The sequence below is a fragment of the Cydia splendana genome, chromosome 11 (genome assembly GCF_910591565.1).
Source record: "Cydia splendana chromosome 11, ilCydSple1.2, whole genome shotgun sequence".
In the NCBI taxonomy this organism is placed as follows: domain Eukaryota; kingdom Metazoa; phylum Arthropoda; class Insecta; order Lepidoptera; family Tortricidae; genus Cydia; species Cydia splendana.
In genome coordinates, this window is record NC_085970.1 from 12287134 (window position 1) to 12575491 (window position 288358).

At 37.4% G+C, this 288358-nt stretch overlaps 1 protein-coding gene and 1 pseudogene across 1 annotated transcript; both read right to left on the minus strand.

Annotated features, from left to right (window-relative positions):
• Positions 1-27139: 27139 nt before the first annotated feature.
• LOC134794892 (head-specific guanylate cyclase) lies at positions 27140-150922 on the minus strand. The gene is made up of 14 exons (XM_063766731.1): positions 150700-150922; positions 90928-91001; positions 88035-88117; positions 83474-83634; positions 77390-77601; positions 76031-76215; positions 67733-67911; positions 47280-47459; positions 45469-45607; positions 41234-41400; positions 31995-32138; positions 31323-31477; positions 28782-28923; positions 27140-27762 (listed from the first exon to the last, which is right to left on the minus strand). Exons 1-14 carry the CDS (start codon positions 150886-150888, stop codon positions 27685-27687), a joined length of 2088 nt encoding a protein of 695 aa, XP_063622801.1. The 5' UTR covers positions 150889-150922; the 3' UTR covers positions 27140-27684.
• LOC134795132 (uncharacterized) lies at positions 107832-141799 on the minus strand (annotated as a pseudogene).
• Positions 150923-288358: the final 137436 nt, after the last annotated feature.

Below are 288358 nucleotides of genomic sequence, written 5' to 3' on the forward strand. Positions count from 1 at the left end.
GCGTGCAGCGCGCCACGTACGTCGGGGTACACCCAACGCTTTAAGTATGAGGGCGCCGAAGGCACCCGGGTTTGGTAAGCGTTCAGCGCACCACGTACGTCGCGCTACGCCCGACGCTTTAGTATGAGGGCGCCAAAGGCGCCCAGCTTTGGTAAGCGTACAACGTGTCACGTATGTAGGGCTACGCCCGACACTTTTAGTATGAGAAGGTCGAAGGCGCCTGGCTTTGGACCGCGCGCAGCGCGCCACGTACGTCGGGCTATGCCCGACGCTTTGAGTATGAGGACGCCGAAGGCGCTTGGTTTTGGTAAGCGTGCAGCGTGTCTCGTACGTCGGGCTGCGCCCGACTCTTTTAGTATGAGAAGGTCGATGGCGCCTGGCTTTGGACCGCGGGCAGCGCGCCACGTACGTCTGGCTACCTACGCCCGACTCTTTTAGTATGCGGGCGCCGAAGGCGCCTGACTTTGGAATGCGTACAGCGCGCCACGTACGTCGCTTTAAGTGTGAAGGCGCCGAAGGCGCCCGGGTTCGGTAAGCGTACAACGCGCCACGGACGTCGGGCTACGCCCGACGCTTTGAGTATGAGAACGCTGAAGGCGCCCGGCTTTGGCAAGCGTACAGCGGGTCACGTACGTCGGGCTACGCCCGACACTTTTAGTATGAGAAGGTCGAAGGCGCCTGGCTTTGGACCGCGCGCAGCGCGCCACGTACGTCGGGCTACCTACTACCGACTCTATTAGTATGCGGGCGCCCGGTTTTGGAACGCGTACAGCGCGCCACGTACGTCGCTTTAAGTGTGAGGGCGCCGAAGGCGCCCGGGTTCGGTAAGCGTACAACGCGCCACGTACGTCGCGCTACGCCCGACGCTTTGAGTATGAGGACGCCGAAGGCGCCTGGTTTTGGTAAGCGTGCAGCGTGTCTCGTACGTCGGGCTACGCCCGACACTTTTAGTATGAGAAGGTCGAAGGCGCCTGGCTTTGGACCGCGCGCAGCGCGCCACGTACGTCGGGCTACCTACGCCCGACTCTATTAGTATGCGGGCGCCCGGTTTTGGAACGCGTACAGCGCGCCACGTACGTCGGGCTACGCCCGACGCTTTGAGTATGAGGACGCCGAAGGCGCCCGGCTTTGGTAAGCGTACAGCGTGTCACGTACGTCGGGCTACGCCCGACGCTTTTAGTATGAGGACACCGAAGGCGCCCGGTTTTGGAACGCGTACAGCGCGCCACGTACGTCGGGCGTCCTAGGAAAGAATCTACAATTTTTTTTAGAAGAAATCATTTATCCAGAAAATACCAAGCTGACTTTGCATAGCATTCGCTAAGACAAAGTGTGAAAATATCATCATCATAAATGTTAAAATTAAATAAAAACATACGGTTATTATGATACTTTCACAATTTGTTCTACCAAAGTTGGTGCAGAGTTAGCTTAGAGAGACTGCATCACAGAGGCGTATTTACAAATTTGGCGCCCCGGGCCATTTTGATTTGCCGCCCCCCTTCATCAGTGACGATAAAGTATTTTATTTAAGAAAAAAAAAACCTGCAACAAGTACCTTTGGGGTGTGAAATAAAAAAAAACTAAACATTTACCATTTACTCACATAGGCATTTACATTGTTTTCCTATGTACAAATTGGTTGACAAAATCATCAATAACGCTGTCGTAATTTAAAACGTTTGTCAGCTCAGCTTCTATATTAAGAAGAGCTAAGCTATTCAGGCGCTCTCCGCTGATAGTGGAACGTAGATATTTTTTTATTCTTTTGAGTGCAGAAAGGTGACGTCACTAATGTCACTATTCTAGATACAGATTTATATGGGCCGTTTTTGTCACTCAATGACGATGCGACCTCGTTATATTTCCCTGATCTGATCGGTGACCGGTGGGTACTGCTGGGTTTTGGCCATTGAGAATCAAGGTGAGATATGGCAGTCAGGCTGGATATAGCTAAGGAGTTCGGTCGGGTCTGGCATCGAGTCTGCTCGAGGGACTATATGTTATACAAATGGATCGCTAGCTTTCACATGAGCCGTATAGTAGACGGAAGCTGCTCCGATAGTGTGGACATTACCGCTGGCGTTGCACTAGGTTCTGTGCTGTCATTGCTGCATATCAATGATAATCATTGCTATGCAGACGACAGTAGTAGGGATGCGTATTACACAGGCCGTACCATTATCCCTCATTCTGTGGTGCTGGAAAGTCATGAAAAGTATTGTATTTGTACCTGATATCGAGAGCACTCTATCTGTACTGAGTTTCGGCATGGGATCGGAACAATTTAGTGAGATTCAATACCACGAAGACACAAGAACCGCCCGTATGTATATAGTCAGATGGGTAACAAATAATGTTAGGTACGTACGTGAAAACGCGAGCGTAGCGAGCGCGAAATTTTTTCGAGAAAATAGTAGGTACATTTTTAGGGTTTCGTACTCTAAAAGGAAAAAAACGGAACCCATATAAGATCACTTTGTTGTCCGTCCGGCCGTCTGTCTGTCTCAATATAAAGGGTCTTGACATGACAGAGGGCGGCAAAATCGACAAGGCTTGTTATTTAAATTTTACAAATAAATAGGGGAGCGACAAAATTCTGGTCGACCCTATCTGAACAGCTAATAAAATATTTTTTTGACCCAAATTTGCCGCCCCCTAAAATCTGCCGCCATAGGCTTCAGCCTACTCAGCCTAGTGGTAAATCCGGCACTGCGCCGTACTAATACTTTTGAACGAAAATGTTGCTTAATTTAGGTACTTGTTGGTAGATATTTTTAGCAATTGGTGGGGTTTGAAGCGTTCGTTTGTTTATTAATTTAAATGTCAATTAAAATATAATAAAAAATATAGCTAAGTTTGATTATAAAAGGCGCCCAGAAAAAGCCGCAAGGGGGCGGCTTCGCCGCCCCCCTGCGGCCTGCCGCCCCGGGCCATGGCCCCCTTGGCCCTATGGTAAATACGCCCCTGCTGCATCATATCGATTAATAAATAGAAGCTATATTTTAAACTTTTCGATTCCATTAGCGCAATTTAGAAGGTGTATTAAAAACTATGAGTAGTATACTGTACCTAATATAATAAAATTATATTTTTTTATGATCAGCGGTCAAACCCCTTCTTTTTAATGTCCCATTCAATAATAATATTTGGTTTTATGAGATAAGCTTTTCTTAACATATTTTGTCAATTCTTACTTTCTCAAACTTAAACTTAAACCCACATGTTGCGTATATATTATTAATCGGCTTTCACAGCCCTTCATTTTGATACCCTACTCGATAGGTTTGCACGATATTTTTTTCTAAAGGTTGCGTAATATGGCGTATTAAGTCCGCCATATTGTTTTTATAATGACGTCACATAGCCTATGTCACCCGGGATGACGTAAGGATTCTAATGATGTACCATACGTCTAAATCGGTTAAGGCTATCAGAAGTTAAGGTGGAATAAAGAAACTCACATACATACAAACATGAACGCTCAAAACAATACACTCTTTTTTTTGGGCAGTCGTGTAAAAAAGAAGTTCAGTACCCTTCCCAGAGTCACTGACAGTGTCAAAACTGACATATATTCAACGCTAACGTCTACGTAATTTACTTTCTATACTTACATATCTCGCTCGCACTAATATGCGAGTACAAGTGAGATGCATAGAAAGTAAGTAACGTTTTCGATAGCGTTTATGTCAGTGCCAAACTGGTGGTAGCCACACTGCTCTACCGACCTTCTGAAAGTGGAGTATATATTGTGTATCTCTCTCTTCCGAGCTATATATCCCACATGGTGATGGGGTCAGCTTTCCGTGTTATTTGCTTCCACTTCGCCCTATCCTGGACGTCGTTCTCGCACACTTTGCACTCAATCATATCTTTTAGCACTGTTATATTGTGTGGGAGTGTTATATTGTGTATAAACGCAAGAATTAACAGCGACGAAAGAGCTTGTAGACGGTCTTCCCTTATCAACGACGTTCTCCATATTGACTTTAAGCTATAAGTACTTTACGGCTATTAGCATTTTCTGTAAAAGAGACCCTTATAATAAAGACGAAATTCAAATCGCATTACAACATTCTATATTTCAAAATTCTCATTGTTTGCGTGGTAATAAAGTCAAAAGCTTCATTAATCTAACTCCCTAATCCGCATCATAGAAATTCTTAAGTCTTATCTCCAAGTTGACGACTTAAGATTCAAGCTTATAAATTCCTGATATTTCGCTATTCAGTCAAACTCAACAAGGCTTATTAATGAAATAACAATGTCTTTGTTTCAGCATTTACGTCAACTTTACAATCGTCACAATGAGCCCTTTTACACGATTGAATAATTTTTATGTAAGACTTTCGTGTATACAGACAAAATTTAAGGCAATAAGTATAACCCGCAAATTAAATTGACAACGCTCTTTCATTATTCGCGATATTTGGTAATCAAAAACATTAGTTTTCTCAGATATTTTACCTTCCGTGCGTTAGGCTTAGAAAGCACTGCAATTAATTTCTTGCGGTTTCATAAACGCAAAAACTGTAACGTACGGTATGCTTTATAAGCGCACGCATTAGCAAGACGGAAACCGCAAGAAATTAGACTGAAACCGTAAGAAATTAATCGCAGTGCATTCTAAGTAAGCCATAATCATAATCATAATAATTTATTTATAAAACCAATTTATACGTCATTAATAAATAAATAAATAATTTAGTAATAGTACCTATAGTAATTTACCAAAATACATGGTACTTATGATAGTTATTACAATAACATAATAAACAGTATAATTATTGCGCTTTATACGTAATGAATTCGTCGTAGCTATAAATAAATAAATTTTAAATCTATTTTTTTCCATAAAAAAGTACTTAAGTCTATAAACATACATATGTGTGCAAAATCACTAGTATGTCTAGTATGAGTGGTAGTAGTATTCTTTATTCTTCATTTCATTGTAGTCATGTTCATAATAATAATAGTTTAAGGTGTTACAAGTATAAAACGGCAGGTACATGACACCCTGTAAGGGCACAGAATGTTATTGTAGTAGTAGAATTCTTCTATTATTTTATTCTGCTGCAGTCGTTTTATAAACTGACAGCTTCGTTACTGCAAGAACCTTCCATTTTCGGTGGTTCGGTAGTTCTGATACTTCTTTAGAGGCTCTTCAATTGCTTAACATTTTTCAGGAAAGGTCATAAATAGAGTCACAAAGATTCGAGATCTTGGCATTATTTTAGATTCTAAGCTCAATTTCATTTCACACATAGACCACATCACCACGAAGGCCTACAAGAAATTGGGTCTGATACTTAGACTATCTCACCCATTTAAAGATCCAAACACCTTAAAAGTATTATACTCCTCTTATGTTCGCAGCATTTTAGAATTCGGTAGCGTTGTCTGGACCCCTCAATATACCGTTCATATAAAAAGAATTGAAAAAATTCAAAACAAGTTATTAAAGTCGCTCCACTTCCGCCACGGTTTATACATGTCAGAGAATAAGGTAAGTACCCCTATTAACGAGGGGGTTAAGCAACTTTTACAAAGACAGCCAATAATGAAACATAAGCTGGCTCTGTATGAACAAAGGCATATTTTTTTATGATAATTTGTACATCGAAATTTATATTTCATTCGTTTTTGGACTTGTTTTGGCCAGTTATATAGAAAAAAATAATTATTAAACTTAAAACGTCGAAATCGCCTATTACCGTGGTAAGTGATCATTGTTACCCAAATACCGCGGATAAGGGTTCCTTTCTACGAGGGTAGATAAACCCATCGCATGTTTAGTTCCTTCTTTATATACCTACTTATATTTATTTGACAATAGTAGTTAAATAAATAGTAGGGGTTATATTTAATTAGTCCAATCATAAGATTCAATTAATATTTTTTTAGGTAAGTCTATAAGGAAAAATAAGAGGATTTTTATAAGTAAAATATAATTATTATAAAAGTGAATTCCTTTGAGTCTACTTACACCTACTAACTACACTTAGATAATAATATATATGTGGTCGTATCAATAATACATGCTGTATACAAGTATCTACATAAAACAACATAAAATAAATAAATATAAGGGGACATCTTACACAGATCGACATAGCCCCAAACTATGCAAAGCTTCAACAATGGATACTAGGCGACGATATACATACGTATATAGATAAATACAAATTTATAAAATAAAAATAATAATTCAGCCTATATACGTTCCACTGCTGGGCATACATTATATATTATATACCTACATAGAAAACACCCATGACAGGAACAAATATCTGTGTTCATCACACAAATAAATGCCCATCAACATCAAATTGATCCAGTGATACAAAATATGTGAAATCAAATATTAAAATAAATTAATATTGGATGTACTGCATCTTTTATTAATAAATAATAACACATAATCCAAACATAATTTTAAATTAATTAAAAACTTAACTTGAATATAAATATAAACTAAATATGTATAAAATAAACAACCTACTGAATCCCGTCCCGGGCTGCCCCCGACGCAAAGGTGCCCATCACGCTCGCTGCGTTGCCGCGTTGGATTGCGATTGTATGTTGGTGTATTATATGTTGTAATTAAAATAATACAATAGGTTTTATAATAATTATATTATGAACCTATTTATTTCCGACCAAAGTTGTAGGTGGGTCGGTATTGGGTTCCCATACATCTTATTACCGAGTGATGTCTTTTGTAACTATCGCTAAACGGTTTAATTCACATTATTGTAAAACTCATTTACGACTGATAAAAATAAATAAAGATCGCGTATATTTTGAACACAATCAAAATGGAAGATACTAAATATTACGAAACATTGTATAAAACAGACTTGACAGCCATGCTTTTGTTTTTATATCAATATTTAAACAAGATTCTCATATAATGGTTTCTAGGGAAACCTCCAGTTAAGTGCTTAAAACTGTAGTTAAAATTAAGAGTTCTTGAATAGATTTCATACCACGTTAATAGCTCTTTAGCTTTATAGACGGTTAAATATTTCAATAACATCAAGAGTTAAGGAAATATGTATTTACATAAGAATATATAACCCTTCGAACTTAAAATACCGTTTCCGCTATTACCGAGGTATACCTCGAAATTAGGAACCACACCAAAAAATGGAACCCAACACCGAGGTTTTTAATTTCCTGTTTTTTACTATTGGCCAGCAAATATTTACAAATTGAGGATTTGGGAACCATACATATCACAATTAAGAATTGATATAAAGTCTTAGTCTATCTATAATATTCACCATTACTATGAAAATCACTAAATAAAATACGCGTTTGCTTACTTGAGGTGTTGCGCGTTAGTATGGAGCATTCAAATCCTGCGCCCCCGATGAGTTAGTTTACGGTTTTCGAATTGTTTACTTTGTGTTTCTTTAATAGTGCTATACTTATTCGACAGTCAATAGAGAAGGCTTTATTTGTGTGTACTTCAATTTTAAAAAAGTCAATAGGCTTTCTTATAAAACGCCTTTTTGTACATACCGCGGTAATCAATGCCGATTTTAATGGGCTCGTTAATAGGGGTACTTACCTTAGCACACACCGTCGTGGTCTTGGGCCACTAGAAAAAAGACGTGTATTTATAGATCAAATGTTTCTTTATAAACTCCTAAATAGCCTCATTGATTCTCCCACTCTTCTTGAAAAAATTGTTTTTAAGTTGCCGCGTCGTATTCCCACTCGTCACCCCCAAACATTCCATATCAGCTTTTGTAGTTCTAATTTCGCCAAAAATACTTTCTTTAGACGAGCCTGTCAAAATTATAATGTTAACTTCATAAATCTAGATATCTTCTCATTGTCTTTCGGTAAATATAGTAGTGGTCTGCGGAGCCAAATATTTCCATAACAGTTTAATGTTATTACATACTTAGTTTAAAAAAAAAAAAAAAAAAAAAGTCATAGTTTTACAGTCTTATGAAATGTATGTACTTACGTCTGTAAGCATGATCGATACTTGGTACTTTGTGAGTTGTGTATCCAATTGTTACTTCTGTGCATCTTCCTACTTATAGGCAGAACCGAACTAGCCCTGTTTCTACTTATTATCAATATCATTATTTTATATTTAATGGAACTATAGGTCTTTATTGTATATCTGCAAGCTTAAACATATTTGTATGCGACTGTTTGTTTCCTAAATAAATAAAAAAAAAAAAAAAAAAAAAAATTAGGGCTCATCCACAAATTACGCCACCCGTTTAGGGATCCTTTAAGTGTGACAATGTTGTGAAAAGAAGGAGAGAATTAAAATGTTGCGTCACGTCATATTTTTTTGGGATTAATTCAGAATTTTAAGCTTTTGATTTAAATTGAATACTTTTATGTCATATTACCCTAATCTTTATTTCATGTTTATGTTTGTTTTAAGTGATTCACCCTAACATAGGTATCTACTAAAATTAAACATCATTTTGTTTATCAATATACACTTTCTATGTCTAATATTAAAATTCCTCAAAATCATAAAAATAATTACGTTACGTAATATATGGATGGCCCCTTACAAGCTGAAACGTAACTTTTCTAATAAATTCTATATTCCATCAACAAGCCTCTGGCGTACTACTCAACCCCAAAAAACATGATATTAAGCCTCTAATTATCCTTAATTAATGAGAAAATAGAAAATACCTGTAATGTAATTAGTCCATGCCGTGCCTGTGGTTTCAGTAGAGGACGAAAGGGTTAGTCCATAGATATATATCTAAAGAGATTTCACAAAGGCATATTTTGTATCAAATACAACGAGCTTATTATTTAAAATTTGTTTTGAAATATGTGTGTGAAAATAGATCATTTATTGTCATAGCGATCATTACACACCCATTACAAATAGCTTACATATGCACAAATATTATAAAATTAAAACCAACAAATAATTAGTCGAGAGAATGACCTGGACAAGACAGTTTGGTAACTGTGTATAATCAAAATCAAAAATCAAAATCAAAATATACTTTATTCATGTAGGCCTAGCAACAAGCTCTTATGAATCGTAATTAATCTTAATCTAATTATCAGAGCAATTTATTGATGTTAATATTATTCCATAATAAAATTGGATTATTATACATATCAAATTTAACACTAAGAATTTCACAAAAGGATCGTCAAACATTAAAAAGATTGTATAAAAAAATACTAGTCTAGAATTTCTAGAATAAAATCTAAATGTCAAAAAAAAGCATAAGTAACAAAAGAAGTAGATAGTATTACATCGGAATATCCATTTCCTCATCAATAATCAAATATACCTAATAAATAAATAATCATTTCGAATAACAATTAATCCCACGTTGTAATATCATTCATGTAGTCTTGTGTGGTATAATAAGCTTTAGAAATAAGATATAACTTCTCACAGATTCACAATTTACTTTTCACAATCTAGGAAAAACATTAAGCCCCGTTATCAAAGACTAGGTAGTTAATTTTTGCTCCATTTGTAACTGGACAAAGTAAAAACAATGTTCATAAATGACTAGAATTTCAAAACATCACTAGCAAAGTAATAACATTCGGGCGTTGATAGACCGCCCTTATTAGGGATCCGTGGACAGTGATAAAGTAACCATTATCAATTCAGATAGCGGGGGAACCCATAAAATGGGGTTAGGTACTTACAAATAAATAACGGCATGCTTTTATTAAGGCACTTTAAACATATTGCATATTTATGAAGCTGGGTAAATATGCCGTGAGTTTGCTAAAATTTTACGTTGAAAATATACGAAATTAATGGATGATTATAATAGTACCTAATCATTAATGTTTTATTAGTAAAAAAATTGTAACAAATGGCATTTTTGCTCTGAATTGACAGTCAACTGTAAAATTAAAAAATGAGTCACGTGCGTATCCTCATTAGCTTGGCCGTGGCTTGGCCGTGGCTTGGCCGTGGCTTGGCCGCAGACGTTCGGAATTTTCCGTACGGAATGACATGTGCAAGCGAGACAGCGCTATGTATTTGTAGAGCGACATCCCGTTCCCACCTGTCATTCCGTACGGAAACCGAATGAAAATTCCGAACGTCTGCGGCCAGGGTTACTGTCGCGATTACAACGTTCAATAGGGGATATTACTGCAATGTTCTGCCGCCAGAGTGCAGCACTACCGACTCAGTAAATTCATAGACTAACTTATACATAACGTGCCTTAAACTATTTTTTGACAAGTTTTCACAGACAATAAAATATGACATTGATGCATCAAGGCGGATTGTTAACAAGGGCTTACCGGTAAACGCGAAAATCGAAATTTAGTTATCTGCCTGTTTATCGCTCGAATATGCAGGAGTGATAGAGAGATTAGACAACGAAATTTCGATTTTCTTGTTTCGCGGTAGGCCATGTGATTGACGTGACGTGTGATGTGTCAATGTGGTTTGTTTAGTGTATGTGCCACAAAGGTGCCACCTACGCAGAGCTTTGCCTAATATTCCCTATTCGTCACTCATTTTATCACGTAGATTGACAGTGACAGCAGCCGCGTCTATGTAACTGCAATAATGTCGCATTGTCGCAACACTAAAGCCCGCTCACAGACAAAACATCCTCCAGACTTAGCATAGTCGCGCTACCCCCTCTGCCACGCATACGGTAATTTTACTCCATGTTCGAGTCGAAAGTGTCTTTGTGTGACGTCCGTGTCTTTGAACGGACCAATCACGGCACGGGACTTCGCTCACGTCGTCCCGCGCACCCCCGCATTTTTGGCATCATCGGTTGCATGAAATAATTGCTCTAAACTCGGTCTAGAGGATTCCTAGTCTATGAGCCCGCTCCACACTTGTGGGGACTGAAGTGAGGAGCGGGCTTAATACAGCTGCAGAAGCCATCCGAATGTCAACTTTCAATTATTTTAGATTTTGGATGTAGGTAGGTGATGGATGTGTAGCTACGATACGAATTGTTAATTCGTTATTATAACCAATGATATATAAAACTCCGTATAAGATAAGTAAAGTCTAAGGGAAAAACGTGTAGCGGAAATCAAGAAAAGTTATGCTCAAATAGATGGCCACACCTTTGGTCTATTCTCGTGTAGATGGCGTTGGCGACTCCGTTTTTTTTTTAATTTACTATGACAATAACCCTCTATACACTCTCTTCTCTTTGTTATAACCTTGTTATTTTTTTTTTTTATTTATTGAGAAACAAACAGTCATTCATTAACATTAGTCAATAGATTGAGCAGCAGTAAATAGACCTATAGTTTCCTTAATGAACATATCAAAAATACGTAGCCAATGCACCTTACATACATACAAATTTTGCCCCCAATATAAAAGTACCTAATTTAATAAAGAGATACTTATGTGAGTTATTCCAATTAATTTTAGCTCGCGTATTTCCGTAGTTTACCCGCATTCTGTCTGTCAATCAACACGAAAAGTTAAAAATCCCAGAACATTTAATAAGTCGTGACGTTAACCACATGTACTCGTATTGAGCTCATAATATTTGCTGCTAAAAGTGAATATAAACAAACATTATAAAATAAATCACGGCAAGGTGATTTGTTAATCGTTATCGGCAGTTTTCGTTTATTCCTTTTTCCTTCTAAATGGCTTAACATTCACCGAGTTTGCGCTGAATATATGTCTTTTTTCATACGCTACGTTAATGTTACACATATTTTATGAACGGTATAATGATATATGAGTTTCGAAGGCGGTTTTGCCTCTTTTTCATTGGCAAAGTGTTTTATAGCTGTAACGTTTTTGCTTTTTAGCGATCGTATATTTCATGTTTTAGGTCAATATCCGGTGTTTAGGTATTAAATTCTATTAAGTAATGATTAAGGAGCCGATATTTACGTAAGTATTTTTATTACATGAATTAAAAAAAGAAACGAAGAATATTGACGCAATATTTAGGTTTATTATAAAGTAGGGTCGAAATAAATCAAAAACCACGGCTCAATTTTGGGACCTCAATTCAAATTGACAGGTACAATTTCATCAACTACAAAATAACAAATAAACACACTAGATTCACACGCTTAAGATATTGAAAAGAAATACCTACTTGAGTTATGTTATGATGTTCTAAATCCCTTATTAATATAAATATGAGGTATTTAAGAACTATGAATGAATGAATGAATGAAAATCTTTATTTCAGGCAACTAATGGCCCATACATAAATACCTTAAAAGTAGCATACGTATTATATAAAAATATATTTTTAAACTAAAATTTAAAAAACTAAACACTACATATCACATTATGGCTGCGATGCATTACGCAACCCCGCAGTGTCAGGGAGCCGGCCGCGGAACCGCCGAAACTTGACACCCTTCGGCCAAAACTTCTCCTTGTATGTTTTATCGAACAATTATGAATCTAAAATACTTACTGTAGGTATACGTATAATAGCCAGGAAGACTGGAGACAATCTGGAAAAGCTAATGGTCACAGTTACGGTGGAAGGAAAGAGAAGGGGCTGCGGTCCAACGCGATGGTCCGACTAGGTTAGCAAATCGCTATCCATGAAGGTCCATGATGCCTTAGAAGTCACAAGGGATCGGATAGGCTGGAAATCTGCTCCACTAGGAGGTCACGGCCCAGCACTGAGGAGAACGAAGCAAGGAGGAGGACATATATAATCTTAAAGATGTTACGCAGCAAAATGTACCTATTACAAAAAATCAAAAACGAAACGCAACATAACCTCATGATTGACTGCGCTGGCGCTATCACTACCCTCCTAAATAACATAAGATATGTTAACTTATAGCAAAAGAGGTGATCCATAAAACGCGCCACTCCGAAGAACGCAGTCAAGCGAGAAAAACAGTACCGTGGCCTTATTTAGAAACAAAATTTCAATACCGATATAATACCAATTCGATAGGAATGATTGTGTCGCACTTGAACACATTTGGCTGGAGCTTTTACGAGCGAGCGTAAATGAATAATTCGTTTTTGATGTAATTTCATGCAAACAATTGGTATTCAGATTAAGGCCTTAAAATGGGTGAGAGCGATGGAGTGACAGCGTGCAGTGAACGGGACATAGCGCTTATTTAATCACAGTTTCCAGGAAACGATACATTTCTTTAGTTAGTTAGATTAAATATATCTACGAATAAAACTAAATTAAATCTAAGAACACTAAAAAGAAACTAAAATGAAAACTGCTGAAAGAGGACTCCCCGCGCAAGCCCCGGCGCAAAGGTGCCCATCACACTCGCTGCGTTACCGCGTTCAATTGCGATCAACAGCCTTTGAACCAGTATGACCCGAAGCGCGGGTCAAGGCCCCTTTCTCGCATTTTGGATTAGTCATCTACTAGTATTTTCAATTGTAAAAGAACATCATCTTTTCAGAGCTCTTTAAATATGTAATCTGTAGTGGAGACCGCGCATCGGCAAGCGTAGCGTAGGACGCCCTCAGACTAGATGGAGCGATGACCTTCGCAAGGCGGCTGGCAAGAGCTGGATCAGAGTTGCCACAAATCGTGCTCAATGGCGTGCAATAGGAGAGGCCTATGTCCAGCAGTGGATGAGAGTAGGCTGATTATGATAAAATGTGTAGCCTATGTTAACCGAATCATAATAATGAATAGATTGACACCTCATTAAACAACGTTGGCTCAGCAGTTTTAATGCTACGATGGAACACACGACACGTCGTACATACGAATACAGTCATGTCAGCATCACTAATAGCGGATCACACTACGCGGTAATTTATAGGTACTGTACGTAAGAGTTGTAACTTATGTATTACTTAAATATCCAACCAGTCGTTCATCCAAACTTATTCGTCTACCCAAGGGCCCTATTCGAAAAGAGTGCGCTAAAATAAGTGAAACTTGTCTACTCCCCACAGCCTCGTAAATAGCTCGGTCTGCTTAAGATTAATCTATATAGTTTTTCTTTTGAAACAAGTCGTAACACGTCTTTTGAAGTTTTTTTAAGGGTTAAGAAGTGGAGAGATTATAGTGAAGTAAACGGATTAGGTACGTACTGCAGAACATGGCCATGAATCCGTTACCAGATTTTTTTATAATAATAATTCAGCATATATACGTCCCACTACTGGGCATAGGCCTCCTCTCATGTGCGAGAGGCCTTGGGCTATAGTCCCCACGCTAGCCCAATGCGGATTGGGGACTTCACATACACCTTTGAATTTCTTCGCAGATGCATGCAGGTTTCCTCACGATGTTTCCCTTCACCGAAAAGCTAGTGGTAAATATCAAATGATATTTCTTACATAAGTTCCGAAAAACTCATTGGGTACTATACCTACTAAGCGGCTGTCCATAAATTACGTCATCGATTTTTGACGATTCTTGATCCCAACCCCCATCATCCAAAAATCATGCTTCGAATGACCCCGTTTCCTCCTACGTCATGCTACCATCATCCGATCTCCAGACCGCCCCCCCCCCTAATTTGAAATGACGTAATTTATGAATAGCCCCTAACCCAATATGACTCATCTGGAAGTCTCACCCTGTACAAATTAAAGTGTCTTCAGACAGCCCAAATAGCGAGACATTCGAAACACCTTAACACTAACGATTCCCGACACACTTCAAGTATCATTACCCTAATTCTACTTAATGTCCAGTGCTCAATGTGAACCATTTTTGCCAGTAAACGACCAAGGCCTGCTTCCAGCCACATCCAGTAGAATTCGAATTCAATTCACACTTGTTATAAACCAATTTATTAAATAGATAATGCCATGTCTAATTAGTAGGAGTATCAGTTAATGTTTCTTATAATGATGCAGATGGATTGAAAAAAAAAGATATAAAAGTAGAGTGTTTTAATACCAAGACAGCAAACTAGTGGAATTACACGCACCTTGCTGACAAAAAAAATTAGCAATTAATTGTCATCAAACATCAATAAAATTACGAGTACTTACCACAAACGTTGTTTTAAGAAATTTACATAAGTACATAAATTAGCTTCATAAATCATATAGCATCAAGGAATACTTGCTATAATTACTAGATCAAAATGTATTTATTGCTTGATTTAAAATAAAAAATATTCGACTTTCAACCTTGGTTTGAATAACTTGGAGACATATTGTTAAAAAAAATGATTGTCTGTAAAGTCGGTTTACGACCGATAATTTTGCGTGATAACGTCATAAGAAAATATTACCATTACATTACGTAACGTTACCATGGAGATCCGTCCACAACGTTACCATGGAGATCTGTCCACACCGTGACACTTTTTCGTGCATGCTACCGGTGTTCATCGATTATTTATAAGACGTCAAAATCTGTTATTATTAGGCTATTACTCTTTGTACGCGTGACCTGCGTACACTTCACGAGCAAAAAGAAAATACATATACCTACATATTCTAATACAAAATAGTATAACTTTAACTTTACGTAAACTTCAATTCAAATCTGGGGGCACGGCAGTGCCCCCGCCAAGTCGAGCAAAACAAAGAGGCACGGCCGTACCATCCTTTTCTTGAAGCGATTCAGGCCATTTTCGATGGCCTGTTATTTTGTGCTGGCTGAAGCTAGAAGCCAAGTCGGTTATTTCAATCAGTGCCAGGGGGTGTTAAAGCAGTATCAATAAGATATCTTTAATTTGTAATACATATAATGACTTGGCAATCGCATAATATAATGCTTTACTCGTACCGTACTCTTAATATGTGTAATGCTCAAACTGCAATTAGCGCTAGCGTTATGTTCAATTAGAATTATTTTTATATGTAATAGGTGACGATGATCCTTATGTCATTATGCAGCCGTGCGATGGCCAGGTATATGTATTATACATTAAAGATATCTATCTTATTGATACTGCTTTAACACCCCCTGGCACTGATTGAAATAACCGACTTGGTTTCACATTACATCTCAAAACTTTTTTGTAGTAGAAGCGTTGCGAGGCTTGCACCTTTTTACATGTAATGTTTTTGATGGGATTATAATTTACACTGCAAGTTTCACAGACAGATCCATTCTAAGCTTTTGTTTAATAACTTTAGCAAAACATACGAGAACTGACCCGTTCACGACTCATTTTACTTTCCGTCTCATTGGATATACATAAACGTATTTGCATTCACACATTTAATAACTCCCTAAACGACATATTATATCGTAAAAGCGTATAAGCACTTTGAATTTATGGTGGAGCAAGTTTATTGCTTGTGGCTTATTGAATTTGCTGAATATAGGCATAAACGGCATGTTACGCATTATATCTTGATTAGTCTTGTTAGTCAAGGGTAATAGGTGGTATATCCTGACATATTTTTGTTAAAAGGGATATTGACAGGGTGAAATTTGTTATCACTTATACTCGGTATAGGCACAGAATACATAATAGTACTTACTAGTAACATAAGGTTCACTCCCCTCCCTCTAACAAAACGTGTCTGTTACGACAAAATATGACCGCAAAGACGCGAGCAAGCGTCCGTTTCGTAGCGGTGCGCGGCAACTACTACTGCTAGACACCAAAATTGGTGTGGGCCGCATGTACTTGTAGCGAACCGACGAAATCGTGGAGTGAGGCACGCCTAGGTATCACTTCTTCAAGAATATAATTTATAAGCCAAAATAAATGTCATACACGAAGAATAAGCCGGGGGACGTCATAAGCCCTTACAAAATTGCATATAGGTACTTACTTGGAAAAATTCAACCCATGTCACCGTGGCCCGGTGGCTGGGGGGCTTAGGCATTTGCCGCGATAGCAGAGTTCGATTCCTGGGCACTTGAGGCCTTGGACACTTTTTCTTCCTATATGACATTTATTTCGGTAATATCTCATTAGCATTACATTTCGTGCAATGCAGTGTGTTTAAGGTTTACAAAATGATCCCTAAAATTTAAACCATTTAAGTGTATAGGTACCTACCGATTTAAATTTTTACTTACCTATTTAACATCGCCATAAAAGTTATTTTAATAAAAGTTAGGTAGGTACCCAATTTATCTCAAAGTTTAGGGGATTGGTTCAAACTGGCCATGTTTACAAGCCTGCTCGTTAGGGATATATTTTTGAACGAGACAAGGGACGATGTTCCGATGGCACATATAATTTTGAAGAGTTATACGACTCGGAGAACCAGATGAATTACGTATTCCGATTACATCAAGTTGTTATGGATCTCGAGGTTGTAAATTGACTGGTTTCTTTGGCCTTTTTGTCTCGCCAATATTTTGCAAGCAAGAGAAATTCATGACAAGCATTAAATTAATTAAAGAGTCGTTAACATGATATTCCTCTGCAGATTTATTGTAGAAACTTTTTTTGTTCCGTGGCCGGTTGTATTAAACTTTAGCTATTAACCTTATTGTTTCATGTTTTAGAAAATATATATTGATGCATTAATTACCTAGATTACCTATAATTATTTATATTAGGTAACTACAATATAATACTTATCTACCTACTACAATGAGAATATTATTTGAAAGAATATTCGAAAAGATGTTTCTCAAAGAATACCTTGTAGGTACCTACATACCTATTTTGCATCATTAAGTAAAATCTTTAAAAAGTTTATACTTTTACAGGAATAGTAGTTAGCAATATTTAATTACTTATTCAATGATAAAAAAACAATATTTATTTTTTGACTAAATGAAACAGTTTCTTTTTTTAATTAAGACACCCAAGTATTTTACTTTATTGAATGCTTTTATTGTGGCCAATTTAATATTTTTCGTAAAACAATTCGTTTTTATTCTGTGTAGGTCCCATAGATATTAAAGCCGAATCGTTCTCGAGAAATAAAAATATTCTTCGTTTTATTGAAGTTAGCGAATGCGGATGGTATACCTCAAGGATGCGTAAATCAAACAACATTGTACGAAAGAAACATTTTATTTTTATAGTTTTGTTACTAACAGTGCATCGTTTCGACGGCGAGGAACTTATACAACGAAGTACAACATTATAGCGTGATATAAAGAGCTTACATCGAAGTGACAGGCTCAATACACCCCTATACTGAGTTGTGACTATCATATACATTCAATAAATTTATAGAAGGCCGTGGTCTTAGGCATTATTTAAAAGACAACATTAATATATGACATTTACAGCTTGGGGCGGAAAAGACCCCGTAACGACACAATAGGTAACATTTGGGTTTTCGTTTGGTATCTACAGGTTACCCAAGCAAGTGTAATATACAAATTTAGATTTTTTGAATGTAGTTAAAGTATCTATATAAATTGTTTGGTATAGTGTAAATAACATTATTTGCGGTATTTGACACATTATGACTGACGTATATAGAGATGTAACTAACGCAAATCGATTGTCACAGCAAGCGATTACGATTGGATGGCACGTAGACTGAGGTATCGAATTGTGACGTATAATGAATTTTTATTTGAGATTTAAATAAAGCTAGAATTATATGGTTTTCCCGCAAGCTACCGGTCGGTCGGTGTATTTAATACACCGACCGAGTAGGTCGCACCCATTGTCAAAATTGAAACTAACTGGGGATCTATTTTAAAGTTTATTTATGTTATTTCTGTGTCAAATTTGTTGTCTGTTAAGTGACGATAAATATATCCATATTTACAGTTAATTATCCACCTTTTCCTTATTTTAATTAAAAGAAAAATGAAAAATTCATATCGATTTACTTAGACGACTACCGATTCATAACGGTGGTGTCCGGCCAACCCTAAAATTAAAAAAAAAAGACGTAGAACGTAAACGTTTGCAGTGCAGTTGTTTTCCTTTGTGATTTCGATGTGCAAAACATTTTACGTAGTATTGCTGTTGTAAGTGACAGACGTCAAATACCGCAAATAATGTTATTTACACATAAGCATGGTGCTATGTGTCACACAGTAACTATTTTTGCATTTTTTTTTGTGGTACAATGGAAATAGCTTACTTGCTCACTTTCACATGTCGAACTTTACATCTAAATGTGAGGAGGTAGGTAAAGAAGTGCAATAGAATAACCTTTATGGCTTCACATTGCATGCGATTCCCCATTCCCCTCGCCGCTGCGGTGTGCAAGCGGGATATCGCATAACGCTGTTTCGCTCACACACCGGGAATCGTATTCTGATTGTAATAACAGTTTATGAATTTGATCTGGATTTGTTATGGATAAGATCTGTCAGTGTCAAAAGGGACATATCTTCAGAAACCGTGTATTCCTTGTCCCCTAAACGTCTGAAGCACACACACACACACAAACACATCATAATATGTGTGAAAAACAAATATATGTACTTTCAAAGCAGCAAGCAATCAGACTTAGCCTAGTTGGGTTCACTATTCATATTACCTAGGACACACTTAAATTACATTTCGAAGTAACATGTAGTTTATATATTTTATATACATCTAAATTTTAAAAACTTATAAAGAAAAAACTTAAGAAGAGTGATGATATTACAATTTGTCACTTAAAAGGCAATCCTATTTGTATTTGATGTTGTGCACATACCTACATTTTAAATTTCATAACAAGGGCAAGAATTAAAAAGTTGGTTGTATTATTTTGTATCAAGTATTACATTATACAATTCGACGTAAGATTATAAACAATATTGTGCACTACATGAAGCTGACAATAAATCCAAGTGTTCTGTCACTAGACAGTCTAGACATCTAAAACTAAATTGCAGACCGAGTATCTTATGATACCTTCACAGATAACAATTTTGCACTCAAAAACAGGGTAGCTCAAGAATACGTTGACAAGTTTTTTTTAGGAATATGTTTCTTATTTTCACGTATTTTACAAAATATCATTAACATTCAATCTATAATCATTTAACTAAAAAAGAGAAGATTTTATATTTAAGAATGATGTATGAGTAATAAACATATATTTCCTATAAAAAAAAATAATAATAATAAAAAAAAAAAAAACGTTTAATCTTCAAAATATTCTCCTTAAAGGGGCCCACTGATTAACAGTCCGCCGGACGATATCGGCCTGTCAGTTAGAACAAAATTTTGACAGTTCCGAACAACTGACAGGCCGATACCGTCCGGCGGACTGTTAATCAGTGGGCCCCTTTAGCGTTGATACACGAACGCAAAAGTTTGTTAGAATTATCAACAATATGCCGCAGTAAAAAAAACATGTCAACTCATTTTCGGGCCAACCTAGCTGTATATTAAATGGAAATTATCAATACAGAAAGCGATCTAACTCATCGCTCTAAAGTTTAAAACTTTGACAAGGAAAGTTTGGTTTGATCCAGGGACCGTTACCGGTATAACCAAAAATCTCATCTCATACTTATAGCATTCACAATATTTCTTTGATATTATAGAATAGTACTTAGGTAAGGATAATGTTTGATCAGATTAACTAAATTAACTGCAAAAATATGCCTAAACAACCGTGATAACGAAATTGAATACCGGTTAATTTGTATGGAAAATATACCGGTATCGGTCCTTGGGTTAATCGCTGTCAGCAACACTTGGTCAAATAATGGAAACATTTGTTTAAATTACACAAAAACTTATTAAGGCGGGATTCCACCAGAGTGCGGCACTGTGCCGCACTGTGCTGCACATTGTTTGGCACATTTGATGGACTCACGCGCGTGAACATGAACAAAATGTGCGCGCACATTATGGCAATGTTCGCGCACAACCGCGAACTCGTGTGCGCGCACTCATTCCAGCAATGGACTCGCTACTGGGCACACGCACGCTGTTCACTTACCCAATTATGCTTTCGCTGCCGGAGCGAAAACATTTATTTGTTCGCGAACATTTATTGATTTTAATTTTTTGCATTATGAATTGGACGAATTCTAAAATCATGAAATTCATGCAAGCTATAGAAACTCATCCGGTACGACACGAGATACGAGTCATTCTGATTATAAAAAGATACTATAGAATAGGACAATAAAAAGATAAACTATAAAAAGATGCTAATAAATCGAAATAAAAAAGCATGATGCATATCAGAAGATAGCTGGTTTAAAATCTTCGGGACTTGTGATTTCAGATTATATTTTTTTATTTATCAGATTATACAATTTCTAGGTGAACATGTTCGTATGTGCTCCACTGTACACTTACTAAAATGACATATAGCTTCGTCGGTGGAGACGGATGCGAAACTCAGTGCGTACATTATTTGTGCGTGCACAAAATGTTCATAAACAAATGTGCTGCACCGAACTTTGGTGGAATCCCACCTTTACACTCACAAACATTTACAACAAAGTGCTTCGTAATGTACCTACATCATACCTTCATTCAATTTTTTTTTTAGTTTTCATCCTTTTTCGGCTAAATATTTAAGCAAATAGCCCATTATATAATACATTTTATTGTCTATTATAATAGTTATTTATGTGTTTTACTTTTTCTTAGTGACTATTTAGACGACTAGAATCTGGCACAAAAAAAACTACTACAGAAAACAATGAGAAAAACGTAGTACTTATTCTGCAATAAATACTTAAGCTTAAAAACAATTGAAACGGTAATATTTCTAAGACCCTCTATGCTTAGGTACTTATATAAGTATAATGACTAGATGGAACCTAACCTAGGCGATATGTACTGTAAACGCTTTAGACTTAGCATATTGAAACTTATTTTAATAATAATAGGCCTTTGTAATGCTAAATCACAACACTGCAAAATTTTAAACACAGTTTTATCGGAATGTAACATTTATCATCTGCCATTTACTGATACCGTAATATCAGTACCGTAAAAGTATTAAACTTTGCCCTTTAACATAACTTTGCCCATCGCGTCACAGTTCAGTAAAAGCGATTTTATTTACTAATATACTTTCTGAAGAAAGTATTTTAAACACAGTTTTATCGGAATGTAACATTTATCATCTGCGATTTACTGATACCGTAATTTCAGTACCGTAAAAGTATAAAACTTTGCCCTTTAACATAACTTTGCCCACCGCGTCACAGTTCAGTAGAAGCGAAATAACTTAGTTACTAATTTACTTTCTGAAGAAAGTATATCTATAACTTTTAAGTTATTTCGCGTTTACTGAACTGTGACGCGGTGGGAAAAGTTATGTTAAAGGGCAAAGTTTTGTACTTTTACAGTAAGAAACAATTAATAGGCAAGCTGTTTTTAAAGAGACAACAAACAATGAAATGACTTATATAAAGTCCTTTTTATAATAATATATAAAATAATAATAATTTCAGCCTATATACGTCCCACTGCTGGGCACAGGCCTCCTCTCATGCGCGAGAGGGCTTGGGCTATAGTCCCCACGCTAGCCCAACGCGGATTGGGGACTTCACATACACCTTTGAATTTCTTCGCAGATGTATGCAGGTTTCCTCTAAAGCTAAAAGCTAGTGGTAAATATCAAATGATATTTCGTACATAAGTTCCGAAAAACTCATTGGTACGAGCCAGGATTTGAACCCGCGACCTCCGGATCGGAAGTCAGACGTCATATCCACTCGGCCATCACCGCTTCTCTCGGCCACCACCGCTTCTCTCAGCCACCACCGCTTCTTTCGAAGTCCTTTTTATAAACAAATAAATAATTGTGTACTCAACAAATTTCTTGTCAAAATAACCCGACAAACAACTCACTTATGAACTCATATTACATTAAAAATACATTTTCACCCTTAAGCAGGAATGTAAAATTACTTAAGAGAATGAGAGGACCCGATTACTTCTGAAACTTTGCTTCTGGTAACTTTGATGGAGTTTACACGAGTAGATTTCTTCATTTGAATATTACCATTGCAAAGTTACTGTATTTAAAAGTTTTTTACGACAAGTCTGGTTTTTTAATGAAAAAAAAAATGCTATTTTACATGCATACAATATCAATAAGTAAATATAATAAAGAATGATAACTTTTTTAAATAATCAAGAAAATATTAAACGTAAAATATGTTAGAGATAAAAAGACGTTTTACAAAAAAAACCGACTTCAAAAAGGATGAAATAAAATATTATCTTTTTTTAAGTATATGCGTTACCAACTGATATGTTTGAAGTCTCGGTGCCAAGCCAAATTTTGTAGCATACCATGATTTTGGTGCGATTCGATAAGGATATACGTTGGATTGCCTTACACGACGACAATGAACGTAGTTTCTGTAGGCACAGTCGCGTTAAAAATATATTTACACTTTTCGCCTTGTTACAAAGGAGTAAGGTGCAAAAGTGTAAACATAATAATATCTTTGACGTCGACTGTACCTAAGAACACACCTCAGAAAACACGATCAAACCTTCTTGGCGCAGTCCGTACCATGTTTGTCGGCACATTAGTGTAAATCCAATGCATTTTTTGCCGTCGTACTTTTTAAAGAGCATTTCTTACTAATGCTCGAACAGTCTATAGCACGCAAGTGTGGGATTGGAACTGAGTTATTTCCCGTCCCTTATCCAGCGGACTACATTTCAAAATATAAAACAATGCAAGGAATTTACTTTCTTGCCAAATTTCATCTAAAGCGATTCAGTTGTTTAGCCATGAAAAGGCGACAAAGAGGCAGACAGAATTACTTACACATTTAAATATTAGTTATTAGTACAGTTCTAATGGGATTTATAGCCATAACGCTGATTATTTTTGGCTGATATTGTTACTACTTGGCTTGGCACCGACTTCAAACATGTCAGTTGGTAACGCATAGACTTCAAAAAGGATAATATTTTATTATATTTATGAAGTCGGTTTTCTTTTTTTTGTAAAAAGTTTTTATTTTTCCATTTTTACTTTTAACGCATTGTTAAGAGCGCGACTCATAAATGAAAAACAAGTTCATGTTTAACACCAAATTTGTGTACCTATTACTTTAATAAATATGTAATCAGCAATTTTCTCGAGTCCGTCTGGGAAATTATAATTCATGTCACTGCACTAAATCCATCCTCCGCCCCGCCACTGACCCAATCCCTCAACCCCCCGATCACTCAACCTCACAGCGCATCAACCCCTGATCCAGGAACCCCTCGACCCTGAACCAGCAACCCTTCAACCGCCATTTCTGACCCCTTAATCCCTGACCCCTTAACTCCTAACCCTAACCCCCGATCAGTAGCCTTACCAGCTTACCACGAGTTTGACATTGATATATTCGCTATAATCTCGCTGGTACTGGCATATTAGTGCAAGCGAGATGCATAAAAAGTAAGTTACGAAGACGTTAGCGAATATGTCAATGTGAAACTCGTGGTAAGGCTACTGATCGGGGGTAGTTTCAAACTCATAGTAAGGCTACAGTTGCACTACATCAAATTGGTGGTTTTCGGAAGCAAATGCTCGAGTTACTTTAGAAAACACCGAAATCACTTTACACGTGCCTTTAAAAATTTAGGAGTTCCCTCAATTCCTCATGGATTCCATCATCAGACCAGAACCAAAAATAACGCGGAAACACTTAGAGGTAACTTCTTCCAAACAAAAAAAGAATTACTCAAATCGGATCACAGGCCAGAGTAATCGCTGAACATACCTACTACATTTAAAAAAACATCATCATTATCATCATCATCAGGTATACTTCATCAAATTGGTGGTTTTCGGGAGAAAATGCTCGAGTTGCTTAAGAAAACACCCAAATCACCATGCATGTGCCTTTAAAAATTGAGGAGTTCCCTCAATTCCTCATGGATCCCATCATCAGAGCAGAACCAAATTAATATGGGACCAACTTGGAGATAGCTCCTTTCAAAGAGAAAAAGAATTACTCAAATCGGACTACGGATGTCGGAGTAATCGGTGAACGTACATAGAAAAAAAAAGCCACAACCGAATACAGAACCTCCTCCTTCTATGAAATTGAAGTCGGTTAAAAAAACGGTTTCGCCTATGTAACGATGTCACAAGCAGAAATAAATTCTTCATATTCCATTGGAAACCAGTTCCAAATAATTTAAAATATTTATTTGTTTCATATTAATTTAAACCTTACATTTTTTGTATTCATATATATTCTTTAAGGTAATGTATTTAAAAAACATATTACAATAGTTAGCATAACGAACCAAACGGGATTTGTAAAAGCATTCGGTTTTTATTATATAACCTAGTTGTGAGTATCAAAGTTCGCTGAAAACATATTAACTACTTTAGAACGTACGCTTTTTCATACAAACCTACATAGATCTTAAATATTGCTAATTACTTACTATATAAAATATTTATAGGATAAATAAAAAAAAGTAGGTAATTTTTAATTATTTATCAACGAAATAAAAAAGGTAATTTCCTAGTAAGAAATAAAGGAATGTCCTCGATAACTGAGTTATTCACAAATCGCCGCCTTCCTGCAATACGGCCACATCTCAAAATTTATGATCATTGGAAATTCAATCTTAATTTAAAATAATAAAATTAAGTTTCCTTTAAAAATGTTGGTGCCCAAGTAGCCGTATTTCAACCATGGAACGAAATGGTATAAACAAACTATAACGTCACGTAAATACAGGTAATTAAACACATTACTAATTTGGATTTCCCTGTGAATTAACCTTCTTAATATAACATTCAACAAATACAGTTAATTAATATTAAAATGTTACTTATGGAATAGGTGTAAGCTTTCGTAATATTTATAATGTAACACTAACTTAATAGCTTTAATAAAATAATTTTGACATTCACCTTATTCAAGTAAGAAAAGTCGTCATTTTGCATTAGATATATCTCAGGACGGGCCTTACGGGCAATAAGAATGGCGCATGAATGCGGCCAGTACAGCGGCAGCAATGACATTCATTTTGCTTAATGTCGCCTTTTGCGATTTTAATACAAAATAATATTCTTATTTATTCATATCTGAAATTATCACTCAATATTAATACTTCTATAAAGAAATATATGAACCGTTTTTAGTCAGAAATTCACAAAACAAAGAATTCTGTTATTTTTTTAAGCATATTATGCAAAAAAAAATTTTTTTTGAGTTACATAACTGAGTTAACTTCACAAGGTGAATATCAACATTATTGTAATCCTATGCAAGAATTATGCCTACGATGAATTGCATTAACACTATGTAAGTCGTATTATCCCAGGTTCAATTTTATTTACAATTATAAATATACGAGATTGTAAAGCTTCACATAGATCACTATATCTTGAAATACAATTATATTTTTACATTTTGGTACTTTTATAAATACATGTAGGTAGATTTTTTTCTCGGTTACAGGCTTTAATAGCTATTTTAAAAAGAGAGTCTAAAAGAGTATTTTATTAAATTAGCTAGAAGTCTTGTGAGAAGCTTCATGCTGTTATTTTTTTAAATTACATGTAACTTATTACTAAATAAATTCTACGGCATCGTAAAACACCAGTTTTTTAAATATAACAGGTACAACTTAGCGAATACGTTTACATTTTTTGTTCATTCAAAGATTAGTGGATTATTTTTTCGCAACTTCATTTGTGGAATATGATTCAATTTTGAATAAAGCAACTGTAAAGTCAGCTTAAAATATAAAATTATTTGCGCCACAGTTTCGTCTTGTAAATTAAAACTGATATATTCGTACCAAGCTTCGAATTTAATTTCCTTTAAAACCCGTTAGTTACACTGTAATAGGATATTCGAGAATCAAATTAAAACCATTCCTGCGCTGTATTAACCGTTTCTTTCTGTGTCTGTCAGATCCACCAACAATAACTAAGTTTTAACAAAAAAATTGTTTTGTAAGTAGGTACTAAGCGATGACTTCAGATTTTGTATAAATCCACCGTATTTACTCTATATGGTAGTTTATTTCTATGTTTGTTGACCTACAATCTAAATTATATTTGCAGTCTACTTTAACTGTATTATAATATCTAATACACAGACTTGCCAAGGCTAGGCCGAAAATATCGACTGGCAATATAACAAGCAGAAACGTCAACAAGCGGACCAAAGGAAAGTAATATCAAACTTCGGGGAATCACAACATGAAACGTTTGATCCACAAATTTAAACATTTACACGGTTACTGTATATATTTACACTGTAGAGAAAATTCGAGAAATCATGCCTCCTTGGTGCTTTAGTACAGATTATATAATTTTGCAGAAGATACGTCCGCTTTTAAGACCAAAAGGAGCGTGGCTTATAATAACTTAGCTGCATCGCTGGAGGCTAAAATTCCTAAGGTCTTTTTGCAAAATATTTTTCTCCGAAGAAACCAACTAGTCAAAAACTGGTTCCTTTCTGGTTAAGCGTCGCGTATGAGCTACAAAATTATTTAATCTGTGATGTAACGCGCCTTTTCATGCAAATTTCTTTTGATGTAGGTTCCCTGAATACTGAAATTAAATATTCTTTGGATACCTATTGCATAAATTTAGCTTGAAATCATTTAGCCAATGTCAGTAACAATTCGCGCTTGTTCCTTTTTATTTAACAATTTTATTTTTATTACAGGTAACGAAACTCCAAATATAATAAATAAAAAACCTAGTTTTTGATTTGTTTTTTACTCGATACCTGTTTGCGATGTTTGAAATATATACGCTGGATTGTAATAGTTCTTCATGTTTTTCATATATCTAGATCGTTAAATCATAAATATCATAATTGAATACTTATTTGTCTGGCTAACATTATATACTGAATCCACCTGTTTTTTCATAAGAATGAACGTGAAGCTGCAGCAAAAGACATTGACACCTAAATCCTATGCTTGTATTGTTTCACTTTACCTCGACTAAGTAGGCTCTTCAGTGACGTCTGCTTTCACTTGCCCAATCCCGAAATCTTTCAACGCATCTTCTATATGTTTGACCTGTCAAAGAAAACAAATTACTCAACTTCCAAAGTTACAAAGAATGATTTAAGTTTAGCGGCTCTTGGGAACGGCGCGAGGTTTTTGGGAGAATTTCTGAGGTGATTTAGGTTCGGGACATTAACAGAACAATGGGTAAGGAAAACTTAGATAATTTCAATGGCGGTCGTAAAGTTTGACATCGACTTTGAGCCACAGATTAAATATTTTAGGCCGAAAATAAGCCGATAAAAAGTTAAAATATATCTAAAGAAAGTAAAAATATATCAAATTAACAATTGACGCAGGGCAAGTGGCAACTTAATAAAGTTTTGTACGCAACTGAATTTCGTAAATGGCTAATAAACGCTCAATTACTTTATATGTATAAATAATTTAGAACTTCAATGTTTGAATAGGAGCTATTAGGGTAAAACCTATTTGATCAAGCTTAACTTATAACATAATTTGAGATCAAAGCCGAAATTGGGTAGTTTTCTGTGGTGTGGTTTTCCACAGCAATTATGAAACTAATCTTATGAAAGTACACTAAATTGCCAGCTCAATTTTAACTTACAATAATTTAAATAGGTAGGTACTTTAGCAAAAATATTTTACGAAGGAGGCGACTTAGACATTGAAAACTTTACTAATTAATTTCTTAGTAAAATCATCTCTGTACATTCAATAAAAGATTAAACGATTGTTAAAATGATATTGTAAAACCTAGCCCTTTATTGCTTCAATTGACACAGTTAAGATCTTACCAAACATGTAGCAAAAGAATACAAAAACCAGACAAGTGCGAGTCGGACTCGCCCACCGAGGGTTCCGTACTTTTTAGTATTTGTTGTTATAGCGGCAACAGAAATACATCATCTGTGAAAATTTCAACTGTCTAGCTATCACGGTTCGTGAGATACAGCCTGGTGACAGACGGACGGACGGACAGCGGAGTCTTAGTAATAGGGTCCCGTTTTACCCTTTGGGTACGGAACCCTAAAAAGGGAAGCAATCTAAAAGCGAAAAAAGCAAGTTACCTGCGGCGCGGACGGGTCTGTTCCAGGATGGTTATACTTGTGTAGAAAATAGCACGTTCCCGGTACGTCCTTGGGGAAAGAATTGGGGAGACACGAGCGGTCCCGGGGCTCCATCTCGAAGCCCGGAAATTTTATCAGCCATCTGCGAAAAGTTTCCTTGGAATTGATTCGCTCTTATGGTTTATCGTTTCGCTTTCAACTGGTTCCATATTCCTAACCAGAATGCTTAGGCAAACCAGAGTAACTGTGAGCTTGAGAGTACACCACAGATGTTATATCTGTGGAGTACACTTATGCTGGTTATGATTTTTATAGTGTTCGAATCGCCTGTGCTCTGTGTGCGATTGTAATGGAATCTGGGCTATACATTACTTTGATCGTATCGCCTCAAGTGATCCAGTAGGCATGATCTTCGATTACCTTTAGTTGTCATCAATCTCGAGGTCTATTTATACTAGGGATGATCACGTCGAGACAGAATGTTTGGTGAGTAAGAACTAATAACGAAGCCAGGTATGTTGAAGTTAGATTGAACTTTTGTTCGGCAGTGATTCGGAATTTAGTTAAATGCGTGGGTTGTCTTTGTTGTCGTGGATCGTCTTTATTATTGCTTTGGGAGTGTTATGTTAGGAATTTGTGTCCTCTAGATATATTTTAATTGTAATCTTTAATATTAAAGGGTGTCTCAGGCTTTGGGGGTTTATATGAAAGATATCAATTCTTTTTACCCAGTGAATAAGTTTTAGTCTACAACTTTTTTAAATTCGTTATGATGTTATACCTATGAACTTAAAAAAACTCATGACATTTTGTAAAACTGTGTGCTTTTATCTATCATTCTAAGTATAATTTTGCGTTTGATAGATTCTACTTTAAAAGACACAATCGGAATGAATGAGGGTATTTATCTACTTACAACCAACACGTTAGTTCAACTAGCAAACGTTACGTTAAACGTTAAAGAGGCTTTCAACTTAATATACATTTCAAACATGGAAGAAACGGCTTTTAGAAAATATTTGTTTACTTATTTACCATACCCCTCACAATAATTGCTCAATAGTTAACTGGAAGAGATCCCTGAAAGGGATACGTTCGCCTTCGCACTAATGATTTATTTATTTATTGAATCAAGTTACATAACATTGCAGCTTGCGCCAAAGCGTTACATAGATTCATAACTTAAAACTACTTATTTACTAATTTAAAATTAACTTACATCTACGAATATCTGTCTTGCATCCTTTCAAGCATTCCCTTCCATTCAGATATCAGCCTCCCTATCCCTGTGATAATGTGTGATTTTTCCTGTTTTACGTTTATGTACAATACACATCGATAAAGTGTTTTACTAATATTACTACACCTTTATTAAATCAGCCCTTAACCTTTTAACGGCCCAGATTATAAAATAACACACGATTCAAGCCTCATCTCATCGCCTCATAAAGTCCTAAAAACACTGCACGATAGAAAAAAAAGGTGATGTTATAAGGTGGTCATCTGGTCATTTTTGCCGTATTAATATCTGAGTGTGCCTTATAAAGGGTTATATAAACGCACTCGTCCCACATACGAACATACATCCAAATGGTAAGAGCAATTAAATTAAACCATCAGAATCAAGAGACTCGCTGTTTGAGGGATCCAGAGTGCACTCAGAGTATTTGCGGCGGGCTTCTCTCGTGTCGGACTGGACTGTTCATCTCGTTGCCTATCGAGTGTTCGCCTAAAGGCTCGTAACTGAAAGACGTAACGTGAGCGTATTCAATGTAATATACAATGTGCAGATGCTGTAAAGGTGCAGACCATTGACTATAGTTCGACAAGAAATTGTAGAAAATTATTGAGGGCGCCACTTCCTATGCAACTGTCACATTTTTGAGGTTAAATGCATAAACATGACAACAAATTAGTATGGATTTTTTTTAGTTACATTTTATTTAATTTCTACTATTTTACTTGGAATAACAGCCTTGTTATCTATTTTACAAACCATTTACTGTTTGAAATAGGTACGTTGCGGTGTAGAAATATGAAATGGTGAATTTCGCGATACGTCGTCACAAGATGCAATCTGATTGTCATAGGGTCATGTCTATGTTCGACAAAAGACTTGATAAGTACTTAATAATTGCACTCGCGTCATTATTTTGATCTGCAGAATGATCGGCCTATCTTTTACTGAGTAAGAGCTCACACTGATTTAGTAGCTCCAGGTACGTACAACCAAAACCAGAACTAACATCATCATTCGATGGCCCTTATCCCATTCATTTGGGGTCGGCGCAGCATGTCTTTTTCTTCCATACCTCTCTCTCGTCCGTCATCTCATCATTCACTCGCGTTCGTTTCATACTCGTATCATCTCTCACACAGTCCATCCACCTTTTCCTCGTTATCCTCTCCCGTAACTTCCCTCCACATTCATTCACTCCTTTTTCGTCACATGATTTTCATCCCTCTGCATCACATGGCCGTACCACGCTAGAAACCAGGACTAACGAGGAATACTAAAGTCAGTCTAGCCTACATACTTACTCGTAAGTGGTCGGACTGACGTTAATCTTCAAAGGTTCGGAGCCGGACTCGAACTTATTGGCCAGAGTGACGTTGTGTCCGAAGAGGCAGTATTTGAGCATAGTGCGTCCCACCACTCCGGCTAACACGGTCCCGGTGTGGAGGCCTATGCGCATCTATCGAGAAAAAGTTTATGTCAATAAACATTCAAAATCCGATGGTGAATACAGCAGATGTCACAGCTCGTCTATCCTCGTGCCACCCACTGTACAAAATTATCGCTAAGGAAGTTTGAATCTAGTTGTATTTTCAATTGGGTTGAATATCATTTGTTCGAAAATTTTACGAGAGAAATGAAATGCTATATACTATATTTGTTTTTGATGAAGGTTGACATTCCATCGGAACGGAGTGTACATCCTATTGTACATTGGCCGGTACGAGGAATTCCTAATTTTAATTTGAAGTTACACAATAAAAAAAAATCTCTGTAATTTGGTTCTTACACAAATTATCTCGCCACGTGATGTTAGAACAAACCACACTGTCTCGTAATGTTAAATATGCTAGACAAATTGTATTATTCTACGATCAAACGTAGGTACTTATTGCATTAGCGATTGTTAATCAGATGCTACTTTCATGAATAACCTCAAAATAAAGTATTGAAATGACATGGGAAGTATCACAAACCTTAATAGGATGCCCTTCGTGAGTGAAGTGCTGCGCGCACGTCTCGACCATGCGCATGGCCATCCACGCGATTTGCGGCGCATGCGTGTCGATCTTCTTGTGCAGTCCGCTCGCCACGCAGTACGCGTCGCCTATCGTCTCCACCTGGACAAAGTATGTACGAGTCAAGTCTGGATTCATCCTGGGTCGTGAAGTTGGAATCTCGACACAGTGTGAATTTTAATTCTTTTGTGCTGAGCGTTCCGACTGAACATCTAGCGACCTTAGGAGGAGTTTTGATCGAAGAGTGTCAAGTTCCGGCGGTTCCGCGGCCGGCTTCCTAACACTGCGGGGTTGCGAACTGCATCGCAGTCATAATTGTATGTTTTTAATTTTAAGCTATATTTTATAATTATAGTTATTATGTATGCTAGTTTTAAGGTATTTATGTATGGACCACTAGTTGCCTGAAAATATATAAATTTTCATTCATTCATTCATTAAAAAATAACTCCCTTGCCCGCCAAAGACGTCATAATGACGCGCACGGCTAGCTCCATATGAACTTTCGTGCATTCCGACAAGGTCACAATGACGCGCCGCGCACGATAGTTGTGGCGTTCAAAGGTTTAAGGACTTCTAACAATTTTCAGGACAAACCTTCAACAAATAAATTAATAAAGCGAAGCTGTTCTTGCATCTCTTGTAGATTAGCCCATGCGAGTCAAACGCGGGTGAAAATTATCTATCAGCTAGAACCATTCGGCTGCCCTAAGCAGAAAACAAGTAACTCGAAAATTTTCAAAAACGTTTTTTTTTGATTTTTGGAATCTATAATTTCAGGCGCATCTTTCACCAAAAAAATAATTGTAAAATAATGTGTAGTTTTCAAAAAAATCATGTTTTTAAAATCCGAGTATCTTTTTTTGACCCTGTATTCTACGCTAAATTCAAGTATATGTCCCATTTCTACGCTAAAGACAAGTAACTAAACAGAGATACTTGTAATTCATATAGATGACCGAGATACTTGAGTTTAGCGTAGATATTCGTAACTGCGAATTAGTTTATTACAATGGTAAAACAAGTATCTCCCAACACAATCTGCGATTTAGGTTAGAAATTAGTGACATAGTTATACAAAAGGTAGCTTGTTTAAAGACATACATAGAAAACAAATTTGCTTAGCAATATTCCTGTCAAAGGTGAAAAGTCTGTGAAATTTAAGTTTAAAGAAAAAGTGTTGTTAAAACAATTAAAATTATCTGTATTGTCTACACTGTAGACTCTACAGTAATGAAAACAGAACACTAGAATACGCCAAAGAAAGAGGAAATCATAATTATGCAGTATCCGTGCCAAAGGTTTTGGAAAAAATTAGGAACAAACAACAACTGACTGTATTCAATTGACCAAAAGGGAAATAATATTTAATCCAGGAATAATGCCAAAAATTGAATTTTTATAAAGACACTTATTATGTGGTAAAGTGAATCATCTGAGGTCAATCTCGAGAAGTGTATTAGTAGAGTTCGACCAAGAAAAGTCTGCAGAGATGTTGAGAGAGTGCCAGTGTTATTTATATGTCATAATTTCATAGAAGTTTGACGTTTAAAATAACACCTGCACTGGTGTGCTCTCAACATCTATGCAGACTTTTCTTGGTCTAACTCTACTAATAGACTTCTCGAGATTGACCTTGTGCTGTCAAAATCTCTGCAGTTCTTAGTTTAACTCTAGCCACTAAAGAGATCCACCAATTACTTACCATAAATAGGTGTATACTGTATATCAGCAAAATTTCAGATCGATATGGTTTTATAAGAAATAGGTAAAAATGACTTGAAGGATTTAATTAGATTTTTACTTTGTTACAAGTAAAGTTTAATAGTAAATAAAGTAACTATGTACCTAAATATGTATTTATCTATACACGTATGTATATATCGTCGCCTAGTACTCATAGTACAAACTTTGCTTAATTTGGGGCTAGGTCAACCAGTGTAAGATTGTCCCCAAATATTGATTTTTATGAACTCACCAGCTCTCACCATTCCATGCACTTGCCTCATTCCTATCAAACACGTCTGTCAAATAGGACTATAAAAAACTGCAAGTCGGACTCGCCCACCGAGCGTTCCTTACAAATTTAGTTATCGTTTTTAGGGTTCCGTACCCAAAGGGTAAAACGGGACCCTATTACTAAGACTTCACTGTCCGTCCGTCCGTCTGTCACCAGGCTGTATCTCACGAACCGTGATAGCTAGACAGTTGAAATTTTCACAGATGATGTATTTCTGTTGCCGCTATAACAACAAATACTAAAAACAGAATAAAATAAATATTTAAATGGGGCTCCCATACAACAAACGTGATTTTTCACCAAAGTTAAGCAACGTCGGGAGTGGTCAGTACTTGGATGGGTGACCGTTTTTTTTGCTTTTTTTTTCGTTTTTTTTTTTGCATTATGGTACGGAACCCTTCGTGCGCGAGTCCGACTCGCACTTGCCCGGTTTTATTTTTATTTAGGTACTTTACTTAGGTACCCTTTAAATTTTGAATCCCTTGAGAATGTCGAAATATACTTACATATTTTGGCATAAACCACCGTATCTTTTTTTTACGTTAATGTAGATGTTTGATTTTTTTTCTACATCTTTAAGGGAATGTAGACCTGAGTATGTGGTTTTAATTTCAACTCGATACCTCCACGCGTTTCCGAGATAAAAGATCTTGACAGACAAATGGGCGGAGGACGGACGGACAACAAAGTGATCCTATAAGGTTTCCGTTCTTTCCTTATGAGGTATGGAACCCTAAAAAAGAAAAGTTCGGAAGCAGGATCCTGTAGGTACCACCCATCCATGAAGACAGAGGGTTTGTTGAAGGAATGGGTATCACAAAATAATCTCTGAAAATAAATAAAATCGATGAAATAGGTACCAATAACCATGTGTCAGAAGGTACGAGGATGGCAACATCAATCACTAATTAAAAAAGTCTATCTTCCAATAGAAAAGACCTTAAAAAAAAAAAAAAATTCAAGCGTTTTATTATCTAACAGGGATTTTGAAGACGATAAACCTGAAAGAAATAACAATCAGTTTCCGGTAGCTTATGTTATTAGCTTTCATTTGGTACCATTTTCTTCAGAATTGCATGAAAATTGGAAAAGTTATTGAGCGGAGAGCCAAATATGTTTAGTATTTAAGAAGCTAAACTGCTTGCTATTTCCAAGCTAAACACGAGATACTTGAATTTGTGTAGAATGGTTCTGAGATTTTCGGGCAGTAAACTACACAGAAAACATTTTATGCCTGTACAAAGTTTAATATACAAGAATAACAAAAAATAAAGTTTGTATAAGTTTAATTTTATCGCTTTTAACATAATGGTATAAACAGTTGTTACATTTTAGACCAAATACCTAACAAAACTGACAAATTACGTTTTTTTGCTCTACTCAAAAATTTGTTAAAACTGGGTTACTTGTTTTCTGCTTAGGGCAGCCGCATTGTATCATATCAATATCAAAGAAAATTTTCAAATAAACATACCGCTCCTACATGTTAGTTTTCACTGTACGAAAGAGAGTAGTTTGAGATAGTTAGAACTTGTCGTATATATTTAGTACAATTAGTACTGTATAGTGACAGTTTTAGTACAGAAGTTTTCTGAGACATAAGTGATATTCAATGGACAATTGAGTATTGAAATCCTATGTTTGCATATCTAGGCCTCTATAAAATTGTGCGATAAAAGCCAGCTTTAGCACTGCGGAACTCGGCGAAGCGTGTAGTGCATATCCAAGCAATTTTCCGCCTCGTCGAAACATGCCAAAGCCGGCGAATTGTCTTAGGGTGGTATTACATCTGTCCAATGTGTATGGCGTCTCACATTTTTGCTTAATGAGAGAGTGAGACGCAATGGCATTGGACAGGTGGAATACCACCCTTAGCTCCGCTTGTTCGGGTCGTACGAACAAGAAGTACAGAAATCAAGAACACGCGAGAGAACATCGGTTAAGTTACGAAATAAAAATGAAGTCTTTTGTAAAGCGCAAATGTTCTTATTTTAGCCTAGGTGCCGCTATTCTATTGCGGAAGAGACAAAACGGTACGCCTGCGGATATTATTGTGCTATTTTTGTTTAAAATCCAAAAAAATGGTTTTTAGTGTTTCTATGTTTTATACGATAAAACGTTTAGATATATAGATACTGTCTTGTTTACATTGTCAGTGGAACAACTGGACCAATTATCATGCTTGAGTGTTTATTGTGAAAGCACTTAACGTATAGGTGAGCGAAGGTAGTTCAAACACCTTTTCCAAATGACTGAGTTTTGGCAATCAATTATATACACATAACATACTCCAACGCTTCCTAACCCACATCGTACTTTCTGCCTAACAGCATTTTGCCTTTGTACGTGTTTGCGGCAAAACAGATTCATCCCAGGTGCTAATTATTGTATAATAGTAGTTTATGAGACTGCTATAAAACGCCTAATTAAGTACAGTCAGTTACATTCACTGCTTTATCTACACACATAAAAGTTTATAAATTGTAAATACAGATGTCAATCTCAATGAAAAAACCAACGATGATCAACTCTGGCCAACGTGGGACTCGAACCCACAATCATTGGATAGCCGATCCAATGCGTTACCAATTCGCTTAGATGATATAACCAACGGAGACGCCATGTCTATAATTTTCGGTACAAAATAGTCTGCCGTTTTTTTGCGGGGGAGGGGCACATCAAATGTATACGTAACGTAAACATAGCCATGTCAGATAAACGTCAGTCCATACATGTGGTCGACATGTGGTTGACCATTGGCCGCCTATTTTCGACAGAGGGGAACGCCTGTTAATGACCACTCCGTTTGGTTATATTCTCCCCTATCCCATTAAAAAACAATGCGTTACCAGTTCAATTTCCATAATATGTTCAGGATTCGCATGTAACTGATATCTACTAGAAATGAGGACACTAAATATTCTAAATTTTAATGACATTATGAAATTGATAATTATGCCTATCGAAATTATTACTTAATAAAAAAAATATTGTAACAAAACAGTTTATCTTTATGCTGGCCGTAATATACGGTTTCTGAGCGCATCATAGAGCACATTATGATATTCAATGAATGTACGAGTAGATACAATAATAATTATAAAATTTTATGTATATTTGCAAAGTTAACATTTAAACTTAACAACACTTCCGTGAGACTGACTGATATATTTAATCGAACGAGCGAGCGAAGCGAACGAAGTTCTTACATTCGACTTGGGACACGCGGCTGGCTAGGGGCACGTCCCGGCATTTCGATGTTTTTAAGCTGAACTATCAGAGGATAGTTTGATACTCAAGAACTTAAGTAAATTTGTTCTAATTTAAATGAAATTGGGTAAACGTGTAGTTGAGGGCATTATATTTTAGTCATTAAATTATGAGCAGGCTCGATCAAGGGGTTATTGAGCTAGAAGAGCTTAGAAGGCTAAAAATCTGTGAGGGGTCTTGCTATTCTGGTCATCTTTTTGCAAGAAACTATGGTCTAGTTTGGTATCAAATGAAAGTGCTCGGCTTGCACTTTTATAATATCGTTTTTAAATTTACCATTTTGAAATAATTAGCGAGATAAAAATAAACATAATATAGGTATTTGACATTTGACAGGAAATATTTCGGCTTACCACAGATAATATAGTATCAGTTAAGGGCTCCACAGACCTTGTAATATATCCACGCGATTTTTGATCCATTGCCGCCTATAGTGGGACATAAAATAGTAGAAATTAAATAAAATGGAACTCTAAAATTTCCATACTATAGTCGGTCAAAACAAGTTTGTCAGTAGAAAAAGGCGCGATATTCAAATTTTCTATGGGATAACCCTCCGAGGGATAAGCCTTCGGGGTGCGTCCCACGAGATATAACTACATAATATATAATTTCATATTAATAACGTTCACAAGATATAATGAACGTTTGCTATAACATTAAAATCAATATTTTTATTAGGAATAACGGTCATTTAACATAATACTCATTTTGTATAATGATTTTCTATATAACACTCAAATACTATAAATTCAGTTTATATAACATACATAACGTATATCGATCATAGTATATATTATCTTTTAGTATAATGATTATAAAATATAATAGCGTATGATATACTAAATAGGTTATAAGATAACTGCTACCCCTATACAAAACAAGCTGTTGCCAGAAAAGTAGGTTAGGTTAGGTTAGAACTGCGACCCCTACAGAAAACTAACTGCTGCCAGAAAAGTAGGTTAGGTTAGGTTAGAACTGCGACCCCTACAGAAAATAAACTGCTGCTAGAAAAGTAGGTTAAATTAGAACTGCGACCCCTACAGAAAACGAACTGCTGCCAGAAAAGTAGTTTAGGTTAGGTTAGAACTGCGACCCCTACAGAAAACAAACTGCTGCCAGAAAAGTAGGTTAGGTTAGGTTAGAACTGCGACCCCTACAGAAAACAAATTGCTGCTAGAAAAGTAGGTTAGGTTAGAACTGCGACTCCTACAGAAAACAAACTGCTGCCAGAAAAGTAGGTTAGGTTAGGTTAGAACTGCGACCCCTACGGAAAACAAACTGCTGCCAGAAAAGTAGGTTAGGTTAGGTTAGAACTGCGACCCCTACAAAAAACAAACTGCTGCCAGAAAAGTAGGTTAGGTTAGAACTGCGACCCCTACAGAAAACAAACTGCTGCCAGAAAAGTAGGCTAGGATAGGTTAGAACTGCGACCCCTACAGAAAACAAACTGCTGCCAGAAAAGTAGGTTAGGTTAGGTTAGAACTGCGACCCCTACAGAAAACAAACTGCTGCCAGAAAAGTAGGTTAGGTTAGAACTGCGACCCCTACAAAAAACAAACTGCTGCCAGAAAAGTAGGTTAGGTTAGAACTGCGACCCCTATAGAAAACAAACTGCTGCCAGAAAAGTAGGCTAGGATAGGTTAGAACTGCGACCCCTACAGAAAACAAACTGCTGCCAGAAAAGTAGGTTAGGTTAGGTTAGAACTGCGACCCCTACAGAAAACAAACTGCTGCCAGAAAAGTAGGTTAGGTTATTCTATACGAGCATTATGCATTTTGGTGTTAGATGTATTGAGTAATATACATTATAAATCTGAGATATTATGAACGTTATACATAATGATCGTTATATACAATGATATTATACTTAAATAACGTTATACTTAACAAAAAAAGATATTTTGATGTTATATCTAACGTTCGTTATACACCTTGAACGGTATACAAAACAAACGTATAGAATATGAGCGTATATAATATGAATATTATAGTATAAGTTCTTATGTCTTATATTACTTACCCAGCCTTCGCGCCTACATTTTTTAGCCGCATTTTTCTACTGACGGAAATGGCTTGACAGACTATAAATTGCCATGTGTAAGCATTTTACGTCAAAAATGTGACAACTACGTAGAAAGTGGCGCCCTCATTTATTAACCGACTTCCAAATCTCAAAAGGAGGAGATTCGAATGTGATTTTTTTTATGTTTGTTACTCCATATATCTGTATATATGTATGTAATCTGGACCGATGTTGAAAATAATTTTTTTGATTGTATGTATATGCATACAGATTAGTCCCGTTTTTGTCAAAACCCAGTTCTGATGATGGGATCCATGAGGAATCGAGGGAACTCCTCAAATCTTAAAGGCGTATAGTGATTTATGTGTTTTATCAACAAATCAAGCATATACATTCAAAAAAGTGACATTTGATGAAGTGGAACTGCTGATGATGATCAGAACGGAACTCTTCAACGAAGCATAGTTCACGTTTGGCGATTTGTCCTCTTCGTTATGTTTGTTAAGCAAGTTAAGTTTTTAAGACACATTTTTGTCAAGCTCGAGTTCTGATGATGGGATCCACGAGGAATCGAAGGAACTCCTTAAATCTTAAAGGTATGCGTATAGAGATTTTTGTATTTTCATCAGAAAATCAAGCATTTACATTAAAAACTGTCGCATTTGATGAAGTGGAACTGCTGATGATGATCAGAACGGAACTCTTCAACGAAGCATAGTTCACGTTTGGCGATTTGTCCTCTTCGTTATGTTTGTTAAGTAAGTTAAGTTTTTAAGCCACACTTTTGTCAAGCTCGAGGTCTGATGATGGTATGGTATCCATGAGGAATCGAGGGAACTCCTCAAATCTTAAAGGCATGCGTATAGAGATTTGTGTATTTTCATCAGAAAATCAAGAATTTACATTAAAAACTGTCGCATTTGATGAAGTGGAACTGCTGATGATGACCAGTACAGAACTCTTCAATGACTACACGTTTGGCGATTTCGAATTTCGATTTTGACGGAGCTGGCCGTGGAGTCAGACCTGACCTGGATCCGGGCTCTTATCTGGACCTGAACCCGGACCTGGAACCGGACTTGGACCCGGACCCGGACTCGGACCCGGACTCGGACCTTGACCCGGAAAACCACTGATACCTCAGCTAAATAAACCACTATGATTAGCGACCATAAAATGTAGGTATAAAGTATAATGATGCCAAACTTACTAGCCCCTCCCGCTCGAACCCCCGTACACCGCACCGCACGCGCTGTTAAGTGGGTTAGGTTAGCTTAGAACTGCAAGCCTTACAGAAACGAAATGCTACTAGAAAAGTGGTTTTGGTTAGGTTCGAACTGCAATCCTCACAGAACCGAACTGCTATCAGAGAAGTGGGTTCGTGAGGCTAAAACTGCGACCCTTACAGAAACGAGGTGCTACCTACTAGAAAATTGGGTGGTTTTACCTCCTTTTCTACATAGTGCACCATCTACTTTGACACGTCTTTGACCATGCACAATAATCTTTCACCAGCCCCCATAGAAATAGTTTTTTTTTTCTTGAAAATTATTTTCTACTATTTTATGTCGAACTATACGAGTAAGTAGGTGCAACAAAGTCAATCGCTCTATATAATTTTTGGCAAACCGCGAGTTCTCAGTTCGGGGCGAACTACTAGTATATAGTAAAAACGGGTCACTCACGTATTTTAAGTTGAAAAACGCTCGACATGTTTCATTCCGTAGCGAGGCGATTGTCGTCAGGAACTTGCGCTGACGGACCGGCGGCGGCGCAGACTGCTCCTCAGTACGGAGTGAAACATGTCGGGCGTTTTTCGACTTAAAATACGTGACTGACCTGTTTTTAATATATTGAATATAACATTTGCTTTAAACTGACCTTGTAAACGTCCAGCTCCTCACAGAAGACGTCAAACACAGTGTACAGGTCCTCCAGCATATCGATGACCATCATCGGCGTGGCCGTGGCGCAGATTGAGGTGAAGCCGACGATGTCACTGAACAGCATTGTTACGTCATCGTGGCTCTTGGCTTCGATCTTTTCACCTAGGGAAAAAAAATAGAATGTCACTAAAATGTATACAGATACCTATAGTAAATTTATACCACATTAAATGTTAGTACCTATCGGGCGGGCGCTGCGACGCATCGAAAGCACGGGCAAAGAAAAATAGAGAGTATTATGTAGCTACAGTTTTTTTACTGCAATCTTTCGACAGACGATTAAAACTGTCAGAACGCCATTTGACTTTGATCATTATTCTTTTACTGATATGTGTTAACGTTAATATTAATATTAACATTATCTATTCGAGAGTAGGCTGAATGTTATGGCGCCATCGCTCGAAAAGATTGCACCATACCTTTGGCCTATAGTCGCGTAGATTGCGTTAATATTAATATTTAATAAGTTAACACATATCAGTGAAATAATAAGGATCAATGTCAAATGGCGTTCTAACAATTTTATGTTCTGTCGAAAGTTACTTTGACAATCGTCTCTATACCTACACTCTATTCTCTTTGGCATGGGCAAAGTGGGAAGGGACGGGCATGAGGGAATCAACTTATGGGTTGTGCATATAGTAGCGTGCGGTATCTAGACTATCTAGCGGAGTTCAAAAATATAACACAAAGCTTGTACTAAACATGTACAAACTATGTTCTTCGATGTCGGATATCACGCAAAGTAGCTCCACAGCACGTAGTGAGATTAACGCTAAGTAAGATAGAAGGTTAGGCTCTACGAACCAAACTTTACTAATTGATACAGCAATACAGCTTTTCTGACATAAACACGAAACGTTTCATAATATTTATTAAACAGAAGTTTGGCTGGGAAAAACATTTCATCATTCATTTCATATCATTCTTTTAGATGTTACACACGTTAGTGGAAATAATAAATTCATGAATCATGAGATATTTTTTGCTGAAAATATTTTTATGTAAGTAACGTTTTTCGGCGGCGTATTTTATTTATATATACGTATTTTTCACTGTGAGAGACATTTTCTAGTCCTTGAGAAAATCTTGGTAGCTAAATTTTTATTTATAAATATTTCGCAAAAAAAATCTTACAAATGTTAGAGACAATTATATTTTTACGTGACTTGTAAACATTGTAAGCAAACGCTAAAATACTTACTCGGATTTCACAAAATCATTTAAGTATAATTATCTGTCATAAAATATTCAAATACCGACATATCTACAAGATGAATGTTTTAGTGTTATACCGCAGGGATGCCTATAAACAGGGGCAAACTTACGAAACCAATTTATATTAGTTCGCGTTATTAAATTGAGCCGGGAAGTAGCCTAAATTGGTGCCAAGGGACCCACGTGTTGTTGTAGCATAGCACCAGTTTACACGAAACTTAGACCTCGCCACTTACTCCCAAGTAACATAACATGGATATATTTATTTGCAAGTAGGTAGTTGGATGGATCTGTGTAAAGGCTGTATGAAGTTCTGTGACGCGATGGATAAGCGTGAATCTTCTGTCTTGTATTTGTATATCTTTCTCACATTTGTTCTGTTTGTCCTATCTAGACTGTATCATGTACCTTGTTTGTATAAATACTGTCTATTATAAACTTCACAGTGTACCTATTAGTCCGCTGTAATGCTGTGTAATTTTTTTTGAATCAATAAAAAATAACGATTAAATTCAATAAGAATAGGCATTGACTGATGTATACGTTAGGTAGGTACCGTAAAAGTCCGTTTTTAGCGAAAACGAATTTTTCCTAGTTAAACTAGTTTTCCGTATCGCCTCAGTGAAAAAATAGTTTTAACCGGGATTTTTCAGTGAAAGCTTATTGGCAGGACAATAGGTGACCTTTGATAAAAACAAAATTTTTAAACCATATGTCTGATTGTATGTTTATTAATATGGTAGCTGTATCTTATTTGATACTGAAGAGAACCTAATGAACATAATAACTCAGCGACACGTTATAAAAGGCCTATGCTTTCAACGTGGACTAACTCAATTTTGTACTCAAAAATATCTTAGTGTACTATAAAAGACTTTATTCGCTCTAAACATTGTAGGTACATAATATACCTATGTTTACTCATTCCAAAAACCGACTAAAATACTGATTTTAACAAAAAGAGACAGACTTCCAGAGATTTTAATTTAACCCTTCATTCAACATTTAAAACAGAACGGGTATGCCCCGGCCCCAATTTCACCACGGTGACAGGTGCGACAATTGTAAAATCACTGTTGCTGACGTCACAGGCATCCATGGGCTACGGTTACCACTTAGCACCGATGGTAAGCGGTAACCGTAGCCCATGGATGCCTGTGACGTCAGCAACAGTGATGTTTTACAATTGTCGCACCTGTCACCGTGGTGAAATTGGAGCCAGCACCTAATGTAATGATTCTGAGGAATACGTTTCATAAGTGTGATAAATAGGAGGTCCAAGGTTATGTCAAGTATTTTATAGGTATAGTAAGGGTTATATTCAGTTGCAGTTACCAAAAGTGAATGTAAATATTGACATGAATAACAAAAAAGTTCTAAAACACACCTAACGCCTCTAGAATAATAAAGCTTGATGATGCTTTTTTTCATAAAGCTTATATGTAATGCCGCATAACATTATTTTAATTAATTAGCGAGCCCTCACAAAAGGGCGTCAACTGAGTTATCTACCCACGGTCGCGCCTGTGGCTGTAACTTTTATGATACAATCTGTATTTTACACCGCACCTGTGATTAAATATACCCTCCGCTTGTCAAACTTTTGCCTCAAGTAAACCAGTATATGATAAATAATAATGAAAATACTTCTTTACAATAGCCCAGTTTCATTGTCCACCCAAACTTCAATCCATAACCGGTATACTGTTCACTTTTTCTACAATAGTCCCAATGCCTGCTGCGACCGGTTCATGGGTGTCTATTGTTGCGCCTGTGAAAGGGTTCGAGCAGGCGTTCTACATGACATTAAAGCTCTCCAAAGGGCCTCTGCGTGTTGGATGTCTATTCCCACGCAAGCCTATCAAAAGACCGGGATTTATAGGCCCGTGAAATTCAAAATGAAAATAAAAAAGCCTTCTATGTCTTGCACAGTACAATGTCAAACATAAATTTCTTACAATACAATTTATTTATTTCTGAAACGTTGGCTTGTAAAGATATTTTTAAACTCGACTGTACCTCTTTATGAAGGAATACACACGACCCTTTTGTGTTCGAGGAAATTAGGTCGCTGTGACTTGAGTTGACTGGTAGTCACTCGAAATAATAAGTCAATAGGCTTGCCAAAGACATACACAAGGAGCGTGTCACTCTTGAAAACACATTAACAGAGGGGAGGTGTATTTCACTAAATCAACATTGCCATAAATAGGTACTGTGCTCGGTATAACAAAACTAAGAAAAGAATATGAGGCGTAAACATAGTAACTGTTTGTATATATTATTAGAGGTATTTACTTCATCGGGACTTAATCAGGTATACTTAAGCCAGGGATCGAAACCGGTTTTTTGCAAAAACGTTGAAATAATCATATATTTCGAATTACTTTATAGGTACTCGAAATGTAGGACACAGTTGTGTTTTTAGGTAACGACTTCGTATTATTAGATTGCCCAATTCGAAAAGAAATTATTAACAAAGAACGAAAAAGTACCGTTTTCGTTCCCATACAAAAAATACCGGTATCCAATCTCTGACTTCAGCTTTAAAACTTTATTAGCTAGTAAATGTAAGCGGAAACGAATATCGTCGGTTGAAAAACCGAATAAATATCGTTAGTGTTGTGTGTCGACTGAGTAACATTCGATCCCTAGTGTGTAAACTGTTCAATTTGATAAAAAAGACCGAGTTCGAAAACCTCGCGCAGCTTGAAGATGTTATAAAGAAACCATGAAACTTTCGGTTCAATTAAATTTTACAAATTATGGGTGTAATGAAAGAAGCGCCTGGCGTCCGTTGGCTCGTTGGGTGGACGACATCCGGAAAATTGCGGGTCACTTCTGGATGAGATTAGCTCAGGACCGGAACAAGTGGCGTACTAGAAGAGAGGCCTATGCTCAGCAGTGGGCGATAAAGGGCTGATATGATGATGGGTGTGTTTTTCTACTTACCTAACCACAGTCTCTTTGCAATGTGAGGTGGAAATATCAAATGGAGAAGACTGACGTTCTTCTCTCTCTCCTTGTCTACAGCTTTACTTGCTTCTTCTATTCTGTTCTTTAACTTGTCCATTCTTCTTCGAAGACCATCCTGTAACACATTTCTCATTAGGAACCTACTATACTCATAAAAACTATGAATAAGTTATTTACAAATAGGTAAGAGATTCGGTTGAGAATTGAATGGATGAATTTGTTTGACTATAAGCATAGTGTATAATACTGTAATTCAGATTTTTTTCAGAGAACAGAGAACTTGAAGAAATACAAATAATACCTACATAAATATAAGTATAGGTATGTATTCAAAATGAAATGATTTAATAAAATCAGACAAAAATATCTCTTTCACAGTGCTTGTTCCCATTTCATTTTTGGGTCGTCTTCCGAATATTTACAGCAGACCAGAATATACCTACTTACATAAAATATCACATGAAATATAACAAATCTAAAAACTCCAGTTAATGGTAAAAGATTTTTACGATTTCTTTTCCTATCACCAATTACTTTTTTCTTTTTAATTAAATTGAGCCGAAAAGTTTCGGCATGGCATGAGCATCAAGCGTCCTCCGGAACAGATCAACAAGTGGACTCTAGAAAAAGCTTTGACAACTTTACTGGCCGAGAGCGGGTTTAATCGGTATTCACTGGACCGGACGCTCCGGATAGAGGTATAAATCCGATTAACTGAAATTCACTCAATTTTTTAAAAGTTTTGGGATTGTGTGGCAGTTATAAGCCTGATGTCGGGCTGATGATGGGTTTGAAATAAAGCAAAAATTTATCTGAGATACTTTCTTTGGCGTACGCTGCCGGCTGCGTTTAAGTCATTGTTATATCTACCTGTCGAATAAATAATTTTGAGACAAAACAATTACTTTCGAATCCCTACGCTATGTATTTATATAACAGGTGTCATTTTACTTATAAACTGCGGCACCAATAGGTATGTCAAAACATGATCTAAGTCGTATATTTTCTAATTATATATTTTTTTAAACCTCGGCGCAATCTTACAATGTTTTTTTTAGTCTGTCCGAGACCTTTCAATTCTTAAACTTAACCTATCACAGAATATCGGAAATACATTACTAAGGTAAGCAAAAAACTTGCAATTTTGTATTTTTCAAATCGTACATCGTTAAAACTGATAATTTTCTTCCTGAGTCCCTCTCGGCCTCCAGCCATTAAAAACTTCTAAGCGAGCAGTCCGCTTTTTCACGTCTTGTTAAGCAATGCAATGCAATGCATTTAACTATCTAAATATTTACAACTTGCACCAGTTAATTGATTTTTTTAATGATAATTATTTGTTTGAGTCACTAATTAATTATATTATTGTATCTTGTAGGTATGTAAATAAATTATTTTTATTATTTATATTATAAAAGGGATATAGAATCACTCAAACTCATACTTTCCTTTGAGACTTTTGAAACATTGATACTTTTTTTTAATCCTTTATTTTCCTTTCATACTTTGCTTTCTTTTTGATATAAAATCTGGATTTAGGATTGTAATCATAATTAATATAGTTTTATAACCTCGGTATTTTTAGTGAGACACAATGTAAGATACAAGGTCAACTATTTCGCACAAAGTCAGACTTTAAAGTGGAGTCGAAAAATTTAAAATAAATGAACTATTTTCTGGGACGTAACTACGTGGATAATTATTTCACATGTTCATGCTGTGTAATATTTTCCTCCATAAAATTCTCCCGCGTAACTGTTACACCAGTTCCATGCAAATTATAATACCTGAGCTCTAGCCTGTTCTCCAACCAGGATCACGTCTCTCGTGGCATCATGCAGTGGAATGTCAGAGATGAAGAGACCGCGTCCAGTGAGGCCTTCCAGGCCATCTAGGAAGGGGGAGCCGACGAACAGGAGCGAGTCGGATTCTGGGCAGAACACCATCTGACCCTTTATTTCCAAGCCCTGTGGAAGAAAAGAGTCATTATAATAATCAAATTTAACCCTTCCTCAACGGCCTCAACCGGTTATCTCATCGCTACACGGCGTGCAACAGTACGTGACGTGCGCGCAGATTTAGTGCATAATTATTTTCCATCGTATTTTCACGGAAACCTACGAACGTGTCTTGATATTTCAGATGGTCTCGGTACAAAAAGTACTGAGGTTGACTGAAGTATGACAAATACAAACGTTTCCCGGAGAAAATACGATGGAAAACAATTATGCACTACGTCTGTAGACGAAATATCTCGAAATTTCTCGTGTTTTCGATTCGTTTTTCTATCTAACGAACTTTATCTAATTATCTCCACAAATCAGCATAGGAAGGTGTTTTGCTGTTATATTGGAGTTGCTAGCACATAGTCAAGTTATGCCACAGAAAGTTGGCTTTTGCTTACCAGTTCAATCTAGCGTGGAAAGTACTTACTTGGGAGTTTAAGTTACAGTTGAATAGCGAGTTCGCGCCCGTTACCAAAACTGCTTAGCACAAGCACTTTGTAACTAGTAACGTTGGCTTTAAGAACTAACTTTAGTTTGGTTACAATGAAGCTGAGAAGAAGGTGTTAATAGCAGCAATTTATAGGAGAATATAATTATGTATGATTTTAGTAGAGGTAAATTAACGGTCATGCTGTAAACAGCCTTATGCTTTATTTTGGCTGCTATTTAACTGATCACCAGATTTAGTAAAATTTAATACCAAAAAAATCTATTTTACCACCCTAAAATCATGAATGATCACCAAAATTATAACACCATTTTAATGTGAAATGATTACCAATTTTATTACATTTCACTATCCTATTAAAGGAAATGACACTAAACTAATCATTATTAACCCAAAAATAGTCAATGATTACCAAAATTAAAACTCCATTATAATGTAAAATGATAACCAAATTGTTAAATCTTGCTATCCTACTAAAGCAAATGACTCCAAAATAGTCATTGTAAACGCAAAAATAGTAAATGATCACAAAAATTGTAACCACATTTTAATTAAAAATGTGCAAATATTTAATATATCGTTATCCTATTAAATTTATTAATCCACTTCGTCACCTTTTTCTAGTAGCATTTTATTTCTGTAACAGTCCCAGTTCTAACCTAACCTAACCCACTTTTCTAGTAGCATTTTGTTTCTGTAAGGGTCGCAGTTCAAACCTAACCTAACCCACTTTTCTAGTACCATTTCTTTTCTGCAAGGGTCGCAGTTCAAACCTAACCTAACCCACTTTTCTAGGAGCATTTCGTTTCTGTATGGGTCGCAGTTCAAACCTAACCTAACCCACTTTTCTAGTAGCGTTTCGTATCTGTATGGGTAGCAGTTGAAACTTAACCTAACCTACTTTTCTAGTACCATTTCGTTTCTGTAAGGGTCGCAGTGCTAACCTAACCTAACCCACTTAACTGATAGCAGTTTAACTTACTTTTCTAGTAGCATAACGAAATGCTACTAGAAAAGTAGATTAGGTTAGGTAGGTACCTATGCGGTGCGAGCTACGGGGGGTTGAGCGGGAGGGGCTAGTAATTTTGGCATCAGTTTACTTTATTTGGTAATATGTATAAATTTTTTGGTAATCATGGTAACCACCATTTAGGTGAAAATATCGCATTAATTTGGTCTTCAAGATTTGGTGATATTAATGATTTTTGGTGATCATTCAATATATTTGGTATTTGAATACAATTTGAAGTGCAGTCGTAATTAAAATGGTGGTACTTTTGTATTTTTAGGCCTTATTTTTTTGGTGTTCAGTAATTTTTTTTGGTAAGCATGATTTTTTTATTTAGGGTACCAAAGTATTTTTTGGTGGTCATTATATTTGTAGCCCTTTATTTTTGACTTTACCTACCTTGGTATGCATATTGTGACCCTATAACCTTCCTTAAGGTGACGTTCGGATGTCAAATCAACTACATTCCGCGATGACGTCTCTCACTCATTTTATCTAGGAAATAGACCAATACAGCGACTGCAACAACGACGCCAAGAGTAACGCAGCTACAGTTGATATCCGAACGTCATCTTTATGCTGCCAATAACTATAGAATCTGTATCTGTAGGTTCGTTGTTTTCTTTAGGGTAACATTCCATTTCTAACCGCAGCTGCATTACTGTCAATTTTACTATGGAAATTGACAATGACAGCGACGCGTTCAGTACCGGTAGTGCAACTGCGGTTAGAAATGGAATGTTACCATTAATCACACTACCATCACAATACATATTTAACATCGCCAAACACGTACACACACACAAACACACTTTAACACTAGCAAGTTCACCCGTTTGTCTAATTTAATTTAGTAAATAATAATTGATCTAATTCAGTTTAAATTTTGACATGTAACATGTAATTATATTATTAATAAATGAATATGAGTACCTAATCATAATTAACTTATCAAAGTCTCATTAGAGATTTTGCTACTTGGTAACTAACTAATATTGTATGTTTAGGGTCTCCCCAAATATGTCGACGCGCATTCGGCAAAATGCGATAGAAAAAAGCTGTATGTCTGCGTAATAAGAGTGAAAATGTCGTCGTTCAACTCGGCTCGCATCGGCCGGCGCCTGCCGACGCGTCGATGGCTTTTTCGCTCTTGTTGCGCGGACATAAAGCTTTTTCCTTTCGGATTTTGCCGAATGCGCGTCGACATATTTGGGGAGACCCTTAGGTAATTAATGCAAAATTAGGCGGTTTCAAACCACTTTGATAAATTACCTACTGATTAGAGGAATTTGCTTTTAGTCGTGTGTGATTATGTTCCAATTTTCGATATTGAATATAACATAGCTCAATAATATCAGTATTGAATTGATATTATGAGCATTCCACAATTATTTACCTTGCCTTTACTAATCCTGTTGATTAAAGTAGTTATTGCACTTGGTTACGCATTAACTGAATATTATATCCTGTTAATTTAAATTATGAAATACAATTAGCTTATAATTTATTAAAGTATAATTTTAAGGTATAAAATGGGGGTTGGGAGCGGTAATATTTTACACGGAGAAAGCAGAGGCAAAAAGCTAGAATGAATAAGACGTTAAAAACGAAATAGAGATCTATAAGTTTCACTAAATACGCGTCTCTATGTAGGTAATACAATAAATGACACCCTAGATCTAAGGACCTACCGCCAACATCAAAAAATCTAAAATCGTTATACACGACTACCTCTCTATCGCTCATATTTTATATTCATATTCGAGCGGCAGAGAGGCAGACAAAGTTTATTGATTTTTCGATGTTACCGCCAACATCCACCAGAATAATCTTTAGAACGGAAAAAAAATGGACCTAAATCGCACGAAGCAATACGAGATGGTCATCTCCAGAACTCAAAATTTTAAATTATCATTCGAGCATCGACTTTTCGAACACGCTCTCCGTTCGCTTTCTGTCCCAAGTTCTGACGCTTTTACCTACGTAAATCTTCAGTATACTTCCTCTTTTCTTTCAAACGACGTATATGCGAATAAAATTCGCACACATACGACTTTTGGTTCATCACTGTTGTTCTGAGAGAGCCTCGGAGTTTAACATCTTTCTCTGCTATTCCGGAATTATTTGTTCCGAGCAAACAGAATGCTTTTAGGAGCATCGTGCGTGTTTCTCTATCAATTTTGAAGCGACTTGTGTGCACAGGGGAGCGATTTGCCGTATTTTTGTAATTTTATATTTATTCTACGTAAGGAATCTTTTTCATTTCAAACGACATTACTGTTATGGGCTTACACAAGTATTTGGAAGTTAATCCTGAGATTTTTTTTATCCCGACTTTCACGTACATTTATCAAAATATTACAATTTAGAAGAAAGCCAATACGAATATCATTTTAAAATGCTCAAAATATTAAAAATGAATAAATATTTTCTCCATAAATAAAAGCTTCAAAACATGAATTAAGTAACCCATTAATCATTTTAAATTGAAGATGATTATTGGTTCTTTATATATTTTTTCTATAAGTAGGTGTAAGTAAAAAATATGCCCCTAATAATTTATATTTTACCTCCCAAGTTTTATGGTAATAACACTCCAGTACCAAAGTAATATTGAACCGTTGTAGCCTTTAAGATAATACATGTAGGTAACATTATTTGTTGAAGTTTTGCGTTCACTTTTTGGATTTTTTTATGCATTGTCGGCGAATAAACGCTAAACCAAAATAGCAACACGACCAACACGCCACTATTGACACAGTAAAGTGCCGGCAACTAACGAAGTCCAGCGTTATTGCACCGATATTGCATGTTGAATGCCGATTCAGTTTTGATAATTTGAAATGGTTTTCATCTCGTTTTGATAAGACCTTGAGTCAGACATCTCATGCGCAAATCACCAAGAAGTGCAAGCGAAATACTTTATGAGGCGACTTTTAATAACATAAATAAATATTTTAAGACAATCTAACATATCGACCTAGTCCTACTAAGTACAGTAAGCTTCATAAGGCTTGTGTTGTGGATAATAGATGACGATATATATATTATAATATATAGTTATCCATACTAAAAAACATAGGTTACAAATATTTCTGATAAACACACAAATAAATAAATGCCTTTACCAGGATTTGAACCCACGACCTCCTGATTCGTATGCAGAGTCACTACCGACTAGGTTAGGAGGCCTTCGTAATTGCATTCTAGTGCATTTCGTCAGCAACGTTCAGCGTGAGCCGCTCTCTGATTGGTGCTCACGGTCAAGGTCGTATCGAAACAAGATCATAACCATATCAAATTGTTAAAACAGAATTGTCTTCCTGGTGTGCCACACACCGGGATATTGAATTTCACGCATGAATTGAGTTGAACGGAGAATTAGTAGGTTAGCTGCCTGACAGGACAGTCAACAACTTTTGTACTCGGTGCACCGTGTATTGAGTCAGAAAAGCGTTGGCATTAAACTCTTACTGATCTGGAGCATATACAAACAATTAAACTTAATTACTGAATACTTACATTATTAACTTATTTATCTATGCGTAAAGTCAGTTTTCTAAATACGGAACTTTCTTTTAAGATATCAGTGGAAGATTTTAAAACCATATCATTTTTCTGACGAGATAAAATGTGAGTATTGATTTATCTCCTAGAAACTCTATTTGGACCCACAGCTTATGTTTCTTCCTACCAAAACTTATTTTTTTGGTATTAGCGTTTTTATATTTTTCTTTTTAACTTTTGAATGTCGTTTTCCATTTTTTTTTTAATCCATAATCATTAGAACAATAAAATTTAGCGTCAACGGCCTTTTGTTGCGCTTTAAAGGGTTCATAATTATTTTACCTTCTTAAATAAATAATTGTACAAATAGAATTTAAAAAAATCATTTTTAATGAAGCGTACCCGCAGAAACAAGCACCTAACAGCTATTTCTTGTACCAAATTGGTGGCAAATGACCTAACGGCCTGTCTGGTAGTAAGCGGAGCATTTTTTAACGCCAGTTAAGAACATTCATTCTAGGCTGAACAGTAGCGCTATGACCTGATTTCCTTTCGCTCTATATTCTGTGCACACTTTTCACTGCAATAACACACAACGCCATCTGTTATTTCAGACAATATTCTCGAACCTGCACTAACAATGGACCTTAAGTGTTAAGCACATAGATCAATACATCTGCATATTAATGCACTATTAGACACAGTAGTTATTTCATCAGTATCTGACTTTGAATAGTATTTAAACAGATATACGTAGGGTGGTTCAAAAAACATTTTTTTTTATTTTCCCCTTATTTTGTTATGCTGATAAAATACACCAAGTTTCGTAATTTTATCTCAACTACAAGGGGGTGCTCAACCACTTTGAAAATTTTGTATGTTGTATGAAAACCAAAACAAACAAGTATTTATTATTCAGAATTTTATTTAAGTATCTGTTTTCACATTATTTGCACATGTGATTTATAAGTTTTTAAGTAGAAAAACATTTTTATTTCTATTTTTTATAATTTTTCAAAAGTAAGATTTTTAGAATTTCGACTAAGAAAATCATAAAAAATAGAAATAAAAATGGTTCTTCACCAAACAACATTTAAATCACACTTTCAAATAATGTGAAAACTACTACTTACATAAAACTCAAAAAATAATACCTTGATTTTTTTGGATTTCATACAACTTTGAAAAATTTCAAAGTGTTTGAGCACCCCGTTGTAGTTGAGATAACATTACAAAACTTGGCATATTTAGTCAACAGAACAAGTGTAACAAAATGAGAGGGTGCCGTTTCTTCTAGCTAGAGTTTGAATTTTTCCCATACAAACGTGAACCACCCTAAGATATAGTCCTCCTAATCGATTTCGATAAGAATAAGAATAAGAAAGTTTTTATTGTCCACTGTGTAGGTATACATATAGATGATCTTTACAAATAAATGGTATCAACAGCTGCCCTTTGCGAACATACAATACAATTCTTAAAACTACTTATAAACTAAATTATTTACATTTTGTTGCCACATGCATCGTCAAAAAATTCTTTAAGATTGTAGTACACTTTCCCAATCAGCCAATTCTTTAATCTATACTTAAAAATATTACCTTGCAACATTTTTAATTCGTTCGGTAATTCATTAAATACACGTATTGCTGTTAAAAATGTGCTCTTCTAATACATTGTATTGTTAGCAATTGGACGCATTAAATTAAATTTATATTGAGTCCTTATATTCTCTCTTAACGAGTTTTTCTTCATAAAATAGTCTGGGTAATTTTGAACAAATAGACATAATTCCATGATATATATACCGGTAAGAGTGAGAAGACCCTTTTCTTTAAAAATACTTCGAAGCGAATGTTGGTAATGTAAGCGGTATATGGTGCGTATAGATCTCTTCTGCAAAATAAAAGTAGACTGTATATCGACTGAGTTTCCCCAGTAAATGATACCATATGTTAATAATGGATACACATTCCCGAAATAGGCATTTCTAACTATGTTTTCTGAACATGTTGCGGATAATATTGACAAAGCGTAGCAGTTGCTGGAAATGCTACTGTTAATCTTTTTAATGTGAGCTTTCCAACTTAAATGGGTATCAATAGTCACTCCCAGAAAACTAATACTCTCTACTTCTTGTACCGACACTCCGGCTTCGCTTATGTTTAATGATATGGGAGTTGATTTATAGCTTCTAAACTGCATTAGCTTAGTTTTGTTAACATTGACACTAAGATTGATACTAGAGAGCCACTCTACAACTTTTTTTAGCGTAGAATTAATATTATGTTCAAGTAAAGGTATTTCTGACTTATCCCCTGAGAAAAGTATTGTGGCATCATCCGCAAACAATACACAGAGTTCATTTACAACTTTAGGAAGTTCGTTAACATATATTAAAAATAACAATGGGCCCAGTACGCTGCCCTGGGGAACTCCAATATCTACTGCCTCAAATTCGGATCTGTAATACTCCAAAGTTTTGTTTGATTTACAATATTTAACAATGACTGTCGCTTGTTCTCGATTGGACAAGTAATTCTCAAACAATTTAAGAGCTTGCCCTCTCACACCGATTGTCTCAAGCGATGACGGCGACCTCAGCAATTACGGATTACGGATTACGATACTATACCTAGAAGAAAGACGAAAATCGCCAAAATCGACGTTAGGTATAATACTATTTTAAATGCGAGTTATTGGACGGCTCATATTTCTGAATATGACGATGCTTATATGTTGATTGAACTTTTGACGATGCTTGACTGTTTATAGTTATAATATAAATTGTTTATACGGTATAACAACGGTTTCACTCACTTGAATTTTTAGTCGCTATTGGCGACATGTTTCGGGCCCGTCGGGGGTCCTTCCTCAGGCTCGAGTGCTCAGGTGAGTGGCGGCGGCGGTGAGATATGTCTCACGAAAGTTTAATATCGAGTTATAATATACGCGGAAATTTCAAGTAAAAAAAAAATCTTCAGTCATTTACCAAATTTACTGTTGAAATGTCACGTTGTTTAATCTTACATTCACCTACAGTAATTTCAATATTGATTGACGTCATATTTACTATCGAAAGATATAAAACGAATCACGATTCACGAACATTTGTTACTTTGTTGATTATTTTTGTATCTATTAAATGTAATATGTAATGTATATTACATGCAATTATGTAACGCAAACGAAACTTAAACATTAAGTAATATTGCTACTACATATATGATCGATTTGTATGTACTGTGTATAAACTTACTGTCGTCAGGATAATTCGATTTCTCTTGTTACACGGCTTACACACCTGCTATTATCAAATAGAGTATATACCTAGTCACTACGATCGATTTGTACACATATATACATAGTCACTACGATTGATTTGTACACATTTATGGGCCACGCCGCGTTGCTTTATCGTTTCTTTTTTTACCCAACTACGGTAAAATCAAAATGGAAGGGTGATGACTTATAAACTTTTTAATGTAACAAAATACACATTTCTTGTTAAACTTGGCCGATTACCAATTTCTTTGTAGGTATGAAAAGTTTACCAGGCTCATGAAAGCTGCCGCCATCATATTTAACTATAATCAATTTGTACTAAACGTATACTTTAGGCGTATATTTAATACACGTATATTTCAACTCACCAAAGTTGTATGTGTTATATTTGTATTACGAATCCTCTTACATTTCGGCATTATTGTATCAATTTTTATTTTGTAAATTTCGGTCACGTTTCGTCGCCAATTCGCTAGTCCTTGCATTCAAGTGAAATAAGTAATGAATCTTATATCAAGATTTAAGGCCGTATGAAGGAAGCGAACAAGCTAGAAAAACTAACACATACTATATGTAAATAATAAGCATATACTTATATCAAATTTTGTAAGTTAGCTAGACCAAAACTTGAGGCGCCACGAAAATAAATAAGAAGTAATGGGGTAACTGCAAATACGGGTTAATTTTGAAAAATGCAAACATCTAGACTAGAAGTACTTTTTACTTTGGCAACAGTAAACAAAATTTTATTAAATTTGTAAGTTGCATCTGTCAAATAAATTACATGAAACGAAATTTACCGTTTTAGTTAGATACTGAAGCGTCCCAATGTATTTTTATGATGAATTTGTTAATTTGACGATTAACCACTTTTTACGATGATTCTGGTAAGCAAATTTCACTGAATCCTTCTTCATCTTTTATTATTAAGTAACCACTTTTTACAAACTTATACAAGCTATATGTATACTACGAACCAAATATTAACCAAGGAAACTTAAGAACCCTTTACCCTACAATAGTATAGGCAAAAAACCGCTCATATTTCCTTTCACAAATAGGACATGGACAGTTTCTTTTATAACGGCACTTGCTACCCCTTTCTACCCTTTCTTTGTAGTCTGCGACGCTGAGGGCTCGCGAGGCCTTTTGTGTAGGCCTCACGCTGTTTTCATAACAAGTAACAACACGTCAATGAAGATTCAAGTGTCCCACTTGATTGTGTATTCTATTCCAAAGAAATCAATACAGACATACTAGGGATTATTAAAATTTACCTTAGATGTATGCTTTGGTCGTTTGGTCTACTTTCAAAGGGTGATCATGGAAAGAAAAACAAAAATTGTCTGGTTAGAAGTTAACAATACTGAAACTTAACTTCTGATTGTGACTAACACCGAAAACTTTCGAGTTACCTACCGAACTCTAGGCATTTGTTTCACTAATGTTCTAACTCCTTTCGGGAACAGAAAATAGACAAGAGAAAATTTAATTTGAGTAGATACGATACGAGTACCTTCGATAGCGAGGGCCTAAGCCTCTTTTTAGGGTTCCGTACCCAAAGGGTAAAACGGGACCCTATTACTAAGACTTCGCTGTCCGTCCGTCCGTCCGTCTGTCACCAGGCTGTATCTCACGAACCGTGATAGCTAGACAGTTGAAATTTTCACAGATGATGTATTTCTGTTGCCGCTATAACAACAAATACTAAACCCAGAATAAAATAAAGATTTAAATGGGGCTCCCATACAACAAACGTGATTTTTGACCAAAGTTAAGCAACGTCGGGAGTGGTCAGTACTTGGATGGGTGACCGTTTTTTTTTGCTTTTTTTTTGTTTTTTTTTTTATATGGTACGGAACCCTTCGTGCGCGAGTCCGACTCGCACTTGCCCGATTTTTTTTTTTATTAGGGGACATCTTACACAGATCAACCTAGCCCCAAACTAAGCAAAGGTTGTACTATGGGTGCTAGGCGACGATATACATACTTATATAGATAAATACATACCTAAGAGAGAGATAGTTCTTGAGAGATTAAGGTTCTTTAGTGGTAAAGAACCTTAATCTCTCAAGAACGAATAAGTAGGTATTCCACAACACATACGCCTTAAGTACCCAAATATTTACCATCCACATGTATAAGGAACTTTCTATAAAAGCCATCGTTACCTAACGCTGTTTGCCCACTCGTAACTAAATTCAGCTTAACCTGATCCAACCTTTTCGCCTGGAGCTCAATGCCTTGCCCAAACATAGTTAAGAGACGGGCAAATATTACGGGCTCACTATTTATTTATATTCCCCAGCAAATCTCGTGTAACGAGCTCATCTCGGTTCGGACCCTTTACACGGATTACACAAGCAGATACGTCACGAAAAACACACGTTCACAGATATAGCACGCGTGAAGGCCGGTGCCACGATTCGCGCGTTAAGTAACGTTCCGTACCCAAAGGGTAAAACGGGACCCTATTACTAAGACTTCGCTGTCCGTCCGTCCGTCCGTCCGTCCGTCCGTCCGTCCGTCCGTCTGTCACCAGGCTGTATCTCACGAACCGTGATAGCTAGACAGTTGAAATTTTCACAGATGATGTATTTCTGTTGCCGCTATAACAACAAATACTAAACCCAGAATAAAATAAAGATTTAAATGGGGCTCCCATACAACAAACGTGATTTTTGACCAAAGTTAAGCAACGTCGGGAGTGGTCAGTACTTGGATGGGTGACCGTTTTTTTTTGCTTTTTTTTTTGTTTTTTTTTTATATGGTACGGAACCCTTCGTGCGCGAGTCCGACTCGCACTTGCCCGATTTTTTTTTTATTAGGGGACATCTTACACAGATCAACCTAGCCCCAAACTAAGCAAAGGTTGTACTATGGGTGCTAGGCGACGATATACATACTTATATAGATAAATACATACCTAAGAGAGAGATAGTTCTTGAGAGATTAAGGTTCTTTAGTGGTAAAGAACCTTAATCTCTCAAGAACGAATAAGTAGGTATTCCACAACACATACGCCTTAAGTACCCAAATATTTACCATCCACATGTATAAGGAACTTTCTATAAAAGCCATCGTTACCTAACGCTGTTTGCCCACTCGTAACTAAATTCAGCTTAACCTGATCCAACCTTCTAGCCTGGAGCTCAATGCCTTGCCCAAACATAGTTAAGAGACGGGCAAATATTACGGGCTCACTATTTATTTACATTCCCCAGCAAATCTCGTGTAACGAGCTCATCTCGGTTCGGACCCTTTACACGGATTACACAAGCAGATACGTCACGAAAAACACACGTTCACAGATATAGCACGCGTGAAGGCCGGTGCCACGATTCGCGCGTTAAGTAACGTGGTTAAATTTTTTAACATTTAAAAGTAAGGTATGCCGAGGACGAAGTGGCATTATTTAATTTGATCTTAGAACGCTTAAATGAAGGTAAAGCCTGTCCGATTTCTAAGATCAAGTTCGTCATACATTTACTATGGCGTACGTTAGACTATAACTACTTAAACGAATGTGGCTAGTTAAGATCGCCAACCATTAAAACCACCCGGGCATGTCCTTAGCCCACGGAAAAATATATTTTGCTTAGCAAGTTTCGAAGAAAATATTTAAGGAAATATTTTGTTTACAAAATCTAAATTATTCACCATTTCCCACTACTGAGCATCCTGTGCGTGTGAAAAGGTGCCAATGGTCATGAAAATTTTATAAGAACGTTTAACAGTTCTAAAATACTCGACCAATATTGCGGCAGATGCCATTAACGCTCCCCACTTCTCCGTGAATTTGTGCGTCATCCTTTAAACTTTAAAGGATGACGCACGCAAGAATGGTCCGGATCCAGGCTATGGCGTCCGAAACGCCGTTCCTATAGAAAGCGTCACGTAATCACCGATCACCCATCACAGAAACCGAAGTGTCGGTCACCTCTGTCATCCTTAAATGATAAATGTGGCAAATCTGCCCTAATATTATTTTATACAATCTTTGTCAACGGCATTATCTGTTTGTTACGAAGAACATGACGTGAATCTTGTTTTGCGATAATTTCTGCCCGTCTGATTTGACGTTGTTATGGAAATTTTATTTATTATATATTCGCCGAAAGGGTTGCGTGTAAACTGTGTAAAACCGAAACGGTTTGATATTTTATTAGTAAGGGTGTGACAATTGCATCTAGCTTTTGAATATTTTGGAAAATGTAGGTATATATAAATATAAACTATTTGCGACAGTAGATTATTCCAAAGCGTTTGACAGCATATCGCACCATGCCATCTTCACAGCTTTACATCATCAAGAAATAGCCCCTAATTACATCCAACTTCTAAGCACTGTATATAAACATAGTACAGCCGCCATAAAATTACAGTCTTCTGGCCCGTCCTTCGAAGTACAAAGGGGAGTTAAACAAGGAGATCCGCTATCGCCGAAACTTTTCACCAGCACATTGGAACATGTCTTCCGGAAGCTTGCGCCGCGTTGGGGAGACAAGGCGTCGGCGCTGGTTGTCGGCGAAAAAAGGTTAACTAACCTTCGCTTCGCCGATGATATAGTCCTTTTTTCCTCAACGGCATCCGAGCTACATCTTATGCTAGAAGACCTTAGCAACGCAAGCCTCGATCAAGATGAATATGTCAAAGACCAAAGTCATGTCCAACAGCACAAAACGTAAGATTGAGGTAAACGGAGAACACATTGCATATGTCCATGAATACCTTTATTTGGGCCAAATAGTCTCTTTCCAGGCGTTATGTTTAAGTTCCCTCGTTATTAATCAACTCAATGTAGGTACTTAAGTAGTAGGTAAGCTATTTGGGATTATATTTAAAGAAAAATTTAAAGTTCATCAATTGTAGGACAGTTTTGAAGCAGGCAAACGCCCTTTTCTATTAAGATTTTCTTTACTTGTAACATAATTATGGTTTGATCGTACGATCCAGAGCGTAGTCCAAGACAGACTTTTTATTCGCCTCAAAGTGACCCACTGCTAGGCGAACTCTTTCTCACCAGACTTAGCCAATATTTATTTTCCTTAAGAATAACTGCCCGCAGGGCAGCTTGTGGCGAGCTGTTGGGAAGTAACGACCCCACGGACCCGAGTGCTCCCGAGAGTCGGTCAGGGTCTCCGTCTCCGGCGTGTCTTCGTCGGTCGGAGTGGACCCCAAGGGGACCCGCAGGACTCTCAGCTCTGGCTTGCCTTAATTGGCCGTCCAGAGAGGAGTCGTTAGAGCTATATGCTCCAGGGGTGGAAGTGAAAGATGCATAAGACGCGAGTTGGCACAGTGGCTGCTAACAGCCACTGGGTAGAAAGCGGCGCACACCTCTCGACACCCCTGAGCCGCTCACACCGATGTTGCTCCTGGTCGTCTTGGCGACGGCAGTTTCAGGGGCCCATCTAGTGCGCGGCAAGTCACCACCTGCCTCGATAACTTGTGTAAACATTGTTATGGCAGGTGTCCGTACGTCTTTGTAATAACCCAGTCTCATAGTCCACCCAAACTTCAATCCATAGACCGGTATACTGTTCTCTTTTTCTACAATAGTCCCAATGCCTGCTGAGACCGGTTCATGGGTGTCTATTGTAGCACCTGTGAACGGGTTCCAGCAGGCGTTCTACATGACATAAAAGCTCTCCAAGGGGCCTCTACGTGTTGGATCTGTGTCCCCACGCAAGCCTATCAAAAAGCCGGGATTATAGGCCCGTGATATCCAAGGAGATACAAATAACTACATAGCATAATAGGTATACAATCATTATTTTTAGTTAAACCCAAAGATACACATAGTCTGCATCTCTGTTATTAATAGACCTTTTAAGAGATTCATTGTAATCCAGCCACTTCAACATTCGGCCGCAAAGGCTATGTGTATCTTAAAGTCTCTTAAGTTGTAGCCACTTCTCTTAATTGGGTCGAGGAAATAGAACACGGACAATTATTATTAATAATAACGAAGGTCAATGACAGAGGACCTTAAGAGCTACTAATTTGATCCCCATATATGTACTCGTACGTTCAGAAAAAAATAATGGTTTTGAGCCAGTGTTGTGAATTACGCTTATTTTTAGAATTAAAGACTCGAGCCCTTAAGACTCGACTATATTTGAGAATTGTATTTATTTATTTTACGCGTATGGATGTAAGAAATCGTCTTTGCCGCCTTTGAGGCGTTAAGCCTCGATAGTCTTAAGGGTTCGAGTCTTTAAGCCTCGAAATAAGCGTTATTTACAACACTATTATAAGCCCTATTGTGAGAATCACGTTTGTAACTCACTGGTTACAAAGCCTTCACTTTAAAACTCTACAGTATTTTGAAAGAAAAGATATTACGTTAGTTTGCCAAACGCTGCCCATTAAAATAGCTAAGTACGTAGTACCTATATTCACTTTAAAAAAAAACCGGCCAAGTGCGAGTCGGACTCGCGTTCCAAGGGTTCCATACATTAAGTCCGACTCACGCTTGACTGCACATTTCTAATAGGTTTTCCTGACATCTATGGGTAAATAATTATGTTGTGTATGTTTTTCAAAATTTTTGTCCCAGTAGTTTCGGAGATAAGGGGGAATGGTAATTTTTTGCCTATTTTCTTAAATAACTTCTAACCTATTTATTTTAAAATTATAAAAAAATATATATTTGAAATTCTCAAAATAAGCTCATTCATTTGACATAATTATAACACTATATAGTTTGGAAAACTTTATTTATTAATTTTCTCATTTACCCCCCACAAGTGGCCCCATGTTTAAAATTCATTTATTTACGTTACATGTCCGTCTTTGGGTCACTAATTTACATATGTGTACCAAATTTCAACTTAATTGGTCCAGTAGTTTTCGAGAAAATAGGCTGTGACAGACGGACGGACAGACAGACAGACAGAAGCACGAGTGATCCTATAAGCTATAAGGGTTCCGTTTTTTCCTTTTGAGGTACGGAACCCTAAAAAATAGCGAATTAGAGTTTTTTTTTATTTCAGGACGTTTAATTTTTTTCTAATAGCATTATGTTTTTGCTGTGAAATGAATTAAAACATAAATCGGTTCACTTTTATTCAAATAACATTCGCTTGAACATTGTTCCGTTTTTAGTCAAAGTTAAATCCAATAAACGTTTAATAACTGGTAAACACGAAGTTGTTTTCCTGTTTCGAAGTCGAGCGGTAGCTATTCAAGCTATAGGTTGCGGTGTATAAACCGAGCGACGGAAATGTTGATTAAAACATAGATTGACACACTTATAGTCCGACAAGAAATTGTAGAAAATTATTGAGGGCGCCACTTCCTACGTAACTGTCATATTTTTGACGTAAAGTGCTTAAACATGGCAACAACTTAGTATGGAAATTTATTAGTTCCATTTTAATTTCTACTATTTTATGTCGCACTATAAAAGCTAAGCCTCAATTCGTTGCGTTAGAGTCACATTTGATGCGTTAACAAAGTTTCAACCACCCACGAAATCCCTTAGACTTCAAGTATAATCCGCTGTTCACACCACTAAATTGTACCTGTCCCACACTATTTTATATACATAAACATAATCATTAAAGGCCACGCGCACTGACCAAAGTCTCGCGTAAAGGGGCCCACAGATTACCAGTTCGCCTGACGATATCAGCCTGTCAGTTGTTCGGAACTGTCACTTTTTACGTTTAACTGACAGGCTGATCGTCCGGCGAACTGGTAACCTGTGGGCTCCTTAAGACTGTGATAGGATGCATCAGATAATGCACTAAAAATAGTGATCACGAACATGAAAAGCGGATTATTGTACTTCAGAATACGCGTTAACAGTAGCAGTACGACTAGCATATCTTGCGGGCAAGAAGGACAGACACTCGCGATTTGATATTTAAAGCGCGACACGTTGTAAGATATGCTAACCTTAGAAGTTAGGTAACCGGTCTTGTAGAAATAAATTATACTAATGCTTGCAGTCCTAATCAGTAATGGTCGTCCTAAATATCGGTGGGCGGATCGAGTGGTGGCAGATCTCCGGGAGCTCGGCGACAGTGAAAACTGGCGTGAATCCGCGCAGGACCGGGTAAAATGACGTGTTTTTGTGTTGGAGGCCAAGACTCATTTTGGGTCATCGCGCCAAACTAGTAAGTAGGTAAGTAAGTTATGCTGCAGTAGCAGAGAAGACATTAGGAATGTTAAACCCGAACTTAAAAGATACGAAGAAAGATGAGGTCCACAAGCTTACAGTAGTCAGGAACCGCCAGTAATATAATGAAATCAGGGGCCTTACCAAGTTACCAAGATGCCCTTATTGGGTCGTTCTCTCATTTCGTGCAAATCGGTGATGTTCTCTCGATTTGTAAATTTTCTTTTAAATGGTAAATTTTTGGGTTTTCATGCATTGTGGATTCATTTATTGACACTTTTATGCTAAAGGCACCTTCGTAACCTTATTACTTTTCATTTAATAAGACTGGTGGTAATGAACTACGCGCTGGTAATGAAATGGGCATGGATGGTAATTTTATCAGTGGACGGTAATGAAACAAACTTATGAAATCGCAATAAAAAAACTTTATTTAACGAAAATTAACACCATTAATATAATTAACAACATTAAAATCACGTGTCTCAAGCGCTGTGCAGACGATCAAGCCGACTTAACAAATATTCCGGCTTGACATTCGCGACTTATGATTTACCACCTAGCTTGTAGCGATTGTCAAGCACAATTTACGTAATTGAAGACGTATTTCGTATTGTTTATTTATTTAATGTTTACACAGCACTACATCAGTCTTATCACCAACACACTGAGACACTACATACTTTAATTTAAAATTAACATCCAAATACACTCGACTGCCAATCCATCCACCGCAGCTCCATAAACTCGCAAAATCTCAAGCAAGGGTTATATTTCTAATGTCCGGTACAAAAAGTCTTACAAGCCTCTCTACTAGTTCAAGGCAGTCAGAGTCTCCACGAAAAGCCCAACAAGCTAAAAGTAGTAGGCTTAAGTTGTGCCTCACCTCCAAAAACATGAAGCCCAGGGTTACTAAAATAAATATCTTTTGGTAATACATCCTAAGGAAATTCTTTTGACCTTTTCCAATAGTAGAATGTACGTTGACTCGTAAGGGATCCAGGCTATCCAGGACGCCTCCAACTTGCTTCTAACCAGAACATTGTAAAAAACTTTTATGGGGCAAGGGAAATGGAATTCTCTGACGTTGCGAGTGACAAAGCCTAATCTACTGAATCTACAGTGGCAAGTGCTTTGATGTGGTCGTGAAATGTTAGCCGCGTATCGAATATGACCACAAGATCCTTTACTGAGACGACTCTTGTTATTACAAGAGTCTATTGACCCAAGAGTCTATTGGCTCAGGTCCAAGAAAATATTGAGCATGTGTAGGAAATAGGGCTCGATTAAAACTACACACTTGACACTTAGCCGCATTGAAAGTCAGTTTGTTATCCCGACTCCATTGGAACAGAGATGAAACATCCTCCTGCAGCAACTTACAATCCTCCTCCTTCTTAACTCAATATACCAATTTAAGATCGTAGGCGTAGAGTAGACAACGAGCGTTATGGATAACCGAGAGCAGGTCATTGACCATTATTCCAAATAGGAAAGGCCCCAAGATTGAATCTTGGCTGTCACCAGAACGAGTATGGTACGGATCTGGTACGAAGTGGCCATGCTGGTCGTTGCGTACTGCGGTTGATCACGCAGATAACTGGCAAAAATGTTAAGCAAATGTGGATTGAACCCAATAGCGTCTAGTTTGTGTAGGAATACATCGTTATCCATACGATTGAAGGCTTTTCGGAAATCATAATACAGGACGTCTACCAGGATACCCATATCCAGATGCTCTGAGATGGTGTAAACCAAGGTCAGGTTAGTTTCCACAGACCGTTTCGCTCTGAAACCATGCGGAGTGTTGCACAGGAATAATGGTTTCACTTGTTTCGACAACGTGCCATGGAGTATGGACTCAAACAGCTTTGCTAAAGCTGAACGAAAAGAATACCTTGACTTTGGGATCGGTCTTACCCGTGAAATCTTCCAATGGTGAGGATATGTACTTGTGGAGAGTATGTACCAGATTAAGCATGAAGTGTATTGGACCATTCTAATGCTCTAAACACCCCTTTAAGATATATGCAGGTACCTACGTAGTCTGGACCAACAGCATAGAAGCCCGAAAAACTTACTTTTGCGTTAAGACCCCTTATGCAGGTACCTAAGTAGTCTGGACCAACAGCATAGAAGCCCGAAAAACTTACTTTGGTGTTAAGACCCCTTACATTTTGGTGAATTAGATCCAGTGAAGGTTTCGAATCAGGATTCCGAACTAAGTATTACTGGTTGGTTTTTGTCTGACTCCCATTGACGTTGGATTTACGAAATGACCACGATTATCGGGCTACATAGTTGGAAATAAACAGGATTCATACATTGTCGAGGGTACTCCTATTTTGAAAGTCTTGGAGTCCCCTTTGAGCTTAAGTTCGTCGACAGTGCACCATGAATAACAGCAGATATGCCCGTATGTCCTCCGATTGTCAAGCTATATTCCACAGATGGATGAACTTGCGATGCTCCATCGCCCTGAGAGGTTTACACCGTTTTTTACTGCTGGTATCAGTTTTCTGAGATTTATCACGCACGGGTTGGGAATTGTCGCTTTTGACAGCGGAGGCACTATTATTACTTATCGGCCTGTGTTTATGTTCATGTAGTTTCTGCCTTTTATTCCAAACATTTGCCCCGTTCTCTACCTTATCGTCGACAGGTACCTGATGATTCCAATTCCAACTCACTTAGTCTCTTAGTAACGTGTCAAATTTCTCAGCACAGTCCTTGAGTGCGGTCTGGTATTGTATGTAGAGCGGCAGGTTATGTTAATCTACTGCGCTCTAGTTAGATCCATAAATCACCAGTTGGGCTCCCCTATATATTATTACATACAGTTTTAAATGCTTATACCAACATACTATTTATAATAACTTAACCCTCTTTCCATTAAATGCACTGCCTCTAATACATTATCATTACCTTCTAAATTCGTTCATTACCTTCCCTGGCAAAATTGGAAGGAAAAGAAATGAATGAAACAGATATGAATGAAGTTTTGGAGGTTTTCGTCGCCTAGGTCGGTTGATATCAGACCTTGATTTCGCAGAATAAGCCACCCGAAAGGCAACCCTAAAACACATCAATTAGGTATAATGTTAATAATGTACAATTGGTACTTACTGTATAAATCACTAGATGGCGATGAAGATTTATCTGAACCACACTCCTTCCCGACACGAGAGAACGTAGGTATTTTCGTCAAAAGTAACATACGGACGACCGCTGCGGTAGCACGCGGCCAACTGACTAACGAACAATGTGTTGTATCCGCGGGAAGTGCTATATACCCTTGCTATATAGCAAAATATAGCTAATCCATTTCTCGCGCCGGTAATGAAGAAAATGCTTGGACCATACACTTATAAGGCTGTATAGTTTTATTGTTAATTTCTTAGAGTATAATATTATACGATATAAAACATAACTAAATTACTTGTTTACTGAACCAAAAAGAAGTTTTCTATTTTTAGTATCTTAAGGTTCAAATGGAGGTCAAAGTATAGCTTCACGCGATACGTGCAGAGAGGAATGAAAATAGTGGGGGTTAATTGTAAATATAAAGAAAATAACCACCTTTTTAGAATTGTTCATGGCGGGCCCATATACTTTAGGTCCTATGTTACAACCTTGCATTGACAGGTATTCGAAAACACCAACACATTTTTGGTAAATTGCAAATAATACCGATTTGCACGAAATGCGAGAATGACCCTATTGCGATTCTGTTTAGGACCTAAACTGAATTGCTAAAGGACGGAGCTATATAAGTCGTATAACTCCGTCCCTTAGCAATTCAGTTTAGGTCATAAACAGAATCGCAATAAGGACATCATGGTGCCCCAGCTAGCACTTACCTCAGCAGCAGTCACCGCGCCAGGAATGTTGATCGCGAACATGAAGGGTGTATTAACACGCTTCAGAATTTCGCGGAAGTCTAGATGGACTCCACGGGGCCGCAAGAGTCTGAAGTATGTGTTTAGACTGGACCCACGCGACGCGAGCTCCGTGCCGAATAGACGCATGAATCCTGAGCCTGTGGATGAAAGCAAGCAGTTAAGAATGGACCTTTCATATGTGTGTGTGGTGGTCAAAAATCGTGGGTCCAAACCTTGTTTGTGCTGTATAGAGCAAAAAAAATCGTTCTCGAAAAACATTATTAAAAATTCGGTCAGAATCTTTATCGTACTCAGACGTTAAAGGTGTTAAAAATAAGTAAATCAACGCGTTATAATTACCTACACATTAAACGATTAATATTTTTGTATAAACTTTAACCGATCATCGATTATTTGTAAATCATTTACGGTTCTTTGTTTCACTTACGAATGTGCTTAAATTGTTGCACATCTACCTATAACTAATACCTTTTGAATAAAAGTTGAAAATTAAATGATAATTAAAAGAAAGTATAATGTACCTACGTAAGTGACGCATAAAGACTTAGATTGTTGTATAGAGACTAAAATGATGAAAACAAGCTACGGTTAACTGTTGTTATAAATAAAACGGAATTCCCAGTAGTCCCTTAGCTCATCAGCTGAGATGCTAAGTCATTTCCGAGCCACTTAATATTATAAGTATCATCTTCTTTTCGCAATCCGACTATAACATTAATTATTTTTGAAATACAAACACATTTTATTATAAACATCTAACGTGATTATAACCTGAACACTGCATACCATTACTTTTCTGCTTCTATTTTATTTCCTAGTTTGAACAACTGTATCTCCATTCAGCCGTGGCTAACATCAAAACATTTCCACGACCCTGCACAAAGAGGTCTCATTAGTTCTTGCCTATAACTTCCTCAGAACCTGAAGGTCGGATGTGTCTAACAACAAAATAGGACATCTGACGGAAGTGGTAAAAATACTGCTATTTTGTGGTCCTCATTAATGAATACAACAACTGAATGTTGTCGGAAATGTACCTCTAGTGGTAGTTAAACGTTGTGAAATAGTTTTTAAAAATTGTAGCATGGATATAAATTTATATATGACTAAGTTAAATCTAATAGAAAACTAAAATAGATCTAAAAAACCGGGCAAGTGCGAGTCGGACTCGCGCACGAAGGGTTCCGTACCATAATGCAAAAAAAACGAAAAAAAAAACAAAAAAAAAAAACGGTCACCCATCCAAGTACTGACCACTCCCGACGTTGCTTAACTTTGGTCAAAAATCACGTTTGTTGTATGGGAGCCCTATTTAAATCTTTATTTTATACTGTTTTTAGTATTTGTTGTTATAGCGGCAACAGAAATACATCATCTGTGAAAATTTTAACTGTCTAGCTATCACGGTTCGTGAGATACAGCCTGGTGACAGACGGACGGACGGACGGACGGACGGGCGGACGGACGGACGGACGGACGGACGGACGGACGGACAGCGAAGTCTTAGTAATAGGGTCCCGTTTTACCCTTTGGGTACGGAACCCTAAAAATGGCCCCTGCGGCATAGTACGAAAGACGCTGGTGGCATTTACTCGCTGGATTTTTAAACTAGAAAAGATTTACGAAAAAGGGTTCTATATCCAATTGCTGGTAAAGTAATTTTATTAATGGAATCAGTGAAAGAACATGGGTCAGTATGGAACAATAAAAATTAAGAATCATTTATCCGTAAACATATTTTGATTATTTTATACATTTTCAATTTTATTTTAAGTTTTAATCGTGTGTCGATAGATGGCAGTAAATGTACCGTGACTACAAAATTGACAATGACAGGACCCCTCTATACTATCTATTCTTTTTACTTAAACGAAAGCAAATCCATTAATAAAATAACTTCCCCCCAACTGGATATAGACCCCTTTTTCGTAAACCTTTTCTTAAAAAATGTTCCAGAATATAAAAGTTATTTTCGCTCCCCTCTGTTTTTAATTCACCTAATTAACTAGGCTAATTTAAAAACAACCCTTTTAACCTCTTTTTTATTATAGGAAGCTACATTGGATTGCTCTTGGGCCCTGGGCCTTCGTGTTACAAAAATAAAGCTAAAGGTCTTAATAATATGAAAGTTAAAGTTAAAGTTAACCTAAATTTCATCGCTCGGTCATAGTCATAGCAAAGAGAATAGATAGTATAGAGGGGTCCTGTCATAGTAAATTTTGTAGTCACAGTAAATTTACTGCCATCCATCGACACACGACCAAAACTCAAAATAAAAACGTATAAAACTATCAAAAAATTCATATATATGGATAAATAATTTTATTATTTTTATATCATTTTGACCCATGTTCATTAACTGATACCTATGTGTTAAAATTGTTAAATATGAAACGGTGTCGTCACGCCATCTAGCCGAGGATAGGCCAAAGGTGTATGCGCTACCTGTCCGAGAATGACTTTTTCTTGACTTCCGAGGCACGTTTTTTCCTTAGACTTTATTCATCTTATACGGAGTTACATATGTCTTTGGTCATATGTATCCCATTGGTCGTTAAATTAAAAATGTAAGCAATAATTATTGCGTTTTTCACGTTTGTGGTAGGTAAAATGGGTTGGTCGAAATACGCACACATAATATGAGGTTATTTTGCTGTTTTACTCCTGTATTTTTTATACATCCATGAGCATTTATATAAACTGTAGTCTAATTATCAATATAAAAAGTAAACCTATGGTTTGCACTTAATCCACCGCCCATAAATAATTAAAGTCCACCTAAATCCGGCCGTTAAGGGGGCAATATCACAGATGATGTACGTACTCACGTAACTTTTCCAACCTCGCATCTTGCGCTACGTTGACATTTCAAAATCAATCTCACCCACTATAACTTAACGCTCAAATTCAAATGTACAACATGAGTGTTACGTGAGGTTTGGAAAATAAGACTAGATAATGCGGCGTAAAATAGATGAGACATACCTAAATAAACCAAAATGGATAGGGAATACATAAAATTAATTGCGCAAAACCAGGATGAGGCAATTCATGTAGTATTTTGTGTGGATCGTTCTCATCGGATTTATCTATGCCTATTTATCATTATGTATAAAAACAAACAGGTGAATTGGAAAACAAACAGCAATAGAGTCTGTCTACGCTAAGTACTAGGAATTAGGATCTGACAAAAAATATTATTGTACGTAACATTTTTCTATACCGTTAAATGGTCCTATTTTGCTTTCCTGTGGGTAGTTATGCTCCAGTTTTGTGTTTAATATTATCAAATAATATATTTTACGGTATATTTTGTTTTTCAAGTAATATTGAACCATTACTGATTGGTGGTGGTCAGAATTCCAGCCCTAGTGAAAGACTCCGAGATACGATATATGTTAAGAGTAGGTATGAAGTTAATCACTGAGGCAATTATACAACGTAAAAGAATTGGTAAATTTCTTGTTCACACTTTACTCGTGGTATTCGTAGAAAATATTTTGTATAAAACCACACAAATTTAAGTTTTTCAGTCTAACACATTCACCGCTAAGCTTCTTCAAATAAATATTTCATCTCCGACTTTCATCACTATTTTATTCATCACGTTTCTCATTCACTACCCTCATAAAATTAAGCACATCTTTATATTGGGAACTAAGGGATACTTTTTCCGAATGGTTTACGATGTTTGCCTACTGTGACCTCGATACTATTTTCTTCCCCGAATACCTCGGCAGAAACTCCCAAGTGCAAATAAATAACGACCCGAATAACAAATAACACCAATGAAATATTATCACAAAGAAACTCAATTCGACAGAGTAGTAAATAAACTATTGTTGATAAACTGTTTGATTTACAATGTAGGTACGAGTATGTCATATACAAAAGAAAAAGTGACCAAGGAGGTTGATTGTAATTTAACAATTTATTCGTATGTATCAAAGACATATGTAACTTCGTATAAGACGAATAAAGTCTAAGGAAAAAACGTGCCTCGGAATTCCAGTAAAAGTCATTCTCGAATAGGTGGCGCACACACCTTTAGCCTATCCTCGGCTAGATGGCGTGACGACACCGTTTCATATTTAACAATTTTAACACATAGATATCAGTGAATGAACATGGATCAAAATGATATAAAAATAATAAAATCATTTATCCATATATATATGTCGCAGTCGGATCGTATAATCCGCCGTATTACATTACGGCTAGCCGTTTTCAAAAACAGGGGCGTTTTGAAATGCGGCGGTTTAACGATTAGCCGCATTGAATGCGGCTGAATGAAAATCCGCCGGAATGTATTCGGCGCCATACGTTCTTCAACACGGCTAGCCGTAATGTAATACAGCGAGTCATTAGCCGCCGCTTTGACAGTTTTTAGTTCCCATTTTTAACACCCGTGGCGCTGCCTGACAAACGCTGGGGTGTCCATCAAATCTGGAGTTCGTCGGACTGTTTCTTTTCAAAAAACATTTCTTTCGCAACTTAACTAGACGGAGCCCCGCGAACGCGGGGCTCCTATTTCTGAGCGGTTTGCCCTTCGGGCATCTGAAGCTACCTAACGAACCTAACCTACCTACCTATTGATTTAGTGAGACGTCCGTGAAAACATTACACTTTGGGGAAAAAAGCGTAGGCAGGTAAGTAGGTTAGGTTCGTTAGGTAGCTTCAGATGCCCGAAGGGCAAACCGCCCAGAAATAGGAGCCCCGCTTGCGGTGCTCCGATTTAAGTTGTGAAGGAAATGTTTTGGAAAAGAAACACATGTAGTGCGGTGGGACCATGGTAAAAATAAATTAAAATGCAAACATTGTCAAACTCCGGTTACGTAGGCGACCGAAAGAACTGGTCACTCTACAATCTAAAATAGTAGTACGATGCGGCTAAACGTTGGCCGCCTTATTGAAGAACGTATCGCAATGACAATCCGGCTAATCGTCGAACCGCCGCATTTCAAAACGCCCCTGTTTTTGATAACGGCTAGCCGTAATGTAATACGGCGGATTATACGATCTGACTACGACATATACATTTTTTGATAACTTTATACGTTTTCATTTTGAGTTTTAGTCGTGTGTCGATAGATGGCAGTAAATTTACAGTGACTACAAAATTTACAATGACAGGACCCCTCTATACTATCTATTCTTTTTGGTATGTATGTAAGCGGTGGTGGCCGAGTGGATCTGACGTCCGACTTTCAATCTCCAGGTCGTGGGTTCATATCCTATGAGGTTGTATCGTAAAACGGGGTCAACAGAAATCGCGGGGTGAATAAATAAATTTTGTACTTTTTCTTTCAAGTTGTTATATTTAAAAACGTACATCTCTAAAATTAGATTTTTTGGAATGCGTATATAGTAGACTATTTATTCTCTACATTGACACCAAAAGAACTTAATCAAACTGCCTAAAAGTTAGATTTTTTTGACTCTAAAGTAAGGTCTCGCCGAGGTAAGAAATGAAGCCTGTCTGAACTTTGTTCTAGCGGTAAATGCTTTGACATTATTATTTAGCTAAGGAAAAGTTAGCTAACCTGGTAATATAGTATCTGTCGTACCTAAATAATAAATAATATCACTAATTTTCTTTATAATAAAGCATTTTTTTTGCAAAAAACTAATAGGTAACTAGCAATTTTACGTGATAAAGGGGTCAGTGGACACGCATAGGGGGTGATTAGATACAACAAAGGGGTGTAAAGACACGCCTTAGGGGTTAAAGAAATGATAAAATAATTTTGTGTCAAATAGCTGTTTAACAGATATATATACCATTTGCCAATAGAGTATCAACATAATAATGACCAAATTCGATGCCTATGACAACTAAAACTTAATATTTCTATTCACCCCTTTCTTGTGTCTATCGACCCCGTTTTAAGGATATGGAGAAAACAGGTAGTTTTCTTTGATTTTCTCTGAATTGGGTAGGTAAATTATTTTTTCATAAATGCAAAATTGAAGAACTAACCAAGACACCAAAAAATGATAATTATCAAAAATTTTACTTTTATCATTTGTATTACTGGCGAAAATCGTCATGGAAGTTGAAAATCGTGTCTTTTCACCCCGTTTTACGGTATTTGTACCAATGAGTTTTGCGGAACTTATGTAGGGAATATCATTTGATATTTACTTTACCACTAGCTTTTCGGTGAAGGAAAACATCGTGAGGAAATCTGCAGACATCCGCGAAGAAATTCAAAGGTGTATGTGAAGTCCCCAACCCGCATTGGGCCAGCGTGGGGACTATAGCCTAAACCCTCTCGTTCTTGAGAGGAGGCCTGTGCCCAGCAGTGGGACGTATATAGGCTAAATTATGTATTATTTTATGTATGTATAAATTTTTTATTGTACAAAACACAAATTTATGGCTAACATTTCGTCGGGTGACAAGCAAAAGTCACTAAGTACTATTAAAAAAATTAAAGTAACAATGCACTTTATTACACTTGTAACACGGTTTATTGTCCAATAATTTCAATGGTGTTAGTTAGTGACTTTTGCTTGTCACCCGACGATTTGTTATGGTTTTGATATGACCTTGACACTAGTCTTTCATGTATTAGGCGTGAATGTACAAATGATTCTGAGTAAAATGAGCCCAAGAAGTCAATATTTTGAAGACATGAATGAAATGAACATTTTTTTGGAAAACGCTCAATAAGTAATAATAATAATCTTGAGCAATCTAGTTTGTGTATTCTGTATCGCGTAGAAGTCGTTAACATTTTTCACACGCATTCTCTTTCCTTAGAGCAATCTCTAGAGTCTCTAGAACCCACCGCCAAAAGTGTAAAAGTGTTTCAAATTACATGGTCCTACCTTCAACGGTTTAAGCGCTTGGCGGGGCGCTGTCTCTAGTATCTCTAACAGAATCGTTTTGTTCGCCTATTTCTATGTATTAGTTTTACCATATAAAACTAACACATTAAGAAATATATATGTTAAATAATTTTGTTCCATAATTGAACTAAAGCAAATATTCAAGAAAGGCCAATTTAAAGTTTAGTTTTAGGTACCGTATCTAGTACATCCATATAACAACGGATCTATATAAAGACCTGATCTAGGTCAGTCTGACTGCAATGCTGAGATAGCGAGAGCTGCAAATTTAGATAATCTTGATGGATTGAAGTTTTAACGGTGGCTTCGGAGAAATGATGTCAATTTTACTCGAGCCATTATCGTGGACCTTGAGGGGAAAAATAACATTGGATCTTATTTGATGTTTTACGTAACTTTAAACTTTGAGTTTTTTTATAACTACAAAATACAAAATAAAACCCACTAATTCAATGTACGTACATACGCCTGATATTCAGGCCTCAGACCTCAGTAAATAATTTAATGAACTGCTTTAATTACTATTTCAAGATTATCTTTATTAAATAACATGGTACAATAGATGTCCTAGCCCTGCAGAAAAACTCTTGTATTTTAAGTGTTTTCCTAAACGAGATTTTCCGAATTTCATATTTTTATTTCATTTTGTGAGTTTATGACGAAATAATATGATTATTACTACTTACTCAAAGTTTTCCAGTAGCTAATGAATGTATTTTATTCCAAAACCACAGTCACTTCATTAAGCCCGCAACTCGATGGAACCTAAACGGCTTAGCGACCGTATGACAACGAACACTGAGATATCCGAACGGTGAAATGTGATCGGTTTAAGCCAATTTTACGTGTGCCGCGTGTATTGTTGCACGTGCTCCATACGTCGTTCAATCACGAAGTGCCAGTTGAGCGCTTTGTGGAAACTGATCCCCAGATCTGTCACTTTGTTGGAGCAACTACGCCAATAATGTTCACCAGTAGACGTATGTTAGCGACCGTTATTTGACGTCATAAAATAACAGTGACTTTTTAACTTCGCGCGTTTGAAAATACAGACAATGTCATTATCTCGCAGTCTCGTATACGGTTACAGCTGTAGCTGTAACCAAAGATAATTTGAAATAGAGGAATATTTTCAAAGTAAATTATGTAGTCATCTTTCGATACAAATGATTAACACTTTTAGAACGCCATTTGACTTTGATCCTTAGTTTTTACTGATATGTGTATGTGTGAAAGTATCGCCGTCTAGTCGAGGACAAGCCAAAGGTATGGTGCCAAATTTTCAAGCGATGGCGCCATACCTTTGGCCTGCTCTCGAGTAAGTAAGAGTAAGATATAGTATTGGTGGCTTAGGACAACAACAACGTGGCTCCAACAAATTAGTACAATTAGGGCACTTACCAAGCTGCACAAGCTCCAAGCGTCTGTCAGTCACGAAATGCCATGGAAATGCTTTGCAGAAACTTGCCACGCCGATCCTTAGATCTGTCACTTTGCTTGAATTAGCCACAGCTCTGGCCTCGTTCAACGATTCGCAGCTGTCTTCTTTTGACTTCTGGCGCACGGGTACCGCGTTAATTTCATATCTGGAAGTTGATATTTGATTGAGAAAGGAACATTCAAATGTTTTTGATTAATGTTAACTCAGTGAGAAATAATATTGCAATGACGAAAGTGTGGCAGTGTCATTATTAATGTAATATTTGTATGAAAATACGACATGTATAATGACACACACTTTTTTTTATTAGCCTATGAGTGTGTCTCACTGCTGGGCAAAGGCCTCCACTCTCCCTTTCCAATCCTCCCTTTGCTGAGCAAGATCCCGCCAAACCCGCTGGAATGCATCCAAATCGTCCCGCCATCTCTTTCTCGGTCTGCCTCTGCCACGACTATTACCCTGCGGATGCCAGCTAGTGGCTATTTTGGCCTATCTGTCATAATGACACACCCTTGCTTTGTTGTATTCCAGCCAGTGAAGTTAGCTTAAACGTACTCTATAGTTGTGATAAACACTCGCTGCATGCAAAGCAATTAAAAGAGACAGGACGCACCCCGCCGCATAGGTGTGACAGAGAGCACACTACGTACTCGCGTGCAGCTAGAGTTAGACCAAGAAAAGTCTGCAGCGATTTTGATAGCCCACGCAGTGCAAGTGTTATTTCAAACGACATAATTTCATAGAAGTTTGACGTTTAAAATAACACTTGCACTGCGTGGGTTATCAAAATCGCTGCAGACTTTTCTTGGTCTAACTCTAGTGTTTGACTCAACTATTAAGCTCTCTGATTATTGCAGCGAAAAATGTAATATCAAGGACATTGACAATGTAACAAACTTTATTTTTCCCTTATTAATCACGTGAATATTTCTAACCGCTTTTGAGATACAGTTTGTTAAACATTAGTGCAAAAATCTGCATGTTTCAATCCTAGCAAGATCCTATTAATGACATGACATGTGTCAATTTAAAATGTAAATAGCTTTGTAAGTAGGGTTGTTACTGATATAAAAATATTTCATTTTAATGATTTTGTTTTACTTTTTAATCCAGCTTTACGATTATAATAACTCGATTGTAGATCACATAGATAACACTATCCTTTCATCTCAGTCCCTAGAAATTTTCCATCCTGTATACACACTTACAGATACAGAGTTCACACATATTATCCTTTATCGAGGGTGAAATCGTCACTGCGTGACAAAACCCCTTTAAAAAAATAGAAAAAAGAATCCTTTATCGAGCAAAAGTCTCACCTGAATCTTCTAGGGTCATTAGTATAACTTGTCAGTCTTATATCGGTCTGTGTATCATATAGCCTCCTGGCAATTGTCCTCAGACTCCCCACGAGGAGGTACGCCACCGGTTCGCTTTCCGTCGTCAGGTGTAGCTCGATCTTGTCCTCTTTCGATGTCGTGCAGACGAAGGCGGCCTCGTAGTCTTGAGAGTCGTCGTTTTGCGCGTCGTCCTGTGGAATAAATATAATACTAAAGACCAATCACGAAAATGTAAGAAACTTGGGGTTCGAACGCTAGAGTCATTATGTTAGATTTGTTTGCACCAAAGAGAATTTGAAATAGAGGCAGATTGTCAAAGTAAATTATGTAGCCACAGTATATTTACTGCCATCTTTCGACAGAAGATTAAAACTGTTAGAACGCCATTTGACTTTGATCCTTATTATTTCACTGATATGTGTTAATTTTTTAAATATTGAAATTAACGCCATCTACTCGACAGTAGGCCAAAGGTATGGTGCAATCTTTTCAAGCGATGGCGCCATAACCTCTAACTCCACTAGTAACTCTCTACATACTCTATTCACTTTGGTCTGCACCAACCGCTGATAAAACAAAAGAAACGGCACGTCGCGCACGGCCATATTGCATTTTTTTTACTACGGTAAATATGCCAACCTTGTACAATTTTTCTATATAGCATAGAATCTAGTTTAGTCTCTCGAGCTAGTTATAGTACATTGTAGGAGAGGACGGAAAAGCGCTAAAAGATGGACGAGTGAGTTTGAGGGCCGACACGTTAGTGGAGGCCCTCAAATAATACGAGTCCATCTTTAGTGTTTCCGGCCGAGGCATTACATAGTGCTTTTCACGACTACTGCGAGGAAATAAGAAAACATTTGCATAACTATAAGTACTAGCCCGCGATTTCTCTGGTAGCAAATTACTAGCCACTGCCTGTGCGTCTCTTGAATTTCGGTAGGCATCAGCGTAAAAATATAATTTTCTTCATTAGAAGAACTCATTTTTATAGCGAGCGTAGATACGTGTTTCTTGTATTTTTTAGTCAAAGACAATTTACACTATCCAATTCAGTGAGTATTTTCCCATCCCGCCTTTTTTACTTTTTTTATCACTTTTAAAAGGCGTTTCTCTGTTGTTTGCTTCAAACCGACTCTAAACTTAGAAGGGTTTTTGTTGAAAAACCACAAACAGCTACAAAAGTAAAAAACGCCTTAAGCGTGAATCGAACGAAATGACTGAATGAATGAATGGTTTTGACATTTCTTTTTTTTTTTAAACAAGAAATTGGTCCTATGAATAACCTAATTTTATTTTTGAAGGAAAAAGTTGCGCCAAAAAAGATCTTTTATTGATTTTTATGTTTTAAATTATACTCATTGCTGTAGCGAACCGTCACCAATGACAGATGATGATAACAATGAAACATTGTAGTGGTGGTTCAGGTGCTACAGCTATTGCCTATTTTCCAGCTTGGTTTTAGACCATCTTTTGCCACATTTCCGAACAGTGGCGTGAAAAAGTCTTTTCTCAGCTAAAGTATTTGCAGAAGTTAATTTGTCTATAACCTCACAGTATGCGACTGTGTACTATGTAGTGAACAATGAAAAAGAGTCGTAAAATATACAATATATTTCCATATGAAATGGCCCATTGTTGGTATCGTCCCGGTTGACAAGAAACATTGCGATAATATTTTATACCTAAAGCAACCTTGCAACATTGTCAAATATTTATTCTAGATAAGTATAATCTACCTACTTATTCGTAAACGTAACTAATCGAATTATGCCTTAGAGTTGAAGCTAAAACAAGTTAACAGAGTGGTTAAATAATAGCTAAATATAAAAATACTCAAATTCAATAAGTTTAAACATTTTAGAACTTGGCATTCTTCTGTTACTGGGTAATTTTAATAACGTTCCAAAAATGCTAAATCCTGTTACTTTGAGCCAAGTAGCTTTTTGCTGGTGCATCGTAAAAAGTGACGGAAATTAAAATGTAAATTTTACGTCATTATTAAGTGGAGTCAGCGTCGTAAACACTGCAACAAATGACGGTCAAAAACTTGTACCCACTTTTTAATGAATGTTACTTTTTATTATCCCCGCGGCTCCGTGTAATTTTCCCTCCCTCCAAAGGTAAAACACAGTCAAGCGTTTAATTGTACCGTTTATTGTATAGAAAGTATAGTCATACGGCAAAATTTTGACCGATAGTAATCGTAGCCCTGAAACTTAAGAATACGTCATAATACTTTACTACACTTACCTAAGGATACGTCAACTACCTACTGGCACAGAATAAATAATAGTACTAGGTTCAGAAGACTCACTCTCTAACAAAACGCGTCTGTTACTATCAGCAATGCTGAACGCTGGCGATAACATGTGTCGCAGTATCTGGCGAGTAATATCGTCTGAGACCTGTACGGCTACCACCAGTTTTGACATTGACATAACGCTCACGTTTACGTAACTTACTTTCTATGAATCTCGCTCGTACTCGCATATGCGAGCAATAGTGCAAGCGAGATGTACAGAAAGTAAATTACGTAGACGTGAGCGTTATGTCAATGTTGAAACTGATGGTAAAGGCTCTGTAGTGACAACAAGAACAGGAGCGCGGCGCTCGACGTACTCATCAACGGGTCGACCGGTACCTGTCGCGATACTCGAGCTACGGCAGCCGCCGCGCTTCTTAATCACTACTACATTGATACAAATGTAAACAATAGACAACCGTGTAGTGACGTTGCTTTGGAATAGGTACTTGGTCAAACACTTACAGCAATTGCCTCCAAGATTCCAATTTACACATTTCACCCTACATGAAATGATAAAGGTGTGCAAAAGTATTAAACGAAAGGACTCAAAAGATATAAACGATATGTCGACCCGCGTACTTGACTACCTGCCTCCAGTCGTTATATCCTTACTGTTAATGTTATTTAACCAATGTATTGATATAGGTAGATATCCTGATATTCTCAAGCAAGTAAAAATTCAGCCTGTGTATAAACGTAAAGGTGACATGCACGAACCTAAAAATTACCGCCCAATCTCAATAATCCCAGTCATGTCAAAAGTATTTGAGAGTTTGTTGTGTAAAAAAATAATGTATCACATAAGCACAAACGACCTAATGAATTGTCACCAGTATGCATACCAACCTGGTCGATCGACGTCGGACGCGGCTCGTGATGTGGTCTCGCGGGTTCTGGCCCACCTCGAGGGCGGGCGACAAGTCGCAGCAGTCTTCTGCGACCTGTCGCGCGCGTTCGAGATGATAGACCACTCCCTCCTCCTTAAAAAGCTATGTGTCTACGGCTTTGATGGAAGCTTCTACGACACAATCGCTTCCTTTTTAAAGGACCGTAAACAAAATACTTGCGTCCAAAACGCAAGGTCTCTGCTGGAACCAGTAGGCGGATGCGCAGTACCCCAAGGCTCGAGCATGGGAAACAACCTATTTCTCATGCTAATAAACGATATCACCTCTGCGTCGTCTGAGCCAGAATACGTTATATATGCCGACGATACATGTATCATAACTACACGCTGAAAACATTGATGATCTGGTTTCAAAACTGAGTCAAACCATGATAGAGGTAGATAAGTGGTTTTCTGCAAACGGAATGCTCCTCAATCTAGACAAAACAAACATTGTGCACTTCAGGTTAAGGAGCACTGACATATCCCAGCTAAATATTAAAATAAATAACATTAAAGTCCCACAAGTAAACCAAACTAAATATCTGGGATACTTAATCGACTCTGGACTTACATGGTCCCCGCACATTGATCGGTTGTGCAATTCGCTTTCGTCGGCATGTTTTGCCTTGTCTAGGCTCGCGCCCACCCTATCGGCAGATAACCTAAGAAAGGCCTATTATGGATACTTCCACTCGATTGCAATCCGCGGTGTTGACCTTTGGGGCCTGGCTGCGAGTCGGGACAGTGTATTCAAAGTACAAAAGCGGGCGCTGCGGATAATATCTAAGAAACCTTACGACCACCCAGCTAAGGAACTATTTACACACAACAAAGTGTTAACGCTACCATCGGTCTACATATATTAGCAGCGTGTCAGTACGTCAGGTCAAACCTCGCTAGGTATAAAACTAATTGTAGCCGCGCTGGGAATAACCGCAGACAGCCAATGCTGGTTGCCCCCGTAAAGAGACTAGCCAAACTCAGGAACTCACTCAGTGTCATTGGAGCAAAAATCTACAACTCAGTTCCGCCCGATATAAAATCAGCGAAATGTGACATTGAGTTTACCAGGAAACTTAAATCGCTACTAATTGCGCAGGCGTGATACAGCGTAGACGAGTTTCTTCGTGGAGATCATTAGCTTTAAGTAAAAAAATTAATATTTAATATTTATGGTGTTGAATGAATTACGTAGCTTAAGATTTGGTTGTAAATGTTATAATTTGTAAATATTAGTATTTTAATCTCTTTATGTACTTAAATATGTACAAAAACTTGACTTGTAAAACAACAAATTTTACCAATAAATAAATCAATCAATCAAAGCACAGATATGGCCGCTAGGTGGCGACAGCGCCACGCGCGGCCTATGGCAAACCCCAAAATTGGGGCCGAACGGATGTACTTTTAGCTACCTGTAGCAAAGCGACGAAATCGCGGAGTGAGCCACGCCTGCTACTGGACAAAGGGTTCCGCCAGGGTCGGTACCTATGGTTGCGGAAGAGTACTTCGGCGTTCCTGGGACCTCGCCGTATAGCAGCGAGGCGGCAACAGAGGGGTTTTAGTGGGTAAACCTGGGGTCTCATTAGCCCACAACAGGGAGTCCCACATAACCATCCCGGCCCGTCCCCGCGCCGGGTGGTATGCGTAAAGCATTTCCCCTCTTAAAAAAAAAAAAAAAAGGGTCGGTACCTATACAAAACGATCACGTATCGAATGCTATTTTGTTTGCACCCAATGGACAATCAAAGGCACAACTTTGTACGAGTATATAGTGATTGCTTAAATTTGATCATAACTTGAACTATCATAATTATATTTAGGATAATTTAATATACTAAAAATCATGACCTCTGAAAAAGACCTACAATTTACTTACCCAATTGTAGGTAGGTGGCAAGTAGTATGTGTTCGCTAGTGGCTAAATTATATACTATCCATTTTTTGTTACTCTTTCATCATTGTTTCAATTTAGTTGATTATACACGAATACATCATAGAAAACGTGAGCAATTTCAAAATGTTTTTACCTTATTATTAAACGATAACGTCTACAAAGTTTAGTCGTATTATAACTTTAACAGTGTAGAATGAAACTACCAGTACAGCTTTTATTCAGGTTCACCTTGTATGATAGTAAAGAAAGCTACTATATATTAGCAGAGCAGTTATAAAACTTCAAGAAGAAAAATACGGAACAAGATTTAAGTCCCATTTTTTATTAAACGCTTTCAAACTTTGGTGTTAAGAACTAAAAGCTCTATCGCCTCTAAATCTTTGCCATAAGGCGCCGCTTTTCTTCGTGTTTTTCAAGTTTATTATATTTTATGTTTGTGCAGGCAATAAAGGAAAAATATGTATAAGAACTAGAAAGTTTCCTTATTGCCTTTGTTCTCGACATCATCTGATTGATGTTGCATTCGCGTTTGTCTCAATATCTTAATACCCGCGTGATAGGACGACGATGTCCAGATTTGTTATCGTAAAGCCGTATAAGTCACTTTGCATGGCACAGTGAAACGCCATCTTGCTTGAATATGGCAGGTGACCGAGTATCGTCGCCACACAAAATACTATAACCAAGGTAACTTGCACTTTTGTTCAGGTGACGCTGCTTGCCACGACTGTTTGTGAGGTCAAAAACCAGCGGGGCAGCTAGGGATTTATGGGGACTCGCGAAAATAAAAAGGCTAAAGTAGCTTTGTTGATCCAAGAAACATTCGTGGCAAGCATCTGAGACAAGAATGGAATATTTTAATTTAATATACATTATATAGTATATTTGGCATTAAGCAGCGCAAAGGGAAGAATCGCTCCTGTATCAAAGATCTTTAGGTTAAGGAACCATTTAAATAAAGTATCTCACCTGGTCATGCAGAACGTCGTGTACACTGTCGAGCGTGTGCAGGAATTCGATGAGGTTGGTGCCTAGACATTTATACGCGCGCTCTATTCGACAGTTATGGGAGAATGCTGTTAGTATTAGATATTCCCCTAATTTCGCCATGAAGTCTTCCGTGCTTACACCTGTAACAAACAATAAATGATTATTATTATTGGTACCAGTTGGGGTACCTAATGATAGGTTTTTTTATATAATAGTGTTATGTTCCTGGAAAAGCGGCGCTATCGGTATACACGTTGTTTCCGGGTGTGTAATTGTTCTAGTCTGGATATGGTGTTTGTGTTTTGTGATTGTGAAGTCTAGTATGTGTGTGTGTGTGCGTGTGTGTGTGTGTGTGTGTGTGTGTGTGTGTGTGTGTGTGTGTGTGTGTGTGTGTGTGTGTGTGTGTGTGTGTGTGTGTGTGTGTGTGTGTAGTGTGAAGTGATTTGAAACGGAAGAGATAGGTATAATAGGTATCAAGATCAATAAGATCATGTTATATGAACGACCACTTCTGGAAATTATTTGATATTGTAATGCTCTTTAAAATCATAGTAATCGCTGGGATAGATTTCAATCCATAACCTAACCTTTTCCCTTATTATACATGGTGTGTCTGACCATGGGGCTTTAAATCCAGGGCTTGATTTTACTCGCTAAACTGAGCTACTTTTACTATGGGACCAACCCTAAAATCGGGGAATTTTTTTTGGCTTTTCCATAGAAAACGTCGACATCTGATCAGCCAAAATGTATGAAAATGTAAAAACATTTTTCGGGATTTCGGGGTTGGTGCCATAGTAAAAGTAGCTCAGTTTAGCGAGTAGAATCGAGCCCTGGATTTAAAGCCCCATGGTCAGTAACACACAGTAGAAAACACTGACGTATATATATAGAAGCCTTTCACATCGCAATATACACGAAATTAAATCAAGGCAAAATATGATGTCACTTTATTGCTATTGTCTTCAAATCAAACTTTATTGTTCTAAAAATACCCTAAAGGTAAGTTACGGAAACCTTTTCCTTTCATCACGAAGGTTTGAATGGAAAACATCTTATATGCTATTGAGTTACGAAGGTCCGTATCCATTACGAAACTTGGTGCCAAGTAAACTGTGAATTAACTTAGTGACAGTAATTTTGTTTGCTACAGACTACAGACGTTAATATAATAAGGAAGAACACGAGTATTTAAGTTAATTTGTATCACTCAAGTAAAAGGTCGCTGCTCTTGAGCAAAACTTTGAGTTTAGTTCTTTACAAATACGACCCAACGGTTTCGTACTGACCTACTGCTTGATTCGAACTTATACGTCTATTAATATATCTAGAAACGATATGGATTAGATGTGTCAGTGTAAAAAGTGACGGTTTTGTTTGAAGAAACGTCACATTTGACACTGACATATCTAATCCATATCGTTTCTAGATCTATTAACTGACGTATCTTAAAGTTCGAATCAGGCCGCTAGTGTGATAGGGCGGCTTTGAATTGATCACTTGGCAAAAAAGATGCTTTTCCTTGACCTCTTCCTAATTTATTCTTATTTTTCTTTTTCTACATTAAAATCCAATCTGAAGCCGTATCGACATTTTTCCATTCACCTTGTCTTAACTATATCTGCAAAATACTTAAGGCTGATTTAGACGGCGCGCGAACTCGCATGCGATTTTAGTTACATTGCGGACTGTTGGTTACGTCCAATTCAACCGACCAATCAAAACCCGCAATGTTATGAAACTCCCATGTGAGTTCTCGCAACGTCTAAATGAGCCCTTATCCTGACCCTTATTTACTTAAAATGTCCACGGAATGAGTAGAATGCATTTTGCTGTTGTTGTTGCGAACAGCTGTTCAATAAATGCATCGGGTCTAAGCGGCTTGGCAGGAACGATGAGTCACCATTGCCGGCCTTATCTCAGTTATCTCCTCCGGTAGTTAGTGGCAGTGACATTAGTAATTAAACCAAACTGTCTAGTTACTAAGTACTAAACTTAGCCTAGTGCACTTAAGGTTTAAGGTAACCCACGAACAAGTGCTTCAGTTAAGTGGTTTGCTTATATTTCTATCTGATATGTCGTGTGATCTGATGAAATGTCGTTAAACCACTCGGCATAATTGGAATGTGGTGAGCCGCGATCGGTTGCACAGATTTTCAATAGGATTTAACTAAAGCTTTAATTGATTTCGAATCATGATTTCCACATGGCGGCTTTGTCGGTCATATAAAATAATAATTGGATAGCTCAGTGTTTACTATTTAAAACATAGTAAGTACTTACGGCATCTTTACCTAATGTAAATCTATAGCTTATGATCTTAGTTCTGATGCATCAGGCGTCAAAGGCCCTCTACGGTCCGGGACTTCATGGATAGACTCGATAAAACCCAGGATTTAAACCTGTGACCTCCGGATTGAAAGTCGGACGTCATATTCACTCGGCCACTCCACCATTCCCAAAATGTTCACAATTCTCAAAAACGTTTAATTCGTCATTTTCCGGTTTTCCTTTGCTGTTTCCTGTTTGCATCTTGAAGGAGCCCGGGGTCTGGCGGCCTTCCGCGAACACCGTAGTTTACAAATTGCGGGCATCTTTCTCTGTCACCCTAATTACGACTTACATTAATTGGAGTAAAAGAGTGAGATGCCCTGCCCGCAATTTGCGAACTTCGGTGTTTGCAGTAGGCCCTCTGATTTGGCAACCTAATCACAAAATCTGACGACTGCGATAACTTACAGTATCAGACGTTAATTTACGGATTTTCTCTTTACCTAATGCGAATTCAATAAAGCCATAGTTTTTACGAAAGTGACTACCATCTGACCGTCTTAGGATTGAAAACGGGGCCTGTTTGGAATTAGTCCGGTCTTGTCACCATATTTTTGTAGAACGAAAAGCAGCCTAGTTACCGAAAAGACACCAGATAAGTTCAAGATCTATCGGTATCGATAATTATTAGCCTCTAAATTAGGGAATGCAAATCGGTTATAACCGAAACCGAAATATTCGGTTATAACCGAATATTTTGACAAAATTTCATAACCGAATATTGGAAACTCGAATAACCGGTTACGGTTATTTTCGGTTATTTATTTATGACTTAAATTGTATGTTTTTATCATCAAATGACTACAAAATCCTGCCATTTTTGGCTGTGACGCATGTGACTATAATTTTTGTCATTCGTGGACTTTAATAACAAAAATATACCAAATTTACTTCCCTTATTAATGAAATATTTTTATTGAATATTGTATCACGTTCAAGGTCATATTTTACTTTTACTGTATTTGGTGTGTTTTATTAAAAAACGAAGACTTTTACTCACATTCCCTAATACTGTAGGTACTAAAACAAAGATTTTTGTATTTTTTTAATTACTTCATTGTAAATGTATAATTTTTCGTCTAAAATAACCGTAACCGATTATAACCGATATTCGGTTATTTTTCGGGCATAACCGTAACCGAAACCGGTTATGAAGTTTGGCCGGTTATTGCATTCCCTACTCTAAATCTCGGTTTATGGAAGACTTTTCGCAAAATTATAGTTCGCCTGATTACCATACTGTAATACTTTATTTAGTGTATAGACAAGGCGGATATAATTTCCTTTTAAACAAAAAACATTAATCACAATTTAGGATATTGTGTAAAAGTTACTCATACTAACATTAATCTCGACGGACAGCTTTAAACTCCAAATAACAAAGGGCTTATAAGGCAGGAGAACACCAGGATTTAGTCCGTTTTCAGTTGGACTCTGGATTTAACTCCTACGCGAATTGGCAAAGTTTAATTGTACTGATTCCGATTAGATTGTAAGTTTAGGACCTTTTGGTAGAGCCCTATTACTGTAGGTACAATTAGGTACATATTATGTATCTAGTAATTACGTAATAGGGAGCAATTGTTTTTATAACCAACTGGGTCGGTTGAGAAACGGGCCCCTGGAATCGTCTGTGAATCACTAGAAGTACCTAATCATGATATAAGCATGATATAATCATGAAACTGTATTCAGATATTACAATTTGTTAAAGTATTGATACTGACAAACTCTACCTATGTAACTTAATATCAGGATTTTTTTTTCTTCTCTACCTAGGTATGTAACTTACTAATGTATGTCTAATTTAAGATCCTAGAGATTGTTCGAAAAGTGTATACATGTTTATGATACTGACTATGTATAGTATGTATTAACAGTATAATAGTCTTGGCATTAGTAGCTGTAAACTTATAATGTGTGACGGCGGATCTGCTTCAGCTTCGCGTCACTAACTGGCAGGAAGTTGCGCAGGATCGAGACAGGTGGCACGCTCTCGTTTCGGAGGCCAAGATTCTCTTTGGATCGCTGAGCCAAAATTGTTAGTTAGTTAGTTAGTTAGAACCGGGTTCCTGGACACGGCTCGCAGTGCATCTCGCACGCCAATGAACGCGAGCAATCTTGTCGTAGAAATACCAAAACCTTAGCGGATTTCAAAATCAGAATACTAATCATGGTTGAGCTTATTTTAAGTGAAAAGTATACTTACTATCAGTCGCACGTACCGCATCATATATTTCTTGTAAATACGCGTAATTTCTGCATGTCCTGACGTCGTCTGGTAATCTTCTTCTGCGAACAAAAATAACAGAGAGTTTATTAGTGAATTCGCTTTTGGCTTAAACGTGAGTGGAACGTCTTGAAAAACCCGAATGGGTCAGATCAAAAACCAGATGTAACAGGAAGTGTTATGGCACGGTGGCTATATTATCTGCGACTACGCAATGTAGCTTGGATAGGAAGATTAAATGCCGAATAGTACAAGTGTCCAAATGCGAAGACTGAAGGCTGAGCGTAGAGCTGAAAGCTCGGCTTTTCCACAACTTGCTTAAAAACGTAACAATAGTACAAGTACCTAATCAATCAATAGTGCAACACAACTACCATTGCGGCTGTGTACCAGATACAACCTAGTAGAATTTTTTGTCTTCAGTCCGACTCTTGCTGTATTCCCAGTAGCTAACGGTTCAATATTTAAATGGCCACAATAATAATGAAATGAAATTAAATGAATTTTTTTATTTCAGGCAACTAATGGCCCATACATAAATACCTTAAAACTAGCATACATATTATATAAAAATATATTTTAAAACTAAACTTTAAAAACTAAACATTACATATCACATTATGGCTGCGATGCATTACGCAACCCCGCAGTGTCAGGGAGCCGGCCGCGGAACCGCCGAAACTTGACACCCTTCGGCCAAAACTCCTCCTTGGTGAAGGTCGCTAGATGGTCAGTCGGAACGCTCACCACAAACGAATTAAAATTTGCATTGTGTCGAGATTCCAACTTTGCGACCCTCAGGATGAATCCGGTCTTCGTTTTCACATACTTTACGATGTCATCGACCTTCGTAAGGTAATGTAGACGGGACACATACAGCAGCGTCGACGGTGTTGCAGGACGCAGCAAATGGTTCGTTCCAGTCGGTGCGGTACCACACTGATTCTGACGAGCCGGTTTTCTTCTCTTCTCCACCTTCTTGAAACCGTCCTCGTCACATCGCGACTCCCTTAGAGTCGGCTGTGATTGGTTCAATTCAATTCAATTCAATTCAATGGTCCTTGTGAACAGGATCACGAAGGCTCTGCACACCTTTCTTCGGCCGCTGCTTAGGCTTGGACACAGCAGGCGGCTTAGCGGCAGTAGCAGCGTAGGAACGTTTCGGGGTTAACGTACTCTCGCGTGACGTGCGCGTCTCCGGTGACGTAGACGGGCGGGCGGCGGGGCGCGGGTCGGCGGTCGCCTGCTCAGCAATCGCCGACGCATCCAAATTCGCGGGTTCAAAACCGCCGATGGACACATTCCGCGCAACGTGACACACGGCTATGTTAGAGGTATCTGACCTACATTCCGAATGTGTGCTACGTAATAACGCCAATTCGGAACGTAGCCCACTGATGGTATTATTAGATACCTCTAACTTAGCCTGCACTTCTGCCAGACTCGTCTTCAGGAATGTTATGTCCTTCAGCAGCCTGGTGACGTCGACGTGATCAAAGGTAACCGGCGGTAACCGGTCTAGCCGCTTCGCAACGAAGGCAGGCACATCGTCTGGATCGGTCTCCTTGAACAGTTTTATTATGTCCTGGAGACTCTTCACGCCCCCATCCCTCCGACGGGATGGCATCTGGTCAGTTTTGCCGAGCGTCTGGAAGAGCAGCGCCTTGTCACTGCAAATGTCGTCTTCACTGAAACTTGATTTGCAGATCTGCCTGATGCTGACTTCATCCATGGTGTCTACGGCGTTCTGTACAAACGCCAGTAATTCATTCGCCATGAGTTGTTGCGAACTCATTGCGAAAAGTACGGGGCAGCGACCTAAGTCACGCCGATCGCGAATAAATATGTTATTCGATATTATGCAGTGAAGCGCGTCCGATTCCAAGCGCGCATCACACTGCACTGAATAATGTAGAGGTATTTTACGGCCCCGTCACAACTGATAAAGGATGAGTCACGTTAGACCGGGCCGGAGCTTCCGGCGCATCGTTTTCTATGGAAAGCATCACGTGATCGCATGTCATGTCATAGAAAAGTAAGCGCAGGAAGCTCCGGCCCGGACACGGCCCGGTCTAACGTGAGTCATCTTTAAAGAGAAAGTCACGGCAGCGCGAGCGGCGGCCATACGGGGGCCCTAAAGGTCGGATCGATGTGTCACACTCCCTCCCATGGGCGCAAAGTCGTGGCCGGGCTGTTACGGGAAGTTTGGCGACTGATAAAGGTGTCTTGACTACAAATAATTTTCTTTATACAATACGTTTCTCGATAAAATGGCGGGAAACTCTTGTTTGAATTATTTTACTGCTGTTTTATAACTCGTAAAGTAACCTACAATGAACCAACTACGTATTTGTATCTCCAAGTCAGGGATGTTCAGTTGCGGATGTAGATTTAGTGACATCCGCGGATGCGGATGTCATGATTAGGTACTTAAAAAACGTCAAATATTACATTTTAGTAGTAAAAAAAACGAAACGTTTAGTATTTGAGCAAGAATATTAAAAAAAAAAAATTATCTGATATTTCATAAAAAAGCATGCATATTTACAAACTTAACTACTAATCTACGTATACGTATAGGTACGTTATATTTATTAAACAGTAACTTGGGCGACGTTAGGGCAAATCCGCCACTGTTATGTAGATGTACGAGTAGACGATTTCGTTATAGGTAATGACGAAATTACGTAGCACTTACTCCGCCTCTAAGACGCTCCTGTACCGACTTATTCGACATCCGCATCCGCATTAAGCTCCGCATAGATTTTATGCGGATGCGGATTTTGAAAATAATGCGGAAGTTCCGTGGTTGCGGATGCGGATGCGGATATACGCAACATCCCTGTTCCAAGTAGTTATTTTGTATACTTACAGGCAGTTGTATCTGTCGTAGTGCTCCGCTTGATTCTTCGTTAATGACGTCACAGCTGCGTGGAGGGACTCGTTCTGTGGACAAAGAAATTGCGACTTTAGCCTCATAATTACACGGCACAGATTCGTTCGCAGGCATTGGCCTCGTTTTGTGATAGTGTAAACAAATTAAGCGAGACCTTTTGGTTAGGTAGGTGCCTCGTTATGGGACTATGTTTAGAAAGGTGTACGAGCTAGATTCATCATAGATAGGTACCTACGCCGTTATAGTCAATCACTCTCTAACATTGAATACAAATGAATAGACGTACCTACCTCCTTTTATTTACCTACAGTAAACAGGTCTATCAAATTACTCCTAATAGCGTATGTGGCTTTACTCTTCGAAATATATTACATAGTACTAATAATATTTTTTGTGCTTCGTTGAAAAACATTAATAAGCTAATGGATAAAATTCCCGCAAAGAAAAAAAAAAACATTATTATATTATATGAAAAATATGTAACGTAATATTCTTCTGACGTTGCTGTCACATCGCGTTTAAGCCAAAAATTACAGACACCAGAAAAATAATCTTATATCAAAAATTACGTGGCAGCTAGACAGAGATAGAAATAGTGTTGACGTCTCGCATAAAAAACATAGGTCACTGAAGCATCACTTTACGTGACACGCAAGGAAAACGTAAGGAAAGATAGACAATGTGTTTTCAGAAAATGTAGTTACATTGAATGTGTAGCGCAAATATGTTAGGCTGGGGTCTTACACTTAGCGATTCACAAGCTTAAGATTTTCTTTACTGAAAAGTATCAAAACTGTCGGTAAGTCAAATGTAGCAGTAGAGTTAGCCCAAGAAAAATCTTCAACTATTTTGATAGCATAAGTGTTATTAATACGTCATAATTTCATAGAAGATTGACGTTTAAAATAACACTTGCACTGCGTGTGCTATCATAATCGTTGCAGACTTCTCTAGGTCTAACTCTAGTAGTAGGTAACAACCCGAATAGCCAAATTCATCTTATATTCCTAGGAACCTAGATTGTATCGAAATCCTTGTTGATTAATGTGAAATTGGATGGTATTATTTGTAAGCCACGGTCGGTCACTTTGTTACTAGGAAATGTTGGTCGTTATTCATTAGTTTGTGGAGCCATTAAATTCACCGATTAATATTCATTTCTTACTACCATTACGTTCATCAATCATAGAATCCATTGTTTACTGCTGAACCCTAGACTAACATCATTCATTATTCATGACAATTTTTTGTTTAATGTATGCTTATGAAATATATCATGTCCGAGTAAACAAGATCTTTTATTTGCCTGCCATGAACTAATCTTTAAATAATCTCTATACTATATTAATAGTTTGGCACTTGTTCAGTTCCAAGCTCTGTGATAAAACTTACGGATAAGTGGGAGAGAAAACCGCTGGTACTTATACATTTGAATTCCCTGTCGTTATGTACTGGTCACCGGCAATAGTCAATACTCCGCTCATCACGTCCGACGTGTTGCCTCTCTGCCGCACTTGTAAATTCGTACATAAGTATGACAGGAAAGCAACACGTCGAACGTGGTTTGCAGTAGGCTCTCTGATTTGTTCTCAAAGTTGTATGATATGTTACCAAAAATGGCCAAAATTACTATTTTAATCTACCTGTAAACGACACTACACTATTGTTTTAACGTGGATCTGTCTCAATTGATTTATAATTTGTGAAATGTGATTGATGAGATGGCGTGTGAACAATGGACAGATTGATTGATTAATGTCCGGGTAATCTATCACGGTATTGATTTACGAATCGTGGATGGTTTTCGATCAACTTCCTTAAGATCATCTTGCTTCAAATTTAACTTTGAAACTTTATTAGATTATGTTGCTATAAAACAATGTTTACCAATAATACGACGACTAAGAATTGTCAAGATCGTGTATCACGTATTTCAAAATAGTTAAGCTTGTCTGTGCTTGATAGATAGTTTTATTGAACGTACTTTTCAAAACACTATAGGGTCTGTGCGGAAAGAGAAGAGTCGTAGAATGTATGGGCTCCCCTACATTTCACGAATCGTCTCTTTCCGCACAGACTCTATTATATTTATAATGCCTGTAATATTTTACCATTTACCTGTGTAATGTATACGAAGCATTTTAAATAGAGAGATTTGATGCTGAGGTAAGTTTTTTATATTTTATAGTCCTTCAGATTATTAAATATCTATATTTTTTATGAAAAAATATATTTCTAAGTCTTTTTTTAGCGTTTTATAATAATATCTTAATTTTTTTTAGGTATAAACTCCGCTGTCTAAGTAAAATGTCTCAAGCGATATGTCGAAAAGACCAAAGCCTTACGTCACATAAGCTTAAGCGAAGGTCAGAGAAGCCTTACTCGCGACACTTTGCACTGTCATCCTCAATATTGATCACGCTCACCGACGTGGAAATTAAAATAACTTGAAACATGACACTGTCTGCCCTACTTTTGTGACTACCTACTTTTTGCTATACCGATACATCAAGTTTTGCCACGTCTGGAAACTGCTCTGAAAAGTGAATATGAAAATCAATAATTACTGTACGGATATGATGGTCCTTCTTGTGATAGCGAGATAAAACGGTGTCTGTCACTTTCTATCCCGCGGTGTTTAAAAGTGATAGTTATATTTTATCATCATCAATATCATCATCATCCTCCTAGCGTCAATCCCGGCTGTGCCCCCGCGCGGTGCACAAGGACCCGGGGTCCGCCTTCCGACTCCTTCGTGTCCACTTTGCCCGATCTTCGGCATCCCTGATAGTTAGGTATATTAATATTTTATCACGTGGATAAAACCATCCATTATACGCCTGCTGAACGACTTTTAAAGAACTATCCCGAAATTGTGTAAACATTTTATAAAACAGATTTATACATTTCGGAAGCTTAAGTTTCAGTGTTTTCTATAAGACATTGAATAATACAGGGTATGTCTGACCATGGGGCTTTAAATCTAGGGCTCGTTTCTACTCGCTAAACTGAGCTACTTTTATTATGGCACCAACCCCGAAATCCCGAAAAAAGTTTTCACCGTTTCATACATTTTGGCTGATCAGATGTCGACGTTTTCTATGGAAAAGCCAAAAAATTTTCCCCGATTTTAGGGTTAGTCCCATAGTAAAAGTAGCTCAGTTTAGCGAGTAAAATCAAGCCCCGGATTTAAAGCCCGATGGTCAGACACAGATTGTATAGCCAATCTTTGAAACCACCGCCTCAAGGCCACAAGAGCTGTCACGTGGCACGGCGTCTGAAGGCCTCCCTGTCGCACTTTTGTACGAATTTAAAAGTGCGACAGAGGCCCTCTGAGGTCCTACCGCGAACACCGCAGCTCATTTTCTCTTTTACTCCAATTTAAACAATATGTGATTGTTGAAAATAAGTATTAATATAACGTATCACGCCCAAAACGAAACGTTAAATAGCCGAAACGTAACGGACACCTTAAGTGAAATGACGCGGTTCGGTAAATGAAACGATTTCGCGGGTGTCGGGTGTCTAATGGACGAGCTGTTATTGTTTGCTAGCCGCCAATAGAATGTTTACAAAATGGGTCTTTAAAACAGATTGAGAATTGACAAGAAAATACACTGTAAAATATGTGAATTTGTGTTAAGAAAAAACTATAAGTAGGGTGACTGCTATAGTTATTGGCCACTTACATAGTAATTGGCCACTCTTAACAATACGACTTCGATTGGCTTGTTTCTCTCTAATTTGTTTAGAATAGAATATAATAGAAATATTTTTATTCGTAAACACACACAAACAATCAATTTATTTTGCATTCGTTCGGAGATCAGCTACGTCAAAGTACCTAAAGTATCCATTAATATAAAACAGAGTAATGCTATTTGTCGTCTCCATTTTAGTATGTGTTTAGGTAGGTATAGTCGTATCATCGAGAGCGTGGAATTGCATATGTAGTAGTATTGTTTGTTTACAGGCATTCTATATTTGAATTTTCTATTTTCTTGTACTATCAGCATACAACCACTACAAATGCAATTCCATCTTCTCGATAATTCAACTATAAGTACCTAATGGTTTTGAAAATAATATTTTATAATCAACAAAATAATGGACCTACTTACTCAATTAATCACGTACCTAAGTATACAGATGTCGTGCATAATTGTTTTCCTTCGTGTTTTCTCGGAAAGGTTCGTATTTGTCATGCTACTTCAGTCAACTTCAGCACTTTTTGTATCGAGACTGACTGAAATAGCAAGACACATTCGTACGAGTACGTTTCCGTGAAAATACGAAGGAAAATAATTATACACTACATCTGTAGAAACATAGAAATATTATCATCAAACCCCGGTACCAATATTGCAATTCATTGAAAATAAGGGTTGGCAAAACTACGTACCCTGAATTCGCCTTTAGCCTTTATCAAGGTCTGATTACTATATATATTTTTTTAGTTTTTATAGTAAAGACCAACAGTAGTTATAGTGACGAAAAAGCTGGCCGATACCACCGGTCACCAGAGAGCTGGCAGCTTTCTCTCGCAACGCATTAGTATTGCCATTCAGCGAGGGAATGCTGCCAGCATCTTTGGCACAATGCCGCGGGGGCCTTTTTTAGATTTACTTTAATTTAGATTAGTTTAGTTTTTAATTTTAGTTAGTTTTTAATTTTAGTTAGTTTTTAATTTTAGTTAGTTTTTAATTTTAGGTAATTTTTAATTTTAGTTTTTAAATTTGGTTTTTAATCTTTTTATGTTACTCATTATACTGTATTATTTTTATCGAACCTTTATAAATACTTAACATATTACAATAAATTGTATTGTACCAGAAAAAAAAATATATCTACTTATATAGAAATACATACTGGGTATGTACTTACTTAGTATTCTCAGTGGTATTAGCGTAGTAGTTTCCCGATCTCGTATAATTACCAAGTATGTCCAGGCAGGATATTAACATCTCAAAGTCTTGCAAATAGAACTGAGAGCAGCTGAATAAAGATAGTAAAATGCACAGACTAGGCGAAGAACAAGTAGGTAAGTAATTAAATAAATTAAATTGAGCACAAATAGTTAGAGTTCGCACTTTTCCCAGTATAGAAAAAAAAGAGCAGTCAGTGAAAGTGCTTTTAATCTCTTATTTGTCCTAGCTGCTCCCTTGGGTGCACTTATCTCAGCTGACTTTATAGCCCTTTGTGGTATATATGCCACAACACATACATACCTACAATACCTACATATGTCGGCGAATGATCGTAAATTTCGCAAAATCATGAAATTCCTAGATATAATCATGATCTGACCTTAAACCTTAGGTAACGTTTGACGATCTGTCTAGCGGCGCGGCGTTTACGTATATCGAATAAAAAGGGAGTTAAAATGGGGTTGGCAACTGTCTATTATGCTACATAAATAATTATGTGATGTAACTTGTTATAACAAATAAGCTTTAGAGTATGTAATAATTATGGCAATGTATATTAGACGAAGTGTAAATATACCTTATGACCATTATACCAATAATAACATTATGTATACTGTTAATTAGGTATTACGGTAGTATGCCATTTATTACGTTATTCAAAATAACGATATATCAAACTATAATTTATATGAAAAGTAATTATAACAAATGTAATGCACCCGGTATCCAGGGCATTAAAAAAAACAAAAATTTGACACAATTCTAGGGATTGACCGAGCAAGCTATGCTGGCGCCATCTGCTAAATACTTCGACCGGCCAACCCCATTGTCATCATATTTACTAAACACATAACAAACAGTAATACAAACCTCTCAAAATGTGAATGAGTCAAAAGAATCAAATTAAATTGTAATAAAAATTGTATAATGGCTGCATACATACACACTCGTTGCGTGATTCCGGCTTATATCTTAAAGGGAATCGAAATTCTGGCATGAAACATACAATTATCGTTACACGAGGAAAAATAAAATAAAATAAATAAATGTTGTTCAATATCCTTAACACCCCGGAAGGCAATAAGCAATCGAATCGCCTGTGATGATATAATATCTCCCGGTAAACAAAATTGTATCCCATTTACACGGGAATTTATAATACAGGAATCATACCTGTTAGATAAATGCCTTAAGAATATTATGATTATGACAGGAAAAGACGTTTTTATGAGTTTTATGACTGACTAATAACGCAATCTTGCGTAGCAATGCCGCCTGCGTGATCGTCACCGTGCCCAGGGGACCAAATTTAGAGAGCCATATTAATTTTCCATTTTTTTCTTAAGTATTTTTAAGTTAACTTTATATGTAAGGCAACAACAAGTTTATTCGAACTGAAATAAGGAAATAAAAATACACATTTGAAGCGAGTTGGTTGGTAGTGGTGGGTTAGGGCTAGGGCTGCGGTAGGGCTGCTCCGTCGTCAAAGCCTAGGATTTTTTTTGTGGATTTAAATCTGTGCCGTGTACCGCGTAAGGTATGTTGGGGTAATACCGGACGGATTTGAAACTAATTGGGAGACCTCGCGCAATATTTTTTTGTCTCGATCTCAGTACGTGTCAGCTTCTAGAAATATGGTGCAAATAGTTGAATAATAACCGTAGTTTAGGCCTGAATATTGACAACCTTCAATGTTCAACGGTTTCAGTTTTATACGAGTGTAAAGATGAGACACATTTTTATTCGGGGGTAACGATGAATTTATCATCACGGGTTAATATCGGATGGCGAAAAAAAAACGCTTCTTAGCTCAGATAATAAGGTATCTAAAAGAGTATATCCGATGTTTAACCTCCTCCAACGTATATGAATTTCAGCTACGAATAACTAGAAACTTAAAAGTTCTCATTAAATGTTTAAATTTTTGTATTTTTGCATCCGATCTTGACCCATATACGAAAATTTGGTAAATCTGTGGCTCTCAAAGTGTGATATGTCGATAGAAACAATTTCCTAAGTAATACATTTATACATATATAGTACGTACACTGCTAAAATCTCTTTCTTTTGAATCACCGTCCTCGAATAAAAATAAAGGAACGAAATAATTACGATAAAAACAGAGTTATTTCAGTCATAAAAATTCAAAGTTTGACAATCACTGCTGTTTTTTAAATGGGTAAAGGTCAGATTGTTGCTATCCGATCTTTATCTGCAAGGGTATTGATTGATTTAAAGATAAACCTTCAAAACGAATTTTGACATCAACTGAATCACAAAAACAACCACAGTTTTATCACAATACAGGACATACATTACAGGGCGAAGACCGGATGGCCAGAAAAATTACCAAAATTACCTTGCTCTCTTTAAAGGCGCATAGCACCCATCCGACATCACTGAGCGGCGGAGGGACACTGGTGCCCGAAGTGCAATAAAATAGCGTCTTGCACATTGTTGTCAAAATTAAGAAATAAAGCCTATTTTGGCGCAAATGAATTTCCGACGTTCTTCTCCCGCATCCGATATTACCCCAACATACTTATGCACATTGCACATGCTTGTAGCTCTGATTATCGAAATTTTGATTTGTGATCTAAGCCAGCCCATTACGACACTTAGGGATCTGTTCCAGCGATAACTTTTTATGTTGTTTTTAGTATATTCCTTAATCATATTGCTATACATTGTCAAATATGTTCAATAATCGCCTAATATTGATATAGTTGGTTTGCCCCAAACCATGTAAATTGTTTATTATATTACCAAGATCAGAGTATCGCAGCTGTCCGAGGCCGACTGCAGTGCAAAGCCTCGCAAATTGCTCTGAGCCGGACTGATTAAGCATAGCTCAGCTGGAGAGGATTAATTTATTACGGATAGCACCAGTGATTAAAATAGCAACTACTCTAGTTCGATTTACGAGATTAATACTGCAATACCTTTTTAGAGCTTTTATGCGCCAGAATTTTAGTTTTAACGTTATAAAGACATGAAATAAATTAATTTCGGCCCTCAGATTCGCTACCGTTGCACTATAATAATCGACTTTAAATATTTCAGAGGAAACATGGTAGAGACAAAAACAAAAAAAAATACATTCACTAAAAAGTCACTAGTTTAGTAACGTAAACGGCTCAAGTCAAAGCCTCGGAGTACATTTTCAGACAATATTGATGGTAAAAGTTTTATAAATCACTTCATAAGAAGAAACCTATTAAAATTATTTCAATCGTGAATTTTAGTGTGTTTTCTGTTTAAATAAAAGTCCATGTTACGATTATATTATCTTTTTTACTGACAAAAGACTGTTCAGCCGTTGCGAGAGCTAAACCATATTTCAAATTAAATTGGTAACCTATTAATAAAACGATGACCTTAAATAGATATCCATATACCCTTGTACTTATTGTACTTTGAGAACCGGTCTGGCCTTGTGGGTAGTGCCTATGAAGTCGATGGTCCCGGGTTCGAATCCCGGTAAGGGCATTTATTTGTGTGACACAGATATTTTGTTCCTGAGTCATGATTATATTCTATGTAGGTATATAAATAATTATATATACATACGTCGTTGTCTAAGTACCCACAACACAAGCCTTCATGAGCTTAACGTGGGGCTTAGTCGATTCGTATAAAAATGTCCTATAATATTTATTTATTATTGTATTATACATACATACATAATCATGCCTATTTCCCGGAGGGGTAGGCAGAGACCACGGATTTCCACTTGCTACGATCCTGACATACCTCTTTCGCTTCCTTCACTTTCATAACATCCCTCATACACGCTCGCCGGTTTAGGGTGCTCTTGACCTGGCCTTTCTTCAGGATTTCCCCGATCTGATCAGAGAAAGTCCGCCGAGATCTACTCCTTCCAACTCCCACTTCCACTTCTCCCTTATACACTCCCTTTGTTAGCCTTCTTTCACTCATTCTTTCTACATGTCCAAACCATCCTAACATACCTTTCTCAATTTTTGTCACTACATCTACATTCAGTCCACACTTTTCCCTATTTCCTTATTGTGTTATATGCCATAAATAAGGGCTTCCTGTCCTGTTTGCCTACAGAATTAGCAGATACTCCGTACGTCGCAAACGGGATTCGGATTCACAGTAATTATTACACACATTAATGGCCAGATGTTACCTCAATGTTTGTATTGGATTGCCACAGACCGTCTTAGTTGGGTAACAGCTGCTGCTTATATCCTTATTACGATATATGATGGATAATGATAAATATGTTACAAGTTTTATTTAGGCAAGTTTTTCGATATCTTATTATTATTTATTATTTTGTAGCAGGCAGACAGTTGTGACAACTGATATTGCCTATCGGCGCGATTAGGAAATGAATTAGAGATTAACTAGATATGAAATAGTAGAGATATGTGACGTTCCACGGCAAAAGGTACCTTAAGGCGGCTGGCGCTTACGCTATTATTAACGCCGCTCCAATATTCAGCCGGGGCAATGGTACCTTTTGCCGTAGAACGTCACATATCTTTACTATTTCATATCTAGTGAATCTCTTAATTCATTTCCCGAATCGCGCCGTGTATCCATGCGGTAATCATTGACAGGTATCGTTGACAAGTACCTACAAAATATGTGTTTGATTTGCTTATCTTATACAGGGTGTGGCCTGTAATAAGAGCAAAAAATCAAACTGGAGATTCCTTGGAGTACCCAAAGTTACCACCAAGTGGTCCCGATGGTTCAAAATTCTTAATTTAGGAGATATTTTAATTTTAAGTCAAGTTTAGCAAGCAATGGATTTTCACATTGCGTTACGGTCGCTTGTCTGTCGTAAGATGTCATGGTACCGGGACGTCTTGGTACGCGCCTTTTAGTACAATTTATTTTAAAAATTAATACAGAGAAAAGTAGCTCTTATTATTAAGAAATCAGAACTCATTCAATATGCAATGACACGATATGTTTTGATGACAAACTCAAAATAACTTTTTTTGCTATGTAATGGAAATAGTTTTAAAAATACTTAATTTAATTTCGTAATAAAAACCTCCATAAAATACTTAACTTCATTACCTACCTATTAGAAAAATGCTTTGAACTTTGTCAATATTGACAACTGTCAAGCGAATGCACAACAATTATTTATGTAATCCAATCTTATTTATGATTTAATTACATGATTGAACGGTGGAGCCAGAAGAAGTTCAAACCAAGCTGTTGCACCGCAATCGATTTCCCGATCGGAGGCAGACTGACAGTGTCATCGTCAACGTTGAACGTAGTGCCACGTTTGCGGGACAACGAGCCTGTACCCGGGGCCCAGGTCGGCGGTGTAGCCTATCAGCCAGCGTGCAGGCCGTGATATTCGAGTCAGTTGTTGGCGGTATACCAGAGAATACTCCGCAATTTTGGACAACCACCAGCACCAAAAAATCAGAACTATGTGTATTCTATTGATCTGACCCAGAAGTCGTCTAGAGAAGAAAAAGTACCTCATACATAATGAAGTCATTTGATAAAATAAGGATACTTAATGATACATCACATCGAAAAAAGAAAAACCAAAAAGCAATTTATCGGGCAAGATAATGAATGGAAGCTGAAAAGTGTTATTCTTATAAATTTGTTGGTTGTGTTAATGTAAGTAACTTGTGTTATGTAGTTGTTTAAGATTAATAAACGCAGTAACTATACGTGTTTGTTCATTATTTTTTTCTTGGTGATGTAATTATTTACATGAAGCGATAGATGTAGAGGGATATGCTAAGCCCAATTTCCATCGATGGGCAACTAGTCACTATGTGCGATCAGTACAAGTATCTGGGTAGTATGATGCACCATTCTGGGAATGTGGAATGCAACATTCAACACCGAATAGCCGCTGTTTTATTATAAGTAAAGTTCATAATTCTTCTTTTCATTCATTACGCACAGACTCTAGATATTTACCACTGTTTTCTACCGGAGTGCGTCGCATTTCAAAAAGTTCATAATTATTGTATTAAACCTTCACAGTCACAAGACATAAACCACGCATTGCAAATTTTTCAGGGATTGTTTACTCTATTACTACCTACATACGTATTTGTCATATGACAATGTACGTCAAGATGCTAAATCAAAATAATAAAATTAATTATGAACTAATCCGCTATGCACGTGAAATAATTATGTAACATGATATTAACGAAACAAGAGTAAATGTTAACCGAGCTTTATTGTCAACTCAGAGCTACGAATGTGGGTGCACCAAATGTGATTCTGGTTGTGACCGTACTCCGTGTACAGCCAGATGAATTAGCTGTGAAATTCATCGTTGGTTTTGAGAATTTTGAGAAGGCCCTACACCTAGTATTGCACATGTCGATGTCGTGTAGGAGCGGAGTCAAACGGAGAACAGGTTGTACCGTCGTTCGTAGTAGTAGTTGTCGTGAAAAGGAAACATTCTTACGAAATTTTAAAAGTGCAAGTTAGCTCGTGAATCGTGAAGTGGTTATCCAGTAAGATTGACATAATTATTATCAGTGATTTTATAAAAGTGCGCAATTTTTGTTCAAACTGCGTAATAAACAGCTCAAGTTACTTTATAGCATCTCATTTCGCCCTTTTGCCCGTCAGGTCTATTTGATAAGAAAACTGTTAAGTAATGTTGAAAGATGTGACTATTTAATTAGAATTGCATATGTTTATAAAGCAATATTAATACGTTTTTCAATATTATTGAAAACGATCGTAAATGTCAATGTCAAGTATTCCGACTGGACACATAATATAATGTCTGCAGTACATTGCTGGGTCGATTAATTTTGTTAGAAAATAATAAAAAAATATTTTTTCATTTTAATTAATTGAAACTATTTGGACTTAATTCCTGATTAGTTAAAGGGTATGTACTTTCATTTTTTGCTCTTATTAAGGGCCACACCCTGTATAGCGTGGACATTCTGTACCTACAAAATCTTATATGGTATCAAAAATATTATTATATACCTGTGGAGTCTACGAAAATTTAGAACACGTTTATGTCTATCATTAAATTACATTCATTGAATCGGAATTTGCATAAGTACTTGCAAATTTTCTTGAAGTTGATTAAATTTTTCACAATTAAATATATCTGTTTATCATACGGCTCATACTTAACCCTTTGATCACCAAAAAATGTAAACTGACGCGCGCGGCTCAATCCAATACAAAGTACAAAGCAAAGTACAAAGTTGACGATGCGATGACGATATGCGTGGCGTTCAAAGGGTTCAGTATGCTGTTTTATGTATTGAAACTTTGTGTTAAACTAAGTAAAAAATATGGCCCTTATGTCAATCAGGATTTGCTTAACGTAAGGGTAACATTCCATTTCTGACCGCAGCTGCACTACTAGTACGAACGCGTCGGTATATTGTCAATTTCCATAGTAAAATGAATGGTAGTGCTGCTGTCGTTGGAAATGGACTGTCACCTTAAGGGTGCCATTCGGATGTCAACTGCATTACTGTTGCGGCATCCTTGTTGCCGCCGCTGTATTTGTGAATCTCCTAGATTGAATGAGCGACGTAATGAACGTCATAATCGCGGCAGTATTTCGGCGGCAAATGTCATTCATTTTATCAAAGAAATTGACAGATAACTCGGCCACCAGCAACAACGACACCGCAGCAGTAATGCAACTGCAGTTGACATCCGAATGTCACTTTTAGACTCTACAATAGAAACGAATGACAATAATGAAGCACACAGGCAAAGTAACATGACAGAGTAACACAAATTAAAACAATGAATGCCTCATTATAACCCTGTCAGAAGTGCAACTCATAACTTAACCGTATAAACTCCAGTTGGCAACAAAATTAGCTCACAAATCCAGGAGCCACGGACTGTTATCTCTACATCACCCCGAGGTGCATTTAACTTAATTTACGAATGGCTTAGGTACTATCAAGTCAGAATAGCAGAAAATGAAAACTGCTGGATAACAAGCGAATTAGGTAAAGCTTTGCGGTTGCAATTTGGCAATTATATACACTTAATTAGGTCACATGGCAAATGATTTCGTTGTAGCTTATTTATAACAGTTTAGTGGAAGCATTCACTATTTTGGCATATACTCAAGATGTGTTTGACCTTTATGATCCTTTGAATTAAGTACTAAGGGTCAGTTGCACCAACCACAGTTGACGGACTGACTGACGTCACTCAGCAGTCAGCAGTCAACTATGAGACTTCCCATACAAAAAAAAATTTGCGAACTCCTTAACGGTGACAGACGGTGTGGTGCAACCGACCCTAAGTGTATTGTATTAGTCTGTCAGTTAATCGCAAAAAGTCACACACTCTAACAGTTCCATTTCAGGTTTCGGCCTGACGACTAATACGAACCGAGTGTGCGACCGCTTTACGATACCGGTCAGCCTCGACAGAGATCGGCCGGACAGTCCGTGGTCTTGGGGCGAAAACTGAGGACTCTCAACTGCTAGTGTGTAGCTGCAGAGGTGGAAGCAGGCCATTGCCGGCACTGCCGGCAGGCAATAATCGCTTATGTGTGTAGAGGCTGTTGACGTTATTGGCCTGGGACGGCAGACCGCCCCATGGGACCAGAGACTGCAGGCGGATTGGTAATGGGTGGGACCCCTTAGGCTGCTACAGGATACATCACTGTCATAATCGCATGACGAGCATGACGAATATGTAAGCATTTTCCTTTAAATAATTCAATGCGTATTAGTACAAAACCGTAAAGAAAAACCTTTTTTTGTTTGTAATGCTTCTAAATTTAAAAGCTAATATCCTACAAAATTTCTTAAATTTCACCGAGTTATTTTTTATGATTCAAAGGGGCATTTCGTTTTGATCTTCAAAAGATGCGACCCTTTAAACATCTGACAGATAAACTGAGGGGTCGGGTGAAAGTTAAATAATAGCGTTGAAGCCCTTTGCGCTGAAACTCTGAAATTACGCATAATTACGACTCCATATTATTACCTTCTATTAAGCACTTCTCCACAATTTTGATTAAATATGTATAAGTAGGTTAAAATGAGGTGACCCGATGCTCATAAGCCAAATATTTGACTTTATGTTCTAAAGACGAGCGAAGTATATTATGTATCGTAAAATAATTTTAAATGGATTACACACGTATTATTTATTGCCTAAAGGGGCCCACTGATTAACAGTCCGCCGGACGGTATCGGCCTGTCAGTTAGAGCAAAATTTTGTCAGTTCCGATCAACTGACAGGCCGATACCGTCCGGCGTACTGTTAATCAGTGGGCCCCTTTAGTCAAATAAACGCTTGACATGTTTCGATCCGTTTTTGAGGATTTTAATATGTTCGAGTCTCACGGAGTTTATATGTATATCGTATAAAGAAAGCAATGTCACCAATTGAGGACTTAGAATGGTGACATTTTTGTAGAGGATATTTTTTTTAACTTTTACTCGTACCTATCCGTAGGTACTCCGTAAGATAAATTTACTGAATGTCTTTTACTACGAAATCGAATAAATCTTGAGGTAAATTATGTTTACAAAATCACACTATTATATAGAGTTCCCTCATAGAAAACCGAATGTAATCCAACTTTAGACCTACCCGATTTAATCTCACTCAAGCCTTTCGAACTGTGTACTTTTATCAATTCATTTACTGAAGGGCTAAGGTAAAGGGCCCATGTTTCGGCAGGTTAAGGCTCTTGAGAGTGAGTTGAGAGTTTGTATATTTTTTTAAATATTACTAAGCATATCATTACCTTGAAAGCTTTTGAATAAGTTATATTAGTTCTTTGTTGATAATTTAATGTATAAACTGTAGGGTTTTAGTTGAAACTTTATTTTATATGAATTTTGTCGTGAACCTCTTATTTGGCTCCCATTTCGTGATACAAATTTAGGTGAGCTCCTAAGTTCGTGAATTCGTGTCCCCTGTTTCGGCATAAAGTTTTCTTAGAGTAATTGGTGATAATTTGCTGATAATCATTTATATTTAACGGTCGGTAAATTAAATATAATATTTTAAAAAAAAAATTTGAGAGCTAGCTTAAAGTTTTTTGTACTCGTCGTCTTTAATGGTTGAATTAAGACTTTGTAAACCATATGGGTACTTTAATACGTGATTAAGAGCCAAACTATTTAAATAATTAAATTAAAATTAAAATTAAAATAAATTAAAAAATAAAAATTATTTACAAAAAATAATTTACTATCTTATACGTTAAATATAAACATACACAAAAATAATCAAATAAATTGAATAATAAATAAAATTGTGCTAGTAGTTAATATGAGAATATACGTGGAATATACCTTAAAATTTTTAACTCGGGTCACATTCAAACTCGTTTTATGAGAATTCTAGTGAAAAAAACATATACCGAATTTCGCTCATACGAAACTTCATGAAATACATTAATTGTTTACTAATTTATTTTTTTAATTATCTTCGTTGTTATATTTAAAAACAAGCACTCAAAATGTATCTAGAAAATCCTTGATTCGTTAGTGGCACGAAATAGGAGACACACGAAAAATAAAATGACCGCTATTTCGTGAGTCGATTTATTGCAATTTTAAGTTATTTCTATGCATATATTCAATCTTTTTTCTTATCAAATCAATTACTAAGGAACCCACAGAAACACTCCCAAAAACTTTTATTCGAATGGGTTTAGCTTTTCCTTCCTATAAGCTTAACAAGTGAGAGCGCGCACCTTACGCCTAAAAAAAGTGCACGCATACAACACAGCTGTTCGCGGCCCTCTGACAGTTTCGACCGTCGTATTACTCTCAGTTTAATTACTAAAATATTGGTTATTACTTTATTGAAGAGATTAAATAATACAGATTTTTTTCATATGTATAATTAGAATAAAAAGTAATTGAATTCCTTATTATTTGCGACAGAAACAAAACTAACGAAATAACGTACTAACACGAACTTAGGGCCGTTTACCTTATTCGATAGATTCAATTTATTTCAGGCCTCGACCTTTTATATTATTCTAGACTCGAACACTTTGTTTGACGGGCTCTATTAGACGGTCTATCGTCCAAGACGACAGGCCAATTCGAACGTACTACTGACATCAGAATGATATTTGAATCATATTTACGTGCTTTTAGCCCACGTCAATACATGTAAGTTACTAACGAGTACGAGTGTATTGGAAGATAACTGAATTACATTAGTTAGATGTCACGCCCTATTACTAGTAGGGTCCATGGCTGTACTTATTTAATTTTAAGAACATCTGTAATACCATGGTTTGCAATAAGTAGGTAAATGATTATGATATCGTTTAAATTGGCCTGTGACACTTAAATTCAATGTCAGATACTTTCTCAGTAATCGCTTATAAGATGGCAGGATTATTTAAGGGGCATATTTCTTAACAATTTAACGAAAAACAGTTGCCTATTTCTTAATATTGTATCGTAATAAAACATTTGTTGGTGAAATACTCGCACGTTCAAAGGAAAAAGAAACGACTGAGACAATATCTAAAATGTTATTGAACATTTTGAACAAATATTTTAACTTTTCTCGATATTTTAACGTTTTAGTGTTTCGTAACAAAGCGCACAACGATTTCTGATAAGTGCCCGTTTACTCGTTAGGTACCTATCGACACAAATTTATTCATACAAAAGCAACACATTGATTTTCAGCTTAAAATTTAATTTAATTTGAATGAAATTTGAATATTGTTTTTGAATGAGTTAATATATGTGCTGCAAGTTAAATCTATATATTATTAGCTTGTAATGTACATTTAAGATAGATTGTTAATATTTTGATTATCGACCGAGCAAAATAGGATCCATTAATATGAGTTAGGAGATTAGTTAAGTAGAACAAAAAAAGGAAACATTCTAAAAACACTAGGTAAGTACATCGTATTTATCATCAGATATAAAATAACACATAATCTAATCATAAAACTAATTAAAAACTAAACTTAAATCATCATCATCATCATCATCTCAGCCATAAGACGTCCACTGCTGAACATAGGCCTCCCCCTTGGACCTCCATTCGTACCGGTTGGAAGCGACCCGCATCCAGCGACTTCCGGCGGCCTTAACAAGGTCGTCTGTCCATCTTGTGGGTGGACGTCCTACGCTGCGCTTGCTAGTCCGTGGTCTCCACTCGAGCACTTTTCGACCCCATCGGCCATCTTCTCTGCGTGCAATATGGCCTGCCCATTGCCACTTCAGCTTGCTAATCCGGTGGGCTATGTCGGTGACTTTAGTTCGTCTACGGATCTCCTCATTTCTGATTCGATCACGCAGAGAAACTCCGAGCATAGCCCTCTCCATAGCTCGTTGAGCGACTTTGAGTTTTGAGATGAGGCTGATAGTGAAAGACCACGTTTCGGAGCCGTAAGTCATCACTGGTAACACACATTGATTAAAGACTTTCGTCTTGAGGCACTGAGGTATGTCGGACGAAAAGACATTAAGTACGTAGTTTCCCGAACGCTGCCCAACCGAGTTGGATTCGGCGGTTGACCTCTTTCTCGAAGTTGGACCTACCTAATTGGACTACTTGTACTAGGTAGATGTACGAGTCAACAACTTCGAGTACCGAGTTCCCAACAGAGACTGGGATGGGCACAACATTGGCATTTGACATAAGTTTCGTCTTGTCCATGTTCATTTTCAAGCCCACCCGTTGTGAAACTCGGTTGAGGTCATCGAGCATCATGCTGAGTTCCTCCATCGACTTTGCCATGACTACGATATCGTCGGCAAACCGAAGGTGAGTGATGTATGGGTTGATGTTGATGCCAAGTCCTTGCCATTCCAGGAGCTTGAAGGCGTCTTCCATTACGGCAGTAAACAGTTTCGGAGAGATAACGTCTCCCTGCCTTACGCCTCTTTGCAATGGAATCGCCTTCGTGCTCTGCTCCTGTACTAGGACCGACATGGTGGCGTTACTATACAAACACTTCAACACTTCGATGTACCGATAGTCAATATGGCATCGCTGAAGAGACTCAAGCACCGCCCATGTTTCCACCGAATCGAAGGCTTTCTCATAGTCCACAAACGCTAAGCATAATGGCAAGTTATACTCTTCGGTCTTCTGTATAACTTGCCGCAGCGTATGGATGTGGTCTATGGTACTATAGCCTTTTCGGAAACCGGCTTGTTCGGGAGGCTGGAAGTCATCAAGTCTGTGTTCGAGACGGTTCGTGATGACCCTTGAAAATAGCTTATAGACATGGCTCAGAAGCGTGATGGGTATGTAGTTCTTCAATAGGTTGTTATCACCTTTTTTGAAAAACAGCACCACCTCGCCTCTATTCCATGTTTCAGGCGTTTTGCCCTCGGACAAGACGGAATTAAAGAGCTTCTGGAGGACTTTAAGTACCGGTGTTCCACCCGCTCTCAGAAGCTCTGAAGTGATTCCGTCTTTGCCCGGCGCCTTGTTGTTCTTAAGCTGCTTCAGGGCCATCCTAATCTCGTACAGACTGATGTCCGGGATATCTTCGGTATAATGTCGGGACAGCTTGGCTCTTCGATCTCCTACCAAACTGTCAACGGGCTTTGCGATCGAAGTGTATAACTGTCCATAGAACCTCTCGATCTCGCCTAAAACCTCCGCTTTGCTCGACGCTATGCTGCCATCTTCCCGTTTCAGTTTTGTCAGCTGGCTTTGCCCAATAGACTTGTCCTTTGCGAACACTTTGGAGCCTTGGTTTCGCTCAATAGTCTCTTTAATACGGTTAGTATTAAAGAGATGCAGATCATGTTGCAAGGACTTAGATATACGTCTATTGAGCTGCCTATATGACTTCGCGTCATCGGGAAACTGCAGCTGTAGCGAGCGTCGTTCAGCCATGAGGTTTAAGGTTTGCTCGGTCAATTTCTGAGGTCTATCTTTACGGCGGGGTCTATAAAACTTAGACCCTACTGTGTGGACAGTTTCCACTAGCCCGTCGTTGATTTCGTCCACTGAAGCCAAGTTCTCTAGGCAAGCAAAGCGGTTAGAGAGCTCGAGTTGAAAGCTTTCGGGGTTTTGAACATGGGCTCGAGTAGGTCGGAGCGTAGACTTCATCAGGCTGGACCTTTCAAGTTTAATATTGATATTTAGTGAGCCTCTTACGATTCGGTGATCACTACCGGTCTTTACCCTGTTGATCACAGAGACATCACTGAATATCCGTTTCTTGTCGGTCATGATGAAGTCTATCTCGTTTCTCGTGGAACCGTCAGGACTCATCCAGGTCCATTTCCTGTGAGGCGGTTTCTGGAAGAAAGAGTTCATCATGAAGAGTTCCTCTCTCTCCAGAAAGTCGGCCAGCCTCTGACCCCTAGGGTTCCGTTGCCCATACCCAAATTGCCCCACTCTCAACTCATCACCGCTTCTCTTGCCCAACTTTGCGTTGAAGTCTCCCATAACAACAGTAAAGTAGGTTTTAGAAGTATGTATGGCCCTACTTACGTCCTCATACACAGGGCCGGATTAAGCATGCCGGGGCCCCTAGGCAGTGCGAGGCTCGGGGCCCCCTACAGTCAATTCTGCACACAGCATTTTCAGTACAGGGAAATAAGTTTGCGTTTTTAATTTCAATCTTCAGGCGTCGGCCGAGCCGATCCAAATCGAAAGATGTCTTTTTCGCTCGTATTGCGTGGACATAAAGCTTTATTCTATTGGTTTTTGCGGATTCCGCGTCGCGTCAAGTGTGGGGAGAGCCCTTTCGGCTTAAGGCCAATTCCCAGTGGAATACCAAAGATGAGAGCTTCAGCGTCACTTGCCTATTATCTACCTCTAATGGCAAATTTTAAGCGAGGCTAAAGGCTAAGCTCAACTGGTGCCGCAAAGTAGATTTTCTCAATAGTTCATATTTTGCGAGACTGAACAGCGATTGTCCGACCATAAGACCAAAAGCCGAGCCACATGATTAGAGTAGCACCAAACAAAGTCTGCAGCGGATTTGATAGCCCACGCAGAGTAAGTGTTATGTATACGTCATAATTTCATAGAAGTTTGACGTTTAAAATGACACTTGCACTGCGTGGGCTATCAAAATCGCTGCAGACTTTTTACGGTCTGACTATAGAATCAACCTAATAATACAGAATTCCCATATGTTAAAATTACTTAAATTAAGTACTAGAGTTAGACCAAGATAAGCCTGCAACAATTTTGATAGCACTCGCAAAACGTCAAAACTTCTATGAAATTATGACGTATAACTAAAACACTTGCACTGCGTATGCTATTAAAATCATTGCAGACTTATCTTGGTCTAATTCTATTAATTCACCAGTGAAGCTAACATGTAGATACAGGGTCAATTAAAGAAGCAAATTTAATCGCGAGCGCAGCGAGCGCGAAATTTTTTGTTAACAATATCGCAAATTGTGAAAGCGTGTTAAAAGGCCGGGTACCGATTTTCACCTGGGCCTAAAAGTCCGAACTTCCCCAGTGAGGCGAGCTTTCATGCGAAGTCAAAGCCGTGTTTCATCAGGCTTCAGGATAAATAGTTGAGTACAGACACGAACCAATGTCCATTGTATTAAAAAGCGACACCAGGCCGAGCTTTGCGCAGCGAGGCCAAAGGCTAAAGGTAGACTTCCGAGCAAAGCGGCTCCGGCGACACTAACGCAGCGACACTGACGCGGCGACAGAGCGATAGTATTATGCAGTATGGAAATGTATGAACTTACTTCCGAGCGCAGCGTCACTATCGTAGCGACAGTGGCGCCGCGTCAGTATCGCTCGGCGATAGCGGCCGTGCTACGTCTGCGCAAGCACTGTCGCGCAGTCGCTGCGATCGCACGTGGTTTTGAGCTTATGTCAATAATTAGAATATCTAAAAAATGAATATTAAAGCTCCTGAATTTGTCATCGTTCTCGTTTAAATGCTTTTTTTTTTCAAGATGCTATAAGTGCCTTTACCCTATTCTACTTTTGAAAATTGAGTTGGGTAGGCTTCGCTCCACAGTAAAAGTAACGAAGCAAAAGATCGTCATCCTCCTCTTCTTCTAATAATATTTTCATAATTAATCGGTTCATCACGTCTGCACCGTAAGGAATAACAACTGCGACTGTCGCCGGAGTCGCGCCGCTCGGAAGCGAATCTGCGTCAGTTAACGTTGCGACACTGACGCAGCGACTCTGACGCTGCGGCCGTTGCGTTCCTATGAGCATTCCTATGAAAAACTGGGGACACTTACATCTTCTTTCTTTTTCTTTGTTTTAATCAATACCTAGTCCTCGTGATTCTGAGTCGAAATAACCCAAAAGTTCGAAAAAAACTGAACCATTTTTCCTGAAAACCCCTATTATTACAACTTTACAACAGGTACGCAGAATACGCCCCGTAAACTGTAACGTATTGCTTCAATTTTATTACAGTATTTCATTAATTTAAAGAATTGATCGAAAAAAAACAATAACAAAGCATACTCATTATTATAAGAATAAAAAAATTACTCATGAATTTTGACCCTATGGAACAAAATTTTATTTGGTGTGCGCTGAGCCGCCGGGGCCCCCTAGCCGAGGCGGGGCCCCTAGGCAGTTGCCTACTTTGACTTAGGGTTAATCCGGCCCTGCTCATACATAGCCTCTACTTCATCATCGGAGTGTGACGAGGTCGGTGCGTATACCTGAATGACCTTCAGCGAATATCTTTTGGATATTCTGAGTATTAGGTATACCACCCTGCTCGACACACTGTCGATGGTTATTATGTTGTTTACGAGGGACTTGTGAACGAGAAACCCGACACCACCTTGGGACTGTTGGTCGCCCTCCCGGTGGTAGAGCAAGTTACCAGACTTCAGGGTTGTCGTGTCCTCCCCCTCTCTACGGACTTCGCATAACCCTACAATGTCCCAGTGTAACCTGCTCAGTTCCTCTTCCAGCTCGCAGATCTTTTCGTCAGTCCTTATAGTGCGTATGTTGTGTGTTACCAGGGCCAGTCGTCGTCGGGGCGGGTAGCCGGATCTTTGCCGGAGATTCTTAGCACCCCTGACCCCGCTAATGCCCTGACCGCTACCATAGCCAGAGCATCGGGGGTCGCCGGAACCTCGGGGCCGTGGTTTTATTGTGCTCTGCATGATGGGGGGTGAATGCCATAATCGCCACGCTTGGCAGGTGGGTTGGCGATCGCAGTCGAGTACACCGAATTTGAGGGACGCTGCTGCCCGTCCACCGGTGGTCTTGGACGTAGTTTAAGGACTTCCTTAAATATAAACTAAATATGTATAAAATAAACTACCTACTGAAGCCGTCCAGGGCTGCCCCCGACGCAAAGGTGCCCATCACGTTCGCTGCGTTGCCGCGTTGGATTGCGATGGACAACCTTTGCATCAGAAAAAACCCGGAGCGGGGGTCAAGGCCCCTTTCAAGCTGGCGACGACCCAGCTCATCATATAATTGAATAAACAACTCAATGTAAACTCAGCAAATATTTTTTGTAAGTATAACAAACTTCCAAGAAAAACAAACTCCTTTTGTAATCCCCACAGGAGACATCAAATACTGAAAAGTTTTTTTCGAATATTCAAATGAGATCTCATTAAGCCTTGTTAAGGCAAAAAAGCTGAAAAATCCGTAATATTCCTGATTCCGGGGTGTAACGCTGTGGTTGCTGTTCTGAATCGCAATTTAGGTGAGACGTGACCAAGAAATTGTCGTCAAATCTATCTTTATATGTTACTATAGGTATACTGACAGATATTGCACAGCCCAAACGTTTGAAATTTGAAAGTTAGGTACATACCTATATCTATCCACCTAATACCTTTAAACGAGCAATTCCTAGATCTTATCTCTGGGAAAACGCGCATTTTTGAGTTTTTGTATGTTTTCTCGGTCTACCAGATTTTCAATTTCAATTTCAATAAGCCTTTATTTAACAATATTATCAACTAGTTTTACAAAATATAATATAAATTTCTCTCTGACTTAAAAATAAATAAAAAAACTATTACAATATTTCCGCTGTCAGACATCGGAGTCAAGATTGTCTTGCTTTCCAGCATAGGCCTCTCCCAAGTACCTCCAAAGTTCCCGATCATGGGCTTGCCTTCGGGTCTCCCAGATATTTAACCATTACATTGCGAAACACATTTTTATTAATTCAACCTCCAAGCGGGTTAAGGTCTCTGCCCACTACACCGTATCATACCATGGCCGTAGTAGGAACGTGTCAGGCAAAAAAATATTCTTTGTATTAAAAAGTATGAGACTATGCCCACTAGCCCGTTCCGTCACCGACCATACCCGTCGCGTGCGTACGGATATGAAACAATGTGGACACGGTGTAGTGGGCATAGTAGTCCGTATCGCGTTACATTCCGTGCCTGATACGTTCACAGCACGATCATGGCAATGGCACGTCTAAAGCAATGAAAATTTCTTAAGTGGTAGACACTCATTGAGTTATTATTATAGAGAAGCCTTACAGGCCTACTCGGCTTTCGAGATAATCACAAGATCTTGAGACGATTTAGAGATCAACTAGATCTACATTAGATATCGACTAGATGTGACTTGGATATCTAAGTCATAACTTGTCGAAATCGTTCAAGAGGACCTCCAGAATCGCGGATACGTCAAATTTGACATATCTATCTTACAAAATATATTTTTAAATTATCCGTATCGTAACTTGTTGAAGTCTAGTAGAAATCTAATTCATTTTCTGAATCGAGCCGATAGTAAACAATGAAATTATTACAATCGCAACCTTTACCACGCGAGCAAAACGTCGTAAGTGCCGTAAAATTCATGGCGCTTACGCGTTTACGTCACGAGATTCACGCTCCGCTTCTATGGTTTGTTGTCAAAATAACAACAACTCATGGCGCAAGATACTGGTTCTCTGTGCTGGTTCTATACGTAGTAATAATAGTTCAATGTAGACACTAGATCCGAAGTCCTTATTAAATTGACGTTTGGATGGTAACCACAGCTGCATTACTGCTGCGCTGTGACTATCAATTTCTTTGAAAAATGAGTGACTTTCGTAGCTGCATTACTGCCGCGGTTAGAACGTTCAATCAATACGTCACTTATTTTATAAAGGTTTTCAGGCCACAGCAATAATGTCGCAACAGTAATGTAGCTGTAGTAACCATCCGAACGTCACCGTTAGCCGAAAGCACAGAAAGAACCTTATTGTACAAAATACCCAGCACTAATAAAATAATAGAGTTAGACCAAAATAATTCTGCAACGATTTTGATAGCATACGCAGTGCAAGTGTTATTTATAGGTAGGTCATAATTTCATATAAGTTTCGCATAGCACTTGCACTGCGTGTGATATCAAAATCGTTGCAGACTCATCTTGATCTAAACTCTATTTGTTTGTTTATAATAACGGTCTAAAAAAGTAAATAGCTAGTGGGTGCGGTTTTAATTAAATCACAACAAAGGGGTTCAGCACTTAACAACATTTATTTCAGGTCTTTTTTTAGAGATATTTTAAGAGCAGCGTAGCGTAATCTCGTTAGAACAACAGGCCGGGGCGTAACCACCATATGATCATTTTTAAGGCATTTTGTTAACACAAACAAAAATAAAGCCGTTTTTTTTTCCTTCCTGATACATTTATGCATAAGCTATTTATTATATTTATTCCATTTAACATAATTTATAATTATCAATCTCCAGGTTTTATTTATGTTTTTGTGTGAAATGAAAATATTTAGTAATAATTGATAATAATAATATATATATATTTATATTATTATTTATATTTTTTATATGATTGTTTAGTTCTTAAAAAAAAGATAAACATTTCTATCTTAAAGCCAAGACAATAATGCAAGAGGTCAAGTTTTGCGGCAGCTGACAATACATCTCATTATCTTATATTATATTATAAGTAGGTACTAATTTAAAATCTTTATTTTTGTCCTTACATAAATAACACTAAGTATTTACGACTACGAAGTACCTAATTCCTCATTCCTCTTATTTACGAAATAAACAACACTCAAATTAACTGTAAACTTTTAGAATTGACATGCCTTTTACCTACATACGCGAACGCGGCCCTAAAGCGTTTCGCACTTAAAACTAAGATTACGTCCTACAAGATCCCGTATTTTTACTTACAAAGCGCTTTGAAGTTTGCCTTCCAGTAACATGTTTACAATTACGCGTGCGTAATAATGTGTTAATAATCATGGCCTGTATATTATGAAATGCTAGGCGACGCAAATGAACGATGCGTTAAGAAAAAGAGCTATTTTACTACTATTACTTACCACAATATCGAAGCAGACGGCTCTGATAGCGTTATTATTAAAAGGCTTATTATTAACCGGGCAACTAAAATATTAAACAGGAACTTTCATTGGGCATATAATAATATAATTTGGCTGTGCATTCATATTTTAGCGCCAATAAAAATATTTTAGCCTCAAATATAAGCATCATATTATTAAAAAAACAGGCAGCAAAATCAAGCCACCTATAAAAATTATAGGGAACTTAAAGTGATAAGTTGGCGTCTAAAATAATAAATTGGCAACTAATATAGTAAAGCGATCATAAAATTTAGTTGTCATCTAGTTGTTCACACCTAAGTAATCAACTAATCATAACTGAGCATATCGTTTCAGCTAGGTAGTATTTTCACACGAAAACAGTTAAATTTAATGAATATTGGTCACTACACAAAAAACCTCAAATTTATTTACCAATAATGGTCAGTATACTTATAGTCGAAATTTCTAATCATGAAACGCTGAGATGGTAACATAGGATTGCATCATAAATATTTATCCGATTTAAAGACATTGTTAAGTAATTTGAGACGGAACTAAAAACGACGGGAGAGTGATAAATTTAAACGAACGTATTCTGAGAACGAGAAAACCAAACGCTCGAAAGTAATAAATTAATAAAACAAAGAAACATAAAAACAATACGATTTATGTTTCTAGTTAGGGTCTAAGGAAGTAAAACAAATGCAAAATGGACAAGTGTGCGATAAGACAGTTCAAGGAAAATAATAAAGAAATTTACTAACCCTTAAAGTTGAATACGACCTAATATGAAGCCTATCGCTGACATATACGAGCGATTATACAATGCAGGCAACTACTCTGGTTCTTTCAAATCATTGCAGAATAAGTCTACACGTGCAACACAACGGGTTGCTACTCAAAGGCGACATCGCCACTTCCACGAACTCCGGCGCCGCCGAAGGAGCGAGCGAGACAGCGCAGTGCGAAGGAGCGAGACGGAGCATTTGCTAGGAGGGGCTGCAAAGACACTGGACCAGAGACGAGCGAAAATCTTCCCTGTTACATTGTATTTAGGTTAAGATAATATGTAAATAATAAAGTTGTAGTAATTAAGTTTGGTTAAGGTTGTCGCAGGAAGTTGAGGACACTTATTTGAAAGACGCAGAAGAGATAGGTTGTCTGACTTAATTCACCATTTTGACGATCAACAAGTATCTCAATACTATACCAAATAGAGAGTTGTAGAGTCAGTGTCGAGTGGCAGACGAGCAGCTAATACAAAGCTAAGTACTCTGTTAATGTGAGGTGACAAATCGGATATAAATACCAATCAATTTATCTCACCATATTTTCATAGCGTTGTAGAGCAAGGCCGTAGGGCTTTGTAGAATAGTCTTTGTAGAAACTTATCCGATTAGTCACTGAAGATTGACCTCATTGTGTGTACTATACTGTGTTGGCCTGACGTATTGGTTGAGAAGAAATAAAGTAGTAATTAGGTTCTTCTCTATAGACCGCGGGTTATTTCGCTATCACTTCGCTTCACCCCTTGTTATTGCCGAAACATATCAACCAATACTAGGCTAATATATTCTGATTGTGTAGTTGTCTTATGGAAGTTTAGCTATACTCTCGTTCAACCTTAATAAAGACAGCGTATGTTAGTTGGCTAGGTTAGCTATATTGGTAATATAGATCTGATTAGGGTTCTTTATAAGTAACTTTGTTAACTTTAGTTTGAAAAGAGACCAAAAGAATAAACTGAAGGGGTTTCTTAGGCGGTTCTTCCTCTTTACAGTGTCCACCTTTCCGAATCGCTGGTACAAATAAATATCTATAAATTTGACTTGCTTTTAATTCAGTGTTTCCTCTCATACTCTAGTTTGGCCCTAAGCCTTCATAGTTACCTTGTAGTTAGGTTGGACAGACAAGAAGGTATTTAGTTAGAAACTGAGGTAATATCCATCATACCTTACATACCTGGCTTTAATAAGCGACTAGAACCGATTTCAGGTAGAAAAGCTTTGATGTGTATTGGTAGTTTTGACGCGGCTAGAGGAAATAAACGACGACGCCAATCGGCCTGACTGTTGACGGCCTCTAGCCGTCGATTGGGCTCATTATAACTTACGAAATATCTAATTTCTGTCACTCGTTTTGATCAAGGGTTTATTTGCTATTAAATTACGGGGAATAAGCCGTTACCATTGTGACCGCAGGTCTAGGGACTAGATTAATTACTAGTACACATCGAGGTTATACGACTTGCGTAGAGCAACCTGTGTCTACCTTATACGAGGCGCCGAGGGTTAGCTTAGTGGCCACTCCCAAGTAATACTAAAGGTATACCGCTTAACACCAAATAAATCCGACATCACATAGTGCACCTGTGCACCTGCTAACCCTCCATACGAAATGCTAGCTAGCTTACACACATAGTAGACACAGGCCTCTACGTGGGTAGCGCAAACGGAATCAGTCCTAGAAGCTTTGGTATCTCAGAGACTGCCGTGCTCAGTACTTTTCACTTACGCTCAGGAAGAACTGTTCCGCGCCTCCACTGGCGTCGGACGCGATACCGGTCGAGAATTAATTACTTTCGTCCCAGACGAACACGAATTATAGTGGTTCAGGCTCGTTCCGTGAGGAAGTGGCTCTGAGGTGTGTGGCCAAGGTTATTGTTTGTCCAAGCTTAATTTACAGGGCCACAATACCACTTCACGTGGTGCCGCATGACGCAGGATTCTAGACTTTGTGTCAAGATACTATAAGAACAAATAGACACAACTAGAAGGACTTGATTAGTTACTCAAACTTACTATAAAATAAATAAACACAACGTAGGCATTTAAACTAAAATTGACGATCACTTTTAAAGAAATACAATTTAAAGTAAATACATTAAGAAGAGAGATTTCGATTGAGGCAAGTCATTAATACCAGTAACTTTAGTCTAAAGATTGGAGAGGGGTATCTACAATATAGTTTTCTCTAATTCAGATTTAAAAGGTTGAACGAGGGTACATCTGAGCGTATTATAATTACTTACAGTCCCTACAGATAATTAATTTTAATATAGCGCTTGGGTTTTTCATTCCTTGAACCGTCTAATCGTAGCAAGATGTCAGGACGTGGTAGTAAAGTTCGTGGCGCAAAACGTAGCGCAGTGTTAACGAATAGAAGCGAACCAAGTAAACAACGACGAATTGAAACCGACAATGACGAGGGACAGCAGGCTAGTGTAGATTTGTTTGCTTTACAGCAGCGTAGTTTTGAGTCTCTTTTAACTAGGTTTGACGAGCTAGTAAAGCGTGTGGACTCTATGTCGTCAACCGCAAGTGGGAGTAGTGAGAGTGCAGTCTCGCGGACCGAATCCGAGGCGGCGCAGAACATAGAGGCGGACGGGAACGCGTGCAGTAATAAAAGGACTAGCGTTTATGTAATGCCACCGTTCGCGAAGCCCAGCTTTAATGGAAATAACGACCCAAACCCGATGAAATTTATTGAAAAATTACGTAGATACGTTAATTCGATTAACGCGCAAGATAGGGTCTTAGATGTAGTGACCGAGTGCCTGACGGGGTCCGCGCGTACCGTCTTGGGATTAGATAGTAAAAATTGGCGAAATTTCGAAGATTTTGAGATGGATTTTAAAAATAGATACTGGACCAAACAACATCAAGAGGCTGCGAAAATTAGACTTATCAAAGGAAGGTTCGATACTAAAGGAAAACTGAGTATGGGGGAACATTTCGCGGAACAAGTCGATACGGTTAGTGCGTTAACTATACCGTTAGAGGAGAGTGACTTAGTAGGGTATATTATGCGTCACTATCCCAGGGATGTACAACAAATGTGGTACACATATACACGGGTAGGGAAAGTTAGCGTACGGGCAGCGACGGACTTCTTGTTCGATTACGACCAGAATATTAGTTCCGATAGTGTTAATAGTAGTGTGGCAGGCCAGGGAACTAGTAGGGACAATTTTTCGCATAGACAATCGTTTAATAGGAGAGGAATAGGACATACGCGTGGTAATACACCCTTAGTCGCAATACTAGAGGGAAGGCAAGATGGCGAAAATCAAAGATCGTATAGAGGCAGGTGGCGCGGACGAGGTAGAAATAATTATAACAGGCGCAATTTCCCGGCAATCAAATGGGAACCGGCTTCTTCGTCGTCAACAAGTAGGCCTAGTTTTTCACAGGAGTCTTCAACTCCAGGAATCGCGGGAATTAATCAATCCACATGCACAGGGGTAGGTTCGGATCAGGGAAACGGGACTCAGTCGAACAAATAAGTCCCGTTTGTAAGACTGTAGATAGAGAGGTAAAACGGGACGTGGTAGTCAGTAAAATAGGAGTAGCTTATAAGTTAATGAATCGCTGGGGCTGGCGTGCGGGTCAAGGTTTAGGCAAGCTAGGAGATGGGGACAGAAAACCGATAGGTTGTAATGCGCGTTTAGGGTTAGATAAATTTAGGACGTTAGAATGCGTAGGTAGACTTTTTAGCGATAAGAACGAGCGTGCTATGTTATGTGAAGAATGGGGTAGACCGTGCGTTGCGTGTTATAACAGGAAAGGGGAATTATATACCATACTTGACGACTTAGATGAAAGTATAGACGAACAAGAGGGGAACGTAGATCCGACGTTGCCAAGATTACCTGAGGTAGAAATTAAAGTAGGTAGTCGTGTGATAAAGGCACTGATAGACACAGGGAGTCAGATAACGGCTATTTCCGGTGAATTATATGTTAATTTGAGATCGGAGCTAGGACCATTACCCGAAGTACCTATACCCGCGATACATCTTACGGGAGCTTTTGGGTCTAGAAGCGAAAATGTTAGGAGTCTTTATCTAATTACTGTAGAAATTGCAAAAACACAAGTCGAGACTCCCGCGCTAGTACTACAAAAGATACGACGGTCAGTTATTTTAGGCTGGGATTGGTTAAGGAGAGTGAAAGGGACTATTGATTGTGAGGATCAAAGTTTAACAATAAAACATTTAGGAGTGACGGCGAATGCGACGTTCAACGATCAGACTGAAGAAGATCGTCTAGCTAAAGTCATGTATTCCTTGGAGGCCTTGGCCGAGCCATCAGGGACACAAACGAACGATGTTAGGACGTTTGGCGAAGGTGCAGGTTCCGAACTAATTGATAGGTATGTAGCGATTATGGACGTCGATGAACAGCATAGGACCTTACTGTTGCGGACATTGAAGAAACACCAAAATGTATTTTCACAAAAGTTAGGGCTGACAAATAAATATACGCACGAGATTAAAATGCTAGATGGGACCCCATTTATAAAGCGTAGTTACCCGATACCGTTTGCACATAGGGAATTAGTAAAGGCAAAAATAGACGAATTAGAGAGTTTAGGCGTTATCAAACGTGAGGCCACTGCGTATTGTAGTCCACTTACCTATACGAAGAAGAAGGACGGCTCCGTTAGATTGTTACTAGATGCGCGAGAACTTAACAAAAGGATGTTAGGGGACGCGGAGGCACCACCAATTACATCAGAGATTCTACAATCGTTCCACGGGGTAAATTACATTAGTTTGATTGATCTCAATAATGCATACTTCCAAATACCGATTCATAAAGACTCAACCAAGTATACTGGTTTCACGTTCATGGGCAAAAGTTATACATACGCCGTATTGCCTCAAGGTTTGAAGACATCAGTAGCTAGCTTTTCTCGAGCAATGGACATAATATTGGGCGGAGTTAGGGCATTTTGTGTGAATTATCTAGACGATTTAATTGTATATACGATTGGGGACTTTGATTTACATCTATCACATATTGATCAGGTTCTTGAGAAGCTACGTGACGCAAATATGACTTGTAATATAGAGAAATGTAAATTCCTGCAAGTGGAGGTAAAGCTGCTAGGGCATATAGTTAGCACTAAAGGGATTCAGATGGACCCAGACAAGACAAAAGCTATCCAGGACTTCCCCGTTCCTAAAAACGTGAAGCAAGTTAGGGCGTTTCTAGGACTAATAAATTACTTTAGAAGGTTTATAGAACGGTACGGAGAGGAGACTAGGCCATTGTGTGATCTTCTTAAAGGGGAAATCAAATTCAAATGGACGCATGTAGAGAATGAATGTTTTGAACGCGTTAAAACGCTGTTTTTAAAATCAGTGATGTTGGTGCATCCTGATATAAATAAGACTTATTATCTACAAACGGATAGTAGCGCCATAGGTATTGCGGGGTGCGCATATCAACTGTCGGATACAGGTGAGAAACAAGTGATAGGGTTTTGTAGCAAAGGGCTCACCGAAGCGGAAATGAGATGGACAGTCACGGAACAAGAATTGTGGGCTATTATATACAGTTTATCTAAATTCGAGACTTATTTACGGGGAGCAAAATTAGTAATACGAACCGATCATAAAAGTCTTACGTTTCTAAATTCATGCAAGTTACTGAGTGCACGCATGATTCGTTGGGTACACTACATAGGACATTTTGACTACAGCATAGAATACGTAAAGGGTAGTGACAACGTAATTGCTGATGTTCTATCACGTCATATACAGGGGGTTACGGATATCAACACCGCGAAAGTTCAGCACCCAGAAATAAACTTATTTGAACTACGAATTCGCGGATAATTAGGCAACAGCTAGCGGAAATAGGGCGACACCAGGTAGAAGACGGGGATCTGAAAATAATAATAGATAGTCTGTCTAACAAAGAAAACATAGCTAGGGACAAGGTAGGTCGGTACTATGAGTTGGAAGACAATGTCCTCTATCACGTAAATCCTAAGTCAGGGGGACGCGTGCCAGTTGTCCCAAAGAAATTACAAACGGATTTGATAATAAATATCCACGAAGAAATAGGCCATTATGGCAGGTTCAAGGTTTTAGCGTTGATGAAGAAAAGATATTACTTCCCCGGTATGTCGCGCGAAATAGCAAATGTCTTGCGCCAATGCGACGTCTGTCAAAAATCTAAACATGCGTTAGATAATCATTCTGGGCCATGTAAGCCAGTGATTGTTAAAGAAGTAGGAGAAATAGTCTTTGGGGACTTTTATGGGCCACTACCTCCAGGGCGGTTTGGTAAAACATATATTTTTGTGATGCAGGATGCATTTAGCAAGTACATACAGCTATACCCATTAAGAAAGGCAACAGGTAGTGGCGCATTAGGCTGCGTGAAGAAGTTTCACAAATTGATCAAAATAGGACGAATCATAACGGATAATGGATCACAGTTCATTTCAAATACTTGGGAGAAAGGGATAGCACAGTTAGGTATACAACTAGGGCATACCTCAGTACGTAATCCAAGGGCAAATTCGTGTGAGCGGGTTAACAAAGAGTTAGGGAGGATGTTTAGGACGTATTGCAGTAAATCACACAAATCATGGGTTGACGTAGTCTCACAGATCGAAGATTGCTATAACCATGTTATCCAGGTCTCAACCGGGTTTACTCCATTAGAGATACTACGCGGAGAGGACACAAAGCTCTCTAGTGATTTGACAATAGGTCACCAGGTCACGGGACCTATCGGTATGGCAATCAGTGAAATTCGCGAAAGGGCTAGGAAAAATTTAGCAAAGGCGGCAGAAGATAGGAAACAGTCATATGATAGAACACATCGGCTGATACAATTTAATATTGGGGATTATGTAAAGCTTAAGGCTTTTCCCAAATCTGAAGCTGACAAAAAGTTAACTAAAAAGTTTTCACAATTATATAGAGGACCGTTCAGGATAGGAGCTATACCGTATGATAATGTCTATACGTTGGTTTGTCCGGATACAGGTGAATTTAAAGGAAATTACAATGCCGTATACCTTTTCCGTTATTATACAGATCGTACCAGTAGTAGAGATTAACAGGTTGACGGTCAGTGGGTCAGAGCAGGTAGAAATGGAGAAGACAATAGATATAGCGCCGGCGCTAAGTAGTTATTGTTCGGGTTTATGACACACTTAGCATAGTAGAACCGCAGTAAATGGTGTGCTTAAAGCTATTGTATAGGAAATAATAGTTGAGAGTTTTTCGTTCGGCGGTGTATAAATTCCAATAGGTTTATGATAGGGTTACGGGAGTAGGTTAAGTAGCTAGTTAACCGTATTTTGTTGTAGACGACCAAAAGAATGGTTATACGTTTTGATCGACCACAAGAGAGGGGGGTGAGATGGTAACATAGGATTGCATCATAAATATTTATCCGATTTAAAGACATTGTTAAGTAATTTGAGACGGAACTAAAAACGACGGGAGAGTGATAAATTTAAACGAACGTATTCTGAGAACGAGAAAACCAAACGCTCGAAAGTAATAAATTAATAAAACAAAGAAACATAAAAACAATACGATTTATGTTTCTAGTTAGGGTCTAAGGAAGTAAAACAAATGCAAAATGGACAAGTGTGCGATAAGACAGTTCAAGGAAAATAATAAAGAAATTTACTAACCCTTAAAGTTGAATACGACCTAATATGAAGCCTATCGCTGACATATACGAGCGATTATACAATGCAGGCAACTACTCTGGTTCTTTCAAATCATTGCAGAATAAGTCTACACGTGCAACACAACGGGTTGCTACTCAAAGGCGACATCGCCACTTCCACGAACTCCGGCGCCGCCGAAGGAGCGAGCGAGACAGCGCAGTGCGAAGGAGCGAGACGGAGCATTTGCTAGGAGGGGCTGCAAAGACACTGGACCAGAGACGAGCGAAAATCTTCCCTGTTACATTGTATTTAGGTTAAGATAATATGTAAATAATAAAGTTGTAGTAATTAAGTTTGGTTAAGGTTGTCGCAGGAAGTTGAGGACACTTATTTGAAAGACGCAGAAGAGATAGGTTGTCTGACTTAATTCACCATTTTGACGATCAACAAGTATCTCAATACTATACCAAATAGAGAGTTGTAGAGTCAGTGTCGAGTGGCAGACGAGCAGCTAATACAAAGCTAAGTACTCTGTTAATGTGAGGTGACAAATCGGATATAAATACCAATCAATTTATCTCACCATATTTTCATAGCGTTGTAGAGCAAGGCCGTAGGGCTTTGTAGAATAGTCTTTGTAGAAACTTATCCGATTAGTCACTGAAGATTGACCTCATTGTGTGTACTATACTGTGTTGGCCTGACGTATTGGTTGAGAAGAAATAAAGTAGTAATTAGGTTCTTCTCTATAGACCGCGGGTTATTTCGCTATCACTTCGCTTCACCCCTTGTTATTGCCGAAACATATCAACCAATACTAGGCTAATATATTCTGATTGTGTAGTTGTCTTATGGAAGTTTAGCTATACTCTCGTTCAACCTTAATAAAGACAGCGTATGTTAGTTGGCTAGGTTAGCTATATTGGTAATATAGATCTGATTAGGGTTCTTTATAAGTAACTTTGTTAACTTTAGTTTGAAAAGAGACCAAAAGAATAAACTGAAGGGGTTTCTTAGGCGGTTCTTCCTCTTTACAGTGTCCACCTTTCCGAATCGCTGGTACAAATAAATATCTATAAATTTGACTTGCTTTTAATTCAGTGTTTCCTCTCATACTCTAGTTTGGCCCTAAGCCTTCATAGTTACCTTGTAGTTAGGTTGGACAGACAAGAAGGTATTTAGTTAGAAACTGAGGTAATATCCATCATACCTTACATACCTGGCTTTAATAAGCGACTAGAACCGATTTCAGGTAGAAAAGCTTTGATGTGTATTGGTAGTTTTGACGCGGCTAGAGGAAATAAACGACGACGCCAATCGGCCTGACTGTTGACGGCCTCTAGCCGTCGATTGGGCTCATTATAACTTACGAAATATCTAATTTCTGTCACTCGTTTTGATCAAGGGTTTATTTGCTATTAAATTACGGGGAATAAGCCGTTACCATTGTGACCGCAGGTCTAGGGACTAGATTAATTACTAGTACACATCGAGGTTATACGACTTGCGTAGAGCAACCTGTGTCTACCTTATACGAGGCGCCGAGGGTTAGCTTAGTGGCCACTCCCAAGTAATACTAAAGGTATACCGCTTAACACCAAATAAATCCGACATCACATAGTGCACCTGTGCACCTGCTAACCCTCCATACGAAATGCTAGCTAGCTTACACACATAGTAGACACAGGCCTCTACGTGGGTAGCGCAAACGGAATCAGTCCTAGAAGCTTTGGTATCTCAGAGACTGCCGTGCTCAGTACTTTTCACTTACGCTCAGGAAGAACTGTTCCGCGCCTCCACTGGCGTCGGACGCGATACCGGTCGAGAATTAATTACTTTCGTCCCAGACGAACACGAATTATAGTGGTTCAGGCTCGTTCCGTGAGGAAGTGGCTCTGAGGTGTGTGGCCAAGGTTATTGTTTGTCCAAGCTTAATTTACAGGGCCACAATACCACTTCAACGCCTAATGGCCATTATACCATTAGATCTTAAAATTTTTAATTACTAATTTCAATAGATACCACCGTGTTCTGTTAGAGTCAACAGATAGGTGCGACGACGAGCGAAGCGAGGATGAGCGTGTTTGGTTGACCGTGTAATGACCAAACAAAATATTTTAAAAGAACTTCATTTTTTAATTAATAGATAGCCGTTTTCTTTTTAAAATGTGCTTCATAAATGGTCTTCAATATATTAATTCATTTGCCAAATAAATACTTGGTACCTGCCTAAAAATAATCAAAAGCTGTAACGGCATTAAAATACAACTCATATTGATATATTTTAAGGCTCCGTTTTTGTTGCCAAACTATTAATTTTAGTAGCCATTTCTATTTTTTTAAACTACCCAAATTCGATTAATTAGTTGACCGGTTAAATACGTGCCTTATTAAAACATTTCAACACTTGAACTAATACAGCTCCGATGTATAAAATGCATGTCAGAAAACATGACTAAGTATAAATTTTCAAACTATTTCTTGAGAATAGGTACTTTCAATTAACAATTCGGGTAAAAGTATCGATATTTATGGAATGGGGAGTTAAATATCATAATAGAAATTGTACAACAAATATTTTATTGAAATTAAAACTAAATTTCATTTGTTTATCTTAAAAAAAATGAAAAAATCGTACTTGGAAAGTAAAATGCTCCAGTGCAGAAACGTATCACTTTCTGCACACGTTATAAAACAACAATGGCCCTCTTTCAGAGCATGAAAAATGAAAATGAAGCGACGGGTAGACTGAGAGATCATAATTTTATCTGTCAAATGTATTCACAGCAAGTATATTATATTATATGCTGTATCTAGTGGAAAGGAATGATATATGGGTCGAAGGCACGAGTTTGTAAAGTTCCTACTGGAATGTTTTATTGAAATAGTTGGAATGCGCGCTGCTCGCGGCAGGTGAGCTTTGAATTTATTATTTACTCATTTATTTACGAACTTTGCCATTTGTTTTGCAGATTTCTAGTGGGTTTTAACTACCTTCCATGTTTTGTTTAAACTGTGCGATTATACCTACCGATTGTACCTAGTTTTATCGTAGCGAGTACACGAAATTAAAAATATGGCCAGAAACTCTAGTGTATGTTTCATTCGATAGAGTAACGGACGTACACGTTTGCGTTAAGTCTAATTTTGTATGGGATTATGAACAGCGCACCAAGCGGGACGTTTTGGAAACTCAAAATCCCATACAAAATGTGATTTCTTTCTTTATTCTTTCTTCCGAACAATCCAAATCACTTTTCCTCTTCATATGCGCCATCTTGAGAACCTTTTCAATATTATATACAATCAATACATGTTAAGGGCACGAATAAAATGAGGGCGGCGGGCCGTCGAGCCGGATGGTGGTGAGGGTAGTGTTGCCATTTCATCGTTTTAAATTACCCTCTTAAAAGTCTTAAATATTCGTGTTAGGCCGTAGTGCGGGATACCAGCTACAAATAATAAACCTAATTGCGATGAAGGAATTTGGGAAATATAATAACTTATTAATAAGATAACATAATTAATGTAAAGACGGCTTATAGTGTAAGAGGCTAGTAGAGTGGAAACCTTGGAGAGTCACGCTAAGTAGGAATAGGAATAAAGCCAAAAAAATGCGTCAATTGGTATGACAATATCAAATGAACAGCTGGATTTAAATGAAGGATGCCTCCATCTCTAAGATCGAAAAGGGCTAATAAGAGAAGAGCGGAAGGGAAAGTAAATAGATAAAACAAGAAATTGGTATAACTATAGATACAAATATTAGAATTCAAACCTTAAAAAGATTACACAAACGATTGCAACTAAGCCATCTATGAGACCAATCTACCAAAATATATAAATATAAATATGTATATCATAAAACTTTTTAACTAAGAACTCACGGATGCGAACCCATGAACTCGGATTTAAAAGTAGTTCGTCTCAGTTCATTTTAATAAACAGACGTCTGACAACAACGCTTCCTCTTACGATTTCGTAGCAAGAAAACCCCTCTAATAAAAGCAAAGACGTGAAAAGCGACATGGCGGTTGACGTTTCTAGCGTCGAATAAATTTACTAAAAGCAATTATCCGTGGTTTTTTTTTAATGCCCAGAGTTAGAAAAATTTAGAGTCGAAATATTTGCGGTAAAGAAAAAACATACAAACACATGTTAAATCAGAAGCAGACATTTTTTAAAATGAAATAGGCTTGCAATATTTGAAATTCATTGTAATTTTAATATTAAAGCTCCATAACTCTGTGTATGACCAAATAGAGATTCCATTAATTCAAAATGTTGCCTATCACCTTTTTCAAGTATTCTGTGATTTCATAATTCTTGGTCTCCGGTAAAATTATTTCCAATTTTGGCTATTTCCGACTCGCAATATCAGATAAGTGACACAAAATTTTATTAACGTTTCTTGAAAAATATTCTTTAATTACTTTTGGCAAAGCTTTGTCGTGTTTTTTGTCGGAATACTCGTATATTAAAAATGCCAATAGAAATCTTAATTTATTCATAAATTAGAATATTTTACACGACCAAACCGAGCGATCAAATATAATTTGTGGAATTATATTTAAGAAATCTATTTCTCTTTAATAATCAATTTCAAAATTCTGTGATATTCATACACGACCTCGCATCGAATTCGCTATGGTTTTCGTTAAATGTTTTTATTAAGACCTATTTTCACTATTGTTTTCATATTTTTGGACCCATGGTTCAATAGTTAGAGGGAGCGACAATTTTTTTTCGGAGCGAAAATATTTCCGAAAAAATTTACTTCATCAAAAAAAAATTACAGTTTATTTGACCACTTTGTCGGATTCATTGATTTATATCCATGCCAAATTGCAGCTTTCTAGCACTAACGATCACGTAGCAAAGCCTCGGAGAGACAGACAGACAGACAGACGGACATGGCGAAACTATAATTCGAACCACCACAGTATAGAAGCCTTCTTCTTTAACCTAGCGTTTTCCCAGCCTAGCGCCAGGATCCGCTTTCCTGCTCAATCTTCTCCACTTTGCCCGGTCTTCGGCATCCTCTGGTATGAGATTGTTCTCTTCCATGTCCGCTATCACGACGTCAAGCCAGCGCTTTATAGAAGCCTTAATTCATTTTAATTTAAAATACACCAAAGTCCCACCGAGTAACCTATACGAACCAAAATTACTTTCCTAGTTTAGAACTGCTATCTAAATTAATACTTCAGCAATGCCCTCGTATTATATTAATTAAACCGAAGCAAATTCCGCAAAATTGAGCAAACAAATGAAATATGATTCTCGACCCGTAAATGATAATTTGGATTAATCAATCCGTGGCTCAGATTTCCAGTTACTCTGCTATTAACATTTATTTCGTTTATTTTTTCCTAGAATTAAAAAGAACGAGATGGTTGACGTGGAATATAATAAAACATATTCAGAAATGAAAATGTATACGGATTTTACTGATTACTACGGAATATTTGTCGCTCTTGGTACTAGGCGCATAGTAGAAGGTACTTACATAACAGTAGATTGTCCAAGTATCCAACTCGCCTGCATTTAGTCGTATAGGGAATTTAAGGAACTGACCCTTATTCGTTTAAAGTTTTTTTATATATGTACATCTATATCCTATAATTGAACAAAGTTCAAAGAACTAAATTAGAACCAACAACATATATTAAGTGATATAACGACATTGCTAAACTATGATATAAGAGAAAATAGTAATCCGCACAAATAAATATTTATTTTCCTTATAGGGTACTTTGTTAGCAAATAAATCAAGTCAACATTAACCACTTTCTCCAATCTCCGGCCGAGATTCCGTCTTAGATATTATTGGCTGAGCATTGTTCGTATTTTTGTTTTATTTTCTAGATTGTCAACTCCGTTTCTGACGTCCGTCGCGATATTTACACGGGTTGTCAATCTTGCAAACAATGTAGTTTTAGCAGAATTTGTCATAGATTCAATTTGTGAGATTGTTCCTTTCTCTTCAGCTCCTTTTGTTTCTTATTTACTTTGTTTCAGTGACATTGTTAGTTTCACGTTTTTGTTAGTATAGCCTGTCCATACATTTATTATGGCTTACTTGATCTTAGAAAAGCCGTCAGAATATAGAAAATAGTTATTTTTCTAGTTTTGAGGATATCGTACAGTCAGCCTCGTATACTAGGTAGCATCCAAAGTATTCAAATAGTTCGGTACACCATACAAATAATATGGTGTACCGAACTATTTAAATACTTTGGATGCTTCCTACTATATGACGCTGACTGTACCTACCTCAATTTTATAACAAACGAAAGCTATATTTAATTATTTCTTAACACGAAGGTAAACTGACGAAAATTACCCAAGTCCGTTTGAATATCTTCCGAGTCAAATCTTAATTACTTCCAAGATTTCCTTTGAAAAGAAAAGAGCGAAAGAAAAACAATTGTATGGAGAAAATAATGAGAAAAATAGGGATAAGTTACACTACGTACTTATATATAAGTTGAATTCTTTGAAGACGCCTATAGACCTTGTTAATGTTTCATTACAGGAAGAAATGTAATTTTATACTTTAAGCCGAAAGCGTCGGAACAAGACACTTACGGAGAATTAAAGGAAGTCCTAATTTAATTAACCTAATTTGATTAGTTACGTAATTTTTATATTCGGCAGTTTGTTGTATAAAAGAAAAGAGAATTTGATTTTAGACTAGAGGAATATTGTCAAAGTAAATTATGTAGTCAGTACATTTACTGTCATCTTTCGACACAAAATGATTAACACTTTTAGAACGCTATTTGAATTTGATCCTTACTCGAGTGTAGGCCAAAGGTATGGCGCTATCGCTTGAAAAGATGGCACCATACCTTTGGCCTATTCTCGAGTAGATGGCGATACTTTATGACATTTTACTAATTTAACACATATCAGTGAAAAAATAAGGATCTAAGTCAAATGGCGTTCTAAAAGTGTTAATCATTTGTGTCGAAATATGGCAGTAAATGTACTGACTACATAATTTACTTTGACAATATTCCTCTATTTCAAATTCTCTTAAATAAAAGCTAGGAATTAACATCGGTTCTTTTTAGTAGATATGGATGTATGCATCTAAATTTCTCTTAAACATTTATTTTTATTATACACAATGTAAAGGTTCATTGAAGCAATCATCATCATCATTAACTTGAGTTATTCTCTTGTCGGTGGAGTATCTTCCAGCTTTCCCTATCATGCGCCAGCTCTTTGACTTTTTGATACGACACGACCCCTACTTTTTCTTTCACTTGCTCCAAAAAGCTGCGTCTGGGTTTTCCTCTTCCCCGCTTGCGTCCTATCCGCCCCTCCAGGATAGGTACTTTTAAAGAAGTGGTCGTGTCGTATTAAGTGTCCAATAATTTTTCCGCGTCTATTTGCAATGATGTTCAGGATAGCTCTCCTTTCATTCACTCGTTGAAGCAATATGAACATAGTAATATTAGAAATTTATCCATGTTCGTACCTTCAAAATGCAGCTTGAATTGAATTCAACACAAAGGGGGGAAATTCATCTGACATGCGGCCATATGACGACTGCAGGCATAAGGCTGGGGTATGTCTGTGAGATATTGTTTTATCGATAAAGTTTATATTTCGACGATGCGGTGGCCTAGTAGTACCTAAAAATTTAACGGTTCTAGACGCTTCAAATCCTATGAGTAATTGTTATGTCATCTCATATCCATAATATAACATTAATTTCTAAACTAAATTAATAACTAGCTTAAATCTAAAATACGCCCTTGAGGCATTGTACCAAGGATGCTGGCGGCATTTCCTCGCTGTATCGCAATGCTGATACGTTGTGCGAGGTAGCCGCCAGCTCTTCGGTCACCAGTTACGTCAACCAGACGCTTCGCGATTTCTGCGAGCAACTTATGCGCGCTGGGACCCCATGGACCTAGAGTTTCAACACCAAATGGTACAAAATGGTACTCTCTTACGGTTACGTTTTAGAATTGCGGCGCTTTCCGTCGCTCCGCTCGCTTTTACAGTAGTCCGTTGGAGGTGGGACGGTGCCAGTGTGTCTACACAGGTAGCATCCCACACCAACATCGGTCCCAAGCTCCAAGGAACTAAGGACACTCCATCGGGCCTCTTGCCATCATCTCTGATAATGCCAGTCGGCTCAAGAAGAGCAGGCACATTGATGGTGGCAAGAGACCGACGGATTATGTCATTAAGCGACGCATGTCTCGAAAAACGGCCTGCACTTTTTTGACAAGATAATCCGTGGTGTCCCAGTCGGTCCACGTCCGTGCCACAAGAGCATATGTGTGGCGTACACACCGAAACCCCGAGTCGCAAACCAGTCGCCAGTCTAAGGGAGGCCGGATCCAAGAAAGTACCAGTATTGGGCGAAGGATGGGCATGTAGCCAGTAACCGGCTTCCCGGGCTCCGACCGCCAAAAGCCTCGCGCGGTCTGGACCTGTACAGTTGTTTAGGAGAGTATTGTAAGTTAAATCACAGTAAACATTATCCCAACTCCTTTGTGAATTTGGGTTGTCTGGAAATTGTTTGCCTGGGCAAGCAATTTTAAAAGCATTTTTGGCGTCCTCAAAGCCCGCGATCTCACAGTTTGTGGGCAAAGCCCTTAAGATATTTCCTATGAGACCAGACGTGCTATGAGTGGACGTCAAAAAGGCTGGGGAAGCCACACTGGAAATTTTGCGAATTCCTAAACCTCCAAACCGAATAGGGAGGGACGCTTGAGACCAGGAAGGCTCACTTAGCTGAATGTTTAGAATCGTCTCTAAACTAATTTTGATCAAATCATCTATGGGCGACAATAAATTTTGATGTTTCCAGAAAGGACAACAGCGGAGCACATACGTAAATTTAGGGACAAAAAGGCAGAATTTAAGAATCACAAGAGCATAATGAGGGCTAATTTCAAGTAAGCGATCCGTGTGACTTTTGAATTTAGTTATGGAGTTAGAAATATAATCGGGAAAAGATTCTTCGAATATAGGAGAACCCAGGAGGCAAAGAGAATACTTGTCTACTGATTTGATATTGGGAGTCAGATCGTCAAATTTGGGTTGTAAGTCGGTCAAAGTACAAGAAGATTTTTGAATAAACGCATTTACTGAAATTCAGTTCTAAACCAATATTTTCGAAACTACTCTTAATAAAAGACAAATCAGAGAGTACAGTATTCACGTCGCCTCCTAGGGTTCCGTCATCTAAGTACCACACATTGAATTTTGATTTTAAATTTTTGATAATTGGATTTATAGCCAAACTAAAAATTGCTGGCCCGAGAGGGTCACCCTGCTGACAGCCAACCTCAGAAGATAATTCATGTGACTTGTACATTAATTTAGATGAGTCTGAATAGCAAAAGAAAAGGTAATTGTATAGTTCCGGAATTTTGTCCTTAACTTCTGTCAGCAAGGTGTCTCTACTAACCGAATTACTAACACATTAATTTTATTTGAAAACAGTCTCTAAATATTTATTTATATTGATTGATACTGTTATCAAAGACATATGTAACTTCGTATAAGATGAATAAAGTCTAAGGAAAAAACGTGCCTCGGAAATCAAGAAAAAGTCATTCTCGGATAGATGGCGCACACACCTTTGGCCTATGCTCGGCTAGAAGGCGTGATGACACCGTTTCATATTTAACAATTTTAACACAGATATCAGTGAATGAACATGGGTAAAAATGATATAAAAATAATAAAATCATTTATCCATATATATACATTTTTTTTTGATAATTTTATACGTTTTCATTTTGAGTTTTAGTCGTATCTCGATAGATGGCAGTATACTTACTGTGACGACAAAATTTACTATGACAGGACCCCTCTATACTATCTATTCTCTTTGCTGTTATTAAACAATCGATATAAGTATATTCATAAAGAAACGATTAAGGTTGCAAAATAGTGACAGGCGTTCATGTTTACCAGCAGATTAAGTGCCTACATTGCATTAGTACATTATGATACAAGTGCGAAATATATTAGGAAATTCGCAACGAGTGGCAATAAATTGAAACACGACCGAAGGGAGTGTTTTAAATCGACACTAGTCGCCGTAATTACCTTTTCGCATGTGTATTGTACAAATTTTACAATACATATATGGCCCTTTAAATTTTTGACATAGGCAAGACTTGCCTACGGGATTAAGGACAATACTAATTTAGTATTGTCCTTAATCCCACCCTAGGGCGGTAAAGTAGCACCATAACCGAAAGGTTGGGAACGCTGTGTCTAGAGATGGGTAACTACCCGGGTAAATACCCGAGAGCGGGTATTTATCCGGTAAATACCCGATATTTACCTACCCGCGGGTAAATACGCGGGTATTTTCATTTTTCTTCTAAATTTTATGTGTTTAATGGTATGTGAGTATAAATAAGATTAATTTAAGTATTTTTTTATAATGTTACATAAAATGTATGTTCAAACTAAGTACGAAAAGGTTGCTATGAGGTGAAGTTCGATTTTAACACATCAGTACAATTATGAAAATCGTGTAAAATCATTCCCTGGCTTCCGGAAATGTTTTAAAACACTTTTAATATACATTAGAAAGATGAAAATAAAGACTACTTATGAATGATAATAAAAAAAAATTGTGCAGTATCACAACTTGGGAAGCTCATAAGTCAAATACAGTTAGTTTTAGGACAAAAATGTATATAACCTTTTTTGTAGAAAATTATGTCTACTTTAGTTTGTACATACAACACTTTTCGATATTAATGACAGATTCCAAGTTATATGAAAAAGTTCACTTTTACCCCCCTCCCCCCAACCACACCCCCCGCCAACCGAAGTTGGAATTGTATTATCAACGTACAAGTACGATAATTTACTCGAATCTAAAAAAAAAACTCTTATGACGGCCTTTTTTTAATATTTATCAAAATTGTAGTAAACATTCCTTAGTTACAACTACAAGTTTCACTAAACCATTTCATTTTAAATGACACACAATAATTACAACCATTAACTCGGTTTATATCTCCACTTTAACACAAATCGACATGTGCAACAAGAAATGAATCTTCCCGTCCATTTGGGTAGATACGGGTAAATACCGGGTAGATACGGGTAAATACCGGGTAGATGGGTATTTACCGGGTATTTATCTGGGTGGGTAAATTGGGTAATACCCATCTCTAAATGGTTGTCGCCTTAGCCGAAGCCAGTCGCGCAATGTCGTGGCCAGGCCGCAAAGAGAGGCCTTTGCTCAGCGTTGGCACATTCTTATCTAGGCTCGTACACTCTAGGCTCGTAAATAAAAAATATATCGATAATATAACTAGAACATCTCTTCAGGCAACAAAATGTACATTGGAGCGGCAGTCATACGATGTCTGAATTGAACTTATTCGATAAAGAAGCAGGACGACAGCTTTCTACGAGGTCCGGGCCTTTATTGGAAGGAGGAATTGGAATATATCTAAAATATTACAATTTTATTCTCATACTCATACTCATACTCATATTTTATTGATAATATAAATTACAGGTCAGGCTTACATGACTAAACTACATTAAAGGTAGATTTATAAATAAGTATACAAGATTCATACATTTGAGAAAAAAAAAGGAGAATTAAGTAAACTAAAAAGTCAATTATTGTGACATTATTTAACTGCTATTGTTATTTTATTATTAACATTATTTGGTATTCATTATAAATATTTTGAGGTCAAATATTCCTCGACACTATAAAACGGCCGCTCAATCAGCCAATTTTTGAGTCTAGCCTTGAAACTCATCAGACTAGGCGCATCAGTTATGGATACTGGTAGGTTATTGTATACAGCGGGGCCCATAACATGTATAGATTTAGCCGTTTTGGCTAGACTACGTGGCACTGCCGCTAATTTGTGTCCATAGCGAGTTACACGGTCGCTTTTTTCACCCCGTCTGGGATATTTATCGAGGTTCTCCCGTGTGTATACGGCTGTCTGGAGTATTAGGAGACCCGGCATTGTGACGATACCCAAGGCGGTGAAGTGTGGCTTAGCCGACTCATGCCATGGTACTCGAGCCATAGATCTTACGGCTCGTTTTTGAAGCCGGAAAACACGCTGCCAGTCGGCCGCGCGTCCCCATAGCTCAAGCCCATATTGTACTATGGACTGTATGCTGGCATAGTAGCAGCTGCGGACTGCCTGCCGCGGAAGAACAGTAGTCAGCCTACTGTGACTGGCCATATGCCTATTACGTAATATTAAGCTCATTTATCAATATAAAACTTACATTTTAGCGGTGAAGGAAAGCTTCCGGGAGCTTCCTTGCCGGTCGTGGGTTTACGTTCTTGATTTTCATTGAAAGATCTAAACGATGGTAACTCGAAGCACTTGATTTCATAGTCTAGTCTTTATCATATGTATCCACGATTAAATTAATTGCTAATTAACTTAGTAAAAACAAAATAATAACAAGAATTTGCTTAGGAAAACAAATATTGTAAGGTTGTTTACATTGACTTTGACAGGTATAGGCGCGGTGACGTTCTGATATCGTTTTAAACCGCAAAATTCAAAAAGCGTGAGGTAGATAAAAGGTTACAATGATTAAATAATTAACTTCTATTATATGTTTAATACATTATTATAAAAATAAACATGAAATACGTCAGTACGGACGCAATATTTGGAATCATAAAGGGAAAGATGTTAACTCAAACATACTTTTGGTTGCTTTAGTGTGCGTAGGTATCGTTGAAAAATAGCTTCATCAGCATTAATAGATTATGAACGTTAAAGTGTAGGACATAAGGCTTATGTAAACAGAATAGGATTTAAATATTTGAATTTCGAATACTGTCGCCAGTTTTATGATCGTATTGTTCGGGTATGGTTCCGTTGGGTTCGGCAGATTATGAGCCTTAATGAGTGGGACATATGACTTAGTAAACAAACAAGGATTTAAGATCTTTACTTCTAAGAGGATCATGTCGCTATTTTTATGACTGCATTGATAGCCTCCACCTTGCTAACATTAAACGATTATGAGTATTAATATACAGGGAATAAGCACTTTCGAATAGTAAACAAACGGGGATATATGACTCTTCTTCTTGAAGCGTTGAAACGTTTGTCGCCATTTGGATATTATATAAGGCTGAGCGGGCCTTGCTTACGGACTTATTCATTCTCAGATTTCCGACTAACAGTGACTCTGGCTTAGGGCGTACATAGTGCTGGTGGGTGGAGTTTCTCTGCTACTTTTTCTGTGTTTGGGTTTACCTGGAATTATCCTAGTGAATTTAAACTTGGAATTTGTGTCTGTGTTTGGTTTTACGGGGACAATATTGTCGTAACGCTGAACTTAGACTAAGTGGAGATTCTTTGCTTGCCTGTACCTGTGTTTCTTTTGTCGTGAAGTTTTCTACATTGTGTTTCTGGATTCAGCTTTGGGGAACGATACCGTTACAAAGCGTGGATTCAGAGTGGCAGTGTTTAAGGGAATTTCATGATTTTGTTTTATTTTGCGTGGGGTTCTTTTTGTAAAAGTAAACTTAGATATTCTCATACCTTTCTAAGGTACCTTTTTGCTAATTTTAAAGCCAGATCATTGCTTGGACTGACAGTTTGTCCGACTAAGCGCTTCCCACCTTGCGGTGTTAAAGGGGAACGGTTAGGAGTCGTTTTGTTACCAAGATAAGGGTTGACTTGGCACTATCTTTATACCAACACAGATAGTGAAATATCTCTCCCTTCCTGGCCTCCAATGCCCAACTGATAGACTAAAATGAGGGCGTCACGTGCGCGCCATTGAGAGTAATCTCTGCTCATTTGAAACCTACAGTATTTGGAGACCTTGTATATTAAATATATTTATTTATACCATTCATAGACACAATAGGGACCTGTGTTACCCATGTTGCCACCCTGCCTTTGTGCAAATCGCCATGGGGGGACACAATCACACCGGCCTGTAGGTTGCTTTATCGGTTTCGCCTGCTGAACTATTACAGCTTCTCGTAGGGACAACACTTGTGTATATTACAAAGCATTAGGTCGATGGTAAGAACGAACTATGCTTTGAATATACTAGATTAGGGCCTACGTTTAGGTATAGGGTAGAATCACACACTATAAATATGGGGTTTCTGTTAGGTTGGTATATATTTCTCCTTTTAAGGACTTCAAATATGGTATCATTATTTTAAGTCATGCGGTAAGGTGGTTAATCGTCTAAATCTCCTAATATTTTAATTTATCTGGGTAAAAAGGTAATATTTCAATTTTATCTATCACAATTCTGGTCTTCTGGAGTAGAAATGAAGTACTGGGTATTGTAATCAGGTTTCTAAGGTATTTACAAAACAAATTATTTAATATCAAGCTGGGTTTAGGAACACAGACTTTTCTGAGATAGAAAATCGAAGAAAGGATTGTTTTAGGGACCCTTTGGCAGGCAGAAGTAATCCAGAGGATGTTTCGAGCTAAATATATCTACTCGTCTTGATATTCTTAGTCTTATAAAGCTTAATTTTTAACAAATAAACTTAGTACTTCGTTTATACCTCTAAAAATCAGATTTACTGTTTATACTCTTAGTTCTGGGAAATGGGATTAAAGGATTCGTATCCTTAGCTTTTGAATGTAAAAAAGATTAGTAATTTTGATGACTGATGGATACTTTTGACACTTCTTTTCATCATCATCTAGGTGCGCTTATCTTACGAAGTGTTGGTCATAGCCCTTCCGGCTAAAATGGTAGGCTAGGTGTTTCGATTGATTTTGTAATCGGACTAAGAGTTCCCAGACTTGCATCGGGCATACGGAGTAGCACGTGTGAATAAGTCACACATCGCTTAGAAGTTGATAGTTAACTGTAATTATCCTTAAAATCCTAGGGAGTAAATGAGCTTACCTCAGGAGTGCTACTTCTATGTTATCCCGGGGACTTAATAGGCGTAGCAGGATTTTATCAACAAATATTTTTATATTTATATTATCAATTATCGTATATGCTGCATATATCTTCAATATCATTCTTGTTTTGGTTCTTTTGATGACACTTACATTACGCCATAAAACTAGTAGTATTTTCTATTCTTATAATTAAATAAAAAGGTTTCATTCTATTTCTTAGCTACGTCATAAATTATTTTAGTAAGTATATTAAATATTCTTTAATTAAAATCTAGGTAGGTAATAATATCTAAAAACCGAGTCCAAAATTTAGCTTTACTCATTAAAGAATCTAGGTTTCCGCGGTTCACTTCGAGGGGGTCCTAACTGCTAGCTAGACGATCACGACAAGGCCAAATTATAGGGGTAATTATTAAGAGGGGGGTTTATTATATGTATTTATTAAGGGGGTATTTATAGATATATATTTGGGGAGGGTACACTACCCAAGGCAAAACAAGCTCTTCCCATTTTTCCGCAGATGGATTCAATGTGGTTCTCCCACGTTAGGGTTTGGTCAATATGAAAACCCAAGAAAGAAGTAGTACTGACCTGACCAATAACACCACTGGCGAGTTCCACATGCAGCGGGCGACGCCTGCGTCCGGACAAATCGAACTGGATGAATTGGGTTTTGGTTAAGTTTAAAATGAGACCGTTATGTTTAAACCAGTTCGATAATTGCCCGGCAACCGTGTTTAACTTCAACTCCAGTTGGTCAATGGTTGGAGCGGTTACGATAGCAGCAACGTCGTCCGCATACATGTAAACCTCGCCCTCACTTACCGCCATGGGCAAGTCATTGAGAAGGACCGAGAAAGCCACATTTGACAGAGATGATCCCTGGGGGACGCCGATGGCGGTCGAGAGCCCATGTGAGTTCAGACTACCTCTTTGACCAGTTACATATTGCGTCCGGTCGCGCATGAAGTCCGACATCAGGTCTTGCGCAGGTCCTCGAACACCATAGTGGTAGAGCTTCGAACATAGTAAGTTGTGGTCAACTACGTCAAAAGCTTTCGAGAGGTCGCAGAAAAGGACTGCGACCTCGAGCTTTCGTTCACGCGCTTGGAGTATAAGGCGTACTACTTCACGCGCCATCATTGTGGTAGATCGTCCCGGTCTATACGCATACTGGCGTTCTGATACGCAGTTATTGTTCAAAAGGAACTGAGATAGACGGGTTGTCAGTCCATTCTCGAAGATCTTCGCCACTACTGGTATAATACATATCGGACGATAACAACCAGGGTCATTTTGCTTTCCCTTCCCTTTGTACAGCGGGCTGATCCTTATTTCCTTAAGGGACTTCGGGTATCTCCCAGCTCGCAAGCATTTATTATAAAGCGCAGCTAATGGATGAGCGAGCGGAGTGGCCGAAAGTCTAATAAGTTCCACTGATATACCGTACAAATCTTGGGTGGGTTTATTTGCAATATTTTTAACTATGATTTTATGTACCTCTGCCGGTGTGAAATGCTTGAATCGCAGCGAGCGATCGGCAGTGGCACATGCGTATGAGAGCGACGCAAGGGCGTGCGGAAGCTGCGCAGGCGGGGCCCCGCACCGAGTCGCGGCCCCCTTAAACTGCTCATTCATGGCGTTTAATAAATTTAATTTACTTGAGAATTCGGACCCGTCTGGTTTTTTGATTATATCTGTATAGTCAACAGTAGAAGTTTCATTTTTGTTCGTTTCTGTGTTGACTATGTGCCACATAGCTTTAATTTTATTATCGCTACTATTTATTTTGGTAGCGTAGAATTCCGATTTAATATCCCGCGTTAGCTCATTGTACCTACTATTAAGATCGGCTATTCTTTGTTCTAACGACGTTTCCTCGGGAAATTTCTGTTTGAGATCGACAAGGTCAAATAGCAATCGTTTCATATTGTATACTTCCTCCGTAATCCATGTAGTACTTTTTGAGACGTTTGGTTTGACCTTGAACGGGAAACAGATTTCTATTTTGTTAATTATGATGTTAATTATTGCAGTCGCGAGGTCGTCAACGGTGGTTTTGTTCTGATATAATTTGTCCCAATCCACACTGTCAACGGCTCGCGCGAAGGCAATTTTAGAGGCGGCGGTGTAATCGCGGACGCGGCGGGTACGCGGGGGCGGCGCGGACGTGCGTTCACACTCAATTTCTACGCGGACGCCGTAGTGGTCGCTGATGTTTGTTACCGCTGCAGATGCACTTACCAAGTGACTTTGATTTATGTACACGTGATCCAAAGAGGTGGATGTGGTACTGGTTTCGCGCGTGGGGAAGTCTACTACATTCTCAAAGTTATGTGGCGTAAGGATGTCAAGTAAATGTTTATGATCGACTGACATGGTTAAACAGTCTATGTTGGTATCACCAACTACAATGCAGCTGTAACCCAATTTATTGACTTTGTTGAGCAGCCGATCTAAAATGTCAAGAAAATCTACAGATTTGACTAAATTTGATCGATAAACACAAACCACTAATACATTGAAATCTTGGATCAATGTGGCTGCAATTTCGCAATATCTTTCCACCGACATAGCAGTTAATTCTGTTATTTCCATAGAACTTAAAGTGTTCTTTACATATATACAAGCGCCACCGTGTTCACGAGAACCGCGGCAAAACTTAGATATCAGAATATAGTTACTTATGTGCACACTTTCTAGCTGGTTACTTGTCAGCCAATGCTCCGTAAGTGCTAGAACATCGCATTTTAATTCATCTTTTAATTTAATTTCATCCACGATGGATCGGGACAAAACGGAATATTATGTAAGTAGATTCTACCCAAGACCAAAAATTAAGTAAGTATATATTCTTTATTGTGCAACATACAGTTAATTAATAGTTAGTGCTTAGTTTAGTAGTAGAAAACGGGATGCTTCAAAGTCCCTTTCCCTTCTGGTACGGTATCCTAAAAAAAAGTCATTTACAAACGAAATCACCCTAATTCGAAGAACTGCATTTTCCCCATTTCCCACCGTTACCAAACCAAATTAGAGCGAACAAAAAGGGCATTCCATTTCATTGTTATGGCCTATTTGCGTGACGATAATCTTTAGTCAGGACATGGTTTGCTTTAGTGAGGCCCATCAAGATCAAAACTACACAGATTACATAATATTGTATACTTAAAGCAAAACTGTTGATGCTCAATTGGCGTAGAAACTAATACAGTGAAAATACCTAAAAAACTCAAGTAGTGAAAGTTCTATCGTTACTGCGAATACTTTTCCCATACTTTTGCTGAATAAGTAATGCTCGAATATTTTTGTGAAATCGAGGCACACTTATACAAACTTATAATGGTGCTTTGGGATTCGTATAAAAAAGGGTTTTAATGCGGGATTCGCAGATAGTTTTTTTTTAACATTTCACGTTAAGTATCCATTTATTTTGCACGCAGTTCAATAATATTTTCTTGGAATTACTGTACGTACCTAAATATTACGATTTTTCCATAAATTTAACAAAAAATACCAGTATGTAAGCATTTGCTATACCTAAGCGAATAATTAACGACATTAAAACCTTGGAGCATATAACCAAACGGAGTAGCCATTAACAGGCGTTCCCCTCTGTCGAAACTCTATGACCAATAAAGATACACATTGTTTGGACTGACGTTTATCTGACATGGCTCTTCCTGCCCCGCAAAAATCGGCAGACTGCTTTGTACAGAAAATCACAGACAAAGCGTCTCCATTTGGTTATATCCAAGTTAAAAACAGAATACATCCCCGTATCCTTAACTTGTTCAAACATAACTCGAGACATCTGCTCATGACATACCCCTCTAATTGCTTCAGAATAACTAACACTATAACAATAACCAACAAGCTTGATGGAACTTAATTCTATGCTTTGTGTAATTAATGAGCTTAAACTACATCAGAATGATTACACCTACATCAAAATTATTGTGTAACTTCAAAGGCAAAGTTTTGAGCTTATAAGATTATTAACTGGTCTTGGTGAGACCAAATGACCTAAGCGCCTTGAATTTCCTATAGTTGTACGGGTTTTAGTTTCAAGTGCAATAATGTGTGCGGAAACCCCAGTGCGTCTTTACACAATGTCATATTAGCTTGGTGGACTTTAACTAAAGGTGGTTTTAGCTAATTGAGTCCGATAAATAGCTTGTTATATTGATTATGTCTCGTAATATTGATAATTTGCTTTTGATAAAGGTTTCCTTTTTACGTGATACCTTACTCATGAATACAAAGTGCAAAACGAATTTCATCGATTTATCACGTCTTAAGAATGATAGCCAGATATTTGTGTTTAAATTCTTGCTATTTATAATCACGTAGGTAGCTACTTAATAATTACATTAAAGCTACACTGCTGTTCCGACTTCACAAAATCATAAGTATTGCTTTTTTCTTGTTAATTTGATCTTACGATGCGACAAGGCAGCTCAAAATATGAAGTAAGTTTTTTTTTGTGAAAACATGCCCTTGCTGAATGATAATCACGCTAAATGTCTATAGAACGCTGTTTGAAAACTGTACACCTTAGTCAAAATATATATGTATGTGGCTTGGTCGTTTCGCTACCGTCATAAGGGTGTAAGGTGAAAAATGTATTCACTGTTCACTACGTTACTGATATGTTATTCAATAGTTTTTTTAAAAGCGTAACGGCCAAGCCTTGACTAAGTAGGTATAAGGTGTTAGTTCGTGAAGATAGGCCTTGCAGAGTTAGGGCCTGTAGAAGAGTAGAAACTTGGCTCTACATGAGATCCGATAACTTTTTGACAGTGCGAGCCATTATGGTATCGTTCCCGTCACAAAAAACATTTTCATGTAAAATGTTGCCAATTTTATATGAACATATTTCATACAAAGAAAGCTAAAATCATAATGCTTCATGTAGTTGAGTAAAAAAACAAAATATATTCCAGCTTTGATTAATTTTAATTTAAAAATCCGTTGATCAACGAAACAGCTTAATTAGCTGTGAAAGGTTAATGAATAGAACCTTAACGAGCCGATTAGAGCCACGGCCAGCGCTAAGCGAGTTTATTACAGGATCGAATTAATAGGGAATCAACTAAGTACCTAATTAATTACTAAAATAGTATAGTAATTTTGGGGTCAAAACCAACAGGTTTAGCCTGGAACTGGGCACTTGGGCAGGTCATGTATGACGCATGCACCGACAGAGATGGGCTAAACTAGCCACGGAGTGGGTGCCATAACGTAACCGCCGGAGTGGTTGGCCTAGGAGGAGATGGCGAGACGACCTTGACGCATATCTCAGCAAGTGGACGGATACTGGACTTTATCGGGAAGATTGAAAGTCTAGGGGGAGGCCTTTGCCCAGCAGTGGGACACTTTATACACCTATTCATTGAAAAATCTTTAAGCCAGTTTTATAGTTAAATGTTCCGTAGGTTTTTCTGTAACCTTCTTTTTGCCTTACCCACCTTACATTACTTTATTTTTGGAATCATCCCAAAGCATCATACTCGACCTCATCTTGAAAAAAAATTAATAACGTAAGAAAAGCATTATGATAATAACTTTACTGCCTTGTCAGAATTTATCCTTCGGGCGGGACGGGAAAAGTCTTCAGTAAGATTTTTACTACCTTTCAAATTATCTGTTAATTCAATAATCGGTCCTGAGAAAATACTGATCGTTTTGATTTAGTAAGAGTAGTAAGACCCATGATGCCAAATTCGTGAGATTATTTTATTTATAGTAATAAACTGACTTAAAAACCTATTTTACCCAGTCTGATTGGAAGCAACCTCTGAAGTCCAAACTCGGCTAACTTTGCTCATAATCAAACGTACAAATTTACGAGATCAGAGATTCCGATCCGCACGCCGCTCGGGTGTGTATGTACGAAGGTATACAGCGATATCCCGCTCGCGCTCGGGAGCGGTTTGCGAATACACTTCCAATGTGAAGATCACCTTACAGGTTCAGAACTAGCCGGGTGGTTAATAATGTTGTCAAAACTGTAAGTAAAGTAGGTACCTCCTTCCCCAGGGCTTAAAAATGTGAGCGAGTTGACCTTTCACTGCCAGAAAGGGTAGGTACTTCCAGATATTTTTTCCCAATTTCGCAACTAGCATAAAATGCCAACGAAAAACGGTCAAGCATTTATCATTTGCTCTTCTCCACGCGCCTTGGTGTAAATAATATATTTTGCAGATCCTCAACGTTAGCAACGCAATATCGCGTGTGTGATGGTTGATTTACTGGACGGTATACGTCTGGGGAGTTGTTTCTTCGGAAGCCATAGTAACATTGTAATGTTTATATTGTAAGGTGGTCACGCGTGATGCATTAGTCCGCCACCATCTTACTTTTTTTTTCACGATTTCGGCATTGGTCCCACATAACAAAAGTTGTTCAGTATGACCTATTAAAGTCACTACGCAGATTATGGCTGGAGCTTAAAATTTCATCTTGTATTTTTTAACAAAATCCTTATTTTTAATACCTTGCGTGATTAAGTAAGACACAGATAAATCCAAGCTCACTGACGAGAGGCGTGGCTATTCTTATTTTAAAGTCGATTTCAAATAGGGAAAACAGCGACTTTAATATAAAAGCTAATATTTCCTATGGAAACATCGTCAAAGGAATATTTAATTTAAAATGATTGTCTGAATTTCCTGAGGGAATATATGGACGCTATTAAAGTAATAGCGTTGGAATTAATAATTGCCATTATTATTTGAGTGCATTTGCGTTATTGTTTCGTATAATTCAACAGCTATTGTATTAAATTACTGGAATCAATAAAAGGACTTTAAAGTAGGTAATACAAAAAAATATTTAAATATAAAAATGAATAATGATGATCCGAAAATAAACTGCATATTAATATGAGATGGTAAAAGGCATCCAATGATAATAATAAATATTGATATGTACAGTCAGCGTCGTATAGTAGGCAGCATCCAAAGTATTCAAATAGTTCGGTACGTCATACAAATAATTTAGTGTACCGAACTATTTGAATACTTTGGATGCTACCTACGTTAAGACGCTGACGGTACTTGTACAAGGCAAAATTGAGTAGGTATTATGGTCAATGTGGCGAAATCCGTGAAGACCATTTACAAGCTCTTTCGTCGCTTTTAACATATTCTTACGTTTGTATACACATCTCCACTTACAGAAGATCGGTAGACCTGAAGGAGTAACCCTTTTCCTTTCTGACTGTGTCTGAGCGACGTACAGTCAGCGTCGTATAGTAGGTAGCATCCAACGTATTCAAATAGTTCGGAACTCAATACAAATTATATGGTGTACCGAACTATTTAAATACTTTGGATGCTACCTACTATATGACGCTGACCGTACCCACGTATACAAATACCTTCCTTCCCTTCCTTCGTTACCTTCGGGTACGGAACCCTAAAAACGCTAATGATAGAAGCAACCTTGCCAGTGACAGGGCCAAAACAATGAGTTTGCGAGCTTGAGTCACGTCGGATAGTTTTCTTAAATGACTCATCGTTTTCATTCTAAATAAAGGGCTGTGTCACCAGCGAGGAGTCAAGGCCGAAACGAGCCTGAAATTTGCGTAAGGAAGTTGTAGCTGTTCCGTTAATACTACTCGTACCCTAATAGTATTTGGTGGAACAGGTACATAATAAGGGGTCTTAAAATTCTCGGGTCTGTTTTTACAAAACTCAACTTCGTTTATCGTTTTGTAATTTCGGCTCTTGAATTTTAAGACCAAATTAAATATACTTTTTCTAAGACAGCAGCAAACACGTAGCTAAAATCATAAATAAAATCAAAGTAAATAATTGTTTGTAGATCTTTGCCTAGAAGTAAAAAAAATCAACAGTTGCATATTGTAATATTCCTAAGAACATTGCTTTTAGGATCCTAAGAACACTGCGCCGGGGCCGCGTGCCGCAAGTTGATTTTGTTGTCATTGGCAGTCATTTGATCTACAAATAAGAGTGCTAGACTATAAAAAATAATCTGTATTTGAATTATACCCATAGTTAAAAGTCTAGGATGTTCCATAATAATTTATAGTAACCGATTATCATCAGTGACCGTAGGTACGTCACCATAATAAAAAAAATAGTTCGTGAAAAATCCCCAAGAACATTATTTTTCCCGAGGCACAACACTACCCCTTGGAAGTTATACTGCCATATTATACGACTATTTGATTACTATTTTTATTTGATTCTAGTTTTACTGCGTTACTAAGCACATAACTGCACATTCGTGGGCCAGTCACGTATAATTTTGACGATCGTTATTACGCGGTTAACTCGCTCAAGTATTCGTTCATTCATTTTGGACCACCCAAATAGAATAACAATGGATCGTTAGTAATGAAGACGTCTAAGTTCTTATAATGTTCTTGATTGTGATTGATGATTGCACAATTGTAGTTGAGTAGTTTGTAAAAGAATTATTTTCGCTGGATTAAGTACAAAATGGATTTGGGAAAAATTATTTAGTGAAAACTGACAGTCGGCGGGAGATGGGTCGAAAACGTTCGGAAAATCTGGCTTATTTTCCGTGGACAGTACGAAATTTAAAGTTTAGATTTTAGATTTAAGCTAGTTATTAATTTCGTTTAGTAGTACCACTGTATATATATTGTATGTAAATAAAAGTTTTTGGTACATTTTACTGATACATACAGCTTTAATTATACAGCTTTTAAGAAATAGGAGGCTGGATCATGCTTTCAAGGGTACGGCAAGAAAATTTGCCTTTAAACTCCATTTATTTTATGATGTCTACAGGAATATTGCTTCACTTTAATTCATATTTAAAAAGTTTTTGACCCGAATCGTGCTATACCTACATAAAATATAACAGACGTCACTATTCGGGATTCGAACTTTCGTATCTAGACGTAATATTCAACGTATCTAGTTCGAATCGGGCCGAATGTAAGTTAATCCTAACTTTTCCAAAAACAAAATAGAATGTTGATGTTTCGCTAAATTTGGACCACATAGCGTATATATTACGTACATAATTGCGCATATTCAGCGCGAAGTATTTCAATTTGGAGTTCCCAAGAAAATTTCCGCCAACAGTGGTATGCTTTATAGCATTTTTACGCCCGACCCGACGACAAGAGAAGACAATTTCAAAATATGTGTAGTAGCTACTTTATTACCTAAAGGAGGTAGAACATATTATGGGTGTAATAGAGAGGTCGCCAGTCTTTTAGACGAGACTTGACGGACTTTTTGTCGATCGGTGTCTGTCTGTAGGTACTCAAATCTTGCAAGTGGAATTTGATCCAATAGAAAGATTGTACGTACATTTTGATTTTGATAACAGGTTATGAATGTGATCTGGATTTGTTATGAATATGATCAGTCAGCTGTCTAAAGTGTCATTTTTCAACCAGAATTGTCATGTCTCTTCAATTGGATCATATTTTGCCAAAGACCGAATCCTTTGAAACTAATAAAGGCGGGCCATAATATTGGTTACTGAGTGGAACCAACGGAACACCATAGATAGTGTAGGCCGGGGTTCAGGCAGACAGAAAAGGAGATGTCGGCACGACTTGGACGCTTTCTACCCCAAATGGTGGGAAAATGCCAATGACAGGGTCGAGTGGAGAAAACGAGAGGCCTTTGCCCAGCAGTGGGACACCAAAATGGGTACACTACATAATTCCGAAATATTTTATGCCGAATTTTAGAATATCGAATTTTATTATTCCGATTTTTAAATGCTCGACCCATCAAAATTCCGATTGTCGTAACTACCGAACGATGAAAATCACGAAGTTTTATATTTCCGAATAGCAAAACCGACGATTTTTAAATTCCGAACCACATAATTCCGAATATAACAATTGCGATACTGAGAAACACCGAATTTAACTTTTACGATTTTTGATATCACATAGTCCGAAATTTTGAATTCCGATTTGACGTGATTCCTATTTTAAACATGCCATTTTTTTAATTTCCGAATGACGATATTCCGAATTTGTTGTTAATAAATAAGGGTACCTACGTTTCTATAGGGGGTAGCAGTTCTAACCTAACCTACACCTACTTTTCTAGTAGCAGTTGGTTTCTGTGAAGGTCGCAGTTCTAACCTAACCCACTTTTCTAGTAGCATTTGGTTTCTGTAAAGGTCGCACTTCTAACCTAACCTAACCCACTTTTCTAGTAGCAGTTGGTTTCTGTAAAGGTCGCAGTTCTAACCTAACCTAACCCACTTTTCTAGTAGCAGTTGGCTTCTGTGAAGGTCGCAGTTCTAACCTAACCTAACCCACTTTTCTAGTAGCAGTTGGTTTCTGTGAAGGCCGCAGTTCTAACCTAACCTAACCTACTTTTCTAGTAGCAGTTGGCTTCTGTGAAGGTCGCAGTTCTAACCTAACCTAACCCACTGTTCTAGTAGCAGTTGGTTTCTGTAAAGGTCGGAGTTCTAACCTAACCTAATCCACTTTTCTAGTAGCGGTTGGTTTCTGTAAAAGCTCGCAGTTCTAACCTAACCTAACCCACTTTTATAGTAGTAGTTGGTCTCTGTAAAGGTCGCAGTTCTGATCTGACCTAACCCCCTTTTGTAGTAGCAGTTGGTTTCTGTAAAAGTCGCAGTTCTAACCTAACCTAACCCATTTTTCTAGTAGCAGTTGGCTTCTGTGAAGATCGCAGTTCTAACCTAACCTAACCCACTTTTCTAGTAGCAACTGACTTCTGTAAAGGTCGCAGTTCTAACCTAACCTAACCCACTTTTCTAGTAGCAGTTGGTTTCTGTAAAGGTTTCAGTTCTAACCTAACCCACTTTTCTACAGTTGGTTTCTGTAAAGGTAGCAGTTCTAGCATGTCCAAATGATTTAAATGCAATTTTTTTTTGCAGATTAATTTTAAAAACGGCTGACCATTTAATTGCTTCCCTTTTGAAAATCACGAATTTCATTATTCCGAGTTAACAAAAGATCGAATTTCTGAATACCGAATTATTTTATTTCCGATCGTTCAATGATATTTCGGAATAGACAAATTCGGAAAAAATATTTTCGGATTTTTTTTTAATCGGAACTTTAAGCTTTCGTTCATATGACAACCAGATTTTAAGTATTCGGAAATAGCGCAGTAGTGATTTTCTTCTTTTGTGGATTTCAAAGTCGTCATTTCGATATTTCGGACGTATAAAAAATCGTGATTATGAAAATCGAGAAAACTTTGGGTGTTCCCCACCAAAATAGGCTATCAATAAAATGTGAAACTTTGCTTTACGGCCATATGTAAAAAGACACTTACCGATGGCGCAGTGAGCAATTGCAGCGCCTCACTGAGATGCTTCAGCGTTAGCGTGTTTCTCTCGTCGTCCTCATCATTCCCAGGATGATGTATCGAGGACTGCCTGGACCTGAACTCTGACTTCTTGCCTCCGGAGCCGCCGTTAGCGAACTGGTGCTGCGAGGACGCTCGACGGAACGAGCACGCCATTTTGATTTTGTGGTGCGTTCACGTCATAGTAGGTTGCGTTCTGTAAAGAAGGTAGACGTTATTATTCGTTGTTTCATTATTACTCTTGTAGATATTATCATCCTAGAAATTTATTAATTTATTGTGACTTTACATGTTTTTATTTTTTATTTTACTGACCTTGGGAGACTAGTCTTATATTGACCGGGATATGGATCTTTTGTATAGTTTTCGAGCTCCCGATATTTCGACACCCACCCGCTATCTAAATATCGGGAGCTCGAAAACAATACAAAAGATAATCACGGTCCCTCGATATAAGTCTAGTGAAACTAACCGTGAATCATTCAAAACTTGGGAGACTAGTTTTTTTTTATTCATACCAGATTCAAGAAAATATTAGAGAGTAATTTGAAAATTGGTAGTTTGTTCTTTATTACAATTAACGACTTCATTTAAACATTTTAAAAGACAGTTAAATTCATGTAAGCTTTACTGATAATTGTAATAAAAAATATTGAACGACAATGAATATAATGTCAATATTCGGCTACTACTAAACCTCGTTATTTCACTATTTTAGATGAAAACTACCTACTGGTGCCAATTCAATTATATAACTAGAACTGGCTGAAGTTTACTAACTTTCACGATAAGTTCGTCAATTCAATTATACCCGTTGCATCTAGGTACCTACTTAGTTACATAACGTCGGTGATTTGATCAACTTCAAGTCCGTTTCATATCAGCAGTGAACGATCCCACTAAAGTTAACGATAGCGAATTCGAGTTATTCGAGGCAGCTATGTTGAGTTAAATAAATCGTACAGCCATTGGACTTGAAATGATTAAATTGCGTTAGTTAGGTACGTTTAGTTGACCTACCTTAAGATGGACTGTACCAATGCCGATTACTAAAAAATAAAAATCGTCCTTTTAATATTTTAGCTGAAAACTAAAGGCGCCAATTCAATTTTATTTTCGCTACATCACAACTGTCTGCTAACGAGTAACTACTTGTAGTGCTTTGCTGAGACAAGCAGAATTCACTGCAACTGCAAACTGCCGGTGGTGCTCATTAAGCGTTGCGTTGTACATTTGTACAATGATTGTGTGCAGTTGTGCATTCGGTTCTTGTTAACAATTTGCTAGTCATTTGTAGCATTAAGGTGGTGGTATTAGTGCTCCACACGCTAATGCCCAATAGATGATACCCTGCTGTCACCTCTATTGACAATGACTTAAGTTTCAAGATGCCATGACTGTAGGTACTGGGATCGCGTCGAGCAGCAGTACCACCACCTTATGTTACCTTGGTGGATATGTTCTTATCGTAAATCGTATGCGTATGGAAATGTGATGAAGCATGATGACCATATGACCAAAAGAGTGATGAACATTGAAGAGAAAAAAAGGGCCCGGATAACCACCAAAAACCTGGCTTGAAACCTAAGTACAGTAAGTACATTCAAATAAATTTTATATTCAAAATTGAGGCTCCACGATAACACTTGCTTCACTTGTTTTTACAGAGCTCGGAATTTTTTCCTCCGTGTTTTGGCTGAGCACTGAGTACAACTCAATATTTAAATTTATTCTGTTCAGCTCAACGAACGCTTAGTGTGTTTGTGGACTAAACATTTGCTCAACTCCTGCTACGGACAGTTTGCTACTACATTATGCACATTTTAGACAAGCTTAGACTACGTTTAAATCAGATGTGCACATAAGTTAGAGTGGGATTTAATTCACTTGCTTGAACCATACACATTATCTAGGTATACTCTCTAGTCTCTGGCCCAGCTACTTTGTCGTTAGAAAATGGGACAAATCTTGATCTCCCATAAAAATAATAATTTGGCGCCTCTTCATACTGACAAGTTGGGTGTGTTTGAGTATATCTTATTTATTGCACAAATGGACAGAGGATAAGAGCGATTAAATCTGAAACGTCTTGCAAAAATCCATACCACAACCAAATACCTACAGAGCAGTCAGGGTAACATAATCGATACTGAACTTGTAAATATCATAAAACCTGCCTATTTAACACACGTTAAAAAAAATTCCCCATATTGCCCTCATTGCACAATATACCATTGCACGCCGTCATCGAAATTGCGACCTCGTATTGAACGAATAACAATGCTATCTATATTCACGAGAATATTGCTCAGTTTGCAGAACGCATGCCAATTTTTAAATAACTACCTTGAAAAATTGGAACAACGAAATTAAATCATTTTTATGTACTTCTTTTATAAAGTGTCATTCTATGGAACTTGCCAACTATGTAAACAAACCGCCATATTGAAATTGTCAAGGAATGATGAATTTACTAGTGACTTTTGTTTACATAGTTAGCAAGTTCCATAGAATGACACTTTAGTACGTAATAAACAGCGATATATATATATAGACGAAGCTCTTAGCTTAGCTTACAGATTAGCTCTCAGTACAAATTTGTTTTATCTGCAACAGGCGTTGTCAATCATAACTACAAAATTAAACTAGGCTAAGGTGCCACCGGACTGTACCTGGCCCAAACGTCCCCATGGCACTGGCAGCGTTGCCCCGTTGAATTGCCAAGGAGATATGTTGGACCAGTTACAATCCCGGGCGAGGATCACCACCCCTTTCTCTAATAATAATAATTCAGCCTATATACGACCCACTGCTGGGCACAGGCCTACTCTCTTGCGCGAGAGGGCTTGGGCTATAGTCCCCACGCTAGCCCAATGCGGATTGGAGACTTCACATACACCTTTGAATTTCTTCGCTGATATAGGTATGCAGGTTTCCTCACGAGGTTTTCCTTCACCGAAAAACTAGTGGTAAATATCACATGATATTTCGTACAAAAGTTCCTCTCTCTAAAGTCGAAACTTCATTTAAATTCTGAACGTGCCTATATTATTTGCAAATGCATTGTTAATATCCTGCTATATATTTCACAGTCAATAAATAGTTTTACCCTTCCAATAATTGGAAGTTCCCAGAGTAGATTACCATTTTATTAATCGTAGTGGGCATTCGTTTAATTCCAGAGATATTACGCAGTTAAGTGTATAGGAAAGCCATTAAGGCGGGGCGGGTTCGCTCGGAATTTATATTGTGGTTCCGCAGACATTATAGGTATGTTGTCAAAGGCATTGGGGTGATAGTGGCTGAATACTAAAATCTACTGAAATTGCTTCGGTAGTTCAAATACTACTACTATCAGTACAGTAATATACTATACTACGACCCGCCGGCTTCTCACGGGTTAACAAATTATACACCTAAACCTTCCTCAAGAATCACTCTATTGATAAGTGAAAACCGCATAAAAATCCATTCAATAGTTTTTGAGTTTATCGCGAACAAACACACAAACAGACAGACGCAGCGGGGGACTTTGTTTTATAAGGTGTGGTGATTATGTATAGGGGTTAATATAAATACCTAATACAGATGCATTAATTAGGTATGTAATGTAGAGGAAAGAATAATTCTGCTAACGGTCAATAGAAAAAAGAAACTGAATTATAAAATAATTATTTAATTTTTCCAGGAACAAGATAATCAGAGTTGGTCAACAAATTATAGTGTCCAGAGACAAACCATAGCCCAAAGTAGAATATCATAGGTACGAGTAGGTGTAATCAAGCCAATAAAAACCTTGTATAAATAATGATACCTTTCCCTACAGGAAAGTAAAAAATAAATAAAAGTATTCAGTAACAACACGAATGTGTTAATCTGTATAATATATTTTTATTTTCCATGAAATCCGACTTAGACAGCATGTAAACTGATTTCCAAAAGGGAAAAAATACGAACAGTAAAGGAATTTCTTGATTACCTATCTATGAAGTAGCTTGGTGACAAATGAACCTGTTTTACATGTACCTAATGTAATTTACACGACAACATCATTTACACAATATACAGAAATGCAAATCCAATGGTGTGCTTATCAGATCTGGCGCCCAAACAGGTCTATTACTATAAACTGTATGGCCTAAACAACTTGGCGGTCTGTTCCGGGCACAGTTCCGTCTATCGGAAACTAAAATAGCCTAAAGTTTGCTGTACAAGGAATATAGGATAATTATTATTATTTTAGTCAAATATTTTGACTGTATTTTGGAAACTTAGCATTACAAAGTTTAAAAATTTGAATACAAATTTGTATCGCATTGAACCTCCTTCCTTTTTGGAATACAATTGAAAGTGGATTCATCTTTATGGTCAGATCTGGCGTCTAAAAACGTTGCAGACTGTTCCGGACACTGTTACGTCGGTCCAGAATCTCGAACGGCCTAAGGGCGCGGCCACACTGGCGATTTGCGAGCAAGTTGAAAGCGAAACGAGCGCGTAGCGACTCCGCCGCGAGCACGCAACGATCTCGCCGCGAGCACGCAACGATCTCGCCGCGAGCACGCAACGACTTCGCTCCCATTCCAGTATAACAGTACGCAGCGAAATCGTTGCGCTCTCGCGGCGATATCTTTCCGACAAGGACGAACTACATATCTACATATAAGGATTAAGTATATCTTAACTTGACCACTTTATCATTGCGCCTGTAAAAACGCCAGTGCTTCAAGGCCCTATATACTATATTGTAATATACTTACTACGACAGCATTAGGGTTGGATCACATCAATCATGTAAATTATGTGGTTAGCCGGAGATGTCATTTTAATAATGGACTTCATAATTGAGTCCGCTCTCGTTAAGCTGGGACCAACGTAAGCGGATCGTTTTAGCAGAATTGTGACATGTTAAAAGTTATCTCGTACTCGTAATAATCATCTTGGATATTAATATCAATGCGGTAGGGGCATTGATATTTTTGACCCTCACATTGCTAGGTTTAAGAAGTGCTTGGCTGGCATCCTCTTCTCTCACTGACTGATGACATCTGATTTAACCCTCTAAGTTTGTTTCATTCGTGATGTTTTAATCTTTATAATGTAAAGTTCGATACTCGCTTATATTGTAATGTTTAGATAGTTATTTCTTCTCTGATATTTTTCACTGTAGCTATAATATGATGTTAATTATTTTGTAATATTTCCGCTTAGCTGTAAAACATGCTGAGTACATTTGTTTTGGATCTCGTGATAGTTTTAACCTATGATTTTGTACGATGTCTGTTTAGTGTATCTAATAAAGTAAACAATAATAAAAATAAAAGACTCGAAAGACCCGAGTGTTTCAAAACGCACCCCTAACACATACCTAATAATAATTTAGCCTATATACGTCCCACTGCTGGGCACAGGCCTCCTCTCAAGCATGAGGGGAGGAGGTTAAATAAAATAAGTGTATTTAAACATTTCTTTTTGATAAAAATAATAAAAAGTAAAAGACAACGCAACAGAAAAAGAAGAAAGAAAGAACGTGTCATAAACGTCAACGTCAATAAAATTTATTTTCATTATTTTACTTCATTATATACGTATTTTCTTTGATATATATTTATAAATTTGCTAAAATACTATTCGATAATGGTTCTGTGTAGTAAATGTAGCACGGTGACCCACAGAAATTTTCTGGATTGTTGTTCCTGCCACTCCAGGTACTGCCTAGACTGTCTAGAAGAAATGGGCGTAAGTTTTAAACGGTTTACCCTTATGACCATAGAAAATAAAAGTAACTGGAAATGCCGTCACTGTAACCAAAATTATGGAAAGACGAATATCGTTAATAAAACCAAGAAGTCAATTACTCCTATACCGAATCCCAGTACTTCCAACGCTCCTTCTGTTCCTATCTACGAAGCAGATAACTCCATGTTTGGAAACATCACAACACGGCGAGAGCGGTCTCCAAATGTACTAAATACTAGTGTGCAGTATTGCAATGAGACTTTCCGCGACGACATTCTTTACTTTGAAAGTATTCGATCTATTGTACGCCAGGAAATTGAAGAATCATTTAATGAACGTCTAATAGATAAAATTTGCAAGAGGGTGTCAGATGAATTAATCCCGACACTTATTAATAAGATTACTGCCGTACTACACAACAATGTTACAGGACTAAGTGAGCACAATGCTCCCATTGCAACTGCCGGTCCCGTCGCTACATCTGCCCCTACCTACACCTCCACCCCTGCTGCTCCCGTCGCTACATCTGCCCCTACCTACACCTCCACCCCTGCTGCTCCCGTCGCTACATCTGCACCTGCCTACACCTCCACCCCTGCTGCTCCCGTCGCTACATCTGCACCTGCCTACACCTCCACCCCTGCTGCTCCCGTCGCCGCTTCTGCTACCACCACCGCAACTACCAATACTTATCCATCCTACGCCGCTGCCGCCGCCGCTGTAACCACCACCACAGCACCAGCTTCTCCTATCCTACTACCAGTCCAGCCCGTTATTCGCTCCAGTCCCAAGGCAAGAACAAACAACGATTCCAAACCTAACAAAAACAAAGACAATCAAGTGTCTACTACTCCTGCCGCACCGCTTAAGGTACCACCATCAACATCTCGCGAAACAAATCCAACCCAAAATGGCCTATCAGAAATTAACGACCATAGAAAGTCACTAAAGGGAATCACACGGGGCTGTGCTACCACTTGCATTTCTCAACTCCAAGCGTCTGAATGGATGAGACAAATTCACCTATATTATGTGAAGTTGGGAACCCCCGATGATGTAGTTAAAAATCATTTAAAAGTTATTACAGGTTATGATTGTGACACATTTAAAGTTGAATGTCTTAAATCCCGCGGTCAATATGCTTCATTTAAGCTTACTGTGCCATCGAGTCTGTTAGATAGAATTATGATCCCTGATAACTGGCCAAAAGACGTATGTGTCAAACCTTGGAATCAGCCCTTTCGACAAAATTACGCAGACAAAAACAATACATAACAAAAACCGCTTTACTAGAATACAAATAATATACCAAAATGTTAGGGGACTACGTAGCCGAACCTCGCTCTTTTATAGAAATGCCCTCGCAAGTGCCTGTGACATATTTGCGCTCACTGAAACATTTCTAACTAGCTCGATACAAGATGCTGAGCTCTTCCCGTCGAACTACACCGTGTTCCGTAAGGATAGAGCAGGCGACGCGGGATGGGGAGGAGTTCTACTAGCAGTGAAAGATATTTACAAACCTCAGTTAGTAATGCAAATTGATGGCTTGACACCAGACATGGAGATATTATTTGTTATACTTCATATTAAAAATAATAAAATTCTTATATGTGTAGCATACCTACCGCCAAATTATAATAGAGATCAGTATCTTCGCGTACTAACGTGTATTGAGAATGCAATTTGTACATTTTCTACCATAAAATCCATTATTATTGGCGATTTCAACCTCTCCTCATGCACAAAAACTGTAGTTGACCAATTTAACTGTTTCACCGAATTTTGCAAACTTAGGCAATTAAACAAAATTTGTAACGAATATGGAGGCATTTTGGATTTAGTTTTAACTAGTCTCAGTGACGTGTGCGTGGGTAGCGATGTCGAGCCGTTGATACCAATAGATCCATATCACCCACCTTTAGGAGTGACTGTCACCCTGCCAAGAGGACAGACAAGACGGACCACATTATCTTCACCGTCACGTAGTGTTGAACATAGTGATGCTCCGACCGGATGGAATTTTTTTAAAGCTGATTTCCCTGCCTTGTATACAGAACTAGAGTCTATTGACTGGTCTGATGTTCTTAATTCAAATAACATTGATTCTGCGGTAGACGTTTTTTACAAAAAACTCTACGGCGTTTTCAATGTTACTGTGCCCAAACGTTTACCCAAAACTAAAGTATATACATATCCATCGTGGTACACACCGGAAATCAAAAAATATATCGAACTAAAATACTATCACTTAAAGAAATTTAAATCATTAGGCCTACAATTTAACCTCGAAATGTTTAAATACTACAGGTCTCTCGTAAAGGAGTTAATTAACAAATCTTATAAAAAATATCTTCATGATATTGAATGTAATATAAGTAAAAACCCTCAAGAATTTTGGAAATATGTAAAAAGTAAACAACAGAATAGAAACATAATATCTGAATACATATATAAAGGTAAAACAGTCGTTGATCAAGAAGCAGTCGATGCTTTTGCGTCCTTCTTCAGCTCCGTATTCCAGCCTGAAGCTCCGCAACTAGATCCCAAAAAAGCGGAACTGGAGGCTGGTAACAACAATGAATCTATGATTGCTATCCCAACTATCAGTATTTCAGAAATCAGAGCCGCTATTCGGAAACTCAAACCTAAGTCGTCAGCTGGGCCTGATGGTATACCCCCGTTTCTAGTCAAGGACTGTGTATGCTTGTTAGAACACTCGTTACTTCACATATACAACCTATCACTCAAGCTGGGCGTATATCCATCCCAATGGAAGGTCTCAAGAGTGACCCCAATTCCTAAGATAAGTAAGTCCTCCGATATCACAAACTTCAGGCCCATTGCTGTATTGTCCGTGTTTGGAAAAGTGTTTGAGACCATTCTAAACCACTGCTTACTTAATCAGATAAATCGTAAATTAGTAGATTGTCAACATGGATTCCGCGCTTCTCGATCCACTACTACCAACCACATTTGCTTCTTTGATAGCGTTTTGCGCCAAATGGATACTGCACGACAAGTTGATGTTGTTTATTTCGACTTCAAGAAAGCTTTCGACTTAGTTGACAACGATACTCTCCTATGCAAACTGTCAGCCTTAGGTTTCACCCCTCAACTTCTTGTTTTCTTCTCTGACTACCTCAGGAATCGCACACAATATGTCCAATTAAATTCTTACCAATCTGAAAGGTATTACACTCGTTCCGGGGTTAGTCAAGGTAGCACTCTGGGGCCTACTCTTTTCTTAATCATGGTCAATGATCTGCCAAGTAATATATCAGGCGTGGAATCACTATTTTATGCGGATGATCTTAAAATAATTCAACCGGTCGTAAATCCATCCGACTGTACGGTACTCCAACAAACAATCAACATGGTTGACAGCTGGAGTAAAACAAACCGCTTGTACCTAAATGAATCTAAGTGCAAAGTAATAAGTTTTAGCCGGTCTGTAGATTATATCCTCCAGACATATACTCTTACTAACATTCCCCTTGACCGAGTAACAGAAATAAAGGATCTAGGGTTAACACTCGACACTAAGCTAAACATGCACTCACACATTATAAATATTTGCAAAAGTGCCTACAAAATTTTAGGGTTCATTATTAGAACGACTTCTGAATTTCGTGACCCTAAAATCGCAATAATTATTTATAATGCCTATGTTCGCAGCAAGCTTGAGTACAATTCTATCGCATGGGACCCTCGGGAAGCAAAATATACCATAATGGTCGAGCGCGTCCAACGTAAATTTGCTAGACATCTTTACAAAAGGTATTACGGATACTACCCATACTTATTTCCGTCATCCTTTGTATTGGGAATGGTAGGGTTAGAGTCTCTCGAGCTAAGGCGTAAGCAAACGCTTGCCTTACACTATTGTCTGCTTTTAAGAAATCGTATTGACAACCCATCCGTTCTGGAGCGTATGCGTATTTTTACCCCAGACAACTACATAGCTGCAGTAGGGCGTAGCGCACGTAGAGCCAGAAACCTTTTTGCATATCCAAATGTTCGCACCTATCACGGTTCAAACGCACCCACGTACCGAGCAATAGAATTACTAAATAACTTCATAGCTACAGTCCAAAACGCAGACATATTCGCAGACAAGTGGCCGTCCCTACAACGTAGTATCAGGATTTTTTTAAACTCTACCTATGTTATTTAATATCAGATTCTTTTTTTTATCTCTATGTAACTTAGTAATACATAATATGTATGTTCAATTATAAAGATAAGTGTGTAATACAATAAGTGTACCTACTAATTTTATGATACTGACTGATACTGACAACATATATGTACCTAATTAACAGTATAAGTGCCTTGGCTTAAGCTGTAAACTTATACATAGTGTTTGAATAAAGAATAAAGAATAAAGAATAAAGAATAAAGAACAAGCGAATATTATGGCGTACATTGAAGATGGGGAATGTAATAAAAACAAAAGCTCGCTCAACTACAAAGAAGATAAATAATGACATTAAACCTATGGAATGGCTTTTTGTCATAGCAGTTCATCAAAAATCCTACTAAAATGTAATAAGGAAAGGGTCTAGCAGGCTAAGCGAACAAGAAGTGCCTCCAACGACGGATTTGGTCATTCTTTCAGGTGGTGTACTGACAGGTTCTAAGAACACTTTATGCTTAATATCAGTCCTCGATCTTCTTTTGATCTTCTTTTTGATGTTTTTTTTTGACATGATGCAGGAAGATTTATGCAAATATTTTATATGTGTTTGTTGTGGGTATTAGTGGCTACTCATGCATATTTTTTTGTAGGTGTACCTCCGCGAATAGTATAAAAAATGAGAAGAAAAATAAAATGTTTTTTTTTTATAATGAAGTATAAGGACATGATGCTGGTTAAACATATTAATTTTGTAGTCTATTTTATTGTTGTCAAATATAATTTTGTTTGGTTAATCTAACTTGTTTAGAAAATATGACACTTTCAACGATACGTTGATTATATTACATTATCCTGAATAACTCGAAAACAAAAGAAGATCGAGGACTGATATTAAGCATAGAGTGTTCTTAGGACCTGCCAGTACACCACCTGAAAGAATGACCAAATCGTCGTTGGGGGCACTTCTTGTTCGCTTAGCCTGCTAGACACTTTCATCTTATAGAAAGTATTTTTTGATTCTTTACAGGCACACATTTCCTTTGATATTTTTTTCCCCAGACAGCAAGTGTATTAAATATGTAATAAATAAATGAATACCTATCATGGAAAAATCTTATACAAATCGACCTTGTTATACAAATAAATAAAAAACAATGTTTTTCAACTCTGTAGTGTACACCAGGCCTAACCCGCCCGGAAAGCAGTGAGTGCTCGCCTTTACCGAGTGCAAAATTATTCCTATCTCACTTACGCACTGCGGCTTAACTCAAATCCTGTTGAATAATAATGTACTTTGACCACAGATCACTTACCTTCACCTACTCTATTCACAATGAACAAATAAAAACATTCACCCTATCACGTATAACAAACCAGTAAAAACTCATTTAATTGTTGAGCGTATTTGTATTCCCACGTCATAAATTCCAAATTCAAACTGGGGTTTCAATGATTATTTTGACTGACATACATGGTGAAGCAGAATACACATTTCCGCTCCCATGGCAATTTTTGGCAATTTTAAATGAGTGTAGCCGCTCTCTTTAGTTGCGTTTGCGGTTAGGTACAAACTTTCCTCAAATTAATTACAAATAGTTCTGGGAACACCTAATGAGCTATAGAAGTACAAGCAACATAGTTTCGGGATACAGTCAGCATAAAATAGTATAATTAGCGTATGAAACAATGCACCAAAAGTATATGCCACCCCGGAATACTTTTCCAAATCTTATATCTACAGTTCGCGTTCAAAAGTGTTCGTCATAATCAAATTGTTATATACTATACAGGTAGATAATACTTACCTACTAGGTAGGCATTTACTTAAATGAGACGGCTAAAGGCCATATTTACTGTAAAACGTTGAACGATACACGTGTGTACAGACCCCACTCGTATGTTAGTTAAGATACATAAAAAAAAAGATTGCTGTATTAATATTTATAACACTAGATTACGATTACGAATATGGTGGAGGGTAGACTTAGTTTTTCTGCCAACAAACTGTTCTGCAGTTTGGCTGATAAGTGCAATAATTACGCTGTAATTTTGTTTGGATTAAATAAAAAAATAAATAGGTAATTTGCACTTGTATCGTACCTAATCGTAACATAGGTACTGTTTTATTTTTTTATTATAGAGGCGACTCGCGTTCATGTATGTAGGTACCTACATATATATTTTGCAACGTTCTGAAAAAAGTCAGTAATCTCGTAGTGTTTACGCAAGCACTACATAATGTGGAGTCTATTTGAGGCAAATAGCCCATGAGTTCGCCCAACTTTGTATAACAATATAACGGCACGACTCAATGGCCTATTCCGTTCGCGATTTATATCAAAACTAAGCTTGTTTTTAGGGTTCCGTACCCAAAGGGTAAAACGGGACCCTATTACTAAGACTTCGCTGTCCGTCCGTCCGTCCGTCCGTCCGTCCGTCCGTCCGTCCGTCCGTCCGTCCGTCCGTCTGTCACCAGGCTGTATCTCACGAACCGTGATAGCTAGACAGTTGAAATTTTCACAGATGATGTATTTCTGTTGCCGCTATAACAACAAATACTAAAAACAGAATAAAATAAAGATTTAAATGGGGCTCCCATACAACAAACGTGATTTTTGACCAAAGTTAAGCAACGTCGGGAGTGGTCAGTACTTGGATGGGTGACCGTTTTTTTTGCTTTTTTTTTTGTTTTTTTTTTGCATTATGGTACGGAACCCTTCGTGCGCGAGTCCGACTCGCACTTGCCCGGTTTTATTTTACTCGTCATATTTTCGAAATGGATTACGTTTTCGCTGTGGATGGAAAATTAATGATGATTCAGGCCTGTTTATACCACGAAGGTTTAAGTGCGTTGGTGCTCCAACTTTTCCACATTCTACTTAAATGATACTGTCACGGAATAAATAATAGTTACTATTATAGTACTGTACTACCGTACAGAAAAGACACTAACTACAAAACCGAAGTTTGACATCGATTCAGGGACGAATTATGCTGTCCTTTTTAAAGTATGGCACTATCCCTTTCCGCTATTTAGGGTTGTCTAAATATAAGTCATTATCCTATCTGTGTGGTACGCAAAGGAACGACAAGTTGTATCAACCCTAATAATTGCTCGGAGCAATGCTGAGCCGAACAGAGCCGAGAATGTCCGGAAAGGAGGAGTGTCGCCCCACTGTTATTGGCACAGATTTGCACATAACTGTAGTTTTAAGAGCAAATTAGTACCATAACTCGACACTGCTCGACATTATCTACCATGCCAAGCTTCTCAATGATAGTCGCCCTTCTCCCATTATTAATAGTTAGATAGTTGACGACAGCTGATTGGCACAGAATCAAAAAAAATTCAAGCCAGACAATAATTATCAATTTTAGCATGGTAAGCATTTAAACGTAAGTTATGAAATGAAATAAAATGAAATGAAAATATTTATTTTTATGAAATGAAAATATTTATTTTCAGGCAACTATTGGCCCATATATAAATACCTTTAAACTAGCATACATATCATTAAAAAATATATCTTAAAACTAAAAACACAAAATTATGGCTGCGATGCAGTTCGCAACCCCGCAGTGTCAGGAAGCCGGCCGCGGAACCGCCGGAACTTGACACCCTTCGGCCAAAACTCCTCCTTGGTGAAAGTCGCTAGATGTTCAGTCGGAACGCTCAGCACAAAAGAATTAAAATTCACACTGTGTCGAGATTCCAACTTCACGACCCTCAGAATGAATCCGGACTTGACTCGTACATACTTTACGATCTCCTCGACCTTCGTAAGGTAGTGTAATCGGGACACATACAGCAGCGTCGTCGGTGTTGCAGGACGCAGCAAATGGTTGGGTCCAGTCGGTGCGGTACCGCACTGATTCGGACGAGCTGACTTCTTTCTCCTCTCCAACTTTTTGAAGCCATCTCTGTCGCATCCCGACTCTTTTAGAGTCAGCTGTGACCGATCCTTGTGAACAGGTTCACGAAGGCTCTGCACCCCTTTCTTCGGCGGCTGCTTAGACTTGGACACAGCAGGCGGCTTAGCAATGGCTTAGTTATGGTACCTACATTTTCAAAATTAAGGTTTAGCCCAGGGTCCGCTTTCAAACTATAACAATATCAACTTCATTTAATATTACTCGCAGTAAACTCTGTCTTTATACTTTGTCACAGAATAAGTAATAGTAACTTTGTATACATTTTGTTGCGAGAATATTCAAATCAAGTTAAGATTTTGAAAATTTGAATGCGGCTTCCGTGCATAAAATATTTTACAGACAGACATTTACAGACGTCATGTTCGAGAGTAACAACTGAAATATCACAGGAAAATATCCAGATACATCAGACGCCTTGATTTATGGCAAGCGATTTCATGCTGTAGGTATTTTATTAACGTACCGACTGTACATTTACTCTCCAAACATGTTGTCGTTGTAACGGCGTTCTTTCAGTGTTTTTACACATAAGACCTTGATTGTTTACAAGGACTAAATCGCAGTTTGATTCAGGGACGAATTATGCTGTCCCTTTCTAATGTATGGCGCTATCCCTTTCGGGTATTTAGGGTTGTCAAAATTCAAGTCAAAATTCAGGACTAAATCCTTTTGTCATAAAATAAACAGTAAGGAAACGGTTTTCTTTGGAGAATCATACATTTAGCGGATTCTATTTGGTAACAAATAGTTACAGTGATTTAAACTTTCACGAATGTCATTAACGAGGTTAAGTCGCTTATAAACTGGAAAATTAAGTCTCTGACGTTTGGAGCGCCTCATCGGCCCAGGTCTATCTCTGTTTTAGAAGTCTTAACTTCATAATATTTTGTTACTTCATAAAAATTACTTAAAAAGTCTTTTACGTCATAAAACTTATTATACACGTATTTTCATCAAAAATAAACATATCTTCATGTAACGTTGTCCTGTAATAAAATTTGCCTTCATTTATCGGACCCTAGGCCCTCGGCCCTTAAATTCCCTCCCCACGGGCCCCGGCTGTCGCCGTTGCTATTTACGGTAATAAGAACAAGGGATACACCAAAATGCTCCGGCGATCATTTCTCACCCGCGAGGTCTCATTAGGGGCCGCGGTATTCCCAATTGCACTGGATTTTCACAGTGTTTTATGTGTTATGGGAAATATGGCTAAAGTGGAATTTTCAACAATGTGCAAACAACAAAACAACAACCTTTTCAAATATAATTAACAAATAAGGCATTCCACAAAAAGGGCATTCAACAAACAACAAAAAGGGCAGTCTACTTTGTCGGGGTCGTGCGGACTTTAATAACCTGCAGAAATTTGGATTAGGTAAATATCGTCTGGTGACAAGCAAAACTCACTAATTACTTAAAAAATAAATAAACCAAAATCAACCTTATTTGAGTACTAATATGGTTCACTGCGGCTATGACCTTGTGGTGGTAATTAGTAAGTTATGCTTGTCACCTGACGATATAATATACCGATGAATTTAAAAAATTTAGAAAATGGTGCACACACCCGAGAATTTACTGGAATGCCCTAACCATGCTGTATTTCCAGTCCATCGGCTGCATTTTAAAGTCGCTTCCTCACTTGGTGGTACGAAATGTGATACTACCACTTCGTGGTAGGGGAACTAAGTGTTGTTCTAAGTTTTAATGTCCTGAGAATCAACTTCAATGTCTGGTAAAATTGTTATAGCTATACTATTTATTCATTACATTCGCCTCTTCTTAAAATGCGAAAACTAAACTTACAGAGCGACTCATCATCGTATCGTGTCTTAAAGATCGTTTATGACACGATTCTAAAAGCAACACAAATAAAGATAGTTCTGTCGATCCTTTAGGTGTATTATATCTGCCGATTTTATTTATAGGCTCAGTCATAAAACGTTGTTTACCTCTGTGTAATAAAATGTAATGTGGGTATCGCATGCTCCGCTATATAGTTTTTAGGGCTTCGCCTGTTTTTTGCCGATAAAAGCCACCTTTACAAAACCTTATTGGCAGTATTCCAGCGATACTGCGCAAAAAATTCGTCTTCTGGTAAAATTCAACATTAGATGTAGTATACATATTTATTTGTATTTTTATGAAAACTAAATGAAATGAACAAAAACAAACCATAAAACTTACTAAATACTTAATCTATAGGTAAAAAGGTATGTGATGTAGTATGTTACTTTAATTTTCATGACAAATTTCATATTTATTTAGTAACTGTTGCGAACGCAACCTTTATTTGTATAATACAGTAACTAAACGCAGCCGTCGGGCTCGGCTAGTATTTGGAAGCTTTTTCTAAAGCACCAATAGGAGCGCTCCACATATTATGTATCGCGGCCAATTAGAGGCACCCAAATCTTAACCACTATTTTCGGACATTCAAATTATGCAAATCACTCTTTCATCAGCCTCCATACGATTACCACACCACTTTTACATTTAACCGTTTAGTCAAGGAACCCTTGTAAAACCAGTACCTATTGAAATTATAATAGTTTACTTCAAATCGAAGCTTTTTATTTGAGTCGTCGAGATCCTGACCTGCACGGCGGCTACAGTAACTTAGTATATTTATCTTTTTCAGGTGATCTTAGTGGATATTATTACCTTTTTCGCAAAGTAACGCCCGTTTTAATTAAAATAGCCTAGCCAGCAACCACTTTCGAAAATTAAATAAACTAAACAATTTTAAGATCTTATTTAATTTACTAAGGCTACGAGCCCACAGAGATTTTCCAAAAAATAAGTAATTTATATCTATGTAATTAAAGGATTTAAACTTTTATTTAATAAAAAAGGAGTTAAAAATACGTTTGCGTTCTAATACTCGTATTATAATTAATTCTTAAATCTTATTTCATCTAAAGTGCGAGTCGGACTCGCTCACGAAGGGTTCCGTACCATTACGCAAAAAAAGGCTAAAAAATCCCGTTTATTGTATTGGAGCCCCACTTATTTTATTCTGTTTTTAGTGTTTGTCGTTATAGCGGCAACAGAAATGCATCATCTGTGAAAATTTCAATTATCACGGTTCATGAGATACAGGATGACAGACAGACAGACGGACAGTGGAGTCTTAGTAATAGGGTCCCCTTTTTACCCTTTGGGTACGGAACCCTAATAATAATCGCCTCGTTCTATTTATGTTGCTACGTTATACAAAAAACTTTTGAAATTGCTAATCTTTTGTTTACTGAGCCATGATAGCAAGAGCAACACGAAACTGAATTTAAATGAGTTTCCACTTAATACTGAACAAACCGTAACACCCAAAAGGCTTTTGATGGACATAATTTATAACAAAGAGCAGTCTATTTGTGTTTCGGCCTCGGAATTTAGTCCAATAAAGACATCCAAACAGTCTGTAGAACTTGGAATATTTTGCATGAAAATTTGGTACAAAATCACAAGTATTCTGCCAACGAATTTCACGGTCCATTTGAACGTTGTTTCACTAAAGTTTTGCAGAATTTTTTGGGGCTTGTTAAGGAATAGAGTTTACTTGGGATAAACTAGCGAACAAGGTTATTTTTTATTAAATTGTAGCTCCATACTTTTTCTTTTTTACATACTTATAAATCTTTGTTTTTGTACGAACAAAATAGTAGTGCTACTGTTATTTTTTTTAATTGGTATTCAGGACAACAGCAGCAGTAAATATACAACTTACAAAGTATTATTACCAAAAATAAATATTATAAGATTCCTACATAATATGAGGCAAATACCTACCTATAACAGTTATCCGTTGGTCGAAAAATAATATACAGATGTATTATTAATTAAAACAAATTAATATTTAAAGTGAAAGTGTGCAAGCCACATAGAAAACAGTGATTTATAGATTGATACAGTATTAATATGAAAAGTGAAGTTAGAGGTATGTAGGTGCACATTTTGCATGAATTTAATAGGAAAATGCCGTAGGTAATTAACCATTTCAGAGAAAATTTATTAAACCCATTAATGAAATTTATATTGTGTAATTCCATTGTTTTAGACTCAGCTCTGTAATAAGTACAAATCGCAGAATAGGTACTATAGGAGCCAGCAGTCTCGCTACAATAACCAGTTGCAAGCAGTTGGTAGACTCCAAGTATGAACGAGGAAGTTTTACCCCAAATGCATCAGCTGTTTGAATTGCAGCACGAATTTAGATGTGGCATTGTATTTAACTATATAACAAATTCGCTCGTTCTACGGTAGGTACGGGTAAAATCATATTATTTTTTTGCTAAAGGTTTGATTGTAACTTAAAATTTTAAATAATTTAAATATCTGGAGAATAAAACAATGATTTGGTAGCCTAGCGGAAACAGCGTGCTACATTTAATGCCGGCTCATTCCAGCGAGTTTTTTGGAATTTACGTACGATATATAATTTAACATTTACCGGTCGCTTGTGTAGGAAAACATAGTGAAGAAACCTGGTTAGTCTCAATAAGGCCTAGTTTTTCCTGTGGGTTGAAAGATCACATGGCAGTCGGCGACTGCCAGTCGCTTTCGTAACAACTAGTGCCTATGTCAATTCAATGGGAGAAGATGTCAAACAGACCCCAGGCTCCCATGAGCCGTGGTAAAAACGCTAGGAAGATGATGGCTGGATGATGGTATGAAGACTAAAATCGATATTACTCTCGGTTACCTACGCTGAAACTAATATCAAAGCCAAGACACATGTTAAGATGAAATGCCATGATAAAATAGCCCAAGACATAAAGAGCCTAAATATACAAACAGCGCCTGAACAAATGTTTAATTTGAGAAACGCCTTAATATAAATAGAAGTTTCGGCTTAAGTTTCGAAGCTTTCGTGGAATGGATTCATAATCAAAGCTCGCTATCTTCATACTGTTCGTTCTATTTTAATACTAGATGTTGCTCACGGCATCGTCCGCATATAGGATTTATCAAAAGCAGTACCGCTGGAGGGCTCAGATTGGAACCTACTTGCCCTGAACACAGAAAACCGTGAGGAAATCGTAAAAGACAGGGCGCTGGCGTCAAAACTTTGGGTCACTAAGCCAACGTAGTGAGTAAATAAGTTACTTAATGGAATCCATAGGCCACAAGTTTTTTATACCAGCATAGTGGCTAACAATTAACTGTTAATCAGTCTGTTGGAAAGCAGTTATCGTAGCCTAAATCATAATCATAATCATAATCATCGCATTTATTCGTGAAAAACTATAACATAGGTACACAAGTACAGAACAACAAAGAAAGTTAAACATAAAATAAATAAATAGTTTACCACGAAATGGTCGCTAATGACGCTAGCAACTCCCGCGGTGTCACACTCCGTGCCGTGCCGATGCTTGTACAGTACCAGCGATGGCATATAATATAAGTAGACGAAGATCTCAGTATATTTTTGACTTTGGGAAACGGTCTATATCTAAAATCGTAATATTCTAAATGTTATATCTAGACATCGGATTCCTTGGGGCAGAATTTATTGACAGGTAGGGAGTTCCTATATCGATAAACTTAACTATCGATGCTTCTCTCACGTACTAGTGATCGCTCCAAGTTTTGTTTCTAAGAATACATTTTTATTCAAAGTATTCGCATGAAACAAAATAATAACTAAATTCCATTTCTTCTTTATTTTAAAAGGATTTTTGAAACTTCACTGATCGTATTTTTTTTAACCTAGCGGTCATATAAAATAGGCTTTATGTGAACTTTATCATCGACCCCGAAATAATACTTACAAATAATATACATTTACAAACGAAACTGGGGGCGATCACTAGTATTAGGGAAAAGTAATGATAATTTAATTTATCGATATAGGAACTCCCTAGCTGTCAATAAATTCTGCTCTATTGACTAGAGCTCAAAAATATTGAACTTAAAAAAAAAAATTCTAGTTAGTAACTATAAATTAACTCGTTTTACGATGTCAGAAAGAAATTCATACACTTAAGTCCCTCGAAATTTCGGCGAATAGTTCATTCCATCACCAAAGGAAGATATTACGATAGCTTTGGTTACCTAATCCTAATCCATACATTATTACGTGCGACGGCTTTGTTGTGTTTATCCATGGTATAATAATATACTCCGCCTGGTACTCTATTCCCGTCTTTTCTAGGTCACCTGACACAAGCCTACGTCATCATGCGACAGCGCTATATGATAATATGCGATAGCGCTATATATAGCGGCCATGTTATTGTGACGTAGGACTGTGTCACTCTGGGAATAGAAGACCATGTTTTATTAGACCATGTGTTTATCAAAGTTATGTAAAGCAATATGTAGGTAGATCTACTGTAATTTCAATACCGACATAAACACCTAAGTCCAAACAACTCTGAATTGCGAGTAAATCATAAATTTAAGCGAACACGTTCTATATACGAAACGGCTTTAAAACTATCATCGCCGTTCAAAATTAAACCTTAAGCCAAAGCCTCTAAAATATAAATCGCAATATAGTCTAAATAGTATTTATGAGCTTTTCAAAGTTACAAGTTTCTGCCGAATAAAATATTTTCAAGACGTTATTAGCCAGCAAGGAGTTGAATGGCTGGAATTCGGTATTCAAATACGCCATTTTAGAATCAAGGTTAAAAGTATCGGAGTTGTGGCCTCACGATATGCAATATTTCTACAGAACCAGGCCAAGCTAACTTTCGAAACATTTTTCTCGACAAGGAGTTCCTCCGTAAATAAGACCTGACTTTGCTATAAGTAGCAAATATGTTTAGTAAGTTGCAAACATCTATTGAAAATGTATCCACTTATACTCTGTATCTTTAGGGTATTTAAATAAAAGTAAACAAAAACTACCCTTTAATGGCTCCTTAAGCCAGTTGAGGGTAGAAGAAAATATTACATGATCTAATGTAAGTAGGTTAAAGTCAGGTCGTTCACTGACTGATCCAGGTGGTTTTGTAATTAGTCGGTTAACACATAAATGTTATAACTAAGTACCCGAAAATGTACAATTTTTTTGTTTACTTTTATTTAAATACCTAAAGATACAGACTATAGGTATATGAACGTAGTTGATATGGTAGAAAGGGTGCCATAAGAAAAATTGGAATATAGGACAATCACCCTAAAAATCCAGATAAGGATATGCCGGACGGTCGTTTCTCCAACATCCGAAAAGCGCCCATTAAATCCCTTATTACCAAACTGCACTTTTGTAATGTGGTAAATGTCCACTTTTAGTGTTTAGCAGTAACGCTTTTGTTTACTGCGACATAAACGCATATTGCTTGTGTCAGCGCAACCTATCGTGTATATAGGCAGGCATTTAGAGAATATACGTTCTTATACTATCACACATAAGGTGTTTCAATACACACTCCCTGCTACTGCTCGAAACTACATAACAATAACCCTCTTGTTATTTGACTTTCGTGGGCCACTAGCCCCTTAACTTGCCGCCATAATATATGCTATTGCTACAACATTTACCTTTCCTTTCCTCTGCCCAACTCCAAACTTTAATCCAGCTTCTATTAGTTAGGTGAGTTTCAAAAGAAGAAAAGCCAAGTGAGTAGGTGTTAACTCGCCAAGTCCCCCCGCAATCCTGACAAAGGACCGAAAATCCTGACATGACAGGGGAAATCCTGAAGTACGGCAATCATATATGGTGGCCGCATACTTTCAAAATACATACGTTTGAAAATTAATCGCGATAATAATGTTTCCCAAGTTGCGTACGCAATTACGCATACTGTAACGGATTATGTAAAAATGGTGTTAAAGCTTTAGATCAGAGACTTTTATTTGGCCGATCATTAGAATAATCACCAATTTATGCCATGAACAATTTACCTACTGACATTTACAATATTTCGAAAATATAAAACGCCCGCACAAAAAAGTATACTTAGTTGGCGATAAAATCTAAAACCAAAATATTTTACCAAAATTTGACATTAGCTTGTCTTATCATTATCACTTTGACACTTTACATTTTCAAGCACATTAGAGACAGATTTTTACAACAGCTTTAACTTATCCACCAATTGACGCTAATCTTATCGCTTAAGATTAAACCGGAGCCATAAATGAGTCATCAAAACAAAATGGCGCTCGAGTCGTAACGGCCCCCATAAAGAGACAAATAAAATAAATATAGGTACCTACCTAAGTAATAAACCTAACATACTCGTACCGCGGTTACGCACGAACAATATTTGCACAATTTTATTTGTCGTTCCGACGATTTTCATGGTGTATTTGTACAGTAAAATGGTTTAATGAATTTAATGGTCGCGTTTTTATTATTTTAGCCGGTTTTATACCATGTTTTTGGGTGGATTATATGTATTAGTTTGTCGCGCTGTCCAAGGAAATAATGGTACAGTTTGAGTTGGAATGTTGTATCAATTTCTATTAATGTGGTTAGTAGGCGGACCATTAAGGATGACTCACGTTAGACCGGGCCGTGTCCGGGCCGGAGGTTCCGGAGCTTACTTTTCTATGACATGACAGGCGATCACGTGGTGCTTTCCATAGAAAACGAAGGCCCTGGCCCGGTCTAGCGTGAGTCATCCTCTATGGAAATCGCTTATACGACCACAAATGTAAATTAAATAACTAATTAAATTATAAAAATTAAAACCCCCTATGCTATATGCCAAAACAATCAATTTTATGCCAAAAATGCCTTACATCGGCGTTTGGATGGCAACTGCAGCTACATTACCTACTGTTGCGACATTACTATTTTTTAACTCAATTCGAATTTTTATAATAGGTAATTAATGGTAGGAAATCGAATAAATCATAAATAACTAAACGAACCAAAATAACTTCAAAAGGAATTATTTGACATTTTTCTACGAATTCATTTTCAATTAAAAATTATCAAAGCCTAATCGAGTACCGGCAAAAACACGTTTTCCATAAAAACAGCTACAAAATCTGGAACACGGCAAATTGAATCTCATTCAATTTACTAACCCGCTTGTAAAAACGATTGATACGCACCTACGCATTCAGATAGGCACTCGATCAAATAAACTCATCTCTAGTGATGTGCATATTTAGCTACAATACAATTTAGTTACGACACTATTACGTCACACACTTTCAGTTTGTGATTCGGACTTTTTTGGTCTTGGTCATTTTATTGTTTCATTGTCTGTTAGATTTACGTGAATAAAATACTTATACAGTTTTAGAATGACGCCTACGCTCAAAAATAATTGAGATGTGTGTGCTAAAGGGAAGCTATCGTGTGTAGGTGAACATTTTATGAGTGCGTAAGAGGCACTACAAAGGAAAAAACACGTTTTCCATAAAAACAGCTACAAAATCTGGAACTCGGCAAATTGAATCTCATTCAATTTACTAACCCGCTTCTAAAAACGATTGATACGCACCTACGCACTAAGATAGGCACTCGATCAAATAAACTCATCTCTAGTGATGTGCATATTTAGCTACAATACAATTTAGTTACGACACTATTACGTCACACACTTTCAGTTTGTGATTCGGACTTTTTTGGTTTTTGTCATTTTATTGTTACATTTAGGTGAATAAATACTCCCATAGTTTTAGAATGACGCCCACGCTGAAAAATAATTGAGGTGTGCAAAAGGGAATAATGACAGCTAAATTTAACGATAGGTATTTAAAAAAGGCGGTTTGTATTTAAGTACCTTTTGAATACATTAAACTAGTTTTTATGTTGCTGGGTTCGTCAATCTATGCGTCGTTAAATTTAAATAATCACGATTATTTAGCAGTCACGCTAGTGTGCACGTTGATGGGCTCTTATCACTTAACTGGTACCAGACTCCACCCTTTACAAATAAAAAACTTTGAATTTTCTCCAATATACCTCGAAATTCTCTCTTTTCCTTTTTCATTTGGACAACCCTAGTCCCAACTGGGACAGATTACTTGGCCGATGTAGGGTGACGTCGTAAAAGCTGTTACTACGAATAGAGTTAATTGAGTTTGGGAGTTTTCCGTCTTTTTCTGTTAAGCAACAGCATATCTGCGAGAGCGAGATGTTGATTATTTCGGAAAAGATGTTGGTGTGATTGTCTAATAGGCATTATTAGGGTTGGCACTTAAGGAAAGGTGATTAAACGTTTATGTTACATGAAATAGCTTGAGCAGACCGGCTTGGCGATTAATGAACAGGAAAAGTGCAAGTCAAAGGTTAACAAGCTTGATTTAATAAGTACTGAAGCTTTTGGCTATGAATAGGTGCTTTTATAAAGAAAACTTGTAATATCGTTAAAGATATAAAATACCCTATTATTAAGGCAAGAGCCCTTACAAAGAATCCGCCTACGCTTTATAGCAAGTACCCTACCGAGACCGGTCTGGTGATTTTTAGGTATCCCTTAGACAAAATTAGAGGTACTTTTTTGTAACAATAGTCTCAAATTGGATGTTAGAAAGTAAGTTGTTGTGTGAGTGTCCTCAATTAATTTTTACGTAGAATTTAGGTAACGATCTAAGTAAATCAAATCATAATTTGGATTAGTCTTTTATGTGTATAGGTATTCGATAGGGTTTAATTTTATTGTTTTACAGCCTGAGCTAAAGCTATTAAGCAGCAGGTGTTTTTTTTATACAAAACTCGACAATTCTCTCGAGCAGATAAAATACATTCATATTGTATGTACCTACGAGTAGGTAGTTTTAAAGAAATCTAAACCCGACATTAGGAGTAATTGCACAGAAAAAAAGCAAATATAGAATAATCTAGATCCCGAAGGAAATTAAGCTTCGATAATTAGTTTCTATTCTTTTGTCAGAATAAACTGACTTATTACTCTAGTTTAAAAAATCTAACATAGTATGACGTCGCGACAAAATAAAATTTTCTACATAAATTATAGAAGTTATAAAGGAAAATCCCTGGGCTCTTTTTTGAACAAAGTTGTAAGTAGGTACCTAAAGTTTATCACTAAAATATACCTTGAAAACAAGTAATATTGAAACCTGCTTACTCCATCCAATTTGTTTTCGAAAAATAATTCCATCGTTTGGCACGACGCCATAGCATAGCCAAGCGAATGAAACGAGCATATCGTTTCCATATCAGGAAAATGTCAAATAAAAATGCTCACATTTCAATAGAAGACTTTCCATTGAATATGTAAGAGCAAATACCTTAGGAATAAGTCCGCGGAATGAAAGCGGCAAAATCAGCGAGAAAATACCCATGCAAGAATATTGCCGGCAATATTAGATACAATATTCATATTTATTTCTCGAGACTGAGAAGCGCTGGTGGCCTAGCGGTAAGAGCGTGCGGCTTTCAATCCGGAGATCGCGGCCCGCTGGTTCGAACCTCGGCTCGTACCAATGAGTTTTTCGGAACTTATGTACGAAATATCATTTGATATTTACTAGCCGCTTTTCGGTGAAGGAAAACATCGTGAGGAAACCGTACTAATCCCAATAAGGCCTAGTTTACCCTCTGGGTTGGAAGGTCAGGGGCCCGTTTCTCAAAAGCTTGTAACTTGTAATATAAGCGGATGTCACTTTTTGAAAGCTTTTGCTAGAAAAGGACTTACACTTTTATTACAAGTTACAAGCCTTTGAGAAACGGGCCCCAGATGGCAGTCGCTTTCGTAAAAACTAGTGCCTACGCCAATTCTCGGGATTAGTTGCCAAGCCGACCCCAGGCTCCCATGAGCCGTGGTAAAGGCCGGGACAACGCGAGGAAGATGATGATGATGTATTTCTCAAGTTGCGGTTGCAAGATTAAAAAGTAAAACAAAATAATTAAAATGAAATATTTTTATAATTAAGTATATCAGTGACAACCCTACAAAGTTGTTTATTACTTACATTTTAAATTGACACATGTCATGTCATGTTATTAATAGGATCTTCTTGCTAGGGTTGAAACAAACAGAGTTTTGCACTAAAGTTTAAAAAACCGTATCTTAAAAACGGTTACAAATATTAACGTGATTAATAAGGGAAAAATAAAGTAGGTGTGTAGCCTAAACAATTCCCCGTTTGCATAAAAGTCCCTCGTTCTGTTCCAACCTGTACATATCATGAACTATGTCATATCTATTGATTGTGTCCAGCAATGGTATGAAGATGTAGATTTGTAGACCTTAAATCAACCGTGATTCTTGCAACTGTAGTATGAAAAAATATTCACTGCCTTTTTTGCTTCGATATCGGAAACATTAATTCATCATCTTTTTTGCACCAAAATAAGCAAACTCATCCTTGGTACGGAAAATGTGAAAATAACTGTCTTATAAAAGCTTCATGTTTTAATCAATTTCAAGTTGCGTAAGATTCTAAGTATTCTTCCAAGTATGATTCTATCTGAATCCCGAAATTCTGTCAGGGGCCGATTTTTGAATTTCGATCGTTCGATTTCGTCACTCGAATATCGGTGGAAAACGGCGAAATGCAAATTTTTGAAATACAGGCGATAGAAATTGGGAATCTAGTGGTAGGTATTGACCACTCATTTTTAATTTTATTAGTAAAATTTAAATGCCTAGTATTGGAGATATTATTGAACGAAATACACGAAATCGAGTGGTCGAAATTCAAAAATCGGCCCCAGGTCCATCTTTAACTTTTTCCAGATAAGTCCACGGTTAACGGTATATATTATACCTATTAAATCCTATTACCTAACAATTAAATCAAAAATTTTAAACTACCTACGCTATATTTTATGCAAAAAAAATCCTTACATAATTTAAGGAAAAGAGCTGATACTCTTTTTGCGTCGGGGGCTAAAAATAGAAAGTAGGATAACAAGTCAAATTGACAACCCTTCTCTTTTTACTCTTGTTATCTAAATACACCAGTAAAAATTGTTACAATAAATTCTACCTATCTCGCAAAGTGACCCAACTCTTAGTCCCTATTTAGCCCAACCCAACAAATTCCGTTAAGGATAAATATAACTGTATACATGCCTCCGAGTTTGCCTTTACCGACATCTTTTTGGGATCAAAAGAAAATGATGCCAGAATCTCGACTATCCTACGCGTATAATACCAAAACACTTTCCTCGGTTTCGTCGTTCGTTCATTCAATTCAATCAGATGGAAATATTTTTGCGTCCCTTTTTCGACCAAGATCACTTCGCATTCTAGAGGGAGCATTGCCATGTTAAAATGAATCACGCTCAAGAATATACTTATAAATAATAAAGTGACCGCGACCGACTATATCAACAGGGAATCGTTCTGACAAGTCAAATTACTTTTAATGAAATGTCCAAACTTTCCTTCAGTGCAAAGTTTGTATGGATGTCTGACGATACGTGAAAATATCTCTTATATGTCTATTGTTATATGTCTTTCTGAGCATTGGATGAAGAATTATGAACTATGTCAGATTAACATATTTAATTACTATCTGGCGGCTAGCTATTGTAGAACCAATCATGAGAATGGGGGGGTTTGTATTTATGTGTCAAATAATATAAAAAGTAAAGAGTTAACATTTGTCTCTGAGATGTCGAATGAGATGGACATTGAACTCTGTGGAGTTAACTTGTGTGATTTTAGGACAATTATAATATGTTTGTATACGTCGGATTTAAATAGGTTTAAGAAGTGCGTACGTGGTCTTGAGTTACTCTTGCATGCATTATTCCAGGAATATCCTCTTGATTACTCAATAGTAATAATGGGTGATTTTAATGTGGATCTTCTTAGGAATTCTTGGCAAAAACGTGAATTATTGGACTTATTGGGTCAATATAACCTGTGCCCTATGCATAAGTTGCCAACTAGAATTACTGAAACGACTGAAACGTGTATTGATCATGTTTACTCGAACTGTAGTAAAGGTACCTGGGACATACAGCTGATAAGAAGTCACCTTAGCGATCATGACGCTCAAGTATTCAATATGAAAACATTATGTAATGTGAGTTCTAAGCCACCAGCGATGAGGAGAAATATCTCACAACTTAAAACCCATAACTTTATAGAGGATATGGCTAACCGCTCATTTTATAATTTATTTCACTCTGACATGACGCCTGATGAAAAAATGAACCACCTAATCTCAATAATTAAGAATTCTTTTGACATACATTTTCCTTTAAGAAAGTACCCGCAAAATCAAAGTACTAACATTAAGTGGGTTGATGATGACATTATGATGAGAATGAAATTTTATGATGACATCAGCGGTTTAGTTGAACGGTTCCCAACTAATCAGGATTTATTGGATTTTGTTGATAATTATAGGACTATTATTGATAAATTAAAACGAGAGAAGCGTAGTTTGTTCATTAATAAAAAAGTTGAAGGGTCTGGTGATGTTAGCAAAATGTTATGGCGCATTATAAACATTGAAACGTGTAAAAAACAAAGTAAACCTGATCCAATGGAAGTTTTATTAGTAGCAAATACTGGATCTTGTTGTGGTCACAAACAACTGGCTGATAAAATTAATGATTATTATATTGACTTAAATAAATCAGAATGTAGGCAAATAGATTTAGAGAAAGCACTCCAATTTTTAAATGAGGCTACAAAATTGGTAGTGTCTAAAATTGATACTTTCCTATTTACTATTTCAGAAGTTAAAAAACTATTGAAAGTAATAAAATCTAAACATTCGACAGATTTTTATGATATTTCGGCGGACCTTATAAAGAAACTCCCTGATAATGTCATAGACATTTTTTGTGCCCTGCTTAATCAGTGTGCCATCATTGGGGTATATCCTGGCTCGTTAAAGATAGTTAAGGTTAGTCCAGTTTACAAGGGCAAGGGATTGAAAGAAGAAATAAAAAACTTCCGTCCAATATCATTAGTACCGGCACTATCGAAAGTTGCTGAGCTAGGTCTTTGTAATAGGTTAATGGAATATTTTGAAAGAAACAAGTTACTTCATGATCACCAGTATGCGTACCGCCACGGCCGGTCTACGGTAGATGCTGCTCGTGCGGTAAATCAGCGTGTCCTCCAGTATATTGACCAAAAGAAAATGGTTGCAGCAGTTTTTTGTGACTTGTCCCGTGCGTTTGATTTGGTTGATCACAAATTATTATTACATAAGTTGCAAAGATATGGTGTACAAGCTAGTCTTTTAAATTTTATTAAATCTTTTTTGAAGGACAGGGAACAGGTAGTGTCGGTTGATGGGGGGGCCACTAAGTCTGAGATGAGGACACTACATGACTGTTCTGTCCCTCAGGGTTCAGCGGTTGGTAATTTCCTCTTCTTGGTGATGGTTAATGACCTCATTAGTTTGTTTCAAGATGGTAATTTTATAATGTTTGCTGATGATGGATGTTCCATTGTTACCGGTGATTCTTTTGAGGAGCTAAGGGGGAACGTTTTGAATACATTATTAAAATTGACATGTTGGTTCCAAGTAAATGGCTTTTTGATTAACCTTAATAAGACATCGATAATGCATTTCTGGCTAAGAGGACCGTATCCCACTCCCCTTGACATAACAATAAATAATATTACGCTTCCACAGGTGCAGAACGTGCGGTTTCTTGGGTTTGAATTTGATTGCGGCTTAAAATGGGATAAACATATTGATTCACTTACTAGTAGACTTGCCAAAGCGTCGTTTGCGCTGTCTCGGCTTGCTCCTGCACTTTCACGTGAGAACCTCCGTATGGCATATTACGCGTATGTAAACTCGATCCTTGTGTACGGTATTGACCTTTGGGGGCTGGCAGCCGACAGGGATAGAGTTTTCATACTGCAGAAGAGGGCTGTTAGAATGTTGTCTGGGGTGCCGCCATTCACTCCAACAAAAGAGTATTTCCGGGAATTAAAAATTCTAACAGTGCCCTGTTTATACATTTTTGAGGTAGCAAAATATATGTTTAAGCACAAGAGTGATTTTGTTATGCGTCGACCTGATCAAAGGCAAACAGATCGCGATATTAAATCTGTCCTTGTCAGGCTCGTAAAATCATCCAACTCGCTGGGGGTAGTTGGCATTAAAATTTATAACAGCCTGAGCCGTGAAATAAAAGAGGCGGCTTCTTATGAGCTATTTGTTAAAAAGTTGAAAGATTTTTTGATTGACCAGGCTTTTTTCACGGTAAAAGAATTTTATTGTAAATTTAATGTAAAATGAGTCTAGTAATATTTTTTGACATTTGTATTTTTTATTTTTTTATTTTTTGGTAGTTTTATTGACATTTGTATATACCACTATTTTTGACATTGTATATATTATGTACTCTGACATTTGTATATATTCCTTTTTAATTTGTATGGATTATGTATTTTTAATTTTATTGTGTACCTATTGTATATTTTGACATGTGTTTTTTGACATTAAAGATATTGAATTGAATTGAATTGAATACTTAGATACATGTGGAAAAAGTTTGGTTTAGGTATTCAGTACATTTTTGGTCTTTGTTTCAATAGTTGAGTGGCTAAGGGCCACTTGCATCATTCACTAACGCCGGGGTTAACCGGATAAACCTGGAGTTACCATGGTTACCAGTACAATTTGACACTGGGTTAACGGTTTAACCGGTTAACCCCGGGTTAGTGGGATGGTGCAAGTGGCCCTAAGTGACTTATTTTGTTTACAGTCCGAACCCGTTTTACGTCTATGTTCACGATCTGTATGCGAGTGTTAATCAAACTTAGATACAACTGTGTAGTGGGATTAGTTCGATAAGTACTTTACAAGTACATATATGTAATTATATACTTATATCTGCTGGTTTTATTATATTTGACCATGCTCCATTTGAAAAGTATATAAATATATGTCATACTGAACAATTTTTAATATGGGGGCCAATGCTCTAAAATTATTACTATTTCATACATTTCGGCGAATAATATTCTTATGGAAGAGCTAAAATTTTTATTACCATTTCGCGGTTGGCCTTATTAGGGCGAGCGAAGCGAGCCCTATCACTATTCGACGAATTATGCATTCTTGTGGTACACTTTACGGAAAAACTATCGCACTGTTAGGTTTGAGATTTAACATAGTAATTTAAATGCATGTCTAGATGTGTTATCAAACATAAAAATATCATTTTATAAACATAAAAAATAAATAAAAGGGTCAATAATGTGTATTACTACTAGCGCCATCTGTTGGCCTAATGTTGGTTATTTATTTTCCTAACAGATGGCGTTAGTAGTAACAAGGTTAAAGGTTGTTCCGTTAAAAATGCGCTGGGTTTTTGGCTCAGTATAATTGGGTAATTGACTACTAGTCAAATGAGTTTCTTTTTTCGAACTGTCAAAACGATTTGCTACTAAGGAATTTACATGAACATGAAACACTAGCATGTGACGTCACAATCAAATTACCTACTCTTTATAGTTTTATACGGGATTTAAAATAGAAATGTGACTAAAAATAACTGATATCTACGTTTATTTTAATAATTTATTTTAAATACAGTCTAATACCCTATTAGTAATAATAATTAATTATGAGTGAATACGTGACTATTTTTTATTGAATCTAGTATAATCGTTTTTACTACTATGGCGGTTAAAATCACACGTGAGTGCTTTCGATATTGCGGCAATAATGCATGCAGTTGGCAGTAATATCGCAGTCGGCAGCAGTATTGCAGCGCGATATTCGGTTTATAGAAACTTTATTTTTTTGTCTAAGAAATTACAGGAATTTCACTTATAAGACTACTTATAAATAGTTAACTTAAAAATTATAAGTTACACAATAAGCAAGCACTTTTGACAATGTTCAATAATACACAGTTGCATTTAGATTTAAACTAATGATTCAAACACAGAATAAACTAAGATTGGACCCTAATGGTCTTAACATAAGCTTTAGATTTAATTGGTTAGTAATTGGTACATGCGAGGGTATCTTTTTTGTTCGACTCATGGTATTATATATTTCCTTACTGTTTCAAATGCCAAAAGCGATTTCGCTGCCAGGGTTTTTGACATTTGAGGCAATAATGTAGTCGGCAGTAATATTGCAGTCAGCAGCAGTATTGGAGCGCGCAAATGTCGAAATCGATATCGCTGCCAGGATTTTTGATATTTGCGGTAGTAATGCAGTCGGCAGTAATACTGCAGTTGGCAGCAGTATTGTAGGGCGATAGTACTGCCTTACTGTTTCAAATGCCAAAATCGATGTCGCTGCCAGGGTTTTTGACATAAATTTGCGGTAGTAATACAGTCGGTACACTCGGCAGTAGTATTGCAGCGCGCAAATGTCGAAATCGATATCGCTGCCAGGAGTTTTTAATTAATATTATTTACATTTGCAGTAATATAGTCGGCAGTAATATCGCAGTCAGCAGCAGTATTGCAGTGCGATATTACTGTCTTACTGTTTTAAATGTCAAAATGGATGTCGCTTTCCACTCTGGACGACCGGCTAAAGCAAGACAGAGGCAGAGGGCCCTTTTTATCCATATCGGGTGGTAGAACTTCTCACTTCCCAGGAGCAGTGGGAATGTTTCTTCCCAACAGCTCTCCATAAACTGCCCTGCGTTGACTGATTGTACTGGTCTATCAGCAGGCGATGGGGTCGTCACATCGCTACGCCCATATTCATGTCTACCCATCAAGAACCTATAGGTGCTTCGGACATTTGTAAGGCGTGCGCGGAGTTTAAGCCAACACGTGGGGCCCTTTTGACATTTTAATGAGATACGATGTAGTACTCGTAGTAGTAGTAGTAAAACACTTTATTGTACAAAAAGAAACATAAAACATGAAAACACACACAAAGTTTTATAGTATACAAAGGCGAATGTATCTCTTTCAGGGATCTCTTCCAGTTAACCTTTGAGCAATTGAAGAGAAAGCTCCTCTCTTTCTTTCAGAATGGTAGACATAAAAGCTGTACTAAACTGCATTAAAATATGAGATGTTTTGGATACATCGAGATATAGATGGTTCCCTTATAATAGATTACGTAATGTATTGAAATGTAGGAAACAAGAATATATTTCGTACGAGGAATTTAATGTAAGTAGGTACCTATTGATATAATATAATACAAACAGTCTGAAAATGATTTGGGGTATTAAATATATTCAGAAGCCCTTCTTCTTCTTCTCGTGTCGATGGTTTCGTATTTCATATTAAGCGGGACCAGAAGGTAGCGACGGACAGAAGCCCTTATATCACATCATATCATTTTTAGGGTTCAGTACTTACCTCAAAAGGAAAAAACGGAACCCTTATAGGATCACTTTTTTGTCCGTCCGTCTGTCTACTAAGACCTTTTATCTCGGGAAAGCGTGGATGTATCGAGTTGAAATTAAAGCATAAGGTTTTAAAAGCAGTGAAAAATTCAAATTCTAAGTTATCGGAAAAAAAGATACCTGTCCGGTTTTTTAAGATGAATCTCTTATTAAACTACCTTAGTAATTATAACTATATAGGTAGTAAACTTCGCGAGCCCTTACAAAGCTCTGCTTTTTGCTAGTAATAAAGACGGGTCAAGTAATGACCAGTGATCGTAGGTACATTTTTCAGTATTTTTGGTGCACGAAGTGTTGTTAACGGAATTGGTATAAATAATTTCAACCCTAATGATTAATTAGCGTTTATTACGTTGATATTAACCTTAATTTACCATTTCAGTTGAAATTATCTATATCAATTCCGTTAACACCACGCGAATCGATTTGGTGCAGCGGAGTGGTGTTAACGGAATTGGTATAAATAATTTCAACCCTAATGATTAATTAGCGTTAATTACTTTAATATTAACCTTAATTTACCATTTCAGTTGAAATTATCTATACCAATTCCGTTAACACCACTCTGCTGCACCAAAAATGCTGGAGAATGTACGATCACTGGTAATGACCTACATATTCACCTATGTATGTGTAGTATGGTGTAGTCATAACGTAGACTTTGCGCAGCCTATGGGAGATAATCTCCGTTTTTCGGCCAGTGATAAAACGGACTGCAAAATTGAATGGAACTTTCGGTGAACGGTTTAAATTTACCGTAGCGCAACTTTTATATCCGTGGTCTTGGTTACAACGGCAGTTTTCTTTTACTATAGATTGTAAGCTAGGAGGTACAGATTTAGTGCATAATTGTTGTGCGTATTTTCTCGGAAACGTTCGTATTTGTCATGCTACTTCAATCAACCTCAGTACTTTTTGTACCGAGACTGACTAAAATAGCAAGACACGTTCGTACGTTTCCGTGAAAATACGAAGGAAAATAATTATGCAATAATGTATGCTGAAATGTAATGTCTACGGTATTTTGTGGGCTGAAATTATTATTTTTTTCTTCACATTTGGGTAAGTATTAATACATGATATTTATTTGTGCCCATTTAAGCATTTATTCTGGAAAACACTTACATACCTATCACTAGTATTATGTTAAGTAAACGAAAGCCCCTATTCCGCCAGTATTCCGCTGTAATATATCAGTAGGCAACGAAATTGACCTTCTTTAATTAAGTTCAACTCAGATTAAAACGAATGTAGTAATTGACAATTAGCATTTATGCCATCTGATTCATAAAACAAAATCCCCCGCCGCGTCTATCTATGTGTTTGTATGTTTGTTCGCGATAAACTCAAAAACTACTGAACGGATTTTCATGAGGTTTTCACCTATACATAGAGTGAGACTTGCGAAGTCGGGGCGGGTCGCTAGTAAGGATTATAACTTTCTTAACTAGCCTAGCCAAGATGTCATCGACAAACGCTAAATTAAAAGTAAAACTGTATCGGGATGACAGATACTACGAAAAGTCACGTGACTATTTGAGTTTCGATTAGCGTTTTATTAACAATTGTCATCTTGGCTAGGCTCCTTTTTGTCAATTTTTTTGCTACGTTTTAGTGAAGAATCCTGCTTAATTCTATAGAGGTGGGAATATTCTTCGGTAATTATTCGGTATTTGGCATATTCGGCATATTTTTCAATGTTCGTATTCGGCTGAATAGTCCGGTTCGAACTGCAGAATATTTACCGAATAAACAAATTCTTTTTTAAGGGCGTCCGCTAGCTCGCGCAGGTGCACTTCGCGGTCAGGCATGGCATGAGTCGGTTCCGTTTCTTTTCATAAACATTCCTGGCGGGTCCAGAGGGGAAAAGTTAAAAACACGTGCAGAGTGCAGGTCGCGGCCATGTATGAACTTGTTTCAGCGTTTTAGGCTGTTTTGCCCAGCCAAGTATTCGGTTCGGTATGATCTGAACCGAATATTCGTATTCGGCAAAGTCCATATTCGGCCCATCTCTACTATAAAGTAAGGCGCGCCATTTCTTATCTCTATCGCACGGGCATAATTATATATAGCTGCCCCGCTCGCACAGTTCTTTCAGCTAAATTATTTGTGCTTAGCGGCTTTACTTTAGTAAAGTGAATACATTAAAATAACTCTGCAGTGGCTTTACCTTTGGCCTCACTTCTGTTTACTAATTTTGTTAATTTTAACCTGTCGTCTACCAAGCTGTTAAAAAAAGGCACCACTCTATTTAACCCGGCCGGAGATCTCCATCAATTATTTTGTACCCCGTATTTGTTACGGTCGGAAATCTCTGGCCATTTTAACCCCAGTCGAAAAGCAGTTTTTTTTAATGAAATTAAAACTGCTTCTTACTCGCCAATTATCTCGGGTGCAAAAAAAAGCGGTCGTAACAAATGCGGGGTCTCCGGCGCGTGTGACAATTGACCGGACATCTCCGCCTGGGTAGACGACAGGTTAAACCTACTTCTCTCTTCTTCTTCGTATTCTTCATTACTGTTCCTGTTTCCTGTCTATTGCCCGTATTGACCATGACTCCGAGCCGTAGAGAAAAATTGAAAACACTAAAGACCGCACAAATCTCATCTTGGTGTCATTGGAGACGTTTCTGTTCCGCCAAATTGTGTTCAATTTGCTCATGGCGCCTTTTGCCATCTGTGCGCGTCTTCGAATTTCTTTCTCACAGCCGCCCTCATTGCTGATGAGTGAGCCCAGGTAGACAAACTCTTTTACACATTCGAGGTCCGACAGTTCACCAGTCCGTACAAGCAACCCAGCTCGATCAATGACCATGATTTTGGTCTTCGATTTGTTAACCGAGAGACCTACCATTTTGCTTTCACGCTCTACCCTCCTACCTAAACGTACTTAGTATAAGAAAGTTAAAGGAAGACCACAGGCCTGTCCCACCGAGTGAGTTGCCAACAAAATGTTTGCCTCCTATTTTGTATTGGAAATTTGCCAAATGGTGCCCACTTGCTTATATTCCGTACCTAAGCTTTTTTCGACCATACACTGAGAGAAAAGGATAACAAAAGCACACTTAGAATTACAAAAAAAAACTTAATCCGGGGACAAGGAGAGTCAACTAATAGGAACAAATTGACTTTTGCAATTTCTATTATCTGTTTGTTGAAATTAGATTTAGGATTACTGAGCTGTTTGTAGAAATAAATAAACTTTACAGAAATAGTGAAACGTCTATAATTATTACTAAACTTCATTTTTTCCCCCAGTACAGAACTGTTTTTTAATTCCTGGTTTAGTTTACTAATGATTTTTCTCTCAGTGTACTGTATTTTTTGGTCTTATACTTTTATCGACTTACCCCGGCTTCGCACGGGTTGACAAATACACTTAAACCTTCTTCTAAAATCACTCTATTGATAGGTGAAAACTGCATGAAAATCCGTTCAGTACCTATAGTTTTAGTTTATCGCGAACATAGAAACAGACAGACGCGGCGGGGGACTTTGTTTTATAAGGTGTGGTGATATTCTAAATGTCCATCAGTTGTCACATTACGGTTGTATGTTGACTTTTATTCGAAAGTTGAAACGGATCCGAAAGGTGTCAATTTCCGCAAGATAAAGGTAAAAGTCGGAGAATTGTTGGCGGTAAAAGATACTTTTAATCTCAGAGAAACAATAATAAAGGTGAAAGGATGAGGGATATCTAAAAGCTGGCATAGCTGTTCTTGAATTGTATCATTATTATTTTTTCAAGATCCAGAGGAAGAACTTCTACGCGATGGACCGACCTTTTAAAAACCGCTATCAACCGTCAGAAATGGAGAGACATCGCAATAGAAAGTTTGAAGTCCACCAACATAACCAGAAATGAAGACCAGCCATGTGCGTCATCCAAACAGCCACGACCACTCTGACAAGAGTGCACGACTGAGAAGAGAAGATTATTATTTTTTATTGACTTATTTTTTATATGTTTATGTTTTACAGACTTATTGATAGTGACATTCATTTATTCTGTGATTTCTATGTAATTAATTGGTATCTTCTGTGACTTAATTTTTATAGTAAACCTGTTATGCACAACTGTTTAGATTTAAGTTTTTTTTTATTGTGGTATACGTGTAAGCGTTTTGTGCCCACCGGAGTCCTAAAATATTTAAAAAAAATTCTTGTAACTCAAACTTCAAACATTGACAATGCGGTCATCCTGAAAAGTAGACCCTCTAAAGCCTCTTTTAGAGATGCCCCGAATAGTGAATTTGGCCGAATACCGATTACCGAATATTCGGCCCCTCTCTCAGCCGAATACCGAATATTCGGCATGACATGCGAACATTTAGAATCACAATTATTATGAAAACTGTTCGCCAACAAAGCACAACATTTGCTAAGATATATGTTTTTGTTGAACAGAATTAATGAACGTAGTTAATAGAGTCAATCAAATCAGACCCATGATAAAAAAAAATATTTTGTAAAAAACTAATGCTCAAAAACGTGCCTTCGTATTTAACTACTTTCCAAGAATAAATTTTAAATATTAAATATAGCTAGTTTTTGGTTATTTTTATGTGTCATTTTTCTTTTTAGGTAGGTGCAACAGATATTCGGTATTCGGCCGAATAGCAGGCAATATTCGGCCGAATACCGATTATTCGGCAAAGTGGCCGAATAGGCCGAATACCGAATATTCGTGGCATCTCTAGCCTCTTTTCATTCTAAAGGTTCTGTAGCCGAAGGGTGTTGACGACCCTATTACTGCCGAACGAAGGCTATGCTCCGCCTGTCTGTCCGTCCGTGCGAAATTTAAAAAGGGTGTCGATGTGTTGTTGTAATCCTAGTAACCGTAATAAAATAGGGATGTGAAATAGTACCTAATACAGTTATAGTCTTACGACTATAAAAATAGGTAGGTAGGTACCTAAAATTAACGCGTTCCTCATTTAATGAAAATACAACTTTTTTGTGATTGTTGTTTCTCTAAAACTATAAAAGATAAACCTCAAACTTGGTGCGAAATAGTACATTACGATACAAGTGCGGAAAGTAGGAAATTCACAACGAGTGGCGATAAAATGGCCGAAGGGAGTGTTTTAAATCGACACGAGTTGCGAATTACATTTTCGCACGTACAATACACGTTTTAGGTACAGTACATATGGCTCTCTAAATTTTCGACATACGCACGTATACTTCTAGTTACCGTATAGTGCTAGCACGTATTGTGCTAGTTGTTATAAATAATCTTCGATTGTGATGATTTGACGGTGCGCAATAAGTCCGAAAAAATAAATTTAATATTTCTTTTGAACCCGTGTTTAATGCTTAACGTCGTCTATCGGCGTTACTACGAAGCAATGTCATGCGAAGCAAATTATTTCGAGCATGACTTGTGTTGTCGCGCGCGACTCCCACTTCAAGTCGCGCTTATCATAATATATGGAGTCACGCGAGACAACACAAGTCGTGCTAAGCAGTCATGACGTCTATAGTCTACTTCCACTATAAGTCAACTGAAACGTTATTTTATTTCCTGATTTATTTCTGAATAGACGAAAAAACATCGTATCAAATTATTATTTTCTATTTTTCTTGATCCCTAAATATATTTGTATTTATTCGACTAGGACATTGAGGCTTAACCTAATAAAGGGCACGATCTAGGATTTATTCTGTTTGTCTTATTCCTTCTACGCTAATGTCATGATCACAAAGATTTAGTTATGCCAAAGATTACTTGTATAATCCTTCACGCATCCACTTCCTTCCATCAATGTTTTACTTAGTTTTCAACGGTCGATCAAAAACCAATAATCCGATGTACCAATACGTACAATTTTTATTTCAGAATTATTAACCTCCTTACAGCACAAAGCCGGTTGGAAAAATAGGCTATATCCGGCCCCGGTACTTTACTTCGCGGAAAATTATATTGTCAGGAATAGGACATACTATTTACACCATATGATTACATGTGGTACGAAAATTGTGTTGCTTGTACATGTTTATTTTAGATTCAATAAGAAGGTTCATTCAAATGACGTGTACGAAAGTTTTTCAATATTTTGTACGCAGGTATTTATACCAAAAATACTAAAAAATCATATTCTTATTACTCGCAGATTTTTCCTTAGTATGGGCCTTCCTGTGAATTCGTCGGTAGGTACTATCTAACGAATTGCCTACCTACACACATTGTGTTTTTTCATTCATATGTTCAAAAAATAGATGATGTTTATTTTTCTTTTACGCATTCAGTTTCAGTTTAGCAAAATCGATAACTGTAAATAAACACAAAACTACAACTAACGTGTATTGTCACCAATGCAAAATTGTTCAAAATATTCATAGTTAATTATTATTTCGTACCGGCTTTTTGGTGCAAAACCGCTAGCATGATTTTGTTCCGGGAAACTACACCCATCCATTGCGGGTCGGCCGACCGCATCGTTTTTTCTCAGTTTTTCCGGCGTTCGTAATGACTAATGACTCGGCATCTGGGCCCTGATTGGAGTAAGTCTGTGTTTTATTATCTTGGCTATCGACCAGATTAATGTATGAATGCTAATGACGTGTACAGTAAATCCTTCATTCCAATTGTGCACTAGAGTAGAGAGAGTTTCCTTTTATCGAGGTTTTTGAGTAGTTGTACTAGTCGTCGTTATGTTATATCAGTTACCTACAAATATTTGATTGGTTAAATTTCATTATTTTATATTCTCTTTGTTTCTATTAAATTATAGGAAATAACATCGGAAGGAAAGTGGACAAAAATAAACATAAAAAAGTAAGACTTTTTTTATGTAAAAAAAATCGCTATAAATATTGATCAGCATACCTATTCATAATGTTTAAGTGTGTAATGTATGCGTGTCTTTGTTAATAAGAATTGAACTAAGCAATATGTTATTATGTTTATGGTACCTATACATTCCGAAACAAAGGAATAGAATTTAAACGCAACATTGAGCTGAAAATAAATAACATCTCGTTAACTCAGTTCTTTTACGACATGAACAAAATTTAATCGAAGGTCCGACTTCTGTACACTTTTTTAATTTATTAAGCACAAACCACTCTATTTCACAAGCCGAAGTTAAGTAAAACTTCCTCCATTTTCCGTACACAACCAATTTCATTAGACCTCAAGCACCAGGCTCTCATGAACTACAAAGGCTTGACAAGTTAGCAGAGCTAGCAGCTTGCCGCTTTAATTCCGTTGTTCAACGAACTATTTTATTTTCTGCGCGAAAGTATGAAAAACGCTTGTTTTTACAAACTGCCGACGAAGACGAGTGTCGCTATGAAAATGTTAATTTTGCTGAAACTGACCAGTTTTTTTTCTTTTAGTGAGTTATATGGCGTTTTAACGTTGCTAGTGTGATTTATTCCTTGGGGTTATAGGATCAGCTCCGTAATATTTCGCTCTTATTATTTTTTCACTTGAGGGGCATATATTTAGCCAATAAATTTATAGAAGGGACAAAAGTTACGGCGCGCCGCACGTAACTTGCGACGAAAGATACGACCATAAAGCGGGTTTTAGCGTTTTACCTCAAGTACTCTTAACTATACCAACACTTCTGTTTAAAAATTTGCCCGTTACGTCCCTCGGACAGGTATTTTATATTAAAATTATACTGCTATGGTATCTACCTATGCAAGGTATCAATGTACAACTGAAATAAATAGAAAATTTTACATGCTTTCGTGATTTTTTTCTATCGAGCCATCTTTAATGTAGTAAAGTTTTAGCTTTGCCTTTGCAAATATAGAATAGTTTCTATGTTATTTTTTCATGGCCATTTATAGTCATTAATTCTGTGAACAGTCGGTCGGATCGGTTACGAAAGATTTGAAATTTAAATTTAATCAATAATAAAATTATTCTTAATATAAGTACCTACTCAGACAATACGATAATAATATTCATAAATCATTTGAAAACAAACCAACAATATTAGAATCCATAATGCTAGACAAATTCAGGCATCCTCCAAAATCTGTCATTCGTAAACCTACACGCATGAAATTACATTGTGCCACGATTAATACGAGTATCTACCATAAGCAGCATGCATGAAATTAACATTGTGGCACGATTATACCTACCATCCGTATGAATTCATATGCCAGTCAAATGCTGGGATTTATCGCTGTGGTTCAGTTTTGTCCAGTCAGCTGCAATAGTTGCTAAGCGGGCGAGGTGTTCAACATGATCTTGACGCGACTTTATTGTTGAGAGAATAAGAGCGCGTCAAGGTAAGTTTGAACACCTCGCCCGCTTAGCAACTTCTGCTGCTAAATGTACGGTGTTTTGTTGACTACGCCATTTTAGAGCGGCGGAGAACATTTACCATGTTCTGTTAAGGTATTATTCGGATTCAAACTGCACATGCGTTACTTTTGCAGTACTGCAGCACGACATTGCTGTGTAAGGTGTGTATAAACGGGTTGAGGGTGGCGGGGGGTATAACCGACCCATCTAAAAACCTATTGAAATACCTCGAGAAATCCAGACAAATCACAAGGCATGGTCGGAGTATTTTTGGAAATAAACTTAGTCAAAAATAAAAGGTTGTTGCATTTGTTTGGGGCCAGGTCATATGTCAATGTTCAATTATTTTCACTGGCTAATGGACCATTACCCTCCATTAAATTTTATGGAGTTTAGAATTTGTAACGATTCGGTAAATGATGATTACAGTATAATAACTGCTCTGAAATGCCTGTAGATGTAACAGCACTATAACAAAGTTTGAAACAATAGTCGTAATAACTAGGCAGGCCTTATCAGAATTGTCATTAGAAGGGTGAATCAACGTTTGTGTCATTCATTGCCATGGTTGCGATTAGTTGTCCAAAGGACAAAAAGCTCTTAAAATCCTGATTTTATGACATCAAAGCTATATGGTATTAATCATGCAGTTTTATGTTAGTTATAACCAATTTCCATAATGGGCCATCTACTAAGCAAGAACGGCTTACAACATCTCTTGTAACAAATTGTGCCAGTTTTGTCCCTTAGGCAACGGGACAGTATAAGAACACAAAAAAGTCGATTCACCCAGAAACATCTGTCAGTTTCCATTACAGTTTTATTTATACCTTCCTTATTTCATTCAGTTCACCCAACAAATACAGTTAAGTAACAAACGGTGTCAATTATTTCCGCGGCTAGTTCAATTTTCCATCGAAATGCCGCGATGAAAGCATTTATAAATAAAGCGGAAAGTCAGCTATCGCGCGGACGATGTGAGGGTGTTTCCTACCCGTTGATATACAAAAGGCGCAAGTGCCAGGGGAATATACGTGGCTTGTTGCCTTTTGGGGTTAAACAGTGCCAACGATGGGCGAGCTCTGACAACTAATTAAACCGGTAGTGGTGTTTCTACAGTTTGTCGCATGTTTTTGGAATTTGTTGTAACGAAACCTTGTTTTTTAAAGCTTGTTCGGTCTATTGGACAAGGTTCAAAGATATTTCGGACGGCAATACATGTATACTCTGTATGTTTAGGTATTTAAATAAAAGTAAACAAATAATTTGTACATTTTCCGGTAGTTATAACATTTATTGGTTAACCAACCAAATACAAAACCGCCTGGATATGTCACTGAACAACCTGACTTTAACGTACATTATTTGATTGTGTAAGGTTTTCATCTACCCTCAACTGGCTTAAGGGGCCATTTAAGGGTAGATTTTGTTTACTTTTATTTTAATACCTAAAGATACAGACTATAGCTTTACCCAACACATTGCTTACTGTGGGAATAGGTCGATTTGTGTAAGATGTTCCATAATATGTATAAATTTATGTTTAAGATTGTTGATTAACTAATTATTTGTTATTTCTTCACTCTATTTCGATGATTGAAAATAGATATTTGGTTCGAAAACGTTTTGGAAAACTGGCGTCTTTTCTGTGCACAATACGAATGTTCACGATTTGGGTACATTTTACTGAGGCTACAATCATACCGCTCTTAAGAAGAAGGTTGGAACATAACAGTTTCGAATGATTCACGGTTAGTTTCACTATACTCGTAAGGGTCCTGCACGGAAATTTGGCTTTACTTCCATTTATTTTATGATGTATATAGAAAATACGCATAACCTTTCTTAACATAACCAATTAACCATAACATAACTCATAAGTACCTACTATAAAAGTTTTAGACCCATATGTCAGCCCAAATCACCTCCTACGTTTTCGCATGTATCACGGTTGTAGGTATTTGTTTAACCAATGTTATTAACTTTCGGGATCAATAAAGACAAAATAGAAACTTACGACCCTTATGCTTATGGCTAATATGTTTATAATAAATAGTCTGGTATTTACGCTGCCAATTAGTAAATGCAGTTTTTATTTTTCTGAAAATATCGTGGTGTCGAAAATTGTGTATTAATTTCTTATCTTTATCACAATGGCATTCATTAATATTATTGTTTGTTAGTTTAATTAAACGAAAACGCGTATTTAATTAATCAACCAACAAATTAATACGATTGTTCATCATAAATCAAACTATAAATTCAACTAATTGAACAATCGTCTGAACGTAATTAAATGGACGCAATGCCATTTATTTCATCACTCATTGTATTAAGCTCATCACGTACCAAACGTTATCACACATTGTATTAATATCGGGTTTTGCAATAGGTATTTCGTATCGTATTTTCGTGCAAAGGTGTTTTTTAAGTGCGAATAAAAAGGAGTTATGTTTGTGATTGGCTCAAAAATCTCCGAACATAGTTCAAACAGAGCGCAGCTGTATCCAAAGTTCGTTTAGCCCTCATGATAGCCGACCTCCGGTAAGAGATGGCACTGGAAGAAGAAGATGTTTGTGATTACAGAGGTAACAGAAGCTATTAACGAATAGTTCATTGAGTTCTTTCCGTATACTCTTCATTTTATAAAAACGAGGGAATATCTATAATTAATGTTAGAGTTAGACCAAGAAAAGTCTGCTGCGATTTTGATAGCCCACGTAGTGCAAGTGTTATTTATAGGTCATAATTTCATAGATGTTTGGCGTTTAAAATAACACTTGCACTTCGTGGGCTATCAAAATCGCTGCAGACTTTTGTTGGTCTAACTCTATCTCATTGTAGATTTACAGCAGTAGACAAAGACATTTTGACAGTTCAATACAAATCTGGCGCCACCCCTTAACAGAAAAAACATTACATCAGGTTTGTCATTTTTTCATATTTTTTTAATAACTTATAACCTTCAAGAAAAGAGCGTACTCCCATCATAAAGGCCGGCAACGCAATTATAATCCCTCGAGTTAAGGGTTTCCATGGGCAACGGTAATCGCTTACCATTGGGCGATTCGTCTGCTCGTAGGCGCCCTGAATCATAAAAAAATACTTTAATCAAAAAAATTGGGGCCAAGATTAAAACTCCCACTCACCTTTTATCACAAAAGGTCAATCTATTTTTTAATTATTAATTTTCCGTTGTATCCTTTATAAATTAAATCTTAAAGGAAATGCCAAATGTCACAAAGTTTGTTGTAGCTAACAAATTAAGTACTTTTTAATAACAAAACTTCCGTGAGACACAGACATATTAAATATATTAAAAACGGGTCAATCACGTATTTTAAGTCGAAAAACGCTCGACATGTTTCACTCCGTACCGAGGAGTGTCATCAGGAGCTTGCGTTTACGGTGACGGACCGGCGCAGACTGCGGGCCGCAGCTCTCCGCGCCCGATGGGAGGCAGCGTGCCTACAAGCTGGAAAACTGTTTTGGGTACTACGTCGGTGGACAGTGTGGACGAACCATTAGCGAATGACGTAGTGAGTGTTGTGTGCAACCCATCATTTGACAATAATGCCATAAATGAGGGTAGTTTCTCGCCCCCCTTGCCGCCACCGGCGCCTGCGCCGAGTCATCGGGCGCGGAGAGCTGCGGCCCGCAGTCTGCGCCGGTCCGTCACCGTAAACGCAAGCTCCTGATGATACTCCTCGGTACGGAGTGAAACATGTCGAGCGTTTTTCGACTTAAAATACGTGAGTGACCCGTTTTTAATATATTTAATAAATTAAGTACTATTATGATAGTTGTGACGTTTATACAATAAAAGTGCAATGCGAACTACCTGCAAGTCGACATTCTGTTGTCAACTGTCATGGCGTACAGGCGGGTCGCGGAGCACACCTGACTGACCAACTGAGTTTTATTTATCACCTTGTAATACAACAGAACCTAGACTTCACAATGGCGACGAGGATAAAGAACGTAAGAAAAAACAAAAAAATCGATGGAGTTGCTAAATAACCGACAAAAAGTTATCAGATTGAAATTATTTTTTCAATAAAAGGGAGGGAGACGAATGACCCAAATAGCACAGGTATGATGGACCCATTGTGGACTTAATTTATAGCTCTGAGCACATAAACATCTTTATAAGGTACACTCCTGGTATTTAAACTATATTTTGATCGAGAAAAGAACTATTTTTACTCTAATATTATTACTATAGGGCACATTTCAACGTCTTATTCAGTTTAAATACTATTTAATGCTTTTACCTTTCCAAAAAACGGGTCGGTGAACAGAAATTAAGCCAAATACAGTAAAATAAGTTATTAAAAAAAAGGAATAAAACTTTTATAGCGACTGTGTATTTAAGGAAGCGTGTAAAACTATAATTAAGTTATACGTATAATAAATAAACTGTCGCGCATATTGCTGTGTAGTGCTGAATATGTCTGTTCACCGGTAATTTACTACAGGTAACTAAGTATACCAACGTGGTGCTGTCTGCGTTAACGGTTGTTGAAACAATATCTGGGTGCGCTGTAGTTTATTATTAGCTCACAAATGTATCTAATTAACGACAAATGCTTAATAATAGTTCACATAATAGGGTTAGCACTTTTAACCAGAAGTTATCTACCTAAATAAATAATAAGTGTACGCTTTATTTAGCGTCAGACTCAATAAAAATCAACAGATCATCTGCTATACAACATGGTGCTACTTAGCTTACGTGTGCTAGTTAGATATGCATTTAAATTATTTAACCAAATCAGCATAATATTATCTGGGTCTTGTTTCTATAATGCAAAAGGAAAAATAAATAAACAAACTGATACTGTCGGTGAAATTTGTCGTAAAGCTTAAGCGTAATATGAGTATTCTCTAAAAAATGGAATACTTTTATGGTTGTAAATGTTGTTGTGTTAATATTGCACTCACCCTCCTGGGGCCCAGCCATACAAGGAAAAAGTCTGAAATTTGCTATTGTAATTTGAATCTATAGTGTAGGATTCAGGGTTGATTTTGTTTTGTTTAAAATGGAACGAAGCAAAACAGATGCAACTCTGCTTCAATTAAACATTAGATTGTGTCGCTAAGAAGCAAAATGTCATGGTTACGGCGACGGCGAACATTGAATCCTGAACGAAGCGAGGTATTAAAATGGAATACTGAGCGTAGTGAGGGATTCAAGTGTTAACGCCCAAAGGGAAAATAATTTTGCTACCATGTGACCCATACTGCTTTTCACATCACATAATATATGTATAAGGAAATAAAAAATAAAAATAAGTTAAATTAAAGAACCTAAAGTCTTAAGAGTTTAAACCTAAAGAGTCTGAAAAGTCTAAAGAGTAAAGAGTCTAAAGAGTCTAAAAAGTCTAAAGAGTCTAAAGAGTCTAAAGAGTCTAAAGAGTCTAAAGAGTCTAAAGAGTCTAAAGAGTCTAAAGAGTCTAAAGAGTCTAAAGAGTCTAAAGAGTCTAAAGAGTCTAAAGAGTCGAAAGAGTCTAAAGAGTCTAAAGAGTCTAAAGCGTAAATAGTCTAAAGAGCCTAAAGAGACTAAATAGTCTAAATGGTCTAGAGTCTAAAGAGTCTAAAGAGTCTAAATAGTCTAAATAGTCTAAAGAGTCTAAAGAGTCTAAAGAGTCTAAAGAGTCTAAATAGTCTAAATAGTCTAAAGAGTCTAAAGAGTCTAAAGAGTCTAAAGAGTCTAAAGAGTCTAAAGAGTCTAAAGAGTCTAAAGAGTCTAAAGAGTCTAAAGAGTCTAAAGAGTCTAAATAGTCTAAAGAGTCTAAAGCGTTTAAAGAGTCTAAATAGTCTAAAAAAGTCTAAAGAGTCTAAAGAGTCTAAATAGTCTAAAAAGTAAAGAGTCTAAATAGTCTTAATAGTCTAAATAGTCTAAATAGTCTAAAGAGTCTAAGGAGACTACAGAATCTAAGTTAGAGTCTAAAGATTGTAAGAGTTTAAATAGTCTAAAGAAGTCTAAAGGGTCTAAGAGTCTTGAGAGTCTGAAGAATCTAGAGTCGTACATGTGTGCAGTAAACAGATTTTGTTGAAAATAATTATAATAAAAAAAAAACCATTTTCCGAATAAATGTAAAAAATTCTTCCACCGAACTTAGAAAGTACCTACTACAGCTGGTAGGACCGTGGGCCTTGGGAAGGTATGGCTATGCTTAATAATTCTGCCGCGCCAGCAATGATTGCGCGGTGATCGATTACATTTGGAAACTCATGAAATGCTTACCTTGTCCTCCTTAAATAAGTTCTTTATTTAATTATTTAAACGAGTTTTCAAATGCAAGTACCGCGGTTATGGTGGTGGGGCGGGGTTGCTGATGCCGACTATGGGTATTTAAAATAACTAACTAGACATTGACACAACCTTGCCTATAAATATGAAAACTAGAAAAGTCGAGTTTCATAGGCTGAAAAGACAATGGTATTAATGTATAGTTTATGCAAGATACGAGTTCCGTATAAATAAATACCTACAATTGGAGTGAAGACTCCGTGAGTGGAACCTAAGTCCGAATAAGGAAATACCATTGGAGTGAAAACTCCGCGAGTGCTGCATGGGATATCGGCCCATGTAGTGCAAATGATAAGTTCTTCAGAATTAAAAATAAATATAGCTCAGGAAAAATTCCATAAAATTTAAATTGTTAGTAATATGTGACTATAATTAACGTTAAGGAGTGAAACTCAGGTTATTGTCACAAAGACTCGTTGAACTTTAATGTATGTCTTGGGGTCCAATCCTATGTATATGTGTCTACCTGTTCTGTTTGTTACACGTTAGGTTACTTCGATAACTCCTTAAGTACAGAAACTCGGTAGTTAGAAGGTACTTACCTAACGCACATGTTCCGTGCTTACTTACGGATAGTATTTAATTACAATGATGTCTTAATTGTCCGCTTTAGAATGTGCCTGAGTGTCGTGTGCCTGCTATCTGCGAGCACTCTTCCAAGTACGCACGTTTCAGAAGCTAGCGTAATCGACATTTTTAAAGTTGCTGTCGACAAATTATAAGAATACTTTTCGCAAAAACAGAGTTTGTATGAACGATTCGTGTTTCGACTGATGCAACAAGAATTGTACTTTGGAAATTTCTAATCTAATCTATTCCTAATGATTCTAAATGTGATTTCAATGCGGAAAATTGAGCCTCCGCCCATCTAAAGGAAAATATTGAATCTAGGGGTTTCAGTTACAATAAACAAGTGATTATGGGAACAAATTTGATAAAATGTTAGGAGGCAACTGAAAGAGTTTTTGGGCAAACATAACAAACAGGTAGACAGGATTGCGATAATGGCGCCGCCTTCCCCCTAAAAGATAAAATGTGCCGGCATGTGATAAATGTGCCTACAAAGGCCAATTCAAAATGCAAAGCTGCACTAGGACTAAATGAGTACCGATAAAAGTCGACGGGCCGACTAAATTAAAGTCCAAAAATAAATAAATTACCTAAAGCCAATCAACTAATTTTAGTGCCAAAAGAACACAATAGTAATTCTATAAATTTACAATCAGGTCAAAGGTCAATTTAAGGTAAATAAATAGACGCTGGGTCCGTCACAATGCCACACATTGTGATGTGTAGGTATCTAAAGTAAATGCTGAAAAAAATACAAAGTACCAATCAGTGACGATGCGTGAAACCTTGCACTCCCACTGCACTACTTTATATATGACTTGTTCCTAATAGTGAAAACATACACATACGAACATAGTAACCAAATCCGTAAAATGGACGGCCAAGTGATGGCGTCAATATCGGACAGTTACCCAGATACGTTAGTGGGAAATTTATACTGTGTACGTATAAAAACGTAAGGACCAGACGTGATCTTGATTGCACCAAATTGCAGTTTGCCTAGTTGAGGTTGAAACTAACAAAATCAAACAAACCTTGTAAATTGAGGTTGCAGATCGAGCCTCTATATTTGCAAGAGTACATATATATTATAAAAGAGTTATTTACTTAAGTCGTTGTTTAATTATCGTACAGGTACTAAGTACCAAGTATGAACTTAAACCCAAAATGGCCTAGGGTTTTATTAAAGCAACGGAATAATAATAAAGTAAATCTTCGAACAATGTACTCGATGAAACCGTGTTCATGGTAATGAAATTCCATTGGTTCCTTGTAAAATATACATAATTAGAGTTAAACAATATATGCCACCATCAAAATGAACATACACAGGTGCTAGTTTTGCTCTATAATATATCTGTAAGTAATTGAACCTAAGGGAAGCAAAATGTCTATAAAAAAAAATATTAATGTGACTGTAACCATGGTCAAATTAAGGCTGTGTATATTGTAGTCAAGGGCTACTGTAGACTATAGTCAAGGCTAAAATCAACTTCCAATTGTAAGCAGGGATTAAAGTTGTTTTCATAACATAAATAATATCATTCATTGTATAAGTAACATTAAGTTGCTAGATTAACAGTACAGTCGATATACCATACTTGAATATAATTGAGGTCAATACTGTATTCAGCAAGTATTATAATTAAAAAACGGTAATAAAATAATGTATCCAATGCAATTTATAATAATAACGGTCAAATATGTAGGTACCTACATCATTTTACCCGAGTAATAGAAATCTATTTGTATAGATCATGGTTTGCGTAAATAACATACCAGTACACAAGTAAAACTAAATAGGTTGTGATATTTGGTATGACTTTTTACCTTACTTAACATTGGACCATTTACGTATATTATAAATTGCATTATATCTATATATTATACTATATTACCTATCAAACAGCCAAGTAAAACTGAGGAAATCAGTTGTTGCCAATAAATAATGTACATGTACGAGATGTTATTGGAAAGCGACCTGTATGTTACAATTTTATTGGAAATTCACGAAATAGGTATTAATTGTGTGAAACGTGTATATAGGTTGAACGCTAATGAAAATACCTAGAAAAGTGTAAGCATCCAAAGAAAATATGTATCAATTAAGGTTAAACTCGTAAGATATTTAAACCTCGAGTTATTATCAATTTGAATAAAAGAAAGCAGACTCAAAATTCAAAACTGAAAAAAGGAGAAGGAGAGAGACTGATATTGTAAAAGTAAAACCATAATTGTATTAAAACACTTTATTACGCTAAACAAGTACATAACAATAAGAGAATAGAATAAATGTGTACAAAGGCGAACTCATCCCTTTAAAGGATCTCTTCCAGCTGACCGCTAAGCAACTGAGAGAGATACTAGGAATAGTGTAAATATTCCAAGGTTATATTGTTACCATAAAGGATTCTAATGTAATAATTGTCTGTGTCTATAGGGCCCCTAGTTCTAACATTACTACCTTTTTTGAAAAATTAGATATAATGATATCAAGAATAACAAAAAAAATTAATCATAAAGTTATTTTTTGTGGTGATTTTAACATCAACCGCAACAATCAAAACTTAATTAATACTTCATTTGAATCTCTGTTGCTGGAATATAATTTCAAACTACAAATCCGTGAACCTACAAGGATAACCACTAAGACAAGTACTTACATCGACAATTTTGCCTTTAATTTTAAAACCAAAAATGTTGCAGTTATTCACGATTTAAAATTATCTGACCACACTGCCCAAACAGTTGCCATACCTGCTTTAAATAAGAGAATATTAGAATCATGGTGTATTTGGAAACGCGACATGAACAAAAATAACCGTAAAAAATTTAGAGATTGCATTAATAAATTATCTTTTAGTGATACATTTAGGGCAAATAATGCTGACGAAGCATTCACGGAATTTCATGATCTTATTACTCTATTTTTTGAATTATGCTTTCCACTAGTCAAAATTAAAATATATAACACGAGAAAGACAAAATGGTTAACGCCCGGAATTAAGATTTCTGCAAAAGGTAAACGACACAGGTATCACAGATATATACATTTCCCCAATGAAAATCATAAACAAAACTATAAAACATATGCAAACCTATTAAAAAAATGCATAGTAACTTCTCACAAAATATCAAATGCAAAATATGTTGAAGGATGTAATAATATTGTGAAAGGAACCTGGAACGTTATTAAAGAAAATACCAGTAATAAGGATTTACACGGCAAAGGCATAGAATCAATACTGGTCAACAACAATTTAATTTCGTCACCTGACAAAATCGCTACTGCGTTTAATAATAAATTTATCGATGATATTAGTAATAACAGTGGACAGGGAACTAAATATACTAGTAATATTTTAAAATCTAGTATTTGTCTAAAACCAACAGATCCATCCGAAGTCTATAGAGTTATTAAGAATATAAAAAACACTAATTCAGTAGGCTATGATAATATTCCGACATCCCTCATAAAAGAAAATGCTGACCTACTGGTATACCACCTAAGTATACTGGTATACCACCTAAAATGTACCATGGAAGCAAGAAATAAATGAATAAATAAATAAATAAATATACCCGCTAAACCATATTATTAATTTATCAATTAGAGATGGATGTTTTCCTCATAAACTTAAAATGACAATCGTGAAACCAATTCTTAAAAAAGTTAAATCTTCAGATATGGATAATTATAGACCTATCGCCCTTATTCCTGTATTCTCGAAAATATTTGAAAAAATAATGTACCATAGATTAATTGAATTCTTTAATAAATATAATATACTTACCAACGCACAATTTGGTTTTCGAGCAAATAAAAGTACGGCTTTAGCTGTATACGAGCTTGTTAAAATTGTCAGTCAATGTAGAGATGACAGGACTCCTGTATCTGCTATATTTATGGATATGTCCAAAGCCTTTGATCGAGTGTGTCATAAAAGGCTTCTGGACAAATTATATGCATGTGGGATACGTGGAAATTGTTATTCGTGGTTAATGTCATATCTCCAAAACCGATACCAGTGTACTGAAATTCAAGCACATTGCCCAATAAATAATACATTCAATAACTACAGATCCCAATATAAAAAAGTAATGTATGGAGTACCACAAGGCAGCATTCTTGGTCCGTTGCTGTTTTTGATTTATATCAATGATTTACCGATTATAACAAAACATAAGATACTGCTTTTTGCTGATGATTGTTCGATAATTATTCGTAGTGATGAGACCGAAGACTATGAGGCTGAAATCAATAATGTGTTTCATGACGTTAATGTTTGGATGGAAGCCAATAACCTTCAAGTAAATTTACAAAAAACCAAACTAATGGAATTTTACTCACCACAGGGCAAACAATTGCAACCAAAGATTAGTTATAAGGATTGTGAGCTAGAAAATGTAAACCAAATAAAATTCCTAGGCATAATAATTGATACACATAGCAACTGGCACCACCATACAGAGCATATTTTAACCAAATTAGCCAAATTCATATACCCTTTACGAAGACTAAAAAATATATCGTCAGAACAAACAGCCTTACTTGCCTTCCACTCATATATAATGTCAAATCTGCGTTACGGACTAATAATGTGGGGAAACAGCAGCAATAAAGATAGAATCTTCAGATTACAAAAAAAATGCATTCGTTCAATTTACGGTATCAATCAAATGGAATCATGTAGACCATATTTCATTAATAACAGAATACTTACTTTCCCATCACTTTATATATATGAAGTCTGCATATTTGTAAAAAATAATCCAGATTTGTTTCCTGTAAAAAAGTCTACTACTCAACCAATCCGAACCAAATACATGTATGACATAATACGCGATAACCCTAAATCGGCACTCTTATCAAAAAGCGTTATATGTATGAGTATAAAAATATTTAACAAACTTCCCACAGACCTTAAACAATTGGCATCATTACCTTTCAAAAAAAGCTTGTTTGATTGGCTAATCAAACGGTGCTTTTATAGCATAAATGAATTTTTACAGAGCTAGTACACGTTATTCATTATTATTGAGTCTATCTAGCATAGTTTATTGTTAAAAGTGTTATTGAAGTTTAAAAATTGTATTTAGTTCTAAGACAACTTACCAATATTGTACGCTTTTGTAAGGCAGGATATGGAGAACATAAATATTTTGTACCACCTTTGTAAACCTCACCCATAACCATACAATAAATATTTTTTTTTTTTTTTTGATTTAAAAAAATGTTTATTGTTGAACTGTTGAGAAATGAATATATCCACACCTCGCCGAGTTTCTTCCGCCGGTTCTTCTCGGGTCTGAGGTTAACGCTGTTTTCCGAACCGGTGGTAGTATGTCGGAATTAGAATCTAAATTAACCTAGCAGTTATAACATAAACAGATGTGAGATGACTGAACTATTGTTGCATGGCTAACGCATAAAATAAAATAAATAAATCATTATAAAAAGGAAGAGATGTGACGTTTATACAATAAAAGTGCAATGCGAACTACCTGCAAGTCGACATTCTGTTGTCAACTGTCATGGCGTACAGGCGGGTCGCGGAGCACACCTGACTGACCAACTGAGTTTTATTTATCACCTTGTAATACAACAGAACCTAGACGTCACAATAGTTAACAAAATAATTAACAAAAAAACCGCAAAAACGGCAAAAAAAACACGTTTATTGAATATGGGAGCCCCACTTAAATATTTATTTTATTCTGTTTTTAGTATTTGTTGTTATAACGGCAACAGACATACATCATCTGTGAAAAAAACAACTTTCTAGCTATCACGGTTCAGGGATACAGCCTAGTGACAGACAGACGGACAGTGGAGACTTAGTAATAGGGTTTCGTTTGTACCCTTTGGGTACGGAACCCTCGGCGGTTAAACGATTTTCAACTTGACGAATCTGACACCCACAAAATAACCAATTTTGACACAAAAGAAAAAAATATTAAGAGCATCATTATTCAAAGGTAGACAAAGAGATTTATTTTTATTTATTTATTTTCGTACACATTTTTTCGTCTCCCGGTCCATTAACATAATTATAATTAACGACGTAGCATTAATTATGTTAATGAAACCTTATTTCCCGTTTTGAATGATATGCAAATTATTAATAAGAAGTTTGGTAAATGGAATTATTTTAAAGGAAGTACCTACCTGGAGATGGCAGGTGATAATTAATTAATTATGTATAATGTAAGGGTATCTGAAATAGGTCCATAGGTAAGCTAGTTAATGATTAAATTATTAATTAAAAAAAAAAGCGGTGGGAGGGTGGGAATATTAATTGCATGTAAAAATACGCAAGTAAGTACCTATAACGGGTTAGCACTGATTGACTAGCACGTTATCTTTTCGCGGATTAGCAAAGTAATATTTTGGTTTTAATTAGTATGGATTTCCGCAAAGTAACGCCTGATTCTATTCGCTATTAAATTATTATTTTTTTCTAACCGATTTGAGTGTCCTACTACAGGGCAAATGCCCCTTTATTTCCACGAATCTTGGTTAATGCTTTAGTTTATTAAATTTAGAAAGATATAGGTACCTACGTAAACACATCATCATTCATGTAATATTTAAATATTTATATCCTACAATTACTTGTTGTGACATCACATACAGAAAATATTATGATTTTTATTGGACTTCCTGCCTACATTATAACTAATTTTTGTCAGTACCACAGGGGTCTCTTCACGAAATTTAATAGTTATTTACGATACAAGTGCGGAAAAGAGGAAATACGAAACGAGTGGCGATAAATTGAAAGTTATTTACAGTACATATGGTCCTACTTTTCCGCACTAGTGCGTGAAATATCACTTTTCATGCGTATGTCAAAAGTTTAAAGGGCCATATGTACTGTAAAACGTTGTACGATACACGTGCGAATAGGTAATTCGCAACTCGTGTCGATTTAAAACACTCCGTTTCGAATTTCCTCTTTTCCGCACTTGTATCGTAAATAACTATTAAAACAAGAAAAATCCCTTGTTAACAAAAGAAGAGTATGGTTAATTCTTATAGAAAAATAAACTTATACTGCAACTACAGCGGATTTGCAGCTTTAAATCATTAACCAAGAATGTATACTTTCGTTTATTTTCGCGTTATTTCCCACACTGTTCCTTTTTAATTGCACTAACAACGTCTACCTACTTATATACTATACGTAAAGTCAAACCCTATACATATATTAAGTACAGTCAGCAGCAAAAGTTGCTAAGCGGGCCAAGTGTTCAAAATGATCTTGACGCGACTTTATTGTTAAGAGAATAAGAGCGTGACAAGGTAATTTCGAACACCTCGCCCGCTTAGTAATTTATCTGCTGCTGACTGTACATATGGTTTGAATCCATTTAAGACATCTATTTAGTTAAAAAGTGTTGATCCATTAGCAACATAAAAATAATTATGTTCTTGAAACATAGTAATGCAATAAGTTGCGTGTACCGTGTACGGTTCTACGGACGTCGGTTCTAAAAATAATTTTATAGTTAATATGGGCTCAGTTGTTTTATAAATATTAGTACTTACCCATTAACTGATATGACCGTCCTTGCTTACTTATTAAAATTGTAATGAAAAAAAACTATATTTCATGCGAATAACCCGCAAAATATCTACCCATAGACACGCAAACTAGTACCAGTCACGCCATATGAAGTGGCGCCCATTGAAAATAAAATAAAGTAAATTACAACTCCAATTTTATCAAATTATTACTGACTTTATTTCTCTGTGAAAAGGTTTAAATTAGTTGAGCTGGTTGATCTACTTAGTACACTTTAGTTGTAAAAATGTTAGGAGTATTTAAATGAAAGTTAAATATAGAAGCAGTTACTTATTTAAATATACTTAATGCAAATGACGTACTTACTAATTTTGTTTCGTTATTGTTACACCGCAAAGCCTGAAACACAGTACCTAATTAAAATGTGCCTTGATTAAAGAATAAATAATTAATCATTTCACAAAATATTTACACAAACTTGTGAGCACCATCCAACTCACAATAAACCCGTGACAGAATTGACTGTCATCTGTCAAATAAGCCGACGAAAGTAGGCCAGCAGTCTGCACACACACCAACCAGGCATAAAAATAAAGCGAGCGAATACATTTTAACGCCAGGGTAGCTATTCTTAATGTGCCTCCCCTTTGCCGTATTCAAAAATATTTACATAAACCGATATAAAATCTTAACACGAGCTTGAAGGAATTGTACGCTTCGCTTATTACGCCAGCGAAGTACACGGCCGTGCGCACGCTAATCTATAATTATTTTATTGGTAATTATGTTCGCCTTTATATTTTGACATTGGAAATGTCTTTTCGTTCGCTCCAGTATACGGCCCGATTTCACGAAAAAGTGCGATCCCCTTATATCTCGGAAAGTTGTGAAGATATGATATTAAAAAATAGGCTCAAAAGACGCATAATCACGAGAGCTGTAAGGTGCAAAAATAATTATTCGTGAAAGTCCAAAAACAAAAAAAGTTATGGTCGAAATAGTGAAAATAAAATTCAATTTTTTCCGAATTTTTGATTTTGGTGCTCGATAATTTGGAAACGAAGGATGATATCAAAAATTTGAGAAAAACGGCTCTGGACAATTTAGTCAGCTACAATTTGAGCCTAAAACAAAGACGATCGGGTTAAGGGTTTGCCCTGTAGCCTAACCTTAAAATAGTCAAAAAGTCAGAACGACATTTTTCACAGGACATTTATGACTTCATGTTTGGCAGAGTTCGTTATCGGTGTTTGTTGTTAATTATCGGGATTATGACGGCAGAATAACACTTGCACTGCGTGGGCTTTCAAAATCGCTGCAGATTTTTCTTGGTCTAACTCTATCTATCCTGTTTGAGACGGGCGTAGATAACGCACTATTCGACAATCTATGCATTCTTGTGGTGGTGGAAATAGAAATAGAGGTAGAGGGAGAGGGAGAGGGAGAGGGAGAGGGAGAGGGAGAGGGAGAGGGAGAGGGAGAGGGAGAGGGAGAGGGAGAGGGAGAGGGAGAGGGAGAGGGAGAGGGAGAGGGAGAGGGAGAGGGAGAGGGAGAGGGAGAGGGAGAGGGAGAGGGAGAGGGAGAGGGAGAGGGAGAGGGAGAGGGAGAGGGAGAGGGAGAGGGAGAGGGAGAGGGAGAGGGAGAGGGAGAGGGAGAGGGAGAGGGAGGGAGGGAGAGGGAGAGGGAGAGGGAGAGGGAGAGGGAGAGGGAGAGGGAGAGGGAGAGGGAGAGGGAGAGGGAGAGGGAGAGGGAGAGGGAGAGGGAGAGGGAGAGGGAGAGGGAGAGGGAGAGGGAGAGGGAGAGGGAGAGGGAGAGGGAGAGGGAGAGGGAGAGGGAGAGGGAGAGGGAGAGGGAGAGGGAGAGGGAGAGGGAGAGGGAGAGGGAGAGGGAGAGGGAGAGGGAGAGGGAGAGGGAGAGGGAGAGGGAGAGGGAGAGGGAGAGGGAGAGGGAGAGGGAGAGGGAGAGGGAGAGGGAGAGGGAGAGGGAGAGGGAGAGGGAGAGGGAGAGGGAGAGGGAGAGGGAGAGGGAGAGGGAGAGGGAGAGGGAGAGGGAGAGGGAGAGGGAGAGGGAGAGGGAGAGGGAGAGGGAGAGGGAGAGGGAGAGGGAGAGGGAGAGGGAGAGGGAGAGGGAGGGAGAGGGAGAGGGAGAGGGAGAGGGAGAGGAAAATAAAAACTTATACAGAGAAACATAAAAAAGAAAAAGTGCCACGTAATGGTCTCACCTCAGCATGTTGCTGGCGGCTGCTAGCAGATAGCTGATGCTGAACCCTGGCAGTACCTAGTGGAGCTCGGGTTTAATACAACATAAACACACGCTGTTTTGGTCATCGGACTCGTCTCGATGAGCACTTACGAGAGTAGTACCCAAGATAGAGCTGATGCTGAACCCTGGCTGTACCTAAAGGAACTCAGGTTTGTTGCAACATAGGCACACGCTGTTTTGGTCATCCGACTCGTCTTGATGAGCACTTAGGAGAGTAGTACCCAAGATAGAGCTGATGCTGAACCCTGGTTGTACCTAGCGGAACTCAGGTTTGGTGCAACATAGGCACACGCTGTTTTGGACACCCCATTCGTCATGATGAGCATTACCCAAGATAGCTGATGCTGAACCCTGGTAGTACCTATTGGAACTCAGGTTTGGTGCAACATAGACAAACGCTGTTATGGTCATCTCTCGTCGCGTCAAACTGCTGTCAAGAAAATTTCATATCTTGCAGCAAATGGGCCGCTGCCGATCACCAGTTCTCGAGTTGACTACGGATTTGCCGTGTAATAATTTTCTTGTACTTTGAACATTAATATATCCTGCTTATTAATCGAAAAATGAAATATGTACCTATACTTATGCGCCACGGCGACAATTATTCAAACTTGGATACGCGTGTGGAAATTTTGCAATTTGTTTGTTCACATGCGTTATGTCCAGGATACTTGTGTTAGTCTAAGAATAAAATAATTATCATTCAACGTTGTAGTTTTATTTTGTAACTTTTTCCTTATCCAGACTTTCTCGTCGCTCAGCGACAATATTTTTTCGAATTCCGTAGATTCATTTCCAATGTGCTCGATAGTCGTGTGAGGCACGAAATCTGTTAATTTTTTTTAATACCACATCGGTGGCAAACAAGCATACGGTCCATAATTAAAAACCTGTACACTCCTTTTTTGTAGAACCCCATGCTGTAGACCCTCGGGAAAACCTCGGAATGGAGCCCATTCCACAGCCGGAGCGTCCGCGGGAGGAAATTCCTCTTAAACCGCACAGTACGCGATTGCGTTCATTTAATTAGGAATTAAAATACAAACAACAGTTTTGTACAAGATTTTTCAATATTTTTAGTTTTTGTTCAAGAATTTTTCAAGCTAGGCATTTCTTGGTCTCTTTTAGACTATATTTTGCAATTTAAAGGTATTCTACGCCAACACTTCTACAATCTTTTAGCTGAAAAAAACACGTCGCTCTATTTATATTTCCCCAAAGGTAAAATTTCCCAATAAATTGTTACGAATGTCGATGTCTAGATAAATTAGGAACGTATCTAAATTCAGACACGTTTTGTGAGTAGACGTTCCCTGAAGGCACCGTTAGACCTGAATGTTAATTTGTTCTGGGACCGCTGATCCTTTTTCGATTCTGTAGTTTTTATTCCGCACTAGGACTCAATGTTTATACTTAGGGGTTTTGTATACGAAACAACAACGTTCGTCATGACTGCCGTGTCACGCGCAACTCATATAACTTGAAAAACATACTTTTTTTTGCTTGGCTATTATAAATCGATTTTCTTCATGTTTTTTTACAATAAACAACCACATGATAACTCCAAAATAACGATACAACGCTGTTTTTTTTTTCGTTTTCTGATTGGTGATTGGACTGATCGGTGATCATGTGATCATTCTATAAAAAAACTATCGGACGCCTCGACCCGGACCAGGACCATTCTAGTGTGAGTAATCCTTTATCCTTATATTACGTACAATTACATAATATCAAATATTCAAATAGTGACGGAAACCGACATGATTTCAAGTGTCATTGGAACTATTGAAATTTGAATTGACGTGTGATCGGGATCACTTGGATTACGTATTTCATCGTGTAATATCAAATTCCCTGGCACAAAGAGATGGGCAAATTATAATTATTTTTAATACCCTATGAATTGATATTTGCTTAAATATGTTTCATGCATTAGCAGATTTTCACAAATGCCTAGTTATTTGAGGCCCCGCTTGTTATTTACCAGAGAGTAAATTCATTATTTCTCCCTGCAAACGTTGACATAGCTTTAAAAAAACTTTTTCAATATACGCCGCACCAAAACTTCCCCATGAGGTCACCCGACGCGGTTGCCAAGCGTTAGACCGAGCAATTAGAGTTTTCGCTGTGCCAAAACGTATATTTTATATAAATGAGGAGTATGTACAGTTAAAAAAGGCTGCCAAAGCAACTTCCATCAGCATTTTTATAAGTTTGATTTCGATCACACTGTTTCGTGCCAAAACACATTCCCGTGACAGTCGTAGTGAATTGATACTACCATTTTATTGATAAATTTGACATTTCCTATTTCACGAGGAATGTTGTAACAATACTTATTATTCAAAGTTACATCACTGACCAACGCCCCTTTGTAACGACATATTAAAACATAATTTTGAGTGAGTATTGCGTGTCGAACTATTAACTATAATTAATAATGTAGTGGTTGGTTTAGATTTGTGTCGCACAACTTTTCATAGATTTTTCTTCGGATAATTACACAAATCTGTTATGACATTTTGCTGAGACATCAATTCGAAACCGTGTCGAATTGTCGGAAAAAAGGTAACAATAATTCGTGATACACCCGATAAAATTATGTTTGGATACAGACATGACCTTGGTACGTAAACTTAAAGCCTCCTTTACTCTCGATCCATTTGGTCTAGTTGTAAATTGGATATTAGTTATTATGAAGAATTTCGATCTTATTAATAACTAGATACCACACTGCTTGCCTAAATATCCGCTCATTGTGCGTTGTAGAATAATTCCCTCTGCGAACGCTGCAGCTGTAAAATGAACTGCTTACCAAAGTGTTGCCAAATATTTAAGAAGTATATAGAAGTAAGTAGTAAGAAGTACATGTATATGTACATGTAAGAAGTACTATACTGTATGCAGGGGTGCTAAACTAATAGTTTTTTTTTTACTGTAAGGTAAGTACTGTAAGGTTATCAAGGGATCGGCAATGCGCATGTGAAGCTCCGTTTCGCATACAAAATATTAACCAACGATGGAATCAACTTGAAAAGTACACGGCCCATTTTTCCACAAGCACTTTTGGTATGAACATTTGTGCCCTCAGTGGTTTTGTATGGCGTTTGTGGGGTATATTTTTACATATTGTAAGTATAGGTAGGTTTTTTTTTACTTGACTCATTTTGTTACCTGTTGTTGTCTGTATCTGATAATGTGCTATTTATTTGGAACTTTTTATCATTGAGGGTCAAACAGATCACTGTGTTATGTCTTTCCTGTAGACATACACAAGAGTTAAGGGCTATAAAGGTTAATTTTCTTATTTAACCCTTATCCACGTGAAAAGGTCCTCCTTTTATTTAGAGAACTATGATAAAATCATTGCTTACACGCCCACAAGCTGTTAACTATAGCCCACAGGAGAGAAAAATGTGCTGTTCGCGATAACACGCTAGTTTTCTCTCCTGTGGGCAATAGTTAATAGCCTGTGGGCATGTAAGCAATGATTTTATCATAGTTCCCTAAATAAAAGGAGGACCTTTTCACGTGGATAAGGGTTAAATAAGAAAATTAACCTTTATAGCCCTTAACTCTTGTGTATGTCTACAGGAAAGACATAACACAGTGATCTGTTTGACCCTTGAGCGATTTTAGTGTAGAGCGTCGCTGTTGAAAGACGTCCTTCTCGGTTATACTCCGTAAGATAAATACAAAAGCGATTAAAATTATAAAACCTACTACTTACAAACGTACAAGAAGTGGGCTTCATTATTAGATAATACCTACTCAAAGCCTGGTATAACTTTGTTGTCGAATGAGGGCAAATTGAAGCTCACATAAAATTGTAACACGAAATATTCCTCGCCTAAAACACTGAACACACAATTTCCAAGCTGCCAGCATTCCTAAAATACACAACACACCAAAATGAATTGTACCTCAAAAAATAGGCAAAGAGTTACATTTTTAAAGAATAAACGATTACTTTCACTGTGTGATCTGTAAGTTGCTCATTATAGTAAATTTCAACTTATTACCCGCGTAGTATCTAATACTAATTTTATTACAGACAAATTCGGACTATTTTAATTCTTATGACTCATGAAATATATACTTATTTCAAGAACTTCTCTTGCCCTACTTCTTTCAAGAATCTAATTTTACAACATCATAAACCCAGATGTATGATTTATATACTCTCTAAGATTGATCGTTGATATATTTATAACGTCAATTTTTTATTTTATTTAGTACAGTCAAGTGTGCGTAACTGGGTGCGCAAATCATCTCAAAAATATGTCCCATAGCTCTTATGTCAGCGAATTAAGAACTATGGGACATATTTTTGAGTAAGTTGTCTACACTCATATATGTACGCTTGACTGTACAAGCTTCTTAATATAAATACTAAGAATAAAAAAATAGGTACGTATGACGTTCCGGCAATCTAAAATGTTTTAGCTATTAGCTTTTAATTCTTAATTAGTATTTATCAGCGAAGTATACCTTATTGAAACCAATAGACAATACCTGTAAATTTTAATCTTTTACAAAATAAAATTACTTTTATTAAAAAAGCATTCCAAAGAAATATAAGCCTATTAAGAAATAAGACGCTTAAATTTAACAGCGATGGCCTTTGTGTATTATAAAATTGTATCCAACTTCCTTTTAAGGCTTTGGAGTTCGTCTTATATATTATTTTACCCTTAATAAGATACGCGTTTTATAAAGAGACTATATAAATTTGGAAACAATCACAATTCAATAAAATAAAGTAATAAAATCCAAATAAAAACAATCAATTTCATGCCCTTTAAACTTAATAGGGCAATAAAACTTCGAACAAAAACCAAACTAATTTAATTAAAACAATGCTAAAAATGTACAAACCTCAACTCCACGTGGAAGCCTCACAAAGTCACTTCACTGAATTTCAAACACAGTTTCACAGTTAGTACACGGATAGTGGCACAGTACACGGTAATAGTACATACACGGTAGTAATACACGTTCGGGGCGTAGCGGGCGTAGCGTTCGGCTGGCGGTCTACGCGGTACTGATGCTACGAGTACATGGTGTGCGCAGCGCGCTGAACCATTAGTTTTTTTTTTGTTTTTCGTGGCTGTCTATGATTTTTTTTTGACGGCCAGTTATATTTTATGATCAGGTTTTAAAAACAATGGGCGTTTTGAATGGCGAACCTTTTTTGCAGAAATAATTTGATTGTTTTGAGTAACATTTTTACGACTGATTGAATATAGACTTGTATTTTTATTGATATAGCTGGTCAAGCAGATCTTGTCAGTAGAAAAAAGCAGCGAATTTGAAAAATGAATGCGCGAAGGGATGTCAGCCCATAGAAAATTTGAATTTCGCTCCTTTTTTTACTGACAAGATTTGCTTGATCAGCTATAAAACATTTTATTTGCAGTACTTTATTCTTTATAACGTTATACTTTCTATTAAAATAGCAAATTAACTAAAGGAAACTTTCTTGCAATCAATGTTATTTTTTACAATGACGTGTACATTGTAGTACATTTTTCCCCCAGATGGTTTATTACCTACAGATGTACATTTTAAGGAAACACACTTCAACACATTGAGGCCACTTTACTCGGGATTAAGTGTACCTAACCTTGGCGTAACATCTCACGGAACAATGATATAATAATAAAGGTACATTATTGTAACCTTGTTACGAGGATCCTAAGAGTTTTAAGGGTCTTAATTGTATTTTATCCTAATTTTACTGGTAGGCATGTAATAACATCTTAGGAACATAGCAGCAGTACAAACACTAGATGCGATTCGTAGGACCTTTAATTAAATACTGACAAACTACAACTACCCTATACCTAAGTAAGCATAATCTTTAGTTTGTAGAGTCAGTCCATGAAAAGTCTGCAGCGGATTTGATAGCCCACGCAGTGCACGTGTTATTTTAAACGTCAAAATTCTATGAAATTATGACGTATAAATGACACTTGCACTGCGTGGGCTATCAAATCCGCTGCAGACTTTTCTTGGTCCGACTCTATTTTTATGTATTTAAATAAAAGTAAACAAACAATTTGTACATTTTCGGGTAGTTATAACATTTATTGGTTAACCAACCAAATACAAAACCGCCTGGATCTGTTACTGAACGATCTGACTTTAACCTACATTATTTGATCATGTAATGTTTTCATCTACCCTCAACTTAAAGAGCCATTTGAGGGTAGATTTTGTTTACTTTTATTTAAATACCTAAAGATACAGATTATAGGTGTATAATGGTTAAGAGCGTGCGATTTTCAATCCTGACGTTGCGGATTCAAATCCTGGCTCGTACCAATGAGTGAAATTTATGTACGAAATATCATTTAATATTTACCACTAGCTTATCGGAGGTAAGGTTAACATCGTTAGGAGCTGCATACGTCTGCGAAGAAATTCAAAGGTGTATATGTAGTCCCCAACCCGCATTTGGCCAGCTTGGGGATAATAGCCTAAGCCCTCTCTAAGGAGGCCTGTGCCCAGCAGTGGGACGTATATAGGCTGAGTTATTATGTTACTAAGCGTTTCATTGGGGACCCCAGCCCTAGATTCGGTGTGATGTCAGGTCAGAGGTTAGAATTCTGACCTCTACCCTCGGAATTTGAAAGGCTAATTGAGCTGGCATCCATTTGGGTATTTACATTTTAGTTGATTTTATTAACATCCTTTAGAACTTATCCAGGGTGACCTTAGCCATTGGACAAACCCTGAAATCCCACGTAGGGTTACTTCTCAGAAATGCTCTAACGGTAATATTTTTTTAATAAGAAAAAAGATAAAAATATAAACAAAAGTTATTTCCAATAATCAACAACAAAAAGAAACATACTGTATTAATCATTGGCAGTGCTTTTGACAATTTGTTTGAAAATGTGCGGCAATGATGACATTTGTCAAGTCAGAATCTTATTAATGTCACAAATAAAAAAGATAATCAAAACGGTCGAAGAAGGTTTAATTCTATTTATTACCTCAGGAGCTATTAACACAACCAGGTTGCTCCAAAGTAAAAAAATCGTAATTTGTTAATTTCTTCGTAACCGCTACACCGATTGTGATGATACTTTGTATACTGGTCCTAAATACCCCAATGCATATGTACATTTCGGCTTTGTCCAAAGGCTAGGGACACCCTGTATTTGACAGTCATGTGAAAATAAATATGAATGAAGTCAAAAGTATTATTACCCATTTTATAGCTGCGTGTTTGAAAACACGGCCTTCAAGAAAAGAGTGTACTCCTATCTTCAAAGCCGGCAACGCACTTGCAACCCCTCTTGTGTTGCAGGTGTCTAGGCGTCGGTAATTGCTTACCATCAAGCGATTCGTCTGCTTGTTGGCATCCTAATCCTCCTATAAGGTAAATGCGTCTCTTGTGGTAAATCCGTCTTTTTAAGATACGAGTATTTTCGAAACGCAACATATTATAATCATTAGTTACCGTCTTGGGTCGTCCCATTCGTTTTTCGTCAAGTTCTTAAATTAGTCCTATTCTGCTTTCGTCACTCATTCTACATTCGTCACAATCGTCGGTGGCTTTCAATGTAGAATGAGTGACGAAAGCAGAATAGGACTAATTTAAGAACTTGACGAAAAACGAATGGGACGACCCAAGACGATACCAATCATTATAGCCATCTGCATTATGTTCAGTGACGGGTTGCAATAGTTCTAAAATGTTCCGTTTAGAAGAAATCTTTAAAAGACGCATTTACCCCGGTTGACCTTATCGTAAAAAAATGATTTTTTTCAATTATGTGTGTAAGTATACTGTGCATGTATTTTGTGTATATTCTTTAGCACAGTCTGTAGTTCAAACGGTGTTATATCCGAAAATAACTTCAAATGGGAAAAGGAATCTCTCAAAAGGCCACTCATAAATGGCATTATGAACCGTCCAGTTTTTTAGGATTCCGTACTGAGGAACATAAATCAACTAATACGTATTCTTTTGTGCTTATCGCTGATTCATACTCTGCCCTTTATGCACAAAAGGTTTTATCTATAACTAGAATCTCTTCAATACCGACTTTTGGTATTGAAGAGAACGGAGAACGGTCTAAAATATTATTGTTTTGGGAATATCTATTAATCTCTAATACATGGGTTGTTGAATATATAGGTCACTATCGACGTATAAATAAGTTGTTGTAGAAACATGAGTAATATTAATAAAAAATAAATTTCTCAAACTTCAGCATTCTCGAGGAAAATATTTTTAAGTTCCTATATCTTCGTTTTCTTTACACTGCTAGCTTTAATTTAGTTTTTAACATAGTTATATTTAATACTAATTAAATGTTTAAGCAGTTATATTTAATGTTAATTAAGTTATTCCTGTTTCGTATTATTGTTCAATAGATGAACAAACGTTCTAACCCAACCCCACTACATTTACATTTTCATTCGCAAACAATGTCAATAAAGGGCCTGAGAAAATCGTACATTCATGAACTAAACTTAACTCATTCAACGAGAACGTTAGTTCCAAACTACTAACCTCTAACAACAGGAAATTACCGCTTTTCTCATATTTTCAAGTTTTGACTCCTCTAAAGTGTTGCTATTTACAAACATTAAAACATAATGAATATCTCTTTGCATTACTCACTCTAAAATAAGTAACTTAAAGTTCATTTTTGATCACTTACAAATATCAGTTAGTATATTTCGAGAGAAGAACACGCTGCTCTGTTAGTTACAATTTTGTATTGTCGCATCGGACTAAGATCCTATAGGATCTACAAAACATTAAATACTTTACTGGTCAGGACTTACGGTTGCATTTCCATCATCATGCTTGGGCAGACAAAAGCGTTGCCTTCCTAGGTCAGCCGCTGAAATTGCATTCTTTGTCATATAAGTTTATTGAAGATTGCGATTGTTTTTGGCTGTTCTGAGAGAAAAATGTACTTTTATTTGGGTTAATGACTTTTCTGCTAGCTTTGGAAATAGTTTGAAAATGGAGTTTAAATAACTAGTGAAAATATTTTAGCACTTTCCCGTTAAGTTTTAAATAGACTATTCTACTTTTCTAGCAGTAAAGTTTGATGTTCATGATGTTTCTGGTCAGTATTTAGCAATAGAACTAAATTATATCCACTATTTTTTTCCTTTTTAAATTTAAATGTTTTGTTTGATCTTACGGAATAGTAACAGTTGACAGAATATTTTGTGGTCGTTTTGACATAATATCAATTATTAATATTTTGAAATACAATATAAGCAATTACCTAACTTCACGAGCTATAAATACTTGTCCTTTTTTGCGTCAAAACGCGAATCGCCATTTAAACCTCAAAATATGATTTCGGTGTAATGTTGATTTGTTATTTATTACTTGCTCATACCAATATATAAGTTTGAGCAAGATGAAAGGCAATATATATATAAGTCAGATAAAATTAACGTCAATTTGTAAGTTTTATTGGTTTCAGGATTTCTTATTGCTGTCCTAGCATTTTGGCTGCGGTAATTTTCGAGTTTATTAAGGAAAATATTTCAAATTTAATAATGTACCTGAACCCGGAGACAATAATAACCCATTTACATCTTAGTTTAAAACTGAAAAGAAGACTAGAATCCATGTGGAATAAATTTTCAAAAATTTTTGCAAGATCTTATTTGTATGAAATTGATTATCGAGTGACGTTTTAATCCAAAGGATAAAGTATAAAATTAAAGAAAGAAAAGAAAGAAAAAATACAGAGAAAGAGAGATAGAAAGCGCGCTTCCCAACCGCTTCAAATATACGGTAGAGCTTAGAACTTATTGGGAATAGTTCAATTTTATCGCGTTGTTTTCCCTTATATAGTTACAATAAGAATCTTGACTTATTAATAATATTTCCAAGATAGAAAGTTACCCTAGCTGTATTTTATCGATTCAATCAAGTCCTATCCCACAAATACATTCCACTAAAAACCTAATAACAGAATAAATCGACCAATCTGTAAGGTTATCGGTAGACATAAATCACTGAAACCCTATAACTGGGACATGGGTCGGGCGTCGCACACTAATATTATACGTAGAATAAAATTGTTTCGTGGCGATTATCACAAAAATTATCCCTTTATTGTGTACTAGCGACTCGCCCCGGCTTCGTACTGGTTAACAAATTAATCAAATTATACACCTAAACCTTCCTCAAGAATCACTCTACTGATAGGTGAAAACCGCGTGAAAACCCGTTCAGTAGTTTTTGAGTTTATCGCGAACAAACACACAAATAGATAGACGCAGCGGGGGACTTCGTTTTATAAGTTGTAGTGATATTGTAATATACCTAACGAAAAAGAGCGTACTCGCATCCCATCTTAAAGGGCTAGAATATCATTAATAAATATTAAGTATCTCTGTCAGTACAGATCAAACGAAAGCCCATGACATAATACCTAAAGTGCTACCGATTTGACCCTCATATTACGTTTAGTGAAAATAAATAAGTCAGGCGTCAACGTCAAGCGCATTTTTTCATTTGCTGAAGTAACCTCAAAATTATATGAAACATTTGTTTAAAAAACAACTAGAGATGGGAATAATAATGGCCAGGAAGAAGAAGAAGAGGAGAAGAAGAAGATTTGTTTAAAAAAATAGTATCACAATGTATAATCATTTAGGAATGGAAATAATATTACTTAATATTAAGCTAATATTGTCCCACTGCTGGGCAAAGGCCTCTCACTTATTTTTCAACGTATCCCTATCTCCTGAAGTCTCCCACCAGTATCTGTCAAAGGCGTGAAGCTCGTCCCGTCATCTTCCGTGGAATGGAAATAATAGTTATGTCAAAAAACCGCAACTTTAAGTAATCTTACTAATATTGGTAAGCTTAAATCCCCTGTTATTTCTTAAGCCCGTATAATGCTGTATGGTAAAATTATATTTATATTCAGCTCATAGCCGACCGTTGTCAAATACGGCGTCATTTCCGTAGCTGGCCGCATCGAGATTTTACCCGCGATCCCGTAAATTCGTCTCGGGTTTCATTATTGAATAAATTTTATATCCGATTTTATTTCCAATTCGACTTGTCTGATATTTTGGGGGAATATTTTTAGAAACCTAAAAAAGTTGTAGGCATTCGTATGTTAATTGTAAATGGTAAAGGCTGGTTTCTATATGGCGTTTTAAGCGATGAATTATTTACAATTAGACTGCCGCTAAAAAAACTAAGTTCCTACTTTTATGAAGGAAATATAATAATATGCATGAGAGGAGGCCTATGCCGACGTATATAGGCTGAATATTTTTTATTTAATGCATATTTATAAAAGATAAATACACATTCTTTTGTCCTCGTTTCCGTGATAAGCACGTAGATAGCAATCACACAGAATTAGCGCAATTAAAATACTGGCACAAATAGAAGTCGCATCTCAATGCTGCGAGTAGCTGGCTCGAGTCGCTCGCCCGCCGTAATTGGGCACGTGCTCGTTCTATTTTTAAACTGAATCGGTTTTTAAAACCTGCCGTGAAACCGAAACTGGTTTTCTTTAGATTATAATGTTAACGGTTTGCATCTGAATATTATTAAAACCGATACCGATTATATGTAAATAGCAGTTTTTTTAGTAATAACTTTTATTTATTTAATTATTTATTTTAAGCCATGTACAAATGGCGGACTTTTTCAGAAACTGTGTAAGTAAATACTTAGGTTTCAGTTTATGTTTGAAAGATGGTTTCAATCGATTTGATTTAGTACCTTATAACATAAATAAAACTAGCGGCTCTGTGAGCTGTAATCCCCGTGATAAGATTCATAAGCTTAAAACATGTTTATAAATTTAATTTTGGTAGAGTAGGTACCTAGGTTTTCAATACAGTACGGTATAAATCTGTTTAAATTCACATTTATTATGCAATGGCAATGATCTGGATATGATAGGCTTCGGATCCTATTAAGCTTTTAATCTTATTACTCCAATGTTCTGGACAGCAAATAATATTTAATTAATTGCCCATTACATCTGATACGCAGTTCGATGTTACATTAATTTAATTATCTTTCATGACATAAAACGATGTTTAATTTTTATATATCTGCCCGATTCGAACTTTAAGATACGTCAATTAATAGATCTAGAAACGATATGGATTAGATGAGATTGAGGTGATTTAAAAAATCATTGAAGAAATGTGTTTTTACCGTGTTTTGATTAGTTACATGTTTCATTTATGAATAAATTAATGTGCAATTTGCTTCCATAAATGTCTATAAATACAGACATGACAGTTAGTCCATATACAAATGAACTGTCGGGACCATCATTCGACGCGAGATGTACTTACAGCCTCGTGCCGCCCACCATACAAAATTATAGCCAAGGAAGTTATAATCTTGTTGTATTTTCAATTAGGTTGAATTTCATTTGTTCGGAAATATTACGAGACAAATGAAATGCTACATACTTTGTTTTTAATTAAGGTTGAGATTCCATCGAAACTAAGTGTACATCCTACTGTACATTGGGCGACACGAGGATAGAGTTTTAAAAGTCGAGTTGTTACTTACTGTACGTTTATGTAGGGGAAGGCTCTACATGTTGTTTTATTTCACAGTTCACTTATAAGTACTAGTGTACATTACATACTCTTAGGGCGACTTGCACCTTTCACTTACCCGGGGTTCACCGGTTAAACCTGGAGTTACCATTTACGAGTACTATTTGACATTGGGTTAACGGTTTAACCGCATGACCCCGGGTGAGTGGGATGGTGCAAATGGCGCTTACTGATGGGCTGTCAAAAACTGTAATACACCAAAAGACCAAAAGCGATATCGAAAATAAGTTATAACTTATTTTAACTTACTAACTGTAGATAGGTAGGTACCTATAATATTGATTTTGTCCACTTTCCTTCTCACCTTTCACTTTGGAAACACGCAAAACGTTAAATAAACTGTAACTCGACAACTGTTGTTTTTAATTAAAAAGACATTATTTTAAATCAGTTAAAAATACGTCACGTACTCTATTTCTTCGAAATTAGATGCGTAGTTTTGAAGCTACGACGGAACACATAACATAAAAGTACCCATACGTATACAAATAAATACATACGGCGCGATTCGGGAAATGAATTAGAGATCAACTAGATACGATATAGTAAAGATATGTGAGGTCCTACGGGTAAAGGTACCTTATGGCGGTTGGCGCTTACGCTATTATTAACGTCGCTCCAATATTATTGCGGCGCTATGCGACGTAAGCGCCAGCCGCCATAAGGTAACTTTTGCCGTGGAACATCACACAACTTTACTATTTCATAGCTAGTGATTCTCTAATTCATTTCCCGAATCGCGGTACCAGCCGCCATAAGGTCGCCTTTTGCCGAGGAACGTCACATATCTTTACTATTTCATATCTAGTGAATCTCTAATTCAACATTTCCCGAATCGAGCCGATACTGCTAAATTCCTAAACCTTTCTGTAGTTAGTAAAAAAGACGAGTTTATAGCGTTTATCTAAAGCCGATTGTATATCAGGCCTTATTAAGCCTAATGATGACGGTCTATGCTAAATACTATACGGATCATAACACCGGCCATTTATCTTAATAATGGCTATTGTTTGGAATCTAGGCTGATTTGGGACAACGAACCTAGATGCAATCTGAAATTTAGGCGATAATTACAATTTCCAAGAGACTCTGAGGATCTATTGTCATTTAATAAACGGTACGTCTAGTTCACAATAACATAAATAAGACATTACTATTATCATTGTTGCGAATACGATTCTGATTTCTTATGATATAATATAATCCCACCAAAAACATTTCATGTAAAGTGTTGCCAAGACTAGGCGCATAAAGGTTTTACACTAAAAAGATATCAGATCCCATAGTAGGTACCAAGACTTTTACTCTGTCAGTCCTAATTTTTATGAGCTCTTACTGTATAAAGCCAACATATTGGTCAAACAGTACGGCTTGGCCGTTTCGTTGCAGTCACATAAACACTCCCTCGGTGGACTCGGTGGTGCAAAGTAGTAACACAGGTCTTTCAAATTCTGAAAGTGTCTTAACGGGATTGTGCATATGACAGCAACGAAACGGCCAAGCCGTACTGTTTGACCAATATGTTGGCTTTATACATTTAGAGCTCATAAAGTTAGGACTGACAGAGTAAAAGTCTTGGTACCTACTATGGGATCTGATATCTTTTTAGTGTAAAACCTTTATGCGCCTAGTCTTGGCAACACTTTACATGAAATGTTTTTGGTGGGATTTCATTCATTTTTGTAAGACTTGATATACCAGCTAGAAATAGGCTAAAATGACATCCTTAATGAAACTACGATAATACAAGGTCATATAAACACAGGCATAATTTTAAAACATTTAGGTTTTTATAAAAGTTACGGACCTATTGCTAGCGCCATCTATGTAGGGCTTATATAAAATTATAAGTCAGGAATTTTATGTATTATAAATTGTAAGTTTCTAGAAAATTTAAAGCATTATTAACATAATAGGGATTTTTTAATGACCCAAGCGTTAACGAATGTCTCTGATTCAGCTTACTCAACCGATTCTTGTGTTTTTTGTGTTCTTGTGTGTTTTGAATAGGGAATAGGTACCTATTCAGTTTTTGGAACATTTACAAAATGACGGAGTCATTGTAGATCAGCGCCTAAAGAATTAGCGGTTTCAATATCATTAGACATTTTTTCTTTTTTGAGACATGTGTTCTAGCTATACATGCTTTTCTGCTTGAGATCGCCGATTTTGGGCCCGTAGCAAAAACCATCGCGTGGGTATATGGTACAGACTATTACAGTAATTATAATTATATATTATGGATTTTATTACGGAAAAATATATATAATCTTGGGTGTAAATGAAACGGGAATTAGAAATACATAATAAAAAGACATTACATTATTTATTTCCGTTAAGTAATCAATATATTTATTAACAAAATCTTTGCGTCGTCAACATCTTTATTAGCATTGACATAACCCTCAAATTCACACAAACCGTGAGGTTTTTTCACTAAAAGGAGCTATATATTCTCTTTGCACCTAAGCTTTATGGTGGGTAGAAAAGTCTGTATTCTAGTTTGACACTAACTGCCACTGTCTGTCATAGCCTCATAGCTGACATACGTGCGTTTCGATACTATTAGAAATATCACAGTATCATTTTTTTTGTATCTACGTTTAAATTACAAACGGCTATCAATAGTACATTATTGTCGAGGCTCGGAAGTAGCTACTTGCAGGCTGAGGATTCGTATTAAACGGACGACCTTGGGAGTCCGTTTAATTGAATCCGAAGCCAGCAAGTAGCCTTCCAGCCGAGTCATATATAGTGCTTTTCTCAAAAATGGTGCAAGAAATATAAATATAATAAAAATATTTTACAAAAGCAACGTTCTTACGTATATATTTTCACAGAAAAAAGTAGAAACAATTGAAAAAATTAGCTTTGCCGCCTTTTTATTTTTTTTAATTAAAAAGTAGAAGTGTATTTTTCTGCCGAAAATACGCCAAGCTATTTGAGACAGCTAAATAGTCGCGGTACCAACATTCTAATTATAAGTACTAATCATCTGTTTGGCTGTTTAATGGGCCTGTGCCTTCATTTGATATGGCCATTTCAACTTTTAAAAAGTTTGGAACACGACAAATAATGGAATTTGTATGCAACATTGCAGTCCCAAAATCGAGACTGCAATGTTTTTAACTTTTTAATTTTTGACTGACCATAAACTACGCGCTTCGCGACCAACTTTTTAAACGGCAAAGTCGACTTTGCCGTCCATTTTTGAGAAAAATACCTAACATACGTAGTTTAGAAAAATACTTAATTGTCTTTGCATTTTGGTTTGAAGTTAAGAGATGTAAATGTATTCAGAATAATGATAATATATACTACTCCTTTTATACAACGAAACGCATTCATCTGTTATCAATATGTCACATATTTGCAAGCAATGCCAACCTTAAATAAACCTTATTATTGTTGAAAGAAGTATTACAAATGGTCAATATGGGGATATTACTGCAATGTTTTGCCGCCTGAGTGCAGCACTACCGCCTCTAGTAAAATCATAGAGTAACTTATACATACTGTACCTTAAGCTGTTTTTTGACAAGTTTTCACAGACAATAAAATATGACATCGATGCATCAAGGCAGTTTGTTAACAAGGGCCTACCGGGAAATGCGAAAATCGAAATTGAGTTATCTGTTTCTTTATCACTCGAGCAAGAGTGATAGAGTGGTTAGATAACGAAATTTCGAATCTCTTGTTTCACGGTAGACCCCCAGATTGTGACAGATAGTGGTAGTGGCGCCACCGACGCAGAATTCGGAAATAATGAACTACAAACAAGATCCAAATATTGCTTCATATTATATGAGAAAAAGATTTCAGTTATATTTACACGCCAGATTTTGTAATTTTATCTAAAAAAAAAAAACACTTTATTTACGGAATAGTATGAATAGTATACGCATAGGTGTACAAAAGTTTTTCTTTCTAGATTCATGTTTTCACTGCAGGATTTCTCATCATTCCCGTTTTATTTCGTAATTCTGTGTTTACTTCCGTAATCTTGAGATTATGACGATTAATAAGACGTTCGTCTCAATCCAAAACGCTCAACTTTCCGACGATCTCCTTTAACTGCTAACTATTCAGGTTCGATAAAATAATTTTAGTATCAATACAGGCTACACTTCTAATAGGCTACACTTATTTAGGCTATGTTCGCGAGGTTCTTCAGCTCACAGAACCTCCCTTGTGCAGCGCCCTTGTGTTTGAAGTTCTAGGTAAGTAAGGTTTCGAAAAGTTTACGACAAGAAAAGTGTCAATATAGAGGGCGCTACTTGGCTGGTTTACGTGAAGCTGGTTCAAATCTGCACTTCGAAAACTTTTTGTATTTTTTTATTGTTGTTTCTTTATTAGCACTCCAATCACTGCTACCACACAAAATTATACGATTCTAGGACTTCAGGAACCAATGTTTTCAGGTTTACTGCAATTTTGAGGTACTCCCATTTCAAGCGGTTGCAGGGCGAAAGTTACAGATTTCTCATCACCATATGTGTTAGCATACAGACCTATCTTTGCATGCCAAATTTCAGCCTTCTAGGTCTTCAGGAAGTAGTCTGTATTTTCTATGACACGAATTTCATATGGTTCGGACAGTGAAAATTAAAGTATCTATAAAATTTTTAGTATAACAGGTAGCCTAATAAAACTTGGTGTTTTTGATAAGTCCACTAACTACATAGTATACAAAAAATTTCAGCTCTCTAGCATTATCCAAGCCGAAACTACGAGGGTTCGAAAATACGACGAAACGTGCCGAGAAAAGATATGCACTGCCTTTTGCCCTTTGTCTCGTCTTGGCGGGGGCACGGCCGTGCCCCCAGATATAAGAAAACCCAGAAGAATAAATAAGTATATAATATTTAAGTAGTGTCTTAAATATGTTTTACGTTTTTCAGTACACTCAGCATCCATACAAAAAATATTTTTAAGAATCCATCCAAAAATCTATACCTATAAAAAGCTTTTCCCTTGACTACTTACATTTTTTTGTTGTTATCTTTTAGCGCGCTAATTGGAATCTAAATTAGATAATGCATGTTAAACAATGTTATACAACTGATAAACAAAGTCGCTGTTGTTAAAGTGCCGCCATCATTGACAATATAATCGCCTGATAATTGTCACATGCGATGCACTCTGAGCCTAAATGGGTGTAAGTGAGGTTAAAAGCATCGCTTCCGCCAATTTGTATTCTAACTCAATATATCCGCTGTGAGCGTCTTCATATAATAAATACAATCAGAGGGCCTACGGCGAACCACGTTCGATGTGTTGCCTATGTCACACTTACGTTCAATTTTACAAGTGCCACAGAGAGGCAACACGTCGAATGTAGTTCGCGGTAGGCCCTCGCTGGCTGCGTTTTGTTACAACCGATTTTTATTAAATGAATTGTGTGCTATTATATCTGACTGCGTTTAAGAATAGATAAAATTATAAATTCCAAATTCGTGAAAGAATATATGAAGTTATAATAAAATACCCGGATTGCTAAAATGTCCTACTAATAACGGATTATTTTAACTAAGTTATTTAAACAAATTCCGTTGCACTATTTCTGAATAGTCGCCGAGAAACTGCTCTACTTAATAGAAGGACATAATTCATAAAAAGCTACGCAACACTTTCTGTGGTAATTTGCGCGTATTCCGCGCCAAATTACATTTTTTTAAATGATCGAATTATGATTATGACGAATATTTCCGGCGAATTGGGGCAAACCCGGCTGGCCTCAATAAAGCTTGATTATCCAACCTCTAATTATTGAATCATGTATTATAGCCTTACGGAATAGGGTTCTGTGGCGAACGATGCTGCTTTTATCGATAACGTTATATTACATATAACGTTATATACATATAACGTTATATACATATAACGTTATTCTACATTTTCCTGTTGAGTTGCCAACAAGTAAATAAAACGCATACCACCAACATGTGCCTCGTAACATCTACATTAAATATATATATGGCTTTATAAATGTGGAATAAATACAACCGGCCAACCAGCAACCTATACCTATAATATAATACCAGTAAGGACTTAGGACCTTGAGATTTGATTTGACATGCCTTACAGAAATTGTCCTTATTTTCTTTGAATTTCATAATATACCTTCAATGCTCAATCAGCGAACATATTTTTACCTCCTACAAAAAGGGACAACGTGCAGTGAATTGTGTATAAGCTAAAATACACTATAAATGTTTAGAAAGCCCTGAAATTTGTTGACGAAAGCACCCCTATAAAATAGATTGGCTTGAGGCAGCCGCGGGTAAATCTCAAGTGGATTGTAACGATATTAATGTCGTCTCTATACACCAAGACACCAAACTAACCGACAGATTTTATATTGTACCTTTTCGATAGTACCTACAGCTAACACATTGTAATCTGGAGTAAGGTTTTACGGACTATTTCTTGACTAATCTATCTAATCTATCTATCTAATACTTTTAAAGGAGCAATTCTTGTTTATTTATTTATTTATTTAAATACCTGTTTCGGGGATCTTGGAAACGACTCTAACGATTTCGATGAAATTTGCTATATGGGGGTTTTCGGGGGCGATAAATCGATCTAGCTAGGTCTTATCATGATAGAAATTCTTATATTTTTGACATCAATGCAAACTTATTATGTAATCGTCTTTCATGAAATAAATCATCTAATCTAATCTAATCTAATCTATCTCTGGGAAAACGCGCATTTTTGAGTATTTATTTGTTTTCCGAGCTTTGCTGTCTCCCAGATATTAAGGATTGTTTGGGACCCAGCACATTGCTGATTTGCATTAAGTGCCTTTTGTAGCCACCTGACGTAACCTACCTTTCTTATAATATATCTTGCATACCTACCTATACCTATAAACTGGATTATTTTGACCCCTTTACCTATAAGGCATAAGGGTGTCTGGTATTATGCTAAATTGAACCCTATCGCTATAAGATAAAGTTCATAATCAGGTGGGACAAATATTCCCTCAGCCTTATAAAGGCTTAAGGTATTTTTTGTTGGTAATTTTTTTATAGAACCATTAAGAGAGTTAAACTTAAATATCAAGTTGAAAACTGAACCTGTGCTCTTTTTCTTCTCTCGTGTCGAGGTTCACCTACACCAAAGAGTACATTTACTGCCATCTTTCGACAGAAGATTAAAACTGTTAGAACGCCATTTGACTTTGATCCTTATTCTTTCACTGATATCGAGATCTAGACTCGAGAGTAGGCTGAAGGTTATGGCGCCATCGCTCGAAAAGATTGCACCATACCTTTGGCCTAGTGTCGATTAGATGACGTTAATATTAATATTTAACAAGTTAACACATATCAGTGAAAGAATAAGGATCAAAGTCAAATGGCGTTCTAACAGTTTTAATCTTCTGTCGAAAGATGACAGTAAATTTACTGTGGCTACATAATTTAGGTACTTTAATAAGCCGCCTCTATTTCAAATTCTCTTTGCCTAAACTGTGGATGCCCAAAAAGTAGCGATGCTGATAGCCTGATGAAAATTAACACGAGTACCTACCGTGTACCCGTATGAGTTATTAAACGTTCATTTAATAAGCGATAGGTAAAATGTAGCTATATGAAAATGTATTGCTGGAGACACGATTCATGAAGCCAAATACGCAATTTTGCAGCCGTTTCCCACAAACATAATGGCAAAATTGCTTCTCGTGTTACCTATACGAATACCTAAGCTTAATAATGAGTTAGCAAAAATAACTAAAGAATCCCGCAATTTTCTCAAAAGAAAGTAATAAGTTTGGTTAGTCCGTGTTTTTATAGATAAAGGCATATTGGCTCTTTGTGAGCGTTATACTGAAACTTTTTTTCTAATAAAATACGGAGTTTCAAGGTAAATTAGGATCTTGACGAGATAGGTAGTAAAAGTTTTTTGATTACACGCAAATAAAGATAAGACATAGTTTACCGTTATTGCTGGCTATAAAGTTTATTGACTATTAACTTGTATTAATTTTTTGCGAATATAGTAAGTATAATATATTTCAATTACACAAGTATAAAAGTTCTGAGCACTAAAAAAACTGTTTTATAAGTTTTATAAACGACAAATAAGTGCTTTGAAATCCATGTTGTAATTTTATTTAAAATTGTTTTAAGCAACACACGCGTTACCTATAAATTAAAATCATAATTTGATTTTGACGTTAATTCCATTGAATACCGTCAAAATAAGTTAACTGTCATCAATCACAAGACCGCGCATGCAATGGTTTTTTTACACGACTGCCCAAAAAAAAGAGTGTATTGTTTTTAGCGTTCATGTTTGTATGTATGTGAGTTTCTTTATTCCACCTTAACTTCTGATAGCCTTAACCGATTTAGACGTATGGTACATCATTAGAATCCTTACGACATCCCGGGTGACATAGGCTATGTGACGTCATTATAAAAACAATATGGCGGACTTAATACGCCATATTACGCAACCTTTAGAAAAAAATATCGTGCAAACCTATCGAGTAGGGTATCAAAATGAAGGGCTGTGAAAGCCGATTAATAATATATACGCAACATGTGGGTTTAAGTTTAAGTTTGAGAAAGTAAGAATTGACAAAATATGTTAAGAAAAGCTTATCTCATAAAACCAAATATTATTATTGAATGGGACATTAAAAAGAAGGGGTTTGACCGCTGATCATAAAAAAATATAATTTTATTATATTAGGTACAGTATACTACTCATAGTTTTTAATACACCTTCTAAATTGCGCTAATGGAATCGAAAAGTTTAAAATGTAGCTTCTATTTATTAATCGATATGATGCAGTCTCTCTAAGCTAACTCTGCACCAACTTTGGTAGAACAATTTGTGAAAGTATCATAATAACCGTATGTTTTTATTTAATTTTAACATTTATGATGATGATATTTTCACACTTTGTCTTAGCGAATGCTATCCAAAGTCAGCTTGGTATTTTCTGGATAAATGATTTCTTCTAAAAAAAATTGTAGATTCTTTCCTAGGACGCCCGACGTACGTGGCGCGCTGTACGCGTTCCAAAACCGGGCCTCTTCGGTGTCCTCATACTAAAAGCGTCGGGCGTAGCCCGACGTACGTGACACGCTGTACGCTTACCAAAGCCGGGCGCCCTTCTGCGTCCTCATACTCAAAGCGTCGGGCGTAGCCCGACGTACGTGGCGCGCTGCGCGCCGTCCAAAGCCAGGCGCCTTCGACCTTCTCATACTAAAAGTGTCGGGCGTAGCCCGACGTACGTGACACGCTGTACGCTTGCCAAAGCCGGGCGCCTTCAGCGTTCTCATACTCAAAGCGTCGGGCATAGCCCGACGTACGTGGCGCGCTGCGCGCGGTCCAAAGCCAGGCGCCTTCGACCTTTTCATACTAAAAGTGTCGGGCGTAGCCCTACGTACGTGACACGTTGTACGCTTACTAAAGCTGGGCGCCTTTGGCGCCCTCATACTCAAAGCGTCGGGCATAGCCCGACGTACGTGGCGCGCTGCGCGCGGTCCAAAGCCAGGCGCCTTCGACCTTCTCATACTAAAAGTGTCGGGCGTAGCCCTACGTACGTGACACGTTGTACGCTTACTAAAGCTGGGCGCCTTTGGCGCCCTCATACTAAAGCGTCGGGCGTAGCGCGACGTACGTGGCGCGTTGTACGCTTACCGAACCCGGGCGCCTTCGGCGCCCTCACACTTAAAGCGACGTACGTGGCGCGCTGTACGCGTTCCAAAGCCAGGCGCCTTCGACCTTCTCATACTAAAAGAGTCGGGCGCAGCCCGACGTACGAGACACGCTGCACGCTTACCAAAACCAGGCGCCTTCGGCGTTCTCATACTCAAAGCGTCGGGCATAGCCCGACGTACGTGGCGCGCTGCGCGCGGTCCAAAGCCAGGCGCCTTCGACCTTCTCATACTAAAAGTGTCGGGCGTAGCCCTACGTACGTGACATGTTGTACGCTTACCAAAGCTGGGCGCCTTTGGCGCCCTCATACTAAAGCGTCGGGCGTAGCGCGACGTACGTGGCGCGCTGAACGCTTACCAAACCCGGGTGCCTTCGGCGCCCTCATACTTAAAGCGTTGGGTGTACCCCGACGTACGTGGCGCGCTGCACGCGTTCCAAAGCCAGGCGCCTTCGGCGCCCTCATACTAAAAGAGTCGACGTACGTGACACGTTGTACGCTTACCAAATCTGGGCGCTGGAGGCGCCCTCATACTAAAGGAGTCGGGCGTAGCCCGACGTATGTGACGCGCTGCACGCGGTCCAAAGCCAGGTGCAAATCATAAAACATATGGTTGGTTTAAAAAATCTAAAAAGTATAAAATAAAATAAATTAATTAAAAATTAAAAAACACGACTGCGAAAAAGCGAACTGAACAGACAAAAATAATTTATAGTTGTGTTAGTTACCCAGTCACATGATTGATATTTTTCATTGACTGTACCTGTGTATTTTATTTCGATTGCAGTTGGGGACCTTTTAAATGGGAAAATGTCAATACATCAAGGTCCCCGACTGCAATTGAAATAAAATACACAGGTACAGTCAATGAAAAATATCAATCATGTGACTGGGTAACTAACACAACTATAAATTATTTTTGTCTGTTCAGTTCGCTTTTTCGCAGTCGTGTTTTTTAATTTTTAATTAATTTTTACAAGAAATATGGAGGGATGAAATTTGACGTATCGTGATGATCTCCCGTTGATGTGGGAAAAATTGTGAGTTTTCGTATAGGTACACTAACCAAACCAAACCGAACCACCCCGAGTTCAGAGCTATCATAAACCGTATAGTAATAAAACAAAATTGATTTCGGTTTAATAATTTTTTCAATTAATGAGCTTGGGTTGTACCAAATGATATTATCCACAGTTGATCGGATCAACACTTGATAGAATCAAAAACAAATGTTGATTTGATGTGGATGCGATATATGAAAGCTGTCGAATTTGGCCCCTGATGTTTCACTAATCAGTCCCACAGACGCACAGATTTTCCAGAATTCGAACAGTACCGAGGATGACTCACGTTTGAATGGTCCGAGTCCGGGCCGAGGCGTCCGACACTTCAGTTTCCTATAGAAAGCATCACGTGGTCACTGATCATGCGTCATAGAAAACAAAGTGTTGGAAGCCTTGGCTAGTACCCGGACCGTTCTAACATGACTCATCCTTTACGGTGACAAACAGCTTGGTGCAATCGACCCCTACTCAGAGAAGTCATGATGTTAACGACTTCATTTGTAGTCATGACTTCGCTGAATTTTTTCCAGTTTGGGTATTTGAATTTTTCAGCGTTTCGCATTCAAACTTCGACGAATACGAAGACTTACCGACTGGTAAGAAGTGCAGGCTGCCTTAAAATTGAAATAGCCTCGAGGCGTCGATGTGAATGTTTTCTATTGTGCTTACTGAAGTAAATATATTCAGCCTATATACGTCCCAATGCTGGGCACAGGCATCCTCTCACGCGCGAGAGGGCTTGGGCTATAGTCCCCACGGTAGCCCAATGCGGATTAGGGACTTCACATACACCTTTTGAAATTCTTCGCGGATGTATGAAGATTTCCTCACGATATGGTGAAGCGGTTGTGGCCGAGTGGATGATAATATAATTATACAGAAATCTCGCTTATTTCAATTTAATTACCTATATTTAGGTAATGCTCCCGGTACTGGTTTGGTAATGATATGCTAAGAAATGCGGATACACGGTTTCGGGACTGTTTTATGTATGGAAATTCAGTACTTTGTATTTAGGTAGGTATATTTATGAGCCTAGAATGTCTGAAGGTTGACAAACGATTAGTATTAAGGTCGTAAAGGTCATCTCGGCGTCGCCATCGAAGATACAGACGTCATTGAAGAATGAAGCACAGACATAATTGTTAAAGTTGACAGATTATGCTAATAAAATCGCCGCGCCAGAGGCAATGAATGTAATAAACACAACAAAGAAAATGTATCACGGGCACTAAAGTGGCCACAAATAAATTTAGTAAATTTTACCTCAACGAGGATTTTTGCCCGTGAGTGTATGTTAGACCTTAATAAGAATTTTGTTTGCAAAGGAATCATTTTAGCGCTGCGCGAAGGCTAGACCAAAGACATATACATGTAACTCCGTATAAGATGAATAAAGTCTAAGGAAAAAACGTGCCTCGGAAATCAAGAAAAAGTCATTCTCGGACAGATGGCGCATACACCTTTGGCCTATCCTCGGCTAGATGGCGTGACGACACCATTTCAAATTTAACAATTTTAACACATAGGTATCAGTGAATGAACATGGGTCAAAATGATATAAAAATAATTATAAACATTTATCCAAATAAATATTAATTTTTTGATAGTTTTATACGTTTTCATTTTGAGTTTTGGTCGTGTGTCGATAGATGGCAGTAAATTTACTGTGACTACAAAATTTACTATGACAGGACCCCTCTATACTATCTATTCTATTTGGCTAGATGTACGGTCGGTGCCCCAACTTAAGTACCCATGACACGTAGGTACATACTAATTGTATAAAAGTGGATACTTATGTTAGGGCACCGACTGTACAATACATCATACCTAATTTGATCCATCAATATGAAGGTACCTTTTTTCATATTTTTGCTCATATCTCGAATATCTGTACGAATAGCATTATAATTACTTCGGACGAAAGTTTTTACATTAAATTTCCTACATGTTATGTTTATTTTTAATCTACAATCAATACTTTAGGAGCTACAGATTAAATAAGAGATAAAACATTGATGACTTAAGAAAACGTCGTTTTTTTGTAATTGTTCATCATAAATAGAAAATTTAGTTTAGTGTAAGCAAGCTAAGCGACCTGCTGATAAAATATAAAAAACAGGCCATGAGCATGTCGGGCCATGCTCAGTGTAGGGTTCCGTAGGTACCCGTCTGTCAAAATAGACTATTTGCCAAAACTCAAAAACAGCTATACCGATTAGGTTCGCTTTATTTTTCCTTGAAAGTCTTTACTAAGCTATGTTTTCACGATTTTTTTTCATATTTTTTGGACCCATGGTTTAAAAGTTAGGGGAACTAAAGGGTAAAACACAACTGTTTTTCTTTCAGATCGATTATTCCCGAAAATATTAAGTTGATCAAAAACCTCCTAAAGTATTGATCGCAGAGTAAAAATAAACAACCAAATTTGTAGGAAATTTAATGTAAAAACTTTCGTCCGAAGTAATTATAATGCTATTCGTACAGATATTCGAGATATGAGCAAATATATGAAAAAAGGTACCTTCAAACCCCCCCCCCCCCCACCGCTACACCCTCAGCATACCCCCTACCCTCGAGGACTTTATGTTTATCTGGACACCACAAGGTATGCCTGTACTAATTTTCAAAACTACACGAATTATTTCCGCAGATTGCCCAAATTCGGCTTAATTTGACGTGGCTACGAGCAGAGGCAATATTTTCACTTGATACACATGTGACTCGAGACCTTGCACGCATGGAGCGTGCATGCTCGACGACGTAAGAGCGTTTTCACATTGCTCGATCCGATATCGGATGTCGGATGGAACTAAAATGTAAGACATACTTGTTTTTCTGTATTTATTTATTCATTTTATAAATTATTATTACTAAAAACGATAGATAACGCAAAAAAAGGCGGACTAAATGCCATATATGTCACTCTCCTGCAGCTGTTTTCGCATAGGCGCGATTTCGGAAGGGCGCTTCCGATAAATTTATCCATGGCGGAGCCCCCCGTCAGCTGTCGGACCGATAATATTTGTTTGTGTGCGTATATGTATGCATAATATTCGTTATGGTGTGCGTGATCGCTAAAGACGGCGCCCAGACGCGCCCCCGTGGCTTAACTACGCGGATGTAGAATCCTATATCCGATATCGGATCGGACAGTATGAAAACGCTCTAAAGGGGCCTACTGATTAACAGTCCACCGGACGGTATCGGCCTGTCAGTTGTTCGGAACTGTCAAAATTTTGTTTTAACTGACAGGCGGATACCGTCCGGCGGGCTGTTAATCAGTGGGCCCCTTAAGAATCAAGTTATACTGGAAAGGCCTAAAGCAGAGATCGGGACAAATATTCTGCAGGCACTGGTCTACTGATCCACAAGACTAGCCTCTCGCTATCAGAGTGGCTTAGGCTATCGCACCATTCGCACCACCTTTTGTTGAGCATCGTCTAAGGATTTTTTAAATATTATCAAGACAGCTTTGGATACACAGGTTTTAAGATTATTGACGAAGATATCATTAATATTGTTTCATTTATAAGCTCAGAACTTAAAACTTGTTCTAACTATAAAGTCATGTCATGGAGTCAATACTGTCAAGAGTAATCGTGATAGCACGATATAGAACTTTCAAAATACCAAATAATGACATGTTCTTTTGTTTGTGCGTTTCTTGGTTACTATATTTTTTGGTTTTTAAACAACGCATATACCCCTCTTTTGTGCGTAGTCCGACATAAACTTGGCCGGTTTTTCTATCAACTCGCTCCATTTACCATTACTCTACCGACTCACCGCATCAAAACAACAAAGTTTACCGCCCATTTCGTAACGTAAAATGGTTAAACCTACATTTTAAATACATTTAAAAGCTTCCACAGTATTTGCTTAAAAGTTTAAAAGGAAATTAAAAAGGTAAATCTGCCTGGACCACAGTACGTGACAAAAAGTTATACGCTTCATAAATACACTGAATTGAAAGTGGCGGTTACAAGCCCGATTATTTTCCCCTTACTACATTTTAATAATACTTTAAAAAGAGTTTTATGGCTGAGAAGATATGGTTGCATTTTGGATAACACAATTTTAACAGATTTCAACGGTTTAGTGGAAGTAAAAATATTGTATTGAGATAAATGAAAGTATTTTCAGTGGAAATTAAAGTGTACATTTAAAATAGTTCTTGAATTTTAAACTAATTTTGGCTTGGTTTTTTATTTATAATTGTTAATTTATAAAAATTTCTTTGTTTTTGTGCTGAAACAACCTTAATATGACACAGTTAAATATTTTATTCTTTCTCAAAACAAAAACAAAATAAATTTCTGGATTATTTTGTGATTCGATAGTTTAGGTAAGTTTTATATACGTAAGTACATCGCTTTACATTATTCATAAACTCCAAATTTCTAAAAGGTAGTTTTGTAATGTCTGCTACATAGTTCGGCTAAAACATCTTAAGTATGTCATAATCATAAATTATGACAAAAGTTTCGTTATTTGGCTCTTAAAATTGTGTACCTGCGTGGAAGTTTTTAACAATCCTAAAGAGTTGGTAAGTATATTTAATACTTCTAATGTAGGTACCTAACGTCTTGCTTATTTACTATTTTTATTTACTACTTCATACGTAGGTAGGTAAATAGGGAAATATTTTCAAACTCTCGTGGTACTTTACTGTATTTTGAACATTTTCGAGAGGTAGGTATCACACGAGGTTATGTTTTTTCTTTCTTTAATTATGACATCGTATCCATCAATGCACTGTTTATATAAAAAAAAAAACATAAATCGATTTATCAATATAAAAGACTAATTTGTTAATACAATATATATACAGTGGTACTACTAAACTAAATTAATAACTAGCTTAAATCTAAAATAGGCCCTTGAGGCATTGTACCAAGGATGCTGGCGGCATTTCCTCGCTGTATCGCAATGCTGATACGTTGATTTGTTAATTGTTTTAAATACAAAACCCGTGTCAAATCCTGACATGTTGAATACGTTAATCAAAATGTCATTTACACAAAATTTACATAGATATTGGTTCATGAATGACAGATGATTTATAAATGTAGAAATGTACCTGAAAACATACAATAAAGTCGATACGTACCTACTGTTGTTCGTTCGTTGATTTTCCAACCCTCAGCCATATTTCGCAAGGTGAACATATAATTTATACCAATGACATATGTAACTTCGTATAAGATGAATAAAGTCCAAGGAAAAAACGTGCCTCGGAAATCAAGAAAAAGTCATTCTCGGATAGATGGCGCACACACCTTTAGCCTATGCTCGGCTAGATGGCGTGACGACACCGTTTCATATTTAACAATTTTAACACATAGATATCAGTGGGTCAAAATGATATAAAAATAATAAAATCATTTATCCATATATATACATTTTTTTGATAATTTTATATGTTTTCATTTTGAGTTTTAGTCGTGTGTCGATAGATGGCAGTAAATTGACTGTGACTACAAAATTTACTATGACAGGACCCCTCTATTTATACCGAGCAACTTCCACTATGGGACCAACCCAACAATTGCAAAAAAGAAACTAGCCGTTTCATATAGTTTGGCTGATAATTTTTCTATGAGAGTGCCAAAATTTTATTCGCTATTTCAGGGTTGGTCCCATAGCAAAAGCTGCTCAGGGTAACCTTAACATATTCACCTCGCAAAATTTGAGTAAGAGTAGAAAAGACAAAGTTTCAAACTATTCCGAGAGATTTAATAGTGAGCTTTCACGACAGCTCACAAGTCGCATGCGATCGCAAACTAAATCTCCGTAGAAACCGAACCACCATATTTCCGTATGCCGCTCACAAAAGATTATGTACACAATTTTCCTCAAATCGTCGAGACGCGAAATGAATGAATGATTTGTTGTTATGACAGAAACATCCCTTTCTTTGGGGGAGAGAGGTGTTAAATTCAATCGTTACAGTGACGTATAACAGACGGGTTGAACGATGCTTGTCGATTCGGTAACATATTTTTTGGGCAATTGGGATTTTTGGCTTCAATATCTATACCCCCAGCAGGCCAGCATATTATGTATTTTGATGTAAACATGCTATATATTTTGATATAACACATCGCATTACCTCATTGAAATATGTTCCAAGTTCAGTTAAGCATAGGCACCAATACTTTCACGTGTTTTATTTTAATCTGACGACGACAAAAATAATTGTAAAATTAAAGCTTTTGCTTGCAATGTTTTTTGTATGTATGTTCGGGTTACATCTTGCGGGGCGAGTGACTAAAAATAATATTTAGCACAATTTGCACGCCAATCACAATTTTAGGTTTTATATTACCGTTGTCACGCTTGCTACCAAAACAAGACAAGAATTAATTGTTGAACAAAATCTGGGTAGGTAAATTGAATTAAAAGGAACTGTCGTAACGTGCAAGAGGGCCACATAAAGAGGGCCACGATAATCAGGGTTGCCATAAAAGTGGCGCCGTTAAGCGAGCGTAAATAAAACTGGGGTAATTGCTTCTACCCTATTTATCCGCAAACCCTTGAGTTAATTTCTTGCACTTAGTAATTAAGCGTGAAAGAGTTGTAATTTGGCTAAGGTTGTATTTTGAAGAAGTGTAAAAAAAAACGGAACAAAAGACCTGGAACTGATTTCTGTGGGACGATAATGACTAGACGATTTTTTAAATTTGCCGCTCTTTCCTACTGACGGAAATTGCTTGACAGAGCTTTATTGCTTATATGTACATAAATCTTAATGTTCCACTTAATGCATCTCAGTTGAGTACGAGAAGAACGTAATGAGAACGTCATAAAACTTGTTCCAAGTTCAGATGTGCCAGTTGAGGAAAATTTCCAAGAAGTTGGAAAAGTTCTCGGAAATTTCAGGAAAATTTCACAGGAAATAAAGAGTGTATTAGGTAATTTAATAACTAGTGGCTCTGTGAGCTGTAGACCTCGCGAGCATATCTTATTGGGCACGACGACAGCGCCACACAGCGGTTGCACCTTGCAACTACCTATAGGCCCGTATTTTGTCACAACTGTTAAACGAGAAGTGAGTAAATCGTAATAATTTCAGTTTTCATTGAAATTGAACCTGAACGGATTTTAATGCGATTTTTATCTAAAAAAAGTGATTCTTGCGAAAGGTTACGAAATATTCTGGCTAAGAGCTTTAATCGATAACGCTGCCCAATCCACATACAACAAATATCAAAAACACTAAAATTAAAAACATAATCTAAAAAAACTACAAGTGAAAAAATTGCCCCAAACTCTGTCAGCCAATAACCCTCTGGGAGCAGATTCGTCTTTAGGGTCATCAAAAAAAAAAAACCCTAACCTACCTATCTCTGGGAGCAGATTCGTTTTTAGGGTCATCAAAAAAAAATAACCCTATAACCTACCTATCTCTGGGAGCAGATTCGTTTTTAGGGTCATAAAAAAAAAATTACCTTAACCTACCTGTAGTCCTGCTCACGTCTCCTGAATCATCCTGTATATATATTATCAAAATATTATGTATATATTCTACGATGAACTACCGTTACCTAGTTTGCGTTTGTAACAGCGCCATCTTTTAGGAAATTAGGACATCAAACTATATCGGCTCGAACAGTTATATAGAAGCTTGTAAAAATGAAACTTGCCCGCGCTTGATCAATCAACAAAATAAAAAAATATAGTAAATTAAAAAAAAAAACAATACGAAATTTAAGTGTAAAAAAATACAAAAATATACCAGCACATAATTCCTGAGGATCGAACCCAGACCTTCCGTGCCAACTAAAAAAGCAAACGTTTACAAAATGCGCCGTGATCGTTCTTAGATAAGCTGACGAAATTCAGCTACTCATTCTCAAGTTAAAATTAAATATCTCAATACCTCCGAAACCAGTGAAATAAATTTTCTGAATTATTGGCCATATAATCTGTAAACATATCTCAAAAAGAAAACACTCGTATGATACCGATACAACTATTTGTTTAGGCGCGAGCTATCACAACTTTTTTATTTTGAAAAATTTCCAATAACTGGTTCGACAGAAAAATTGTATCGAATCATAGAATTCGGTTACAAAATTTCACGCGAATCGGTTAAGATTTGCGACCTATAGAGGAGAACATCCGGACATACAAACTAAATATCTTAATACCTCCAAAACCAGCGAAATAAATTTTCTGAATTTTTGGCCATTTAATCTGTAGACATGTCTCAAAAAGAAGACACTCTTATGATACCGATACGACTATTTGTTTAAGCGCGAGCTATCACAACTTTTCCATTTTGAAAAATTTTCAAAAACCGTCTCGACAAAAAATTTATATCGAATCATAAAATTCGGTTACAAAATTTCACGAGAATCGGTTAAGAATTGCGACCTGTAGAGGAGAACATCCGGACATACAAAAGCTAAACGCCCGAGTCAAAACGTAGACCAATTTCGCTTCGGTCAATTATAAAGATATTATAAAATTTAATTAGGTTTTTAAATAATGCGTTAAATATATGCAGTAAGTGTTCACCCTTGAAGTGACAATGCCCTTAGTTTCTAAAACTTGCCTCAACCATTTCATAAAGCTCGTTAAAAAAACTTCGTCTGCTAGATACCTTAATATCTTTACCAAGTGTAGTTATAAACTCTTCTTAAAGAAAGTTTAGAATATATTTTCATTAGTTAAAGGCTTTTAGTTTAAGCCAATAATATGAGAATGCGGCGTAGTTTTTCCAACTGTGCTCTGGGTGCACTGTTACTACGAAGTTATGACCTACTAGTTGTGAACTATAGGGTTACCGCTTTTTAGCATAACTTTTATATGAAAATTGACCGAACTCATCGAGTTTTTTTTTGTTAAAGCTAACCAAAAATAACTATTCAAAACAATGATATCCGCGATCCCCGGCACACACAGCCATCTCGCTCACGCTCAGTGAGAGTGAGAGAAGGGCCTAAGCTCACTTTAAAACAATAACCATAATAAAGTACTTACGCAAAGATAGTATTTATAGTAAGTGCCTATGAATTATTCTGGTGAGATTGGTCAAAACAATAAAACAACGGTTAAGAGTGAATAATATTTGAACGCAAACATACATACTTTTATGTTCCAACAACATTTCCGTTGGTTCAGTAATCATCACAAGTTTCCAAGGAGTTTTTGGTTACGAATATAATAACTTATCTAATGACTGCTGTATGTCGTCGCGTTCAATATATCTGACAATATTTCAACACGTCGCGAACCCATCTACGACCGAATATACTGTCATTTACACTTATTTATTCCGCGCAGAAAAGTAATTTCCTTGCGGGGAAAACTTCCTGTTCTCAAAAAATCTCTGGGAACATTAATCAAGCGCGTCGGGTGAAACAAAAACTGAGGTCGACTTTTAGAAAGTTTTTTTTCGGGTTTGGTTTATTTCTTAGAGTCAGACAACGCTACGACCGCTACATTTTCATGCCAAGTGCTACGTCAAGTATGGAGCTTATAGGGACATGTATTGTGCATTCTAACTGCCAAGTTAGTGCAAGATTAGTGTACTTAATGTAATAGACGTAGTTTTTTGTGCAGAATATGCACAATTGGTTATACAAACAGCATTGATTGGTTATACAGACCTAAGCTAAATATATATAATTTATTTGTATGATGAGTACATCATATATTTCAGCTTACTGTGGGGCTTAGTCAATTTGCGTAGAAATGTCCTATAATATTTAATATATAATATATATAGGTAGGTACTTAAAAAGCGAACCAAAACACGGTAAGGATAGGAGGCGTTATACAATCAATCAATAACAAATCAAGAAAAAAATATCTGAACGGCCTATGTAGGAGACAAAGTGAACATCCTACCCATTTTTTGTGTTTTATCGACAACCCTAGTCACTTTGGCGCAATGCCAAAATCAGTCAGTTGTTTCGTGGTGTCTGAACTACAGTTGGTGTACAGTTTATATCTTAATAGTTTTAATACAATGTGCAATAACTTTACAAGATATATACTCGTACTCGTCAGCAGTACTCGTAGTGAAAAGTAATTAGGTGTTTAGGGACCAAATTTTACATGATAAGGTTAAGGACCATTTGTTGATAATTTTCCGAAAATCAACCTACGTATTGTTTTTACTAACCCCTCCCTTAAAGCCCTATGTTAACCATAACATTCAAAAATAATATCTGTCAGATTATTGGGACCTACGAAGAATAGATGTGATGTTACCATTTTGAACTTACTGCTAAAACAAGAACAACCAGCATATTTACAAAGGCTCTTTCAAATAAAATTGTAAAATACAGCATCAAAAGTTGAATATTGTTCCAACACTATAATACCCTCAAGTGGGTAACACATCAAAGCGTTCGGAACACTGCAAAGCTCCATTTTCTCGACCCCCACTATTATACCAGGAAATATTGTCTAACAACTACCATTTTCACACTGTTAAATGGTGTGTGATCATTTTACTATTTAGAAAGGTGTATTAAAGCTGTCTATAGGGGCTAACATTACTCCAACAAAAATTAATAAGGGTCAGTTGGGGTAAGAGAATTTTTTTTATTTTGCTCGGGGCAAGAGAAACAATATGAGGATTTCCTACAAGTGTTTCTCTTGCCCCAGTGTTTCTCTTACTATATCTAACTTTAACAATATTACCTACCAGTAAGTTTAATTTATATTTTTCTTCCACAGTTATATTTTTATTTTTGGTTATTGGTTTGTGACCTAGGTGATTTTTTCATTTCATACATCGGCGAGAAAAGATACTGCCAGCCTTTTATTCTTATCCGTCTAACAAATAATTGTGACATTAGTGTTTTATTTAACAAACTGAAGGCTTTCATCAGCAGTGAGGGTGTTTTAAACCTAATAATAATATTATACGTGCGATTAAGCGCTCGTGTCAGGAGTCACATGCACTTTACTAAGTTTTTAAGTTGCGAATAAAGGAGAGTAGAAAAGCTCCGGAAGGCCCGGGTGCATGAAACCCTAGTTAAGCAATGTTTAGATTTTGTTATAAGTATTAGTTATAAATACACCTATCTAATCGTTGTTTAGTACCCACTAGTATACAGTCTAAATGAGTTTCTTGTGGGACTGAGACATTTTGTGTAAGAATGTCCAATTTTCTTTTATTTCCAAAGCTAAAAGGAGGTGTGTGGCAAAAATGTATGATATATTTCTGATTGCTTGTGCATCGAATGTTTTTATTTGTTGAAAAATGAGTGGACAAAGATTATTAGCTGATTGCTTCAAAGATGATGCACCAAGGCAAGAATAACAATATGAATCGCCATGGCCTTATGCTGCAAAAAATACCTGGAATATGCAGGATATTTAAATCGTAAACAGATTGACCGATTGAGCAATAGCGTTACCTATTTTTTACCAGGAAACTTTACAGGGGGGTTTTGAGAAAAAATGGTATCATTTTTTTTTCTAAAAACCATCAACTTTTGGGTTATTTTCACGAGTATATTAAATAAGCCAAAGAAAAAAAGTGTCCCCAGTTTTTCATACAAGTTTTGGGTGTTAGTTTTGTAACGGTCCATACAAAATGTATGTGAAAATGCGTTACAAAATTTAAATTTTTTTTGAGACACATTTTTCTTCTTTTTAAATCGACAGTCCTGGTGATTCTGAGTAGAAATAACCCAAACGTTATTGGATTTTCGAAAAAAAGTAAATGGTACACTTTTAAGTGAAAATGCCCACATAATAAAAAAATATCAACACTTCTCATAAAGTCTGGTTTGTAAATTTTTCGCTCATAAGCTTCTAAAAATAGATTTAACCGTTGATGGTTTAACCAGGCCATTAAGTGAGCATAGAAGTAAGTACACACTACGTAGAGCTTCTAGGAGCGGAAGTTTTGGAACTTAGCCTCTGTCTCAAAGTTTGCAAAACTACCTATATAGATACCTAGTGCCTTCAGCGGATAAAAAAGAACTTTAAGTCGTTAAGCTACTTTTGCGCCTCAAATACTGAATACGATAGGTACGATCAGTCTATTGGTTATTTTATGGAATATACGAGCTGTGTTTTCCTTAGCTCTTGCTACAATATCATGTGTAAATTTTTGTCAATAAAAAAATATTCTATTCTATTCTAAATCTGGAGTCGATAATAAAAAAAAATTCTACTCCCGTACTTTTATTTGTCGTATAAAGGGTCGTGCACACATCTTTAAAACCATACCTTATAGTTGTCAAGACAAGTCTTTAGTCTATTCCCCAAAAACCCATTTGTGCATACACGCAGTATCTTTTTGTCACTTTTCGATACGTCGTGTAATGACCCCTTAAAAAATATTGTATGAAATACATTGTTGCCAACCTTATTTTAAATGTCATCTCTGACAAATAAGTGAACCATAGACATGTTTTTTAATTTCATTCATTCATTCAAGTCCACTACATGACATGAAAAATGTTTGTTAAATTTACAATTTTATTTCAAAGTGCTTGGTCGTAGAAAAAGTATTGTATGCAACGTTATTTAACTGAGTCAAAAAATACTCGTGGAGACTTTATTAACAATTTTCGGCTTCGCCTCAAATTGTTACTCACGCCACTCGCCTTTTTTGACCTCTCTTAAACAACGGTTGCATAAAATACTATAATGAACTTAATTTTCTTAATAAAATTCCTTAATAATCAACATTGTGAGCGACGCACTTAGATTTAAGTTTTTAAATACCAGTTTTACGTTTGTCAAAGCTAGGGGACGCACGGGGAAGGCGGGGTGCGCGGGAGCGGCCCTGATAGTTTACCGCACTAGAGCAAATTTTAAATCAGTCGATATAAGCTGTTGCACTCTCCGCACGTCCCTTTATGCTAGTATTTTGTGGATGTACCGCCCTCTTAAAAATATAAGTAGTTTCCATAATTTTGGCTATTTTTTCATCGTGAAACGAACCCACAAATCTCACAAAGTGGTCTTCGAGCCGGATCTTGATGTTCATCACGCCGCCGTCGAAAATAATGGTCAAAACTCGTGGAACTGTAAGAAGAGAACAGGAGAGAAAGGAAGCTTACGAAGCCGTTCAAAGTGAGCCGAGTACGAGTGCAGCTAAAAATGATGAAGCTAAAGTGCTACCGGACAAATTATTGGAAGTACGAAGTGTGAAATCCGAGATGTTTAAAGTTGAAGTGATGCCCGGCTCCCATAAACCCGTGTCCGAGAAATCGTTTACAACTTCTATGGAGGCTCGCAGAAAGCTAGAACTAGAGTCGGTCGAGAAGAAATCACAAATCGTGCAACCTGATAAAACAATAGTGTTAAAAGCCCGAAGTACAAAGTCCGAAATGCCCGGCTCCCATAAGTCTTTGTCCCGGAAATCGTCTACATCTACCATCGAGGCTCGTAGAAAGAAGTTAGAATTGGAGGCGGCCGAGAAAAAAGCACGAATAGAAATGCAGCTTATCGATAAACGCTTAGAAGCGGACCTTGCAGAATTAGAAGAAGAATACAGTCCCCCGTCGGAAACCGATAATCGAAGTGAAGTTGCTAAGTGGGTAGAACGCAGTAATTTAGAGTTGGAATCGCAGCACGCCGCTAATCAAGGTCAATCTTCAGGCTTGCTGCATCCGCCGGCCGTCATGGATTCCGGCACAGATGGTCCAATTCAACAGTTAGCCTGTGTACTTAAGGATATGATGTCCACTTCTGTTTGCAACCAAAACAACAATTCTAATTTGCTAAGCCGCATCAGCACACCTAAAGAGTTACCCATGTTTTCTGGAGACCCTATGGAGTGGCTTCAATTTAAATCTGCATTCGACGAGTCTACCCGAGTCTGCAAATTTAGCGATAGCGAGAACCTGTGGCGCCTAAGGAAATGCCTTCGTGGACCCGCCAAGGACGCAGTGAATGCCCTACTTATCAGTACCACATCTCCAGATATACTGATGTCAACCTTAGAGTTACAATTCGGGAACCCTGACGTCATATTATCCCGAATCGTCTACGAGATCAAACGATTAGGCACAATGACCCCTGATTACCACAAAGAAATCATTGTGTTTTCGAATAAAATAAGAAATTACGTCGCTGCCGTACGTGCCCTAAAACGTGAAGAATACCTACAAGGAATGAGTCTTGTCACTATTGTGTTGTCAAAGCTGCCTACCATATTGTTATCAAAATGGGCCGACTATAGTTATCAACGCATCACCGAAGGTACTACTTCTAGATTCGACTTATTGGCTAATTTTCTTCACGAAGAAGCGCTCAAAGTGTCTACATGCAGTGCTACGTTACTAAATACACGTCCGGACAATTTTAAACGTAATAAATATCACGATAAGAATGACTATAACGCGCAGACTGTGTTAGTGCAAAGTGGACATAACGAACTTAATAATATGTGCCGTTACTGTAAAATAGCTACACATGACTTGCCGCAGTGTAAAAAGTTTAAAAAATCTTTACGCAAAGATCGCTGGCAATACGTTAAACGCCGCGGTTTATGCTACAAGTGTTTGTTATCGCATCACGACCGAAATACTTGTCCCGCAGCCGCCTGCGATGTAAACAACTGTGGATCAGCGCATCATCGGTTATTGCATTTTATACCTAATGAGAAACAAAATGAGGACAATAATAGTACAGTGCAAGTAACCGAGATTGAAGCGGAGCCTAAAACGGAAATAGTGTCGAACGTGAACTCATCTTCTACGCCAAGGGGCTTAATAAAAGCAGTGCCTATAAAAATCCATGGACCCTGCGGTGTGATTAGTACCAGCTGTTTGCTTGACGACTGCAGCTCGGTCAGTATGATAAGCGCAAACCTTGCCAAACGGGTGGGGGCGCGCGGCCGTCGCGAGTGCATGCGTGTGCGTGGCGCGTGGAAGGACTCGGAGCTAGTGTGCGAATCTTATCTCGTAGATATAACTATATCTAATAAAGATGGACAAAAGTTTACGCTTACCGCGCAAAGTGTTAATGACCTTGACCTACCGAACTATAATAACATGAACTTAGTGAACTGTGATGAATATACTCATTTACAAGGACTCAAAAATAATTTCTGTGATGAAAACTTAAAACCAGAAATACTAATAGGCCAGGACAACTACCACTTGCAGTTACCATTGGAAATAGTTGTTGGTAGTCCTGACGAGCCCTGTGCCACTCGCACACCTCTTGGTTGGTGCATACACGGAAGAGCTCCCGCCCGTATGTCGTCAGCTGTGCAGCACTCAACTCTGTTTATCTGCAATAATGACGTCACCGATGACGCGACTGAGAACAAGCGACTGCTGCAAGACCTACATGAAGAAGTACGTCGTTCTTTCACGTATGACTCACTGGGCGTAACTAGTAAACCCCGTGAGAACTATAACGACGTATGCGCCGTAGAAAAGCTTGACAAAACTTCTAAACTTGTTGATGGGCGGTGGCATGTTGGACTCCCCTGGAAGAATGAGCAATGTGAATTACCTGACTCTTTCCCTCACGCCATGTCGCGCCTTAAGGGAGTGGAGCGCAAGATGGAAAAATGTGATGGCTATAGAGAGAGATACAGCGAGCGCGTCCAGCACCTGTTTGACAATGACTACGCACAAGAGTTAAAGGATACCACAGTAACTAGCAAAACATGGTACCTACCACATTTTGGAGTGGATAATAAAAATAAAAAGCGCCTCCGTCTTGTTTTTGACGCTGCCGCTGAAACGAATGGATTGTCGCTAAACCATTACCTACTTAAGGGCCCCGACCTACTGAGGTCACTGTTTGGAATAATGTTGCGGTTCCGAGAGCAAAGGATTGGTGTAACTGCCGACATTAAAGATATGTTCTTACGCGTCAAAATCAGAGAAGAGGACCAAAATGCACTACGGTTTTTATACCGAAGCGACCCCAAGGGACCAGTGAAAACCTATGTTATGACTTCGCTAATATTCGGTGCTAACTGTAGCCCCTTCGTAGCCCAATATATAAAAAACAAGAACGCTCAGCGTTTCGAGCCGACGATGTTACCTGCCTGCGAAGCTATATACAACCAACACTATGTGGACGATTATATAGACAGCCTACCAGATGAAAAAACCGCTATTGAGTTGATAAGAGATATAAAATCAATTCATCAGCAAGGTGGCTTCGAATTACGTAACTGGACTTCTAATAGTAAACAAGTTCTCGAGTCCATGCCAAAATCAACTCTCGGTGAAGCGGCTGTAAAGTTTAAAACCGGAGAACAATATGAAAGCGAACGAACTCTTGGCTTAATCTGGTTTCCACATGAAGATGTACTGGGTTTTGACGTTTCATTTAAAAAGATTCCTGCAAATATAATCAACGGAACACAAAGACCGACAAAACGGGACATTTTACGTGTTGTTATGTCCATATTTGACGTCTATGGATTTTTATCTCCGTTCACTGTAAATGGCAAAATGATTCTACAATTATGTTGGCAAGAAAACATAGATTGGGATACGGAAATACCTAACAAAATATATGAAAAATGGTGCAGTTGGATAAGTTGTTTGCAGTCATTACGTAACATACGGCTGCCGAGATTCTACTACAACGCAGCGCATATGGGAGTTACGGGAGTGAAGGAGACAGACTCGATCGCGGCAGCGGCCGGTACCGCTAGTGAGCGAGACAAGGATGGCGCGCCCGCGCCGGTGCAACCGCTGAACTTAGAACCATCGCCCGCTGCATGCTATACGAACCTACAATTGCATTTGTTTTGCGATGCGTCTGCCAAAGCTATGTGTGCCGTCGCGTACTGGCGCTGGGAAGGCAACGCTCATGTGTACATGGCGTTTGTGGCAAGTAAGTGTCGAGTTTCGCAAAATAAAATTACGTCAATCCCGCGACTTGAACTGAATTCTGCTGTCCTAGCTGCTAGATTGGCTGACACTATAATAAAGGAGCATAAAATAAAACCTAATCGCAAAATATTCTGGAGTGACTCATCTACGACTTTACACTGGATCAGAAACAAGTGTCGCACTTATAAGCCATACATAGCTAATCGCTTAGGCGAAATAGATGAACTTACCTGCAGTGACGAGTGGAGGTACGTCCCTACGCACCTAAATGTAGCGGACGTAGGAACAAGAGAGGCGTATGATGTATCTATTCTGCAAGATCAATGGCTACACGGACCGGTTTTCTTACACGATAATGAGCGCACTTGGCCGACGGATTGTTTACAACCTGCAATAAATGACAATGAATTAGAGTGTGTTAACATTATACAAATGGTAAATAATGATTGTAAGGACTTACCTGTACCTGTGCCTACGCGATTTTCATCTTGGCTGCGCCTGCTTCGAAGTACTCACGCTGTTTTGAAGTTTATAAAAAGATGTCGAAAACTTACCGATAATAATAATTACGAGGCAATGGAGGAAGCCGAGCGCCTGCTGATAAGACAATCACAGGCCCAATCGTTTAGTGAAGAGATTAAAATCCTGAAACAAGGAAAATACATAGAAAAAAGTAGTAAGCTACTTACCTTATCACCTTACCTTGATGAACACGGAGTCCTGCGCGTCGGGGGCCGAATTGATGCTGCTGCCGATGTGTCACCTGAAACAAAAAGACCAATAATCCTAGATGGAAAAGATTATATAACTAGATTGATTGTGAAGTCTTACCATGTCAGCGCTGCTCATCAGAATCAAGAGACTGTGGTGAATAACCTTAAACAAAAATATTGGGTTATTAAACTTCGCCCAACGGTTAAAAATATTGCATCTAAATGTATGGTCTGCAGAATAAAGAAAAGCCGACCTGAAATTCCCAGAATGGGTAACTTACCTGAAGCACGGATGGCTCATCACCAGCGACCGTTCACCTTCTGCGGAATAGACCTGTTCGGCCCCCAAGAAGTGGCAATTGGGAGAAGACGGGAGAAGAGGTATGGCGTAATTTTTACATGCTTAACCGTTAGGGCTATTCATTTGGAAACCGTTGCTTCCTTGACGACCGACGCCTTAATTATGGCCCTCCGTCGTATGGCCGCGAGGAGGGGATGGCCTCAACAAATATTTTCCGACAACGGAACGAATCTTCGTGGTGCCGACGTCGAGCTGAAAAGGGCCCTTCAGGAACTGAAAAATAATGACGAGATTCGCAACGCTGCCATAAATAATGGAACCAAATGGACATTCATCCCCGCCGCTAGCCCACACTGGGGTGGGGCATGGGAGCGACTTATAAAAAGCGTAAAGAGCTCGCTGAAAATCGTCCTGAAAGAACGTGCACCCAGAGAAGAAACGTACAACACGTTACTCGCCGAGGTGGAAAATATGGTTAACAGTCGACCTCTTACGCACGTCTCTGTCGAAGCCGGAAGTGCAGTAACCTTGACACCAAACCATTTTCTTTTGGGCTCATCGTCAAACTTACCTCAAATGGGCATTTTCGATAACTCCGAGTTTTTCCTTAGAAAACAATGGCGAATTGCACAGAGGCTTGCCGATTTATATTGGAAACGTTGGGTCAGAGAAGTGTTACCCGATTTGTTACCGCGACCAAAATGGAATAAGGAGCAGAGGCCCTTGCAAGTGGGGGACCTAGTCCTTATTGTCGACCCTGATGGGCCCCGTAACATCTGGCCACGAGGCATCATCGAACAGACTTTACCTGGACGAGACGGACGAACCAGAATGGTTAAGATAAGGACGAAATCGGGTGTCCTAACCCGATCCGCCGCACGCGTCGCTCGAATACCTATTGCAGAAGAGTGCTGCTAGGGCAGCACTGGGGTGGGGCATGTGAGCGACGCACTTAGATTTAAGTTTTTAAATACCAGTTTTACGTTTGTCAAAGCTAGGGGACGCACGGGGAAGGCGGGGTGCGCGGGAGCGGCCCTGATAGTTTACCGCACTAGAGCAAATTTTAAATCAGTCGATATAAGCTGTTGCACTCTCCGCACGTCCCTTTATGCTAGTATTTTGTGGATGTACCGCCCTCTTAAAAATATAAGTAGTTTCCATAATTTTGGCTATTTTTTCATCGTGAAACGAACCCACAAATCTCACAAACATATTAACCCCATTTAACAAAGATTGATAAAATCATTATTTAATACGAATAAGCCAATAAAAACACAAATAAATAACTTATGAACTAATATTTAACAAAGATTAATCTAACAAAGTGTGTACTTCCAAAACTTCCAATACCTACTCCCACAATACATATTTATAAAGGCGAGAATTCACGGGGCAACCATGTGTGCGTCGTATCAGAATTGGAAATTTGTTTCCGAGGGTGTCGTATACACCCGCCTAAATTTAATACAATTAGGTTGGGAGCACGTTGAATTTGTGTCATAAGACTCATAAGTCAGGGAATATTACGGTGGTGTTGCTAAGGAAATTTGAGGAGGAAAACAATATGGAAGAAATATGACGTTTGGGTGGCTATTGAACGTGACTTGTTGAACGAATGAAGACGATTTTTTTCTAAAGGGTCTTTTGAGAGATTCAATGGCTCTTTTTTACTTTCGCTCCTTTATCGGATTAGGCCTGTATAAGTATTTAATAAGAAGATGGCTCTTGAGATTTACTCAGATTACATTAAATAAAATTAAAATTAAAATTAAATATCATTTATTATCAGGCAACTAAGGCCCATAGATACATATCTTACAAACTAACATACATACAATAGTAAAATCTTACAAGCTAAAAATTATTTCGGCGACACGGTGGTGTCAGTTGTGTCGCATGTTCTGTTGTATAGTTCGTTTTTTTTAGCATTAGAAATTAGGTAAACAATTTTGATGTGTCTTTTAATTGAAAAATACATTTTAAAAATAAGTTACGGCAAATATGTAACAATTATGAATCTAATACGATCATTTATATTCTTCTGCTTTCATAAGTAATCTCGTAGTTTTTGAATTTTAAAAAGCGTTTTTCAATTAAGAGATATGTCAAGATCGCTTACCTTCTTGCAATTTCTTTCTAATGCTAAAAAAAAACGAACTATAGGATTTGGCAGGTTCCCACGGAACCGCCGAAACACCACACCCTTCGGCCAGAAGTCCGCCATTCATTGTAAATATAGGTAGGTACCTATACTGTATGTATATATTTTTACTTTTAGATTGTATAAACAATAACTAAGTTCCATAAATCGATCGATCATTAATGATCCGAAGCTACATATATACGACAAAAAAAGGTTATTAATAGAAAAAGACACATAAAATGGATGCTGAACAATTATTCGCAAAAATGTATATTTTAGACTACTTATATCACTTATTGTATTAGGTCACTGCAATATTGAATTAAAAACATAAATAGGTAATTCACAAATATTTATATGTATAGAAATAATAATTTAATACTTAGGTACATTGTAAAACATTTCGTAGCAAGCTTCTCACATTAAAATCATATCGTAAATCTTAGACAAGTCTACGAATATAGGTCACATTTAAGACTTCCACAGAAAAATCTAACACCGAAGTTGAACTATTTTTTTGTACTAAAGTTTGGGGAGGTTCCCCTAGCAAGGACCCTTCGGGTCGCCACAAGGGATTTAATCAGCAACATCGTATCCATGTTACGAAAGCGCCGTAATTTTCCAAACTTATGTTAAGCCTCTAACTCGCTTGGGGCTGCATTCGGAATAAACCGGTTAAATGCGTATTTAATTTACATTCAATCCCCAGTTTTGTTTTTGTTTTTTTACACCCAGTTAAAGTGAAACTTTGAAATAATTGTGGCTTTCCATCAGAGAAGGGTGCATATGCACATTGAACATAAGGACCAGTAGCACGCTTAAGGCATAGAACACCACAATTCACCTTCTAAAATAAAACATAATAAATCCAAATTAATTAATACAGTTATGCAAGTACCAAAATACTTAAAAAAACATATAACAATTTAGGTTCCGTAGTTTCTGAGATAAGGGGGAGGGGGATAAATAACTTTTTTATATTTTATTTAACCCCGCAATAATGGCCGCCAAGTTTAAAGGCTCCTCTTCACGTTGGGCCAACGCCAACGCCAACGAGGGACGCAGCCATGCGGTAGAATGAGATAGCAATATCACTTGCTCCCTCTAACGCATAAATGCGTCCCTCGTTGGCGTTGGCGTTGGCCCAACGTGAAGAGGAGCCTTAAAACTATATGATTTACGTTATTCGTCTCGCCTTTGGGTCACCGACTTAGTTTACCAAATTTCAACTTACTCGGTCCAGGAGTTTCGGAGAATATTGACAGACAGACACACGAGTGATCCTAAAAAATTACACTAAATTTTGAATCAATACACTAGATTAGAGAATAGGATAGAATTTGTTGTTTTATGACGAACAAAACAAAATAAATGCAACAAAAAACGTGCCCTCCAATTAAAATTGATTGAATTTAAATAACATTGAAGTTAATTAATTATTAAAAATGTGGGTTTATAGAGATTAAATAATAAAAAGACATACTTCTACGCCTTGCCGCTTTGTGTACCAAACCTATTAGGCTGCAGTCTATAAGTCACGTTACTGCAGCGCAGTGACAGTTTCATTAGCTTCTAGTCTACTCCTATTTCCTACGAGGACACTTAAAAGACCGTAAGTGACAGAAACGTTCCATGAAAATGTTAACTTTTGTCCGAAGAATATTTAGAACACGGAATAAACTGTTTCTTAATTGTAAATTTGCTTGTCAGGAAAACGTATACGAAAACTATTCCATGTCATCTCTTTCACTTTACTCAAAACCTCTTGTACATTTTCTAAAATACATTTATTGCACATAGAAATACAGAAAACACAACATGATGTACTAGGTAGTTGATATTATGTTGGTCACATTAATTAGTCAAACAGTTAATAGCGAATTAAAAAAATACGGAATTTCCGCACACTAGCATATGCTCGTAACGCGGGAAACTTGTTGGTCGTTTCATACTTAAGTACCTAATTATTGTAATACAAGCGGAATTGTATTTCTATAAAGAGTACTGTATTGCGGATTACAAAACAATTTATAAAACGACCCCAAAAATGTATCTAATGTTTCAAAGAAAAACATTTACAATGAAGAGGGTCGGTAAAACTACTCTAGGTGGCGCCCTCGATAATCGCACTTTTGTGGGACATTCAGTAATCATATTTTCTTTCTTGCATACCTACAAAAAAAATTAAACTCCATGTTGGCAAATTAAAATGAATAGCACAATATGGACGGTTCATGTCAAACAGCTACAAAGTTTTTTAAAGGTTTCTTTGAAGTTTTCAAAAGCATTTTTGTGTGTTATTTTGTGTCACCATTCTCGCAACATCACGAACCGTCACGCGAATATTTTCAAAGGCATTGAAAAATTCGAAGCGCTCGTCAATGACAAAGCGACGGAAAAACTTCCAACTTATTTTAACATCTTGACATAAAACCTTATAAGCTGACATCAGCTTTATTACAAGGACATTAAGGTCCTTTCTACAAATAAATTACATTCTGAAGGCCTCGCGACATATACAAAATGGTGTCTACCCACGCCATTTTGTGACGTCACGCGTAGCATTATTAAACTATGGGGCGTGTATATGAATAAAATATTTTAATATGCGCGGTAATAAATATCAAGCACCAAATGTTATCGTATGTACCCACGTTATTTAGTGATGTAATAAAATGATGGCATAACTTAAGGCATGTTCGCATGCTACGCTACGTCATACCTAATTGCATGTACCGGGTGTGGCTTGTCCTTGACTTCTGGATCCTTAATATATTCCGTCGGTGGTACATTCACACCTAGAACTTATTGCTCGTATAATGGATGGTCATGCACCTATTTTGTATTTAGAGGAAACTTAGATCGTAGGCCTCACGCAAAGTGAACCTATAGACTGGGTTGAGTTACGAGAGTTCGAGATCATTGACAGAGGCCTACCTCCAGCAGCCACAGATAACCTACGCATACCTGGTTGGGGATTCTAATTTACACGGCCTTGAAGATCGCTCACGCAGATTATTGCACGCGTAACGGCTCGGCCACGATACTGAGCGACTTGCGACGGCGGCAGCGACAACCATAGGTGGGAACGAAAGGTCCGATCGCTGTGTCTCGCTCCAACATGTGTCTATGGTTATCGCTGCTGCCGTCGCAAGTCGCTCAATGTCGTGGCCGAGCCGTAATGAAAGTCGTGGTGAGATGCGCACCAATCACCAAGAAGATCGACAAGGTTGTATCAAAACAAAACAAGACCATTACAATCATAAGTATAAAAATTGTCGATCAAATTGCTGATTTTGACTCAACAATTTTGATTTGGAGGCTGTTCCGTAGTGGTTTTCCAGCAGGCCAATATCTTGCCCTTAGAGCATTTAGTGACTGGAGACGCCTTGGCCGTCATTTTCTGTACAAAACAGTCTGCCGATTTTTGCGGGGGAGGGGCACGTCAAATGTATGGCTATTTCTACAAGATTTGTACATAACGTACTAATAGCCATGTCAGATAAACGTCGTCAGTCCATACAAAAGTTTGCACAAATTGTGCAAGGTTTTCGGCAGAGGGGTAAGCTCTTAAAGGCGTCTCCGGTTATTAAATGCTTTAATGTCTTGCCTCATGATTTAATATAGTCTTGCAACAAGCAAAATTTTGTTGTCAAACAGCTAAATAGTAATAGGTACTCGTGGTTAATCTAAGACAATTAAACCGACCATCATAGGCTTAAAAGATCATCATAAGGATCTGCCGCGTGCGTGCTTGGCAATATAGTCACAGTGACTATAGAAATTTCAACTTTTTGCTGAAGTCATAAGGTCCATTTAAAATTGTCCTTGCTCTTGGCTCCCCTTTGGTTAACTACGTCCAATTAAGGGGATTATAGCCCAGCTCTATCCGGCCTACCTGTGCGTAATCGTCTGAAATCGACAGCGTTGCTTTCTATCGTATTATCGCTTCACATGGTGTTGTCATTGACAACTTGTCAATCGAATGATGGGCATTGTTCTCTGTGGCTTGTCTTGTGTTTTGTCTTGATTGGGTTCCGTTGCCCGAAGGGTAACAATCGGAACCTTATTACTAAGTTCTAACTGTCCGTCCTTCTGTGTTATTAATCGTCTGCCTAACGGTAACGATATAAAAAATAAAAATTAAGAGTGAAAGTGGGGGTAAATAGCATACGAAAACGAAATGAGAGGGCTGACGCAAAGTAGAAGTTTTTATATTGAATTGTTATACGTTTTTACAATAGCAGCCATGAAAAAATTACACGAAATTAAATTATATTTGCAAGGGTAGATTCCAGGCAAAACCTTACTAGATAAAGCTGGCTAGATGGAAGAAAATTACCAAATTGTGAATTACATATATATCGTTATACTGCATACCACAGCACTCACAGCAGTATAATTTTAGCATAATATAGCTAGTAATATAGTGGAGGGACGTGACGAGCTAAATTTTAAGCAAAAGTAGTATATTTTCAGAGTTATTGAGGTAAAAAGTGACGCGTATTGGGCATATTTTGTCACAAGTGTCGTGTGGCGCGCCATATCTTTTGTTTCCTTCTAATATAATGGCTTTACGCCCTCTTAAGGCGCGAATCTAACTCGCAATTTTTGTATAATTATCAACATTTATTGAGACGTAAGTACGTCACCTGTAATAATAGGTTACACAACGAAGGCCGCAAAAATATCTGACATGATCTTATTTGTAGAGCCATAAAAGCGTGTCACATATTTTTGCGGCCCTTGAAGAGTAACATATTATTGCAGGTGACTGTAGGTACATCAAAAGCAAGCTGTGCTGACTTACGGGCTGAGAGTTGCTTGAAAAATAAACAGACATTTACTTTGACTTTAAACAAAACTATTGTTGTGTTAAAATTATAACGAAAAGGATATAAAGAAACAGATTTTAGCGATGTCTAATAAGCCAGAGCTTCTCCCAGGTAATCCTGTACGGCTACCACCAGTTTTGACATTGACATAACGCTCACGTCACGTAATTTACTTTCTGTGCATCTCGCTTGCACTAATATGCCAGTACGAGCGAGTTGCATAGAAAGTAAGTTACGTAAACGTGAGCGTTATGTCAATGTCAAAACTGGTGGTAGCCGTACTGCAGACCGTGTTGTGCGGGGACCGTAATTACAGTAAGCCCTCGGCGGTTAATTATTTTAGCGGCGAGCCTAACGAAGTGCCTATTAGCAACTTGGAGCTAATCGGTACTGCGCAAGCGATCCTTGGTAAACGATCTTGAGAATGTCTTGAGATCGTTGCACGATTAATATTGTACCATTGTATTATAATAGCACATTTTTTGCCTTTGGGATTAAATATTTGTCAATTCGTATAATTTACAGTATTAATTGAACGGTTTGCCCCTCTAACCCTTTTGTTTTTACGTTAGCCCAACTAAATTATGATGTGATATATATATATGATACTCACTTACTCACTCATGCTCATATTTTCATATATGAGATCGAGTATTCATTTCACTCAATTTAGTTAGTTAATCGATGTATACGCTTTATACGTAACATACGCCTGCATGTATAAATAATTAGCTTGTCATAATCAATTGACGTTAAAAATTAAGTGAACTATACCTACGTATTTAGTTGCAACAATTAAATATTTTAGTAGGTACATACGTGCGTAAGTAAATAGGTATGTTAAAACTATACCTACACCCGGTATCAAAGATATATATGTAGTAACACTTTATTTTCATTGCCCATATGAAAATATTATTTTGTTATTAGTTGAGTTATCTTGTTTGTGCCTACATAGGTACTTGTACTAATAACAAATTAAAATATGTTATTCTCTTTTGGTTTACATAAGTATGTAATGTATGTCATTTATATAAACGTTTGGATGAAGAACCGCATTATTGTTAAGTTTCATATTTCATTAATATTAAAGTAATGGGCATGGTATAATAATATACTCCACCTGGTACTCCATTCCCGTCTTTTCTAGGTCACCTAACTGACACAAGCCTACGTCATCATGCGACAGCGCTATATGATAATATGCGATAGCGCTATATATAGCGGCCATGTTATTGTGACGTAGGCCTGTGTCACTCTGGGAATAGAAGACCATGTTTTATTAGACTATGGTAATAGGTGTCGAATACATGCCCTAGTTCCGTAGTTAGTACTCAAGCCGTGAGTCCAAGTTTAAGCGTAATACTTTTATGATAGTTTACGTGAGAAGCATGAAAAGTCATTATGAGTATACATCAAGACACTATCATATGAGTTTCCGGAAACAGAAGTTGGCCGTTGCTGCGGTTTTGCAGCTTAAAGGTGACATTGGCAATTGCAGCTGCATTACTGTTACCTACTTACTTACTTACTCCGTTGGCTCAGCGACCCAAAATGAGACTTGGCCTCCAACACAAGACAGCGCCACTTTTCTCGGTCCTGTGCGACCTCTCGCCAATCGTTAACTCGAAGTTTGCGCAGATCCGCCTCCACCATGTCACATCAGCGATACCTGGGGCGTCCGATAGGACGGCGGCACGCGCTGCCTGGGCGCTGGGCGGCGCAGATATGCTCTTTTCACGTTCCGATCTTCATCCATTTTCTTAAGATGGCCCAACCAACGGAGTATGTGATTTTATTTGTTAGTTTGTGTAATTTAGTTATGTGTAGTAAGTATTTACTTTTACGACATTAACTAAAGGAAGAACACCTTTTCAAGAGTTAACACACTTTAGTAAGTAAAAATAAACCGTGACCAAGACCCGCAATGTTATAATGAGTGCGCGATAAGCACCGCAACTTCTACACCAAAATAGGACCTTTTCGTGTACAAAAAGGTCCTATTTTGGTACCAACTAAATACAACACATTACAAGACTTTTTTAAATGAACTCGGGAGAACCTACAAATAGCGCTAGTGTTGTTGATACTCGAGTTTTGGAAATCTTCACCTTTGAGATTCAATTGAGTTTTTGATTCTAAGCAATATTTTAACAATCTCGAATTCAGTTCTAGAGATGTCTTACAATACATCTTTTTGAGACGCGTTATCTTCACATAAAATTCCTTGCTTTGAAAAAAAAAATGTAGTAACAGATAATATCTAATATTATTATTTTCTTTAACTTATTACAAAAAAAATATAAAAAAAACATGACTGATTCTATTATAGGACTCGGGTCCTATTGAGGTATACTTCGAAAATACCCGAAAAAATACTAAATCCAAACACTTGTAAGTTTAGTCGTCTCAAAACAAAGTCGAGTTCTTAAAACGTTTCACAAGATTCGATGTTTAGCCAACTCTAAACGTCATTTAGGACCTTTTTGTGCGGTTGGACCGGTAATGGCCCCGCGATTTGACTGTGAGACTGATGGTAGCCATTTCTCAAACACCCCGCGTTGCGTGGTTGAAGATTTCAGCGTGATGAGAGAAGTGCTCCATTCTTCATTGGTTCATTCATGATTCAAGTACCGCGTGTTCTAGCAGGACTGGAAGTCCTGCGAATTTTACCTACCGCGTTCTTTTAAGAATATAGATCACTTCCCACAAAGCGGGCAAGCTTGTCGATTTATTTTACATGAGAACTAGAATTTTGAGCCAGTATTTTATCTTTACCTAATGATAATGACATGATCGGAAATGGAATAATAATAACACATTTAGCAAAGTGATCTATTAGGAAAACATTATTACGATTTTTCTATGGGAGGGTAAATTTTTTTTTCGTGATTTCGAGGTTGGTCCCATAGTAGAAGTTGCTCATTATAATCCCAAAACCTCCCTGGCAACGGGAATGCACTTATTTTTTGGCTATCATGTATATGTAAATTATGTAAGTAGGTATGTCACTTTATTGCACATAAACAGGTTTACATACAACAGAAAAAAAAATGTTACGTATAAAAGTGAACTTAATTATCCCTAAAAGGGATCTTTCCCAGCTAACCTTTGAGAAAATGCGAAAGGATCAAACATTAACAGGTGTAGTAATGATAACGGAAGGTAACGATTTGTTTTTGTTTTATACACACACATACACACATTTTTCCTTTCTCAACCTGACGTGCTTGTAGAATCTGAAAATTGTTGTTATGGTAATTCTTTAGGGTTAAGCCACTTTACACAATCCGTCACAGTAATGTGTTGTGAAGTACCTACCCACTATTTAGTACGGCGCTTTGAAAGCAAAAACTCAATTACCTCTTTTTCTGGACTCTTCTTTAGCGTGCATACGTAATGTTCGAAACATTATCCTCTTTTCCCCGCAACATGAACAAAAACCACTTTCTGCACGCGACGCTGTGTCAGTTTGCGGCCAGGTGGGGTTAAATGCATAATTAGTGCTCCAGAGTAATCGCACTAACATGTCGTAATAGAATAACAGCCGAAGGCGCTCATCTAGCGTACTAACGGGCTTAGTGCTTAAGTGAGATAGTATTAATGGGTACTTTACATCAATCAAAATAATTGTATAATCTGTATGTAGGTACTCTAAATTGGATTAAAATTAAATGCCTAGCGTTCATCTCATGGTTTGTGATTGCGTTTTATGGTAGTGTTTACCATAAAATAGAATGAGGTGCAACTGGAAAGTGATTCCCCTGTCTTGTCAGCTTTAGAAAAACGCTTACAATATAATATAATATAGAGTCTGTGCGGAAAGAGAAGAGTCGTGGAATGTATGAGGCCCAATACATTCCACAACTCTTCTCTTTCTGAACAGACTCTAGTAGGTATATCCCCAATTAACTAAATCAGATTTTACTTGTACCTACTCGAAAAGGTTAATGAAGTTCGAGTTAATGATATAATATAATTATTGTTAACTTGTACCCAAAACGATAATAATATAAAAATATTCTTCAAATTTTGATTGGTATTGAAAGGGCTCCTAAACCTTTCTGCTTATGTCCAAAAACGCTGACGTTTCTGAAAGCTCTTTGAAAATGAAAATTTGGAGCCTGTATTCGATCGAACGGTTAAAGGAAAAACGGAGCATAAAACACTTTTGCTTGTATTTTTGTTGGCAGCTCACTAAGCTGAACGATTTTGACACCCGGTTGCCGAATACGTCATTCAAACCGCAATTTTAGTTAGTGACCGAGCAGCATTTTTTTACGCCTGCAGTTGGTAAAAGGGAGTTGTAAAAGTGAACTAAATAGCAGTAGCCTCTGTCTATAGCACAACTGAAATAAAACAATGTTTTGGGCGGCACACTGTATAGCATATAATAATATTATACGATGCCATTTACTGAGACTGAGTGCAGTAGGTATAGCAGAATAACATAGGTCTTCGGTTAAAATTTGTGAGATGATATCTAATAAAAATCATAGTAGTGTGTCTCCTGACTCAGTTGTTAATACCTAATATCTGGGAGACCGAGCTTTGCTCGAAAAACATACGAAAACTCAAAAATGCGGGTTTTCCCAGAGATAAGCAGTGGCGGATTTGATAAGGATTTGGCGGTAAGATATTTAGGGGCGGCAAAATGTGTCAAAAAATTCGCTGATGATAACAAGAAATAACCCAAAATGTATTCAATATGATGGGCGCTGAGACCTTTCTGAACCAAAAAAAATCACGTTTGTTATATGAGAGCCCCACTTAAATATTTTTTTTTTAATATTTGTTGTTATAGCGTCAAAATTTCAACTGTCTATCTATCACGGTTCATGAGATACAGCCTGGTGACAGACAGACGGACGGACAGACAGACAGCGGAGTCTTAGTAATAAGGAAGGAATGGAAAGATTCGCACGCTTCTGGTATGTTTCGGTAAGTACCTAGCTCAGTTGGTTGAGAGCAACCGGACCGATGCTCCGAAATCATTTTTCCACTATTTCTTTAATATAAAAAAATCTTCCATTCCATAAAAACAATTCTTACGAAATTACTTACGCCATCATCCCAGATGAGACAATATCTACGATTCAGGTATTCGGATCAACTCCCACTTGACGTATATTAGGGTTCCGTACCTAAAGGGTAATAACGGGACCCTGTTACTAAGACTCCACTCTCCGTCTGTCCGTCTGTCTGTCACCAGGCTGTATCTCATGAACCGTGATAGCTAGACAGTTGAAATTTTCACAGATGATGTATTTCTGTTGCCGCTATAGCAACAAATACTAAAAACAGTTTAAAATAAATATTGATTTAAACTTTCACGATTATTAAACATTATCAAAACTACACAACCACCACTGGATTGAGCTGCATAATCCTAAATCCTAAATCCTTTCCACGGATCGCCATTTCTACAGTAGAAAAGTGCGGGAAGTCATTGAAATTAAAAAACATTGCAATTTTAATCGGGACGAGGGTTTTAAGATCTCATCCACATGGAATCCAGTCATTAGTTAATGTAAGCGGAAACGAATATCGACAGTCGATAAATCGAATATCGTTAGTGTTGTGTGTCGACAGAGTAACATCCCTAGTGCGCAAAACGTTCTCAAACTGATAAACAAGACCAAGTGCGGGTAGTTCGAAAAACTCGCGCGGCTAGAAGATGTTGATGTCAACTTGAGCCAGTCTTCTCCGAGACCACGGGGACAACGCCGTCCTCGAAACGTCGGAGGTAAATCTTAAAACTTAAATACGCGATTAAGTCCCGTTGTGTAGTTTTGATAAAATAAATATTTAAGGGGTTTTGATAAAATAAATACAACAAACGTGATTTTTTGCCGTTTTTTGCGTAATGGTAACGCCGTTCGTGCGCGAGTCCTGCTCGCACTTGGCTGGTTTTTCTTTAAAACCTACTCTCAAAGTGTAATTCCTCATCGCGACATCATCATTATCCTTTGCATTAATTCCGTGCTTTTTTATGAATGAAGGTAATTTAATCTGCGGACGAAATTACTAGGATTGATTGGATTGAACAATTTACGCCTAAAAATATCTAAATGAGATGTAATAAAAAGCTTTTTGGTTGACAAAAGCTGAGTGGCACGTTAATAGGAGTTTCATTTACCGCTTAGAAAATGCAAGCTATATTAAAAATATGCAGACAGGTACTAAACAAAAAGAAACAAAAAAAAAACGAATCAAATTTATAGTAGGTACCTACTTTTAACCTTTTCGCCGCCATTGACTTGATATTAAGCCGTGGCATTTCGTGCCCCACACGGCACAATCTAGTTGATATGTTCTACGGGTTGACAACGTGCAATTTTTTACATGGCATTGATGCCACTTTTTACTTCATTGTCGTGGCTTTGGCGTGGCGGCGAAAACAGAGGTAACGCTGGCAGCCTTTCTGGGCACCGTAAATAGGATTATTGACTGACTAGGTACATATTTTATAAAAAAAACCGGCCAAGTGCGAGTCGAATCGCGCACGAAGGGTTCCGTACCATTACGCAAAAAACGGCAAGTGTTTTTAGTATTTGTTGTTATAGCGGCAACAGAAATACATCATCTGTGAAAATTTCAACTGTCTAGTTATCATGGTTCAACAGATACAGCCTGGTGACAGACAGACGGACAGACGGACTGTGGAATCTTAGTAACAGGGCCTCGTTTTTACCCTTTGGGTACGGAACCCTAAAAAAAGGCAAGTCTTGTCTACCAGACAAATCCACGACCTAAAACTATACCTACTTATCGATATCCCGAAAAGCCTACCATACCGCAGTTTATCTAAACATTCGCTATGATTGAAAAACAATTTTCCTTCCAATTTAGCATCATACGCATACAATAATTTGAAGGCGGAAAGTTTAACCCCTAAGTCCCTGCGTACAATTTTTTGTACATATTCCAAAATCTATTTTGAACTTTTATTGTGTAACTAAGGGTTCCTATTTCAAAAACAAAACAATTGCTTCTGGGTCTCAGGAGGTTAAGCAGAGCAGAGCAGCACTAAACCAACGTAGACCAACGGAGGTGTTGTTTATGGAGCCAGCTTATTTCCTGACGTTTACTGGAATTATTGCCTCTAAGACGCCAGCAGTATGATTACAGCGCTTCCAAAGTTTATATTAGCCAAAACACTGTATCCTGGTTTAAAAACCGGAAAAGTGCAAGTCGATCTCGCGCACGAAGGGTTCCGTACCACTACGCACAAAACGGTAAAAAATATTAATTAGCTTCACTTAAATATTTATTTTGTTCTATTTTTAGTATTTGTTGTTATAGCGGCAACAGAAATCTATCCTCTGTAAAAATTTCAACTTTCTAGCTATCAGGGTTCATGAGTTACAACCTGGTGACAGACAGACAGACGGACGAACAGACGGACAGCGGAGTCTTAGTAATAAGGTCCCGTTTTTACCCTTTGAGTACGGAACCCTAAAAATATATGCTACGTATTTCTATCTAAGAATCGGTTTTGATTTTTAAGTAAGTACATCTCTATTTCTCTACGTTTAACTTTTTTACCAAGCGCCCTACACAGACACGTGTGCTGGTAACTAGTATAGGAGTTCCATACTACGGTAATTCTGGGGCGCTCCATGCAGGGGTTAAATTACTTCTACCGTCAGGACGGTATGTCTCAACTTAGTTATTTCAATACTAAAATGACAAATTTGATCGCTTTTAAGTGATAGTGACTGGCGGAGAACCCTGCGCCTAGCAGATCAGTTTTAAGCACGATGGGGAATACCGACGCTTTGTACAAGAGGACCCAACAACAACACTCTGAACCTTAGCGAAGGTGACGTGGTACTGATCGGGATCTGACGGAGCGGTCCGCGTGGCAGACGTCCACACCAGAGGGGGCGTTGGCTGTTGTTGACCTCTATTTAAGTTGCTGTATTTAAAAGGCAATGAAAAGTATGTGTAAGTAATTTATTGTAACTTTAGACACTAAAATATTAATTTGAAATTTTGTTTCGAAAATCACATTTTAAAATCACTTTCGGCGTCAATGTAAGCAGTCTTTATTACACTTTGCCACCATTTTCCGTGATACAATTCAGCAATTTTGTTAGAATGTGAAAATGTATGGCAACTATATTGCTATCCGGTAAACTACCTACCTGTCTTATACCGAGTACCTATATGAAAGGAGAGAATTATATATGTTAAATCTATTAGGAACGGGTCACTCACGTATTTTAAGTCGAAAAACGCTCGAGATGATTCACTCCGTACCGAGGAGCACATCCAATATGTCGAGAAACAGAATATGTCTGTGCCTCACGGAAGTTTTGTTATTAAAATAGGAGAGAATATGATTTGAGAATAACATGAATTAATATCATCCTCGTGTTGCTCCGGCTTTTGATCCCGATTAATATTTGAAAAGGTTGAAATTCGTATTTGTTCCAATTTCTGTTCAAAGTTTGTCTATCAGGCCAATTCGAACGTAGGTACACTGATATCGGAATGACATCTAACTGATGTCGTTCAGTTACCGTTGATTACGCTCGTACTAGTCTACCGTGGGTGAGACGCACATTCGCACAATAACTAAAGCGGGATTTACATTACGAAATTTGTGGCGTGAAATTAATTTCGTGACATTAGTTTTACCTACAGTTTCACGTGTAATTAATATTTTCATAATGCATGCATTAATTCCAATTAAAATCAAAGCAAATCAATTTCGTGTCCTGCGCGATTTTGGGGTGAAATTAGTGTCATGCAACTAATTTCGTAGTGTAAATGCGACATGAAAACTAGTGTCGCGACACTTGCCTGCGCTGTTCGGTCGTGTAGCCTCGATGCTGATGGGACCACGGTCACTGCGATACTGTGAATTTCACGAAATTACTTTCCCATATATCGAAGCTACTTTCGTGAAACTGATTTCAACATGACACTACTAATGTGGTAATGTAAATCCCGCTTTAATAACGAGATTCAAATATTATTGTGATGTCAGTCTAGGTACATTCGAATTTGGCTGTACATATGTTGGTGGAATTTCGATAATATAAGTTCTCTTTGACTTTTTAATTATTCTGAATACCACTTGGACTATTAATCACCGTCAGAGGAGACGCCTTTGCACATCCTCACAGAGTGCCCTTGCCTAATGCGTACTCGTGACTTAATCCTGGGAGGACACATATTGCGCCCGGAGGAGTTAAAGTCTCTCGAGATCAAAAAGTTCCTGCAGCTGTTTGAAGTTGCAGATTTGGATCGAGAGTTGTAGTAGGTGGCGATCACAATAGATCAGGGATAGTCGCAGTGATACATAGGCTTTGGAGCCTTATACATATAGGTATAGCCCCTAACAAGAAGAAGAAGAGTCGTTGTCAATCATATTAAACCTCTTTTTACCATGGTGCAATAAATGATTGATTGAATGATTGATTGATTAAAAAACAAACAGAAGAACATATAATAACTTTGATAAAATACAGCAGGGTTCACTTCTCTTGTACGCTAAAATTGCTGCCGCCATAAACTTGAGAAAAAAGTTAAGTGGTACATAAAAATGGCAATTCAGCGAGCGGCAGTTAAATCATTTAATGGGCCAAGTTGCTCCATTACTTATGCAAGTAGGTGGAACCAAGTACGTGATTGTTATTGAGCACTTATCCATAAGACGGAGCATATAATGATGTCATCCTAGTCTGCTAGATGTCGTTGTACCGTGTGTTGAAAATCCTAGTTCGCGGTGTTAAGATTTTTCCGAGAAACATGACGTCTGGCCGGTATTAAATATTATAAAGCTTTTAGAACAGCGCTTAACCGTGATGGTTAAGCGCTTCCAGGCGCCGCTGCCGCCGCTGTATTCCAAAACATAGCCATAATCATATATTTATTTAAAATAAAACAATACAGGTATTGTGTTTGGAGTGCATGCCTTAAAACTAAAATTATTAAAAACTTAATAAAATATAAAGATAATAATATATCCTAAATCTTAAACATTATCATAAATTTCTTTCTTTCTTTCTTAAAAAACAGATTCATTCAAGTCGATACATTTTGACCGAGTCGCTCGGTGCTGGGCATATAGACTTGAATGTAGACTTGAAGTGTACCTAGTAGAATAGTGAGCAATAGTCACGTGCGTCCAGTTCGCGGCCTAAACGAGTTCCGGGGATAACTATGGGCTAATATGGCACTGTATACAGTGGTGTGGTATGCAATGAGCAGCGCGGTTCATAGCATAGTAGGTACTTTACGTGGTATAAAAGCGTATAAATAAATAAATAAATATTATTATAGGACATTTCTTACACAAATTGACTAAGCCCCACGGTAAGCTCAAGAAGGCTTATGTTGTGGGTACTCAGACAACGATATATATCATATATAAATACTTAAATACATAGAAAACAACCATGACTCAGGAACAAATATCTGTATCATCATACAAATAAATGCCCTTACCAGGATTCGAACCCGGGACCATCGGCTTCATAGGCAGGGTCACTACCCACTAGGCCAGACCGGTCGTCAGTTATGTGTGATAACTGCGAGTTTTAGTTTAAACTTTATAATGCAGTCTATATAAGAAGTAGTCTATGATGCTGGCACCATGCTGACTTAAATGTCACTATAAATTACAAGGATTTTTTAGCCCGTTACTGCCTATTTAGACTACTTAGCGCTACTTGTACCATCCCACTAACCCGGAGTGAACAGGTTAAACCTGGAGTTACCATGGTTACCAGTACAATTTGACACTGGGTTAACGGTTTAACCGGTTAACTCCGGGTTAGCGGGATGGTGCAAGTGGCACTTAGAGTCTAATTGTAAAAAGATCAAGATTTGATTGTTGAGTAGGCTACAGGGTACGTTAATGTAAGGATGCTAGGAGGCCAATTCAAACATACATTTTGACATCAAAATGATGTCTGTTTGTTATCATTCGCCCGTGTGTCTCGCTCGCGCCAGTACATGTACATTGTACGTATTGTACGTACAAGTACGAGCGACATTCATACGCGAATGATAACAAAATTACATCATTTAGTTTAGATATAAAAATGTTCGTATGAATTGTCCTCTAGTTTGCTGGTTTGAGTAGTTCTAATGTCTTCTTAAGTCGTAGGCAACAGTTAGTATTAAGGGGCCCACTGATTAATCAGCCTGTCAGTTAGAACAAAATTTTGACAGTTCCGAACAACTGACAGGCCGATACCGTCCGGCGGACTGTTAATCAGTGTGCCCCTTTAGTATGTACCTCAACGATATGTTTACATTTCTCGCCTTAATACAAAGGCGTAAGGTGCAAAAGTGTAAACATATCTTTGACGTCGATTGTACATACCTATATAATTATGAAACTAAATCCTATACTTATCCACAGAATAAATAATCCCATCAAAAACATTACATGTAAAAAGGTGCAAGTCTCGCAACGCTTCTACTACAAAAAAGTTTTGAGATGTATTGTAAAACCAAGTCGGTTATTTTAATCAGTGCCAGGTGTTAAAATCGTATCAAGAAGATATCTTTAATTTGTAATACGTATAATGACTTGGCCATCGCACGACTGCATAATGACATAAGGATAATCGTCACCTATTAAAAATAATTCTAATTGAACATAACGCTAGCTCTAAGCACATATATACGAATACGGTACGAGTAAAGCAATATGTGCGATTGCCAAGTCATTATATGTGTTCGATGTACTCCTCAATTTAAGCTCTTGCGGTGAATAATGAAGAACTCCAGGATAGTACTATCTTCTTTAATTAACTTAATAGCTACAGGTATAACGTTTAGGTTTTTGGAAATCTATATAAAATATGTGTAGCCGCTTCGGCTGTAAGGTGCAGTCTAATGTAGGTACGCGGAACGGGGAGCCGGTGACGTATGTGTGTGACGTCATGTGTCGTCAACCGGTCTTCGTACGAGTACTTATTTTGCGCCAACATCCTCCCGCCTCTTAAAGCCTTGGCTTTAAGCCTTATCTTCGTCCAGGAAGGGGCAGATCCTGTTGATGGCTCGTCGAATCGTGCCCTTTGTTGTGAGTATATCTGCGACTCGACTTGCTCCGTCGCTTCCCGGATACACTGTCTGTATTCGTCCCAACGGACATTTCAGTGGTGATGTCGCCTCGTCTTTAATCAGGACCATTTGACCGGGCTTGATGTCGGGGCGTCGCTGCTGCCATCGGGTACGCTGCTGTAATTCGCAGATATATTCTTGACTCCATCTCGACCAAAAGTGCTGCCTTGCCTGCTCAATCCTTGCGTATCTATGAAGCCGGTTAGGATTGACATCTTGCAAATCAGGTGCCGGTAGCGATACAAGGGGTCTTCCAATGAGAAAATGCCCTGGGGTGAGAGGTGGTAAATCGGTTGGAGAGGATGACATGAGATAGAGGGGCCTGGAATTCAGGACGGCCTCAATTTGTGCGAACAGCGATGTCAATTCTTCGAAAGTTAAGTGAGTATTGCCTACCACTCTTTTTATATGAAATTTCGCAGACCGTACAGCTGCTTCGTAATGGCCTCCAAAATTTGGAGCGTACGCAGGTGAAAAATGAAAGACTATCTTGTCGTTTACAAATGCATCTGACACAGAACTGGAGGCAGCATTGAGAAACTCGCCTATCTCGCGACTGGCGCCTACGAAATTTCTCCCATTGTCACAAAATATCTCTCGAGGCATTCCTCGTCGAGATATGAAGCGACGCAATGCTAAAATAAAATCTTCTGTGCTCAGAGAACTTACAAGTTCCAAATGAACTGCCTTTATCTTAAAATCTATAAAAACACATAGGTAACTCTTATGGAGTTTCGCACCACGACCTTTCCTGTCACTCACAAAAAATGGACCAGCAAAATCAGTACCTACCACCTCAAATGCATATCCAGGTGTTACTCGCTGAGCTGGCAAGTTTCCCATGATTTGCTGAGCTACTTCTCCTTTCATTCTTTTGCAACGAGTGCAACTGTTGTAAGTACGTCTAGCAAGTACTCTGCCATTTAACGGCCAATAGTGTTCGCGAATGACTGACAGAAGAAGTTGTGGCGGTGCGTGCAACAGTTTAAAGTGGAAATATCTAAATAACAATTTAGTGAAGTGATGCTTTGCATCTAAGAGGATAGGGTGTTTTTTGTTGAAATCATAATTAGAGTTATCTAATCTTCCTCCTACTCGAATCAATCCTGAGTCATCGACAAAAGGAGTTAATTTACCTGAACCAATAATAGACTTTGGATTACTATCATAATTAGGAAAGCTTTCTCTTTGTGACAAATAAGCTAACTTGGACTCTGCTTGTTCGAGCTCGTCTAAAGTTAATGAACTGTTAGCTTCACAATTTTGTTTACGCAACAAGCTATTGATGAATCGACACATGTACGCGAATATCCTTCGAAGTTTAAGAAAACTGGAATAATTTGACATGTCGATTATCGGTACTGTCGGTTTTTCAACCCTTGCTGCATAATATACACGTAACTCAGGTAAGCTCTTTTCTGTCGCTTCAGTTTGCTCTGGCCACTGATCAATTGTATCCTGCAGGAATGCAGGTCCCTCCCACCACAGTGACAACGACTGGAGCTCGTCCGGAAACACGCCTCGTGAGGCAAGGTCACTCGGGTTTTGTGCGGACGGGACATACATCCATGCAGCATTCGAACACTTATCGTTTATTTCAGCGACTCGATGCGACACAAAAGTACATAACTTGTTAGTAGGAATGCGCAACCATCCCAAGACAATTTTACTGTCTGACCAAAAATATTTTTTTGCGATATTACAGCGTAAAGCTTGCACAACCTTTTCACATAGACGCGAAACTAGTAAGGATGCACAAAGCTCTAATCTTGGGATAGTCGTCGCCTTCAAAGGCGAGACTTTTGTTTTAGCGCACAAAAGTCGAACCGTACAATTGCCTAACTCATCTACTGATCTTAAATAAATACATCCTGCATATGCCTTTAAAGAGGCATCCGAAAATGCATGGATTTGAATTTCAATCACATTTCTACAGCTGGCGTGGCGTGGAATACTTATTTCCTTTAAATAATGAATATTGTTGACAATTCTGGTCCAGATACAGTTCGGCGCCTGAGGTATTTCTTGATCCCAGTCCAATTTCTGTGACCATAATGATTGCAGAAACATTTTGCATAGAATAACGCATACACTCAACAGCCCTAAGGGATCAAATATACTTGAAGCTACAGATAGGACGGCCCTTTTAGTGTATTTTACATGGTTATCTAACAACTGCAACTTCGAACATTTTATTAATATGCTGTCTGCATTTGGGTTCCACTCCACGCCTAGCGTGTTACTTTGATTCGATATTTTTAAGTTATCCTGTTGAGAACTACTTGTCTGCATTACTTCCGCAATAAACTGCTTAGAATTACTTTTTAACTTCCTCAAGTTAAAATGAGCTGAGCTCAATGTTTTGTTGACCCCTTGATAAAGGCTTAATAATTGTCCTTCATCATCCGTACCGGTTATCAAATCATCTATGTAAAGATCATGGACAATCACTTCCTTTATCAAAGGATCACTGCATTCATAGCCCAGTTGGGCTAGGCATCTCGTGCTTAAGAACGGCGCACTTGACGTGCCATACGTCAAAGTATTTAGGGCTAGGTACTTCATGCGCTCGCCTTCATTTTCACGCCATAATATCATTTGAAGGTGTCTCTGTGAAGGTTCCACGCTTACTTGACGATACATTTTTTCTATATCTCCTGTGAATATGAAAACGTGCTGACGAAATCGTATTAGAATAGAAAAAATGTCGTCTTGAACCGTGGCACTCACCATGAGAATGTCATTGAGCGAGTAGCCTGAATCCGTCCGAGCTGAACCGTCAAAAACTACGCGACACTTCGTAGATTCGCTTTGCTCTTTTAAAATTGGGTGGTGGGGCAGAAAGTGGCCCTTTTCAGGCTTCTTGCTCTCTGATAAGTGGTTCAACTGTGCATACTCATTAATAAAGTCTACATATTGCGATTTTACATCAGGCTGCCTTCTAAACCGGTGCTCCAAAGAATCAAACCGTTTCCTTGCTAGTCTATATGAGTCACCTAGGACATCTGGTTGATTTTTTAAGGGCAGCGTGACGCAATATCTGCCATCAGCTAAGCGTCGTGTGTTTTGCTTGAAATGTTCTTCGTACGCCGCCTCTTCTGGGGACAACACTGGTGCAGCTGGCACTTCCTCCAACTCCCAAAACTTACTTAGCTGATCGCGTATTTCCCTACTGAAACCACAATGCTCAGTTTTTGTTTTACTACTCTTAGTAGTTAACATTTTCTTTCCTACTACTAACCAACCAAATATTGAATTTTGCACTTAAGGCTTATTTCGACCAAGCTCAATTTGTCCATTGCGGATTAAGTCCCAAAATATCGCACCGCCTATTAATATGTCTATTTCCGCAGGCTTGTACCAGCCTGGGTCTGCTAATGTGATATTTTGAGGGATATCAATATCTGAAATATCCACTTCCTCTGACGGTAAGGGTTTCATTATCTGTAAGAGAATGTAGGCATCAACTCGCGCACAAGGTCCGTTAACACTACGATTACGAGGTTGAATAGTCACCGCGCAATGTTTTTTGACATCAAACGAAATATCTTTAATACCAGTAATGTTGACGTTTATATCCTCACCCTGCATGCCTAACTTCTCCACCAGCGCCTCAGATATAAAATTAGATTGAGAACCACAGTCGAGATAACAACGAGCCTCATGCATTGCATTTGTTTTTTAATTCTTAACTAAAATAACTGCAGTGGACATCATGACCTCATTATCGTTGCAGACTGCTAACGATATGGGCGCACACACATACTCCTTCTCACCTCCGTCCTTCTGTTTATCCGACGTCATAGTTTTGTGTAGAAGAGTGTTGTGTTTACGCTTACAAATAACACATGGAGACGCCTTACATTGGTGTACAAAATGCCCCCCACGGAAGCAGTTAATGCACACTTTTAAAGTTTTTATTAATGCATTTCGCTCATCAACTGACATCTGATTTAATTTTTCGCAGTTATAAATTAAATGATCACCATTACATACACGACATACTCGCGCATTACTTATGTTTGAGTTGCTCGATGTGTTAGAATCGCTCGCCGCGGCAACAAATTATTTTTGCACTTTATCCATTCGCTTATAATTAACTTGCTTATTCTCAGTTTTCTCACTAGTAGCTGTCGCCGAGATCATTTCCAACACATCGGCCCTCTGACGTAAAAACTCAACCATACGTCTTCCTAGCTTCGATGGTTCGACCAGCAAATGGTTAGAGTTTCGCGACGTTTACATATCAATTGTTCACAACAATGATAAACTCAGTGATATTTGTAAATTTCAATATTTAAAAGCATCCTTATTAGGAAGCGCAGCGTCTGTTATTCAATCATTAGAAATATCGGCGGCTAATTATACCGCTGCTTGGAAACTAGTTTGCGATAAATTTGATAACAAGCGCCAGCTGATTCATACTCACCTTAAGTCACTTTTCAATGTGTCTTTGTTAGGAAGGGAGTCTGATAAGTCTTTGCGTTTTCTAATTGATCATGTTTCGAAACATTTGAGGGCTTTAAATAGTTTAGGTGAAAAAACAGATAACTGGGACACACTTATTATATTTATGTTTGCAAGTAAATTAGATACTGCCACTTGCACGAAGTGGGAAGAGTATAGGAATAGCTTAGCGGAGAATCCTACTCTGGATAATTTTTATGAGTTTTTACGTCAGAGGGCCGATGTGTTGGAAATGATCTCGGCGACAACTACTAGTGAGAAAACTGAGAATAAGCAAGTTAATTATAAGCGAATGGATAAATAGGGGCCAGGTCATCACAGACATTTTAATTGATGGACGTCCTTAAGAATACCACCTAGAATGTTGGTCAATATTATCATAACATGCGCTAAATGCTCTTATTGGTTTGACAATAAATCAACCAGAAACATAATACTGATAGATTATGAATAATTTAAGCATGAGCTCCGCCATTTGTAAATATTTCTTGTTTTTTATGCAATAAAGTTTAAGTGAATTAAATAAGTATCCATACCAAAATCCAGATCAAATTCTTAACCTGTTATCTATCATCTCTATCCTCCCTGCGTACAATTTTTTGTACATAATCCAAAATCTATTTTGAACTTTTATTTTGAAATTTCAAAAACAAAACAATTGCTTCTGGGTCTCAGGAGGTTAAATCTATCTATCACTCCAAGTGTTCAGAAGGGCCTTGAGAATATAAATGAACGAAATAAGAATATCCATTGGTTCCATTGTATCCGCCTGAGATCACTAGCCAACATTATTACAATTTCTATAAAACTGCTTACAATGTCTTCTATATTTTACGTCGGATAGCAGATTTCATGGAAGGACATAACAAAGGTTTGGGATATTGATGGCCGAGCTTAAGATTTATAGTTCAATCACGCGGCATTTGGAGGGTTATGCTTTTATTTTAAGCTTCTTGGATCAGGAAGGATAGAAACTCTTTCTTAGATGATTTTTGTACCTACTTTGATTTTAGATTGTGATTTACTCTGAGCCGTTTTATCACCTCAGGTGGCATAAAACGTGGCAATTTACATAAATAGTTAGAACTATAAATTGTCTATTTATTCAAATTTTATTTTGATTTCTCGCTGCGGATGATTGCCACACGAAGGGTACCTATATAAAAAGCTCAATTTGTGACATGACACGTTGTAAGTTATTGGTTTCCTGCTACCCAAAGGTGGTGTGGCAGAGATCGCTTTTTACCGATAAGACCGCTTGTTGTTGCCTAAGTGTAATCTGTGTTTATTTTCTTTATTGATCTTTTTATTATTAAGAAAAAATATATAATAAGATTTTTATATTATTATACATAATCTCTGTAGGTCATCAATGTTACCATGTAGGTATGTACATGACACATATATTGAATATTCTATATTCAAAGTTTCTTCATAAAAGTCACGTGTTCATCTAAGTCAATTAATAAGCCTTCAATGACATTCTCCAAAAAGTTATGATTATAATGAACGTAATATGATTATCACCTGCGCGTGTATGTTTATGACAACATGTTTAAACTTGGCGGCGATGATGAACTTTCCTCCCTAAAGTTAAAAGTGTGGTAAAAGACAAACATTACTTTACTTACATAACAAGGTGAGTTTTGAGACTGGAGTAATTCGGAAAGTTTAAATTCTGAGGCACATTATATGAGACAGTTTTTTGTTGAGTATCTACGTAGAATACATAAGTTTTTATTCGTTCTTTGTCATAAAGGGTTAATTTTAGAACACAGTAAAACTACCATTAAGTAAGACGACGGTAAATTTTGAAGTCTGATATTTTCGCGTCAGTAAACTATTACCAAAAATGTCACTTCAATTGCAGAGGGTTAAGTAGATATATTTTGCTTTTAGAGTTTCATTTAATGCCTGGAACATAACGCAAGAAAGGCCAATATTTGCACCGCGATGTACCTAACTTTCTCTTTGCTTACCTACTGCTAAAGTTTGAGCGTGATACACTGAACTGCTTAAAAGTTGGTAAATAGGATAGTACCCAAGTAATTATTTACTTTATGCGAGAGCATACTCCAGAAGCAAAGTATTAATTACGACATTGCAGCTGGTCCATGCACCCCTTGTCTCACTGTGAGACTCTCACATAATCAAAGTACCTAGGTATACGATTACTTGATTATAAACCGGTTTTAACGGCCAAGGCATTTTTTTTGCAGGTCAGTAGCAACTGCGGTTTTACTTAACAATAGACAAAGGATTACCCGTCGGGATCAGTTTGAAAACTACGAACTATACCTACAGTTCATGTGCTACGAAAATATAAATGGATTCATCACTATGTTTTTCTAGCACAACTAAATGCCAAGTACTGGCGCAGTATTCAGACTTCAAACTGCGCCAGTCAAACTTATCATTAATTTGTCGAGCGAACCTCAGTTCCTCTTAAGCCATGGCAAAAAGTCAGGACAACCCTAGAAACATGATGATCTCATACCTACTTTTGACTACGAAAAATTGTTGCTATCAGGGCAAAAAAAGAAGTTGTTAAAAATTTGCAAGCGAGACGTCGATTTGTGTTTTCCAGCTCTACAGAAAAAATAGTACAATTATTTGTACATGTATCATAAATAAGACTTGTTACTGTATTACAGCTTAAAAATATAACCTTTCATATAAAAATAATCACTTTAGTGAATAGAATCAGGCGTTACTTTGCGGAAACCCATTTTAATTAAAACCAAAATAATACTTTGCTAATCCGCGAAAAGATAACGTGGTAGTCAATCAGTGCTAACCCGTTATACTTACTTGCGTATTTTTAATTGCGATTTAATTAAGAATCACTTTTCAAAATAGTATGCCATAATTTTATGGTCTTCATCATCAGTTAGACTTTACCAAATATGTCGCTTTCCAAGAAACGAAGATATAAAATAATATAAAAATCTTATTATATATTTTTTCTTAATAATAAAAAGACCAATAAAGAAAATAAACACAGATTACACTTAGGCAACAACAAGCGGTCTTATCGGTAAAAAGCAATCTCTGCCAGACCACCTTTGGGTAGCAGGAAACCAATAACTTACAACGTGTCATGTCACATATTGAGCTTTTTATATAGGTACCCTTCGTGTGGCAATCATCCGCAGCGAGAAATCAAAATAAAATTTGAATAAATAGACAATTTATAGTTCTAACTATTTATGTAAATTGCCACGTTTTATGCCACCTGAGGTGATAAAACGGCTCAGAGTAAATCACAATCTAAAATCAAAGTAGGTACAAAAATCATCTAAGAAAGAGTTTATATCCTTCCTGATCCAAGAAGCTTAAAATAAAAGCATAACCCTCCAAATGCCGCGTGATTGAACTATAAATCTTAAGCTCGGCCATCAATATCCCAAACCTTTGTTATGTCCTTCCATGAAATCTGCCATCCGACGTAAAATATAGAAGACATTGTAAGCAGTTTTATAGAAATTGTAATAATGTTGGCTAGTGATCTCAGGCGGATACAATGGAAGCAATGGATATTCTTATTTCGTTCATTTATATTCTCAAGGCCCTTCTGACCACTTGGAGTGATAGATAGATTTAACCTCCTGAGACCAAGAAGCAATTGTTTTGTTTTTGAAATTGGAACCCTTAGTTACACAATACAAGTTCAAAATAGATTTTGGATTATGTACAAAAAATTGTACGCAGGGAGGATAGAGATGATAGATAACAGGTTAAGAATTTGATCTGGATTTTGGTATGGATACTTATTTAATTCACTTAAACTTTATTGCATAAAAAACAAGAAATATTTACAAATGGCGGAGCTCATGCTTAAATTATTCATAATCTATCAGTATTATGTTTCTGGTTGATTTATTGTCAAACCAATAAGAGCATTTAGCGCATATTATGATAATATTGACCAAAATTCTAGGTAGTATTCTTAAGGACGTCCATCAATTAAATGTCTGTGATGACCTGGCCCCTATTTCACCAACGTGACAGGTGCGACAATTCGACAAGTCTCATAGTTGCTGACGTCACAGGCATCCATGGGCTACGGTTATCGCTTACCATCGGGCGGGCCGTATTCCTGTTTGTCACCATCATTGTATTATTTAAAAAAACTTTATTATATTGGCAAAAACAGGTATTTCTCTTGCGATGTTTATGATGACAATGATGACAATTGTCACAAGATTACAAATAACTCTCAGTAATTCTTGACAGCAAATGAGTTCTGTGTCGGAATTTCGTGACAATTGTCGTATTTCTTATGACAATTGTCATTAGCTTCGCAAAATAAATACTTATTAACTGGCGATATAGTAGAGTTTTTTTTTAATTAACATGTTGGTGGCAAACAACCACACCGCCCGTCTGATGGTAAGCGGTTACTGTAGCCTATGGAGGCCTGTGACGTCAGTAACAGTGATGTCGACAATTGTCGGACCTGTCACGTTGGTGAAATAGGGCCCTGATGATGTCAGATATGTATCGGGTACAACACTGTTATAGTATAGTTTTCTAAAAAAAAAGATTTTTTATTCCCAGTGTGACCACCACGCTTCACTCCCTGGCATATTCAAAAATGACGCTCTCAATTTTTAGCTCTCAGAAACTTTCGCCCTCACAATGAAACAAGAATGTCAGTACGGACGAATTTAACTCAAAATTACAATTTAATGAATATAATCCGTTCGATAATTTTATTCCCCACTGGACGCTCGCAAACATTTATCAATCTTTCCGACGTAGATAAAGCATTTATTTAGGTAAATGTTTTTCGAATTTGGGAAATACTGATTGATCGGGTCCATTTGCATTTTAATTGTGGATTTAGATCTTTATGTTACTAATACCTAACGACGGTACGACGGTTGTTTTGTTTTTCACGGATTTAAACAATTAATTACTGACTTAACAATACCGTCCGTACTTTTTAAATTAAACTTGGTTACAGAATTATCTAATTGAAATTTATTTAAGGGGCTACCCCAGGTTTTCATCGATATTTGACAAGTTTTGAATCGTATCTCCTACTTTTACATATAGAATTATAACACAAACTAACGGTTTTTCAGTCTTTTATCTCCATTTTTGCCTACCGGATTTTGAAAGAAATGAATACTTATTTTTTTATGATTTTTTAAACATCCTCTAAAAAAACACTTTTTTCGTAACTAGATTGCTGTGAAGGATCTTACATATACGAAATCTACATATTTGGGTCCATCTTGGGCGTCTCGAAAAACGTGTCTAGGATTTTAATTTTAAACTAATGAACACAAAAGTTATGGCCAGAAAAGCAGTTTATTGTTTATTAGGCTAGGCTAGATCTTAAGCATGTTAAGCCCTATATATTACTGAAAATTCAGGGTTCTAGCTTCAGCCAGTACAAAATTACAGGACGACGAAAATGGCCTGAATCGCTTCGAGAAAAGGATGTTACGGCCGTGCCTCTTTGTTTTGCTCGACTTGGCGGGGGCACTGCCGTGCCCCCAGATAGTACTAGGTACAGAAGACTCACTCTCTAATAAAATGTGTCTGTTAAGATCAGCACAGATATGGCCGCTAGGTGGCGACAGCGCCACGCGCGGCTTATGGCTTTCCCCAAAATTGAGGCGGAACGGATGTACTTTTAGCTACCTGTAGCAAAGCGACGAAATCGCGGAGTGAGCCACGCCTGACTTATCTTAATTTAAATTTAGCTTGCTAACAACACCTTAAATACATTTCAGCACCCAAATCACCACTTAAACCGATAGGGCATTAATTAGATCTCTCTTGTAACACCTGATACACCTATATCGCATCAAAATGTCAATCCATTATATCGCAGATGGAGCGCGAGTAACACGACACATGAGTGACGGGAAATTTGCAATGCTAAATACTCACTATGAGAATTATACCGTTTTCGGCGTATTGCTGAAACAATATGGCTACCTGTGATATGATAATTACGTTTATAGTTTCATACACTATTAAATCCTTAGAGGATATAACCAAACGGAGTAGCCATTAACAGGCGTTCCCCTCTGTCGAAAATAGGCGGCCAATGGTCATACAGTCATACACACTGTATGGACTTACGTTTACCTGACATGGCTATTTTTACATTATAGGTACGTATACATTTGACGTGCCCCTCCGCCGCAAAAATCGGCAGACTATTTTGTACCGAAAATTACAGACATGGCGTCTCCGTTTGGTCTCAGTGTGTTGCCAGAAAAGGTAGTATAGTCGGGTGAACCAATTCTGCCAGTAGAAAAGTTAGCAAATTTGAAAAATGAAGGCGCGAAGGATCAATCTCCCATTAATATTTTGAATATTGCACCTGTATCTACTAACTTCTGTTTGCCAGACAAATTTAATAACAGCTTATCAATCTTATCATCTTATTTTTTCCTTTAAACGAGCAATTCTTGTATATTCATAATATAGGTATGTATATTTCGGGGATCTCAGAAACGGCTCTAACGATTTCGATGAAATTTGCTATATGGGTGTTTCCGGGGCCGAAAAATCGATCTAGCTAGTTCTTATCTCTGGGAAAACGCGCATTTTTGAGCTTGTATATGTTTTCCGAGCAAAGATCGGTGTCCTAAATATTTCTTATTTACTTCCATAGCAAGATTATAGAAAGAGGGCAAGTGACAAAGTTTATCTGTCATTCTGATACAATTCTTTTTAGTGTTCCGTACAAAACTTTGTTCACGGGACACTTATGGGATCACTTCGGTCTTGCAAATCAGTTAAATGCGTTTTTCTCAGAGACCGTTTGACGTAGATACCTACATTTTGGAACAGTTATAGCAATTACCACCACTCATATTGTAAATAAGTCTAATAACCTATTAATGCGGTTTATATTGCATTAGAAGTACATTATAAAAACTTAGAGTTAGACCAAGAAAAGTCTGCAGCGATTCGATTTTGATAGCCCACGCAGTGCAAGTGTTATTTATACGTCAAATTTCATAGAAGTTTGATGTTTAAAATAACGCTTGCACTGCATGTGCTATCAAAATCGCTGCAGACCTTTTATGGCCTAACTAATTATATAAACTCGGACTGAGTTCAGTATCAATTGAACGTAGTTTAGCGAAAAGGATTCATCCATAAACTATGTCATTTAAATTAATGGCTTTTGTTTTTGAATTTTATTTAACAGATTATCGTGGATTATATGCTTTTCCCTAAACTACGTCCAATTATTGATAGAGTCGGACCAAGCTAACTCCGCATGGAATTTGCAATGACAAAGTGTGACTGTGTCATCATTAATGTCAATTTTCTATGAAAATATGACGTTTATCTCACTCTTACACTCTCTCACTTTGTTAGCTTAGACGAACTCTACATTTATGAGCAGTTCTAAATACTATTTAATTCTATATATATGGCATGGAACTAGAAACAAAATCAAATAAAAAAAAAGTTCTAAATTCAAACTGAAGGAGTATTGAATACCGAGCTATAATGGTGAACCGTAAAATACTTAAGGACCTATCGAGTCTGAGCGCTTGGATGTAACGTTGCCCTTGCTGTTTTGACTGCACGGCTCCTATAAAGGCATTTTCATTTAACTTGCACTTTAAAGCGCGACTTAAGTCGTGTTTCAGTACCGTCTAACCGTTACATTCCTGACAAAATGTATGGGATTTGACATTGACCGTCAGTTTTGTAACGATTGCTAACCGGCCGTTAAAGGTGCACAGCTACTTAGCTGAGCTCACTTGAAAATGCCCAAATTAAAATTAAAAAAAACATACCTGCCTGCGTTTTCGAATTTTATACCATAATATTCAGTCGTTACGGAAACATCTAGGGGACATAAATGTAGATCCCATATTCAAAGCCTCGCACATGTCTTTATTTGTAGAAACATGGTCATCTCCAAGAGATGAATATTTTTTTCTAATCAGTCAATAATTTAATAGGGACTTAAACAAGAATAGTAACCTAACAAATTATTTTAATAAGATTGGTTTTACTCAAATGATAAATAACACGTATACGACTAGAGACAGAACTGAACTTTGATTGATAATATGTTTTTAGGAATATTCCGAATTCCATATTTACATATGTTATTGAAAGGTTTTTCAGCCACAAACAAATTTGTCTCAGAATTAATTATATATTAAATATGTAGTAAAAACTACAAGGGTTGCGAAACTGGGTAGTTGAATACGGAATCATAAAAACAGGCAAACAACCTCTGTAAAACATAACGATGCGAACGGAACACTAAATGCCTCGAGCTATCTCGGGCTTGGCCAAATTATTTTGTATGTATTATAAGGACCCATTTGCATGCTGTCAAAAACAGCTAAAAAGGCTTGGACATATAACTCTATAACACATTTATGTAAAACCCTTTTTATGTGCAAATAAATGATAATTATGATTATGATTATGATTGGCGTTTGTCGACAAACGATTATCATCTTGGCTAGGACCCCAGAGGACCTATCGCGAACCACTTTCGACGTGTTGCCTCCCTGTTACACTTATAATTTACAAGAGCGACAGAGAGGCAACACGTCGAACGTGGTTCGCGGTAGGCCCTCAGCTCTATATCAGGGATGTTGCGTATATTCGCATCCGCATCTGCATCCGCGGAACATCCGCATTATTTTCAACATCCGCATCTGCATCCGCATCCGCATAAAATCGATGCGGAGCATCCGCATGATGCGGATGTCGACCAAGTCGGTGACAGGAACGTATTAGCGGCGGCGGCGAAATCGTCTAGATCCCGAAAAGTCGGCCAAGTTACTGTTTATTAAATAAAACGCACCTATATTCTTGCTCAAATACTAAACGTTTCGTTTTTTTAAATAAAAAATGCTAAAAATGTAATATTTGACGATGTTTAAGTACCAAATATTGACATCCGCATCCGCGGATGTGAGGCTTTAAATATCCGCATCCGCATCCGCATCCGCATCCGCATCCGCGGATGTCAAAAAATCTGCATCCCTGCTCTATATTACCGCCACAAAATTAGACGCAAAACAACAAAGTAATAAATCGCGCTCTCTTGTTTTATACCAAGCCCTAAGGCTCTGTAAGATAAACGCCTTCTTGTCATCGAGATCTCGCCCTGAAAGCCTCGCTTTCAGTTTTTTTTATCCATTTCCTGAAGGAAACCAAGCAGAATTTAACTACTGCTACACCCAACGTAAGATACATTTACGCTTTTTATAAAGTGATTTCGTGTGGTACGTATTTTTCATTTGCTATAAGTATTTTAAAAAATCGTCTTTTCTGTCCTGCCATTTTAAGCCATCATTTTAATGTGATGTTTTATTTTCTCTATAATTATGGATTGTTTATTCTTATTTTAGGTATATTTTAATCGCACTTTTTCAGTACATATCGTTCATTAATAGACATTGTTATCCGGGTTAGTTTAAGGGCATATCCGGCATCGTGTTCCGATTAGTAAAAGGTATAGAAGAAAATTTGTGGCCTTTTTACGGAGGGTTGGCCGACTTGGACCATTAGAAAAAACATTTTTTGGCGTAAAAAAAAAACTGATCCCCACTAAAGGAGAATGGGCACTTAAGTATGGCAAGTGTCCCATGGATGTATACTGTTGAGATATATGTCGTTTTAAAGCTCTTAATCGTGGTATCATTTTATTGTATGGCACCAACGTTAGACAACTTGCAGGGACCGAGCTATATAAGAAAAAAAGTTGCGCACATAAGCAGTTATTTTTCATAATTACTTATAGTCCCTGCACGTTATCCAAAGTTGGTGTCATACAATAAAATAATGCTTTGTGTAAGCCCTTTCAAACGAGATATGTCTCAATAGTATACATCCATGGGACAAATTGCCCATTCTCCTGTTACAACCTGTATAGGTACTCAAGAATTTCAAAAGAAGCTTCCTGGGGCCAGATAGTCTATGGGTAGCGGCGCGTCGTCAGCTGCAAAAACTGAAGATCCTAGTTCAAATCAAGCGATGCCGATAAGAGACGATAGTGGAGACGATTGTATTCTTTTTAAAATCTTCTTTTGACATGCAAATTCAATTTATCCAATACCTACGTAAAAATACCTAAATATTACAGAAAATACAAATGTTTAGCAAATAGCAGTTGACTTTTGCGTACCTACATCAGTAACATAGAAGCCAGGCTTTGGAAGGCCTGACACTAATTAAACGGCCTTCATGTCACTTCACGTGACCGGGGATTATGAGATTTATGTCCAAAACAAGTAAATACACAAATACTGATAAAATTACAACACCGCGTGTCTCATAATTTTATAGATTCCTGTATTTATACATATACATACTTTAAAGGATGACTCACGTAAGACCGGGCCGTGTTCGGGCCGGAGCTTCCGGCGGCGCCTACTTTTCTATGACATTACAGGTAATCACGTGATGCTTTCCATAGAAAACGATGCGCCGGAAGCTCCGGCCCGGACACGTCCCGGTCTTACGTGAGTCGTCGTTTATGGAACAAGCGTAGGCCCCTATTTCCTTTCTGAATTTAACATTATATGTAGAAAATATTTTTTTCCATTTTGATGTATATTAACCATAGCTATGCCCCTTTACCGATTACTTTTTCGATTTTTTTCATTATTATAAATTAATTTCGTACAAAATTTAAAATTCTCCTTAGCTCTATTTTTTTTCTTTTTGCCTTTTGGTGTCCCACTGCTGGGCAAAGGCCTCCCCTCGTTTTCTCCACTCGACCCAGTCATCGGCATTTTCCCACCAGCTCTAATAATAATGAAAAAAAAAAATAAGCTGTGGCTATTATACATCCAAATATATAAAATATTGTATGGAATGGCGTTCTCGCGCGGTCGTTCACTCTAGTCTTAATAAAGTGAACAGAGGGCCTACCGAAAACCACGTTCAACGTGTTGCCTCACTGTCACGCTTACGTACGAATTTAAAAGTGCGACTGAGAGGCAACACGTCGAACGTGGTTCACGGTAGACCCTCAGGTTGTAAATTAATTGTATCCTTTTCACAAAAGCGGTACGGTACACTACTACTGTGATAAAAATAAAAATGTTTAGTTTTGCTCAGAACTCCATAAGGTAAACGTACTAGTACTCGACATGCTAATGCCCAATAGATGACACCCTGCTGTCACCTCTATTGACAATGACTTAAGTTTAAAGATGACATGTACTGGGACTGTGACGAGCACTAGTACGTTTACCTAACTCATAGTTACGTAGCCCGTATGATGCGTCAGGGATTAAACAAACTAAGAGGCTTTGTTAGTCAGTTCGTTAAATTTATCAAAAAATACTGAATGATTTTTATACAAGATCCTTTTTTTAATGAAAATAACCTCGTATTTAAGTAATAGATAGTGTAATTACCATTGTTTAATCAAATTAGCATATTTTTAATGAATAAAATTAATATTATCTTATCTTACCTTATCATTCGTCGCTGGAAAGCAATAATGCTGTAACCCGCACTACATTTGTATTGCGGGTTACGGCATTATTGCTTTCCAGCGACGAATTATCATAATTATAAAAGTACTGTGGCCGTTAAAAACGCAGAATTCTATAAATTGATCCAACAACTACGGCTCTAAAAAATGCTGGTTCTGCATTTTAAATTCTGCTCCACTTAATGAGGCAGATCTTTTTGCGACTACTTCTTGCTCAAAGTATCCTTTGTTCAACAGCTTGCCATTATAACAGATATTTTCCTAAATTAGAATGTTCTTCTATACCGGGTGTGGCCTGTAACACGAGCAAATAGTTAAAACATAAGTATATTGAGCCAAATTGAGCCTTCACTTTGTATACCTACCTTACATACAAAGTGAAGGCTCCCAAACCAAAACCTACAGTAGTCAGGCTCCAGACTACTCACGCTTAGACGTCGAAAGGTTGAAGCTGGATGTCGCCTCGTTTAAAAAAACCGGGCAAGTGCAAGTCGGACTCGCGCACGAAGGGTTCCGTACCATAATGCAAAAACGGGAAAAAAAAAACGGTCACCCATCCAAGTACTGACCCCGCCCGACGTTGCTTAACTTCGGTCAAAAATCACGTTTGTTGTATGGGAGCGCCCCACTTAAATCTTTATTTTATTCTGTTTTTAGTACCTATTTGTTGTTATAGCGGCAACAGAAATACATCATGTGTGAAAATTTCAACTGTCTAGCTATCACGGTTCGTGAGATACAGCCTGATGACAGACGGACGGACGGACGGACGGACAGCGGAGTCTTAGTAATAGGGTCCCGTTTTACCCTTTGGGTACGGAACCCTAAAAATTATGATTCTTTGAGACTTTCTATTTTTCATACAAAATAAAATATAGTCTTCAATGTACGCTAACATCATTCTAATTGACGTTGCTTGTCACGCTTTAAACATAACAAAATTCGCAATTCATCGCAATCCGTATTTTCCCTCTAATGTTCTTTTGACGTATTTTCGTCGAATTCGAATCTTATATTCCAAAATATGTCGAGGTTAAACTAAAATAAAAGTAATAAAAAATTTTAGTAATAAAACTAGATATTCGTATTTAAATTTGGTTATCCTTCAAACATGAGGTTTATAATTAAAGCAATTTCAGAAAACAATTTAATCCCAGCTTCTGAAAACTAAATTTTATCAATATAACTTTCATATAACTCTTCAATTTTATTAATATTTGTCGCCATTCGTTTCCACGGCTTATAGTTTTTCCACTACACACTTTAGCAACTAGCCATTATTAGATCAGAGGGCCTACCGCTAACCACGTTCGACGTGTTGCCTCTCTGTCGAACTTGTAAATTCGTACGTAAGTGGAACAGGGAGGCAACACGTCCAATGTGGTTCGCGGTAGGCCCTGAGACTATTACCGATACGCAGCATAATTTGTACGGATCCCAAACCCAACTTATACTGATTACAGTCGAAAGAAAGTCTAGTGAATTAACCGGAACGCATTAGCCCCTGTTTTTGTCCCAAGGCAACCGAGTGGTATAATTAGGGTTGCCTAAGCACTCAGCTGCAGAAATGAAGGCTAAATTATGGTCACGTTTTGTTAATATGTGAAAAACCTTTTGAAATCTAATTACTTAGATAAATAATTTGACTTTTGAACATGTGGCGTTAAAATCAATATATTTCTTCTTCTTCTTTAAAAATATGATACATTTTGCATTTGTCCCTATCGATGACTTTTCATTGATACCTAATGATAAATGTGTTGATGCCGATGACTGGTCCGGTTTGTGTTGATATATATATTATTTCCGTATAACGCCTACAGAACCGTATAACCGTACGCTTAATCGAAACGTGGCGAAATTGATACGTAAAGCCCTTGGTAAGCAAAGGTTATTCAACTAATGGATAAAACGGTACACGTATATCGACAGGCCCCGTGGGAAATATATCTGGGGGTCGATTCTCGAATAAATGTTGTAGTAAATTGTATTCAATTGTGTGATTATATCCGCATCAAGGTACCATTGTCTCCATTGCAAGCGCCGCCATTTGGATTAGATTCAAACAAACATAATACAAAACCCGAAAAATCATTAAGTTAGCAGAATCACGAATTTAGATGCGATTGCTTTGAAACCGAACGTAACGGGACGGAAAATAGAATCTCGGTACGAAGTGAATTAAAAATAAACGATTCCCTATTCTTAAAGGGATTAGATCTTTGCTCGGTATAGTTAGTTAAGAAAAACGCTTAGCTTAATTGGGAATGTAATACAACATTTTTTCTCTCTTTACCTAAGTTCCGTACCTCAAAAGGAAAAAACGGAAACCTTATAGGATCATTCGTGCGTCTGTCTGTCCGACCTTCCTCCCTTCCTCCCTTTATCACCGAAACTACTGGGTCAAAAATTTTGTGATAAAATACACAAAATAGTTCTTTACCTATAGATGACCGGGAAACCTGTTAAAAATGTGCTGTCAAGCGTGAGTGGGACTTACTTACTTAGTTTTTGATCCGACCCCTACATCCGGATTTTTTAAAGACATTTCATTCACATTCCACATAAAAAAAATACATTGTTAATTGGGTAATGTACAGAACCCTTGGAACGAGTGTCCGCCTCGCACTTGACCAGTTTTTTTTAAAGTAAAATTATTTGCTGATCTTTATTATTTTTAGCCTGTTTCAAGATTACGAAAAAGAGGTTCTCCATTCGTCAGAATCTTCGTTTCTTGGAAAGCGACATTTGGTACGGCAAATGCTGGGCCATATGACCTTGCCACTTTAAAGGCCTGTGCACACCGGCTTGCGTGTGCGTGACGTGCACGTGCGGGTGCGCTAAAATGTTGAAGCCGCACACGCACACGTCACGCAAGCGGTGTGCCATCTCTCGTAAGGATCTGTATACTACAACGCCGCACGCGCACGTGCACGTCATACACACGCAGCCGGTGTGCACAGGCCTTAAACGTACAGTGCTCAGAGCTTTGTCAGTTACCTTAGAATGAGAAATTGAAACAACTTTAGGCGGATAATATGGGGTCATATACGCACATACGTCGGACACGACAGGTGTTCCTACCGACGCAATTCGTTATGATTCTACTCGTAATTCTAATCCGTCACGCCTATAAGATTTTACGGAATGAGTTGTATAGAAATGTACGTAAATTGTTCTGGAAACAATAACGGAACCGTTGGAAATAAATTTCGAAATTTCGGTCTTAATAGCATCGTTCGCAGACGTTTCTGCTTGTTAAAAATTAAAATTAATAAATTTCGATATCCGAACTGCAAAAAAATATGACACAAAAGTACCTTATCTTATCTTATCTTATCGTTTTCGGGGGCCCTTGCGGATACACTTCGACCCATAGGGATCTTTTGTGCAGTTACCCCCTAGAGAAGATCCGTCAACTACTCAAGAGCTTTTCCCACCATATCCATGTGTCTGATGATGGAGCTCATGGGTAGCGTTTTAAAGTCCTTTGGTTTCAGGTATCCTGCTCCAAAGTC

What these genes read in the sequence shown, in the direction of transcription:
- LOC134794892 (XM_063766731.1), bottom strand. Translation starts at nt 150,888, where the DNA reads ATGGCGTGCTCGTTCCGTCGAGCGTCCTCGCAGCACCAGTTCGCTAAC. An exon ending in GAGAACAGGCTAGAGCTCAG is followed by an intron (nt 45,608 to 47,279) that starts GTATTATAATTT and finishes AATGTGTTACAG; the next exon opens with GATGGTCTTCGAAGAAGAAT. An exon ending in CAGACCCGTCCGCGCCGCAG is followed by an intron (nt 27,763 to 28,781) that starts GTAACTTGCTTT and finishes TTTCTTTGACAG; the next exon opens with GTCAAACATATAGAAGATGC.